The sequence below is a fragment of the Gigantopelta aegis genome, chromosome 8, assembly GCF_016097555.1.
Source record: "Gigantopelta aegis isolate Gae_Host chromosome 8, Gae_host_genome, whole genome shotgun sequence".
In the NCBI taxonomy this organism is placed as follows: Eukaryota; Metazoa; Mollusca; class Gastropoda; order Neomphalida; family Peltospiridae; genus Gigantopelta; species Gigantopelta aegis.
The window spans coordinates 41890697-42116117 of NC_054706.1; the positions used below are offsets into that span (position 1 = coordinate 41890697).

At 35.8% G+C, this 225421-nt stretch overlaps 1 protein-coding gene across 1 annotated transcript; it reads left to right on the forward strand.

The window, feature by feature from the left end:
• The first annotated feature begins 16167 nt into the window (after nt 1-16167).
• LOC121378946 (ankyrin repeat and KH domain-containing protein 1-like) lies at nt 16168-195901 on the forward strand. Its single transcript, XM_041507339.1, has 33 exons — nt 16168-16467; nt 21839-21998; nt 49331-49487; nt 57169-57310; nt 62671-62818; nt 64943-65176; nt 71300-71442; nt 73271-73460; nt 79773-79964; nt 80804-80913; nt 82471-82558; nt 89523-89650; nt 90378-90518; nt 93264-93357; nt 100637-101302; nt 107696-107979; nt 109381-109813; nt 110764-110909; nt 114134-114276; nt 116083-116296; nt 122134-122309; nt 125312-125373; nt 133371-133567; nt 152624-152835; nt 167707-167816; nt 170328-170681; nt 173533-173641; nt 174500-174646; nt 177801-177968; nt 179985-181750; nt 187637-188061; nt 189845-190000; nt 195643-195901. The coding sequence occupies exons 1-33, from the start codon at nt 16282-16284 to the stop codon at nt 195676-195678; spliced, it is 7917 nt and encodes a 2638-aa protein (XP_041363273.1). The 5' UTR covers nt 16168-16281; the 3' UTR covers nt 195679-195901.
• Nucleotides 195902-225421: the final 29520 nt, after the last annotated feature.

Here is a 225421-nt window from a genome sequence, read left to right on the forward strand (position 1 = left end):
CTAAAATATCGTGATTATATTTTTCAAATTAAGGTGTGTGGGTTTTTTTTTTTTCAGTAATGGGGAGATACAAAAATAGGCCAGTTAAGTTAAGCCTTTACCAATAACGAAAGAGGAAAGTTGGTTCCCGTCTTGACACCTAGAAGATCCAGTTCTGGCAAAAGGCTGTGTAATCGTCGTACCTCAGACTTTACATATTGCACAAATAAATGTTTCCTCAATCAATTTAAGAAAGCATCTTCCATATCAACACCTATAGATGTAAATCATACATCCAACAAGGAATTTTCAACACCACCACAGCAGAGATCATCACAAAAGAAAGGAGAAAAGCGATTTAGGAAGACGTTGTCATTCGCATCTCAGAGTGTAAATGACAGGGATGATAATCATACATCAAGTGGTAGATGAACCGTCCCTTGACGCAGACATGTATACTGATGATATAACAGAAACAATGGCACTCTTCAGAAGCAGTGTTCAAAATGGGTTTTGTTCCCCCCCCCCCCCCAAAAAAAAAAAAAAAAAAAACACCCACAAAAAAACACCCATTTCCTATGTATTATTTAAAGATACACTAAAATGGCACTGTCACGGTAATTCATTCTGACGACAACATGGACTTGTTTTGGACAGGAACTTTTTTTTTTTTTGGAGGTCAGTTTATCAGATTCATGAGAGGGTTTTCACGCCGGGATATATCCTGGACCACCTCACGGAGTTCAACATGCACGTGCCAACTACAAGGTGGATGAAAGAAAGATACTTCCTTCATTATGACTTGGAATCAAGGACAAATGCCCATGTGTTCAGATGTTACATGCAATTAAAATGTACACATAAACTAAGTTCAACTATTCAAATGCGTTCTTATTTCTAAAAAAAACCCCTAAAAAACACCCAAGTATTGTTCGAGACCTGTGAATGCTTATATATAATTGGTTTATGATTTGATTACATGTACATTTATATTCAAAGGCAGCCTGAATAGTCTGTTTATCCTGAAACTGCTCGTGTTACATCACTGACACTATGTGATACCACTGGCAGCAGTAATGAAACATTTAGGTTATCACACTCCAGATGACAAACATCTCAGAGGCTTTAGATTGGATAAAAACCAATTGTTATGCAGTATTTTTAATGTGACGTCACAGTTGTAATTCCTAATTTTTCTCTGTTCAGCTTGAAAAAATTAAAAACAAAATTTAGTAGAATGGCAACAGAAATGTAATGCAAATACCCTCATTTATGAAAAAAGTTTCTCAATTCGTGAAGGTTGACCATCTTACTTATATCACTCACGTTAGTTAATTTTCAAAACGTCACCTAAGACTAAAACACATGTCTTAACTAACGAGAGTGAAATAAATACAATAATCAACCATCACTCGTTGTAAAGCTTTCATGTACACGATACAACTTACGTCATATTGTCATTAAATTTTGTCTAAACACTTCTGAAACCCCCCAGATGTAGGTCAAGGATCAGTCAAGGTCACAGTAACCTATTCGAGATACACGGCATGCATCCATATACTAGGATTGCTATTTTCGGTGTCCAGTGGGGGACTAACAACAAACTAATACTACATTGCATTATAATGTCGATTTATTGGTCAATATTAAAATTATTATTTACAGACGAAATGTTACCTGGACATTGGAGACTACGCAGTGTTGTTAGCAATCTGATTAAAATTAGTTCTACTGGTCTAAATAAGGCATTCGTAATTCACATGAAACATATCGTATACCCTCGGGATAATTCGGAATATTTTCAAATTATTTTCAAATCACTGGCATGATTCTGCAAGTAAGGTTTTGATTGGTGGACATGAGCTCCAACTGGCTGCTGTTAGATCCACATGTAATAGTGGTTGGATAGTCACATAAAAAATACTCATTTACTTTTAGTTTATAATATTCTCCATAGGGGCGCCGAAATTATTGGTAACCAAAGTGTGGCCGGATGGGGGGGGGGGGAACTAACATCCCAAAACGCACGGGGGGGGGGGAAGCGGGGAGGGGGCCAGCCCCCAGACACACCTATCTATCCCTACCACCTAAACCGCCTACGCCTAGGCGCCTGTCTCTATCCTCCGGTGGCAGGCCCCCACCCCCCGACCCCCACCCAACACGCCCCCCCCACCCCGCCCAACCGTTGTGCACTCCAAAATCGGCACCCCCCATTTATTTAAATAAATAGTCCCTAGGAGAGGGACAAAATTAAATAATCATTCAGTATTAAATGGTGTTCCTAGTAGAGGAACACCCAAAAAAAGATAAGCATGTCCAGCACGTCGTGGGTGTGAAACGTATCTTGTTGAATGAAGATCCGAGGCGCCTCTCTGTAAACCAAGCAGAACATAAACGTTACGTCATTCAAAAGACACTGGCACCCTTTAATATGGAAAAACCAACGTCTGTGTAGAGTTATGGGTAAAGCTATTCACAAACGTTGGCATAGGAGCAGCAAGCCGCCCTATTAAGTTCCTGAATTTTTTTTTTTTAATAAATCAAAAAGATTCAAAATTTTTAAAACCAGGATAAAAGAAACAACACATTAAAAAGAGCACGCTTGTAAAAATAATTAAAAATTTTAATTTTTTTTTTTTAAAAAAGAAAACAACATTTTATAAATTCAAAATAAATTTTAAATATATAGGAAAAGATCCCGGCAAGGGGTGAGGTGGTTATTGCCAGATAACCATCCCTGTCCCATAGAAACCCGAGGCTGACCTATCACATACATTCACACAAACACCAACACCACATTAAAATATTATAAATATATACAGATTAAAAATACCGGAAAGAACTTATCGATCGAGTAAATAAAACATTCCAACGACGAAAGCGACAACCAGTAGAAAATTGTATATCTAAGAAAAAAGAACACAACAGGAAAAAAAGTATTAATTAAAACTATAACTAGGGGACCTCAACATAACCATAGACAAAGGGCCCCTCCAACACCACACTAAATCATGTAGCCTCCGAGGGACCCAGCCATGCACTAACCTCACATGGAGTGTAAAATGAAGAAGCCCCCCAACAAAATTAGTTATAGACCAGAAGATATATAAATTTGTGGTACAACTGCAGCGAAATAAGTATAATGTCCAAAACAAAATTTAAGCCCTAACAGGCAGGTCACAGCAGCCAATAGAGGACCGCAGGGTCCCACCAGCTACCAAAGGAGAACATCAAACCCCATATGGCTACCGGCGGGGCCCAGCACGAGCTAACTTTCCGCATGATTGGCCCACATAATGGCCGCAAAAATGAACAGCCCAGGACAAGCAACTAAATATCAATTTTTGATTGAAAAACAAAGGCCATCAACAACCTGTCTATAACTGCTTTAAATTTATTCATAGGGTTCAATAAATTAAATGAATTAAATGTAATATTATTAGTTCCAAAAAAATTAACCAGTTTCCTTCTAATTTTAGTATGTTTGGTGCACTCAATCAAATAATGATTAGCATTATCGATCTTATTGCACACCAAACAATTGGGTGTATCAACTTTCTTAACTTTAAATTTAGTTTCTTTAAGACCAAAAGATACACCCATCCTGAGTCTAGCTATAACTTTAGTGGCTTTAATATTAAATGAAACTGGGCCAGGTGTTGAGACCCTTGGTTTAATATGGGAGTGCCACGCTCTGGTGTGGTGGTCCCAATCTAACTGCCACAACTCACCAATGCGAGGCTCTGCCATAGAACAAATCTCGCTGAAGTTATATTCCACAGCAATACCAATTTCGGAAAGGCTAAGGGAGTTCTTGGCACCAACATCCGCCAACTCGTTGCCCTCGATGCCGATATGAGCTGGGAACCACTCGAGGACGACCCCCACCTGTTTGACCACTAATTTATTATAATATTTATATATATTTTTAATAATTTCCGGTCTGACGCCAGTGGCTCCAGATATTGCCCGGAGAGAACTAAGACTATCAGAGAAAACCACTATCTAGTAAAACTATACTGACTATGGTATTTATCGATCCACATCATCGCATAAAGTTTGTTTTATTTAACGACGCCGCTAGAGCACATTGATTTTTTATCTTATCATCGGCTATTGGACGTCAAACATATGGTCATTCTGACACTGTTTTTAGAGGAAACCCGCTGTCGCCACATAGGCTACTCTTTTACGACAGGCAGCAAGGGATCTTTTATTTGCGCTTCCCACAGGCAGGATAGCACAAACCATGGCCTTTGTTGAACCAGTTATGGATCACTGGTCGGTGCAAGTGGTTTACACCTACCCATTGAGCCTTGCGTAGCACTCACTCAGGGTTTGGAGTCGGTATCTGGATTAAAAATCCCATGCCTCGACTGGGATCCGAACCCAGTACCTACCAGCCTGTAGACCGATGGCCTGCCACGACGCCACCGAGGCCGGTCACATCATCGCATAAAGAATGGCCATTAATTCAGTAGTGTAAACAGATATATGATCTGTAAGTCTTGCCCTAATGGCTATCGGCTTATTATAATTATTTAAATTTTTTTACAACAAAGGCCATTCCTGATCGACCAGTGGCCGGGTCCTTGGATCCATCGGTATACACCTGTACCACCCCCGGATAGAAGTCCTCGACCACTGCTCGAAATAAAATATTTTGATTTATCGGATTATTATTTTTACATATTTCATTGCGGATGTGGAAGTTGACCACCGGCTTGCCGATCAGCCATGGATATTCAAAATTTATATTGGCACGGCTGATAGGAAGATCGGCAATACCGAAGTCAACCATAAACTTATTTAAATAAGACACAATAGATGTGTGGATGTCTCTGACAGTTACTAGCTTGACAGGTACAATCGAGTTAATAGGAGTCAGGCACCAAATTTTTTATTTTAGTTAAATACTTGATGCCCTGTCTGACTCTTCTAAGTGCTAAAGGGACAACCCCTAATTCAGCCAGGACACTATCATATGGGGTACAGATAGTTCCCCCAACTATTATCTTGAGGGCCCTACCATATACCGCATCAAGTCTCCTAAGCTGAGCATCAGTAGCACATCCAAAGGCAAGGGCCCCATATTGGAGTCTAGACACGATGAAAGCTTCAAAGATCATGAGTAAAGTTTTTCTGTCTGCTCCCCATGATGTGCCTGACAACACTCGGATTAAATTAATGTAAAAAATACAGTTGTCAGTCACCTCAGTGATGTGTTCACCAAAACTAATGGAGTTGTCAAAGATCACACCCAGAAATTTGACTGATTGCACCTGACTAATTAACATATTATTCAGTCTTAATTGTAAATTAAATATACTTTTAAATTTTCTTGATTTTTGGAATATAATAGCTTTAGTCTTTGCTCTAGAGATGGTAACTCCACAGGATTCTGCCCATCTATATAAATTATTTACATCTTTCTGGAGGTCCTGTTGGATATCTTCATAGGTATCACCTATTCTCCAGAAAGCAGTATCGTCGGCAAAAAGCCCGATACTCATAGCTAGCCATCAATCCCCCCATGGTAAGCCGAGAGCGCACGAAATTACGTCCAACTTTGTTGCTAGTTCGACTGAGAGTGTGAACATGGTATTATCGACTGTTTTATGCTATTACTAAGACGTTTGTTTATTGGCTGTATTTGTCAACAGCCGACCAATGAAATTTTTTTTGACAATCGAGTAAACTGAAGCCATGTAGTATGTACTTGTATATTTTAAATATCATATAGTAATTACTACGGGGCAGACATCGGTTCTATGGCGATGCATGCAACTTCGCCACGGTATGTAAAAATCTGAACATATAACAGAACACTTGCGATCGTACGAAAACAAAAGAAACAGATCCACAATTCTCTTAAATTCTTTTCGCATGCTTTCACGTGCAACATTTCACTAAATAATATTTGGCTACCAGTAATCTGTGACACATTCATGACATTAATATTAATTAATTAATATACCTACCGATCTTGTTTTATTCAAATAAGTTAAACTATAAAAAATGTAATTTTTACAAACCATTGTTAGATTTTGCCGCGAAAAGTGGACTAATAGTAATGTAAGCGTAATGCAGAACGATAGCCAGTCTATGGGTACCAGACGTTTCGTCCCCGATTCAGTTCACCTCAAATTAGTTCGACCCCACTGATGAAATAGTGCAAATGTGGCAGTGTGCCTACATAAAAATAACACTGCTCCCAAGTTTGTCACTTTATTACTAATCTGTAAATGGGAGTGAAACTGTACTACACTATTTGCTAATAAAGGGGGTCTTTTAGGGGGTTTTTTGGTGATGATTTTTGATCTGTCTGTGTGTGTGTGTGTGTGTGTGCGTGCGTGTGATAATGCTGTTAATTGCTGTACTAGGTATAGTAACTTTATTTACACTGATGAATATATTTAGCATGTTTTACTAGACAAGCCATAAAGTAGGACTATGCTTAAAAAGGAAGTAGAATTTTTTTGCTACTTATGTGGATTGATTTATACTTTTATTATTGAATACATAACATTCCAATAAATAATTTAAAAAAAAATTCGTTATGTATCTTTGGTTGTTGTTATTTTTTAAATATGTCAAATATGGCGCTGTTTAAATTATTTATTTTATTTTTGAAAATGGTGTTTTCGCGTGCTTTAAATTATTGCTTTGAAAGGGGCGTTCGCGTGCTTAAAAATTAAAATACCACAAAATTCCGGAAAAATATTTCCATTAAGTTGGTCGCCCTGAATTGTGCATGGGGTAAAAGGCCCCAGGCCTGGGGTAAAAGGCCCATTACAGGATATTATTCTTTAATAAATGTGAGTGTTTCATTATATTGTTTTAATATCACAAATATACAAATTCGATTCCTCTGTGCATAAATTATATTTATTGCTCAAAACAGGGAAAAGTTGCTAAATGTGGTATGAAATATATAATATTTTCCTTAAGGATATTTGCCTTATACCCAACTCTACCCTATGTCTAAGATATAAAACAAAATGTGGATATTAATTTTACAAAGTAAGGTAAATATACTGGGATTCACATTATAAGGTTACCTCATATGGGAAACAAAATAAATGAAAGTTCAAGAGAGGCTACATGTCGTGATGTACATGACACTCAGATGGGACACCATGCAGATTTAAATAAATTTTAAATCGAAATCGGACAGATAGATAACTCCTGCCATTACAATTATTTACTAATGATACTAATCTACCTAGCTGATGAAGAAAAAGAAAGACAGAAGGTAATCAAACTTTTATTTTAATTGGAACTGAAATCTGCCAGTTACTGCAGAATGACTCGGATACCGTTTATCGTATTACGAGTTGTTTAAAAACGTATCGAACGAACGAAAGCGAGTTATAAGATAAATGGTATCTAATGGATACGAATGTAGTATTCTATTCTTTACACATCGTCAAAACACAGTTTTGAAATAAAAGTAAACGCCAATTCCAACTTAAACCAAGGCCTATGTAGGCTACAACACTAGCGCTTATAGTTAACTTATTTGTCACAGAAATGGAAGTACATATGTACTGTGGTTTCACCATTCACGCGGCAAGCTTGCCCATTAAATGTCAGGTTGCTGGTAAAAATAAGGTTCTAGGGAACTGGACTAACATTTTACGTGATCCAACCAACAAAGAGGAACGTTTTGTATTCCACACTACCAAGATTGCCACCGTAGACTGTCATAAAGACATGCTAATATACCATTACGTTTGGCAACACAGTTATTCTTCAAGGAACTGTCAGTTCAATGTCACCATGTGACTACGAGGAATCGAACAAAAAAGAAGAAGAAAGAATCAAACACCACACAGTACGTTATTCCGAACGGCTGTACTAACTCTCTTGTGCGCACTGTTCATGAATACAGATATATATATATATATATATATATATATATGTCGTCCCAGTTGGCAAGTTCCATCCTTTGTTTACCTTGGGTAAAAACAAATGTGAGAATATAGTTTGCCTTTAGTACAGGTAAATATGATCACATCAATGGTATGTAATTATGACGTCTTTAGTAAAGGGAAATACCTGTCCCTGCTTCTTTTGCACAACTTAAAAGGATGTAATTCCACCTCTGCTTTTGAAAAAAAGTAAAAGGACCGCATGGGGTGCATGGAACTGCTACCTTGATGTGGACAGTGCCTTTACATGACACCCGTGTCTTTGCCGTACACCAAAGTATGAGCAAATGATCCACACTCCAGCTACTGAAAAGCTTCATAGTAGACTTGTATGATAAGATCAGTGACCTGAAACATGCTGACTGAAACCATTCCATCCACCTAAGATGCCCTACCACAACACCCCAAAACGAGTTGCCTACCAAGATGAAATATAGTTCTCCAGTGGATAGAATAAATAAATTGCATCTACTCCAGAGGGGTGGGAATGATCTTTTGATAAATCCAGTCACGAGTTCCTATATGCTGTATCATACTTGTGACCCTCAGACTGCAGTGTTGTTATAAGAGTCGAAGTGGACGTGGCACTAGATGTATATGCCAAAATAAGCCTGATGGAAGTGTACTGAACTATGTATTTATTATTGTGAGAAGTAAAACGTTCATTAGAAACTTCGTGCATCTCCACTAGTGTATGGAATTAGTCAAACATTTTGAATTATATATGCACCTACATATTTCAATGATGCATGCCATGGTTACATTTAATTCTTTATTTTCACAAAATTCTCATGAATAAATTGATTGCTTTGTACTCTGTACTTCAATTAACAGTTAGATACCAAGACAGGAAACTGGCAAGACTCGCAATAAACGTTGCAGTTTTACAAATACCATTACTCTTTGTAATAATCGGTGAATATCTTCTGTACATCACACAGCTGATTTACACTATTTGTCATCTCATCCTAGAGATGATGTTGATCTTCCAACCACGTCAAAAAGTGTGTTATAAAGATCTGTACAAGGGCTTCATATACGAGGATACGACCTCTTTGTGCCACGATGAAACTAGCATGCTAGAAACCGTGTTTGTGTGTGCATGCGCGTGCGCACGCCTTTGTGTGCGTGTGTCTGTGTGGTAATATTATATGCGTGCATGTATGAGTGTTTGAAAGAAAGTTATTTACATACATAGCTATATAGTCTGTCCCAAACGAACTGTCACGGACATTAGATATTTTCAAAAATATACTTTTGACAAAACACTAGCGCATTAATTTTTTTGTGAGGATACCATCGGTCACTAAATATCAGGAACGAAAATATAAAGCATTGTTTTAAAATTAATTTGTTTTGGTAACTAAGGCATTGTAGTAGCTACAAACAGACAAGCTACTACGGCTTAATTTTAGTAAATATTCTTTCATCATCGCTAAGAAATAGCATTATTGGCCTGGAGACGGCCATATTGGAAGCGCTCGCTAAAAATGTATTAATACCCCAAAATTAATAAATTTTGTTTTTAAACTGTATTATGACATTTCCAACCTTTGTAAAGGCTTAAAACATCAAACATTAAAGCAAACGAAGACTATCGGAACTAGATGCATGTATTCTGCGTATACTGAATTAGACATAACTTCGCATACAGAAGAACATTTCAAGTGACACTCTTGAAAAACAAACAATAAAAAGAAGAGTCAAATACACAAACTCTCCACCCCTCCACCTCCTCCCCACCATATCTCAGATAATAATTAAAAAACATATCCAATCAAAAGTCCACATTAATAAAGAATGATGTTCAATCATTAAAAATACCGGACCTATACACAGTGTTAATATAGTACAGATGAACCTTTCATTATTTATTGTTGATAACCGTCCTAAATACTATTATTTAAAGATTACTACATTATGAGTACAAACGTTTCAAACATACCAAAATACTGCAGAACTCAAGCTAATCTTATCGGGCAATTAGGTTTTTATAGGAATTGGGTGATGTTTTCTTACACCGACAGAATTTGCAACATTTGACCTCAGCTGTCCTCCAAGGGCAAGTTGACTGTATCACATGAGCATACGACGGACCAATTAACTTCGAGGGTTTTCCACGATGTTGCAGGCATTAGCTGACCTTGGTCGTGCTTAGAGCCACAATCTTGAGACTTCAGTGATTCGACAGTTTAAGGGCCAAAGTGGCTCTCCAAGGCATGCATAGTGGTGTGCACATTATTGAAACCACGCTGGATATGAGGCAGGATACCGTGGCTGGTCGGAGGCCGGTTGTGGAGAGAGCTGCCTTTACTGAAGTAAACCTCTGCTTGGGAGGTCACAGAAATTTGTGGCATCAGTTCTTCTTCTCATCGCCTTCATCAAGTAATGCTCAGCGTTGCAAATCATGACTGTAAAGAGGGCTGAATATACCCCAAAGTGTTTGAGGTACCTCCCCGGTTCTACTTTCAAAGCTGCCTTCGTCGTACCAACTTTGCTGGTGATGTACAAAGCTGGCAATACTGCACAGAGCTGACGACTCAGAGGGTGGAACAAGTATGAAGGGCACATACCGTGGGTATCTCCCACTCCAGCTCATACCCACATCTCCTCAAGGTCGTAAAGCAGAAATACGGGGATGTAGTACAGCAGGGCAACAATTACATCTGTATCATTCATGATTAAGACGCATACTTTGGGTCCTGCCTCAAGAGAATCCAAGACATGAAAGGGTATACGAAGGTCAGCTTCTTGAAATGATTGGAGGTGGGCCAAATCTTGTTATTTGCCTTTGTAAAACATAACGCCCTGCCAATTCTCATCACAGTGGGGTATTGCCGTGATTCAGAAGTATTTCCACAAAGTTTACGATAGATTAGTTTCTCCAGAAGAAGCATTTCTTTGAAGGCCAGATAGTTTCAATCTATGAACACCGGCTATATAGTGTGGCATATTCAATGATATAAAATGCACATTATTGCTTAATATCAACAAGTATATTATTATATTTAATTAATAAAACGGTTAAATGTGACAGCTATTATAAACAACAGGCACAGGCGAGCTGGTGGTTACGTAATACTTAACGCGTAACGTCAGGAATGAGTCTTAGAACTAGAGAAACAAATCTACCTGGTTTTTGCGGGATGATAAAATAGGCATGCATTGCAATGTTCTTTAATAATATACATCCCAGTAAGCCAGCAATAAGTATATATTATTTTTCAATACAAAATAAACCACCATTGTCAAAATGGCTACACAAGACGAAATAATTATACCATGTTTTGTCCATACATTAACCTACGCACTGAAATTATACACAAAGTGTTTTCTTAGTTAATTGGTCTGTTCTTTTAGTTGCCTCTACCTGTGATCCCAATTGACAGATGTGTATTTGATAGGTAACCAGACGAGCCAATTAATTACCGCGGTCTAGACACAAAAATACATACCAGTATTGTGTAATATTACCTGTCGCCCTTAAAATAGTAATGGACATGGCTTATTACTGTAAACAGTTCTGTAAAACTACTGATTAAGTAGACTTTCCCATCTAAAATCATGTAACTGACCAATTACGTAGTCCCAAAGAAAATAAAATTATCACTTGGGTATCATGGGTTGTTATTTTTGCTCGAACGTAGAATACCAATAGGCCTAATAAGTGTACATTTTCCCTTTGGATTATATAACAGAAAAAAGGACTATAACCCCATTTCGTTCCGTTAATGCAACTTGAAATATATTTAGTTAAATAGTCTATCATATTATCATGTAATTTATGTTGTTTTACAAGTCAGGTTGATCAAAGAGAAGCACCTTGTTGTAAATTACTGCAATCTAATTAAAATTAGCCCCACTATTACATGTGGATCTAACAGCAGCCCGTTGGAGCTCATGTCCAGTTGACATTTCATTCAACCAATCAAAACCTTACTTGCAAAATCATGCCAGTGATTTGAAAAGAATTTGAAAAACATTCGGGATTATGTCGAGGGTATACGAAATGATTCGGGTGAATTACGAAGTATGCCGGAAACTAATTTCAATATAAAATTCGTTTCAAGACGAAAACAAAACCGTGATGGTATAGCCATAAAATCTGTTTATACTAGTATACAATCCAGAATTTATTACTGCACTTTTCCTCCTGTTTTTTCAATGTTGAAATAGACCAACAAGTTCGCCTATTGCATAAATAGTCTCGCCCGATATTTTTAGAATGTGTATGCTCCCAAATAACGCTATAAAAGGTGAAGTGTAATTGGTCGATATTTAAATTGTTATTTATAGATGAAATGTCACCTGAACATAGGAGTCCACGCAATGCTGTTAGATCTACCGGTATATACCAGTGCAGGTGGTCCCTCCTCTCCACTCCCCCCACCTTTCCTGTCATGGACGGAGGAGCCGGCCTTGTGCCCACGACAGGCGTGCGCTACAACAGCTTGTTCTGAATGTGCAAGTAAAACCCTATGACCTGACCTGACCTGGTTGATATTTAAATTGTTATTTATAGATGAAATGTCACCTGGACATGGGAGTCCATGCAATGCTGTTAGATCTACTGGTAGACCAGTAGAACTAATTTTAATCCGATTGAAATTACTGCTATTGTTTACACTGTGCATACAGGAATTGGTCGGAGCTGACGTCACTTCGCCCCAAGCTAGAGTACCGGACGCACCGAAAAGAAAAGAAAATGACTGCTCCCAGTACACGTTTTTCATTTGTTAAAGTGTCAGTATGTATTGGTGGTCCGGGTATGCATCTTTCCAACATGTCATATCTGAGTTTACTCTCTCTTTAACAAATGACTCACTCAAAATCTGATGCTCATAGTGCCAAGAAACACTATATTCAGTGGGGTGTATTCTGTTTTGCTTGTTATTGTTTGTTTGTTTTTTCTGTTTTTGTTTATTTATTGCTGTTTTGTTTCTTTAACAAACCAATAAGGTATGTTCAGCACTGTATTTAAAGCCACAGAGTGTTTAATTCAACCCCCCCCCCCCCCCCAGCCTGTTACCGACCCTGGTCAGGCTACTGGTGCTCTCTTGCACCTGCCAAAGCAGGTGGTCCCTTATCCCACCCACCGAATGCTTATGCTCACTAGGGGTGACTACTGCGGTCAATTTTACTATACGAATAGTATTGTGATAGTTAAAATACTATTGTGATAGTATTGAAATAGTGATAGTACTATTGCAATATTATTGTGGATTCTTAAATCACTTCACAACAGTAATATGAATAGATATTTCGCAAAACTATTGTGTATGTATGTGCGTGCGTGTACGAATGTTTACATTTGTATGTATGTCTGTGTTTATTTGTAATAATGTCAAAAGGTAGTGAAATCATATTTAATAAATTTATAATATAAAGACCACGTTGTTGTTATGCTTTCGATAGTTGAGCAAACAATTGCGATAGTTTAATTAACTATCGATGCATTGCTATCAAGGCACAGACTATTGCAATATATCGATAGTTTGATGTATTGTTACACCACTAATGCTCACCGAAAGTGGTTCACCCATTATGCAAGATAAATCTGATGAAACCAATAAAGTTACAACCATTGAAATTCAACAAGATCAGTTTGTATTATCGAATTCGGAGCCATCAAGAGAACTCGGACTAGAGGGTACTATGGTTAATTTAGATAAAAAACCACGGTCCCCGATATTTTTTGGTAATTTGCACATAATAATCATAGTTCAGTCCGAATAAATGAAACAACAAAGTATATAATTTATTGCACTTGCACCTGCATCGATTGTGCAGAATTTATATAGATTAGTCTCAGACGGTTAGAGAGCATGGATAACTGTCCAAATGTCTGTCCCAGTGGGTATGCCTTTTTTATACACCTGTCTATGATAGGTCATATTATGGTATAGCGTTGTCTGTCTGTCCGTCTGTTAACATTTTCTTGTCCAGACCATATCTTGCATACAGGACCATCAAACCTCTCGTGTAGGAACAACTTGGGATGACAGTGTGTCACATACTATTACTAGGTCACTGTGACCTACTTTTTACCACAGGTATCAACAATCAAGAACTTGGGATAGCGGTGTGTTGCATACTATTACTAGGTCACTGTGACCTACTTTTCACCAGAGTTATCCCCCAAAAATAACGTCACATATATTATAGTAACGTTATATAAGTATATAAGTAACTATAGTATTTATAATAGGGGTTTCTGTTTGGGGATACCTGTGCTTTTTACGGTCTACATAACAGTAAATCCTTGTCCGTACCATATCTTGCATACAGAACCATCAAACTTCTCATGTAGGAACAACATGGGATGGTGGTGCATCACATACAATTACTCGGTCTCTGCGATACAAATACTCCTGACAGTTGTATCATGGAATCCATGTCGTTTCGCCCCGAAGACAGTCCGCCACCAATTTGACCTTTTCATCCCCAAGTTGATTCGCTTCCAACTGTTTGCCCCAAACTATTTGTCAGTTCACCACAAACTTTTAGTCAGTTCGCCCCCAACTCTCAATTATTTGTTACTTTTAAACAATTATTGTGTTGTTTTTTTAGAGGCATGTTGAAGTGTGTGTGTGTGTACAGCAGCAATAGGATTCACTGGATGGAAGTGTTGTCTGCATTTCCTGGTAGCATGATTTGCTTGTCCAGTCGTTCGTCTATAAGTAGATTTCAGTTACCAGGATGTGTACCACCTCCTTATCGTGCGACCAACCATGGGTTTCAGTTTCGATACAATAGGTGCTCTTTGAATACACCTGAAAAAGGCTGTTTACCATTCAGGTAAAAACCTGTGACATGGCACACTTGACTGAGAATTAAGCATTGACAGACCTCTCAACCTTGAGACACTGGAAACCTGGACACTGAAGCCCAAAAACCTGGTGATTTCAGTAAAAACCTGGAGATTGACCTATTCATACATAATCAAGTACTAAGCAAAATAAAGTGGTCGTTCTTTTGTGTAGAAAACAATATTTAACAGGTGATGTCAGGGAATTTTCACTTCTACGTCAAGCGTGCAAACTCAACGAGAATGCAAGAGACTGGTAGTGATAACCTTATTTGGCATTGATTTTCTAAATATGGATTGTGTCCAGTCCTCTCACTTTGTTTATTATTTTTGGCCGGATTGGCCGAGAACTTGACTGAGCAAGAACAAAAATTATTGTAACTACAATGGATTTTTACCGCAAGAGAAAACCGTGAGATGTTCGAGAAAAAACCCGTGAGATTTTCGCGGCTTACCATGAGATGTTGTGGAAAACCGTGAGTATCACAGCAAAACCGTGAGACTTGAGAGGTTTGCATTGATGACATTCATAATAAATCTGTTTATTCCACATTCTTACTAAAGTAAAATTCCGCGTGATCTGAAAATGTAAATCATACTTGCATCAAATTTTGACGACTGCCAAACAGTGCATCTAAAAATGCATATGTGAGTGCATGAAATCACCTAAAACAGGGTAGGGTTGCACTAGAGGAAGCTCGGTACATACAGATGGATCCAGACCACAAAACTGGTATCTTTATAGGGGCAAACTGGTACCTTTGTCACGTGGGGGGGCGAACTGACATCCTATTTCGGGGCGAACTGGCTTGTGGGAGAAACATCTGGTACCCGTATCATGTCCGTCACCAGTAGACTGCTCTTGTTCATGCTATAAGGATAATGATAATTGGCTTATTTTTGTCTAAAATTTACAACTTATTTATTTCGGAGGCGATGTTTTCTAAATTGCACATAAAAATTGTTGGTCACGAATTCTACCCGTACCCTCCTTACAGTGGTTAGGGTTAGTCTTTTGAGCCTTTGGTCGAACTCTTTCCATAAAAACCCCCAACATTTTTGTAGGATGGGACAGACTAATTTAGAAAATGTCCACGGTCCCTAATAGACTACTAGTAATAGCCTTTTTTTTTTTTTTTAATTACACATAATAATAACAAATGGCTCTTCGGGCCGAATAAATGAAATAACGGCAAAGTAGGCCTATATAATTTATCACATTTGCGCTCGCTTTTTTATCTAGTTTTACCTAGTTAATATTCAATTAACTAATTAATGCTGACACGGCCGTAACGGGAATTTATTTGAACCTTGAATTTAGACAACTTGACAGTAGGTTAATATGTTAAAATGATATAAAACAGTACAATATTATCGAGACACGGGAACCTTGCTATTTTTCCGCCCATGCGCACAAGTTATCATCCGGGGTTTTGGAATGAACATTTGTAATGGCGGTCAAGGTGGCAACTAGAACGATAGAAATACATAAATAACTGGCCATCTGTCCGTCAAAACAAGACCGATAAAGAAAAGGAACAAAAACATTACAAAACAAAAATGATGCAACATGTTATACAAGATAAATCTGACGAGACTAAGAAAGTTACAACCATTGAAATTCAACAAGATCAGACTCCATTATCGGATTCGGAGCCGTCTGTGGAAACTCATCAAGGATTGTTGTCTAAAGAGTCAAATTTTGGACCAGATATGTCGGGTAGCGAAGATGATGAGGCATCTGAGGTATGCTTCATGAATAACTGTTTTTACAAATAGATTTTGCAAGTTAAACAGACACAGAGGCATATTATTTGCAATAGAGGCCTGTTTAAATTATACATTTTTGGGAACCATGTGACATGATGATATAAAACTAAAAGAAAAAAAAAAGAAGCCAGTTTGTTATATACATTCATTTATTGACAAATACAAAAATAAATTATGAGTCTGGTAACTGAAAGGTAACCCACATTTACAGGGTTTGTCAAAAGGTACCGAGGATAAACTTATCGGATGATAGGGCTGGTGCTTATAAAACTTTTAGCGACTTGGACTCAGACTAATAAAGTCTGAGGCAGTAATGTCATGAGAAGGATGCCAAAATGGCCCCAAACAAAAATGGAACCAAATTGGACAAAACGGAACCTAGCGTTGGCTGAAATGGCACCACAATCTATGGCAATATGACTAAAACGAACGAAAAAAAAAATGTATGGCTAAAACGGTATCATTACAAGTTGTGAAGATATCTTAAATAAAACAACAGCTATATTAATCATTTATGATTCTGTTTTATTGTTATGCCTATATAGGGGAGATATAAGTATTAGCAGCTAGCTAGAAGTCGGTGAAATGCAATCAATGTCACCAATACATTGAAATGACGTTACAGCTTAAAAAACAACAACAACAAGGTATCATTCTCACCATTACATTGAGGTGCCGTTACAGCCAAATCGGTTTCGTTTTCGCGAACAAAAATGTTTCCGTTTGGATAGTGGTTCCGAGTTAGCCTAATTCCCAGAAAACAGGGCCTGCCAAAGGTCAATAGTTCCAAAAACTGATTTGTTTACATTGAAAGTATGTTACCGGTATGTTTTGAATAGATTCTTCTGTTAAATACTTGCAGGATGTCACTTGAATTTTGTAAATCTGTGTTAAAGAAATGTGAATATCTTAGTCTTGATCAGAATATTTCAACATGATCTGTCAGTCAACGTTTGGGGTTTCATTTCTTTTGTTTGCCATCTGATGTTGATAACTTATCAAGTGTCCTTAATGTTTGTAATCATTAAATATATACATATATATAGAGGATTTGTCATGAGTATATCAACCGAGTCTATGTTAATCGGTATGAGTAAAAAACATGAGTAGCGAATTCTATTTATCCTATAATACTTCTAAAATAACATTATAATTACTTTTTTTAGTAAATCACAGTACTAAAGTCGCTGCCATCGATAATATGACGTCATCACGATTAGCACAGATTAGTTTGACGTCACACATTTTAAACAAATCTTTGGAAACGTTACGCTCAGGTACACAGATCTTGTTGGCTTGTAAGCAGATGACGCATCCACAGCAACAAATTACGTAGAGACCTAGTAGATTTGCATACCATTATTACCCGGGTTAATAAAGTAAATTGTCACATGGGTTTATGACATGGATATCATGAGTAAGTTATAGGATAAATATATATGTTAAAATATTGTTAAACAAAAGTATAATTTCTATGGACTGGCGGAATATTAGAAATTCTGGCGGGCTAGTAACTTTTAGTTGGTTCTGGTCCGGCGGGCTAGTGAAATATTTTTCATTTCTGCACCCCTGATAAGGAGACCACAGGAAATCGTGGGGCCTATTCGATTGCCACCATTAGTACTCGAGCATATATGTGTGCAGGCATCGAAATAAGTCGAGAACGGTCGTTCAGGTTACCGGGAGGTTACCACATGTAAGAATTTTTTTTTAACGAACAGTAGTATCGTTTCCGAATGTAAATCAGGCAATGCATTTCGGACTTCCGCGTTTCTGATACAGTTTCAGAACGTCCGCGTTTTAGCAGCGTCAACTAGATGTGTGCCTAGTAGTTCGCAAGAACATTTAAATTAAACGTAGAAGTACCGGAAAACAGTCTATATAGTTGTGGTAACCTATAGGTTACAAGGCTATATTTTGTGGTAACCCGTAAATGGGTTACCAGACACAATGCTTATTTCGATGCCTGTGTATGATGTCAACTTTAATTTGTCGACTTCAGTGACAGTAGTTAATTTGTCGACTTCAGTGACAGTAGTCAGGAGGATAAATATTTTCTACAAAATTATATTTGAATTTAAATTTTAGTTCTTGACTCCTATATTTAAGAGATACACTACACAGGCCTTAGGATTTCAAATTTTATGGGAAACAGTTTTTCGGTTCCATGCCTTGTGATCATTGGATACCCATTGGAAACTGGTTTTAGGTTCAGTGAAAAGAAGTCATGGGAACCCATTTTTAATACCATTGATTTAAATTATTGCAAAAATCTTGGCAAATAGACATGTTTTCAGATTCAACATCAAGTTGATTTTCGACACTCCTCCATTATACACATGCTGTTGTGATTTTTACAGTGAAATAAAAATAGTAGTTTAGGCATGCCTACATCATCTACAGCCCATCCTAGACATCGGGGGCCATTCAGATATTACGTAACTCTGGAGGGGTGAGTGGGTGTATGTCCAAACGTTTTGTAGCATTACAGGTGGTGGGTGAGTGTACATAGAACACTATATTTTATTACTAAAATATTTTAAAATGTAAAAAAAAATTTTTGGTCATAAACGCTATGTCACGGCAACACTGTTTAAACTTTAACGTCTTAATGTAGGTAGTAATAGCTAGTTGAAAACACAAAACAATGATTATAAATTGATTTGAAATATGTGTGCTAGTAAACTTGGCTTAAAACGTATGTCCCAGATGTCCAATTGTCACTCTGTAGGCAGTGATGGTTTGGTTGGACCTGTTCTCAAGTAACTCATTCCATCATAAGTGGTTAGCCCAAGAAGGCCTACTCTGCTGTTCTAGTGCTAGATGGACATTTGGACAGTTATAGCTGTTCTCACAGTCAGAGATAACGGATACACAGAAGTTCTGCCTACCACTAGGTAGGCAAAGATTCCCGCTCTAATAACACAATGATCCTGTTTGACGTTAAATACCATTACATTAATAATATTTGAGTTCGCGATAACAAATATTTCACATATTAATCACTAATGCACTAAAGTTTCTAAACAAGAACATGAAATAAATTCAGTAGTCCAGTTAATAATGACTGGAATTGACACACTACATGATTTATTCAGACATTCATGTAGGTTTATGGAGTTTGTTTATTCTTAAAACTAAATTGATGTTAAGACGATTTAGCTTGGAACTAACTTTACCAATAATACATTGTAGCAAACTGGAAACATAAAGGGACCTGTTTGCCTAGGTTATCAACTTAAATAAAAGTAGCTATATAAAAGTTACTGGTAGTTAATAGCTACTGGTATAATTAAAATGGTGATAATAGAATACATTTGTTTAATCTTTGTCATCTTCATTATTTTTCCAGTTCAACTAAAATGATAACTTCAGAATTCATTCATCTCTTTTGTTTATTTCATTTACATTATAAGGTCTTAAAATACAACAATGCTCTAGAACTATGGTCTACCTATAAGTATTAGCTTTGTTTCTAAATGAGATTTTTAGTCCTGCTTAATGCTTACTCAAATTTACCGGGAAATAGAGTGTATTAAACCGAATCAGTCAAAATCTCTGCTGGTAGGCATTTCATTGTAGTATGTCATATATGTTTGGCCCCTAAGTTCAAAGGCACATAGATGACATTGTATGTTGAGCAATTATTGTATCACTGAATCACAGTGATTAGTATGATGTCATTACTAATGTGGTATACCGTGGTACATTACAAAAAACCACAGTATACTGTGGTACGTTTTTTTCTGCTGTATACAACCCTATTATTTAGCTGTCAAAATCAAACAGCATGCGTATAATGAGAGTACGTTTTGAAAATAAATTTTATATTGAGTTTAAAAACATGTCTCTGCATGGATGTTTGCGATAATAATAATTGAAATCTGGTATTAAAAATAGGTTCCTATGGCTTGTTTTCACAGAACCTAAAAATAGTTTCCGATGGGTTCCCGGGGCGGGACGTAGCCCAGTGGTAAAGCGCTTGCTTGATGCACAGTTGGTCTAGGATTGATCCCCATCAGTGGCCCCATTGAATGATTATTATGACCATGTTTTGTTTGTTTTCCTTCATGGTGTACTAGTTTATAAAAAGTCCCTCTAACTTGGAAAATAATGCATGCTTATAAATTTCATGATTTGAGGTTGAGTATGAAAGTAATACACACACAATTTATTCACGGTTTACAATGTGTGTGTATATTTATCATATAATATCTTACATTTTCAGTGCAATCAAAATATGTGATGTTTTTTAGATCACATACTTTAAGAATTTGATAATTTTGCAAATTAGATGTAAATTAATCGAGGTCACTGCACTAGGTTTATTGACATTAATTTTAAGCAAGCGTACTAGGTTGACACTCCATAACTGACGTCAGCATTCAGTCGGCAAATAAAAACATTTCAATAGCAATTTTATACTAAAAGCTGTCTAGTGTTTACAAAACAAAAAATGCTATGCACTAGTTTATTTTGATGTAAGGACATCCAATATTATTTTAATATTTAGTAATTGCGAACTGAAAGTAAAGTTGCATGTACAGTTTATAAAAATGCGTTTGTATTAAGCTTGAGATTATATGATAAAGAGATTATTACCTTTGTGTGTTTCAGTATCGTCAATATCATTAATTAGGAATAAAAATAATGTATTATGCTCACCAGAGGCTCGCATAATACAATTTTTATTCCTAATATATGATATTGATGATACCGAAAAACACTGGTAATTTTTATATATATATATATATATATATATATATATATATTGTGGAAACCACTTGCACCGACCAGTGATCCATAACTGGTTCAACAAAGGCTATGGTTTGTGCTATCCTGTCTGTGGGAAGCGCAAATAAAAGATCCCTTGCTGCCTGTCGTAAAAAGAGTAGCCTATGTGGTGACAGCGGGTTTCCTCTAAAACACAGTGTCAGAATGACCATATGTTTGACTTCCAATAGCCGATGATAAGATAAAAAATCAATGTGCTCCAGTGGCGTCGTTAAATAAAACAAACTTTATATATTGTGGAATTGCCCATATGAATTTTTTGAAACACGAATAAAGTTCCAGTGATCCTGAAGTTTGTAACTTATAAATTTAGAATGTTACTGTTCACGATGTAGCTTATTGGTAATTAACATAAATACATTTGAACATTGCTAGAGACTAGAGTTCATGTCAAATACTGTGCCCTGTGTCTAGGTCTACAAAAGAAATGATTAAACCAAAAACACAACATAAAAAGTTGTGTTCTGTGCAGTTTTAAATTTTTTAATGTAGTTTTTATGCAAGAAGGTGTGTCAGCATTAACTTAAGTTTTGATTGCTTTTTTTTTTTGCAGGTTGATTCCTTTTTTTTGGAAGAAGCTGAACTTAAAGAAGGAGAATATGTTCCTGAACAATCAAAATACTTATTACCTGCTGAGAGTATAGATACGCAACCACTGCGTACAGTTGATCCTGAGACACATGCCCGCCTAGAGGCTTTATTGGAAGCTGCAGGTACATAGGGGATATTCAACAACATATCAGGCAATACTGTTTATTTTGGAGTGAATTGGTGTTCTTTGCGAAATGTAGGACAACATCAATTCATGAGTGCAAGATAAACAGCATTACTGACAAAGCGAGTTGGGTAATCTGTTTTTGTTCACATGGTTCAACATAACCGAGTTAATAAAACCCATACGAAGCATGTGTAATGACATAATTTTTGAAAGCGATGTCATAACAAAATTGACAGAAAAGGTTTCTCAATTGATTTTGGCTCATTGATACATCTACATGAAAAATGAAAAAGTTTACCTAAATCTGATCTGGGGAAATACCTCAAATTAGGTCAAATCCAAGATGGCCACCTATATATTACCCCCCCCCCCCCCCAAAAAAAAAGAGAAAAAAGAACGTCTTAAAGATGGAACCAATCAAGATAAATGCATGTATGATGAGTCTTGTCACATTAGCTAGAAAAGATACATACAATGGAAGTTATTTTCTTTTCAACATTACCTGTCATCAAACAAGTGCATTCTCCCCGCCCCGCCCTACAGCTAGTAGCCTGGTCCGAACATCCCAAAAGCCAATGGGATGGCCTAAATTCTTCTACTGTATGCTCCCTCTAGTTCGGTCATGTGACTGTAACTTCCTTCTTTTTCTATTCGTTGTTGGTTTCAGATATCTTTTCTTTGGCTCTGCTTATTGGAGTCTTTTTTTTCAGTTTTGTATTGCGTGTATTTGTAGCGGAATATCTTCCTCCATTGTATTGCAATCTTATCGAAGCATTCTTTTGGCGTATTCACTTGGCTAACAAGTGTTAATTTCCAAATTAATTTGTTGTGTGTGCCGGTTGACAACGTGTAGCATTTGCAAAATGGCAACTTTTTGTTTACCAGACTTTTATCTATTTCATAGATTGAAAATTTATCATATCGCAGTGCTCTACAATGTGAGTGAAATACTTGCCATGGCGACTAAAAACATTCCCTGGTCTCTGAAAAATAAAATCACATTCGCCAGTTGGAGACTGTCCAATAATTTTACCTTAATCTGTAAACAAAACTGAACATAGAAAAACACTGTGGACCAGTAGCATAAAACATGTTTTTTATCGGTAGTTTGTTGGAAAAATAAGTTTGAGACAAGTGACAAGTTTGGGACTATGAATAACGGTGACGTTAAGGGAGTTAATACTTCATTACGATGTTATCTCCCTTAACTTGAATTTTAAGCGTTTTGGAAATAATACGGCCCCAGTTCAGTTTTGGACCAAGTCAATCCTGTCCCATTTAGAGCCAGGTTTTATTTATATATTAAAATGAGATTGTTGAGTCACTGTGTGTCTTTACTTGTCTGTTTCAAACTCAAATTTCATTATTTTAAATGTCGACTTGTATATGTGTTATGCTGCGCTCCAATTGTGTTGTGATAACGGGTCCCTCCACAATAACGACTTTAGATGGCTTTAAAGACACAACTATTTACAAAACAGTATTTACAGATTTGCAAGGCAGTATTTGACGAAAATAAGTATTATTTAAACCAAAAGTAAGGTAGCCGATTGGTAACTACTAGTAACATGTTGAAGCCTGGTAATTATTATTACCATGCTTTTATTTAACTTTTAATGAGTACTGCAATTTAAATGCATATCTTAGCAGTGCCATTAAAATAGTAATTCGCTTAATTTCGTTTAATAAAATTATTGGGTACGGAATTTGATAATGATAGTTAATAGTCCACTGTTTTAATGGCACTGGACACAAACAGTAACTTGTAATTACTATTTAACAACTAGGAATTACCCCATTGCAAGTTCATTCGAATGCGGTCCTAATAACAATTACGGCATTAGTAATGTGCCATAAAATGGCAAATGAATCGATTTAATTACAAATATATATTAGCTGGCTACTAAATATAAGTGGCTGGCGACTAAAATATTATACTTTACTGGCCAGGGAAGAGTAAATTTGAACTTGCTTTGTAGAGCACTGCTCCACAATAACAACGTCTCCAGTCATGAATGTTATTTTAATCACGTCGGAAGTCGTGTTCACCAGTGGAGGATGAAAACATGTTTATATTTTCATGACTCGACTTTAGATGGCTTTAAAGACACAACTATATACAAAACAGTATTTACAGATTTGCAAGGCAGTATTTGACGAAAATAAGTATTATTTAAACCGAAAGTAAGGTAGCCGATTGTTAACTACTAGTAACATGTTGACACAAACAGTAACTTGTAATAACTATTTAACAACTAGGAATTACCCCTTCACAAGTTCATTCGAATGTGTTCCTAATAACAATTACGGCATTAGTAATGTGCCATAAAATGGCAGATGAATCAATTTAATTGCAAGTATATATTAGCTGGCTACTAGTACTAAATATAAGTGGCTGGTGACTAAAATATTATACTTTACTGGCCAGGGAAGAATAAATTTGTACTTGCTTTGTAGAACACTGTATCGGATGTTACTTCTGCTCATAGTGTTAAATTGTGTTCTCGATGTAAGAAGTTCAAGTCGGGGGATGATCCACACGAACTTAGTCCAGGTTGTCGGGTTCTGTGCGAGGAAGGCGCCAGCTGCCACAGCTGTTTGGGCCTTTCCGCTTCCGGGTTTGCCACGTATTTGAAAGTTGTCTCTACATGATCTTCTGACTGCTATTCTCAAGACGTTGCTACCGTCAGTGCTTCAGAAATACGATTGCCTCCATGGCTGCTGCCACGGTTCCGGCGGTTCCAGGAACAGGGGCAGTTCCAGTCACTCCGGTTTCTAGTGGTGCTCTCGCTTCACCTACCTTGGTGGTTCTGGATACAGTGCATCCTGCGGCTTCCACCTTGCCGTCTATGAAGCCTGCGCCTACCGTCAAGAAAAATTCTGCGGCTTCACCGAGTCGGCAATCGTCACACACTTCTCGGGACAAGTCTAAGGAGTCCTCATTGCATCGAAGCCGTGCACGCAGTCAGTCTCCACGACCTCCCATGGGTTCCACAGACCGTGATTGTACTTTGGCTGATGCTATCTCAAGAGTTTCTGATGGTTCCCGACCAGACCGTCCGCGGTCAAGGTCTCCAGTGGCTGCCAGTATAGAGGCACTGATTTTCCGCGATCGCGGAATCGCTGACGGAATCATGGAAATAACCGATTTTTCCCCAAAACATTATTTAACTTTAAAGCTGCAATGTCTGGTTTCAATCGTATACAGTCAAGTTCTAAGTTCAAATACAAGCATAACTGCACTTTTAATTCACTCGCAAGTTGTCGTCATTAACGCATATCGTCAAATGCTTACTAGCCAGTTAGAACAATTCTCGCCATTTTGTAATACCGAGCACATTTTAGCAGCCACTTCCTAGCAGCCAATTTCAGCAGACACGCATGGCGACGTTCTAAACACCGGACCATTACGCCTTTTATAATGTGTGTTGTGGTGTGGGCTATATGATACTAGTTGGACATCCTATATTACCGTAGTACAGACAGATGCATCGTTTTGTTTGGGGGGGGGGGGTCATGGAAGACGATGGAATTGTGTATTTTATTTACAGTATAATGTGGGATTTTTATCACTGCACATGTTTTAACCATTTTGTTTGCTAAATTAATCTCTGTTGGTATCAACAAGCAACAACATTAAAGTCAACGTAGTCACATTCTGTGAGGGAAGCTATGGAATTCCATCAGGTTTGTCGTTTTAATGACCCTACCCACAAGCGGTGCCTAGTCTCTTCTTTTGGAAATTTGTAAAACAATATTTTTTTTAACATGTTATGGTTTATGCAGCCAACTGCACAACATGTGTTAGGCATCGTGACCGTTAACTGTTGTAAATGATCGACCAAAGTTGTCTCATTTCACTATCAAACCATACGTAACTAAGGAGAAGCTTCACCGCGTCACGTGATAAACAATGGTGGCTAGGGGTCGAAGTACCCGTATGTTCGGTTCCGAGAATACTATTACAATGCTTTGCTACATAGTACATTAAAATAAAAACTGGTCTACTAACCGTGACCCCTGACAAATTTCTATAACAAGCGGACAACGTTCTTTACAGATTGGTATTTTGTTATTTTTCATAATTCTGGACAAAATATTAATTTTAATATTCCAAAGATGAAAGAAATAAAAAGTACCTTTTGTCAAATATATCATATCAAAAAAATACCGTTGGATATGTTTTATTTACAAAACAAGGATGCGAAAAGTGACTGTCGACGTGTCGTCTACCGTAGTCTACTGGTCAGCATGGTCACGGTACATAAACTTTGTAAATACTAAATCTGAGAGCTCTTCAGATATTATAAAAGTGCTTAATAAAACGGTTAAGTTGTATTTATACGGATATTAGTAACAATAAGACTGAAAATGAGTCTTGGTTGTTATTTTGTTTTTGTGTTGTTATTATATAAAGATACTCTTTAAAACTCTAAAAAAATTAAGTTGTAGTGAATAATAAAAAATTAGCATAACAGTGTGTATAAAAGTGTGTAAAATACAGGTAACAATCGAAAGGCGTATGAGTCCGGCATTTAGATCGTCGCCATGAGGGTCAGCTGAAATTGGCTGCTGGCGTAATTGGCTGCTAGGAATTGGCTGCTAGAATCCGCTCGGTTTTTGTAATGCAACAATAGCCAAACCGTACTATTTTTAGCCCAGAGGGAGCCCGGCAAAAGTGTCCCATTTTCAAAATAGTGGGTTTATTTTTAACTTGGAAAAGCCAGTGTAATGAAAACAATTCGGAGTGCGGCGTCTTATATGTTGCAAATGTAATGGGATTTTCTGTTCTAATCGCTTAAATAATAAAAATATTCCAGACATAGCCGCTTTAATTAGCGCATTTGATTAATTAAAATTTATTTTTCGAACTAGAAACTATGGACACTGACATCTGCCTGTGCTACGCTACGACACTAGTACCTTTGTATGTTACGCCAAATGTTCAATGTAGAGTATCTAGACGTTTTACCAGTCGTGTTTTCTTCGCTTATTTCCGGCGATTTAACGGGAAAAACCGAACATTTCCGGGATTTACCGGACGCACAAAACTTGTGTATAGGATGCACTAAAACTTAACTGGACCCGCAAAAATAGAGATACTGCGTCCCGTGGGAAGCATAAAATATCTGACATTTTCAGTAACCCTGTCCACTATCAAAGATTGATCATTCTGTGTAACACACTATTTCTTTTCTACCTATAAACTGCCTATTCAAATGGGGATTCCCCATATCGAAAACAAAAAGTTTTAATCTCTGGGAACACTGCGTCTTTATCCTTTGCTGCGCTTAATCGGGTAAAGTTGGTAATTTCCGGAAAGAGATCGTGGATTTGCGATCTTTCAGAACTTCTCGTCAACAGGCCGAACACAATCGGAAATTCCCGGGCGAATAAAACAAATTAGTTAAATGTTCTGATTTGCATTAACAAACAAGTAGCACGATTCATAAACAACGCATGGTATAGTCCTTTGCGATATGGTCCTTATCTCCCCTGATAATTAGCGCTCTTTTGTTTAAAAAAACACCATAAAATCGTAAACCAAAATTGCACCCACTTCTGGAGAGGAAAGAACGGTGGATGCAGACGCTCATTCTAAAACTCCTAGATCGAAGTCTGCCTATCGTCACTACTGTTGCATATGCAGTAACTATAGAGGAAAGACTGTAGATAGTAAATTAGTGGTCTTACACAGATTTCCATGCGACCAGATTCTGAAAAATGCCTGGCTGAAACGAATCCGAGTTGTGAGCCCGACGTTTCAGCTGAATGAAAAAAACGATCGTTTATGTTCAGCGCATTTTAAAGATGGAGTGTATACGAAAAGCGATAAATGTAACAACGTGCCTTCGTTGTTCATATTAGATGATGGAAGAGTAAAGACCTTTGGAACAACATTGGTAAGTATTTTTTATTATTATTAAATTATAGGCTATTTTCCATTATTGTAAGTATTAAAGTAATAGTTTTTTTTATTTATTTAAAAACGTTTTTAAAAATTATTTTAATTATTGTTTGTTTTGTTCGTTAATTTTGGGTAACATCTTTTACATTCCTGGTTAAGACAAAAATAATTAGGATACCTAACCCAAATTACATTAATATATATTTAAAAAAATAATAATAATTTAATAATAATAAAAATACTTACAAAACAATATTATAACTATAATAGACTATGTCTATCAAATTGTCCACATCATACTTGGTAACCCCCTTGTGTTAGGTTAGGTTACAATCTGCACTTCTTTGTCAACACTCTGTCGATATTCTACTAAAATAGAAATTGTCTGTACATGTATTTAGTCCATGGACGAAATATACGGTAAATACAATTTTTTGTATAGTAGATGAATTGTTCAACAACAATTTTTGGTTGTGGATGAATCATCTCGAGTTCAACAGTAGACGAAACATCCAGAGGATGAATCATCTGCATCCCAACTATGAAAACATTTAAAAATATTTAATATAAAACAAATACCCTAATAAAATATTTACCCACCCAAATTTGTTTTTCTGCATTTCTGCACTAAATTCTTATTATGAATGTATGTCTGTCTATGTTTTCATTTATTTTAATTATTTACAGGTAGTGGAAAATGAGCGATCGAAAGACAAGGTGGATGCTGTATGTACAGCCGATAACTGTGATGATTCTACACACATTCTATTTGGTTGTAATTTGTCAAACGAATATGCATCAGTAAGGCTGCATGATTACTGTGGACCAGTTTCAGCACACAATTTTGGCATGCATTTACATAAGAATGAACAAACATGTACATTTTCTCAAACAAGTTGTTCGAGCCAGACATCAAATATAACATGTCCAAACAGATGTCAGATGATTTCAGTTTTTACTCAAACTAACTTTTCTACAACTAAAATGAAATCTGTGGGAGTGCAGGCAGCAAGACCAGATCTGATGATTGAAGATGTTGTTGATGAAAAATGTATGTTTTATACTGGACTACTAAATGCCGCCACATTCAACGTCTTGTTTAGTGAAATGACTGATGCTGAAAAATATACCCATAGGAAAGGGAACGGGAACAATCAAGGTCGACCTAGGATCCTTAGGCTGGTTGATGAGTTTTTTCTTGTACTTAACCGGCTTAGACTGGGGCTTCTATTGGGAGATATAGCACAGAGGTTTCACATTTCAACATCTACTTGCAGTAGCATTACCAGTCATTGGATTTCATATTTAAGTGTGAAGTGGTCAACTCTAACACCATGGCCATCACAATCTATAATTCGACAAACAATACCCAATAAATTCCGAAGAAAATACCCCAATTGTCGTGTAATAATCGATTGCACAGAAATTTTCACCCAAAACCCCCAGTCATTGAAAAACAAAAGTCTGATGTTTTCGCATTATAAGTCACATATGACTTACAAAGCCTTGTTGGGAATAAGCCCGTCAGGTATAATAAGATTTGTCTCAGACCTTTGGGCAGGAAGTATCGGTGACAAACAGTTGACCTTGAAATGTGGTATACTGGACATTTGTCAAAGAAGTGATTCCATAATAGCTGACAAGGGTTTTCTTATCTCGGACTTGACAACACCAAGAGGCATTCGGTTAATCATACCACCACTGAAATATCAATGTTTCACAAGGCGGCAGGTTGAAGAAACTAGATGTATTGCAAATCTTCGAATAGATGTTGAACAAGCCATAGAACGTGTTAAGAATTTTTGAATTTTGCAAGGTGTGATACCAATTAATCTTGCACATCAAGCAACCAAAATATGGAAGATATGTGTTAGTTTATCAAATTTGTTACCACCTCTTGTTCACGATGAAGATGAATGACAATTTATATGCATTTAGTATCTTTAATTTTTGTTAGTGATCATATAAACATGTACAGTGTATATTATATATTTAAACGTAATGGAATTTGATCCAGATTATATTGAAAAGAATATTGTGTCAACAGTAAAAAATAACTTTTGGAAAGACACTTTATTGGCTTGGTTGGGCATACCATAAAACATGTAAGAACAAACTCAGTAGTGACAATGACATAAGTCTCAATTTATTTGGTATAATCATGACATTAAAATAAATAATAACTCAGCATTTTATAGGTATGAAGCAGGAGTTAGGTATATAAATGACATAATAGACGATGGTAAATTTTATACATATGAACAATTTATTACAATTTGTAAACTAACTGGAGTGTGTTCTGTATTAAGATTGGTTAATTACATTCTTTTTCCGGGATCAAATGAAAATCACACACAGAAAGGTAATGACGTCATTAGCAGTTGGAACTGGCAAAGTTGACGATTCAATGGTTTACAGTTAGATTGTAGCCAGGTATTTTTTTGAAGAAACACCAAATATACAGTTAGTTCTGTAGAAAGACTTCAGTTTACAATGGACATAACCGTATGTTGTTTTTAGATTTGCGGGTGTTATTGTTTATTTAACAACGCCTTAGGTCAAAAATGACATTTGTGGGATCAAATAGACAATAACACCTGCAAATCTTAAAAACTCCATATGGTTATCTCCTAAATACAAAGAGAGACATGTTTTATTTAGCGAAACACTCAACACATTTTTTATTTACGGTTATATGGTTAAGGACCACATAGATATTGAGAGAGGAAACCTGCTGTCGCCACTTCATGGGCAACTCTTTTCGATTAGCAGCAAGGGATCTTTTATATGCACCATCCCACAGACAGGACAGCACATACCACATCCTTTGATATACCAAGCGGTATTGCAATATACATAAAACAATTCAAAATAGAACTAAAAAAAACCCCATTCTTCCTTACAATAATTCTAAACTTAACAAACTGCAAAGGCAGTAAAAATTATTATAATTATTTATTGCTTGGATCAAAATTAAAAAAAACCCCAATTTAAAATGGGAAATGGAGCTAAACTGTCATTATTAAGAATACAATTGGAAACTTATTATTAACTAAGCAGATTATATTTAAGAGACACTTGAAAAGTTATACATGTATTCCTAAAATGGAATGGATTAAATTTTTTTTAGATATATATTATAATATTACAAAAAGTGTAGCCTTTTTCAAGTGTGAATTTGTTAAATTTTGGTCAGTGTGTCACAATTTATTTAAGGAATAAATTTTATTATTTATTGTATGTATGTAAATGTTTATGATATGTATAGTTATGTTAACAAAAATGGTTAAATAAATAATTAAAAAAAAAATCTTTATTCACTCGTTAAAAAAGTTGTGCAGTATTATCTATTTAACTAGAAAATAATTTCTTAACCGATAAAAACTGGGTGTCCTTTATACTGACACATATATATACACATCTGATTTTACCGTAATACAAAAGGTTTAGGTTCATACAGTTCATGATAACAAGCTTGAAGACGTGCATTTCATTAATGTAATATAGTATTACACCATTTTTACTTATATAGAGGTAAACCACGCTTGACTCTTTCTGAGAAAAGTTCTGGAATGAAAGCAGACTTGTAGAATCTGTTTAATTTTAACAGCAAATCTTCCCAGGCATTACTGTCAAAGCATATCCTTTCCACCGAGTGGCCCTTCAGTGTCCAAATAAAAAAGTCACACCATTTCCTCTTGCAAATTGCCAGTTGTCCGAGAATTTGGAAATAGTAACTGTGATTTCTTTTTAGTTGCACTTTGTTGTTTACTAATTCACAAAAAAAGGTTTTGTCTTTGGCTGCTTCTGATGGTGTCATAAACCGGTATTTATATGGGCACTTAATTTCTAGAACTCCATTGTTTTCGTCACAATGGGTACAGTGCAAAAGCCCTTCAGGGCTACTTCCCAAATGGGGGAAACTAGCATTTAGTATGAGGCCACACTGATCAATTTTCATTGTTGGGTGACTCTTCTGAATTATCCTGGCATATATCCGTTGGGCAGCAGCTTCGTGTGATGATCCCCATCGAACACTGGCAACATGAAATTGGGAATAATTCATAACAGTCCTTAGTGTGCTGTCTAATGGTGTTGTGTCTTTCAGTCTGTAAATTAGGCCAAAATTGGAACTGGTTAGCCGACCAGCCCGAAAAGTCATCCACTGATGGCTCTTTGACTGTCCTCTTGTCTTTTGTTCAATGTTCTTGCAATCTTTTTCACAGCATTGAAGTGAAGAAAAATAATCATTGAAATGGGTTGAACATGTTTCGCTTAGCAGATTGACACTGTCGCAATACAAAAAGTTAATGTGGTGCCAAACAGGTGCATTTGATACAGTTTTGTCCGGCTTCTTTTGGTTGTCTAAATAATTCTGGTCACATAGCAAAATTGCTGCATGTGGAGCACACTGTTTTAATTTCTGACACAAACTTTGGTTGCACTGTGTTTGAATTATCCTGTCTCTTTGCAGAAGATGTGTTGCCTGTATTAACACTTGTAGTTTCAGTAAATTTGTACTTCTTGAAAACTAAATCCTGAGATTTTTTAGGACTCAACTTTCTTTTCCTTGGTTGTATCCATTTGCAGGTATTAGATGTTGATGCATCTAAACCAGCCTCCTTCTTTGTGCTGATATCCACGATGGCATATAACAGGGCAGCAACATGATTGCATGACTCCTTCCCTAAAATAAAATAGAAATAACTATTTACAACAAAATACCAATCATGTTATTAGGGGGCTTCTTTAGATGTTTATCTTTCAAACCCGGGGTGACATGGCTAATATAAAACATTTGTTTATAGAAGCTAAATTGTAATTTTATACATCGCTGGGTATCGACATGAATTTTATATGATGCTGTAGTAATATATTATGTGTATGTCTCAATAGTTCCATGGGGGGGAAAGATATTATTTTTAATCAAAATAAGCTAATTAATATTTTCTCCAAACCAACCGTACCGATAAAGAGTGCCCCAAAAATATTTGTGTATCACATAAATTTAAAGAAAGGTTTTATTACATGTATAAAATCTGGGATGTTTTGTTTATTTATTTTACAACTCAACGGTTAGGAATCATTCATTTGAGAAGATTGCAATCACTCCATTATTCTCAGAAAAAAAATCAAATCTAATTACATGATTAAGGTAAAGTGTTTATTCTTTTATAGTAATAATGTTTTTAGTGAATAAAAGATAAATGTACTGAACTGTATTAAAGTCATACATATAAGTATATTGTTTATATAAATTGCCTTAACATTTTTGTAAAGGATACAAAAGGGTACCAGACATTTCGCCCCCAGATAGGATGTCAGTTCGCCCCCACATGCATAACCAGTTCGCCTCCATAAAGATACCACTGTGCTCTTTTTAATTTTATGAAACACTATATATAGAAATAAATTAATTAAACTGGTGATTATATCATCGGTGCCCTGACTGGGATGCAGAAGATTCGTCCTCTGGACGTTTCGTCCACTAAAAATCTGCCCACTGTTGAATTCGAGATGATTTGTCCACAACCAAAAAATTGTAATCGAGTGGATGAATCGTCTCTGGACGAAACGTCAAGAGGACGAAACGTCCAGAGGACGAACTGTCTGGAAAACTCCTCACTGACTCATGATCCGTCCAAATCGTGGAAAGACAACAATCCAAGAAAAGAAAAAAAAACACACATACATGCGCGCACACTTTAACATGCCTCTAAAGAAACAATACAAGTTATTTAAAAGTAACAAATAATTGGGGGCGAACTGACTAAAATTTGGGGGCGAACTGACTTGGGGTAAACTGCTTTGGGGGTGAAATGTCATGGAATCGATACAAATGTTCACTCAATTTCCTAAAGATGTCCTTCCCTTTTAAGTGCTGAACCTCAATGTGGTGCAGGGGTGTAACAGCTATAGTACGAAATGACTTTTTGCAATGGTACAAAGTGACCGGGGTATGAAATGACCAGGGTACGAATTGACTAGCAATCCTTACTAGATATTAAATTGACAGATCTTACCCAGCACTGCATGTGCATCCAGCAGCATGTACATTTCCAGAAACCTTCGCCAAACACACCCACACGTCGTAATCAGGCTTCTGCTTCTCTGTTCCAGTTGGTAGCGATGAGATAACTTTACATTTTACATAACCATGTGAACACGTCTCACTGATGTTGTGGAATTTGATTTCATGTACATGTTTATCTTCGTAAAATACTTTTGCCTTCAACTGGCGTTTAGCCTTCATGGAGTTAGAATCAAAAGTCCTATTTCTGTTCAGCACCAAATAATTGTACAAATCAGCACTACGCATAATGGGAATTTTATTTACATCTGTCTCCCATTTATCATGTAACGTCCATGGTTCTGGTAAATGTTCGTTGAAAGTTGTTCGAAATTTTTCTACATTCTGCTTCTGTGCATTTTCCAAATCTTTGGCATTAATTTCACGCAATGGCTGAAATTATAAATTATAAATTATTATAAATTTATATTAAATTATACAAGGGAAGTGGTTTATAGTGACACTAGTGTGATCGTTTGTAATTATTTTCCCGATCATATCGTAAAGAAAACCGAAAATGTCCAAAGTCTGTGTCGTGGTGTATTCGTGTTTAAATTTAAACCAAAAATAAATACAAACTACTGACATGTTTTGCCTCATTGCATATTTATTTTATACCAGCAATTAATTGCGGTGTGTGTGTGTGTGTGTGTGTGATAGAAACAAAGACAGAATTTGTTTAATACTGAAACGGAAAAACCCAGAATTTGTAACATTATGAAACGGAAAAGGGAAAAATCTGAAACGGAAAATCAGTGCCTCTACCAGTACTTTCGATCGTCTTGCTCTTGAGTGTGCTAGAGTTCTGAGGGATTTTCCTGATGACGTTCCAGTCCTGTCCATAGTGGATGATACGGCGTGACTGCCTGGCTGCAGTCTATGAGATGTTGCCGTCACTTCCTCATCCTCTGGCACCATCCATGAAGAGTTCTGTTTCCATAATCGCTTCGGACGTGGTTATACGTATGATTTCTGATGTTGCGACGGACTTGGATGGAGTCTTCGAGGACACTGCTTCTTTTGTGGCATTCTCACATTGGTCACAGCGCACGTGTCCCGTATTCAACATGCCTTTCAAGGATGTCGCACTGGCTTTAGACGATGTGTCCTGGCTGGGTAAGACGTCTTCAGTTGCACTTACTGATCGGCAAGTCCAATCCATGGATATGGTCCAACGTCATTCCCTGTATCATATCTGGATGTTTTCTTTGCGGCCATGGTTACTCAGGTGAAGGATCCATGATGTTGCGCGCTATTTCAACAAATCGGCTTAGATGTTGGCATTTTTGACATTTTCCAATTTCCTCAGTGTCCACCATGCTTATGCAACATAGACGACATGTTTGTTTGAAGTGGTCATCATTAGACTTTTAGCATACAAAGGAACTTTTGTCACAGCCGTGGTCTACTTCGAAGTTGTTTGCTGGTAAGGTGTCCTTTCACGTTCTCCACCCTCCTTTATTTTTCTGCGCCCTCTTTATTTTCCAGCACCTATCTCTGCTATTTCCAAATGCACACTTTTTTCCACACATAAAAAACCCACAACGATCAGTCTGCACACTGGACATCAAAGGAAACAAGCCGCGTTGTATACGAAAAAGGAACTGATGAAACATTTACGACAGTTACCGTAACATAATTTAATAGTATTTTTAACAGCCTCTATTTTGTCCCATACCTGTATCCATTTGTATGTTTAATACAAACAATAAAAGTTATATTTTATTTGAGCAATGAAAACATTTTTATTTTTTATGGATTCGGCAATCTCTGACTGAAAACCCCCACTTATTTGGCACCAAATTTGTCACGTAATCAGAACGGTCACTCTATCTTTTGTTTCCACTAACTGTCGTCTGATATTTTGTCCTCAGTTACAGATATAATTGATTGTAATTGACGATTTTAACTTTCTGTCATTTCTGTCATTCTATTTATTCAGCAGTTCTTATAACATATTGTAAACTTTTCATTTTGGGGGGATATCACCGCTTATAAAATCAATGGAAGTGGTCGTGTTTGACATTAAAATCATTCATCTTGGGTGCCAAATATTATATACACTGCCACTACAAAAACGAAATATTTTATCACAGCGATCGATTCATTCGAAGAAGATGGGAATAACAAAAAATGTTTTCGACATTAGGGGATCAAACAAATGTCTTTTTTGTTTTTTGTATATCTTGAAATCTTTATTAAAATAATATTAAAACTTTGATCGGTTCAGCAAAACATCTTCGGTTCAATTAAAAGACGAGTTTGCTTGTATTTCGTATAAACTTTTTGTAATAAAAATAAGGAGTACGTCTCTCCACAAAGTCTATCAACACACAACAACATGGTAACCACCAAACTGATTTCTACTTTGGAATCTACGAAGCGTAAAAATACCTTTCAATCTCAGTTCAAGCGTTGGAGGGGATCTTTTCGGGGAAGAGAGTGCTCCGCAAGGCTCAATGGGTAGGTGTAAACCACTTGCACTGACCAGTGATCCATAACTGGTTCAACAAAGGCCATGGTTTGTGCTATCCTGCCTGTGGGAAGCACAAATAAAAGATCCCTTGCTGCTAATCGGAAGAGTAGCCCATGTAGTGGCGACAGCGGGTTTCCTTTCAAAATCTGTGTGGTCCTTAACCATATGTCTGACGCAATATAACCGTAAATAAAATGTGTTGAGTGCATCGTTAAATCAAAGATTTCTTTCTTTTCGGGGAACACCTTTTCGGACAGAAAGCCTTCATTCAGGTCCACCCGCTCGTACCCAGAGGAAGCCAGTTTGACATTGACACCAGGCGTCCAGCATTGGGCTCTTGCGACTCTCAAGACCTTTGCCTGCCCCTCATTCTCAGTTTGAACTTGACGCTTCCGCTTCAGGTTGAACAATGCAGTGTCGGAAATTGACTCCATCATTACTGGCGATCCATTTGTCATGACAATGTTGAAGACCGGATATCACCTGTGATTGTCTTCCGCACCAGCCTTGATGCTCTCGCCTCGAGAACCACTCCACTCCATGTCGCATGTCCAGGTGCTCCAAGAGTCTGTGAACAAGTTACTGGAGAAAGGTGCCGTCTGCAGGATTCCGAAGGTAGATCTCACACCGGGGTTTTACTTGTCCCGAAGAAAGATTCTCTAGACCTGCGGATGATTCACAACATAGCCATTACCATTACCTGCATCCACTTCCAGCGTTCTAAATGTTGACTGTTCGAGATGTCCTTCCTGTAGTACATTTTCTCTATCACAGAGGTATCTCCCTCTACCTGTATCTCGATGATTGCCTGATGAAGTGTCCAAGCAAGACACAGCTCTCGGTCCATGTTGCTTTCATCATGCAGTGTCTACAACATCTTGGTTGGGTTATCAACCTAGACAAGTCACAGTTGGAACCAACACAGAACCTGCAGTTCATCGGAGCCTAACTTCGACCAGATTTGGGCCTTGTTCAGGTTCCAGTAGAACGATGGACGAAGATCCAATCCATGATCACAGGAGTCTTTAACTGCTCCGATGTCATTCCACGATTGGCAGTCTTCTGGGTCGTATAACATCTGCTCAGGATTTGATGCTAAGGGGTCGCCTCCAGCTTTGTTGGGTTCAGATGTTCCTGAATCCTTTTGTTCGATTCAACAATCCAGACTTGATTTTCAGTCTCCCTGTCGACCTGCGGTCCAGTCTTCTGCTATGTTAGAAAAATCCTACCACTTGTAAATATACTCCTTTATTTCTCTAAATCATATTGCGCAACCACCACCTGCAGAGTATGACAAATATTTTTAAAAGTCACTAGCCACAGGGCTAGTGGGTTTGTGAAGACCACTAGCCCACCAAGATGTGTTGTACGTTTGGTTTTTTGTCAAGTGTGATCCATTGTCATTGTTCCGTTTTCGCTTTTGCCCTCCCTCCGGGGAAAAATAATTGAGCAAACTCATGGTTGATATCTAAAACCACTATCAAAATAATAAAATTTAAATGAGGGTACGACAGTGTGACACACAGTAATAGATGGTTCAGTGTATTCGGTAGTGGGTTATACATTTAGGGTCCTGCTATTTATGTCGCTAGGGACGGTGATGCCAATTGTAATAGGCCAAGCAGAGTCATTGCATGTGCAGTTACCATTAAAGTAAATTGTTTTCCTGATTGCCGATAACCACATGTCAGCGATGTGTTAAATTAGAAAACAATAGGTAAATAAAACAAACTGAAATTCAAAGCATGACTGGGGTTTACTTGATTGAGATTAACCTGTCGTCGCGATTGGTGATTTCCAAGTTCTTGGCCTAAAACATATGTGCGAGATTAACTACCAAAACACGCATGTCATTAGACTTATTTCCTGTGCCAGAAACTTGAAAGGGCAAAACTTAACAATGCATGCTGTAACTGTGGCGATGTAGAGATAGCATGTTACTGCAGTTTGCACACCTAATTCAAGTGGATTATTATTATATACTGATTGCGTTGTTGATATTATTCAATGACAAATATCACAATCAAATTTATTAAACGAAATTTCAGCCGAGAGAAAAAAACAAAAACATCAAACATCAAACACGATCAAGCGATAAGGAGGGAGGTGGAAACCACTAGCCTTGCGGGCTAGTGGTTTTGCGTTTCTCACTAGCCTGAACTTCAAAACCACTAGCCACGGGCGTCGGGCTAGCGGATTTGTCGAACTCTGCCACCTGTGGGTCAGACGAGGGAGCAATTAACAGTTACAACAACTCATGGCAGCAGAGAGCATGCACATGAAAGGTGGAATTTCAGACACCGATGAAATAAACGTGTTGTTGATTGTGGAATGACTGGACATGCCAAAACATTTGGTAGCCTTGCGGACTACCGGGGTTAAACAACTGGTAGTCTGATTGAGAACTCTGTAGCCAAAACATCCCGGGCTACAGCTAAGGTCGAGCCCTGTAGTTATATACATAGATGATAATATTATATGTTTCACCAAATATTGGTAGCTATCTTGAATTTTTAGTCGACCCTGAATATGAAATATAATTTCCATTGTATATATCTTTTCTGGCTCATGTGAATAGACTCGTCATACATGTATTTATCTTGATTGGTTCCATATTCAGGGATAGCATTACAGATTTTTTCCCAGAAGTCCATTTTTTATTTTATTTTATATAACAGCTTAAGAACACGTTTCCATAGCTTCAGTCAAGACGGACAACATCAGTTGTATTTAACAGTTGTGCAGTCAACAAAATTGATTCCATCACGTACGATTTGGCATAAAAAGATAATAAAAGTAACACTTACTGGTGATTTATTGAACAAAGAATTAATGTCAATTACTCTACTATTGACTATACATCTGAAATTCACTTGCCTGACCTACCCTGAGATGATTGAAGATCACCTTCACTAACTTTAGAACTGCTTACAGGCATGATAGTATTTGATGCTGAACAATATTTTTGACCTAGTGACCTACTTTTTTTTTTTTTTTGAAAGATAAACATATCGGGCCGATTTCACATGTCTGGGTTTTGTAACACCAGTTTATATGAAAACCTAGGTTTAACACTGGTTTACATAAAACACTGAAAAACTTTACCAAGACCTACACCCATAGTGCATTTCACATGTGTGTGTTTTACCCGTGCTGACAAAACCACGCTTTTTACATGGGTTACCTGCAGATCTAGAAAGGGACATAAGCGAGTTCAAACTCGTTGCTAGTATATTATTAGCATTCGCGTACCAGATTGGTGTGTGTGTGTGTGTGTGTGTGTGTGTGTGTGTGTGTGTGTGTGTGTGTGTGTGTGTGTGTGTGTGTGTGTGTGTGTGTGTGTGTGTGTGTGTGAGCTATCTCCTCTCCCCTCTCCCACCACAGTCTGTGGCAAACCGTATTTGGGCAAAAATTATGGAGATGTTTGGCCAAAATAAGCTGGCCTGAAAACATTTCACTGTGTATTTCCATCATTCTACTCACAGTATTAGTTGTAATCCACGTATAATGTGTACAGAACCCTACATATGCACAGATGAATAAACGTTACCCAGAATTGGGCATTTCCCTTTAATTGGGGCAAAAACCAGCCCTCTCCCCCCCCCCCCCCCCCCCCCCCCCCCCCCCCACTCCAAAACAAAAAAGGGACCCGTACGCCTGAGGGTAATGAGAAAACGTTTTGTTAAATTTTCAAACCTGTAGGCCTATCTCGCCTTTTTTCCCCTTTATTAAGATGAGACAAACACGAAAGCATGTCATTATAAGACTGCAGTTTGTGATAAACGTTTAAAGAATTTATATTACTGTACGTGCATGTGCGTCTAAAATAAAGGTGTTTAAAGAAAAAATAGCTGGGTTAATAAATAGAATAATAAACGAGATACCAGTTATTATCAAATTTATGTCCCTCAAAGTTCATGACAACTAAAATTTATTTCACTCATGATTTTTTTTTTTAATAACTGGTATCTTGTTTACTATCATCTATATATCTCAGGCGCTTTGTTGTTTGTTCGCCACGAACATGGTGAATAATTGTTGTGTGAAGGGGTGGATCTAATTTTCTTACACATCCATTGATGAGAACATCATTTGTTATTTTTGATAACACATACTTGTTAACATGTACGTGTGTTAACAATTTCAAGACATATGACTGGCTGCTCCTAGGTGAAGTCCAGGTCACCAGTGCCATTCATCCAATGGAAAAACAGCACAGTCGAAATTGATTACACTGTCAATCATTTGTCGATAACTTTTAATCGAAAAAGATGTTAAAATTTGCTTAAAACCTGATTTTTAAGGAGAGGTAAGAAATAAAATAATGCATTCGTGTCCGTTAGATACCATTTATCTTACTTGCTGATTAAAAATGTATCCAACTCGCTTTCGCTCGTTAGATACATTTTAAAACAACTTGTTGTAAGATAAATGGTATCTAACGGCCACTCATGTATTATCTCTATATACAGTCGTGCTAAAAGACAATACAAAAAAACAGTGACAGATATGAGTGACAGATTGTTTAACTTGGCTAACTGATTCCATGTGTCCAGATTGCTTAGGATGTGGTGATGATGAAATAATGGAATAAACATGCGTTTGGAATGCGTATTTGAAAATAATCTGGGATGGTTTTATTATCACTTGTCATGATGAGCAGGCGTTCAAGTCTGCTTTCCATACGTTCAGGGACACATGGACACGTCTTAACGCGACCCCTAATATTTATGATGTGTTTTTATTTTTCATTAATTTTGATGGTGGCCATTTTGGATTTGACCAAATTTGAGGTATTTCTCCCAAGTCAGATTTTAATATACTTTTTTATTATTCATATAGAGGTGAAAAACCCATCTGAAATCAATCAAGAAATCTTTGTTGAACCTCCACCATTTAATGACTGGACTAAGACTGCATATATGAAATATGATGTCATTTTGTCATCTCCTTCTAGTTATAGTTCAAACATTTTGAGATGGCCCTTGTTATTCATTAAAACCCCCAATAATATGGATAATAAATGTACTGATTTTATGAACTCGTGTCAGGATTCATGTATACTCGGAGACAAAAGTTATTGTGACGTGGATTGTTTGGAGTAATAAATTTGTGAATGGATTTATGGATGTAAACCAGAGAAAATGTGCATGAAACAGCTCAAAGAAATGCAACCAAGCAGTTGCAGCGATTGCATGCTTTGTGCCAGACATTCAGTCGCAAATCATTACCACACTGTGCAGCCTTCAGAAGTAAAAAAAACACCATTAGTGAACTGTTTAATGCAATTTCATCATGCCACGCCTTAGTGAAAATGACAGATAGCGAGTCATAGGTATGCTTGAATCTGGGACCTCGCAACATGACGTCGCACGTCAATTCAATGTCCACAGAAACACCATATGGCACTTATGGCAAAACAACCAGGTCAGGGACCAATCGAACATGTCTGGGATGAAATGGAACAACGCTTGCGACGTCTTCCAAATCCTCCAGCAACACTGCAGGATCTCCGGCTGATCCTTCCTCAGATCTGGAATGGCATTCCAGGAACTTTCTCCAACGTTTAGTGGCCTCAGTGAGATGATGGTGCCAGGCCGGTATCAATGCTCAAGATGGACACACTCGCTACTGACTGTGAACTTCGCTCTTGACCCCCTCTAGTGATATGGCTCATTTGCATGGCAGGTGTGCCCTTTTGATGGACTATTGCTTGTTTCCATACCTTTGGACATTTCTCTTTCCATGTTCGTCCAATTATCTTTGTCTTTTGTGTGTCACAATAACTTTTACCTTTTAGTATATTATCCTCACTCTCCTTAGGACAGTACAAAAATCCTGACATTCGTTTTTTAAAATCAGAATGACATAAATTCTGATTTTCAAACAAGTTTTTCCAATGTACAAGTTTGCCAGGCTAAGAACAAAAGATGATGAAGTGTCACAGCTGTGATGTGTATCTGATGACATTATTCCTGTGTTAGTAGACTGGTTCGGACAGTCTTCTTCTTGTTCCAGTCACATGACTGAAGCTTCCTTTTTTTCCCTCTCAAACTGTCTGATCTATCATGGTTTTTGTTATGGTTTACTCGAATATTTTTAATCAAATCAAATATCTATCATATTTAATCTTGCTTGGTGTAGCATTATTTTCACTTATTACTCTCAGATGTGTAACCGTTTCGTGTGCCTTTTTTTTTCTCCGTGACTGTTGTGTTTATTTCATCCGAAGTCATTGCCTTCCAATCTTTCTATTTCTATTTACAGTGATTGTGAATGTCTGAGACTGCTACTAGAATGAAGAGAGTTTGCACCAAGTGCACACATTTTATTTACTTGAATATCTAGTGATGTTCCAATAATTGATTATAATCGAAAATTGATCGGCTTTTACAATGTGATAATCAGTTATAAAAATCCACAATCAGTTGTATGGGAAAATGTTAGACTGTTATTGTTCCTCTAGTCTAGATGATGGAATTAATGTAAATATGTTGGGATTGATGTTTGTTTTCATATCAACATTCTAAAAAGGTTATCAAATAGTTATTAATTTGGTAGATTTGGCGATTTAATTATATTGCAGTTGACCTGAAGACAGGTGCATTGTTCTTATAATTCCAATTCTATATTATGTTCATATAACTGATAATCAATGATTAAATTCCAACCGATTCCCAACACTAATAAATCCTTATGACTTACGTCCAGAATGCAAGACAGCAAGTGATCTGACATCCAAGTGTTCTCTTTGTTCAAGTCTTCCTGACACTGAATTTAAAAAATATTTGAACTTGTCCACATGGGCCAGAAAATCAGATCAAGCTTTTTTTTCTGCCTATAGACAGGTTTATTGGCCAATGACGTCAAAGTACTGTGCGCAGCCATGTTTAGAATCACGTGATCGGTCCGCCATTAAGGGAGTGAAACTTGCACAATAATAACATGTGAAGGCATTGCATCTGGTTGCATTTTCAGCATTTATTACTTTTTTATGAAAGCAAAACCAGTTTGTCAGATAGTTCAACCTCATTTAACGATTTTAGATTCATATCAAAATTGGAGAAAGTGTATTAATAATTAAAAACGTAAATAATAAAGCATGTATATGCATGTAGATACAAAAGCATAACGAATAATTTAAAGTTATGCAAGCAGATATAATTTCCCTGGACGGGATGGGAGTATCACATGGACCCTCAGCCTATGCTCCTGTTTTGTTTGTACTTGTCTTGGGCATCACTAGTAGGCCTAAGTGTCAAAGGGGTTCGTTTTGTAATTAATTAGTATATAGAACATTTAATGACTAATTTAGCATTGAATATTGTGGATGATTAATTTAATTTAACTTTTTTCCTAGAAACAAATATAAATAATATTGATAATTAAAAAAAATGACAGTGGGTGGGGGTGCGATTTTTGGTGTGGCCTGCATGCGTATTATGTCAGTAAATTATTTATCATTTTATTTGCACATATTTAACATCATATTTATATCTTCCATATTTTAGGATGCATTCAGTAAAGTTTCACTTAATAATCATCAAACTTATTTACTTTGCGTGTGTTTAATGTATTTGCTATGCTTTTGTATTCGCGTGTATAGGTGCTTTATTATTTGTGTCTTTAATCATTCACAGATTTCTACCGACATTGATATGAACATACAATCTTTAAATTAGGCTGAATTATCCTAGATACTGGTTTTGCTTTTACAAAACATTCCAAAAAATACTGAAATTACACCCATATGCAATGCCGTCACACGTTATTGCTGCGTGAATTTCACTCCCTTAATGGTGGCCGTACGGTTACGCCATCTATCGATAACGTCATAAACTGCTGAGCGACAGTCGGGGAAAACCCCGTCTATATCTACCGTCCATTAAGGATTTTGTGCAGAGATTTTTCCCTTTTTAATATGCAAATGACTTCAATGACTATCCATGTGCTCGTTTGATAACAGATTTCCTTAATTATCAGTTGGTTTAGACTTTGAATCCAGGCTATTCTGATGCTGCCAAAAAAAATGTCTTTGAGGGATTGTCTCACCTTTATTTATGAGCTTTTACCTTCTTTTCCTAAACCACCAGCTTCTTTAACCACCTTTAAGGAAAGTACCTGTACCTATGGTTGCTACGGATGCTCTGTCAGATGATGTATTTAAATCTTGGCTGTTGGTTGCATAGTCTTGCGAGTTGTGCTGCACTTGGATAACACCTTTAAACAGTCATCGACTGCTGTACAGTTTCTGCATTGGTTAGTTTCATTGTATCTGGTATTGAACATACCTTTTAAGGATGTGACCGGAGGGCTTATCACATTAACAATAAAGACAAAGTGGTGCAATTCTCAGCTATGGTTAAGGCCCTGGTGTTCATAAATACTTTTCAGCCATCCACATAGGCAAAGATGTGAAAACATCAACAGAACCTTAAGGCAGAAGGCCTTCCTGTTCGTGTAATATACTGATAGGTCAGCAATCCAAGTGAAATTGACTTCAACCGGTTGACTCTAGTTTCTTCAGATTACTTGGATCTTCGGCCGCCCCACAACATGAACTTATACACGATTCGGAGTTGACGCTTCCGGTGTGCCCAACATTTAGACCTGTCAACCCTCCCAGATTCTGTAGGAGACTCCCAGTATTTGATAAAATCTCCTGTTTCACCTGCCCAGGAGGATCTATCTCACAGAAAATCCTTCTTTTCTAAACATAAAAACAATTCAAGTTAATGTGGCCGTGCATCAACATATATAACACTATCCAATTTAATCCTAATAACACTTCTGGAGCTTATTTCACTAAACATTGTAACCTTAACCTTCAGACATGCATTCAATAAATATACACTCATTTATTTTGCGAAAGAACATATCACTCGACCGCTACGTGGTCTCGTGGTATATATTCTTACGCAAAATAAACTCGTGCAATAAATAGGAAGCGAAAACAATGCATGTGAAGTTCTGTATTTATTACATACCTTCTTTAATGTTTTACAAAAACGTTTTTTAATTTAACGTCATAAATTTAACTTTGTTAAATCTATGATAAAAACTTCTTTCATGGATTCATTTAACGTTAAGAATCATACTCTGCTGCAGCCTTGTGTAATATAATGTTTCAAATACGATATGACGTCGTTTGTAAATCATATATGACGTCAGTAAATAAAAGGCGCTAACTGCAGTAAAAAGAAAAAGAGAATTCCCCAAATAAAAGTTCCAGTTCATATTGCACATATGTGCGATACAAAATAAATTTTTCACATGGTTTCAAAATGCCTTTGAAATGTAAGACTGAATAGGTATGTAATAAATCGGTATATAAGTATGGTTCCTAAATTTGTTATTTGGCCACAAAAATGTACACACTATCTGGCTCCTAGACGGAAAAGTTAAAAGTTAACATAGTCAATAGTTTTTTGCTGTCCCACTTAAGCTATTTATTGAACAATTTCCTTGTTTTTAACCGTGAGACTGTTTAGTTCATTGTTCTGATGGTACCATGGCACTTGTTATTAACTCTCTCCAACCTGGACAAAATTTTGCCCGCCAGGTTCCATGAAATGGAGGAAATTAATAGTGGTTCATTAAAAATTATTATAACTTATTAATTATTGGAATAATACCACAACATGTAATGAAAGATTTATTACTAATATAATTTTCTACAATTGTACATATTTGTAGTGAAATTTTGTGAAATTGTAAATATTGTACATAAATTTGAAAAAAATAAATACACACAGTAAACACATTTTTCCACATTTCTACTCAAAATGTTTTATTTGTCAGTTACTCTTTATGCAAGTCCTTTGTGCACTCAATTTTGAAACTCGGCAATGTGTGGTACCTTTCAAAACAAGGATAAGTACACATAGGTTTATCACATTGTTTGCAGATATATTGTGTTTGATGTCGACCCTTTGGAACTTTTCGATCCGAACACACAACACAATCCGGAAATGCCTGAGCTCCACTTTTTGTCTTCTTGTTGTTGATGCCGGTGAAATGGCGTTTGTTTTCCAGTCTTGTTGGAACATCGTCAATGCTGTATCTTGGCTTGGCAGTTGTGGCACGATCGTGTGTTGCTACAAGCGACGAATTGATGGAAAGACGTAGTTTGTATTTGTCCAGTTTCACACTGGATGCAACCGTTTCCAGACAACTGTGAAATTCACAAATGCCAGTTCTAATAAATAGAGGAACACCTTTTTCCACCATTTTACTGTTCTGTGCACACCAAGATAGGTCCAAATCTTTTGATCCAATAAATCCACTCCACCCATAAACTGGTGGTAACACTCGATAGCTTTTGGTTTGTTGATCTCTCTCCTGCTGGGTCCCTGCATCGAATGTACTTGATCATCGTGTTGTTGATGGTAGACAGCACATTTACCGGCTTCTTGTCCATCCAGGCAATGAATAAACACTTGTCGCCCCGAACAAAGATTGGGTCGTCTCCTTTTTTCAACTTGGCTTTCTGTATTTGAGGCGGAGTTCTGCGTCGGTTTGCCCGTAGAGTGCCGCAAGCTCCAACACTGCATTCTGATAAATCTTTGAACAATTGTGGTGAAGAAAAAAAATTGTCCATGTATACATGATGTCCTGCATCCTTGACAACTTCACACAACTGCATGACAACTGAATTCGTTAGTCTCTCCTCTGTGTTTTGTCTTCGTCCAAAATACCTGAACCAGTTGTAGCAATATCCTGTCGAGGATTCACACAGTACCCATGCTTTCAGTCCCCATTTATGTGGCTTCTGTGGCATATACTGACCCATAGATGAACGGCCCTTGAATGCAATATGGCTTTCATCCACAGAAAGTTCTTTCTCAGGGTAATAGATGTCGCAAAATCTTTCAATCAGTTTATCAACAACAGGGTAGTTTTGAAAATTGGGTCATGGTTTGGATGGTCTCTTGCAATAGGATGCATAACTGGGCAACTTGACAGCTCCCATGAACAACAAAATGCCCAAGAATGATTTCATTTCAGTGTTCACTACAGGTACCCATCCACGTGTTGTAGAACAAGGCGGTAATATATCCTTTGGGTGCTTTTCAAAATACTGTTCTGCGTACAAGTTCGTTTGAATTGTTAGCATCAAAATAAAATCTTCGTCAAGAAACAAAATATTTCAAACGCAGTTTCTGTTCCATCTGTATCGAGCAAAATGCCGGTCCGTTTGTCAAATCGCGGAAGCCAAGAATCCTCAAACGAATCCGATAATGAAACACCTGGTGTCGGAACGTCAACATCAGATTCCGAAAAATCTTCACTATCCATTTCTCCATCGATATCACTCGCCATAAAACCTTCAAACAGATCTTCATCTGAATCGCTATCATCAAAGAATTCTCTCCAAATAGCATCTTCATCGGCCGCCATGTTTATTTGGGCCAAAAAAAATCGATTCTCGATAAAGGATTTCAACAGATAAAAAAGTAAAAAAAATTCATGTAAGCATTAGATTTTTCGATACAGGAAGGAAGTTGGACCATTCATCCGTACATGCGCAGAAGGTAGCTTATAAATAGTCTATACAGGGCTATTTATAGTAATCAGGGAATACCTTACTTCGATTGTCGAGTGAACTCAACAACTGGATTTCACAGTAAACCGGCTAAAGTCGAGTACACTCGACAACCGGACAGAGAGAGTTAACATTGCATGTTGTTTTGGCCCATGGAAAGTAGCTAATTATGGCTCAGATCTTCCACTTTAACAAAACCATTCCATATGGGAGAAAACAATGTCATCTTTGATGGTGTCTGCTGTTGAATGCTGCCATTTGTTTACGGTCAGGTGAAGTTGAAAAGAAATGTAGAAATCTTGGATTGTTTTTCTCTCTTGATGAATACTTAGACTGACCTCTTCCGTTTCTTTGTTCAATGTTACTCAGGAGAAAGAAGGAAGCTTCAGTCATGTAACAGGAATCAGAACCAGAGGACTCATTGAAATATTTTAAGCCATTACATTGGCTGTTGTTCAAATCAATTTACTAACATAGGGGGAAAATGCCATTTGTTTGATGTCAGTATTCATAAGCAGGGTTTCTGCCAGAGTAAAATGGGTATGGCACCATACCCCAAAATATATACAGATTTTTTTTTTTTTAAGTGAACCTTTTTACTAGTACAAAATTAATGACTTATCATTTTTACTAGTACAAATTTAATGACTTAACCCTAACCCTAAATCATGAAATCCATTTTCTTTCTGGTGGAGGCCACCCATACCCCCTGTTGACTGTGGTTGCATTCAATTCCATACTCGTTCCATCCAGTGCTCCATATCTGGTATAGCAAAGGCTGTGGTATGTACTATCCTGTCTGTGGGATGGTGCATATAAAAGATCCCTTGCTGCTAATCAAAAAGAGTAGCCCATGAAGTGGCGACACTGGGTTTCCTCTCTCAATATCTGTGTGGTCCTTAACCATATGTCCGACACCATATAACCGTAAATAAAATGTGTTGAGTGCATTGTTAAATACAACATTTCTTCCTTCAATTACATAGTGCCATACCAAAAAAATTCTTTTTGGCAGAAACACTGAAAAGGAAGAAAATGATCCATGGTGTTTCTACACTTTGATGTTCAATAATAATTTTAGGTTTAATATCGGTATTACCACACTGGGGAATGTACTGGCTTAGGATTCAACAGGCCACAATACACTGACATCATTACCACATTGTTGAATGAAAATTAAAAAATAATAATTGCATTTTATGATAGCAAAACTCAAAATTTAGGTGGTCTTGAAATGTAGAAAATAATATTTTAAATAAAGAATGCTACTATGTTTTTCTGGATCTGTTATTGTCTATATATATATATTACATTTTTATTTTATGCAGGCATAAGTAAGTTATCGTCCAAAGATGGTAAAGCCTTGACTGATCCTGAAGTGCTACGGACTTTAACTTCATCTGTTAGCAGTGCACTAGACGAAGCTGCCCAAGCACTTCATCGAATGAGAGCCGAACAACAGAGTCACCTGTCTTCTAATGAATGGTAACAGTTTTACAAATACAACAAATTCGACTACAGTTGGAGTTAACCTATCTTGTTAATTCATAATTTTCCATAATAGTAGTGAATGCAGCACATATTCCCTTGTGAAACATATCTGTGAAAGAATGCTTTGTTAATTTTATAATTATTGTTAATTCCCTACAGGTCCAACTGGAGGGACTGTAGGTCCTTCAATCTGTAAAATTTGTTGGTAACTGATGTAACACCCCAGTTAGTAACTGACACAACATACATAATTTTCCATTGTAACATTTCTTTGAGACATAATGTAAGATTGTGAAATGTGTTCAACTCCAAGCTAGAGAGTGCTGTAACAAATTTAACAATGAGTTCCATAATTTTCTTGACCTTTGCACTTTTATAATTTCTTTTTTATCATATCTGTTGAAAACAATAGAAAATAATTGTTTTCAAGAACTGCAAATACCTTCATGCCTTAAAAGTTACTCAAAGATGTCTATTTCACTCAAATAAAATAATCATGACTCAACATAACACTATTTCTGAACAGATACAAGTATGCAGATAATAGCAATTTCACAAGCATCAATGCATATATAATCCTTATAGTATACTTATAGATATATATTGTATAGCTTATGATGTCATGTTTCATTAGATATATTGTATAGTTTGTGACTTCAGAGGTAGACATTGTTTTATTAGCTTGGAATAATATAATATGTATAGCACTGTTTATTGTAAACCATATGGATAATGTTCAATGATAATAATTACTGGTAAAACAAGTTTAGAGTTCCACTTTCATACAGTCAATTATTTTGCTATTTTTACACAAGTTTATTTACAATAAATAACTACAGATTAGTCAGTCTCATAGATAATCTTTTATAATAACTAATACTTTCCCATGAATTATTGGCTAAAATTGTAAAGTACATAAACAGTTCACATCAGTTATCCAACAAAACAACATTGTAAAAAGGCAACTCAAATTCAAAATATGATCTCACATGAAATTAATTTTCCCATAATATAATTTTTTTTTTTTACTAGCAAATTTTCTTGTTCTTGAGATCAGAGATTACTTGTGCACTACACATTTCTGTACATACCTGAAAACTTGATGCTTCAGATTCAGAGAATTTTGGCAAGTTCAAAGATAAATACAAGTGACTTTTTGTATTGCGTCAGTTACCCACACTTCATTTGTGATTATAGTTGTTTTGAGATTATATGCAGTAAAATATTCTTTTAACATGACTTCGGCACAACATATTTAGTGCAACCAAAAAGAGTCTTAAGAAGTTTAATGAATAATTTTAAAGAAGAAAAATAATCAAGATGTTTAAAAATTGTCTGAATGTTGTGTCAGTTACCGTGGAATTGCCCCATGAAAAATAATTTATAAAGCCAAATACCAACAAAATACATAATTTAATTTTATGGTTTTCAAAGTACAGTTTTATCCAAAATAATATGCAATGAGTACACAGAATAACCTATGCATGTATACTTAACTCCAAAAGAAACGCGAAAATTTTAAAATATTAAAAAACCCACATTTGAATAAACTATGTACAAATCGATTAAGTTGACCAATAGCCATCTTGTCAGCGTATCCAATTCCACATAACGCATGAAAAAAACGAGTACAGTGTGACGTCACGCACGTGCTGAAATTGACGACCAAAATCGATCTGGAATGCAAAACGGGTGGATCATGAAAGATGCGAATTGCACGTGAAACACTACCAGGCCTGGGTATAAAAGAAACGCCAGACAGCAATGTTCAACTCATTTTACGAGTAGCGATACAACGATGCCACGACTTAACGCTGATTCCAGACATAGAGCTTTGGGGAATTTGGAGGCCGGAATGGATGCCAGGCAGGTTGCACGTGCTTTCGGTGTCCATGTCTCGACAATCTACCGTCTCATAGACCGATTTCTACAGAACAACAACGTCGTCGACCGTCCACATAGCGGCCGTCCCAGAGTGACGTCACAGCGCCAGGACCGTTACATCGTCCGAACTCACATGCGTGATCGGTTCGTACCAGCCACCACAACAGCCCGGCAGACAGTGGGAACCCACAACCGCCCCGTTTCCTACACCACGGTACGACGTCGTCTGATCGCCATCCATCTGAACTGTCGTCGACCGTACATTGGACAACGTCTCACACAGCGACACCGCCTTGCACGACACAACTGGGCTGTTCTGCATCGACAGTGGCGGAACCGACAGTGGCAGAACATCGTCTTCTCCGACGAAAGCCGCTACTGCTTAGATAGGGCCGACGGTCGTATGAGGGTGTGGAGGCGTCGAGGTGAGCGCTTCACAGATGCATGTGTTATGGAGAGGGACCGTTGGGGAGGGCCTTCCGTCATGCTGTGGGGTGCCATATCCTGGGGACGTCGTGTACAACCTGTCATCTTCGACAACAACGGCCGAGGACGCGGCAGGGGCGTCACAGCACAGCGCTACATCGACGAAGTGCTCACGCCTGTGGTGGTGCCTTTTTTCGCGGGTCACCGTCAGATGGTTTACCAGCACGACAACGCCAGGCCACACACGGCACGGGCCACCCAGGCATTCCTGGCACAGCACAACATCATCACAATGGACTGGCCAGCTTTAAGCACGGATCTGAACCCCATCGAGCACTTGTGGGACGAGGTTCAGCGCATGATGAACCAACGCCCTGCTCCCGTGGTGACACAGCAGCAGCTCCGCCAGGCCGTCGTGGACACCTACAACAACGTGCCCAGGGCCTTCATCAGGAACCTCTTCCTCTCCATGGGTAGGTGTGCGGCGGTCATGGCCAGCAATGGCGGACACACCCGCTATTAGTGGACATGTTTGAGTGGCATGTGACGCCATTGAAGAAGCGCCATGGCCTTGACATTTCAAATGACAATGCGACCTCGATTTTTAACATGTCAATAACATGAAACCTCATCTTTACGAATTGTTTAAGTTTTTCATAGAAACGATTATTTTAAGAACTTTGGGACGTATTTCAATGAGTGCACTCAAAACCTCCAATCTATGTATTCGCGTTTCTTTTGGAGTTAAGTATATGTGTATACACAATAATGAAGTACATGTAATATGTTTTGAATGAAAACGTGAAAACTTAAGTGTTTTTGGTCACTCACTATCGTAACCACATTTAGTTAGTCATCTTCATTTAGTGATTACCCTAGACATTTGGCAAGGCATAGTAGACCAAATTGTTTTGGGGCATTTTCACCATTTTCAGGGCACTTGTTTTTCATTAAAAAAAAATACCCAAATAATTAATTGAAATAAACATTAATATAATTTATGTGCTTGCTTTAATATATGAATGGCAAAAGATATAAAAGGCATATTTTATTAATTAATAATACCTTTTTGGGTGTTTTATAAGGGCAATTTTAGAATTGATTAGCGAAAAAGGCTTATTTAATCTCAGGGCGGCATGGTGCTGATTAAGGCAAGATGGCGTTAGACTATTGAGGCATGGTGCTGCATCATGCTAAAACAAGCTAGGGAAAACACTATCATAATTAGAAATAGCATCAGTGATGACATCATCATCATCATCATCATTGCCGTTCCATGAGAAAGCACAGAGCTTTGTCATCTAATTAGCATTTTTTTTTTTATAGCCATGATCTGCATTTGTAGGTTGAATACTTTCTGTTGATAAAACCTGATTATTTCTAAAAAGTGTAAGGAACATTGTATGACAATGATCTTCGAATTTGCTATCCTCAGGCCAGCTTCTCAGCTGCAGAACACTATACAAGCAAAATATAAGAATATTTTTGCTTTGGTGCTTTTGATATTATGATTCATGAGGTAATACCTGTGACGTCACACTGTTCTAGGTGTAGATTATTTTTCAAGAATCAACACCTGAAACAATGCAGGTTGAACTTTTTATACGCTCAGGTCAGGGATTCGAACTCGCTACTGACAGAACTTATTTGTTGTAAACAAGTACAACGCTTTAACCCATGAGGCCAAACATCTGCCTCATCAAATAAACGTAATTTAAGCCTCATAAACCTGATACTAGTGATAGTAATGTATTCTAGCAAAGATTGTCTGACACTAAATTAGAAATCATTTTGCATGCACATCACGCTCAATGCCAGCTATCCACTGCTGAGGATTTTGTGACCGAATCATTCTGGTTAGCTCCAAAAGGATCTTATGGTTTTAGGTGTTTATTTTTGTAAATATTCTTTGCCATTTTAATGAATATTTTAATTAAAAAAGATAAAATAGTAGTTAATTTAACAATCACATAATATGTTATAATGGATTAAATTGGAGAAAGCACTCTTAAGTGTAGATTCATGAAAAATAATAATCTACATCCCTACATACATTCTCCATTAGATAAGTCGAGAACAACCCATATGTTAACGGTCCCTTTAATGACCTTTCTGTCAGCCAAACACTATTACCAGGCAAACATGCATGAACATTTAACATCTGCAGTATATGTTGAGCATTTGGTATGGCTCTTGCCACTGAAAGAGACAAATAGTTCAAGCCCTGAATACTGTCCAAACATGCCTGTCACCAGAGTGGAATATTTAGCTTACATGATAGCCTATAAAAGTTTCTGTAGTAACAGCAGTGCTGGCAAACATGGTATTAATATACTGCTCTGTGGTGGAAACTAAATATTTACATCTTGTTCATTAAGGCTGTATAAAAAAAAAAAAAAATGTGTAGATTTTTTTTTTTAGCTTTATAGACATTTTTTTAAATGGTCCCTTTTTGGTGAATTGGGAAACTAAAATGTTTACACACATTTACACTGGGTCACCCTTCTATTATTGCTTATGCTGGGTGGCAGGCCCTCGGAGTTCACGGAAATTATCATTTCTGGTACCGTGTTGGTGGCGTGTCAGTAAAATCACTGAACCAAAATTTTTGTTTACTATCTTTATTATATCGAGTACATCTATTCAACAAAATTAATATATACTCTGTCAAAAAAGAAACGCATAGGCGATAGGGAAAAAATGTTGCTAAATGACCATGTTTGTTAATGTTCCTGGAATGGGACAGAATGCCTAAATGCACCCTAAAACAAATTTAATGCACGTTGTGGCATGTTGTGTGACAATTGCAGGAAATGGGCGTGAAATGGTCAGATTTTGGCAAATGCACGTAAAACTCAGGGAAAAGATTGGGGTTGTGATGGGTATTTAAAGCTGCAATGCTCGCAATGAAGCCTCATTTCCATTTCGACGTAGATAAGTTACAAGATGCCAAGACTAAGCCTGCTGAATCGAAACATTGCAATAGGCCGCTTCCAGTTAGGTCAGCAGTCGCACGCCACATGAATGTCCATCAGAGCACCATTTCACATCTCTGGGACAGGTACCAGCAGTTTCAATCAGCTGAAGACAGGCCCAGAAGTGGAAGACCTTGCATAACAACTGCAGCACAAGATTGCTACATCATGGTTCCGAGTGTCATGATGTGGGGAGCCATCTTATACACCAGCAGAAGTGAACTTGTGTTCGTACATGGCAACCCGATGGCAGGACAATGCCAGGCCGCATACCGCACGTGTAACAATGGATTTCCTACAGAATGAGATAATTAATGTGCTGCCATGGCCATCAAGATCGCCAGATCTCAACCCCATTGAACATCTATGGGACGAACTGGACAGACGTGTACACCAGCATGACCTGGAGCCTCAGACACTTCTGCAACTGTCACATGCACTACAGCAAGAATGGGCTAGGATTCCACGTGCCTGGATTCAGAGACTCATTCAGTCTATGCCAAGGAGATGTCGCGCGGTGATTGCTGCTGCTGGTGGCCACACACGGTACTGATTTCAGCGCCTTCGTGCGACACTATTTGGTGACGAAAATGCCTCCACTGCCGTCAGTCTATAGCAAGAACATTGTCACATACTCATGTCAAATTTTACTGTAATACAATCATAAATAACGAAATTATGCCACTTTGTATTAGAGAGATAATTCCATGAATATTTCGCCTATGCGTTTCTTTTTTGACGAAGTATATATATAAAACATTTCCGATGGGTTCCCATGATCACAATACACAGAACCAAAAAAGTGTTTCCCATGAAAATTAAAATCCTCTGGCCTAGGGAGGGGGAGGGGGTTGTTAAAAAATGGGGGAAAAACAGTTGTCTAATTCTGCATTACGCTAATGTTGAATGTTGAAAAAAACCCATGATTATTCCTGCTAACTTGGAGCAGCCATTTTGTTTGTTTCCGTCGTGTCCGGTACTCTAGCTTGGAAGGGAAGTGACGTCGGTGCCTACATTTTATCGATAACATTTAACAAAGACTAATATTAGAACAGGTCATGCGTTATGCAGCAGATTGGTAAAAAATGTATCACAATACTCTGTGATGTTAATAATACCAGTATATATACTTTGTGTGGCTAGACAGTGGCAACTATATCAGAAATTGCCATTGCATTGTCTATTATTCTACCAAATATTAGAGCTAGGCAATACCAATTTACCATACCGAGCAAATTTCAAACATAAAAAAAGAGAAGTAAAACACCAAGAATATATCTGACGAATGCAAAAAATAAATAAAAATAGTTTGGCTATAAATAAATAAAGGTTTGTGTATGGAATTTAATTTTATTTAGATAAAATTAGTGGATGAGCCTTAACTCAAGCATGCATTTAAAGCAAAGTATACCGAAAATACCACTTAATATTGGTATTATGTCAATACCGAATACCGTACCGATACTGAGGTGAATCACAAAAAATACTGATGCTGATAATGAACCTCAAAATTTAATACCGCCCAGCTCCACCAAATATACACCTGGCAATCAGGAAATGGGTGGAGGCAAATAAAAGAATATACCAATTAACTAAGTAAACAATAATTTTACCATTTCAGTATGATGCCAGTTTGACAATGGTGATTTATTTTGTATTATTGTAAAATAATTTCTATTTATTGCTGGCTTACTGGAATGGATGTTATTACAGAACATTGTAATGCATGCCTGTTTCATTATCCCACAAAAATCAATAGTGTTCTTCTAAGATATGACTTGTTAAATATTACGTAACAACCTGCTCACCAGGTGACAAATTCAATAGGATGGAACAGAATGGCTGTGCTCATTGTATATATAATAGCCATCACATGTTTACCATTTTATTAATTAAATATACCAATATACTTGTTAATTTTAAGCTCATTTTGATTTTGGACTGGTATTAAAGGAATGGAACAGGTAATTCTTGAAGTTAACATTTGTTTACTTTTTTCAGTTTTTATTGAGACAAAATATTTTATTCTTTCAACGGATTAATCACATAGGTCAGACCCTATTGGGAGGTTACAATTTTTACTGTCCCGACAAAAATTTGCAGGTTCGGTGCATGATCCAAATGGGACCAAGGTTTGTGCCTTGGGAGGGTTGAATTTTAATATTCTAATATAGTTTTATAGAGAAATTGCATTTAATCTGTAATTCCTCCATAACTGTTAGTCTAAGGAAAGCTTACTTAAACCACTGAAAAATAAATAAAATAATAAATTTGGTCATTTTGACCACACCCCACACTCACACCCTGGAAAATGGTAGTTGTGGTAGTTATGCACTCCTCGAGTTGGGGTCAACAATTTACTCTTTGTTATGATTACTCTTGTATTTCAGTGCTCGTTCATTAGCCGATGCCTGTGGTGAAGATGTAAATATACGCAAACTCTGTGACAGTACCAATGTCCCTGAACCTACAGAAGAGGGCGAGAGTCTCCTATCACTAGCCTGTTCTGCAGGATATTATGAATTGGCACAGGTTCGTAAAGTTGTTATATTGCAGAATTATCCATTATTTTTTGTAGAATGGCATTGAATGAATATTTACAATTAAAGCAAAAGATACAAAATCAGGATGGATACACAAAAGGGATAGATACACAAGATCACTGGTTTTTAGCATGTCTACTGGATTAATTGGGGCAAAAACCATGTTGAAGGGTAACTTGGAGAATAATTATAGATCTACGAGAAAATACAGATTTGTTTCGAGTGAATGAATATTGTAAACCTGAGTAAGATAAGGGTTGTACCTCCTCATAGCGAGTTGGTTATTCTCTTTGTTACCCGTTGCCACTATTAACTTATTTTAAAGATAATGATCTCTGTGCTGTCTACAAGAAATCTATCAGCCATTACGTTAAATAACCTTGCGTGCATTATTTGTCATGATGTAAGTTCTTTTTACAGACAAATGTTTACAGACAAAAATAATATGACTATGGTTGCAATACACACAATGTCAAAATCACATTTCAATGCAAGCCAACGAAAAGGCCATTTAACTATAAAAACAATAATTGTATCAGTTAGTTTTGATGTTTGTGCATTAAAATGTTGGTAACACTTCAAGGGATTATTTTTGTGCAAATAATAAATATTGCTTTTGACATTGTTGCCCACAGAAATGGGTATAATTCTTGTAGATTTTACACAATGTCATTAATGAGGTTTTATTATGGGCCGTCCATAATTATCAACATTTTCACGAGCGTACAAACCGTATGCGGGGGGAGGGGGTTACGGGACAGCGTGCACTTCTTTTGAAAGTGAAAAAAGTCGATCAACCTTTTTCCATTTTGGGGATGTACACTTTTGGGGGGGGGGGGGGGGGTGGGGTTGTCAAAAGCGTATTCTTTGTACACTTGTGAAAATGTTGAAAACTATGGATGGCCCCTTAATGATCAGTGGAAATACAATGTTTATTACAATGTTATGAAGTTCCTCATTGTAGTAAAAACTGAACATTAATTTATAAGATTTATATAAACTTGAAGTCAAGTACAAATAACAAAAATTTAAAGTGACCTGTAAGTGTAATACCATAAATATATTAATTATTGCTTACATTTATTGTGTACTTAACATTTTTAGATAGAAAAGTAATTTTTTAAACATTTATATTAAGTCATCATGATTACTATTTAAAAGCATTCAGTCACAGATGGTTGACCTAATAAATGACCCAACAAAGTATTATTTGAAAATATATACATTTGATTTGTGACCAAAAGTACTTTATTTAACCATCTACATAACCACCATATCCAACTTATTATTCATACTTTGTAAAAGAAATAATGGAATTATGTCGAGGGTCCATAATTCAGGGGGTAATAACGACTATTTGGAGTGCAGAGGTGTGATGTATTATTGTTTGAGTCACGTGATGGGCATCCCCATAATAAACGATTTGCCAAGCTTGTGTTACGAGAACACTTCACCGTCCTCTGCGAAGTAGGGTAAATTGAAACAGAAACAATAAAAAGCTAAAGGTGCTAGCAGCAATGAAATAGTCCCCTAGCTGTTATCTAGCATTGTCCAAATATTTAAATTCTGCATCCCCAAAAACCTGTTTAACCTTTAGACTACTGGATTAATTTTTAACAAAAACCACGTTGAGTGGGTACAAGTTTATAATTTTTACTGACATGTATTCACTTAATTGTTTTATAAATACATAAAGTGCATATATGAATTGGTAAGTATTAATTTTGTGGATTTTAAATTTTTAAATGATATTTTAGATCAGTTAATGGTGATTAAAATTAGGCAAAAAAGAAAGAAAAAAAGTCACATTTACTTACGGGCATTTGTGGCCAGCTGTCCAGTATTTATGTCCATTATTCCCTATAACTGTTTTTTTCACCAGATTTACCCCCCCCCCCCCCACCAAAAAACCCCCACAAAACCCCCACAACTACAATGCATATCCCAATATTTGGTGATTTTCATTGTTGTTAAAACGATCAAATTTATTATCAAATTAGCTATCACAATCAGCTATTGATCCCTGAAAATTATCTGCAATTTTCAGTACCGCTAGCTGCATTATTAACTACGACCTATGCAGTAGTTAATAACGAAACTAACGATACAAAAATTCACTTCCTAGCCTAACGATAAGGTTTCTACTATCGCAAACAAATCGGAACAGTGAGTCCAGTGTCATTGTCAGACGGACATAGTATAACGGACACAATTTCGTATGTACCGTAATTTAATAGTTACGATCAACTATCTACCTGCAATGTACAATGCACAACCATTAATCATTCCATAGTACATAGTATATATATATATATATATATATATATACACTTTTCAGACATATTTGCTTTATAATAGTGTAAAAGTGTGTAAATATAAAAGTGTGTCCCCCACTTTTTGGCACATTCCTACATCACTGGTGTCGGGGTTAAGGGAGGGGTCGGGTCATGTGTCCCCGGAAATACATTGAAAACACCCCCAAACATAATATAGCACGTGGAGAAGGGGACTCACATGAAACATTGTATACACTCAGGATAATTCGGAATGTTTTCAAATTATTTTAAATCACTGGCAGGATTCTGCAAGTACGGTTTTGATTGGTGGACATGAGCTCCAACTGGCTGGTGTTAGATCCACATGTAATAGTGGAGCTAATTTTAATTAGATTGGTTTGTTCCAAAAATTACACAGACTTTCGATAACTTTGACAAAATTGTCACACCGTCAAAAGTGAAAAAGATCTACAGTTCTTTTTAATGTAGCCATGAAATGCACTTCACAATATGGATTTTAAAATGGGGCAGAACTGATGGATACATTAAAGTAGTAACTGGGCATGGACACCCATATTCATTCAGAAATTATGGGTTAGAAATAAAGAGCCTGAATTTTGTCATACTTTTTTTGAAACCTGAATTTGGCTACAGATGTTTTGGTCAAATTAGCCAAATTAAACCAGTTTAAACCCTGTGCATCTATATTTTGCCCTAATTTGCCAAGTCTCTATACACGACGGTTGTGTATATAAAATTCAAGGGTACATTACACGGCTGTCGTATACATAAATGAAAATCCTCTGGATTTATCTGGAATTCCGGATTTTTGTGCTTCCCGATTTTGTTCTGTCCATGTTTTATACCAACCTAGCAATCCGGATTTTGTACTTGCCCAGTAGTCAGGGTTTTATACCAACCACCATTTCGGTGATTTCAACATGGCCACAGTTATGTTATCTTTATCACCATTGGTCAGTTTTGATCTCGCGATATCTATGAGCAGTGTAAATGTGCTTACTTGTTTCGACAAAAGCGGCAGCCATTGTTACGTCTGCATCGTTTAAACATATTATTGAATAATACAGTCAAGGACGAAAAATACTTAAGAAAATTAACAAATGATTTTTTTTTTTTAATGTAACATTTAGCCTTAGCGTAAAGCCAAAGACTTGACATAAAATAAATAAAAAAGAACGGTAGAAAACCTTTTTTCGCGGTACATATTTGGTTCAAAATGCAATCTGTTCTTAAATCGCAAAGTTATTCAATATGTCGGACAATGTACTCCACATATTCTTTAAGGTGGACATATTATAACAGCTTTTTAATGACCAAAGTCCCCGGGTATTTTATAACCTTAAAATGATCTAAACTGATAATTAGAAAAAGGATTAGTTTTTTTACTCAGATGCCAGAATATTGTCTTTTAGGCCACTTTATTTTCAACATTTTCTGCAGCCATTCCCTTGTATTATTATTTATAACCTGCTAAACACTGTCATTTAAACAATTTTCTAAATAAGTCGCTGTATTTTTCAGGATTTTTTTTTAGATTGAGCATTCTCATCTATGCACATATATAGCCTCATCACTACTTGGTTTTGCCATGCATTTTCGACTTCTCATAAGAGTTTCAAGATTTAAAACTGAAGCATGACCACTAGTTGTCATGGGATTCCCTCCATGGTTTAATTAAAATGTTTTGGATAATACAATAGCGAGGTTTGGTATTCCAAATGAATGTAATTTCCATTTATAATTCATCTTTTGAGAAATAAGGCCCACTAAATCCATGACTGAATTTTTTTTATTTTTTTTTTAATGCCAATCCAAGGTTGACAGATATATATATATGACATGTAGTCTTCATATAACTTAATGTAATAAAAGTTTTAAAACTTGCAATTTTGTGTTAAATTGTGTACGTTTAGAAAAATAAGTTTTTTAACAAAATCTCTTGCTTCTGCTTTATCTTGACTAAAGGTTGACAGATCTGCTAATAAGTCGCTCACTTGAGCCGTTTTTCGGTGAAGAAAATGTTCATTTCTCCGGCTAGATTAGGTCCTGTTACTAGGAGTTTTGTTATTAAGTTATTTCAGTTACGGACATGATTGGAATGCGTTGCTATTTCGTAGGCCTCTTTGCAGTGACCGTTCAATCATGAATTAAAACATATTTATTTATAAAAAATGTTTTAACGTTTAACCAAAGAAATTCTGCAACATGTCAGAAAGTCAGCTTGTTTGATGATGAACAAAACGCTCTTTGTGTCAAAGATCATGGTTACTTTTAAATAATATAAATTGCACGAACTTCATTTCTCATCCAATTTTCGCTCCAGCCAGTGCACCACGACTGGTACATCAAATGCCATGGTATGTGCTATCTTGTCTATGGCATGGTGCATATAAAAGATCCCTTGCTGCTAATCGAAAAGAATAGCCCATGAAGTGGCGACAGCGGGTTTCCTCTCAATATCTGTGTAGTCCTTAACTATATGTCTGACGCCATATAACCGTAAATTAAATGTGTTGAGTGCGTCGTTAAATAAAATATTTCCTTCCTTCATCCAATTTTCATGAAATTTGACATGCAGGAATAGGATCATGCAATCATGAAGAGATTTGCAGCGTTTCGGATACTATCTTTTAAATAGTAAGGAAAGGATGCCTATTAATGCTTAGTGGACGTCTACACTGGCAGGGAACATTTTGTTCAATATTGCATCGCGATTTGCTACACAAGTTTCAGAGATCGCCACACAATTTTAAAACCATTAAACAATAATTGCTAATCAATTTTTAATTGAATAGAAATATCGCCAATCAAGATTTTGAAAACATAATGTTCCCTGACTGGATACATACTAAAGGGCTTGTGATTATCACAATGGTACAAAGTTTTTAGACATTAATAACAACACATCACAAGATACAGGAAATTAAAAAGATTTCTTGACAGCTTAATGACTGTATTTTACTATATATTGTATTAATTATATGTATAATCATGTTGATGTTTTCTGTCTCAGAATAGATCTCTCTCAAATGTTATTACTAACAATTTGTAGGTTTTGTTGGCAATGAAAGCCAATGTGGAGGACCGTGGAATCAAAGGAGATTGTACACCATTGATGGAAGCAGCAAGTGGAGGCCATGTTGATATAGTTAGACTTTTAATCTCTCACGGCGCTGATGTTGATGCCCAATCATCTGCAGGCATGTTTTCTCAATTTTATTTTATAACCATTTTCAAGATCTATTACAAACCATACAGACATTAAATAAATATAATTTTAAATTTTTACATTCAACTAAGACCAAGAAACTTTCATAGAAATTAAGTATTATAAAAAAAAATCCCTTGCTGCTAATCAGAAAGAGTCCAGTGCATGACAACAACAGGTTTTCTCTGTCATTATCTGTGTGGTCCTTAACGAATTGCCAGGTGTCCTATAACTGTAATTAAAATGGGTTAAGTGTCTCGTTAAAAAAAAAAAAAAATCCTTTGTTCTTAGTGTATGGTAGTTGTCAGTTACTTGTTACACCATCTCTACAGCTATAGTGTCAATCTATGTCATTGTAATTCTTCATAAACCATTGAGAATAACATTTTTGTGCTGCTTAAAATTGTTCTCTTTTTTGGACCTGATCAATGTATGCTTCAGAATAGACATTGCTTTTATTTTGACTTGCCGAATGGATCAAAGAAACAGAACACAAGAAATTGAAACAGTGTTAAACTTTTAGATTACTAATCTCACTGGTTACATTTACTAATCTTACAGAAGATTTGACCTTTATGAACTTAAAGCAAACTTGCATTTTCAGTTTCATTTGTTCTGATGGTGGAGGGGGCGTATTTATGAGTAAAGAAAATTAAGAATAGTTGTCTTCTATATCTTCTAATAATAAGAACAATAAAAACAGGTGAATTTAATGAAGAACAAAGCAGGGTTTCTAGAATTTTCTAAAATCAACTAGCCATGGGATCAGTGATTTTCAAAATCCACTAGCCCTAGTTAAAAATCTACTAGCCCTACCAAAAATACTAAAAAGTAAAAAAAAAAATCCAAAACATTTTTTGTCATTAAGAATGAAAATAGAGCAGGTGAAAATTAAATTATAGACGGTTATTTATCACGATGCGGAAAAACCCCTGATGGTGAATAATTAGTGTTTAGGTCAATTATATGTGGGTCAAGTGACATTGACAATGGTACTAGTTAGGGTCCTCACCAGAACGTTTAAATACCTTGTTATGTGCTCAGATATGTATTTTCAATCATGTTTCACAACTAAGTCATGAATAAATTTCCATTACAATTTTGTTCTTTAAAAATATTTTACAAGCATAATAATTACATGTTGATTTATTATTTTTCATTTGCTATACCAAGAAGAGGCACATGGGCTTAAATGATCACTTGAGTAAATTGCTGACCTCACCTACCACACTCATGCACCATACCCATTTTCTACGGGGGGGTGGGGGGGGTGGGGGGTGGGGGGGGGAGGAGAGAGTCAGAATTACTAAATTCATGATTTAGTTGGAAATGGTCTAGTAGTTGTGAAGAAATTACATTATAAATGCATTTTAAAAAATAATAACTCTAGTAAATTTCACCCCTCCTCAGACACGAACAGGCAGGTCTTTAGCTTGTACCAAAACTGAGGCAGTAAAAAGGGTGCCCAAAATAAGTATGCCCAAATTGTGTACAAAATTTCTAATCTCAAAACATTTCACCTTAAAATAAATGGAATATTAAGATTAAAATAACTTGAAATGCATTTCTGAATATGTACAACTTAACTAGCTATTATTATTACTGCAATAAAAAGACAGTGTTCTCAGAACAGACAAAAAGCCTGTTGTGCCCAAATTACCAAATCAAATCCCATAGACGACAATAGTAACATAAGTGGCTACACCTCCTACCTGCAGCGTATCAATCGACCTAAACACCACAGATATAAATACTACCACCCCTCACACCTAAAGTGAATCGGGAAAAAAACTGCTCATTTCTGAGATAATGGGTAGCGTCTATGACTACCCTAGTTCCACACAAAATTAGAGTACTTGTTATTTGGTTTAGAACTACCTATATGTAAAACATTTTTTTCATAATTTGGCAAAATAAAAAATTGCATAGGCAAGTCATAGTGCTGACAGGATGCCCGAATGGAAAGTAAAAAAAAAAATCCCAAGTGTCCTGCTGTTTATGCCGTTGGGGATGAGGAGGGGAAATTAATGATAGAATCTGTCAAGTAGCTTATTTTCATTATTATTTTGCAGACATGTTGTAATATGCAGTATAGCTAATTTGTATTATTTTGCAGGCAACACACCTTTGCATTATGCAGCATGTGGTGGATTTACCGAAGTTGTACAGGAAATAATAAAAGCAAATGCACGTGTAGAGGTGCATAACGAGAATGGCCATACACCCCTGATGGAAGCTGCGAGTGCTGGACATGTAGAAGTAGCAAGAATCCTGCTAGACAATGGTGCTGGTATAAACACCCACTCAAATGAGTTCAAAGAGAGTGCATTAACACTGGCCTGTTATAAAGGTGAAATTAATATGTCTGCAGTTGCACTGCTATATTTTCTATTGATGCAAAATATTTTCTTTAAACAAATAGTTATATAACTAGTAATAATATTTAATTTTCACATCTTGATTAACATATTAAAGGCTTTTGGATAGGCATGCATATTCAGCGATATTTAATGCACATTTAACTTAAAGCACAAAAACACTACTGTAAACTAAATTGATTAATATACTAATTGTTTACTCTGGTTGTGTAAACTATTTTTATTTTTTTATCTGCCCATTATTATGATATGGCGTTGTGTGTCCATCTCTCCGTACATCTGTCCGTTAACTTGTTCTTGTCTGGACCATATCTTGCATACAGGACCATAAAATTTCACATGTAGGAACAACTTGGGATGGTGGTGTGTAGCATATCATTACTAGTTCACTCTGACCTACTTTTCACGGACCGGCCTCGGTGGCGTCGTGGCAGGCCATCGGTCTACAGGCTGGTAGGTACTGGGTTCGGATCCCAGTCGAGGCATGGGATTTTTAATCCAGATACCGACTCCAAACCCCGAGTGAGTGCTCCGCTAGGCTCAATGGGTAGGTGTAAACCACTTGCACCGACCAGTGATCCATAACTGGTTCAACAAAGGCCATGGTTTGTGCTATCCTGCCTGTGGGAAGCGCAAATAAAAGATCCCTTGCTGCCTGTCGTAAAAAGAGTAGCCTATGTGGCGACAGCGGGTTTCCTCTAGAAACAGTGTTAGAATGACCATATGTTTGACGTCCAATAGCCGATGATAAGATAAAAAATCAATGTGCTCTAGCGGCGTCGTTAAATAAAACAAACTTTACTTTTACTTTTCACGGTCTACTGCACATAACAGTAAATCCTTGTCCGGACCATATCTTGCACACAGATGCATACAGGACCCATCAAACCTCACATGTAGGAACAACTTGGGATGATGGTGTGTCAAGTTCTATTATTAGGTAACTGTGACCTACTTTTCACGGTCTACTGCACATAGCAGTAAATCCTTGTGTGGACCATATCTTGGATACAGATGCATACAGGACCATCAAACCTCACATGTAGGAACAACTTTGGATGGTGGTGTCACATACTATTAGTAGGTCACTGTGACCTACTTTTCACGGTCTACTGCACATAACTGTAAATCCTTTTCTGGACCATATCTTGCATACAGGACCATCAAACCTCACATGTAGGAACAACTTGGGATAGCGGTGTGTCATGTTCTATTACTAGGTCACTGTGACCTACTTTTCACGGTCTACTGTACATAACGGTAAATCCTTGTCCTAATCATATCTTGCAAACAGATGCATACAGAACCATCAAACATCACATATAGGAACAATCTGGGATGGTGGTTGATCCAAAACAAACTGTTCATCCATCCCTTTGCAAAAATTTCGTATACTTAGAATTGAATCATACCCTAACATATTCATTAATATAGATATTGTTTATGGTTTTATTTTTAATTTAAAAAATTGTATCGTATACCAAATTTTTTATTTAAAGTGAGGTTACAGTAGGTGTGAAAAAAAGAATGTGTTTCCAAAAACCAGACCCTACCCTAGAAACAAAAAGGTCCACCCTACATGTATTTTTGTGGATGTAGTACTTCTGGTTTTTTTCTATTTATTTTCATTAATATGTAGGTGAATGAATGTTTGACACCCTAGCACAAAAATTCACATCGACTAATGAATGTCAAACAATAGTAAGTATATGGATAGGATGGAATTAAAAATAAAACAAATATAAAAGTATATATAATTAAAACGTTGTTTAACAAAATGATATAGAAGTAAACGGGTACATAATTAACATTTTATCTGGACCCATAATGGTGAATTTCGTAAAAATAAATACCATACCAATTTTTTTTACAGGTTCTTGGAAACTGATTATCAGACCATTATTGTGTTTGAATTCATTATAAGTAGTAATTCTAATACAACTAGCCTATTTTCCATTGGTTACTTTTTGTGTTAAATTTGTTTGTTGTCTGGGGCAACCAGGATTTAACATGATAAAATTTTGAGCACTCACTGTAACCTGTTGTCACTTAGCCTGTTACGTGGTGTTTTCATTAGTGTCTTAATTTTACATCGTCCATTATGTTTAAATGCTGATACAAATAATTTAAAAACAAATTGCCAATTTCAGATGAAAATGACTTTTTCCCCGTTCATTGTACATTTTTAACACAAAATGGTTCAGACAGGTTCATCAAAAATAATTTTTGACTAGAACAAACTTTTTGGGACTATAAAGTGATAATAAAGACGAAATGGAAATGACTGTCATTTTAAACATTAATTTAACTGCTCTTAAATATTGGCAAATTAGAGAAACCCACAAAAATAATACCCTTTCACATATGAACCTTATTTTATGTATTTCTAAGCATTCATTGAAAATATTCAAGTAAAAGTCATAAAATTGTAGACTTGTCCCCTCAATGTGGCTTTGTCATTCATTAATCCAGGCGAATTCCTTGAAATAATTCAATATGAGATTCAAACACAGCTTCATATCAGTAAATTCCAATAATATCCAGACTATTTTCAACAGAAATTAACAGCAAAAAACCCCAAAAATATCTATATATATTTTTAATTTATCCAATATTACAAAAAAACATTTTCAAAATAGTTTGCCATTAGCTTTCCTCTAAAGTCTGTGACATATTAAGAGAAGAAAAAAATATGACATCATATTGTTTCTTATTACAAGTGTTTTCATTGAATATTGTAAGAAACGAGAATAAATAATTAGGTTTTTAAGATTTTGAGGATTTCTTTTAATAAAAAAACTAAATAATTCTTACAGTTAGCTCTATTGGGTATAGTATTAGAATAGGGATAATACCACTGTGTTTTGTTGTAATGTTTTAATAAAAATATTTGCAGAAGGAAATTGCCACATGTAAAGTTTATTTTGGAACCCAAGTGCATAGTATGAAAAACCCCTAAACAAAACCCCCTAGCAGAATATAGATTTGTTCACTGACACTTTTATGGCTATTAAAATCTTCTAAAATTCAAATTTGTGGGTATGAACAAAATAAAATCATTCTCGAACTGCAAAATCATTCATAATATGTTCTAGCGACTTTATTTTTCATCAGATTTTCATAAAACTTCATATGTAGAGATAAATCTCTTAACAAGTTTGGTATTTGCCTTTCTGTGCCAAAGTCAAAGTCACAATTATTAAAAATAGAATAACGACATCATCGCTCTAGCGACTTCATTTGTCATTCGATTTTCATAAAACTGCATATATAGGAATAGAACCACGATATCTTGAACGAGTTCAGGTTTCGCTTCTGTGAGTTGAAAGTCAAGTTCACTGTTATTTAAAATAGACATACCACATGAGCACTCTAAAAAGCAACTTCATTTATTAACAGATTTTCATGAAACTTCAAATATCTGAATAGTATAATGATATCTTAACGAGTTCGCATTTCACATCTTTGCATTGAAGATCAAGGTCACCATTACAAAAAATAGAAACATAAAGTCACCGCTCTAGAGATTTCATTTATCATTGTAATTTTCATAAAACTTCAAATATAGAAATTGAAACATTTGTGGACATCAAATTGACAATAACAGCCACAAATGTAAAAACTTCACATCATTATGTCCATTTCAAAGTGAAAGGTTTTCCCCAGAAACTGTTGAATGTCTCATGTTTTTGTCTCGCCTTTATGAAGTAAAAAGGGGAGATTTTGTTATTACTTTTGCTATGGTGTGAACTTTGTTAAAGTTTAATGTTAAAATTTCATGTTTATATTAGTTTTTCATAAACTACAAGTCATAGATCAATGAAACTTGGGTTATAGAATTTTGCTCTTTGACTTTGTCTCGTCCCTAAATCCAAATTTTTTGATAAATCCTTATACTTAACAACGAAACACAGTGATATCATCACAGTGCATCGAAACATTTAATATATATATAATTCTGAGAGACATTTAATTCTGTGGAATTTTTGTTAAAGGGACACACCCTAGTTACGGCTAGTTGTTAACCATTACAGCGTTGTTTTTCGCTATCAAAACCCATTTTTTCACAAATAAAATTGCACTTTACTTACCGTTTATTATTTAGAATATACATTTCTATTCACCTGAAGTGTTTTTGGGTAAACCTGGTAATCCTGGTTTTTGTAATACCACAAAATGCATTTTTCGTATTTCATAAAATGGCACGGGCCTCTGAGAAAAAACTGTTGAGCAGACAAGGTCTAATCTATTTTTAGAGGGGATATTTCCATTTCAATGTCACAGACGTTGGTATACCACGTGACCGTTATCATTTTGGTTCGGTTTGTTTTCTCGTGCACGGTTCGCGCAATCAACATCCGATTTGTTGTTGTTCATTTGTGAGATTTTTCTTCACAGTTCGTGAACATTTTCAGTAACAATAAAGTTCAGACAAGTAAGTGTCTCAATACAAAACATTACATACCCTTAAAACCAATAGTTTTGCTAGGTCTTACGATATCTGGAGAGGGGATACAACCAGGACAGAACAGTTGGAACATGTCCAGGAGAGGTGAAAGGAACGCACCCCAAATCTGTGAAATTTGTCGTGACGTAGGCATTGTTGTGCTTCGAGCGACATCTACCGGTGACATCAGAATACTAATACTCAAAATTATTTCATGCAATTGGGACATGGGGATTTCCCATGGTATTTATCAATATAAAACCTGCTTTTTCACTCCATTTGATAAAAACGTGATCTAAGTGTGTTACAGGTTTGTAGATTAACCAAATTATAATATATTTTTGCTGGATGGAACTAGGGTGTGCGGCTTTAAAATAAATGCCTAATAACCTCAGTCTTAAGGTGAACTGAATATCACTTTCCGAAAATGGTACACGGTTAGCAATCGCTCTCATTAAATGAACTAAAATAAATGTTATTTATTATCACATATATAAATTACGTACAATGATTAAGTTTGTTAGTTTCCATCTTGGAAGCAAATACCACTTAAGTAGTGAGGTCCCAGTCTAGTGTTTAATTTGTGTCAGTAAATGGTATCAAAGATTTGTTATATGTACTTTGAATTTTAATTTTAACTGTAGGTAGTAAATGCATGTGACCAAAAAAAAAGGAAAAAAGAAAGAAAAGTAAATCAAATTTTTTAATTGAATTGTTTTAATTGAATTTAAAAAACCCTCTTTTTTTTGGACATTTTATGGATGCAACTGTCATTGACAGTGAATAAGTTTATAATAGGCGAGACATTTAATTTAACCATAGACCCTTGAACATTTAACTTAGCCTACCTCAATTTTTAATTACTTCACTTTCTAATGACGCGATTTGCTTTGCAGGTGTTTGCTGTCTATTTGATGTATGGAAAACAATGCAATTAACCAATCAGATTACAGAACATATCTTCAGTTTGCATTGGTTCCTAATAATGTCTTTCAGACATTTTCTTTCATTTCAGACAGATACATCCATCCGCCTTTGGTGTAATAGATAAATTTGTCTTTCCCAAGGATAGACAGTTGACAAGAACAGAATGACATCATTTAGCCAAAACAACATCACAGAGTTTATGTTTACAGTTTATCTACAATGTTAATGAAAAAATCCCAACATCATTGGATATTGGGCAATATGGAGTCATCTATGACTAATTGGCATTAATTTTCAAGGTTTTGCAATATATGGGGAGCATTTAACAAAAACATTGCAAGCACTGATAGTGGGAAAAATGATTAAAATGCCATCATTGGCTTGTGTTTAATGTTTTTATTTACATCATCGAACCAGTTTCCATATACAAAACAACAAATACAGGTAGTTTGGCATGCATCTTCTGAAGACTGAAATCACAACCCTTGAGACAGCTTTTTTGGCTGAAACTCGCTAAGGTGAATTTCAGATAAACAGTTGTATCTCTTGGGTTGGGATTTCCCTGTTTTCAGACACTTATGATAGATTCTTTTTGTATGTACTACCAAACTCTTAAAAAGTCACTATTATACTTGGACTAGTATCAACTAAATTCTGGTTGCTCTATACTATAGTGTGTTAGTCAGACACCATTTTGTGATGCATTTAATTGTTTATTAAGGTCACTTGGAGATGGTGAAGTTTTTACTGGAGGCTGGAGCAGACCAGGAACACAAGACTGATGAGATGCACACTGCCCTAATGGAAGCATCCATGGATGGTCATGTTGAGGTGGCCAGGTTGTTGCTAGATAGTGGGGCTCAGGTAAAAACTAATGAAGTCAGCTAGTAAATGAATAGATCATTTAGACCGAAAAAAAGAAGAAAAGAGTAATATCTAGGACCCAATCTTAAAATATTTAGTGTACAAAGGATGTATTTAAAAAACAAAAACATTGTTAAAAGAAAAGAAGAATAGCACTTCAAGAATGAAGAAATGTGCTAAAAATAGATTAATTCCCAAGATGAAAAACACTATATGGACATCGTTTGTGCTGAAAGAAAGCATTAGGCCCTAATTACACTGTAAAAGTTGTGGTTAAAACAAAAAGAAACTTACCTTCTTAATTAATACTAAAAATAAAATAAAAGGTGTATGGCTCCCATCCACAACATATGATAATCTGCTTTAACGTGGATTAATTTTGGACAAAAAACATGTTGAGTGGGTGCAAATTTATAATTTTTACTCACATATGTTTTACAAATACTTAAAATAAAGTTTATATTTGAATCGTAAGTATTATTTTTGTGTATTTTTCAAATTTTAATGATATTTTAGATCAGTTAATGTTGATTGAAATTAGGCAAAAAATCTAAAAAGTTCATTTACTTAAGGGTATTTGTGGCCAGTTGTCCAGTATTTATGTCCATTATTCCCAATAACAGTGGCTTTTTGACCAGAATATTAAAACAATTTTTTTTTTACGATTCATACCCAAATATTTGTGGTGATTTTCGGTGTAAAATGATCAAATTTATTATCAAAATAGTTGTCACAATCAGCTGTTGATCCCTGAAAATGACTGCGACGTGCTGCCATTGTTGTCAAGTGAAAATACTTGCCGAAGACCACTTTTTCAACTAAAAATTCCTACATATTTTCCACTAAAAATAAAAAATCTAAAGACACAGAAATAATAAATGATTCCCAGTGAGTGTCGTGTACAAAACAGCAGGAAATATGAATTGGGGAATGAACTGTATACAGTGTACAGTAGGTCGACTGGCGTGACATCGGGCGAGACATCTCGCCTGCAGTAGTTAGGTTAAACGTCTGATACAAGTGATCCTACAGTACATTGGCCATACACAGGATGTTCCCATTTTATGTCAAGGGAATATGTTTAGCTTAAAAACTGACATAACAATTTATAATTATATATAGAGAGACACACGCACAAGCACAAGCACAAGCACAGACACGACACGACACGACACAACAACACACACACACATATATAAATAATTAAAATAATAATAAAGGTGTGTGCCCTGATCCACAGTGTATTATGAAATATAAGCAAACTGGAATTGTAGGCCTAGTCACACAGCGTGTTCCAGTTTTACTTCACATGAATATGTTTCACTGGATACATTTTTTATTTATAACAATGTTAACTAAAACATCTTTCTTTCTTTCTTTCTTTCTTTCTTTCAAAACATTTCATACCCATAACTCAGATGAGGCAATTATGGTTTATTTTGTTTTTATTACATACCCTCAAATTACTTTATGGCAGAAAGCCACCAAACACAACTTGTGATATTCATATTTTGATAAAAGCACTACATGCAAATATGTAGAATGGTTGGTATTCAAGACATTTCCGAGTGGCACGTACTATCTGTTCAATCTGAACTCAGCTTCTGAAGAGTTCTATTTGTTTGGCTTCTGATAATTTAGGAATTTCTCAAATATGTTAATATCAGAAGTTTTTGAGTACCTTCGGTCGCTGTCGAATCCATCTCCCTCGGCCTTCAGGCCGATTCCTGGTCCCATTCCTGACAGCCATGCAGCCAGGTGGTAAGAAAGTACTTGTGTCTTGTAATCATGAGTATATTTGACAAATATTTACTTCTGTTTATTTCAGGTGAACATGCCAGCTGATAGTTTTGAATCTCCACTAACCCTAGCTGCTTGCGGTGGCCATGTTGACCTAGCTAGTCTTTTGATTGAGCGTGGAGCTAACATTGAGGAAGTTAATGATGAGGGTTATACACCTTTGATGGAAGCTGCCAGAGAAGGCCATGATGAAATGGTTGTACTCTTGCTGTCTCATAGTAAGTTATCACATTTGTTCCACTTTCTAAATGCCAGCTTGTGTTTTATTAAAATTATGCTGTAAAAAAATTTCTACAGATTGAACTAAGGACTGAGTGAATAAATAAACAGACGAACAAAGGAATGTTTTAATGATAACCCAAGAAAGTCTTGACTTTTTAAAATACCGTAAAGTGAAATATTTTTGTCTGCTGATATTTCATGCTTGACACGTCAAACAAATAAATTGACGACACCAGCAGAGAGAAAATGTACATGCATGTTATGCTATAGTCCACACTAACTAACAAAGAGCCACTATATACAGTAGGTAGTCCAAAACTGGAACATTGACCATGTGTATGCTGTGTATACATGAAGGGCCAAATGGTGCTTCCAGAGTACTAGCCAAATTATGCAAAATGCTGGTTTTTCAATAAATTTATCTTTCTACTTTTCTATAATTATTAATTTCTCTGCCTTCATACATCTTTCTATAATATTTTAATAATTAGTAATCGCCTTTATTTTCAATAAAGGGACCAAATCATGATTTAGTATGTTATGTAATCCTACAATGAAATATTTTAGCCCAACACGTCATTGCGACCATTCAACCATTTTTTCCATTTGGCGACTGAACCAGAGTTGATACAAACAGACCAGCAATAGTGATGCTAGGAGAAAATTCTGGCGAAGTGGGTTGCTGTATACCACTAAACTTCGCCTTGTTAATCCAATTCGCCATCAAAATATTACATCATCGATAATATGATCACCACGAAACAGACCACAACCATGTTTTCGCCAAACGATCGAAATCAAATTTTAAAAAGTATATAATATTAGAGTAAAATCTAAGTAGTTATAATTAAATTTCCATTACAATATAACGTCATCCAATTGGTCCAGAAGTAGTAACAGGAGTTTGTTCATTTCCTGATGAATGTAAAAATTATGTCGCTGGGGAACGTCATATCTGATGATGTCATTTTATATAGGCAAGTGTCTTATTGAGCGTTATTGTTTCTGGACCAAAAACAATTCAAAATAAAGTATGACATTTTAGTGTTAGTCTCAGCAAGTATGATTCTAATTTAATTATAAGTATTGTTTGTTACTACTTGTACGTTCATTTGGGTATGAACAAAGAAACAATTTGACAACTTAAAAAAAAGATAAAAGTTGATCACGTGATTAACACAGACAGGGATCTCTGTCAAATTTTATGAGGCACTTTTTCATGGAAAATATTAGTACTTTTTGTTTTTTCAAATCTGATTTGTTACAAATAAAATATGTCATTAATGCATGAATTAAAATGCGTGTATTTCTGCTTATGGGCTGGACCTAGCCCAGTGGTAAAACTTGATACATGGTCAGTTTCAGATCGATCCCCGTCAGTGGGCCCATTGGGCTATTTCTTGTTCCAGCCAGTGCACCACGACTGGTATATCAAAGGCTGTGGTATGTGCTATCCTGTCTGTGCATATAAAAGATCCCTTGCTACTAATAGAAAAATGTAGGAGGTTTGCTCCCTAAGACCATGTCAAACTTACCAAATGTTTGACATCAAATAGCTGATGATTAAACTAACTTTCAACACATATTTATAACAGCATACATCAATGAATTGAAATACTGTTTTGTGTTTCGTAAATAGGAAGATTACCACTCTCCAGCATTGCATTCTAGTTAGGGGTTTCCCCAGGGCCGTTAGGCGTAGCGGCCCGACACACCTTGGTCCGTAAAGTAAGCGCTTTGTCGGCGTGGAAGCGTCTTAAATCAATTGCCGCTACACCTTGATTTGAAGTGCTTTTGAAAAACAATTTTCACAAGTACGAATGTGGCAGTCAACTACCTCTTGCAAACAACTTGTATACCGGTATATCAAGCACACCAAATTACTATGACTGATAAAACACTTCCTAAATACCTAACAATGGACCAGTTGTCTGCTCACAATTGGTGATTGGTAATTTTACCACATCTACCGGGACCGCTAATCTGTCAGGAAGCCGCTTACGCATAATGGGATTCCCGTGCCGAGCAATCAAGTTTCAAGGCCGATCAAAGAAGATGTCCAGTGACAGAATCAACTGTACCATTTAACTGAATAAAGGATAGATGAAGCACTTTTTAAAAGTACAGTTAAGTTGGCAATCAATCATTTCTATCCTAACACCCCCTTCCGAAAAAACCCACACACTGAAAACATCCAGTGCTCGCGCTGTTGGTAGCCAAATTAGCCATTGGCTAATTAAAAATTATTTTAAAAAAAAATGGCTAATAAAATTTGCAAGTGGCTAAAATTTTGGCTAAACCATTTTCTATCTTCTGATGTTAACAAACGGTTAAATAATCTATCCGACACCTCAAACATAATAATAATACCAAATATTCAATTAGCGTAATAGCGATCTCGCGACCGGTAACGAGAAAATCCAGAATACAGCATAGGCCTTATGATGTTTGCTTATTTTAATAATCATGGTAATTAATTTTAACAGCATGCATTCGACATGTATGACAGCAATGTGACGTGATTCGATGTCTGGAAGATCTGTAACTTGTTATTTTAACTTTGTAAAGTCTTTGAACCAAAGTAATAAAAACAAACCGACAATGCGTGTCAATTTGAATACACATGCCAGTTCAGGGCCGAAAGACAAGTAGGCTATTCCAAGAGCTGAGTTCAGCCAGAACGAGCGAAAACAAAATGTTCACTACACTGGTTTGGACACGATGGACACCAGTCAAATAGTTCACGAATGTTTGGAAGAACGTTCGTTGGCTGAACCGAGAAGAACTCACACTTGAGAGTAAGCTGACACCTATGTGTCAAGAGACATCGTTGCGGACATTGAACAATACGATTACACAGAAGTAAATCTTGATGTAATTTGTAGAAAAACAATAATACCTAATGGCAATTTCATTTATTTCCTTTGTCTTTGTTAATTTTGTACCTATGGTTGAGAGCACGCATTCAGATCGCGATCACGGGAAATGAACATGCAGTATTTATACAAATTGCAGTTAAACATACACTAAATTAGTTTACAATAATCATATTTGTTAATGTTACATATACTGAACAAAATAAGAAACTTCCGCTAAACTTTGCTTGAACATAACTTGATGAAAACAAACCGGGGGAATAATTGTTATATATGCGTTTAAAGAGTGTTCATGATGCATCGTTTGGTGCAAAAATCATGGCCATAGGTTAACAGAAACTGGGAGAAATTTTGACCAAGTGTGGTAGAGGTTAAAAATAAAAACACCCACTTAATAACCTCATTATTATTATGACCACCTCTTGAATTGACCCCTGCAGTGCATCGCAAGCGCATAGAATTGACTAAAGTGTTGATTTCTGCCTGTGGAATATTGTTCCATTCCTGAATGAGCGCTTGACAAAGTTCGTTGACGTTAGCGGGTGGGTTGGGACGATGCCTCAGTCGTCTGTCCAGACTATCCCAGACATGCTCGATGGGGTTGAGATCAGGACTTTTAGCGGGGCAGTCATCAATGAAATCAATGTTATTTGTCCTAAGAAAATTTATAGTGTCTCTAGCTGTATGAGAGGTGGCATTATCATGCTGAAAAATCGAGATGTTGGCATTGTTATGGAACAGAGGAATGACGTGATGAGCAATAATGTCATCGCGGTAACATTGGTCATTTAAATTGCCATCAATGACGACTAGTGGTGAACGATAACCATGGGCAATGGCTGCCCAGACCATGACAGAACCCCCACCCCCGAAACGATCTCGTTCAAGAACACAACAGTCAGCATAGCGTTCATTTCTCCTACTTCAGACGCGCACCCTGCCATCACCACGTTGTAAAGAAAATCTGGATTCATCCGAAAAAAGAACGGTATTCCAGCGTCGCCGTATCCAACGAGTGTGTACACGTGCCCAATTAAGACGATAACGTTGCGTTAAAACGCATCCGACGTAAGGACGTCGTGCATGTAAACTGTTCTCCTGCAGACGATTACGAACAGTTTGCCCACTGATTCGGTTATTATGAAGCCCAGGTGTGTTAGCAGCAGTAGCAGTGGCAGTTTGGAATCGATTGCGCAAATGCGTGTTCATGATATAGCGGTCTTGACCATGCGTTGTAACACGTGGATGTCCACGACGTGGCAAGTTGTTGTGCTTCCTGTCGTTCAAAATCTTACGCAAAGATTTCGTATCGCTTGACTAGAACTCCCAACATGCCTTGCAACGTCTTCTGTCGACATGCCAGCATCAAGCATGCCAATTGCCCGTTCGCGTAAATTATTGGGTATTCTTGGCATACTAAAAATGCTACAATGTAAAAAACTTTAATTTTTTTACAAATTTTGAAGCGTTTTCGTTCACTTGACAACAATGTCAGTAAGACAAGTAAAACAAATTGACCGAATACTACACGGGACATGTCGAACCATGCATGGACGTGCAAATTGAATTTCACGTTGTCGACGATTAACAGTGCAAAAATAATCGATAAAATTCCTGAATCCTGATAATACAGCTCAAGGCTAATACTACCTATATAATTTCATTACACAATGAATTCTTTAACACAACAAATACTATATGTACAAATCGGAAGTTTCTTTTTTTGTTCAGTATATATATTTGTAAGACTGTGAGGTGACATTTAATAAGTTTAATAAGTTTAATAAGATTTTAAAAAGACTGTAAATTTTAATATTATTAATGTTTGTTGTTTTTTGTTTTTTATAAATGGAATATACTGTGAAGTCAGCATTGTTAGCCTAGGTATTTTACAAGCAGAAATCGCAAAAAGCATTTAACACGACGTTGAAATCAACAGCAATAACATGGCACAAATTATGAAATTGTTGGGTGCGGGGAATTGATGGGTTACTTTAAAAAAAAGTTTTTAAAAAAGATTAGCTGGATTGAAGGCAAACACTTAACTGTTTTTAACCCACTACCCCACTTATTGTGGCTTGATTTGTGTTATACTGATGCTAAAAATGTAAACACCTTAAAAAAATCTTGGGGAAAGGCCTGCTAGTAAAGTCTTTTTAATCAGATTATTAGAATTATTATAGGATAAATAGAATTCGCTACTTGTGTTTTTCCATATGTAAAATATCAACCTTGTCTATTTAATCGGTAGTTGTGTCAGCAGAGCCTCGACAAATACTGATAAACATAGAAAGGCGTGGATTGATTTTATCCATATTAAAAAACACTTGTGACGAATCCTCTATATAACCAATGCATTTCTGGGCATCATAATATTTTGTAATATCTTAATATCAAATTGTTTCTAAATTAATTCTGAACATAAAAAATTATTTTTTCTTGAAATAATTCGGCCAAAGGTTATACCAAAAGTATTTATCTGTATATCAGTAAAATTGTGTCTTTAATATTTTTTTCCAAAAAGCAGGTTGTGTTTATTTTGTATGGGGAGACACGGTTTTGCTAGAGCACAGGAAACATTTTGTTTTCAAAATCTCGATTAGCGGTATATTTCTAATCAACTGAAAATTTATTTGCAGATTATTTCTAGTCAATTGAAAATTGATTTTAAAATTTTGTAGCAATCCCTAAAACTTGCATAGTGATACTGAACAAAATGTTCCCTGGAGTAGAAACCTCAGGATAGTCCCTTGAAGTACAAATGAATTATGGGTAAAATAGTGAAACCACCTTTTTTTCTAAAGATGCTAAATAAAGACTTTTTTTTTGACTTGTCAGAATGTGACGGACGTTACTGAATCCATTTTTTCCTGTGGTGGATGTTTTCTTTCTTCTCTCAAATTCGTCACATAATATCAAGACTAATTGACATATTATATTATCTTTACATTGACTAGTGCTAAGAGAATTACAAAAAGGACATGTTGATACGCCTTCAGATTTTCTTCTCACTTATGCATTGTCTCAAAACCTAATTTTGGCTACCTACTTTCATAAAATATTTTAAGTTCCTGTATTATTTCAAGTGATGCTATTGACAATATAAATTGAGCAACACTTTGAGTGTAAGGAATCTGAGTGGCCTAATGTTCCTGTTATTGGGTAGGATTTAACTTTGAAATTTATGTGTTGATGTCGGAACCATTAGGAAAGACGTGGTGTGTGAAGAAGAATTTTCTGTTTTTCTGCTAACAGTGTCTTAATACATTTTGATGCTTTGTATAATTAAATAATAAAATTAAATTTTTCCCTTTGTGTCCCTTGAGTTATGGAATTGCCCATATATTTTCAAATAATACTTTGTTGGGCCTTTAACTTGTCAATAGGTTGTTTAATGTCAAAATTGATCTAAAAATAGATATTTATTTGCAGATGCATATATCAATGGCCAGACTGAAGAAACCCAAGAGACTGCGCTAACTCTTGCATGTTGTGGTGGATTTCTTGAAGTAGCAGATTTCCTCATCCAGGCGGGAGCTGACATTGAGCTTGGTTGTAGCACACCTTTAATGGAAGCAGCACAGGAAGGACATCTTGAGTTAGTCAACTATCTGCTCAAGTCAAGTACGTTGTTCAGTATTTTTACTGTAGTAAGTACATTGTTAAATTGTTTTTAAATGGATATTCTTGTTAACCTTTAGACTACTGGATTAATTTTTGACAAAAAACCCACGTTGAGTGGGTACAAGTTTATAATTTTCTACTCACTTATATTAACTTTAATGTTTTATAAATACATAAAATAAAATTCATATTTGAATCAGTAAGTGTTACTTTTGTAGGTTTTTCAAATTTTTATGATATTTTAGATCAGTTAATGTTAATTAAAATTACGTAGAAAATATAAAAAGTTATGTTTACTTACAGGCATTTGTGGCCAGTTATCCAGTATTTATGTCTATTATACCTGATAACTGGCTTTCTGACCAGAATTAAAAAAAAAAAAAAAATGTGATTCATATCCCAATATTTGTGGCGATTTTTCAAATTTGCTGTTACAATCAGATATCTATCCCTGAAAATGACCACAACGTGCAGCCATTGTTGTCAAGTGAAAATACTTGCCGAAAGCCAAAATCTAAAAAGACAGGAAGCTGAATTGTCTTCAGTTTCCTGTTAATATATGGTTTCCGGTGAGTGTCGTGTGCAAACCAGCAGGACATCTGAATTGGGGAATACACTGTATACAGTGTACAGTATGTTGACTGGCGTGACACTGGGCGAGATGTCTCGCCTGCAGTAGTCAGAAGGTTAATAATGTTTTTAAACTTAAAATAAAAAATGGCAAATTTTGAGGTTGTTCCATAGTGTACAGATTGAAACAGATTTTAATTGTTATTTTATGCATATTTTTAATAATTTCCGAATAGAATAATAATTTTTTTTAAATGATAATTTTGCAGAAGCCAAAGTTCATGCACAGACTGGTACTGGTGATACTGCACTAACATATGCATGTGAGAATGGACACACAGATGTTGCAGAGATATTATTGGAGCATGGAGCAGATTTGGTAAGACAACTTATGCTGTTATGTTTTAAAACTAATGATGTGGCCCAGAAACAATTTTGAGGCCCCTCTTTGCTCTAGAATTATTCATGTAGAAAATAATATCATTTGATACATTTAGTCCTTAAAGGGACTGTCCTGAGTTTGCAGCCATTGTAAGATGTTTGCGATAAAAGAGCCTTGTTGGCGACTACTATTTCATACTAAATACATTTTCTTGTTTAGAATACCAGTGTCTGTATATCAAATGCATTTGTGGTGGCATACTAATGTATGTAGCACTCAATTTTTACTTTAATTCGTGATATATATATTTTTTTGTATGTACAAAATTATTGGGAGGTAAAATCCATTATCAAGCATTAGGACAACAACAAACACCTTGTAAATTTATACAGATATTAATATTCTAAATAAGAAAATGTATTTAATTTGTATGTCACGTCACCGAAAACACTATTGGTTGAAGACATTTTATAATGGTTGTAAACTCAGGACAGTCCCTTTAAAGTTATCATGTGCCTTAATAAACATAAAAATTACAATTACAAGTTCATGCTTAGGTAACATTGTGTTCTGATTGTCGCAAGTTATGATGCTAGTAAGTATTAATACTGTAGATCGTGAAATTAATGCGATCATAATATTAATGTCAAATCACCTATGGGTTTAACCCCACCCCCTGTGATTTGGCTGAAAAAGCTTAATTTTCAAAAATGAGCTCATTCGGATCAGCGGTTTGGGTGCTACGGGTGATCTGACATGGAATAACCCTAATGCGAAAAATTTGAATTTGTGTTATTTGCATTAATAATATGGCACATTTATTTCTATGTTTTGTACAGCAATAGTCCAGCAAGCTATGGTCACACGATATTAAACATACAAAGATTAAAAATTCTAATACATTTTTAGCATGTGTTTTTTTTTAATGGGTTTTAGCATGCTAATTCTAAAGTCAACCTTTGTTTTTACTGTTCAAGTTCACTACAACTCTTCCTGGCAGAAGAACATACAGTTGTTATGGTACATCCATGCTAATGTTTAGCCAGATTTAAGTAACTATACACGTTAGGTAAATGATTGCTGCAAAAATATGCTTTTCTCACAGGGAAAAACACTGGGGACGAAACAGGTTAATTGACATGTTAGTGAGTTGATTTCACTGAAGACGCCTGTAACTGGGATGTAACCGAAAAGTACACAGACGTGTTATTAGAAAAGTACTATTTCATATAGAGGCCACTTGCATTAATTTCATGTCACATTTTAGTCTTGCCTACTGTCCCTCGCATTAATTTAGGGGCGTGCTAATTTCAGGATCTACAGTATATAAAAAGAAGCAATAAAATGATCACTATAAACAGTTTTTATTACAATTGGTAAAACCAATAATGATACAAAATAATGCATGTAGTGTACTTTGGTTTGACTAGATCATAGAACATTAATTTCTCAAGAAAATTCTTGTCTTCAAATTAAGAGACCTACATGTACCTGTCCTAATAAAGTTCGCAGGTAAATAAAATAGCAACATTTAAAAAAACATTTGTTCCACAGGAGCATGAATCCGAGGGAGGACGAACACCCTTGATGAAAGCTGCTAGAGCTGGACATTTATGTACTGTACAGTTTCTTATTAGAAAAGGTATGTTTTCTTCAATGTTTGCTGAATGTTTTAATGTATGGTCTTGGCAGTTTTTGCAATGAATTTAACCATGTAAACAACCATCTGTTAAGATGTCAACTTAAAATTGTCAGTTGACCTGTTTTTAAAGGAAGGATCAAGTCAAATATGAGCCTTATGTGTTGGAAAGATGTATACTCAGACCACCGACAGTTTAACCAATTAAAAACGTTTTTTTTTAAGCATTAATTAAAAAGCACAATTGCCCTATTAACTGGGGGAAGTACCGTATGTCTTTGGTGGGCCCGCCTCAATTAGCTGGATGGGAAGTGCCATCGTCTCCTGTATTGGAGGGGTGGGACATAGTCCATGGAAGCAGTCCACGAGAATCCTCCGATTCTAAACTTTTTCAGAGAGAAGAACTTTATCAACAGCGTTAAGGTCGACGATAGTCACTTTTAGCACCCTTGTTTTGGCTTCGTATACAATAAATATAACATCTTACTGTAATTTCACTTAAAATCCATATTTTGAAAAAGGTACTAGTTATTCATGACGTTTGCAATATCACCCTCATAAAGAACACCATTGTTTTCAGTAGGTGAACTTTTTTTTTTTGAATTATCTTTTTGTTTTGTATATCACTTAAAAACCTACCACCAGGTTTTACTTCTGTGCTCACTATTTAATATATTATATCTAGTTTCATATTATAATCAATGTTTACCTTTAAGATACTTGAACTTTGTTAAGCGCCTCTCCTAATCTCGTTATGTATTTCTCTCTTCTTTTGTTTTTTTGCCTTTGTATGATATCTGTAATATTACCATATCTAACCTTCTGAGTACTGCAGGCGAGATATCTTGCCCGATGTCATGTCTGTTGACATACTGGATACTGTATACAGTGCATTCCCCAATTCATATTTCCCGCCGTTTTGCACACGACACTCACCAGAAACGGAAATATAATAAAAGAAAACAGTTTTTTTTTTTTTAAATGGTGGTTTTTGTTTTGATTTTTTCAATTGAAAATACCTTGAAATTTTGAGTTCAAAAAGTGGTTTTCAGCAAGTATTTTTGCTTAACAACAATGGCAGCACGTCGCGGTCATTTTCAGGGATCGATAGCTGATTGTGACAGCTAATTTGATAATAAATTTGATAATTTTTCCAACAACGAACAACACCAAATATTGCAATATGAATCGTAGTTCGGGTTTTAATAAACATTCTGGTGCCTGTAAGTAAACACAACTTTTTTGATTTTTTGCCTAATTTTAATCACCATTAGCTGATCTAAAAATAATAAAAATTGCACAAAATCCACGAAAATAATACTTACTGATACATATATGAACTTTATTTCATGTATTTATAAAACACTTAAGTGAATATATGTGAGTAAAAATTACAAACTTGTACCCACTCAACGTGGTTTTTGTTAAAAATTAATCCAGTAGTCTAAAGGCTAAGGAGCATTGTTTCGTCTAATAGTAACAGATTTGTGTGGAATAAAATCATCATTGCAACTGCTTATAGTTTTAGCCAATAAATCGGCAATAATTCAGTATCGTTAACGAACTTAGCATCATTAAATTTTGTTCTGTGGGTCATACCTGTCTTAAAAATTTCGCAGTGCTCGTCCATAGGCGTACAGGCTCCCATTTGTGTAAGGGGTTGGGGGGTGGGCAGACTGATTTTTGGAGCAAAACCTGAAATTTGGGCAAAAATGATAGATAATTGGGCAAAATATGCTAACCTGAGACCTTTTAGCCATGTATTTTCATCATTCTACTCTCAAAATCCATGTAAAAAATGCATTGTGATCGTTTGCAACCCCATTTAGCTGTTTGGCAGTAATGTTAATATGAAAAACAAATATTGTTATCCAGATTCGGGCATTTTTGTTAAATTTGGGCAAAAGCCCCCTACAAAAATGGCAGCCCATACGCCTATGCTGCCAAATGGCTATATAGGGTTGCAAACAAATCATTATGTATTCTTACATAGCTTGCAACTAATTTTATGCGTAGATTTATGTAAATACATGGTTAAAATGCCTCAGTTTACCACATTTTACTCTAATATCTCTCTAAATTTTTGCCCGGATTTGCTCCAACATGGGGGGGGGGGGGGGGGGGGGGGGGGGGGGGGCAGTTGGCAGTTGCCACACACACACACACACAACTTCTTTAGGAATTTTGAGCACTTGTAATGCATCCATCAGCACTGTTCAGTTTCGGGTTACTTTGATTTAACCTTTGGACTACTGGATTAATTTTTAACAAAAACCGCGTTGAGTGGGTACAAGTTTATAATTTTTACTCACATGTATTCACTTAAATGTTTCATAAATACATGAAATAAAGTTCATATATGAATCGGTAAGTATTATTTTTGTGTCTTTTTTGTAATTTTTATTATTTTAGATCAGCTAATGGTGATTAAAATTAGGCAAAAAATCGAAAAAGTTGCGTTTACTTACGGGCATTTGTGGCCAGCTGTCCAGTATTTATGTCCATTATTCCCGATAACAGTGGTTTTCTGACCAGAATTTTGTTTAAAACCCGAACTACGATTCATATTGCAATATTTGGTAATTTTCGTTGTTGGTAAAACGATCAAATTTATTATCAAATTAGCTGTTACAATCAGCTATCGATCCCTGAAAATTAATAATAAAACAAATTCCCATCAGTTACAACACCTGTGAATACTGAGATTATCTGCCCTGTCTACACCACCCATGTACAACTCGATGGCCTTTGGTTTCTCAACATCTCGGTGGAAGTTGGGGTGCGTCTTAGACTTCACACATTTCAAAAAACAAGAACAATTGTGAATTGTACTCGGTACATTACTTGTCTCTTACCAGTCCATAAGAAAACTAACATTTTGTCATCCCTAACAACTTCAACAGGGTCACCCTTTTGATCTTACACTCTTTCACCTCATCAGAGACACCACGTCAATTTACCCACAGGGTTCCACAGGCTCCTATCTGGTTGTCAACAAGATCCTGAAATAAAGCAGTATAGGTAAGAAAAGTTGTCCATGTACACATGTTGGACAGTGTTATACAAAGGCCAACACAAAGATGTAACAACAGAATGAGCAAGACCATGGTCATGTACAGTGTGTGTTTGTATGTGTGTGTGTATACACACACACACAAACATACATATATATACACACACACAAACTGTGCACGCACACACAGAACGTTTGTATTTAATTATAAAAAACAAGCTCAATATTTTTTATCGTTCTAGGCTTGGTATCCTCCACTGGTGTAGGCAGGATTTTATATTGGAATTTGGTGGAAGGGGGGGGGGGGGGGGGCAACCCACACTATGTTTATACATGTGTATGTATGATTTTATAAAATGTAATAGTTTGATGGGGGTGGGGTGTGTGTGTGTGTTCCCTACGCCAATGCAGGGATGGTGCATGACTGTAACACTTTTTAGTGAGGCACTTATGTTGGTTATATTCGTTGTATCTTTGAAAATGTCCTCAATTGAATTTGAAAGAGAGTGGCAACCTCGAGTCATACCACTATATTTTACACTCCGCCCCTGCTCTGGTAGTCCCCCCTCCCCCTCCTCTCCCCCTTCACCCTTTTTGAGCTCTAGTTTAGCTCGTGCTCATCGTGGTTTCTTGTTTACTGTATCATGCACAATCGTAGAACATGTGCCAATGGGGATACAGGCTTGGAACATATGTTTAAAAAAAACAATACTGATAAAAAATAGGTGTCATATTTATCGACCACCTTAAATAATTGTCCTAATCCCCAGAGATGAAGTGGTCACTGCTGATCCTATCCCATCGTGATGGTCCTTTCCATTACGCGGAAGTCGATAGGTGTTTTGGCAAGCAATAGGAAAAATGTGACTTTTTATTGCGAATATATTAAAAACGGGTAAAATTTTATTTTATTTATTTTATTGATACTTCATATATATTGTATACGGTATATGTAGATACGTGAATTACGTTTTTGATAAACGTGGACCTTTAAGACAGGTACAAAGTGATCAGGTAAGACCTCCCATTCTCATATCGAAATTTTATTGCTCCAGTTAGTAGAGCTCTGTAAGGTGATATCTAAAGACTTGAGGTGTTTGTGAATTGCAGAAGTTGATGTTAAATAAATTATTTTATGATATTTAATCAAAATACATATACATATGATGTTTTTCAAGTTGGCTTTATCACACAAACTGTTTTAATGTGCAGTGGCACAAATGTCCATCCGTTACCGGTAACAGAGGAACAGGTTTTTAACTGGTCACAATGACTAAATTTGTATAATTAAAATTTTGTAAAAATTATAACTTACTAATACTTCCAAGCTATTAATTGATCGTATGGATTAAAAAAAACTTTAAAAATTATGTTTTTCGTTAAGTAAGTAACAGAGGGACACCACAAATATATTTTAATTAATTACTACTAATTACTTATAATATTTAAAAGTAAAAACATTGAGCTAAATATGTAAAGTAAAGAATGTTTTACGAGCTAAAGTTGTTTAATTAATGTCTTTTAGATAAAAAAAATTACTGTCTAGTACTGTCTAAAAAGGGGTATAAATTTTGACAAAAAGTTACACTTGTTGAAATCTAAAATGTGATTTGCTGAAATGGGCATAACTTCTGAATGACTAGGTATATCTAGGAACTGGAAACAGTTTGGAAACTAGACATAAATAGCTTTCTAATGATAACACACAATTTACTGAATTTACAAAAAATGTATTTTCTCAAATGTGGCATTTTGCTTGATCTTACCCTTCTGTTTCTTTCTTTATTAAGTGGTTGAATACTGGGGGCATTGCCATAAATTTATTTAAAAATATATTGGGTAAAGCTGGCGAGTGGACGAAGACATTTGGCTGGTGAATATATGTCATTTACTTGCCATCAGCAAGTTAAATAAAACATCTGCATTGATTATGCATCTTTTCAACACATAAGGCTGACCTATTTCTTTTTTAAACAATATTTATAGACGATTTGCAATGCCTATATTTACAATTAGATTTTTTACATGGCAGACAAAATAATAAAATTGGTTTAAAAACAACAAATAGACAGGAAGTGAAGATTTAAGTGGGGAAGGTGGGGGATGTGACAGAGAGGCTTATATTTGACCTGAGTATCCCTTGAACTTTTGAAGTAGATGATTAGATTAATTAATTGCTCAACTTTTAATATTATTGGTGAGCTCTGGAATCTAGTGGATAAGCTGCTTGACAGTCAAGCTAACGACAGTGATTCAAATCCCATCAAAGCTGGCTTAAACTTTCATTCATGTTTCTCATCTGTCAAGCTCTGCCTATCATTCTCTTTGGCCAAAAAAAAGAGAAGAGAAAAACGTCTGTCTCTGGTCAGACCAAAGTTCCAGAAATTATGTGGCAGTGTGGCTTCTTTTCTTTTTTTTCAATTGATTGCACACAAAAGCTGAGTATATTTAGTTTCTTTTACGTTGTCCTCAGTTGCCATAGTGCTCCCTCCCTTGTCTTGGTAACCTAAATATTTTCTTTGTAGACTTTCCATATAACCAAGGCAATTTTTATTACTTCGACTTTGGCCGCAAATAAATGTGTTTTAAAAACAAGCCATGCTACTCATTCAGAACAACAGGACCTATTTTAGAGAGAAATTAAAGAAAGCTAATGGTCCAAGTCACCATATAGACCATTTTAGCTCCAAATGTGGTTTTATATCCTAGCAAGAAAAGCCTGGCAAAAATTGACGTCTTACCTCGGGGAAATTAAAAAACAAAAATTTGATGCACAAGTGACAAAATCGACACACTTGCTGACCAGAGACCAGAAATTTATTTTGTTTGACCTTAATATAAAAAATGCTCTAATTTCTCACACTATTTCAATCTGTTTTGACCGTGTCTATCAGTTTTCTCCGGCTCTGTCTTCTGAGCTGTCCACACCAATGCCTTAGTAGTATATCTGTCTCATCTTCCTGCACGGGTGCAATCACTGTGTTACTCCCTACACCCACCTGGCACCCTCGTCTTCTGCTGTTTGTAAAGCTGGTCTGACCCATGGCACTAACTAATGACCGCCTCTTAATAATCCCAGAAGTAACTACTGAAATCTCTCCAAAGTGGTCAGACTAAGCCCACTGCAAATTCTGATGGGAAATGGCAGGTGGATGGCATAGATAGCCACAAGAGACCAGAACCTGCCGTGGTAGGAAAGACAAGGAGTGGGATTTGCAGGTGGATAGTAAAAAGAAGTTGACAGATAGGATGAGCTGCCAGATCTGGAAGAAATGAGATGGAATTCAAAGGAGAAAAAGGAAAGGGGGTAGTTGGATATATGTGCCGTATATTGCTGTGTATTAGCAGACTCCATGGATAAGCCTACCTCTTAGTTTGACCCTAAATATCTGGTACAAAATCATCGGCCTTGTGTATGTTGTATGTTATTATTGATTTCAGTAATACTTTCAACGAATAGACTTGTGCTCTTTTTTTTTCATTATTTTGTTTTCTTTATTTATTACAAACATTATTATTCATCAAACTGATGATGCATTCAAGAACAATAAAAGTACATAATATTTTATGATGAGGTGTTTTAATTATATACTGTGCACAAGTTATTGTTACGGAAGCTGTGAAAGACTTGAGGGTCTGATCAAAATGTGTAAGTCGCAGTCAGGAGTGTTTTTGATAAGGATTTTATGCACAAATCGGTTGCCTCTGTGTATAAACCGACTCTCTTCTTTAGGAAAGTATTTCTAGACTTCAAAACTCTGGCAATACATGGCAATATACGGTATATAGATAGACACAGACAGATACAGATCCAGATCTTACACATACAGATATAGATATAGATATAAATTAATATTAAAAAATCATAACTGCTTTAAATATTGCCACTGTTAGTGTTATTTAAAAGGCAGATAAGAACAAGAATATAATATAAAATTTGATATTGTTTGACAGGTGCTGATGTTAACAGAGCCACTACAACCAATGATCACACAGTATTGTCTCTGGCGTGTGCTGGAGGCCACTTAGCTGTTGTGGAACTACTGCTGGCTCATGCATCTGATTCTAGCCACAAACTGAAGGTACACTATTCCCCTTTATAGAACACTGCAAGATTAAGAAATATTATGTCATGTATTGTTAATGCAACGAACCTACAGTACAGAACAGCCTATTTTGTGAACAGATGTTTAGTGCTCTCTATATTTATTTATTGGGGGATGGTAGTGATCGATTACCCTTGTAAAAGGAAGTCTATTTACTGGTAATAAACATTTATAATAACATGCTGTTATTAGTCCACTACTGGTCCAACCAGAGGGGACTATAGGTTTTATCTCTGTCCTGTTCCATCTCCGTCTGTCTGTCCCACATATAAATTTTCGGATGTTTTTTTTCACAAAGCCTTGAGATATTGAGTGGAAATTTTGTGTATATCTTTATCATGTTATGTTACAGATCAAGTTTGACGTCCATAGTGATTACCCTTGAACATAAGATATATTGAGGGGAAAATAGGGCACGATAGGGGACATGTATTGCTTTAGCAGTACTCTCTAAATGCTTGTTTATAATAATATGCTGCTGTTGCTGTTAAATGATTTTATTTCTAAAATATGACTTGATACCCATGTCTCTGACTTAGGAATTTTACTGTGCCCTGTTACATTAAAGTGGAAATGTTTACTTGAATTTTAAACACCTAAAAATAGGTTATGTTAGCATCACAGTTGGTTTCAAACTGGGCAAATCCCCATTCTATGATTCAGCTTTTCTGGTCAGTATGTTTACTTTCCACATGTTGTGCAGGATGGATCCACAATGGTGATAGAAGCTGCTAAAGGAGGGCATACCCCGGTTGTGAAACTCTTACTTGAGTGGCCAAACCATCACCTTGTCAACTCACCAGAACATGTCCAGCTATCTGCTAATGAAACCACTGCAGATGAGGTAAGGAGGATTTCTCAACACAATGTTTTACCTTTTAAAAGAAAAGAAAGCTGAATCCACATTGTAATTATCTTGATATTAGCCTTTGTATCGGGCTATCTGTTTTTGAGTGCTGATCATAAAAACCCATTAAAAAATTCTTAAGTATGGCCCAGAATATTTCTTTTTGCAGCATTAATAGGTTTTCTAATACAACTTTCGTATGAGCCTTTTTTCCATTGGTTAATTTTTTTGCTGTCATGAGCAACCATGATTTATCACGATAACAAAATTCCGAGAACTCATCCAATATGCTGTCACTTAGCCTCATGTGTCATGTTTTTGTTAGTATATTAATTCCGCGTCTTCCATTATATTTAAACGTCGGTATAAATAATTTTCAACAAAATTAATAACTTCAGATGAAAATGATGTTATTGTTACTATTTTGTTATTATTTCGTGCCATTGTAATTTTTAACACTTAGCAAGAATGAATGTGTACCCACCCACCCCAAGTAAGGTCCGGTCACTGATCGATCGCAGCAGTCACCAGCATGCGTCTTGTGGACTGCTCTTCTAGTTTGTGTTCTCAAAAGGGTGCAAGCAGGTTCATCAGAAATAATTATATCACAATCTGAAGTACCTTATTTTTGTTTAAAAACATTTTTTGTGACAATAAAATTTATAAAGAAAACAAGATGGAAATGACTTGATTTTTTAAATGCAATTTTAAACAACATTAACTGCTTTAAAATATCGCACAATTCTGAAAAACTTTTGAAAATAATACTTGCCCTTTAGTAAATGCATATTATTTTATGTATTTATATAAACTTTAAATGAAAATATGATAGCAAGTTATAAATGTGTAGACCCTGGTTTTTGTACAAAATTAAACCAGGCGAATTCCTCAAAATAATTCAATATGAGGTTGAAACACCGCTCACAAATGTAAAGTCAATCATATCCATATGTCTTGCAACAGAAATTAAACAACCAACGAAAATATTTCTTTTAGTGTGTCCTGTATTACAATAAATCATGTGCAAAAGACAGACTACAATTTGCCATTTGGTTCGCTCTTAAGTCGGTGACGTCATGTGAAGAGAAAAAAAAAAATATTATGTCATAATTTTACTTACTACAAACGTTTTCATTGAATATCGTAAGTAAGGAGAATAGATAATACATTTTTTTATATTTGTGGGATTTCTTTACTAAGAACACAATATAATGTCTTACAGATACTCCTAATAGGTGTAGTATTAGAATAGGGATACTATCACTGTGTTTCTTTGTTAACTATAAGGATTTATCACAAATTTTTTGGATTTAGGGACTCGACTTCGTCTCGTCCCTAAATCCAAATTTTGTGATAAATCCTTATAGTTAACAAAGAAACACAGTGATATTATCCCCTAATTGATACAATCTACATTTAAATGTAATTTTTGTCTCACCTTTAAGAAGTAAAAAGGCAAGATTTAAAATATACTCAACTCACTACTCGGCAATAGCGTTTATCTTGCACAAGTGAATTGATTTTGGATAACACCAATTCACTTGTGCAAGATAAACGGTATTGCCGAGTAGCGAGTTGGGTAATCTATTTATTACCCATTATCTATCTTTATAATTTTTTGGAAGATTTTCAAACTATACTGTTATAGAAAACAAGTTTGCAAGTTGAGAACTTGAAACAACATTGTGTCATAGCTGTGATGTACGTATTGCTGATGATGCAAGTTAGTTTTAGACATGACTGCCACCATGGACATTAAGACGTCAAAGCCTATAGTGAAGCATTGAAAGATCTTTTTCTTTTCAATATCACCTGTCCTCAGTCTAGTGCATATTCCCCTAAGGATAGTAGTCTGGTTCGGATATCCCAACAACCAATGGTATGGCCCAAGATTCTTCTAATGTGCACCACTTCCTGTTCAGTCACGTGACTAACTTCCTTCTTTTTCCTTCGCTTTTGTAATTCAGACGTCTGCCCATATGGGTAATAAATAGGTATTACTTTTCCAACAGCAACAATAGTTTTTCCATTAATAAGACAATGTGTGTGGCTGTTTTGTTATAGTTTTGTAGTATCTACCAATGCCATTTAATGACTTTAATGGAGGAAACAAAATGCATGTCATCAAAAGTGTTACTAACTTTGTCTAAAAAAAAATCAGTGTGTAGAGGCTGAGCAGCTATGCTTGAAATGGGCATGTGGCCCAGATTTGTTAATAGATAAAACGTATTGCACTAGCTATCTGTATCTGTAATCGGCTGAGGAAATATTCTGCAATAAAATCAATAATGATTGATACCTGTATGGCTGTTTGATTTCTGAGATACATTAGGACTAAATTATTTGTGCGGTATTCAGTTTAGAAGGTTAAACCAATGTGTTAAAAATACTTAAATCATGTTGGTTGTTGGCTTCTCCAAGGAGGTCAGAGTATATAGATTTCTTCATTGGACTCTTTCAGGTCTACTAATCGTAAAACCAAAAACACAAAGGTTTCTAGGAACTGTGTATTTACTATTGGACCCAATTGATCTAAAAACTGTATTAAATACACATTTTAAAATGTACAGCATCAAACTGATTCAACACAAAAATGCTTCATTCAGTTTGTATCAATCAAAATGACAGCTAATATTAAATTTAAAACTCTCAAAGCATGACAAATCTTAAATTTGTATTGAACAACATCCGTAACCGTCCACTTAATCCCAGGCTTTAAACATTTTTTCTCTCTTATTTTAGCCAAGAGTTCCAGTACAAGGTTTGGCCAACATCGTTCCTCCCAGTGAGCCAGATTCTCAACTTCCAAAGACCAATTTTACACCAAATTTTTCAGGTATTAGTTCGTATTGAAACCATAGTTACTGCAGTAATTTACCAGAGGCATGTTCAGGAGGACGAGCGATCGCGGTTGCTCGCTAAACTGGTGTTTGCGCAGAGCATTAGATAAACTTGATGTGACAAGATGTTGGTACCAATAAAATCATTCACAAGTGCCAGGCCTTTTAAACATGTCACAGGTTAACAAATGCAATATTTTTCAACATTCAGTATGTTTTTATTTTTATTTTAATTAACTTAACCCTTATCGTGCCGTTGACGTGTATACACGTCAAGCGTCATCACAATGACGTCACTTTGCATTGTTTTCATTTAAAAATTGTTTTCTAAATTAATTGTTGACATTTTTGTCAAAAACAAAGTAAGAAAATGTCAATAAATAGTCTTAGAATGACATATCCAAATATTTGCTAAATTGCTGTTGTACATCTTATGTTTTTTTAAAAACAAAAATGACCCATCAAATGGCGCGTGCTATTGTTTGTTATTGTTTCTTGTTTTTTTGGTAGCGGTTTCTTTTATCTCTACAAAGTTGTCATAATATACTATTATATATGAACTACATTATGACAGTTGCATTAAATTAGAAAAAGTATCACTTTTAATGCCTAAAAAAGGTACAAACACAATCAAATAATTGTAATCCGACGGCATAAACAGTCGTCGAAAAGCGCCATTTCCCTGTTTCTATTTATAAACAACAGGTCATGTGACAGCACATTTCCCGCCATACAATTTGACAGCAGTAGTACACATTGCTTGCATGTGCGGCTGACTGTTTTCATTAATAATTACAACGTGGTTACTTATACTACAGCAGACGATATTCTAACTAACTATGTTTACTGGAACAGTTACGTCGACTATATGATCGAAAACGCACATGTGCTCGGTGTTCGTCGTTGTTTTGTTGTGTGTTGTTTTTCTGCTAGTTTTTCCTTTTCAACATTCACATTAGTATTAATCACTACTGAGTGGATATATATTTGTTCTCATTTTTAAAAAATGAATTACAAACGATAGGTTACGAATATCTGCTGAAGTAATCTGCAGAATACCGTGACCTACATTATTTTCAATAACCAATCACAAAACATTCTCGTTGCGTGTCAAACATAATTATGTGGCGCCACCGGTTTTTTGTTTTTATTACTGTACCAGTCGCGGATCCAAGGATTTGGTGTGTGTGTGGGGGGTGGGGGCGTGCATGGCTTTTTATGAATAAGCATATATAAGCAGTGAATGTTTTGTAATAATGTTGTATGGTGGATGACAATCTTTTAAAAATCAGGCATGTGTGCTGGGATTTTAGGTAGGTGTGTCTGGAGAGCGAAGTTTATAGGGGATTTCTGTAATGCTCCGCCGGAATATGTATTTTTTTTTTTTTTTTAATCTGCTCGAGCAGGGACCGGAAAGGGGGGGGGGGGGGGGGGTCGACCCATTCCCTGCACACATATCTGCAAATGTTATAAAGATAAATTAATCATCATGAGGTAAACTGTAGTTGTGTTGCACTGTTGGATCTATTGTATTTTTATAAATTTATTAGTACCAAAATCTAAAATTTGGGCGAATACGACAGAGACATTCGGGCAAATTGAGCTGGCCTGAAACCTTTTCATCATGTACTAGTAGTTCCAACATTTCTCCCACAATACTAGTTGTAATTAAATCCATGTAAAATTGTGTAGTGCTTCGTTTGAAACCCTATATTATATATAGCTGGTTAGCAGTAACGCTAAAACTAATAAATGTTTTTTAGTTGGTGGTATTTTCGTTTAATTTGGGCACAAATTAGCCTGCCCTTCTCCCTCTGCCACCCCTACAAAACAAAACGGGATCCCGTACGCTTATGATTAGTACATCAGGCCTGTACGGTACCAATTGGTGTGGATGCGTCGGGGGTATACACACCCTTACCGCGAGGTCCAATTTTTTTTCCATGCAACAGTTATCGACCGTTTTTTAGAACATCGACACGGTCCTTTTTCGTGTTACGCAACACCCCAAAAAAATTCGTGTGGTAACTATATGGACCTATATAAAATGTGAAAATTACAGTAGGATAATGGTTTGCAATAGATTCAGAGTAAGTAATCACGTTTTTTATTTTAAAAATACGGTAATAACTATATTTTTTAAAATAACAATTAAAAAGAAAAACATTCCACGTACTTTAGCAGGGCAGACACTGTTGTGTAGGCAACGACCCGAAACATTGTTTTTGTCTCAAAAATCGTTAAACAAATTATTTAATGCAATTAAAATGTTGTATTCTGGATGTAATAATCACAAATCATAAAACGATCCTATATTGTTGATAAAAATATCAAAGAAAAATCGCAAAAACTTGGAAGTGTAGTTGACCTATATTATCGACCCTTGACCCAGATACAATACTTTGCGGGACCAACTGCCAGTGATTTTTTCTTCTTTCACTCCGTCAATAAACATGTCAGAAGAAGTTGCACAAATATAAATTCATGATTCCGATAATAATGTTTTAAACATTTACTTGTGTGACATCTCAAGTGACCTATTGCGGTAGGGAGCACATATTCTACGTCCGCTCGGACTACTGTGCGTCACGCGTTTCACGTTTTTGACTTCTCAATTTTTTTTTTAATCAGTTCCAACTACATTGTGTGCCACACATAGACACATTCTGACCTCCCTCTCCATGGGCCTAAGCGACAGGGCCCAAAATTAAAAAAAATATATATATAAATCGGCATAGGCCTTGTGCGGGCTCTCATTTTTGTTGGGCATGCAGGCACATTTCTGCCAGAGTTGAACGAAAATCCCTGAATCTAGATAACAACAATTATTATTCATATTAGCTTTACTGCCAAACAGCAGGGTCTCAGCTAACGGGTACAGGCAATGGTGTGTGTGTGTTTTATTTTTTATTTAACGACACCACTAGAGCACACTTATTAATCATCGGCTATTGGATGTCAAACATTTGGTAATTTTGACATACTAGTAGTCTTAGAGAGAAAACCCCCAACATTTTTCCATTAGTAGCAAGGCATCTTTTATATACACCATCCCAGAGACAGGATAGTACATACCACAGCCTTTGATATACCAGTCATGGAGCACTGGCTGAAACGAGAAATAGCCCAGTGAGCCCGCCGATGGGAATCAATCCCAAACCAACTGCGCTTTACCACTGGGCTGCATCCCGCTCCTGGTGTGGGAGGAATGCATTGGGGGGGGGGGGGGGGGGGGGGGGGGAGATTGTTGTTAAAATAATCGAAAAATAGTTTATTGATACTGATGTTTTAAGTATGTAACCTTCCTGAAATGACTGCAAAATGGTGTCTTGCACCTTCCATGCTCATTGGTTCATTGTTTAAATCCTAGTTACAGCCCTGAACAGCTATATAGGGTTGCAAATGAATAACTACATATTTTTACATGGATTACAACTAATACTGTGTAAAATGATGGAAATACCTGGTTAAAAGGTTTTAGGCCAGCTCATTTGCCCGAAATGCTATACCTGGATAGTATTCAAATAATACATAAAGGCAAATAGATGACCAGTGTATATAACTTGTGAATGTCCCCTAGGTGGGGATGGAGGTCACAATAGTTATATAGAAATTGCATATTCGTGACCCATTTCCTTGTGAATTTGGTCATTCTACCCCTCTCCTAAAGGTGGGGCACAAATAGAGGAAATTAAGCCAATTATCGTGTCCAGGAATACCATACAAATATAATTTTGCGAATTTCGTTAATGTCGTGTCCCCTGCCCCCCCCCCAGGTAGGAGACAGATTCATTAAACCATCCATCATATAGACAAATGCATTTAAACTATTATGTTTTCAGAAATACTAGACCATTTCCAACCAAATTTATTTGATAGTTGCTCTCACCCATGGAAAACCCAAAACCATGAATTTGGTCATTTTAATCCCCCTAGGAAAATGGGTGCTCCGCACTCCATGTGTTTGGTAGTTGTGGTCAGCAATTTACTCAGGTGACCGTTTAGATCTATTTTGTATCATGCATAAGTGTTCAACACTGGATACACATTATGTATACGGTACATATCAAATTTTAATTAGGGCTCACATGTTGATGTTTGTTTCTTTGGGTTTAAAACATTTTTTAGATGAATGGACAATTTTTTTTTTTTTTACAATTGTGACCGTGTGAAGCACTATGGCAAGTATCTTGTGTCACAATAAATTACGGAAATGCATAAAATCCTTTTTACTATTGCTATTATTCTAATATCGGTGTCCAGGGTTTCTGCCAGAGGGTATGAAGGGTAAAATTATGTACCCTAAAATCTTGAGAATTAATGGATATGTTTTAATAATTTTTAGAATGATTATATTAAGATAGCTGCTGCTTAAAGTGTGTACATGAAATACAGTGTCCAATTTAAAAAGATTCCAAACGTCATAACCACCTAGTAGCGGCAGTTATGATGTGGAATTTTCAAGTACCCTTAAATTATTGATTACTGGTGTCCTTTACTTTTGACTGTATGACCCAAAAGTTGCATGCACACAGCAAATAGTTTCCAGTTTTACATACCTTACCATGGTAACCAATAGTTTGCATTGGTTACCATGGTAACAGTTTCGATCTGGGTACCATGGTAACATATAGTTTTGAACTGGTTACCATGGTAACAGAATTAATAAGCTTCATATATCTTTTCTACAGGCATAGTACAATTATGTCACTATACATTGTTGTTTTTTCTCAGTACTTGAAAATGATATTTTTTTAGAAATTTTCTGTTTTGCATTGGTTACCGTGGTAACAGAATTCACAATTTTCACCCATCTCTCGTAAACAGCTGGGAGCTTATTATTACATCATTATACAGTGATTTGTATTCAAATAAATTCATTTAAAACATTTCATATGGGAAACGGTTCCTCTTTTTGCATTGGTTACCATGGTAACAAAATTAATTAATTGGCTGTCTGCTTAATTCTTTTTCTAAATCGAGTAGTATGGTTAATAGATCACACCATAGACTTAAATTAAAAGCAAAATATTAATTTTTAATTAAAGTTTTCATAATTATTAATGAAAATATGGTATATTGAAATTTGCAGGTGTTGCCATGGTAACATAAATAATATAACTGACTATAAAATGTTAGCCTTACATAGGTGGATATTCTTAGTATACATGTGTGTAATTTCATGCTGAAATGTCAACTGATTTTAATAATATTACCAGAAATGTATAATAGTTAATGTTGGAAATTATGTTCATAATTTACAAAAATGTGTTGATAGCCGAATGCGCATCTGACTCTATTTTTGTGAAATAAAACGTGGTTGTCAACTTAATTTTTTCTTTACATCAAGCAGTATGGTTAATAAATCACAGCATAGACTTAAATTAAAAGAAAAATATTAGTTTTTAATTAAAGTTTTCATAATTATTAATGAAAATATGGTATATTGAAATTTGCAGGTGTTGCCATGGTAACATAAATAATATAACTGACTATAAAATGTTAGCGTTACGTAGGTGGATATTCTTAGTATATATGTGTGTAATTTCATGCTGAAATGTCAACTGATTTTAATAATATTACCAGAAATGTATAATAGTTAATGCTGGGAATTATGATCGTAATTTACAAAAATGCGATGATAGCCGAATGCGCATCTGACCCTATTTTTCAGACAAACCGCGGTTGTCGACTTAATTTTTTCTTTACATCAAGCAGTATGGTTAATAAATCACAGCATAGACTTAAATTTAAAAAAAAAAAAAGTTTTTAATTAAAGTTTTCATAATTATTAATGAAAATATGGTATATTGAAATTGCAGGTGTTGCCATGGTAACATAAATAATATAAATGACTATAAAATGTTAGCCGTACGTAGGTGGATATTCTTAGTATATATGTGTGTAATTTCATGCTGAAATGTCAACTGATTTTAATAATATTACCAGAAATGTATAATAGTTAATGTTGGAAATTATGTTCATAATTTACAAAAATGTCTTGATAGCCGAATGCGCATCTGACCCTATTTTTCAGAAAAAACGCAGTTGTCAACTTAATTTTTTCTTTACATCAAGCAGTATGGTTAATAAATCACAGCACAGACTTAAATTAAAAGAAAAATATTAGTTTTTAATTAAAGTTTTCATAATTATTAATGAAAATATGGTATATTGAAATTTGCAGCTGTTGCCATGGTAACATAAATAATATAACTGACTATAAAATGTTAGCGTTACGTAGATGGATATTCTTAGTATATATGTGTGTAATTTCATGCTGAAATGTCAACTGATTTTAATAATATTACTAAAAATGTATAATAGTTAATGTTGGACATTATCTTCATAATTTACAAAAAAGCGTTGATAACAGTATGTGCATTGCACCCTATTATTCTGAAAAAATGGCAGTCTGCTTAATTTTTTCTTTAAATCAATCACTATGCTTAATAAATCACAGCATACACTTAAATTAAACAAAAAATAGTAGTGTTTTATTCATGTTTTCTTAATTATTAATGAAAAAATTGTATATTGAAATTTGCAGCTGTTGCCATGGTAACATAAATAAAATAACCATCTACAAAATGCTATCATTACGTAGGTGGATCATTATGGTATATATGGGTGTAATTTCATGTTAAAATGCCCATGGATTTTAATAAAATTACTAGAAATGTAGAACAGGTGAAAATTCTTTAAATTTAGCAAAAAGAATGCGGCAGGATAAGGGTTAAATTGGTGGTGATAGCAGTTCACTTTTATGTTCTGCAAAAGGATTAAAACATGTCTACTTGAAACTTGCCCAGTCTTTTTTTTTTCAATCTCCTACCAGTCCAACCGGAGTGGAATATAGGTTTCATTTCCGTCCTTCAGTCTGTTTGTCTGTCTGTCTGTCTGTCCCACATATAGTTTTCGTGATTTTTTTAACAATGCCTTGAGATATAGAGTTGAAATTTTCTAGATACCTTTGTCATGTTTTGTTACAGATCAAGACTTTCATGGTAATTTACCCATTTTTCCCAGAGTTATGGTCCTTAAACTTGCAATGCCTGAAGATATTGAGATGAAATTTTGTATACAAGGTTATCATGTACTGAAAGAAAGAAAGAAATGTTTTATTTGACGACACACTCAACACATTTTATTTACGGTTATATTGCATCAGACACCTGTAATATACATTTAGAGAAATTGTCTGTTTTTATTCTCTAAGAATTTCTTTTAAAGAGCAGTATGACTTGTTCAAGTGTAAATGTTTCGTAATTTCAGGGAAAAATCCAGAACAAGTTCGTCAAAATATCCAAAAGTCGCTTGCCAAAAGATGCCTCAGTGGGCAAGGTGAGGGAAAGCTTGCTAAACTAACCAACACTCTGATAGCAGAAGGTCTGCCCAGCCACGATGGCAGTTTCCTTGCAGAACTGGGGGATGAGAAGGCCACAGAAAAAGTGGAAGCCATTATTAACAACATCATGGCAAAGGAACTGATAAACACAACGACTGCTTCGAAAGAGGAACAGATTCTAAGAAAGCAGCAAATTCTTGAAGAGCTGCAGAAGGTGGAGCGAGAGCTACAGGAAAAAGCTCAGGCTCAGCTTCTTTTGAGTGCTCAACAGCAATTGGAACAACATCAGCAGCAGCTGCTTGCGCAAACAGCAGCCGCAAAGGCAAAGAACGTGTCACAGGGTAAATGTCAGACTGATGAAGGCAAGAAGAAAGTGGACAGCAGTTCTAGTCAACTACAGAACCTGTTGGATTTTGAGGTAGCCCCAGGTTTGCAAATTACCAATGATTTAACATCCCAGCTGCCAAAGGAATTGACAGCCATTACTCAGTCTCTACTGCCACACTACACTGAGGCTTTCCTGCGACAGAATAATATGCTGAACCAGAACAATGGGGCAATGTCAGCTGTACAAGAAAGAACTGTTCCCACAGGTATGAGAAAGATATATATTTAACAGTTGTACCGCAGAGCTATTCACTACACAAATTTCAGATATCACTATATGATTCTAAAGTATTAAATAGTATTTGCTACACAATTTTCAATTTATTTAGCATTAATACTTTTCAGTATTAAAGGAATGCTCAATAACTGTATATCGCTGTGTATTAGCAGACTCTGTGGATAAACCGACCCCTTAGTTTGCCCCTCTGTATCTGGTACAAAAAGGCTGGTATGATGTATAAGCCGACTAACTCTTATGTAGTTCAAACGGGCAAAAATTTAGATATATCCGATCGAGATAATCTTAATATCGGTCTCGTGCAACAGCCAATGGCAATAATTTGTTTTGCTGAACCTATCAAAGTACACTGTACAAAAACTATTTTAATGAAGATTTTAAGATAGCTAAAAAAGAATAAAGTTTTATCAAAAATCCCCTAATGTGGTGTGACTTTGTTTTTTTCTTTTATTTCCTGATTGACTAATAATTCATTCGAGAAATAAAAGAACAGAACAAGATAAAACGTAGTTTCTAATAATTTATTAGGAATTGCAGAATCAACAATGATGGTAAATAAAAATCATCAGTTCTGATCAATTATCAGCGGTCATGAAATGATTTGATGACTGTTCCAATCACATGACACATTTGGTGCCAAATACTGGTACTACTTGTCAGTGGCTTTTGCCGGAAATTGTTGACATAATGTTTTTTTTTTATTTAATTAATTAATTTCTCAAATAAAAAATAACTTTTATTGTGTGTATCAAACAATCAAATGGATACTAGTATGGGACTTAATAGAGGCTGTTTAGAATACTGGTTAAATAACGCAACGGTAATGTTTTGAAGTCTAGATTGACCAACACACTTTCGTTAAAATAGTTTTTCTGTACACACTGATATTTTGTTGTATTTTCTTAGACTTTTTTGTTGACTCTGTGTATTGGCCGACTCCTCTTCTCTTAGTAGTATTTAGAGGCTTAAAAAGTCTGCTAAGACACAGCGATATACGGTAAGGCTTTTGGACCATCAATATAATATGTATATTGAACACAATTTTCTGTAACCCCTCTCCTCCCAATTAAATATAAAAATAAAAGTGCATATTTAATTAAATGATCACTGCTTAGTTCATACAGCCATTGTATTAGCCTGTAATCATGAACACCACCTAGTGGTCTGGCTGCACATTAGTTTTGTGACGTCAGACCCAGTTACAGCGTGTAAAAGACTGGACAAGTATGGTTTGGTATCACCTATTTCCAGATAACAAAGACACACTATTTCATTCGGCATTGCTGAACAAACTGATTTATCACCTCATTATTACCTGCTATGTTTTTTCTGGCTTGTATTTCATCATCTAAATAGAGGCTTGACGTGAATTGCCTGCAGAATATATCACTCATAGATCAGCCATCTACGTTGCCACTGATTTGGCGTCTTTTTTTTCGTTTGGTGACTAAAACATTTTATATGGTTGCTCCCTGGTGACCAAACCAAAGTTGACATAAAGAGATAAGTAAGAGTCATGCTAGGGGTCAGTTCAGGTGAAATATTTGCTGTATACCACCAAACTGTGCCATCAATTTCATGGTGATAAAAATCATTACATCATCGATATGATCACCACGAAAAGAGACTGCATGCATGTGTTCACCAAACAATCGATAAAATTTTAACAAGTAAATAATATCAAGTAAAAGATATCTAAATACAGTAACATCCACTTAATTGCATAGCCTCGGTGCATATCAAATTTATGCTAATAATCGATTATCCGATAGAGCCCCAGTTCCAGATTATAACCAACAGTAAACTTTACAAATGCCTTGTGGACAGTCTATTTTGTTCTTAACTGTGCAGAACAAACACTGTCATAAAAATTTTTTATGATATTTGTGTACATCCCTTGTATATATCAAAAGACGAAAACATATTCCCATTAACCATAACACATGATTTAATATTTTGATATTCTAGTTTTGTGTTATTGATAATTCATCAATAATAAACGCATAAATAACCAATTTCAAACAAAATAGTCGATGTCTTGCCAAAAAACTGGAAAATTCTGCAGAAAAACTATCAGCACCTGGACTTGTTTTTCATGCTTCTTAAAGTATTTGATACCTTCTAATTCATGAGCTTGCTCTTTAGAAAGTTTATGTAAATCTTGATCCAAAAGTAAGTCATTTAATTTGATGTCAGTTAATTTTTTTCTTGGGAAGCATAGAGGTTTTAAATTTTTTTAAATGGTTTCTTCAATTATTTCTCTGTTTTCTAACTATAGAACCATCTTGTTTTTCAAATTCAGTTATATATTGCTAATATCATTTCTATTCTCTAAATTATAAAAATTAATTGTTAATTTTAACTCCATCAGTAATCCATTTAGCCCTTGATTGATTGAAAACTTACTAGACCAACTTTACAAGGCCCTTGATCTGACATATATCCCCTTCATTTTCTTTTGGTACAAGTTTTCTTTAAAGTAATAATGGTAAAGTCTAGGTGATTACTATTTTCTAGTGTTTCTATTTCAATTGATTAACTGTTTTTTTGTTTCATTTACTGTTTTCTTTTTTCAAATAATATGAATAAGAAATTGTCTTTTCTTTCATTTCCATGAGTAAAACTTCCAAAAATAGTTGATCATTAATTTGAAAAACAATATTATCTAGTGGACTATAAGTCTGGGTTATAGACCAATGCAGCATATATTGTTTCTTAACATTTTTAACTGAGCACTGTTTTGTAAGTTTCCTTTTTCAGAAGTGAGTTGTGCTTTTTGGTTATCACGAAACTAAAATGTAAGACTTATCGTAGAATGGTCTGTTCTGTACCCACAATGTATATTGGTGTTTATTATATACTCTTAAAAAAAAAAAAAGTAGGGGAATGTAAGAAATAACAGCCAATTAAAGCAGTATCAAGAGTTATCACTGTCTGGGAATAGATGCATGATAATAATGAAGGAATTGGGGAAAAATGACAACCAACAGTTCATGTTGGCAGCAGATTGTATGGCTGCAAATGACCTTGATAGGGATGAAAGTTCACGTCTTTTGATCAATAATGGGTAATACCCCAAGATTCGTCAACCATTCATTTATTTGACGTGGCATGCTGCATATATATATATATATATATATATATATATATATATACTCTGTCAAAAAAGAAACGCATAGGCGAAATATTCATGGAATTATTTCTTTAATACAAAGTGACATAATTTCGTTATTTATGATCGTATCACAGTCAAATTTTACATGAGTATGTGACAATGTTCTTGCTATGGACTGATGGCAATGGAGGCATTTTCGTCACCAAACAGCATTGCATGAGGGTGCTAAAATCAGTACCTTGTGTGGCCACCAGCAGCAGCAATCACCGCGCGACATCTCCTTGGCATAGACTCAATGAGTCTCTGAATCCGGGCACGTGGAATCCGGGCAATGGGGTTGATATCTGGAGATCTTGGTGGCCATGGCAGCACATTAATGTTCTCATTTTGTAGGAAATCCATTGTTACACTTGCCGTATGCGGTCTGGCATTGTTCTGCTGAAAGAGCTCTCTCTGTTGATCCAAAATGGGAAGCATGTGATGGCAAAGAATTTCATCCCGGTAGCGTACAGCTGTCAGGTTGCCTTGTCGAACACAAGTTCACTTCTGCCGGTGTATGAGATGGCTCCCCACATCATGACACTCCATCCACCGAATCTATCAACTTGGGCAACGCAGTTGTTGGCAAAAAGTTCATTGCGGTGTCTGTAAACACGTCGTCCATCACGTCGCTGTAGAAGGAAACGTGACTCGTCTCTGAACCATACTCGCCACCAGTTTCCCCAAGTTCTACCCCTGTACGTTCCTGCACCAGCGAACACGTAAATGTCGATGGTGATGTTGCAGGATGGGGCCAACATACGATCTCCTAGCCCATAAACCAGCTTCTTGAAGTCTGTTCCGAATGGTTTGTGCAGACACCCTCCTCAAACCAGGTATGCGTCCAGCAGTGTTTGTTGCTGTGGCAGTTCGATGATGCAAGTGCATAACCCATATGTACCGATCTTGTGCTGCAGTTGTTATGCGAGGTGTTCCACTTCTGGGCCAGTCATCAGCTGATTGAAACTGCTGGTACCTGTCCCAGAGACGTGAAATGGTGCTCTGATGGACGTTCATGTGACTGCGATTCACCTAACTGGAGGCAGCCTATTGCAATGTTTTAATTCGGCAGGCTTAGTCTTGGCATCTTGTAACTCGTCTACGTCGAAATGGAAATGAGGCATCATTGCGATCATTGCAGCTTTAAATACCCATCACTACCCCAATCTTTTCCCTGAGTTTCATGTGCATTCGCCAAAATCTGACCATTTCACACTGATTTCCTGCAATTGTCGCAATTGACAATATAATATTATATATATATATATATATATATTATATTATATTATATTATATATTTTCCAACCTTTTTTCAACTTCTTAATTTAAGCCCTGGGTCTAATTTCAGATCTTTATGTAAGTGAGAATAGGGGCGAGTGGGTTATTTTTAAAGAATAGACAGTTAACCGTGCATTCTCTAACTTAATCCATTATTCATTTTAAAAAATTATGTGACTGCTAAATTAACTTCTATTTGATCTTTTTTAATGAAAATATTGGTTAAAATGGCAAAGAATATTTACAAAACTAATAACCCAAAATGGTAGGATCCTTTCGGACCTAACCTGAAAGATTCAGTCAAGAAAACCTCAGCAGTGGATAGCTGACATTAAGTGTGATGCACATGCTAAATGTGTAACCTGTGATTTCCGATTTAGTTTCCTATAATCGTCATTGTGTTCCACCAGAATACATTACTATCACTTGTATCAGGTTTGTAAGGCTTAAATTACATGTTCATTAGATGATGCAGATGTATGGCCTCATGGGCTAATGCGTTGTACTTGTTTACAATGTACAAGTTCTGTCGGTAGTGGGTTTGAATCCCTGTCCCGAACTCATGAAAAGTTCAAATTGCATTGTTTCGCAGGTGTTGATTCTTGAAAAATAATCTACACCTAGAACAATAGTGTGAGGTCACAGATATGGATTAACTGGTGGTATTAAAATGTAGCAGGTTTCCTCTGTTGGCTATGAGTCAGAATTAACAAATGTTTGACATCCAATAACCAATGATTGATTAATGAATATGCTCTAGTGGTGTCATTAAACAAAACAAACTCTTTCTCTCTATGTATATGTGTGTATTACTCATGTCTCCTTAGTCTGCGCTGCACAAAAGTCTGCTACTGTTAATTACGTTACATTACGTCTTGAAACAAGTGTTGGGGTATGGTTGTAAACAAACAATGGTTAAAACACATCTTGATTGTGAATATATGTATAAAACTGATAGGTAACAATTTGATTGAAAAAACCCCGTGACTTAATGCACTAAAAGTATAATTTTGCCAGCCTTTTGTGTTTGTATCACCTGTCAAAATGTGTCTGTCAATGCTGTAATGATCAAACTTGTATATCAACTTACACAAGTTTACATAGAAGTTTCAGTATATACCTTATTATAATTTATGAATCCATAAATGAAATCAATCTTTTATTTTATCTGTTAACGTAAACATCCAAGCATACTTTGAATATCCCTCCAAGTGACACAACACAATATGGCTGCACACTTTAAAGCTTGTACTTAAAGCATTGCCTATTTTTAACTGTAGTTAAAAATTATCATGGATTGTCCTATACATGTATGTCTAACGAACACTTTGTGCTCATTTACACAGAGACAACTTTTGTTCAGTAATGATACAAAAAATTATAAATTGGCTTTTTTTAATATTGTCATTTTGTGCTGTCCAAACTAAGGAGCATGGAACACCATTTATATTTATCTCATTTGCATAATCTAATTTTTTCTGAAACAGACTTTAACAGGAAGTGTTTGTTGTTTAGAACTTTAAAAATTCCATTATTTGTTGCTTTTTCTGTAAACATTAGCAACAGAAGTGGTTGTTTTAATGTTTGCTGTGCAGACTTATGTGCCGTCATGCGTCATGTTTAAAAAACATTAAAATTAAAATAACTTTCAGTAGTAACACTTATTGTTCTATTGTACTGTGACAAATATTTAAAAAAAAAGATTTTAACTTTAAAACATAACAGAAATGCTTAGGTGCACAGACTTATGTGCCATCAGTGTATATGTATATATGTGTGTGTGTGTGTGTGTGTGTGTGTGTGTGTATATATATATATGTGTGTGTGTGTATATATATATATATATATATATATATATATATATATATAAACATTCTTTTCATATGAAGTTTATGTCAAAGTGAAATGAAATATTTCTCAATGTTTTAGGTTCCCAACCTCAAGATGTTATGCAGTCGACCGTTACCTCACAGATGACCGTGGAATTGGCGCAGCGACAACAGCTGCAGGTCCTGGCTCAACCGCATCTGTCGCCCCTGGCACCCTACCACATGCCGTTGACAACCCAGCAACAGGAGCAGCTGATTCAACACATGCTGAGTCAGCAAGCCCACCAGCAGCAACTGCTCACCAGCCAGCAGTTCAGCCAGTCTCTGTCCCAGCAGGCGCTGCAGCTTCACACACTTCCACAGCAGCAACAACAAGCGCTACAGGTAATGGAAACGGGGAAGAAAAAGAAAAAAAGATAAAAGGAGAGAAGGTTAATGATGACTCAGCAGCTAATAGGTGTTCATCAGTAATTTAGACAGTTGATGTACAGAATGAAAGAAGAAACATACAGCTGCTACACATAACTGCAAATAGTAAATTCAAGATAAGTGATGGTTTTTGCCATCACCCGTTTCCAGTGCATGGACCAAACATGGGACTACGACAGTGAAGTTTGAGACTTAAACACGACTGTCACTGTAATTCTATTTATAAACTGGGAAATCCCAATAATTTTGTTTTAAAACACATGTAAACATGGCACTTGAAAAATCTGCAATAAATAAACGTATAACAAAAGCCAAGAATAGTGATAGCAAATATTTCATTGCCAGAAATATTAGAAAAACTCGTCAGACATCACATTGATTTTGTATAATGGGACTACTTTTTAAAATATATGATGTGGTGAGGATTGCTAATAAAGTTAATGTCAAAGGTGACAGTGGTTGCACTGTGGCACAAATTATTAAAAAGGTGGGAAAATACAAAGCAAGGTGTTTTATAAAATCAGAGGAACTTGTGGTTTCGCAACAACATGTCTGTTAAAACTACAATACATTAATATCAAAGAGTTTTATTACTTTTTATTTAGTTTTGAATAATTGAGGTGTGATGAGTTTTAAATTTAAAATCGTTTCTTGTTCCAGCAAAATCAGTGTGCTCTAGTTAAACAAAACTAACTTTAACCATGGGAACAAATAGCCAAATTCCTGGTTTCATTCACTTTTTCCTAAAACTGTTCAAGATTACTTTCTGGATCTTTGTACACATATCTATATATCTGATAATGCCTTTTGCTATGAGGGAGTTTTCATTTTAATTATTTTTGTATTGGCAGCCTAATTAGTGTGGCTTCTGTTTCATTAGCAGGGAATGGGGATATGTCTTCTTGTTGACATCGGGCAAGGACTTCTTTTTTTTTTTGCCAACACAACCAGTGCTCCATGACTAATGCATTAAAGGCTACTCTTATGTACTGTCCTGTTTACTGGAAAGTGCATATAAAAGATCGTTTACTGCTTTATCAGTAGGAACAGCATATGTGATGATAGGGGGTTTCATCTCGACCAAATATTGAAATCTAATGACCTTATTTTAAAAGCATTGCACAATTATTCATTCCTGTTCCATATATTTTTGTCTTTTTAGTCCCCTACCAGTCCAACCCACATATAGTTTTCCAGATGGGGTTTTTTCAACAATGCCTTGAGAAATTTTGTGTATAGCTTTATCATGTACTGTTACAGATCACGTTTCACTTTATGGCATTTTAACAATTTTTCACAGTTTAGGATATAAGAATTTTTTTTGGGCCTGGTAAATTTATTTTTCTCCAATTTTAGGTGCAAGCCCAACAATTGCTCTCTCAACAACAACAGCAGCAGTTGCTGTCTCAACAACAGCAGCAGCAGTTACTGCAGCAGCAGCAACAGGCACAGCATTTACAACAGCAGCTAAACAAACTGAAACAACCGGCCAATTCCAACAACAAGCAACCTCGCAAGCTACGTCCCAATCAAAATCCAGCAGATGAAGTGGTCACTCCACCAAACGCCCTAGCACCAACCTCCCCTCCACCTTCGACTCCTGTGACACCAAATCCATCACCAGCCTCTCCCCAGAGCTCTACGCCTCTTTACTCGTCGGTTGATGTAGATGCCGAAACTGAGAGCAATCATGATACTGCCTTGACCTTGGCGTGTGCTGGTGGTCACACTGAGCTTGTCAGTCTGTTGTTGTCGAAAGGATCAGACATTGAACATAGAGATAAGAAAGGTTTGTATATATAGTATCACTTATATGGAAAACAATCTTTGCATGGTGTTTATTATTCTTGAATGTATCGGACATGATGGAAGGAAAAAAGAGATGGTCAACTGGTTAGAGGTTGCTAGTTAGTTGCTTGCCAAACCAAAGGGTGAATTGCAGAGTTTTTGATAGATTGTTTAAGTTTTATAAATATGGGTACAGAATGTGAATTAACCCAACTACTGAAAGTGAGATGGCTCACCCAATGTCGCACAAGCCAACACTGTATATTGCATACAGTACATTCACTCATTCATATTTCCTGCCATTTTGCACACGGCACTGATCGAAATAATAATAGAACAACACTGGATCAAGACTAATCTTCATAATGGCCGCTTTAGTTTTTTGTTTTTGCATTAGAAATACCTTGCAATTTTGAGTTAAGTATTTTCACTTGACAACAATGGCAGAACATCGCAGTCATTTTCAGAAATTAATAGCTGATTGTGACAGCTAATTTGATAATAAATTTGAATGTTTTATCAACAATGAAAATTGCTAAATATTGGGATATGAATCTGTCGGTTCCCCAAAAACGTCTGGTCACAAAAACAGTTATTGAGAATAATGGCCATAAAATACTGGACAGGTAAAAACAATTTGTTTTGCCCATTTTTAATCAACATTAACTGATCTAAAATATCATACAAATTTAAAAAACTCACAAAAATAATACTTATCAATTTACATATGAACATTATTTTATGTATTTATAAAAAAAAATTGTGAAAATATATCGATTAAAGTTATAAATTTGTAACTTCACCTACCCTCCTCCCCCAACATGTTTTTTTGTCAAAAAATAATCCAGCAGTCCCACATGATGGGTATTTTCCTTTTCATGAAATATTGTGTCTGCTAGTACTGTGGTTGTGAATAGCTCTTGTAGACTTTCTTTCACATATGTTCTCTAGGTTTCACACCACTGATCCTTGCTGCCACAGCAGGCCATGTCGATGTTGTTGAAATCCTGCTTGACAATACTGCAGATATTGAAGCCCAGTCCGAAAGAACAAAAGATACTCCACTGTCTCTTGCTTGTTCTGGTGGAAGATATGAGGTAAGTGTGGCTAGTTGTGTAATTAATTGCCAGTAGTCTATAGTTAAGATTGTTATTAAAGAAATGTGACCAAATTCACAAAACATTGTAAGCCTGTTACTAAGTAAATTTACATTGTTTTGTTAACTTGGCTCAGGGTCTATTTATCTTTAGGTTAGCTTGTTAATATCATGCCTGTGGGAAGCGCAAATAAAAGATCCCTTGCTGCCTATCGGAAGAGTAGCCCATGTAGTGGCGACAGCGGGTTTCCTCTCAAAACCTGTGTGGTCCTGAACCATATGTCTGACGCCATATAACCGTAAATAAAATGTGTTGAGTGCGTCGTTAAATAAAACATTTCTTTCTTTCAATGTCCCAGCCTGCAGCTATACAGGTGTATGCATTTTGGGTTTATTTTTAAAGCTTTCTTACCTTTTTCATTATTGCATAATATGTAATTATAAGGTCTGTTCTGATACTAAACATAATCAAATTGAGACTAAAGGATACTGTTCTTGTTTTTATACGCCCACCTGTGGGTTGTATCACGGTATGGTGTTGTCCATCCGTCCGTACGTCTGTATGTTAACTGTCTCTTGTCCGGATCATATCTTGCATACATATACATACAGGACAAACCTTACATATAGGAACAACTTGAGATTGGGGTGTGTCGCGTACTATTACTAAGTCACTGTGACCTACCTTTCATGGTCTACTGCACATAACAGTAAATCCTTGTCTGGGCCATATCTTGCATACAGATGCATACAGGACCATCAAACCTCACATGTAGGAACAACTTGTGATGGCGGTTTGTCACATATTACTGGGTCACGGTGACCTACTTTTCACGGTCTACTGCACATAACAGTAAATCCTTGTCCACATCATATCTTGCATACAGATGCATACAGGACCAAAACAAACTGGTCATCCATCCCATTGCATCATACCCGTAACATATTTATTAATATAGATATGGGCCCGTGCTTATAAAACTTAAGTCTAGACTGTAATAAAGTCCAGACTTTAACGTAATGCTATTTGAATGGTGTTGCCATGATGTTAAAGTCTGGACTTTAAGGTTTATAAGCACGGGCCCTGGTCTTCCATCAACCTCCTTATGGGCGTATCATGTACCTCATCAGTACTCTTGTTTTAAATTTTATTATTCTTTTAGTCGTTAACAGGTGGGTAGGGCAATGACCCCAATATTCGACCTAAGAAAGAAAGGATCATAACATGTTTGTTTTATTGGCATATTTGTTTTTCTTTGTACATACTTACTAGCAAAGTTATTCATGAAATATAAGTTTTGTTAATGCAGTATATGCTGACTATAGTAGGTTTGAGTGCCACAATGAACAGTATGCAGTATTCAACCAGATGACCCACTACTTTCTAATTAACTAATAAAACGTTTTCAGAAGAAATAATTTTTACCCTGTTGTGTATGTTCAAAATACTTTGGAAAAATCTATATACTGTTCAGTTTAAACGAGTATTGAATACACAAGTGAATACTGGGGCCACTGCCCTACATAGGTTTTATCTCCATGCTTCTGTTACAGATCAAATTTGATTTTCATTATGAGATGGCAAATTACCGACAGCAGCTTTTCTCTCATTTTCTGTGTGGTCCTTAACCATGGGTCTGATGCCATAATTAATGTGTTGAGTGTGCAACATTAAATAAAACATTTCTTCCTTCAAAGTAAAATTATAATGTACAGGCTGCTGATAGGCTAGAATACATGATCCCAACACATAAGTTGGTAGTCTCCAAATTGCAAAATCACACGCAGATGTTTGTCTTAGCTGTGAATTATTGTTTTGCACTTCACACTTTGTTGAGGTAAATTTTTTGCACTACCAATTGAAGATTCTGCTCTTGACTTGGAGAGCCTGAAATTGTGGGTATTTTAAGAATTTGATGGCTTTATATACCAGTCACTTGGAAAGTGAAACATCAAACAAATGAAATCAGGAGCAAATTTTATTTTGAAAGCATTCCATCTGACAAATTTGTAATCAATGTCAAATTATGTTACATGAATATGCACCAGGCTCTACAACATCAACATTAATAGACATCAACACAAATACTAACGCTTGGATAAGGCATCTAACCTGTATTCTTATTATAGTACACTCACACTTGGATGCCTAAACAATTTCCATAATAGGACTTGTTATAGATAACTTACAGAACTTGGTACATTATCATGACCATAAACCAGAGTCATTCTGTTGACAATATCAATCTCCACTTTAGTCCATATGGGATTAACTCTTATTAACATCATCATGACAATAAACTGCATATTCAATATCAATCTCCACTTTAACCCATATGGGGTTAACTCTTAATTAAATCTAGCATACCGACAGTGGCAAACCTATTTGATCCATTAATTAATATAACTAAATACTGAATTCACACAACTTCAAACCACGAGTAGTTAAACTTCAGTTTCTATTCCGAAACATTAAAATGTAAACAGTGGAGTTACTTCCCTTAATAATGCTAGGCTGAAACTTCTATTTCTATTCCGAATGTTAAAATGTTAAAAGTTACTTCCCCTGTTAATGAGAGACTAATTCTTCACCAATCCACCTACACATTACGCTATCAGTCAAGGCAATTACATGTATTTATCTAGTTATTTTCCTTTCTATTAAATTGAATACCAACATACAATAATTCCTTTCCAACAATTACTCTGTATCATATTAATATTAAAGTATCTTTAAAGCAACAATTCATTTTCCCTGAACAATAAACTTGGATTTACTAATATGGTCCTACATAACTTACAAGGTCATGGTACTCATCGTTTGCGATAACCATTTATTAACGAAACATCAAATTAACTAAATGTGTCAATTTGTTATGCACATATTTACATAAGCTGTGTTTTTGGCAAGGTGTGGGACATGTAGGTCTTCTGTATATTGTCTTTTACTAACCTGGAAAGTGAAACATTAAACAAATGAAATCAGGAGCGACTTTTATTTTAGAAGCATGGCGTCTGACAACTTTGTAATAGCCAATCAGACTTCACCATGCACTATAGCTCCGTACTTTATCTGCTATCTTCCGTAAATAAGCGGACAGCCAAAGTATTTCATTTTTCAATTTTATTGTTTTGTTATACTAACAAATATTAATTTTAAAAGTATATGAAACATGTTGATGAATAATGTATTTTTTTGCTTTACTTTTCCACGTCTTCTTTTAGGTGGTTGAATTACTGTTGGCAAAGGGAGCTAACAAAGAGCACCGCAATGTGTCTGACTACACTCCACTGAGTCTGGCTGCATCAGGGGGATATGTCAACATTATCAAGCTGCTGTTGTCTCATGGAGCGGAAATCAATTCCAGGTATCTTACTTTTAGTCTCATATGATTTTTTGATTTTTTTTTGTTCGAAAGACACATTAATACTCTTGGTTTCAGATCTTTTGTCTTTTAATTAATTTTTTTGTTTAATTGTTGAAGATATGTAAGTAACTGCTTGCAAAAACCAAAACCAAAATTAATTGTGTTATGTTTGAAGAGGTATGTTAGAAGAATGGTCAGTATTTTAAATACCGTAGTAAGTTATTTGTAATGTATTCCAGTAAAAATCAACTGTAAGCTCAACATATTTCACTATATTTAGCAGCATGACATAATAGTATAAATTTACCTTATTGGAGTAGTTGCCAATCCTCTAAAATAAGAAACTTAGAAATTATTTTAGACCATAAAAATGTCAGGTTATGCAGTATTCAAAATAAGTGTCTATGTCAAGCACCTTCGTAAACAATTAAACTGATGTAATAACGCAATGTATAAAATTGAACTGGTGGAGAACTTTAAAATAGCCGATTACCAAAGTATTTTGACAAGCCTGAATTCAAAATCATTTACTATTTTAGTGAGCCATTCCTGTTCCATGAATTGTTGTCTGTACTGTGAATAACAAATTAGCACCTTCTTATAAACTGTAAAGTTGTGATACACCTTGATACATTAGTGTACAGGTTAAGCTAATGGATTAGGTTTTATGGCATGTCTTAGTCATTTTATTTATAGAACAACTAAATCCCCGTTGGTAGGCCCATTGGGCTATTTGTCATTCCAGCCAGTGCACCACGACTGGTATATCAAAGGTCATGGTATTTGCTATCCCTTGCTTGTAGCAGGTTTCCTCTGTAAGACTATATGCCGCAATTACTGAATGTTTGACATCCAATAGCCGATGATTAATAACTCAGTATGCTGTAGTGGTGTTGTTAAACAAAACAAACAAACAAAAGAACAACTAAATCTAATATAGAGTAAAAGATGACTTAATGTTTGATGGACAAAATATTTTATTATTCAGCTACAAAGAAGTGATTTCTCATTGGTTGCTGATTATGATGTAGCAGTAGGTACAGAAACTTCAGTCAGAATAATTATGGCATGTGATTGTGGGTTTTTAATGGAACAGTAGGATTGTTGAAGACTTTAAGACTCGAAATAGAGAAAGTTAAGTTAACAAGATCTTACCACATGAAAACAAGTTTAAGAATAGTACTTCATTCTTGATAATATTTTGATCATGAACACCACATACATGATTAGTTAAAATACAAGTAATATAATGGGTCATTCTCCCAAAATGTATCATATTGCGTTACTTACCCTTAAATTTTTTTTTAATTGTGACGACTGAGATCATAAAATATTAACTATCATAAAATTTAACAAAATCAAAATAAGTCCAATATTAGCGACATAAAACTTTAGCAAGGTCGCCATATCAAACACTGAAAGAGCTTAATTGTAGGATGAGTTAAAATAATATTTTTGATAAATTTTGGTGTTATGCAGCTTACAGGTGACTTAAATTTGTTTACTATCCATTTGCTTTAATCAATAGTATGCAATCTTTGTTGTGTGTTAAGTTAATCACTGACAAAACAATCCCACAAAAGTTTTTCGAAACAGTCTGTTATGGTGTTGACCAACTATCAGACCTTGAACTGGGCTTGAAATGTTTTGAATTTGGACACTGTTTCATGTGCTTTGACAAATTTTAAACAGCTATCTAAAAGTTATAAAAATATATCCCATTAATTTCGAAGATTTTAAGGGTACATAATTTTACCCTTCATACCCTCTGGTAGAAACCCTGACCACATGTGCTTCATTTTCCAGGACAGGCAGTAAGTTGGGTATTTCACCACTTATGTTGGCTGCTATGAATGGTCACACTGCAGCAGTGAAATTACTTCTGGACATGGGCAGTGACATCAATGCTCAGATAGAAACCAACAGAAACACTGCTTTGACATTGGCCTGTTTTCAGGGGCGGCATGAAGTTGTCAGCTTACTGGTAGACAGGAAAGCAAATATTGAACACCGGGCCAAGGTAATACTATTTATTAGTCCTCTTCTGCTCCAACTGGAGAGGACTATATATTTTGTCTCCGTCTTTTATCTTGTCTGTCTGTCTGTCATTCTCTCTGTCTATCTCTCTGTTTCTGTCTAACCATCCATCTATCTGTCCCACATATAGTTTTATGGATTTAGGTTTTTGCAATACCTCAAGATATGGAGCTGAAATGTTTTACATAGCTTTATCATAGGTCATGGGGATTTACCTATATTTGACAGTTATGGTCTTTCAACTTCTATGATATGAAAATTGTAGGGCCTGGTAGTGGACATGTATTGATTTAGCTGTACTCGCAGAATACATTTCTGTTGGTAATTTATCTTATTTGTTTGAATAAACCACAAACCTTTTGTTTATTTGTGTTGTTGAGATTAGCAAATTATGAGGGGTTGGCAATTTTATTTTTTATTTACAAATGCACTAACCAGGGGATAGTATTTCAAATTTATTAAATAAGTCAGTTCACACAATTTTTACCCATGTAAAATAGTTGAAATATGTGAATTGCACTAATTGTTTACATTTTGTTGATGATGTTTCCATGTGTAAGTGTAAACAAAATAAATATATGACTTCCAGAACAAATAATAGTTATCCACATAACCAATTGGCAGTTCACATGAATTTAAATTTGCTTAACTGAGACGAACAGACCAACAGTTTATGTGAATTAATGTATGCTGAGTACCTGTTTTTTTGTCAAATATCAAACATTTAGATTACCTCAAAGTCAGATGATAAATAATGTAACTGAATACATGTAAGCACACCAACTACTAGACCATGTAACAGCAAAAGCATTAAAATATTAAGCATTAAATGGTTGAAACCACGTCTAGGTGCATTACTGAGTATCTACCACCCTTCACAGGGAACGTTTTGTTCGCTATGCACGTTTCAGAGATAGCTACACAATTTAAGCATTAAACTAGACTAGAAATGTCGCTACTAATTTTTTTTTTAAATGTTCCCTGCATCAGCAAAAAAGAGCACCCATGTCTCCATTTTTAATTAAAATGATGAGCTCCGAAGAAGAAGAAATACACTGTACTTAGAAAAGAAAAATAACTGTCCAAATTAGGGATATTTAAGACCTTGAAAGATGTACCAAGTTTACAGCATGCAAAAAGTGGTTTGTTGGGGATTATAGTCAGTAGTTCAATTTTATCATCACAATTTGGTGTTACATAGTTCAACCTTTAGACTACTGGATTAATTTTTGACAAAAATCACATTGAGTGGGTACAAGTTTATAATTTTTACTCATATATATTCACTTAAATGTTTTATGAATACATAAAATAAAGTTGGCTGCTGTCCAGTATTTATGTCCATTTTTCCCAATAGTAGGTTTTCTGACCAGAATGTTTTTTTAAAAACAAACTATGATTCATATCCCTAATTTGGTGATTTTCGTTGTTGGTAAAAAAATAAAATTTATTATCAAATTAGCTGTTACAATCAGTTATCGATCCCTGAAAATTACCACGATGTGTCACCATTGTTAACAATAAAAAAAAAACTTGCAGAAAGCCACTTTTTTAACTAAAAATTCCAAGGTAGTTTCCATTGAAAAATGCCATACCGTCAGTCAATCTATTTCCTGTCTGATATTATTATTTCCGATGAGTGCCGTGTGCAAAACGAAAGGGAATGCACTGTATACAGTGTACAGTATGTCTTGCCTGCAGTAGTCAGAAGATTAAAGAGTTTTTGTTTATGGCTTTCTGTTTTCAGTGTTAAACTTGTAATAAAATGTTAGTTTAATGCAAGTTAATATAGTCAAACCTGTATATTACGGCCACTCAAGGACCTGACATTAGTGGCCATTGTGGACAGGTAAAGGGAAATATATCAAATAGTTTTCTATATAAAAAAAAACCGGACCCTAAGCTAGAATGCATAAAGTACAAAAATATAAAATGAGAGAGAGAACAATTTTTTAAATACTACATTCTATTATACACCTTTTGAAAAAGTTATTTATCTTTGATTGCTGTCCACTGTATTCTGTTACCTGTTAAATTAATGCACGACACACACAAGGTTGCAGATAAGAAATCATTACACATTAACAAAAGAAAAAGTTTGTCAATGTGTCATTGGCTGAACAAACATCATGGCATAATGTCGGAACTGCTTGTCTGCAATCACATACCTTGGAATACTCTTGTTCCAGCCAGTGCACCACTACTAGTATATCAAAGGCCGTGGTATGTACTACCCTGTCTGTGGGATAGTGCATATAAAAGATCTCTTGCTGCTAATCGAAAAGAGTAGCCCATAAAGTGGTGATAGTGGGTTTTCTCTCTCAATATCTGTGTGGTCCTTAACCATATGTCTGGATATATATATATATATATATATCTTGTGAGCGTTATGGCAAGTTCAACTGTCCATTATGTACAAAAAATAAAATTTCTTTCTTTGTACAAAAAATGGTGGCCATTGTAATTTTGTGGCCGTTACAGCAGGTTTAATTGTTAATTTTAGTCAAAAAATACTGCCAGCTGGCTGCATTGAACAGGTGATTGATATATACAAATAAAATAAGGAAATGCATTGGGCAGGATATATGGTGGCCGTTAAAGACAGGTGGCCGTTAGACCAGTCTCGACTATAGATATTTCTTTTAAACAGAATATATAGAACATTAGCTTTTGAAAATTATCTGTGAATGTGATTAAAATACAAAGTTTTAGCAACAATCAGAACTGTTTTAAATGGTTTACATCATTTCTATATACATATATATATACACATATGTGTGTATATCAAAATAAAGGCTTTTAGAAAAAAAATCCAGCTTGGGTAATAAATACAATAACAAACTCTGTACCAGTTATCAAATTTATATCCATTGTGAAATAATTTTATCTTGTTACTCGCTAAAGGGTCATTCCATGTCAAATCATCAAAAAAATTTAAACCCTACCCTCTCCAATTTCAATGAAATTAAGTTTCAGCTTAATTGGACCAACAGTTTCCGAGTTGTGGCCGCCCTTTTTTAGATTGCCATAACTCAGCAACCAATGGTCCAATTTTGACAAATGAGGTATTATTGGAAAGGGGGAATTACAAGGATTCCTGATATTTGGGTTACTTTTGGGCTGATGACCTTTTTACCTATATTTTGACCTTGAAATTGACCTTGTGGGACACGTGACCTTGAGATGAGATTACCTTTGATTAAAATTATAATCCAACATGTTATCTACAACATATAAAAAAATTGGAGGTGGAAAATGTTTCATTAGTCAGCAATTTCAAATTCAAATATGTTTACCTGCTGCTGTTCTATGCTCCTGTGTATAGACTGCACATGTATTTAAGCACTATTAAATGTACATGCATCAACACTGTAAATGTCATGAATGTTTTAACAATATAGTCCAGCATCCAACAGATTTAAGATTAATTTTTTGAAATATTGCCTAATATCAAAAACATCTTGTGCCAACATCTCATATTGTTTAGAACAGGCTAAACTATATTACCATGGGGACTACATTGAAAGGAAGTTATGGCCCCTTGAATGGACTTTGGACCCCATGTGGAGGAAACTGCAGGCCGCCGCCGCCGCCCCCCCCCCCCCCCCCCCCCCCCCCCCCCCCAACCCCAATTCAGAGCATGCTGCATGAATATCTAAAATCGAAGAAATTTATGTTTATCCATTAGATCTCGGATTTCTCTCCATTTCCAAGTTCCATTAAGATGTAAGTATCAGAAAATTTCCAGTAGGTAACTGACAAACAAAAGAACTAATTGATCCTTATTACTTATATATGTAATTAGTATTGATAATTGTTTTTAAGATTAATTACTATCTGTGGTCTGTAGGCCTACTGGCACACTTATGTGTGTACATTTACATCCTTATTGATGAAGTGAAGAATGTTTGTACTTTAAAATTTTGAGTCTACATCATGTCATTGAGCAAGTCATTATGGTAAGATTGCTAAATAATAATTTGTTTATTCACCATAGGTACTGCATCACAATTTGACACTTATTTTCTAAGGTTTCAAGCATAGGCCTGTACCGTAAGCAGCAGAGAATCCAACTGAAAAAGTTACTTATAGCACTTAGTGATAGGCCTACAATGTAGTACATGTATAAATAATGAAGGGTAAAACAAATCTTTTTAATGGATAAAGAATTTAAAAAAATGGAATTGTCACAATTCAGCAATAAATGGCAGAAAAATAGTCATATATATATGGAACTTTTTTAAAATGCCTATCAAATGCTATTTCATTGTACATAGTTAAATAGATGGCAGGGGCGGTATGTAGCCCTGTGGTAAAGCACTCGCTTGGTGCGCTGACAAGTCTGGGAATGATCCCTGTCAGTGGGCTATTTTTTGCTCCATCCAATGCACTACAACTGGTATATCAAAGGCCATGGTATGTCCTATCCCGTCTCTGGGATGGTGCATATAAAAGATCAATTGCTACTAATTGAAAAACATAACAGGTTTCCTCTGTAAGACTATATGTCAAAATTACAAAATGTTTTGACGTCCATTAGCCAATGATTAATAAATCAATGAGCTCTAGTGGTGTCGTTAAACAAAACCCTGCAGTACCATCATTTTGTCCCATTATCAGTCTACAATGCAGGTTTTCAAACTGAGTTTACAATCCAATCCACCCGAATTGGTACAAATTCAAGATACTAGCAATTTGGATAATAGTAATGACGATTCACAAATTCCACTAGAAATAAATGCGCAGAACTTTGTCTGCAGCCTCTATGATGGTCTTCCTTGGATTGGTTTGGTGGATGAAGTTTCAGAGGAATTTGGAGACTATAACGTCAAGTTCATGCACCCTCAAGGACCTTCAAGGCAGTTCCACTGGCCGTCAAAAGCAGACAGGTGTTGGATTCCAGAAAGGGATATACTTTGTGTTATAAACACCCCATCCTTGACATCATCTTCATCCAGGAATTACAGTATCTGCCAAAATTATCTTGTCAGAATTTCCAAAGTCTGTTCAACATGGATAGTTAAAGACTAGAAAGCTTGTGACTTCAATCAAGTAGTAGACTCCTCAAATAAACAGAAATACAATAATATATAAAATTAACAAAAGATGAAGGAAACTACCAGTAGTGATTTATAGATTCTATTTTCCGTAATCAATTGGTTGCCTGGTTGCCACACTATATTTTATCATTAACATTCATGACATTTACAGTGTTGACGCATATACATTTAATAGTGATGCATCAGTCTATACAGAGAGCATAGAACAACAGCTGGTAAACATATTTCAATCTGAAATTGCTGACTAATGAAACATTTTCCACCTTCAATTTTTTTATATGTTGTAGATAACATGTTGGGCTATAATTTTAATCAAAGGTCATCTCAAAGTCACGTGTCCCACAAAGGTCAATTTCAAGGTCAAAATATAGGTCAAAAGGTCATCAGCCCAAAAGTAACCCAAGTGTCAGGAATAATGCTAGATTTGGATTCCTTGTAATTCCCCCTTTCCAATGATACAGGTCTCGTTTGTCAAAATTGGACCATTGGTTGCTGAGTTATGACAATTTAAAAAAGGGCGGCCACGCCATTGAAATTGGAGAAGGTAGGGTTTAACCCATTGGGTGATCTGACATGGAATGACCCTAAAGCTTGTGGTAAGTGGACATTTTTTTCATTGGAGACATACATTTGATAGTTACTGGTAACTCATTTATTATTCTCTATTTAACATACAATAAACTACAAAGGTAAATCCAAACATTAATTTTGCCAGTTTATAAAAATGTGACAATTTATTTTGTATTATTTATAATTACAGACTGGGTTAACACCACTAATGGAGGCTGCATCTGGAGGTTACGTTGAGGTTGGTCGTGTTCTCTTAGAACGAGGAGCAGATGTGAATGCTCCGCCAGTTCCATCGTCTCGAGATACTGCACTCACTATCGCTGCAGATAAAGGCCATTACAGATTTGTTGAGTTACTGCTTAACAGGTGAGCAGAGTTAATACTGGTTACATCCCATTAGAAGAAAATGCAGGAATTTACTTACTAGTTGTGCGCACACTGTCTTGAAAAGTCCTTGAATATTGAGATGAAGCCTGAAAGTACTTATTTTAATGCATATGTCTTGAAGAATACAGACCTTGTCTTTTAAAGTGCGATCGTGCTTGTACAGCTCACATAATTTCAATAATAACGCATGTTACATTTAACAAACAGTGCACGTAAAAAAAAAAGTATATTGATTGGCACTAATTACCTTATGTAGCTGATAGAAAGATCAGTTTAATAATACCAGAAAAGAAAAAAAAGTGACGTAAATGGTAGCATCCGTGCAAGCTTTTAACATATGACTGGTACTTATCGTTGCTATACAAATCGGAAAACACTGGTTTAATAGACATCTTCGAAGATGTACCAATCTGATCAAAACTCCTTTGCCTATTTATTATTAGAAACAGTCCACTTTTGTAAGGTAATAGATCACATCTGATGAGGCTAACTCATTTTTACTGTTCATTTAGTTATGAAAAAAAGAAGGAATTGGAATTAAATAGTGGCTTCTGTAGCCTACACAAATGAACTCGTTATGGAAATCAGCAAAGTCAGTAAAATTGTCTCAATTAATTCATAACTGTTAGCCTTACAAAATTTACTCGAAGTCCCGAAAATGGCAAGCGTGTAACTTTCTACTTTCTTTAAAAAAGAAATAAAATTTAGACAAAGACAATTCAGAAGTAGATGGAATAATAAAAAGAACGAAAAGAAATGATAATAGGTGTGTAAGAATAGGCCTAGGTCTTGTTTACAAAAAAATATTATTTTGTTTACGTCTATTATTTTTCTTAGTCTTATTCAGCTTACTGTGCTAGCACAACAAATATGCTATTCAACCTGAGTCATACCTTCACACTGCAGAATTCTCTCCCTTGCTGGATATGCATAGTGATATCCTTGCACGGGCTACCTGTAATGAAATAATGAAAATTAAAAACAAATTTTCTACTTTATTTAAATATTTGTATTTCAGCCGGAGGTTAATAATAAATGTACATCTGTTATTTATATATGTATATATGTACAAAATATAGTAACAGTAATCATTGCTAAAAAACCAATATACCTCACCCACCTGTTCTGCAAATTCGTGATAATTCGGAACACCTCAGCTAATTGCGATCAGAATATTCCAATAGACAATAAGACTTCCGCTTACATACATCCAATGAAAACAGTTGATACATGTTATATTAAGGAAGATGCCACTGTTTTCTTTTTCTGAATGAAAGCTTTTGGTTTCAGTTTTAATGTCTCAAAAATTATATAAGTTAACACTACAAAATTTTCACCTTGCAAATTTGTTAAGGGGAGCATTATTTGGCGTGCCGAGATGTGATTTACGGGCGTGGGTGCGATCGTGCCCGTCAACCGGCAGTCGCTGCTTTTGTCCTACTTTTTCTGTATTTCCATTCCTACTTTTGTCCTACTTTTTCATAAAGGTGTGCTGGATAGCCTGAACATATGATATAAATATAAAATGAACAAATCATTAAAAAATAAATACTGTATAAAACATGAAATAAATCTTTACAAAGACAGAAATAGTTGGTCTAGAAAAATCGTGTTCTCGTTACTATGAATAGCATTTTACATAATTTTTTATTTTCAGCGAATTGAAACTGACATTAATAAATTTTGGTTAAATTATATCAAGGTTTTAAAAGGTTTGACAAATATCATCTCGAGATCTATATTATACTAGTTTTGGGGGCGTGTATTGCTTGATAAGTACTCTCAGAATGCTTGTTATTCAAATTTTGTTTCAGTAAAAGTAACAGAAACTGACTGTCAATTTCAATTAATACACTTACTCAGGGCTAAATGCAAGTATCCCAAAGTGTCAGTGTAAATATAGGTCAAACACCATAGTCAGCCAAGAATGTATGTGTAGTCCAGACAGTTGCAGATATTAACCTTCTAACTACTGGATTAATTTTTTATGAAAACCACATTAAGGGTGGACTAATTTATAACTTTTACTCACATATTTTCACTTTACATTTTTTTTTATAAATACTTAAAATAATGTTCATGGGTGAATTGGTAAGTAAGAGTTTTTCAAATTTTTATGATATGTTAGATAATTTTAATTTTAGGCAAAAAATCAATGTTAAAATTTGCTTTACTTAAACACATTTGTGGCAAGATATCCAGTATTTATGGCCATTATTCCCAATAACTATTTTCCAGACCAGAATGGGTTTTTTGTTTTTTTTGCAAACATACTATCATTCATATCCCAATATTTCATGATTTTTACTGTTGTAAAATGATCAAATTTATTATCAAATTATCTGTAACAATCGGCTATCAATTCCTAAAAATTACCATGATATTGCACTATTCTTGTAAAGCAAAAAATACTCAACGAAAACTACTTTTTCATCTCATGATTTCCAAATATTTGTGACACAAAAAATGCAAACTAAAGCAGCCATTATTAAAATTAGTCTAGATCTGTGTTGTTCTATTATTGTTTCCGGTCAGTGCTGTTTGCTAAATGGTGGGAAATATGAATGAATACTGTATAAAATCAGTGTTTCGGCTTGTGTGACATTGGGTGGGATATCTCACCTGCAGTAGTCAGAAGGTTAAACATGATTACATGCTAGCACAGCAGATGTAACACACAAAAGGCGAGTTATTTTATGCCATATTCAGTTTATGTCCCTCTGTTACCAAATTTTAAAAACCCATTTTATGATAATTAAAACAGGGTTCTTTTAAATATTTTTATACAGCATTTACAAAACCAATCCAGAATTAAATTATGAACAATTTTACGTACAAAAGTAGCTCAAATAACCACTTGGATCTCATGCTTAAATATTAAGAATGCAATTGGAATCGCAGTTTTAGATTTAAATAAACATAACAGTTTGTTGTGATACTATAAAATTAATGTTTCAATTATAGGATTTTTATTGTTTTAGGGGAGCATCAGTTGATGTGAAGAACAAGAAGGGCAATTCTCCACTCTGGCTTGCATGTAATGGTAAGTAATCAGGGCTTATGTTTGAGACTGGAGGCACTTTATTCAAAATTAATGGCAGTGTTTTTAATGACTTTCTTTTTTGACTTTTTTTTTTTAATTCATTAACCACACAGCCAGTGCGCCACAGTTGGTATATCAAAGGCTGTGGTATGTGCAATCCTGTCTGTGGGATGGTGCTCATAAACGATCCCTTGCTACTAATGGAGAAGTATAGCGGGTTTCCTCTCTAAGACTGTCAAAATTATAGAATGTTTGACATCCAGTAGCCAATGCTTAATAAATCAGTGTGCTCTAGTGGTGTCGTTAAACAATACAAACTAACTTTCATTAACCACAATATATATATAGCATAAAATTTCCCTGAAAACAAGTTTTTGCATGCTGTTTCAAAACCCATTGGCATTCGACAAACTCAAATTGTATTTTTTTAGAGTTTTATGAACATTTAGACTACTGGATTAATTTTTGACAAAAACCACATCATTGAGTTTATAATTTTTACTCATATATTCACTTGAATGTTTTATAAATAAATAAAATAAAGTTCATATTTGAATTGGTAAGTATTATTTTAGTGTATTTTTCTAAATTTTATGATATTTTAGATCAGTAAATGTTGATTAAAATAAGGCAAAAATAGAAAAGGTCGCATTTACTTATGGGCATTTGTGCCAGCTGTCCAGTATTTATGTCCATTATTCCCAATAACTGGCTTTCTGACTAGAATATTAAAAAAAATCTCGAACTACGATTTATATCCCAATATTTGGTGATTTTCAGTTGTCGATCTAATTTATTATCAAAATAGCTGTCACAATCAGCTATCGATCCCTGAAAATGACCACGACGTGCCGCCATTGTTGTCAAGCAAAAATACTTGACAAAAACCACTTTTTCAACTCAAAATTTTCTAATTTCCACTGAAAAAAAAAAAAAAAAAAAATACACAGGAAGCTGAGTTGTCTTCAGTTTCCTGTTACTAAATGGTTTCCGTTGAATGTCGTGTGCAAAACGGCGGGAAGTATGAATTGGGGACTGAACTGTATACAGTGTACAGTATGTCGATTGGCGTGACGTCGGGCGAGATATCTTGCCTGCAGTAGTCAGAAGGTTAAAAAAAAATAAAAAATTCAACATTGGTATTTTAAAAGTAAGTACAGGACTCTTAAGAATTTACAGACCTGTCCACCTTTAGTCAAAAGAAAGCAGGAGGTGTATATTGAAAAAGCTAGGTTTTTTTATTATCACAATAAGTCATATGAACACTACATAATGTCATATATACTTGTTTACCTTAGATCTTGGCATTAAAAATAATAATATATATATAAAAATAACTATTTTATCCAAAACACTAACAAAAAATAAAAAAATTAATTAGTACATTTATGGTACAGTCAAATCCACTTAATTGGATGTCGGATTATTGTATATTTCGGATATTTGAATATGTTTGTCCTGCACGGAACCATTTGCCATTATGACAATACAAAATCCAACGGTTAATTGGATGTGTTTTTTAACGTGTTTTCGGATATTTGAATATAAAATTATCCTTGCCGAATGGCAATTGCACGTAAAACATAGGAAAGTTTGTGTTACTTGATGTGTTTTTGTAAAATTTATGATCGTATGTAATACCATACTATCGTACATGCAGAAATGAATACTTTTAATTTTATTTTATTTCATTGTTAAAAAAAAAGAAAAAGACTTACAACAAACTTGTTTTCTTGTTTCTTAAATTATTTCGGATGACTCGTTATTAATCAATACATTTCCTAATTACATCGTAATTAATCCATGAACTCTGAGATTCATCTCAAATGTGATCCAATGGCCGAGACAATGCAGGACAATCAAGGATCAAAGTCGGTCATTCCCACCTTGTTGGCGGCCATGTGCGTTTCGTAAGCAGGCATCCCTTAATCTCATGTCGGCCACTTTTGAAGCAGTGTATGTTTAATCCATAAATAAACACTTGTCAGATATTTTTCTCTATGAATTGTCGGTGACAGTAACAAACAAAAGCCGTTTCCTACTAGTGTTATTTTTAGCGGGATCTTTTGATCACGTGATTTTTCCTCTGCAGCTCACAATGTGAGGCCCCATTTCGGGTGACCGATTATGGTGTTTATTGTTTAAATTGTTAAATGCCGACAAAAGGTAAGTTGTAGGAGATTTTCTTAGCAAGTTGGATTAATCATCTTTTGGCTATAAATATTGACAAGAACTTTTTTTTTTCACAATGTCAACATGGCAAATAAACGGAAACGAAACGATTTATCTTTGGCTCAGAAATACGACGAGATATGTGCCCAGTATCTCGCCAATGCTAACCCAGAACGAAAAAGACAGAGAACGGGAAAAGCAGCCAATGTGGAGAAGGCCTTATCAGAATGGTTTTCCGTCGCCAGACAAAAAGACATTCCAATATCGGGCCCAATATTAGCGTTTGTGTTTGTGTTTTTCCTTCTGTTACATTGAATAACGGCCTTTCACTTATTTGACTTTGGCCAGTCTAGTTTACCTGTCAAATCGGTTACAAATGCACACAGATAATAGTCAGATAGACATCCTGGTAAAATACAGAACATGGAAATGACTACTTATTCAAGATTATATTGGGTGGGGGGGGTGGGGTCATGTTGCACTTGATTTACAAATGTACAAAGAAGTTAATAACGGCCATTTAATTATCAAGAATTTAATAACGGCCTTTTTATTATTTGACTGTGGCCAGTCTAATTGAGCTTCCGGTGGTTTTATCTGGGTCATTAGATGTTTAGTCACTTCTACTTCTAGGCGTACAAACGGCATTAACTGTTGCCTCTTGTATTTATCAAGTTTATAGACAAACTTGATAATGGCAACAGAGTCACAATATGGAACTTGGAATCGGTATTTTATTAACACAAAATACTTACCGATTTTTGACGAAAATTCCACATGTCATGAGGCCCAAATTGGGAGAATCATAATTAGAGTTTGCATAAATCAACAAGAGGTCTTAATTGGGTATATCGTATGTCGAAACTGTACCTTCGGTTTATTGAATATGCCGCTTATTTGAATATATTTTTGTTGCACGAGGCACATCCAAATAAGCGGATTTGACTGTATTACACTTACAGGTTACGATACATTATCATTTGTGGTTTGTGTACCTAAGTACCTAAAACAAATTTATATAACTCTTATTTATATTAATATTCAGTTTTTACTATAATGAGGAACAGTGGCATGGTACTTATTTAAAATCATTATAACGATGCAATAAACATTGTATTTCCACTAATCATAAGTAAAACCTCATTAACGTCATTGTGTGAAATATACCGGAATTATACCCATTTCCGTGAGTAACTTTATGTCAAAAACAAGATTTATTAATTGTACAAAAATAATCTCTTGAAATGTACTCTTGTTACCAACATTTTATTGCACAAACATGCAAAACTAACTGATACAAGTATTGTTTATATAGCTAATTGGTCTTTTCGTTGTCTTGCTGTGACATGTGATTTTAACATACACTGTCAACTCTGGTGGCCATAGGACTACAGACTGGTAGATACAGGGTTCGCAGCCCGGTACCGGTACCAACCCAGAGTGAGTTCCTAAGGGTTCAGTTAATGGGTAGGTGTAAGGCCACTATACCCTCTTCTTGCTCACTGACCAATTAACATCTAACCCACTGTCCTGGACAGACAGCCCAGATAGCTGAGGTGTGTGTCCAGGACAGCGTGCTTGAACCTTAATTGAATATAAACACAAAAATAAGTTGAAATGAAATGTCAACTCTGGCCAGAGTGGCACTTCACTCGTTGTAGTTGCATATGTAATCTAGTGGGAAGATGTATTAAGTCAGAGGTGGTGTTAGGACTAAATTGGATACTTTTATAAAGGCGAAGTTACTTCCCTTATGTTATTTTAACGAAAGTAGATCGAATTCTGTTTATGCTTACAAACATGTCATTTAACAGGAGATTTTTTTTCTCCCATGCAGGCTTGCGGGAGTTTTGGTCAAATACCGGGAGACTCCCTCTGAATCTGGGAGGGTTGACAGGTCTGAGAATTTATCACCTATGGATTTTTTTTTTTTTTAAATGTTGTAGGTGAAAAGGCCCACCGATGGCAATTTTTAGTCTGCTGACAGCATTTTTTTTTTAATCCGACTTTTGCAGCAAATAAAAATGGAAATCTTGGTTACTGTATATTGTTGTGTTTTTTGCCAGTCAGTATCTGGTACAAAAAAGTTGGTATTATGTACAAGCTAACTCATCTTTTATGTAGTTGAACCAGAGATATTGTTGTTCTGACATTCACAGGCATTAATTTTGGTGAACTGGTCAAATTTTTAATATTATTTTAATAAAAATTTCAAGATAGAATAATAATAAAAATAACATTTTTCTGGGTGTTTTTTTTTGTTTTGGAGTGGGGTGGGTTTCTGTCTTTTTCAAATTAATTGATCCCATTGATATGGTATCGCTAGCTGATAAAAGTAGTTTAGTTTTTAAAAAGATGGTGTACATATTATTTGGCACCCAACATAAATTATTTTAATGATGAATACTACTACTCGGGACTCTGCACGGCGATCGAGTAAAACACTCGCATTTGTGAATAACTTTTGATCACAAGCGACTGTTGAAATGTAGTTAAGCCAACTGGCAGGTACAACATATTGGACCTAGTAAGCATAAATATGTTGAACATGCCAGTTAAATCATCATTTATTAATATCTTAGTAATGAGTATAACAGGATTTTGAAACACATCATGTAGCCCAGTGGTAAAGCACTCGCTTGATGCGCGGTTGGTTTAAGATCGATCCCCGTCGGTGGGCCCATTGAGCCGTTTCTCGTTCCAACCAGTGCTCCACAACTGGTGTAACAAAGGCCGTGGTATGTACTATCCTGTATGTGGGATGGTGCATAGAAAAGATTCTAATCGAAAAGAGTAGGTCATGATGTGGCGACAGTGGGTTTCTCTCTATATATATTTATGTGGTCCTCAACCATATGTCTGATGCCATATAACCGTAAATAAAATGTGTTTAGTGCATCATTAAATAAAACTCCTTCCTTCCAAATCATGTTTACTTCCTTTTTCACCCTGCCAAACTCGGTTAGATCATCTGAATTTGTTATAAATGCACTGCATGTATTCGAAACTGTTCTGGTACAGGGAAAACATTCCTAAACATTTTAAACATGCAAAAACATGTACGTGCGTGTGTTTCTGTTCTCAAATCTCATACCACCTCGCCTGGTAGTATGGTGAGAACAAATGCTAAACAACATGGCGGGAAATAAGGAGAATTTGATTTTGTAACTTGGGTTTTTGTTTATTAGTTGACAAGATAAAAAAGAGAGACGTTTTTTGATGCATAGGCCCTTTGATGGGGCACCAAAATACTTTTTAAAAAGCATGAAATACGATCATCATATTCTAGGGATGTAGGGTAGCATGATTTCAATAACGTCCTCCGCGAACGTAATTGTTCTGAATTTTATTTCTTTAACAAATCTTCCAAAAATTTAAATAATATTTTCCATCCTGTCATCATTTTCTAGATCCTCCTCGTCATCATCATCAAACAAAAAATAGTAACACAGAGTTGAATTAGTAGAAGTGTTATTACTCAATTTACTGACTGCCATATTGGAAACTAGTCCCATGTATTTTCATCTCGGGAACGGGTTTTCGTATTCTTATCATGCAACCATGCTTCCTGTAATCATATAATCATATAATCCTTACATGATAATTCGAAGTGTTATTATGACACTGCCTGATAACTCCTCCGTTGCTAGCATGATAACCTTGGTATTGCTATGTGTTATCATGTTTCTAGGAAATGAGTTGTGTACATGACAGATGTTTGCTCAATTTTCAGGTAGATCGTTTCCTTTTTTCAAACATCCATTTACAGCAATAATTGTTGAACTACATAAATAAATATAGTATGTATACTTCCTGTAATATCAAATTACCTCTTATTTTTCAATTCTCCATTTTTAATCTTTCTATTCGGAACTAGCCAGCATTTTGAATTTAACTTTTTGAAATAAAAAAGTAAGTAGCTTCCTGCAAAGAATATTTACATCAGAACAGCGATGTAGATCTTCATGTCACATATAAACTTGCATTTATTTTCACAAAAAAAGGTACAAAGATTGTAATGTTGTGATACATCAGAGTTTGAAATATGATCAAAGTATTTTATTTAAAATTTGGGAACACATAATGTTTTGGCTGATTATACCATTCTAAACTGCCCGAGATGCTTTCTGGCACCTGCTATTATCTGACTTCCAGTAGCAGTTTGTACACAATAATACTAATAGTTTCTACTGCGCTTTTGACTGAAACATATTACAAAAATATAACTTAAAAGGGTTTGCATGATAAAAAAAAAACTCAAATCAGGTTACTACGTTTTGATATTGTGGTTATTTTGCTCGGTTTGATAACGGTGTAACAGGCGAGCTTCAGCTCACCTGTTACACCATTATTTAAACCTTAAATGGATATCCCCAGCAAAATTAAAAGTTTCTAATGTTTTATTAGTAAGAAAAATGACCAGTTACGACCAATTAAATCTGCAACTGAGGACAAACTGTCACGTGACAAATTGGCATCAGATAGGTGGGTTTTTTCCAGTCGGAGATTGCCGAAATGATAAAAAAACAAAAAAACATTCATTGCTCATTGTGTGTTTCAAACATTCAAATTGATACTGGTATGGGACACAATAGAAGCTGTTAAAACTACTGTTAAATTACATAATGGTAACTGTGGTAAACTATTGAAGATTTTTTGTCAGTTGTGTTTCTGTACAAACTGCAGCTCGTTTCCTTCAATGTCCAATGACTGATCAGTTTTTCAGTGTGAAAAAAAGTGTGCATTTTGAAATGGGGTGCTATAAATTATAATAGGATGCTGAAAAGTAAAAGGGGTGGAAGTAGGGTGCCAAAACTGCCAGAACATATATTATACGACAATACAGGGTATGCACATGACTCGTTCCATCACACTGACAGATAATGTTCATACAGGTTTATACATTTTGCCATCGGTGAGGAGCTTTACTGACGGCAGTAATTTTTATCCAGCGGCACAAAAGTTGTTAAGTTCAAGCCTTGAAGTACATCCAACTAAACAGAGAGAAGTAGCATTTGAATATGTAAATCAGCTCTTGGGAAATCCCCCAAATTTCCGACATGTTAATGCTGGTATTACTACCGCAAGTGGATTTGATGAGCCAATCAAATTTTGCCTTACATGCAGAGTGACTTAGAATTGATATTTTTTGATCCTGTATGATACCAAAATTATTTTCTTTAAGTTGTTCTCCCTGCTGGCATGCATTGTTTCAGTGGTGCCATGCATGCATGATATATTTTTTGGTTGATCATTAGACAATAAATAAAGTTTTTTTTTTTTTTTTAATCTGTGTACATAAAACATTTAATCAAATTTTATGCAGTATACTAAAGAATTTACAATTAAGCTAATTTTAACCCTAAAAAGAATTTTAAAAGAAAATATAAACTAACTTTAACCTTAAACTTGTGACATGCCTTAATAAAATCGGTCAGGGTACATTGTATTGTAAAAAACCCATTATGCTGATAAAAAGTATGAAATGATCTTGAATATACTAAGTGAACAAGAATTCAATTGCTTTATAGTTGTTACTATTTGCTAAACCTTTCTAACTAAAGTATCATTGCCATAGGTAACATTTGCTTTCTTGGAATATGTTATAGGCAATATATTCAACATATAGAAAAGCAAATGTTTGCTAAGGGTAATGATACAATATTAGTCTGTTAGTGCCTGGGTTTATTCCGAATTACTTTCTTTACATTGAGTATCAGGTAGATGATCTCCCCATTATAATTTAAAGAGAGGTTCCCTAATTAAATTAACGAATTATTGTGGTTTCTTTTTTATAGTAACATTGTGTGATGTAACTCTTTTAGGTGGGCACCTTGATGTAGTGCAACTTCTAGTGTCAGCAGGTGCAGACATCGACAGTCAGGACAACCGTAAAGTCTCTTGCTTGATGGCTGCCTTTCGGAAGGGTCATGTCAAGGTTGTCAAATGGATGGTGAAACATGTCAGTCAGTTTCCGTCGGATACAGAACTCCAGCGCTACATTGCCACTGTTAATGATAAGGTGGGTAGCAGTGTACCGGTATATTCAAAATCTCAGAAAAGCTTTAAAGCCTTTAATATGGGAATTGTTTATTTTACGAAATTTTAATCAACATTGGTTCCAAGTTCAATTTTGAGTTAAAAACATGATATAATCAAATATTCTTCATATTGTAACATTGTTGGTTTATAAATTGAGCCTGTATTTAGTAGGACCAGTATGATCAAGCATTAACACTGATCAGTACAAGCCAAACAGTTAATTTTGTATCGCAATGTAGCAATAACTAGAAATGGCTTTTCTGGGTTCAATGGTGAATGGCCGTTAGTTCTTTTGTGATAAATTGTAAAACCCATGTGTTATTATTTTATGTATATATAATGGTACTATGGTTTTGAAAGGAAAACACAAGTCACTCGAACGGTTCAAAGTTTATTCCTGGATTGAACTACCACATAAACCACACATATGTACCAGAATAACAAAACAACAATCCTGTATAGACAATCATAAGTATCACAGGTTCACATAGTTAAAATACACCTAAACATTCAATCGTAAATATAATTCATAATTCAGATATAACTGAATTGTACAAAGGTATATAAAATAACATGTACAACATGATCTGCCTTGATTAAGCACCTGCAATAACTAAAATATTTGTAAATAATTAAATTTTCTTTGCGTGTATGCACTTTACGGCAGTCTGATTGGTCCAGAGGTGCTTACTTTTTTTTCGTTCATACTTCGATTAACCAAAAAAATTTAAGCCACACACTGCTTTTGTGCAACAAGCCGGATTATTCAGGCAACCATATTTAAATATTTTGAAGGAAACACATGTGAAAGATAAAAAAAGCAATAAAATAATGTATACGATAAATTAATGGAAAATGCTATAACAGAGTAGACATGTATACCCATTGATTTAAAAAAACAAACAAAAACAAACAAACCTTTGCTAATCATGAAATGAGACTCGGTTGGTGGCCAACAGGGTTCGTACGTGCCTGGAAAACCCTTGAAAATAAACTAATGTATTCCAGTGCTTGAATACCCTTGAAAATCATCTTGCGGTCTGGAAAACCCTTGAAAATGATAATTTGATGTCAAATAAAATATAAACGCCTAAAACAGAGGCTTTATTTACTTCATTTAACATTTAATTAAATTATTTGTTTCATTTCCGTGGCACAATCAAATGCCAATCGTCCGGCCAATCGATGTTTACCGGCTCAGTTGACGTGTGAATGTTTGTTGTTGTTTTTTATCTAGCGATGCTAGTATCACGTGGCCACGAGATCTAAGCGACAGCTTTGCCATATTGGAAAAGAAAGTTTGTCACTTTTTGCCGCTGGGTATTTAGCAAGTTCAGGGAGCGTGTCAAGTTAATGAATCTATTGTAAACCCACAAAGATGGTTGACACTTGCGTGTTTGACGACCTGTGGAAACTCGGTACGGTCCTGGAATTTTGGTAAAGTTGACCTGGAAAGTGCTTGAAAAACCCTTGAATTTTGACTTCCTTTAAGTGTATGAACCCTGGGCCAAAGAAATGTGAAAAACATCACGGCTGAAACTTACTTATAGTCGTTCTTCTACAGCTGTTGGCAAAAATTAAACGGTTCCCCCGACAGCATAAATGTTAGACATGTTTCATTCATTCACATTAAAAAAAAAAAAAATTAAATACAAATTGGACAATTCCTTCCAATATAACTAAATGATATGTAAAAATGCATACAGCAGCAGCTAGAGGAAATTGCATCAAAATTACGTCATTTACTAAATGACATTTAAAAAATCACCTGATTCAAATAATAGTGAATGAAGATTTGCATTCTTACGCGACAGAAGTATCAATGAAGTTTACACAAACAATACTATAGGCATATTTAAAGCTAGACAAAATAAATTCAGTTATGTATTGTTAAAGTATGCATATAAATTTAATTATAAGATTTGACCTCAATTATTTTTTGGTTCATGCAAGTAATTCTTAAAATGAATGAATGTAAATAAAATGCACATATATACACACACATGGTAGTGGAGGCATGCACATATATAATAGTTACTATAAATATAATCAGATATTTCAGTATATCAATTTCCACATAAACAATACAATAATCTTTTATATGACACACATGATTCAGTTACACTGGCCAGGCGCTCATGAAGCGTATGTGCAGCGTGCAAAGCATGTGTGTTATGTCACAAATACCACTCACAATACAAATAAATACACATCTTTGCTATGGGCAAAATGGTCTATGATCAGAATGCTCAGGTGTTACATAGTTCCAGCCTAGAACAAATAAAATAACATAAGTTATGATGTAAATACAGTCATTCTAATATGGCTGACATAATAACTGTAAATGTTAACTATACATTCTTATACATAATTATAACGAAGACAATTGCTTATAAATAAAAATTACCTTGAAATATGAGTTTTGTGATATAGAAACATTATACAGTAAAACCCTGATGAACCGGACAGCCACGGGACCATTTTGTTTTGTCTGGTGTTCAGAGGAGTCCAGTTTTCAGGAGTTTGTATTGATACAAAAGCGTTTGTTGTACTCTGTTGTTTGTTTCTGCTTGTGTCCTATTCGTATTTGCCTTGTATATGTATTGAAGATGTATTCAACTTTGACTTAAACTATTTAGCTGGGTCCCGTTCCACAAAGCGTTAATCTGGCCGATGGTCAGCGACAGTCACTTTTCACACCCTTGTTTTGGTTTCGTACACAATAATTATAGCATATCTTACTGTAATTTCACTTGAAATCCATATTTCGTAAAAGGTACAATTATTCAATCATAAGATTTTCTTCAAACACATTCAGGTGCATTAGTAATGCTGCAACAAAAACATTTCAATACCAATTTTGCATTGGAATTTTTCCATCGTTCTGAAAATGGAAAATGTCATGTACCCAATTTATGGTTATTGTTTGGAATACTGACGTCATTCAAATTCAAAATTAGATATATTATTACAATGTTTCGCCACATTAAAATAAAAACTGGTCTATTAACCTTGACCCCTGTCAAATTTCTACAACAAGCAGATAACACTGTTTACAGGTCAGTATTGTTTTATTTTTTATAATTCTGGACAAAATATTAATATATGATGTAAAAAAATTACCGTTGCATATGTTTTATTTATTGTGTACGAAGCCAAAACAAAGGTCTGAAAAGTGATTGGCGTCGACCTTAGTGGCACCATAATGATTGATAACAGTCTGATCATCCGGTTTTCTGAGGTACAATTTGCACTAAATAAAAAGTTTGGAACTGCAGTTTAGAAAACTCTAGTTTTCAAATATGCGTAAATCACGGGATCATGAAAAATGTCCGGTTTAGAGAGGGTCCGGTCTTGAGGAGTTTCACTGTATCACATTAATTTGTTTTATATTAATTACTAAGATTAGTATTAAACATATTTACCAATCTTTTATTATAAAATATGTTTACTGGCTTTTAATCTAAACTCTTTACTGTATTTAAAAATATGTACTAGTTATAAATACTATTTTATATTATAATCATATTTAAACATGCTTGTTAGTCATACTGTATGTGTAAAGTGCAAGTGATGTATACAGGAACAGTAGAAACATAATATGAAGGCGCAGAGTAGTGCCAAACGTCTCACTACAAAAACAAACGAGTGTGTCACAGTGACCACTACACAATACATAATAACGATTGGTCGAAAAACATTCACAGACAGTTTCCCCCAATCATTGTCGGAAATCATCACTTGGGCGTTGCCCATATAATTTGTTCTATCCCGGAAAACCTAGTAAACAAATAAAAATATGAATTCACAATAAACAATTATGTACTGTACATTACAAAGATATAACATTTACACAGACTTCAAACAATTCACTCACTGTTACATATATACTCAACAAAATTAAATTAAAGGCTAATGGATATTTTCAGTATTTTTGTTTAACTCTTTGCTACGTAGAGCTGAGTTGGGTAACTGGAGTTAATCCCCATGGCCCAATTAGGCCATGCTGGCAGCACCTCAGTAGACAAAAAGTCAATTAGCAAGAAAATAAAACACAAGAAAGGAAATCAATTGCAACTATTTATGTATACGTCATAGAGAAAAAATGAAATAATAGCTATTGTTCAGAAAAGGATGAATAATTTGAAAATGTTACTTACATTGTCATATATTGTAAAATTCCAGGCAAAAGTCAGAAAACAAGGTGGAAAAGTGTCATTCCACTGTATGTTATCACTAATAGTAATATCCAGGGCTCGAAACAGACTGTGGCCAGGTGTTCCATGTGTATAGTTTGTAGACAGAAGACTATCACGTATACATTTTCATAATGTGACCTTATTATCTTTATTGCAATAATATGATCATGGCATACTTATACGTTTTCAATGTGGCAGTTTGCCGTTTTGCGGTACATAATGGCTATAAAATTCCACTAAACCCTCGTATACAATCTTTTGATTGTTTTTCACATTTTACCACTACATTACAGTGTTCGAGATTAAAAATTTTGGACAGTATCCCAGTTGGATACTAACATTTCAAAATCTGGTATCCCACCTGAGAATTTAGTATCCCACTTAAATGAAATTCATAAATAACATTGCAACAAACTTGGACGACACTGTTACTTAACTTCACCAGTAAATAACGACTTTCATTGTTTCAGCGAAAAATAAAAACACAGCATTAAAAAAAATCAACAACATTATATGGTATCTCAGTGGAATACTGGGTTATTGAAGTCTGGTATCCAAAATTAAATTCTGGTATCCCCGTGATATCGGGATACTGTTAATTTCGAACACTGCATTATACATTAACCTTTAGACTACTGGATTAATTTTTGACAAAAACCATGTTGAGTGGGTGCAAGTTTATAATTTTTACTCACAATTATTCACTTAAATGTTTTATAAATACGTAAAATAAAGTTCATATTGGAATCTGTAAGTATTATTTTTGTGGGTTTTTCAAATTTTTATGATATTTTAGATTGGTTAATCTTAATGTTGATTAAAATTAGGCAAATTTTTTAAAAAGTTGTGTTTACTTATCGGCACCAGCTGTCCAGTATTTATGCCCCATTATTTCCGATATCAGTGGTTGTCTGACCAGAATTGTTTTTTTAAAACTAACTACAATTCATATCCCAATATTTTGTGATTTTAGTTGGTAAAACTATCAAATTTATTATCAGATTAGATGTCACAATTGGCTATCGATCCCTGAAAATTACCATGATGTGCTGCCATTGTTGTCAAGCGAAAATACTTACTGAAAGCCACTTTTTTAACTCAAAATTCCAAGGTATTTTCCATTGAAAAACAAAAGTTACCATGCTGTCAAGTAACCTGTTTCTGTATTATTATTTTCTTTCCGGTGAGTGCTGTGGGCCAAATGGTGAGAAATATGAATTGGGGGAATGCACTGTATACCGTATAAAGTAGGTCGACTGGCATAACGTCGGATATTTCGCCTGCAGTAATCAGAAGGTTAAAGTCTTGAACTGAGGTTATAAAGAAACATTTTGGAATGTTCATGGAGCTAGTGCTGTGTAATAATAGGATTTTTCACATTGGGAAGTAGTGTTATTAGGTGTGGAGTGCCATACATCATTCAACTCATGTTCCTGGTCATAATACGTAATGTGTATTTATATATATTTTTTTTTAATTAATCATATTAGGAAAACCAGTGCTTTCATTACTGGGTTTTAAAGTGCCACTACCTGTAAGTATCTCTTTCTTCAGCTTCAGTCTTGGTCATAAATGTTGATGATTCATTTTTGCCCTAGGAATGTACAGCCTACACAGTACATCATTTGGCCAAAATTTATCATCTATCTTAGAAGCGCATATCACATCAATGTTTACTTGCACAGTATAGCTAGTATTTTTACTATTCCTATTGATCCATGTTTTCATTAGTACAACAACATTTCTCTGGGAAGGAAGGAAGGAAATGGTTTATTTAACGACATACTCAACACATTTTATTTACAGTTATATGGCATCGAACGTATGGTTAAGAACCACACAGATATTGAGGGAGGAAACCTGCTGTCGCCATTTCATGGGCTACTCTTTGCAATTAGCAGCAAGGGATCTTTTATATGCACCATCCCATAGACAGGATATCACATACCACAGTCTTTGATATACCAGTCGTGGTGCACTTGCTGGAACAAGAAATAGCCCAATGGGCCCACCGACAGGGATCAATCTCAAACCGACTACGCATCAACAGTGTTTCTGCTAGAAAGAAATTTTTGGGTATGCAGGGGACAATATTTTGAAATCTGAGGGAACCGGAAGTCGGTTCACATGGTTTTTACGTAGGTAACCAATTGTTCGGTTACGGGAATTATATTTGCGAAACCCGTGGGTTACTTGATCGGTTACCTCAAAATTACGTTGAAATTATATTTTAAATACATAGTTTTTAGCTGAAACATAAAGTTAAAACAAATACAAAAGAAAACATTTGACCAAACAAAAAAAAGGCTTTAAAGGAGTGGACAATTAAGGCATTTGGCCTGGTATGCATGTTCAACGATATATAATGCACATTATTGCTTAATATCAACAAGTATAATCTTATAGTTAATTAATAAAACGGTTAAATGTTACGGCTATTATATATAATGGGCGCAGCCATTTTGTACCATCCTAATGAATACGCCCTCTGGCGAGCTGGTGGTTACGTAATACCTAACGTGTCACGTCAGGAATTAGTCTTCGAACTGAAGAAACAAAACATACCTGATTTTTGCGGATGCATCGCAATGTTCTCAGCAACTTCTGTAATAATAGCCATCCCAGTAAGCCAGTAACAATTAGATATTATTTTTCAATACAAAATAAACCACCATTGTCAAAGTGTTGAAATAACTATTATGTTTTGTACATAAATTAACCCAGGTACTGAAATAATAATCGGAGTGTTTTCTTAGTTAATTGGTATTTTCTTTCCGTGGCCAGTACCTGTGGTTCCTGATTGGCAGGTGTATATTTAGACGGTCCCCAGACACTGTGTCTAGACGCACTAAAAAGACGTGTCTCTTTTAAGATCACAGGGTATTGTGTTATAACCGCACTGATACCCCACTGTTCGTAATGGACATTACCAGCCGCCCTGCGTTATTACTGTAAGTAATTCTGTAAAACCATTGCTTAAGTAGACTTTTCTATCTAAAATCACAAAACTGACCAATTACGTCGTCTTAAAGAAAAGAAAAGTATCACTTGAGTATCTTGAGTGGTCATTTTTGCTCGAACGTACCCTACCAATAGGCCTAATAATATGCTTCTTTTTTTTCTTTTTCAAAAAAGAAAAATACCATAACTTGATTTCGTTCTATTGATGCAAATTGAAATATATTTAGTTAAATAGTTTATTATATAATCAAGTCATTCATGTTGTTTTACAAGTCAGGTTGATGAAAGCGAAGCGCCTTGTAGTAAATTAGAGCGTTTGTTTGCACTGTGTATGGAGCAGATGGACGGAGCTGACGTCACTTCTCCACCGGACGTCTCAAAAACAAAACAAAATGGCTTCCCCCCAGTTAGCAGGAGTAATCTTCTTTTTTTTATTAATTCTAAAATTACACGTTTTTCATTTGTTAAAGTGTCAGTATGAGTTGGTGGTCCGGGTATGAATCTTTCCAACACATAAGGCTCTTGTTTGAGTTGACCCTACCTTTAATGATTGCTAAAGTTAACAATATTATAAAAGAACTGAATATCAGCCCCAGTACTAAAACAAAATATAGGGGCGTAGCCAGAAATTTTCTTAGCATTACGCACGCCAAAGGCGTGCCCGAGCGGAGATATTCGGGGGGCCTCCCCCTGTGAAAAAGTTGAAAATCAGGACGCCTGTAGATATGAGCCTTTTCGGAGGCTTTTTTTTTTCTAATCTTTTTTCGAGTCATTTTTAAGAGGATAGTTTATAGAACAATTACAGACAGCCTCGACCTATTCCCGGATTTAGTTTTTGCATTAGGCACGTGTAATGTGCATAATGGGTGCTACGCCTTTGAAATATATACATAATCATTTGGAGGGATTCCTTTTTGCCGTTTGCGTTGGCTATGCTACTTTCACTTTATCGATGGTCTATACTACAGTGACGTTCCAAATGTTGTTGTTTTTTTAAAGCTCATTTTGCGATGTTAGAGTATTTTTCAATTTTTGTGACACTTTTGGATTCCTGTTTACGTTAAAACTGTTTTTAATATATGCAAAATTATAGCCAATCCAATATTATATCTACATATATACCTTTAAGAGATAAAATAGCAGGAGATAATTTAGCTGTCCCTAGCGGTCTGAGCACATTTCTTTAAAAGTTTTAAAAAAAAGTTTAGACTGGTCGCAAGTTACAAATGTTGCAATATAATGTAGTTTACTGGTTTGCTGCGCATCAAGTATCTAAAATTCAGCCTAAAACATTTGTCGGAATACTAGTACTAGTAGTAGTATGTCTGGATGAATAACTTCCTGTAATCGTGAAGTTTGCAAGTTTTAGTTTCTGAACGTTTACAGGTCATGGCGTAACCAATTTGCGGTTCGCGTAAATTTAAGTTTGCGTAACCGACACGCGAACAGAACGGCGGTTCGCGTGAAATATTGTGCCCTGGTATGGCACTATGGAATTAAAAGCAACCACAGTCAACAGGGAAAAGAAAGAAAATGGGTTAAGTTTAGGGTTAGGGTTAGGGTTAAGAAAATCATACAGTATGATAAGAGTCATTAATTTTGTCAAAATTTTACTTAAAAAAATAATAATTTGGATATAGCGCCATACCCGTTTTACCCTCTGGCAGAAAACCTGATCAAGCGAGTGCTTTACCACTGGGCTACGTCTCACCCTCATTTCTCCATATTTTATGATATAAAAATGCAACTAACGGCTTCAGTTGTTAACCATTAAGACCATTTGAAAGTAAAATAATAAAAGCTTAGTCACCACTGATTTACGTTCCGCTGACTAGTAAATTGTAAAACAAGAAAACAATTGGACAACTTTGTGAGCGTTCATTATTTTCAGGTTATAAAAATCAAGATGTCACCGTAAGCACACTCTTACTTTAAAGGTAGGGTCAACTCAAACAAGAGCCTTATGTGTTGGAAAGATGCATACCCGGACCACCAACACATACTGACACTTTAAAGGTAGGGTCAACTCAAACAAGAGCCTTATGTGTTGGAAAGATGCATACCCGGACCACCAACACATACTGACACTTTAGCAAATGAAAAACGCATAATTTTAGAGTTAATAAAAAAACATGATTATTCCTACTAACTGGGGGCAGCCATTTTGTTTCGTATTCGTGATGTCCGGTGGGATAGCTTGGGGTGAAGTGATGTCAGCTCCTGACCATCTCCTGTATGTACAGTGTAAACAAAAGCAGTAATTTTCGACAAGGCGCTTCTCTTTGATCAACCTGACTTGTAAAACAACATAAATGACGTAATAATATAATAAACTATTTAACTAAATATATTTCAAGTTGCATTAATGGAACAAAATGGGGTCATAGTATTTTTCTCTGTTAAATAATCCGAAGGAAAAATGTACACTATTAGGCCTATTGATATGCTATGTTGGAGCAAAAACGACAACCCACGATACCCAAGTGATAATTTTCTTTTCTTTGGGACTACATAATTGGTCAGTTCTGTGGTTTTAGATGGAAAAGTCTACTTAATCAATAGTTTTACAGAACTATTTACAGTAATAAACCATGTCCATTACAATTTTAGGGGCGACAGGTAATATTCCACAATACCGGTATGTATGTCTAGACAGCATCAATTAATTGGCTTGTCTGGTTACCAATCAAATACACACCTACCAATCAGGAATCACAGGTAGAAGCAACTAACATCATAGACCAATTAACTAAGAAAACACTCCGTGTATCATTTCAGTACGTAGGTTAATGCATGAACAAAACATTGTTAATTATTTCGATTTGTTGTGTAGCCACTTTGACAATGGTATTTTATTTTGTATTGAAAAATAATATATATATAGTGCTGGATATACTTATTGCTGGCTTACTGGGATGTGTATTATTACAGAACATTGCAATGTATGACTATTTATCATCCCGTAAAAAAACAGGTAGATTGTGTTTCTCTAGTTCTAAGGCTCATTCCTGACGTGATGCGTTAAGTATTACGTAACCACCAGCTCGCCAGAGGGCGTAGTCACTGAGATAGTACAAAATGGTTGAGCCCGTTATATATAATAGCCGTCACATTTAATCGTTTTATTAATTAACTATACGATTATACTTGTTAATATTAATTAACCTTTAGACTACTGGATTAATTTTTAACAAAAATCACATAGAGTGGGTACAAGTTTATAATTTTTACTCACATATATTTACTTAAATGTTTTATAAATACATGAAATAAAGTTCATATATGAATCGGTAAGTATTATTTTCGTGTCTTTTTTTGTAATTTTTATTATTTTAGATCGGCTAATGGTGATTAAAATTAGGCAAAAAATCGAAAAAGTTGCGTTTATTTACGGGCATTTGTGGCCAGCTGTCCAGTATTTATGTCCATTATTCCCGATAACAGTGGTTTTCTGACCAGAATTTTGTTTAAAACCCGAACTACGATTCATATTGCAATATTTGGTAATTTTCGTTGTTGGTAAAACGATCAAATTTATTATCAAATTAGCTGTTACAATCAGCTATCGATCCCTGAAAATTACCGCGACGTGCCGCCATTGTTGTCAAGCGAAAATACTTGCCGAAAACCACTTTTTGAACTCAAAATTTCAAGGTATTTTCATTTGAAAAAATCAAAACAAAAACCACCATTTTGAAAAAAAATCTTTTTTCTTTAATTATATTTCCGTTTCCGGTGAGTGTCGTGTGCAAAACGGCGGGAAATATGAATTGGGGAATGCACTGTATACAGTGTACAGTATATCGACTGACGTGACGTCGGGCGAGATATCTCGCCTGCAGTAGTCAGAAGGTTAAGCAATAATGTGCATTATATATCGTTGAATATGCATACCAGGTCAAATGCCTTAATTGTCCCTTCCTTTTAAAATAATGTGTGTGTAAATTTTGCGACTTTAGTTTTACTACGAAGGACACAAAATTAATATGCATACATTTTTGCCATGGTTTACAGAATGTATTGTGATGAGGAATGGTGGCTTACTCACAAATAAGGGCCTAATTGCTTAAATGTCCTGAAAAGGGACTGGAGGGGTATTCAAAGACATTGTCAAGTACAGTACGAGAAAACAATAACATAAAAATCACGATATGTAAAACTACCATGATTCGTATCATGTTGATGAAAAATTGCAGTGTACTCCAAATTTTAAAGATGCTGCACAAATTTTAAAACATTAAAGAGAGTGGAAACTCAAACATGAGCCGTATGTGTTGGAAAAATGTATATCCGGACCACCAACACATATGGACACTTTTAAGAAATAAAAAACGCGTTACAGGGTGAAACCATTTTCTTTCATTTTCGGTGTGTACGGAATTCTAGCTTGGGGCGAAGTGACGTTGGCTCCAACCAACTCCTGTATGCACAGTGGTGCAAACAAAGGCAGACATTTACACTTTTATCAACATGATTTGTTAAACAACATAAATGACTTGATAATATAATAATAAACTATATATATACTCTTCAAAAAAAGAAACGCAAAAGGGTACAAATGGGTTATAACTCCGATTTTATGTTTCCTACCGGTTCATGCTTTGTGAATATAAGGTCATTGCATGTCCCAAACACATTCCCACGGTTACATTCGATAAAACGCAGCTACTATACAATAAAGTTCCAAAATGTGAATATTCGCAAAAACGCAGCCACGTGCAAACCATGTCACCACTGCACGTGCGTTGTCTGCACGTGCAACATGAACACCGACAGTATAAAAGTGCAGGGTGTTCGCTTGCCTGGCCTCTGTATCTGGCCGACAGTTGACAATCCAGGACATGCCACGTCTCAGTGAACCGCAGAGAAACAATGCCATCGGCCGACTAGACGCAGGCGAATCCAGAACGGCCGTTGCCAGGGCATTCCATGTGTCCCCAAGCACCATCTCCAGACTGTGGGACCGTTGCCAGCAACATGGATCAACACGTGACCTCCCTAGATCCGGTCGACCACGGGTCACTACCCCCGGGCAGGACCGCTACATCCGGATACGCCACCTTCGGGAACGATTGACTACTGCCACCTCCACAGCCGCAGCAATACCAGGTTTGCGCAGGATATCCGACCAGACCGTACGGAACCGCCTACGTGAGGTAGGAATTCGTGCCAGACGTCCAGTTCGAGGTGTCATCTTAACACCACAACACCGTCGACTCCGACTGCAGTGGTGCCAGATTCATCGACAATGGCCTCAACTGCGATGGAGACAGGTGTGGTTCAGTGACGAGTCCCGATTTCTGCTCCGACGTCATGATGGAAGATGTCGCGTGTATAGGCGTCGTGGTGAACGTTATGCGGCAAACTGCGTGCAGGAAGTGGACAGATTCGGCGGGGGTAGTGTCATGGTGTGTGCAGCCATCTCACACACTGGCAGAACTGACCTGGTCCACGTGCAGGGCAACCTGAATGCACAGGGCTACATTGACCAGATCCTCCGGCCACACATCGTTCCAGTTATGGCCAACGCCAACGCAGTGTTCCAACATGACAACGCCAGGCCTCACACAGCACGTCTCACAACGGCTTTCCTACAGAACAACAACATTAATGTCCTTCCTTGGCCATCGATATCTCCGGATTTGAACCCAAATGAGCATCTATGGGACGAGTTGGACCGACGCCTCCGACAGCGACAACCACAGCCCCAGACCCTGCCCGAGCTGGCAGCAGCCTTGCAGGCCGAGTGGGCCACCATCCCCCGGGACGTCATCCGTACTCTGGTTGCTTCAATGGGCAGGCGGTGCCAGGCAGTTGTCAACACACGCGGAGGCCACACCCGGTATTGACTCCAGATGACCTTGACCTTGGTGGTGTGTCCTATCACTTACTCACAATGGACTAGAGTGAATTGTGAACAATCCTGCAACATTTGGTAATTATCGGACTCACCATTCAATAATTAAATCAATTCTCCAAATGTTACGACAATGTGGTTTTGCGTTTCTTCTTTTGAAGAGTATATTTCAATTTGCATTAATAGAATGAAATGGGGTTATAATATTTTAAATATGCATTAATAGAACGAAATAGGGTTATAATATTTTTCTTTTAAAAAATCCATAGAAAAAAAGGCATATTATTAGGTCTACTGGTAGAGTACGTTGGAGCAAAAAATACCACTCACAATACCCAAGTGATAATTTTCTTTTCTTTGGGACTATGTAATTGGTCAGTTTTGTGATTTTAGATGAGAAAGTCTACTTAATCAAGGGTTTTACAGAATTGTTTACAGTAATAAAGCAGGATGGCTGATAATGTCCATTACGATTTTAGGGGTGGCCGCGCGGTTATCCCACAATACCCTTTGATCTTAATAAAACAGGCACATTTTTTTGTGTGTGTCTAGACACATTGACTGGTGACCGTCCAAATATACACCTGCCAAACAGGAACCACAGGTACAGGCCATGGAAAGAAAACTAAGAAAACACTCCGATTATCATTTCAGTCCGTTGGTTAATGTACGGACAAAACATAATACAGTTATTTTGACACTATACACAAAATCAGGTATGTTTTGTTTCTTCAGTTCTAAGACTTAATTCCTGACATGACACATTAAGTATTACATAACCACCGTCTCGCCAGAGGGCGTATTCACTAGGATGGTACAAAATGGCTGTGCCCGTTATATATAATAGCCTTCACATTTAACCATTTTATTAATTAACAATAAGATTATACTTGTTGATATTAAGCAATAATGTGTATTACATATTGTTGAATATTCATACCAGTCCAAAAGCCTTGCACTGGCATCCCTTTAAACAGCAGTTGCTAATCAATTTTTAATTGACTAGAAATATCGCTAATCAAGAGTTGGAAAACAAAATGTTATACCTGTTTATCTTTGCAACACTAATATCAATATATTTAAAGTTACAAGTAATCCTCAACTCAGTATAACACTTGCAACAACATTTGAGGAATGCAAGTTTGATAGTTTGCGAAGGACAACATATGACAGCAGTGGCCTTATATAAATTGTTGGGCAGAATACATTCTGCAGGCTTGAAAGTAACTTTACTTTTACGAACTGACATATGCCATTCCATTAAAGATAACAGCAAGACACACTTTCCAGGGATGACGAATGTTTTCTAGACCATTAACTAAATTGTTACATATTTTCTGTGAATTTGCTAGAGATAGTGGACTTTGAACATAGATCTATTTACCACATAGTTCAATAGACCTCTTTCACGTTCCACTGTGCATGTGCCTGTTGCAGGGTAACTTGAGGACGCAAACCACGAGATCTTGCAAAATAGACCTGTGGACAATTGGGGGGGGGGGGGGGGGGGGGGCATAGACAGTGGGAAGCCACGCAATAGGAATGTGAATATCTCCATGATTAATTATTCTATCAGTAGGGAACCCGAAAATTCTGTCAGTTGAATGATACATATGAAATTTGAGCTATGGTACTATAAAATATTAGAATCAGAACCATAGGAATGATATCTGGAGTTGAGGGAGGGGAGGGGGCACAATCTGTAGTGGAGAGACACAGTTTAGTTGGTGGGGGGGTAAAAGCCATATTTTAAACCGGGTTTATAAAAGTGGGGCTACAGTCCCCACCCCCTCTGACTTCTCGGTTGCTACCAACCTGAGAATGATCAGAAATGTAATTGTATTGCATATACACCTATTTAAATTGGAAGCAAGGTTATTTAGCCTAAGAAACATGTAAGTTTTATTTATAACAGATTAGACTAGCTGACAGCTTGATAATATTGGCTACAAACTCAGGATGGTCTCTTTAAATTATAAACTCATGAGGGTTTATTATGCGTAGTCACAAGGTACTTTGTTTGAATGTTTGAAGCAAACATATTAAGTACCATGCCTCGGACGACAGACAATCCACAAAAGTAAACAGATAAAGTCTGAATTTAAGCAGAAATAATTAAAACGGTGAATGAAAAAGAAGAAATAGGACCTAATAAATAAATAAATAAATAAATATTTCTAAAACTTCGTAAATACCAGATATTTCATATGAAGTTGTTGTATATGACTAATATACATGATGGTGAAGTGAAAATAAAGAAAGAATCAAACAAATAAAGAAAATAATAAATAAATAAATACATGTAAATAATAATAATTAAAAAATTAACCTTCGTAAAATACCAGATATTTCAAATAAAGTTGTATGTGACTGATATAAGTGACAGTGAAAAGTAAATAAAAGAAATAAAGAAAAAAATATAATAAAATAAATAAATAAAATAAAATAATATATAAGGTCACAGCACTACACACACACGTTTTAAAACTTCATAAATATCAGATATTATTTCAAGTGAAGTATGTATCTGATATAAATGATAGTGAAAATAAAATAAAATAAAAAAATAAATAAGATAAATAAATGAATAAGTGAATAAATATATACATTAAAAAAAAAAATTGTGGATAGACATGTAACATTGATTAGTAGTGGTACGACTGTCTTTTTTTTTAATGAAACGATAAGGGGAAAATAGAGCTGTGATAAATGTCTATGTGAGTTAGTGGGGTTTTTTTTGGGGGGGGGGTTTAGGGGGAAGGGAGGCATATTTTATTCAGTTTTAAATACTGATACATTTGGAGAATTAAAAATCACTGGAAATCCGCGTGAATATTTATCTATAATTCTAATTGTTAAAAGTAGCAAACACATTCTACTAAAGTTAATTTTATTGTATAATTTTGCATTGTTAAAAAAACGTTGACAGGCAGCTCCAGAGACTTCGTCTAAGTTAATGTTTCACTGCTTTTGGTCTTAAACCATCCCAATGTAAACTTCAGTAGACCGTTTTTTGCAGCCATTTTACCATCTTACACGAAATATGTACATTAGTCGCTAGAGATTCATAGCTCCTACGAAGCTACTCATGATGTTCATGACAACAGTTACTGTCGATCATGCCCCCCCAATTTGTATGTAACCTCGATACAGTCTTAATTCGGCAAGAGACGTTACTGTTCATACATATGCGCAGAGGAAATGTGAAAGAGGTCTATTGTCATCAGCTTTTAGTCTGTTTCGCCAGTTTCAGATCCCACAGCTCTGGACCTAGGTGTTCTACCCATCAGTTGAGGTGGTTTAGATGCATACACCTTACCAGCAAGACTTCTAAGGGTCCTTCAAAGGTTCTAACAGTATCGTTGCCAGTTGCTGATTGCACCTAAGTGGTCAAATTGTCTGTGGACTGCCAGTTAAGTAGATCCAGATCTTCTACCTTTACCAGACTGGACTAGTTGCTACATCCCTTGTCCAGTAAACAATATTTGAATCTGTACTTGTTGTAGTGATGTTCATGTATCATATCTTTGACGAACTGAAGAAGAAAAGGTTTTCAGTAGCATCCACAGAAGCAATTTTGAAGGCTCATAGTGCATTCCTGGCTTCTTCTATACAACATTCAATGGTTTTGCTTTCCTAAAATATGTAGAGGAAGTTTGAAGAATAAAGTGAAACCACAGCATTGTGAAGTTGGCAGAATTCCTGTTGTACTCAATATCAAGGGATATACTATTGCATGCTATATCTCCATCACAGCGACCGTTTGACTAAGTTGGTCTTGGCTCCTGAAATGCAGTCAATGATTAAGTGAGACTTAAATCTGCTTTACAATTAAGCCTTGATGAGGACACCTTACGAACTGCTACGTAATAAGTGTTTAGAGGCCTTTAATAAGGAAGACTCTTAGTGGGCTTTGTGACGGCTGCTAGGGTTTTGGAAGTTCATGCTCTGGATGTGGTCTTCAGGGTTTGCACACATCGTGGAATACTTGAAAAGTCATGGAATTTGAGATATAAAAATCAAGGTCTGGAAAACTATCATTTTCAATAAAAAGTCATCGAAAATTATAATATTGCTTCTGCCCTTGACTCCAGCCTGGAAAAAAAAAAAAAGAGGACATAAAATTTTAATAAAATGTATAATTCTTAAATCAATAAATCCAATTGTTGTCTAGAAGCACAAGTCCTGAACTGGTTCCGGTTGGAATTAGTCAGTTGACTGGTATTTGTCTCCTTACTATTACAGTATTACATTGCAAGTGTAATGCATACAGTTAATTAGTCGTATGACATTACATTGCAGTATTACATTGCACGCATAATGCATACAACTGAGAAACTGTTCTTTGCCGCCTAAGGCCCAAAACGCACCAAAGTTGTGCCTGGGTCTGGGATGGCGAGTATGGTACCAGTCGGAAATGAAACACGCATAGTATCGAAAATGACAAAGCACAATGCATCTGTACTGGCGCAAACTCCAGATCTGGCAACAGACAGCATAGAACATGCTCTGTATGTTCACATTGCCAGACTGGTGGCTGCAGCTTGTGCTAGCCATATTTTAATTTATTTTTCTTAATAAACAACAGGAAAAATATATATCAAAGTAGGTTGCTGATAATTATTGTTGGTGTTTACAGAAGAAACTGTATCTAAAGATACGAGCGCAGTTAATATATATTGAAAATAAATAAGACTTACAGATCCAGGCTTCAAAATACATGGCGTCTTTGCCAGACCAAGACCTAGCGTTGGTGTGTTTTGGGCCTAAACTGATTTTAGCAGTGATATTACTGTTTTAATACAAATATCAGCATGTACATGATGTACATGTTCATCACTAAAATTTAAATGATAATCATATGGTCATGGAATTGTGTTGTTTGGGTCATGGAAAGTCATGGAAAATCAACTTTAAAAAAGTACCAACCCTGGGTCTTGGTCCAGTGTTGAAATTTGGCAGTTCTTTTTGAGACTACTTGTGAATGTTTTTTCTTGTTACCAATAACCAGCTACCTTGTCGGTGTTCCTGAACATTTGCAGTGCAGTCTTTGTCATCAATACTGGGTTCAAATGATATCGAAAACCTATTTTTTGTATGGTACACAAGCTCAAGTTCCTTGTTGAACAAACAAAAAAGTTCCAGTCCACCGATTGTCCCAACTTTTACCCTTTTACGCCCGCCCCCACCCCAAGCCTAACAAAAGTTTTCCTGGGTTTTTTGTTTTTTAAAATATGTTTAAAATAACCAGAATATATACTTTTGTTTCTAGGTTTTGAGTGTCGTTTTTGTTGCATATTGTTTACATACAATAACCTTTCTAGGTCTATTAAACTTGAACAAGGAAAGACCATTCCCAAAACTTCAGCAAATTATGGAGCAGCTTTTATTAATCACTATAGAGTTTCATCCCCTGAATGGTTACCTCCAAACATGTCGGCTGACCGAATGTACAAATATAGCCTTTAAACGGTTATTTCAGTGTAACGTATTCAAAAACTAACAATTTCAAGTATATTACTTAACTCGTTTGTCAGAAGCAATACCAAATAATAGCATAATTACTCCCTAAGATGGAAAGTGCAGGTAAAACACATATTAAACATCAGTTTCAAAAAGTGTGTTCGTGATTGAAAGAGGGATGGGATTTAGCTCAGCTGGTGGAGTGCTCGCCTGAGGTGATTATGTCGCAGGATTGAAACACCTTGGTAGATCCATTTAACTGACTGGTGTTTTTGCTCGTTCTAACCAGTGAATTTCATTTGCTGTTTGAATGTTCTGACAGGTCTACTAAAACAGGGAGAAATGTCATTGGTGAGATGTTGGCTTAAGTATTCATGACAAAGAAAAAATAACCCATGTTTTCTACAGTTTGCACAACGCTTTATCACATTAAGTATTGATCATTTTACAGGAATGAGATGAGAATTGTGCTTGGAGACAATTGCCATAATTCTTCACACTAAACTAAGAAGAAATGCAGTTGGTACAGACATTCCACATGTTTTTTGTGTTACAGGAGCTACAAAAGAAATGTCAGCAGTGCATGGAGACTATTGTGACAGCCAAGGATCGACAAGCAGCAGAGGCAAACAAGAATGCTACAATCCTGTTGGAGGAGATTGACAAGGAAAGGCAGGTGGAGGAAAACCGGAAGGCTCAAGCTGCCAAGAAACGAGAACGCCGCAAGAGAAAACGAAAGGAGAAACTAGAGAAAGAAAAGGAAACAAGGTTAGTTGTAGAAAATACTGGTCGAGGCAGTTTGAGTTTAGTCCAGAAACCCATGAAACCCATGTAAATGTTAGATATATTGAAATATTTGAAAATAAATTTAATGAATGTTAAGGTAGAAAAAACTCATTAGAAATACATTAGAGCAAGTACTGTTGTAGAAGAATAAGACTAGGAACCCAAAACTGTTTGCAATGTAATAATGTATTTGTGCAGAGTGAATTTATCTTATTGCTGTTGTACAATCAACTATCTTTATAACAGCCATGTTGCTGTTATAAAATGTTTGCAGGTGTAACAGTTTGCTGGTGTAACAATCTCGTAATCTTCCATAGCTTGCATATTTAGTTCAACCAATTAGTAATATTATAATAGGTAATAAATTACTAACAAAGAAACAATAAGAACAAAATTAATTTGGCGGTTTGGTCAACCCGTGTGATCTTAATTAACCATGGAGGGGCGGGATGTAGCCCAGTGGTAAAGTGCTCACTTGATGTGAGGTCGGTTTCAGATTGATCTCATTCCAGCCAGTGCACCATGACTGTTACATCAAAGCAGACCTGTCAAGCTTTAGTCAAGAGAAAGCAGGAGGTGTGTGTTGAAAAAGCAGGAGATTTTTTAAATTCACACAATTTAACCCAAAATCGCAAGATTTAAAAAAAACATTATTACAATAAGTTATATGAATACTTTATAATGCCATATATACTTCTTAACCTTAGATCTTGGCATTAAAAACATTTTTTTTTTTTTTTTAAGTTTAAATATTATTATGATTTAATACATATTTAAAAAAAACCCATATTTTATCCAAAAATGTTAACATGAACAAGAAATAAAAAATTTATTTAGTACATTTTTGGTATTACACTTACAGCCTTACAGGTTGCGTTACATTATCATTTGTGGTTAGTGTACCTAAGTACCAAAGACAAATTTATATAAATCTTATAAATTAATATTCAGTTTTTACTATAATGAGGAACGGTGGCGTGGTACTTATTTAAAATCATTATAATGATGCAATAAACATTGTATTTTCATTAATCATAAGTAAAACCTCATTATGGACATCGTGTGAAATATACCGGAATTATACCCATTTCCGTGAGTAACTTTATGTCAATGTCACACAACATTTTTTAATTGTACAAAAATCATTTCTTGAAGTGTACCCTTATAACCAACATTTTACCGCACAAACATACAAAATTAACTGACACAAGTATGTTTATACAGCTAATTGGTCTTTTCGTTGTCTTGCTGTGACGTGATTTTAACATGCATCGTGTGTATCGCTGTCAACTCGGGAGTCTGGCAGTTCAGATGTGTCATAGTTGCATTATGTAATCCAGTGTGAAGACATTTTACAATTCAGAGGTGTTATTAGAACTAAATTGCATATTTTTTTTTTTTTTATATGGCAACACTGAATGTCAACGTTGAACAAGAATGCCTGTTGAATTAGCGGCAACACGCTTCGTAGCCATTACGATGACAACAAACATTATAATAACACGTCATTTTATAAACTCCATGTGCTTTTTTAACAATATAAATAGGCTATCCCACAATTCTCACTTCGGCAAAGGTTAAACAGTCGGGACAATTCGGCCTGTTACATTCTCGGAAACCGAAAGTAGTCGACATTTTCCAAATGAGAAAAAAAGGCAGAGTTACTTCCCTTCTATTATTTTGACAAAAGAGGATTGATTTTTTTTTATGCTTACAAAAATGTCATTTAACAGGAGAAACTGTCTCCCGCACTAGGAAAAGGAGATTTGATCAAATACCGGAAGATTCCCGCAGAATCCGGGAGGGTTGACAGGTCTGTCAAAGTCTGTGGGATGTGCACTTAAAAGATCTTTTGCTACTAATGGAAAAAATGTAGCGGGTTTCTTCTCTGAGACTATATGTCAAAGTACCCAAATGTTTGACATCCAATAGTCGATGATTTATAAATCAATGTGCTCTAGTGGTGTTGTTAAAGAGAACAAACTGCTTAACCATGGCGACCGACTCAGATTTTGTGAGAGTACATCTATATATGGGCAAAATCAAGCATAATGCCACAATTGAGAAATAAATTATTTGTGAATTCAGTAACTTGTGTGGTATGATCAGAAAGCTATATATGTCTAGTTTCCAAAACTGTTTACAGTATTTAGATACACCTAGCCATTCATAAGTTATGCCCATTTTAGCAAATCATATTTTAGACTTCAAAAAGAGTAACTTTTTGTCAAACATTTATAAGTTTTTTAGACAGTACTAGACAGTAAAAAATTATCTAGAAGACATTAAATAACTTAGCTTGTAAAACATTCTTTACTTTACATATTTAGCTAAATGTTTTTACTTTTAAATATTATAAGTAATTAGCAGTAATTAATTGAAATATACTTGTTGTGTCGCTCCGTTACTTGTCCATCCGTTACTGAGAAGTTGAAGAACCGCAATAAAGTACGTTCGTTAGAAAAGACTGTTGGTGCATTGTGCTTACAGAAGCAGTTGTTGTCACAGAGTTGACAGGATTTTAACTTTGGAGATTCATACTTCAATTGTTATGGTTGTAGGGGAGCTGGACATATGCGCCAAAATTGTAATCTTTCACCAGGATGTAGGGCAAGGCCAGACATTAGATGTCAGATTTGCCATCAAAATGGACACACAGCTAATAGTTGCAAATTACTACAACTGGTAAATCGGACTGATCGCTCGGAAAACGGACAAACCCTCAGGAAGAATTAAAAAGTCCAGCACAATTTTGGGGGGACATTGATTGTGATGCTTGCAATTTTGACAATATTCTAAAATGTCCACAATGTTTTTGTTTTATGCATTAACAGGGTTGAAAATTAACATGAAAACTATGGTCGTCAGCAGGGCCAGTTGAAGACAAATCTTACTGGCCCTTCTCAAATTCAACTAACCCTCCAATTATCACATTGACATTTAATTGCACAGACAAAATCAAAACTAGAATATTCTTTGTTGAATAATAACTATGTGCTCACCGTATATGGTCAGTTTTCTTCAAAAGGAAACCGATGAATTGGCATGTAACTTTATAATGAATACAGTTAAAATTCATGTAAAACTTGTTATTAAGTTTTAAACCAATATCATTTTTAATATAGGAGTGAAGAGAAAATGAAAGAACAGGCAAGGTATGCAGTTTGACTTGCATTGTCTGAAGAAAAAACTAATAATGCAATACAAATATAATAAAGATATAACTGCGCGTGCTTTATTATATAAACCTGGTTGGGGTGGCAATGCAAGAGGGATGAAATAAACTTGCGATGCAAGAAGGGGTACAATGTCCAGTAACAGAATTCCTTGGGGATTATGGCTGTCCTCCAATAGACGAAACTTGCACTTGTGTGCTTTTCATTTGGATATTGTAAATACTACAGTAGTAGGCTACTAATAAAATAAATATCAAAAGAAAAATAAATCTGTTAAAAAAAACCTCCAATAAAACAAAAACAAAAAAAACAAACCGAAAAACCCAAAACAAACAAAATGCACGATGTACTGAGTTATCATATTACAAAGCATAACACATACTTATTGTTTAGTGCAGTAATATTTGGACAGTTGTGTTATCATGTAAGTCTTGGTGTCACTTTAGATCTGATATGTTCTTATTTAATGCAAATCACTTAAAACTTTTTAAAAATACCGACAACAGTTAACCCTTTCACCGATTGCTCCCTGCTAACAAGCTGACCCTTGACGATGGCTTCCTTGACCTAATTAGCAAATTTCCATTGTCTTTACTAAATTAGCTGTCTTAGATTAAGTTTTATAGTTAGAAGCACAAATTTTTGGATTTAGTGAGATAAAAGGACAAGACTGTTTGTGATATTTAAAAAAAAAAAAATTGTTTATTACCTGTCAAATAAATTGCAATTACAGGTGAAAATAAGAAATAACACAAAAGCTGTTTGTTTTCAACTAAATTAAAGTCACATTTTTAATACAAGTGAAGAATACATGTATAAATATATTTGATATTGTTATTATTCAGTGTATACCTTAAAAAATTAATAATACCTGTATACAATTGAAATCCACACAGTTTTGTCCAATGTCATATTATCGAATACACAATCCAAATGTCACAGAATTGTGTGTTGCACACATACACACATGAAGTATAATAAGTACAATAAGAATTCCTCAGTCAAAGAAACACGAAGGTAAACAAGTAAACAGTAAATGTAAATATAAATATAAAAAGGTGAACTGTACAGGTAAGTGAATTGACTATCTCCAGTATTCCACTTTGGTATGGAAATCTCGGAAACATGTTGAACCTTTCTTTACACACAAGTAAGTGGTACAACCACTGCATTTAAAAATTGTCTCGGTCAATTTACAAGGATTGTCTTTTCTTGATAATCCTCCATTTGCATTGGAATAAACACACAACACAGGTGTGGTTTGTACTGTCCACATCCTCGGTTGTCGGAAAATGAGACCCAACATCCAGAAGACGATCAGGAATCTCAACATCTACACTTGGTCGTTTCCTTTTTTTCCGGATAGCTCTGTTGTCACCAACCAAAGAATGAACAAGTTCATCGATGAACTGTTGAAAATCATGTGCTCGTCACCTGCCAGGTTTGTGATCGAACACGTGGTCCTCAATAACGTATGCATTGAAAATACACCACAACAGTCCCTTTAGTACAAGACGCATGTACCATCTGTACTGCTTGGCAGATTTGCTGTAGTGACACATCTGATCATTCCTGTCAACACCACCCATGTTACTGTTGTAGTCCTTTATCAGTTGTGGACATTGCACATCCTCCAAAACTCCCTGTTTGTTTCGACGCGAAACAACATCTGTATCCGGCTGGTGAACTGTTGAAAGCAGGTGGACCAACCGATTATCCTTCCACACCAACGCCAACATACCATCAGACATCATCCACTTGCACTCGCCCCTACGTAGATCTCAATCTTTGACGTCAGCAAGCTGCTTGGGGTAACCTTTCCTGTTTTTACGAACAGTTCCAACAATTCCAATGCCACGACTTTTCAAATTATACGCAAGGATAGGGCTGGTATAAAAATTGTCTGTGTACAAAATGTGTCCCATGTTTTCAATTCCTTTAGTTAAATTCAGAACAACAGCTGTTGTTAGCCCAATATTTTCCCCTTCAAACACACTGTTCTTAGCAACATAGATTTCAAATCTGTAGCAGTACGCTGTCGCAGAATCACACAAGAGAAATGCGTTTATTCCCCATTTCGTTGGTTTGATTTTATGTACTGCTTCAATCCCAATCTGCCCTTGAAAGGGATCATGCATTCATCAATGGAAATGTTCTTAGGTGGATAATACTCTTCCTCAAACTTAGTTTGGATGTAAGAAAGGAAAGGTCTCACTTTATAAAGTCTGTCATTTTTGTCAGCATCAGTTTCATCACAAAAATGTAAATATCTACTCAGTTGAATATACCTGCGGTACGTGATCACTTTTGCAAATCCTGGGGTATGAAATATCCACTTGTCTGGTTTTTCACAAAAGTATCTTTCAATTCTGGGGCAGTCAACACACATCAGCATGGCTAGTCTAATTCCAAAATAACTTTTTATTTCCAACAAAGACTGCCGAATCCATTCTGCTTTGTTGTTACTGGGATCGGTGGCAATTTTGTAACACGCGTTTTTGTCGGTCCAATAACAAATGTTTTCAAACAATTCATCTGTAAAAAACAACTGAAAGTACTCAAGTGCTGAACAACTTCTGTCAAAAATCCGCATTGGACCTGGTCGTCCCGAATAAACAGCTGAAGAAATGTCGTCCGATTGTTCATTAGAAAAACTGAAAGCAGGATCCTTGTCAAAGTTTGGTAAAAAAACCCCATCAAAATTAATCTCATCGTCGTCATCTTCAAACATGGCCAAAATCCATTGTCGTCCGATCTCTTGTTCGTCTCGAAATAACATAAAATCGTCATTATTTTCTTCATCAGATGAATCACTTTCTGATCCACTATTCTCGGAATCAGACATCATTGAAAAAATGTAACGTTCGATGAAAAAAATTCGCTAAAAATCAAAAAGTGAGTCGATTTGTAAAAAAAATTCTCTCTCTACACAGCCATGCTTGTTACGAACGGAAGTGGTATAAAACGGAAGTGATTGTGGGTAATCATATTACCAAAATGGAGGAAAATTCAAAGTAGGTTCCAAATCCCGGTACAGCGGGATTCGTCGTCAGTAAAAACGATCGCGGATCCCGGTACAGCGGGATTCATCGCTGTAAGGGTTAAAGGGACACACCCTAGTTACGGCTAGTTGTTAACCATTACGGCTTTGTTTTTCGCTATTAAACCCATTTTTTCACAAATAAAATTGCACTTTACTTACCGTTTATTATTTAGAATATACATTTCCATTCACCTGAAGTGTTTTTTCGTAATCCTGGTTTTTGTAATACCACAAAATGCATTTTTCGTATTTCATAAAATGGCACGGGCCTCTGAGAAAAAAACGTTGAGCAGACAAGGTTTAATCTATTTTTAGAGGGGATATTTCCATTTCAATGTCACAGATGTTGGTATACCACATGACTGTTATCATTTTGGTTCGGTTTGTTTTCTCGTGCACGGTTCGTGCATTCAACATCCGATTTGTTGTTGTTCATTTGTGAGATTTTTCTTCACAGTTCGTGAACATTTTCAGTAACAATAAAGTTCAGACAAGTAAGTGTCTCAATACAAAACGTTACAAACCTTTAAAACCAATAATTTTGCTAAGTCTTACGATATCTGGAGAGGGATACAACCAGGACAGAACAGTTGGAACATGTCCAGGTGAGGTGAAACGAACGCACCCCAAGTCTGTGAAATGTGCCAGTAGGCATTGTTGTGCTTCGAGCGACATCTACCGGTGACATCAGAATACTGACTTTCAAAATTATTTCAAGCAATTGGGACATGGGGATTCCCATGGTATTTATCGATATAAAACCTGCTTTTTCACTCCATTTGATAAAAACATGATCTAAGTGTGTTACAGGTTTGTAGATTAACCAAATTATAATTTATTTTCGCTGGATGGAACTAGGGTGTGCGGCTTTAACTGACCTGTGGAATAAGCCCTGTAGTAATGGAAAATTTCATTGTTATTTGTATACATGCGCATCCGCTCACGTTAGTGTACGTTAAAACTACAAGATGGATTTTGATTTTGTCCCAGAATGTTGTAAGCTAATTAAATATGATTCCTCTTTGGCAATAACATTGAATAACAATTGTCAAATAGTAGCTATACTAGAAAATGATGGCGTATCCAGTCCATTCTAATAAGCCGACGACTTTCAGATTAAAAAAAAAAATACATGCAATGTCTTCAATACATTTTGAGCTCTATTTTTAGACAGACTCTGCCCAAAACCACAGAAGCTGAGTCTGGCGCTGTCAAAATTATGAAAATATAGAGCATGTTCTATTTTTTCTGCTTTTGTAGTTCGCACCACCACAGACGTGGTGTGTTTTGTTACATTCGATTCATTAACAGTGGCTTTCTTTTTTTAACTGGTACCATACTTGCTAGACCTTAAAATCGAAGGTTGCCCAACGGACTACCTTTGTAAAATTCTTAGTCACCCTTAGTTAATAAAGGTCGCCATGGGTGACCAGGTGACTGCTAATTTTCAACCCTGCATTAATGTGTGTGTTCTAATTATGATAGTGCTGATGTTTCTCATTTGGAGGACAGTTACACAGAATATGATTATGAGACTACACCTGTCAGTCATAGGTTTATTTACATGCCAGTATCAATTGGATCAGTTGAAGTAGCAGCTTTATTAAATTCTGGTAGTGCAATTAATTTGGTCTCAGAACACTTTTACAGATTATTACCCAGTGACTGTTGTAGATATATACCAGATACTTCATGTAAAATTACAATTGCAAATAATGTTGAGGTCCCTGTTATTGGATCGGCTCAGCTTAAATTATAAACTACAAATGGGAAACATGGTATAACTGTTTATGTGATGAGGGATACAAGTCATCCTTTAATCTTGGGTATATTGCCGTTTTAGCTAAGAAAGGAATCTCATTAGATTTTCAGGATTGTAAGTTTTGAGTTCAGCAGTCAGGGGTCCAAATTCGTAAGAAGGTTACCATACCAGCCAACACAGAAATGGTGATATGGGTTAACGTTAGTTCTAAACTGTACCCAGTATTACGGGGTATCTGTATGCCAAAATAACATAAGGCAAGTAACTTTGCCTTTTTTTTCTCATTCAGAAAATGTCAACTACTTTCGGTTTCCGAGTATGTAACAGGCTGAATTGTCCCGACTGTTTAACCTTTGCCGAAGTGAGAATTGTGGGATATTTATATTGTTAACAAAGCACATGGAGTTTATAAAATGACGTGTTATTATGTTTGTTGTCATCGTAATGGCTACGAAGCTTGTTGCCGCTGATTCAACAGGTTGTGTATTGACATTCAGTGTTGCATATATAAAACTATCCAATTTAGTTCAAATAATGCCTCTGAATTGTAAAATGTCTTCCCACTAGATTACATCTGGCTTGGTGCTTATAAAACTTTTAGAGTCTAGTCTGAGACAGTAACATCATGGCAACGCCCTACAAATTAAATGCGTGTGACTCATTTGAGATTGAGTCTGAACTCTTAATAGTTTAATAAGCATGGGTCCTGAAGTGCCAGACTCTGGCCCAGAGTTGTCAGCGATACTATGCATGTTAAAATCACATGTTACAGCAAGACAACAAAAAGCCCAATTTGCTATATAAAGATACTTGTGTCAGTTAATTTTGTATGTTTGTGCAGTAAAATGTTGGTAACAAGGGTCCACTTCAAGAGATTATTTTTGTACAATTAATAAATGTTGTGTTTGACATAAAGTTACTCACGGAAATGGGTATAATTCCGGTATATTTCAAACAATGTCCATAATGAGGTTTTACTTATGATTAATGGAAATACAATGTTTATTGCATCATTATAATGATTTTAAATAAGTACCACACCAATGTTCCTCATTATAGTAAAAACAATATTAATTTATAAGATTTATATAAATTTGTCTTTGGTACTTACATACACAAAACACAAATGATGATATAACGTAACCTGTAAGGCTGTAAGTGTAATACCGTAAATGTAATAATTAATTTTTTAATTGTTTGTTAGTGTTCTTATTTTTGGATATGTTATAGAGTTTTTTGTTTTTTAAATATGTATTAAATCATAATAATATTTAAACTTTAAAAAAAAATAATGATATATACTTAACCAAAAAAGTTTAACAAGTTTTTGTAAATGACTGTTGCTTCCAAATAAATTAAAATAAAGTGATAAAACTTGGTAATATGTTAGTTGCATATGCCCTGTCGCTTTGGGTAATGAAAAGAACACCATTTGTCATATCGCACGCCGCTATGTGTACTGCATGTGCAAACACGGTGCGCTCGTGCTGTCGCAGAAGCGCGTGCAATACGGATGTATTTTGATGCACTGCACCAACATATCCAAAAACAAAAGGAAGAATTTATCCTGTTATAATGGGTCGCCGTCCAGGCTTAACGGAAAATGAACGTCATGAAGCAATGGGACAGCTTAACGCCGGCCAACGCGTACACGACGTCACTCAGTACTTTCGTGTTCATGACAGTACCATATCACGACTCTGACAATGCGTACACCAAACTGGGCAAGTGCGAGATCGACCACGTTCTGGTAGACCACGATTAACTACTCCAAGGGAAGATAAGTATTTAGTGACGTCATCTCAACGTCACAGGTTCGAAAGGCTCCTCGTTTAGCCTGTACTTTGCATCAAACCACAGGCACTAGAATTCATGCTCAAATTGTCCGTAACCGTCTCCATGCTGCTGGATTACAAGCACGTCGCCCTGTTGTTGCTGTTCCCCTGACAGTGCGCCACATTCAGGAACGTCTGAGATGGGCCAGAATACACCAACACTGGCGACGCAGACAATGGGATCAGACATTATTCACAGACGAATCCAGGTTTTGTGTTCAGTTTGCGGATGGTAGGCGTCGTGTATGGAGGCGAAGGGGAGAACGATATGATGCAGACAATGTTATTCAGCACGACCGATATGGCGGTGGCAGCGTCATGGTCTGGGCCGGCATTCATGGTGGAGGTAAAACAGATCTCGTTTTCATTCACAGAAACATGACTGCTCAATGTTACTGCGACGAGATCATTTCAGTAGTGGTCATTCCATTCCTGTAGCAGCATCCTGGTTTTCTGTTTCAACATGACAACGCTAGACCACATACCGCTAGGCTAACCACTAATCTTCTTGAGTGGAACCACATCCAAGTGTTGAACTGGCCACCAGAGTCCCCTGACTTTGTCCCCAATTGAGCATGCATGGGACCTACTGGGCCGTAGGGTACGCGAAAACCATCCTCATATCCTTAATGTCCATGACCTACAAATTGGTCTGAACCGGGAATGGAACGCAATTACTGTTCCTGAGATTAATGGTCTCATTAGAAGCATGAGACGACGATGTACTGCTGTCATCAATGCCGCTGGTGCACACACACATTATTGAGCCTCTCTCAACATTTTGGTAGATGTACCCGTCCGTTTCATCAGTTGACAAGTATATATGACATTATGTAGTGTTCATATAACTTATTGTAATAATCTTTTTTTAAATCTTGCGATTTTGGGTTAAATTGTGTGAATTAAAAAAAATCTGCTGCTTTCTTCAACACACCTCCTGCTTTCTCTTGACTAAAGGTTGACAGGTCTGTATGTAATCCCACTGGTGAGCCGATTACTCTCCTAGACGTATGATGTTGGCCAAGTTTAATAAGCAAGGGGAAAATGATGTTGTTCATGCTTATCCTGTAAACTAAACCGATGTGTGTGCTCATGTTCAGGTGAATACAGGTACTAAAGTGCAAGAATTGGGTGTAGGCCTATAGATCTGTAAGTGAAAGTTTCAACGGAAACCAAAAAGATATTGAAATATTTTGTGACGATTTTGACTTTCTGGAGATGCATGTAATTTATCTCCTGAACAAACTCTTCATATGAAACAATGCCAATAAACAATTATTTGTGACCATGGAGAATCCTAATTTAGGTCATACTAATTTGGTAGAACATCATATTCACTTAAAGCTGGATGCACAGTCAAAGCATCAACGTCCGTACTGTCTTCCCCCTCATAAGTGTGAAGTGTTAAGACATCAGCTGGAAGAACTTATGAGACAGGGTATTATTTATTGTTTCCTGTTAGCGAGAAAGAAGACATTCCAATAAGTAGTCCTATTGTTCTTGTGGAAAAACGTAAAGAAAAATCTTCAGCCAGACACCCAAGGAATTCAATTTGGCATCATATCGATTTTGTTCTGATATCCAGTTTTTAAAATTTAAAATTTGTAAATTCAGGAGTCTAAATACAACATTCTGGATTTGCAAGAATTAACAGATTCTTTCAATGAAACATGTCCAGATTACATTTCCTCTCTCGACACGAGCTCAGGATTCTTCCAAATGTCCATTTCTGACGATTCATCGAAATATACTGCCTTCAATACTTGTTCTGGGATATATACATTTTTTAGGTTGCCGATGGGTTTGAAGACATCGCCAAATTCATTTCAATTGTTGATGGATAAAGTGTTGACAGGTTTGCAGTTTCGATCAGTATTGTGTTATATTGACGACGTTGTGATATTTTCTGAAACATTTGAACTACACCTGATACTTTCAGACAGTGTTTGATCGGTTTAAAAGTGCAAATTTGAAGTTGGGTCCCAAAAAGTGTTCTTTTGCTCAACAAAAATGTATTTGTCTAGGTCACGAGATGGTATTCAACCGCCTACTGATAGAGTTTAAGCTGTGAGAACATATCCAGTACTTCAAAATATTGGTGAATTGAGGTGCTTTATGGGATTAATGAATTGGTTCAAGAAATTCATTCCTAATTTTAGTTCAGTTGCATCTGTGTTGAATGCATTGTTAAGAAACAAAACACCTTTTATATGGAATATGGAACATGATAACGCTTTTGAAACTCGAAAAAGACAAAATTTGTCTGAATGTGAAGTTCTGTCTTTTCCAAGGTATAACTTGCCATTCACTCTAGCAGTTGACACTTCCAGCCGTGGAATTGGTTATGTGTTGTATCAAGTGTATCCTGAATGTGAATTCCCAGTTGGAACTAAAGAACGGTTACATACCAGAATTATACAGTTTGGTTCCAAATCGTTAGCGAGCTATCAGCAGTCTTATGGACCTACGAAACTGGAACTGCTTGGTGTTGTTAATAGTATTTTGGATTGTGCAGGATATCTTTGTGGAACACATTTTACTGTAGAATGTGATCATCAAGCTTTACATCCTTTATTTCAGAAGAAAATGAAAGGTGCAGTCTATGAAAGGTGGATGGCAATCCTACAGCAATTTGATTTTGTAGTTATATATAAAGCATGTACGGAAATGAGTGTGCCCAATGCTCTTGCTCGTTGCCAGCCCACATATGTATTAGAAGATAGTCCGGATGAAGATGATCCAGTGGCGTAGCGTGGGTTGCTAGCGCCCTGTGCAAGGCAAGTCTTGCGCCCCCTAACCAGTGGACCGTTAGCACTTTCAGAGTCCCTTCCACCAGTCCAGAATGTTGCACCCTGGGCAACCGCCCTAATGGTGCCCCACCCCCACGCTACGCCACTGAGATGATCCATACTTTCCCTATGTTTTAGAGAAACCTTGCCAAATAGTAGCAAAGGAGGGTGAAGTTTTGTTTTCATCGAAAGCTATCCCTGTCACTGACCTTGAAGAAAATTAATGTTATATTGATTGTCAGCAAGACTTTAATGCTGGCACTTCTCTGAGAGAAAACCAACCTGAGTAATGTGAAGACACTGACAAAGAGCCAGGGAAAATGTCTAAGCATGTTAAAAAGACTAAGGGTAAAAGGCAGGATAACTCAGCAAGGCCTGTAAGTTCTAGCATGGATGAAGATTCACAATTGCCCCATAAGACTGTCGGATAATGGTACTTCTACAGTTTCATCAGAACACTTATCTTGTGGTGGAAATGTTGCTGTCGATTTGGATTTGGTACATACAAGTGTCAAGGAATACTTACCTTAGTGTAGAGGACACAATTGCTCACCAACTGCAGAGTATTGATTTATTTTAAAATGGTGATTTTGATATGAATACAATGCGTGAACTCCAAAGGAAAGACTATATTTTGAGCAAATATATCCAATATTTACAAAATAAGTGGCTTCCTGATTCACAAAATTTATTGTTGTTTGGGACTCCTTTTCCATAGTTTTGTGCCAAAGCAAAAACAGAACAAAGTGTTTATCCCGATATCAATTGGCTATTTTTAATCAAAAAACTTTTGCAATTATATCATGATTCACCAATGGGAGGTTATGCCGGCATTAGAGACACTTTGGACAGAATTAGAGATTGTATTTTTTTTAACATTCATTCCAAAAAGTGAGTTACTACATAAAGTCTTGTGAACTATGCCAGAAGCGCAAAGTTATTAAGTTACATACCAAATCAAACATTGTGGCATATCCGACCCCATCCACTCCTTTTCAAGTGTGGGAAATTGATTTGTATGGTAATCTAGTAATCTTAGAAATACTTACATATTTACAGCTGTTGACATGTTTAGTAAATATTTATATGTTAAACCTTTGGCAAATAAAGATGCCCTGACTGTGCCAGTTGCTTTGTTTGAATTGTTTACAATGTTTGGAGTTTGTCAAACTCTTGTCAGTGATCAGGGTTCCGAATTTGTAGCAAAAATCACTCGAGAATTGTGCAGATTGTGACATGTGGCACAGCAATTCACACCTAGTTATGTTCATCACTGTTTGGGTGCTGTTGAGAGATCCCATAGAACATTAGCGGAAAGACTGACGCCTTATATTGATGACAATAAGCGAAATTGGGATGCTGTGGTTGGCGCTGTAGTTTTCTCGATGAACTCTTCATTGAACTCGAGTACTGGTTATTCACCTTTTGAGATTGTTTATGGTTGTAGACCACAGTTTCCTCTCGTAGATGTAAATTCAAGTGTGAAGTTTGAAACCTTGCCAAATAATGTACATGGATATATCAAAAGTCATTATTGAAATCTAGACTGTATCAGGAAACGTGCTGGAAAATGTGACAAAAGCAAAACAAGTAATGGTAGACCGAGCCAATGAGTCTGTAAACCCTCTATGTATAAATGTTGGTCAAATGTGATGTTCAAACTGAAACCAATACTATTGAGCAGTGTATTGTAGGCAATAGAGTAGTACTGAAACCAATACTATTGAGCAGTGTATTGTAGGCAGTAGAGTAGTACTGAAACCAATACTATTGAGCAGTGTATTGTAAGCAATAGAGTAGTACTGAAACCGATACTATTGAATACTGTTGAGCAGTGTATTGTAGGCAATAGAGTAGTACTGAAACCAGAAGTGAGTCATTATAAAAGAGTAAGTAAGAAACCAGCACGATACTGTGACACAGACTGTGGACCCTGATATTCTGTTTAGTTCATGCGACTCTGAAAATAGTGGATATCACAAGATCAGAAAAGTGCTTAGTCAAAAGCATAACCCAACTGGTGTGATGTATTTAGTACAGGTAGTTGGTGAGCCTGCTCAGAATGCAATATGGGTGAAAAGGAGTTCATTGAATCAAAAAACAAAGAATGCTTTGTTGAATAAGTCTCCCCGTTTTAAAGTAGCATGGTACCCAAATATTTTCTTTTAATGAATACCTTTGTAATGAGAGTTCACTGTACTTCATAACTTTAATAATAAAGATAATTTTTAATTTATGATACTTGCAGCAGTAAGAATTCTTCCCCAGAGCCAGAAAGTGCTGAAGTTGTTGAATACAATGAAGTCGAGGAACTTATTCGAGAGGAATTACCACCACCTCCTCCAATCATTGAAATAAGTAAGTCAGTTATGTTGAAATATACCATCCCATCAGTTTTTCTGTTATATATAATTCACTAAAATAAATAGTATTATTTCCCTCAAAATATTTAATACAGCCAAAATTATAATTAACCCTTTCACCAATTGCTCCCTAATTAGCACAATTTGATTGTCTTTACTAATTTGGCTGTCATAGATTACAGTTTATACTTAGATGCATAAACTTTTGGATTTAGTAAGATGAAAGGATAAGAGAGTTATTGATATAAAAACAAAAACAAAAATGTTTGTTATTCTATGTCAAATAAATTGTGTTTACAGGTTTAAAAAAAAAAAGTCACACAAAATTTGTTTGTTTTTAACTAAATTTAAGTCAAATTTCAGTATAGCCAGTCAGACACCAAAGTAGCTTTTTATTTCTAGCAAAGATGGCCGAATCCATTCAGTTTTATTCTTTCCTGGATCGGTAGCTATTTTGTCAGTCCAGTCACATATTTGTTCAAAAAGTTCATCAGTAAAAAAACAACTGAAAGTACTGAAGTGCCCAACAGCTTTCGTCGAAAATCCGCATTGAACCTGGTCATCCCGAATAACATTTGATATATCATCCGATTGATCATTACGAAAATCAAAATGCAGATCCTTCTCAAAGTCCGGTAAAAAAAACCCCATGAAAATTAATTTTGTCATCATCGTCTTCCAACATGGTCAAAATATCTTTTTGCCCCACATCTTGTTCATCACGAAATAAAACAAAATCCTCATTAATTTCCTCATCCGATAATTCGCTGTGAGACATCATTGACAATTTTTTAACCCTTTGTAAAAATAATTCTTTAAAAATAGAAAAATACACCAATTTAAAAATGTTTTCTCTCAGTACGCAGCCGTGCTTATTTTGAACAGAAGTAGTATAAAACTGAAGTGATTGTTAGTAAAGTTATTACTAATTTGGAGTGAAATTCAGAGTAGATTCCGAATCCCGGTGTAGCAAGATTCGTTGTCAGTTTTGACGATCTCTGATCCCAGTACAGCAGAATTCGTCGCTGTAAGGGTTAACGTTAATAAAATATGCATTCATTTGACCTTGTAACATACTGAACTTTAGTAGTTTAAAGTAACAAGTAACTGTGAATTTATACATATATAGGTAGCACTAAATCAAATATCTTCCAGCTGGGTCAAAGTTCGAGGTGCACTGAACTTTTGATAGAGAAGTGAACACCACAAATCCTGTGCTTGGTGATAAATGTGAGTGTGTTGATTGTAAAAAAACCCAACATATTTCATCTGGGCAAAAAATGTATGTAATTTTATTTTATCTAGTACCAGTGTCAAGTAGCCTTGTACTTGAAACATGTATGGGGGGTACCTGTAAAAAAAAGTACTCAAATTTTGTGTGGAACTAGGGTAGTCATAGGTGCTACTAGTTATCTCAGAAATGAGCAGCTTGACCCCCAAATTTTTCCGATTCACTTAAGGATGAGGGGTGGTGGTATTTATATATGTCGATTGATATGCTGCAGGTAGGAGTTTTAGCCACATATGTTACTATTGTTGTCTATGGGATTTGATTTGGTAGTATACACCCTATAGGATTCGTCACAAGTGTTTTTTAATATGGAAAATATCAACTGAGTCTAAGTTAATCGCTATTAAAAAACGAGTAGCAAATTCTGTTTATCCTATGACACTTCTAAAATAATATTTTAATTTGATATTTAGTAAATCAAAATTCTGAAGTCACCTCGCCAGTAATATGATGTCATTGCAATTAGCACAAATGTAGTTTGACGTCATGCACTTCAACTAAATCTCATCATTACGTTCAGGTGTACATATCCTGTTGGCTGTAAACAAATGACCTATTGACAGCAAAATCATGGTAATTATCAAATGGGTTTATGACATAATATTATGGTTAAGTTATAGGATAAATGTAATTACTATTCACACGTGCACTGGAGTTACGCACTTCACAGTCGTCCTCCATCTTGGGATGTATTCCTTCATGCATTTTATTGTAATTAAAAAGTAATGTTTGAACTTGAACGATATAATATCATTTTATCAGTTGAATTAATTGCAGGCCTATATTTAATATTGTGTGGTTTTGGTTTGGTTGTCGTCCCCCACCCCTCTCACCTATTATACCACAGACAACTACTCTCGACTATAAGTAATGTATTGTACTTATTGTAATTAACCAAATAAAATTTTACCAGAGTATGTCATAAAGTGAGCTAGTCGTATTTAATTATTTTGCCATGACAAATTAATACTTGGTTTTCACACGCCTTGGCATTTTGGTTGTGAGGTGTGTGATTTTTCACTCGCAGGTCTGAAATATGTTTTTTTCCTTCTAAAAATGTAAGCTTTCTTAGGTTAAAATACACCAAAGTAAAAACTAGGTTTCATCAGTTTTCAAATTTGAATTTGCATTCAATTTTATCAATCAGGAGAAAGGTTTCATATAGTGAAATATCCAACCTATTTAAACTTGTAAAGCTGACTACATATTTTACAGAAACTGATATAATTCCAACCAATCAAGAACCAAAACCTCCACGAAACAAACCAAACAAGAATGTGTCCTCGGCAGTCAGTTCCAATAGTCTGGAATCTAAGAAGAACAGGAAGAACCGCAGTCGTGATCAGGACAGGGACACACCACCCTCTGATATAGGTTCTCCCCGCGTGCCAGTCATTGTTTGCAATGTGACAACTGTCGTAACACCAGTAATCACTACCAGCACTGTCACAGTTGTGGTCAGTCCCACGTTCCACGGGCACAGCAATCACCATCGAGAACGAAACAGAGAGCGCAATGAGAATCGGAAAAAGAAGAATGATTTCTTACTAAAACCAGTCAGCACAACAGGTACCATTACCCCCTTTTAAAAAAAATGTCCATGTCATGTTTCATATACATGTTAGTTACGCATCCTGGAAACCCAGAAAGTGCCTGAAATGTTCAGCAATGTCCTTGTATGTTCATACATAGAGGCTGTTACATGGGTTTTTTATACATTTTTTTTTTATGTTAACAAGTTGTGTAAAATTCATGTTTTCACAAATTGTGAAGCAATGAGTAAAAATATGGGTTTTTTTACACATGTGTTGACATAAAAATCGTATTTAAAAAAAAACCCAAAATTAATTGGTCTATTTATTATATGCATCTTTCCGAATTTTTTACAACCCCCCCTCCCCCACTTTTGAAAAAAGAAGCAATAATAACAACAAAACTCAAGATTGAAAAAGATGTAATGCCATGATGTATTTATGTACTTTTTAAAAGAAAGTTGAATCAAATTTAGCCTTTAGAGTAAACTAAAACATGAGTCTTATGTGTTGGAAAGATGCATACCCAGACCAACACATGCTGACACATTAACAAATGAAAAAAGCGTCATATCAGTGTTAACAAAAAAGTGTGATTATTCCTGCTAACTGGGGGCAGCCATTTTCTTTTCTTTTCGATGCGTCCGCTACTCTAGCTTGGGACGAAGTGTCGTCAGCTCCTGATCAATTCCTTTATGCACAGTGTAAACAAAAGCAGTAATTTACGACAAGATGCTTCTCTTTGATCAACCTGACATAAATGATGTGATAATATAATAAACTATTTAACTAAATATATTTCAAGTTGCATTAACGGAACGAAATGGGGTTATAGTATTTTCTCTGTTAAATAATCCAGAGGAAAAATGTACACTATTAGGCCTATTGGTATGCTACGTTGAAACAAAAACGACAACCCATGATATCCAAGTGATCATTTTCTTTTCTTTTGGGTCTATGTAATTGGTCAGTTCTGTGATTTTAGATGGGAAAGTCTATTTAATCAATAGTTTTACAGAACTGTTTACAGTAATAAACCATGTCCATTACCATGTTAGGGGCGACAGGTAATACCGGTATGTATTTTTATGTCTAGACGGTGTCAATTAATTGGCCCATCTGGTTACCAGTCAATGCCAATTAGGAACCACAGGTAGAGGTAACTACTGGAATAGACCAATTAACTAAGAAAATACTGTGTTAAATTTCATTACATAGGTTAATGCATGGACCAAATATGGTATAATTGTTTTGACTTGTTGTGTAGCCACTTTGACAGTGGTGGTTTATTTTGTATTGAAAAATACTATATACTTATTGCTGACTTATTGGGATGTATATTATTACAGAACATTGCAATGCATGACTATTTTATCATCCCACAAAAACCAGGTAGATTTGTTTCTCTAGGTCTAAAACTCATTCCTGACATCACGCGTTAAGTATTACGTAACCACCAGCTCGCCCGAGGGTGTATTCACTGGAATGAAACAAAATGGCTGTGCCCGTTATATATAATAGCTGTCACATTTAAGCGTTTTATTAATTTAATATAATAATATACTTGTTGATATTAAGCAATACTGTGCATTATATATCGTTGAATATGTATACCAGTCCAAAAGCCTTGCTTAAGCATTCCTTTAATGACGGTTAAATTAATAATTATTTAACCTTCTGACTACTGGATTAATTTTTTTACAAAAACCATGTTGAGGGGGTACAAATTTATAACTTTTGCTCACATATTTTCACATAATTTTTTTATAAATAATTAAAATAAGGTTCATGTGAATCGGTAAGTATTATTTTTGTGGGTTTTTCTAAGTTTTCTGATAAATGTTATATTGGTTAATTTTGATTAAAATAAAGGCAAACAATTAATAAAGTAGCATTTACTTTCGCTCATTTGTTGTAGCCAGATGTCCAGTAATTGTGGCCATTATTCCCAATAACTGTCTTCCTCACCAGAATTTGTTTTGGAAACTGCGATTCATATCCCAATATTTCTTGTCAGTCAAATAGTCGAATTTACTGTCAAATTAGCTGTCATCATCAGCTATCGTTTCTTGAAAATGACCGCAACATTCTGCCATTGTTGTCAAGCAATAATATTTGCCGAAAACTACTTTTTCAATTTCCATGTACTGTAAAACAAGAAATGTTAGCAAGCATGAAACTTTAACATTAACAAGACACTAAATTTAAAGAGGCATACAACAGACCGTGCCAGAAAACATTTGTGTGACTGAATTGTCGGTGATTAACTGAACACCAACAATGGTTACATGACACTGATTAAATCAAAATGGATAGCAAACAGCAATAGAAGTTGTTTCTGTACTTAATTGTATTACATTTGCATATGTGGCACACATGTATGATACGTTTTAAAAATTTTAAAAAGTGACATTAACAGTTCAGATTTTGTAGTGAATACTTTGCAGATCAAAAGTTTAAAGCAAATTGTTTTGGTAAATCAATGTGGGTTTTTTTGTGTTTATAAGTAATTCCATGTAAAAGCTATGACTGAAGATAATATTTGTGAAGAAAAAGAATTTTTACTTTTTTCTTCAAGGGTGTGTGATTTAGCTCAGTCGGTTGAGCACTCGTCCGAAGTACTTGCATCGTAGGATCGAACCACCTCTGTGGATCCGTTCAATTGATTGGGCTTTTTCTCATTCCAACCAGTGCACCACAACTGGTCAAAGGCTGTGGAATGTGCTTTCCTGTCTGTGGGAAAGTGCATAGAAAATATCCCTTGCTGCCTTAGGAACAGTGTAGCGGGGATCCTCTGATGACTACGAGTTAGAATTACCTATTAAAAATGTATAATAGGCTAAAGATTTATCTCCTCTGCATAGATGTTTCATTTTTGTTTTTTTTAGCCATTGGAGATCTTGATGAATTTGGGACTATTCCCGATAATATGAAGATGTCTGAAAAGGAAATTCAGAAGCTTACAAAGAGTGTGGAGAAAAAGAAAATGAATAACGTGTAAGTATTGCTGACACGACTGCAGAAAAATACAGGTTACTTGTATTAGTAACGTACAGAATTTATTCTAATCATTTAAGCTTGTTATTAAAAATAATTAATCACACTATTATGTCTTTAAAAAACATCATATTAATAAATAAAGACTTTAACGATAAAGCATTATTATATTTTCAAAGTGACAAAAAAGCATCCGAAAAACGATCTTCAAAAATATAGTATGGCTTATCTGCCCTAAAAACAGAGCTATGACATCACCAAGGTAAAACATTAAGTCACATGGTTTGGCTCATGCCTGCATTGAAGCATGCATGGGAGTAAGAAAAGAAGAAAGATTGAAAGATGTACTGATTTGAACAATCGGACTTGAAAACATATATATATGATAATAAAAAACCCAGATCGATTACTAGTACCGTATACAAACTGTAGTAAAATGCTAAATAGAACAAAGATTGTGTTTAATTAATTTCCAGATACATATGTAGGTTTGTGATACTATGTATTCTGGAATTCAATGGCTAATCAAAATGATACATATATTTTCACCTGTAAGTCATCAAAGTATTATTTTATAACATTTTTGGGGGGTGGGAGGGGACATATAAATTGGTAAGAAAATTACACAAAAAAATTGAATTTTTGGGGAGGTATTACAATTTTTATTGTTGAATTATCTCAGGTTTTTTAAACTCCTTTTCGGCATTCGGTTTTGGTTATAAAATGTTTTTGTAAAGACAAACTGATCTCACATTAAGACAGTTGTCCACTTTATTAAAATATATCTGGCAATTTTGTTAAACAATCCTGTATTAGAAACATATTTAGTGCTTTTGAAATGTTAAGTGATTTCCTCAGGCAACATCCATCAGCATTGTCAAGCACTGAGAAAGTGAGTGTTGTTGAGACGTCCCCCAATACTCTTTCACTGAAAGGCTCAGCAGTTGTCGCAAGTCCAAAACGTGGTGCAAAGAAAGAAGAGGGCTGGAAGGAAGTAGTCAGAAAGTGAGTATTTGCTTACCTCTACTGGATTTTTAGGAAGGGGTATTCTTCTCCAAACTCTGGTGTAGTAAGCACACACATGGTCCATAACTTTGATATTAAGATCTTGTCTACTATGCTGTGTTTGTAAAGAAAATCCTCTTTTGTAGACACATTAGATTATTTCCCGTTCCAAGTAGCGGTCCATGACCTGAATATTGAGTATCATATGCATTTCTGTAAATGAAAATGTGTTTATTAAAGACATTTTGTTGCTATCTACAAGTTTTAGCCTCTGCTAGAATTGGAATTGTTCTATCATTCTCTGTCTCCCTATTCCAAGCATAACGATTAATGTATAGATTCTGATATGTGGGCTAGTAACCAAACTGCATATATATTCTAATTTTGATTAAACATTAATTATAACAAGAACAAGTTTTTCAAGTTGATCTACTCTTTTATTTGTTTTGTTTTTGAGAATATTATTTAAAATAACACAAGATAATGATGTCACAGTGGAACCCACTATAAATAAGAAATTATAATAAGGAAATTAATGTATTTTGTATGCTGATTATAAGTTATTTTATAAAAGCACTAGCTTTTCATGTTTCCACATATAAACAAAATGACGTCTTCTGACACTTTTTTGTATACGATAAATGAATGGAAAATGTTATATAGTAATGTAACACTTGAATTGTTAAAAAAATACTGACTCCTTAATGATAGGGTTTCCTCTCTCGATACCTGTGTGGTCCTTAACCATATGTCTGACGCCATATAACCATAAATAAAATGTGTTGAGTGCGTCGTTAAATAAATTCTTCTATTTTCTTAATGATAGTTCAGACTACCAACTGCCAAGACAAAGTTGGTCAACTTTCTGCTCTGTATAGTTGCTAGTCTGAGTTCTTACAACTCAGTTTTCATTGTATATGACTTCTACGACCAATTAGCTCACCGGTTGTAATTTTTCAACTGTCCATGATTTCTTTCACATCTGCGTGGTACATGTTTCCAAAAATATAAATTGTTAGTAATTGTTATTGCCTGGCATTAATTTTGTTATTGTTAATTGATTACACACACACACATATATATATATTTATTTTTATTGAAACCTCTCAAAACCGGACCCTCTGTAAACCAGAATTCCATCCTAACCGGATATTTGTTATGGTCCCTTTTTACATATCACTGCAGAAGAGAACCTCTCTAAATTAGATACCTCTTAAAACTGGACATTTTACTTGGTCATGAGGGTGTCCAGTTTAAAGGAGTTTCACTATATATATATATATATATACACACACACACACACACACACACACACATATATATAAATACACACACACACACACACAGACACATATATATGATAAAAGAAAAGTGTACAGTATATATGTATTTAAAAATAATTATAAGAAATAATCTCCTTTTACATGTTTAATCTAATATCTTCAGAAAGGAACTACTAAATATGACGTCGTACATACTATGACGCCACTGCAGTAGAAGAGGATTGATAATTACTTAATTACGTCATGGTTGCTTTTATTTAATGAAGAGCATTAAGAAGTGGACAAAACCTTCTAATAAAATACATTTAAAAACAGGGTATGCCAGAGTACGCGTACACAAACAACAAATAAAACAACCAGAAAAGAGATGCATACCCTTGAGTTCACATTTAAATACATGTGCGGCACAAAAAGATATTAAATTCACCATTTTCCCATTTTATCACATAGATACCAATGATGAAATGAAAAGAAAGACAAAGGAAATGTATTTTATTATAAAGTTTTGTCTACATCTTAATGCTCTTCGTAAGATCCCCTTCTACTGCAGTAACGTCATAATCAGACCTGTCAACCCTCCCGGATTCCGCGGGAGATTCCCGGTATTTGATCAAATCTCCTAACCCCTGTGTGGGAGACAGTTTCTCCTGTTAAATGACATTTTTGTAAGCATAAAAAAAAAATCGATCCTCTTTTGTCAAAATAATAGAAGGGAGTAACTCTGCCTTTTTTTCTCATTCGGAAAATGTCGACTACTTTCAGCTTCTGAGAATGTAACAGGCCGAATTGTCCCGACTGGTTAACCTTTGCCGAAGTGAGAATTGTGGGATAGCCTATTTATATTGTTAAAAAAGCACATGGAGTTTATAAAATGACGTGTTATTATAATGTTTGTTTGTTTGTTGCGTATTGCCGCTAATTCAACAGGCTGTGTATTGACATTCAGTGCTGCCATATAAAAAAAAAAAACTATCCAATTTAGTTCTAATAACACCTCTGAATTGTAAAATGTCTTCCCACTGGATTACATAATGCAACTATGACGAATCTGAACTGCCAGACTCCGAGTTGACAGCGATACACACAATGCATGTTAAAATCACATGTCACAGCAAGACAACGAAAAGACCAATTAGCTGTATAAACATACTTGTGTCAGTTAATTTTGTATGTTTGTGCAGTAAAATGTTGGTTATAAGGGTACACTTCAAGAAATTATTTTTGTACAATTAAAAAATGTTGTGTTTGACATTGACATAAAGTTACTCACGGAAATGGGTATAATTCCGGTATATTTCACACGATGTCCGTAATGAGGTTTTACTTGTGATTAATGAAAATACAATGTTTATTGCATCATTATAATGATTTTAAATAAGTACCACGCCACCGTTCCTCATTATAGTAAAAATTTAATATTAATTTATAAGATTTATATAAATTTGTCTTTGGTACTTTGGTACACTAACCACAAATGATAATGTAACGCAACCTGTAAGGCTGTAAGTGTAATACCGTAAATGTACTAATTAACTTTTTTTTTTCTTGTTCATGTTCTTAACATTTTTGGATAATTTTTTATTTTTTTAATGCCAAGATCTACGGTTAAGAAGTATATATGACATTATAAAGTATTCATATAACTTATTGTAATAATGTTTTTTTTAAATCTTGCGATTTTGGGTTAAATTGTGTGAATTTAAAAAATCTCCTGCTTTTTCAACACACTCTTGACTAAAGGTTGACAGGTCTGGTCATAATATGTATGACATCATATTTAGCAGTTCCTTTCTGAAGATATTAGATGAAACATGTAAAGTGTAAGTTATAATTTTTTCTGTTATCAGTTATTCATACTAATTGTCCCAAAGGCATTCTGTTTCCACACCCAGGTCAAAGCGAGTGCTTGTGCCATCAGGTGCCATAAGTCGAGTGATAGGTCGCGGAGGTTGCAATATCAATGCCATCAGAGAAGTGTCAGGAGCGCATGTTGAGGTGGAGAAGCCAAAAGGATCTGGGGATAGAACCATCACCATTAAGTGAGTGCAACTCTTAGAGTGACGTTTACTTTACTTAACTGGATTAATTTTTGACAAAAACCACGTTGAGGGGGTACACATTTATAACTTGCTTACATATATTCACTTAAAAGTTCCATAAATACATGAAATAAAGTTTATATTTGAATCGGTAAGTATTATTTTCATGGGTTTTTTTGTCAAATTTTTATGTTATTTTAAATCAGTTAATGTTGATTAAAATTAGGCAAAAGATTAAAAAAAGTCACATTTACTTAGGGCATTTATGGCTGGATGTCCAGTATTTATGTCCATTATTTCCAGTAATTGTTTTTCTGACCATATTTGTTTGTGGAAACGAACTACAATTCATATCCCAATATTTCATGATTTTTGTTGTTGGTAAAATGGTCAAATTTATTATCAAATTAGCTGTCATAATCAGTTACTGATTCTTGAAAATGACCACGATGTACCGCCATTGTTGTCAATCAAAATTACTTGCTGAAAACACTTTTTCAACTCAAAATTCCCAGATGTTTTCCATTGAAAAATTAAAGCTGCCATACTCTGAATTAAACTATTTCCTGTTGGTCTGTTGTTATTTCTGGTGAATGCCATGTGCAAAACAGCGAGAAATATGAATTGGGGAATGCACTGTATACAGTGTACAGTATGTCCTCTTACTTGACATTGGGTGAGATATCTCGCCTGCAGTAGTCAGAAGGTTAAAATTTAAATGATGCTAACTTTGTACTCCATGAGTTAATAGTAAATTAAAATAAATTAAATTAAATAATTCAAGCAGTAACAATATGCACACAAGTAATTAAATGATTGAGTGGACAGCAGAAATATCCAGGCATGTTTTAATCCCTGCCTCCCTCACTAAACCAAAAGATTGTGTGGTCCCAGTAACCGGTGTTCATCATCAACAAAAATAGCCAAGTCAAATGTCATGGTCATATGACAATTGTAGGGGTATTTATTATGGTAAAATTCATGTGACGTTTTTTTCAATTGTAAAGTAATTTATTTGCAGCATTACTTTACAATTTTAAGTACTCTGCCAGGGTGTGCACTTGTTTTGGGTTTTTTTACTTGCAATTCGAACAAGTCAAGTAATTTTTGAGTAGCCCGAATTTACAATTTGGACATTCTGAAATAATATGCTCTAACAAATGTGCAATAATTTATTTATTTTTTTATAATTTTTAAAGCGTGATATTTTGGTCGCCAGGCGGGCGACTCATGATACGGTTTTGACTTGCCCAACATTGTTTTCACTCGCCTGGGGTGACCGGGCAACAGTAAAATGCACACCCTGCTCTGCCAAGTAAATGATAGCATTAGAAATAGGATAATGTTGTGAAGAGAAAACACTGTTGTTTATTAACTTTGCTAAATAAAAATCCCTGTTTTGTCAAACAAAGATGGCTGATAGAAGGGCAAGGACATTTTCACCATTGAAATGATGATAAAACATACATTTGTTTATTCATAAAACTTATAATGCATTCAAGAACAAAAAAGTACATAATATTACATGATGAGATGTTTTATTTATACTGTGTACAAGTTAAATTAAGGGTCAAATAAAACTATATAAGTCGAGGTCGAGTGTTTTTGATCAGGATTTCAAGCACTGACTTGTTGGCTGATTCTCCTCTTCAAGGAAGTATTCCTAGAGTTAAAAACTCAAGTAATACATGGCAATATACCATCATTTTTTCAGACTGTCCACATAACATGAGGTATAGACAGCATTTGAAAAAATACTACAAACTAGCACATTTACATAAATCGCAATAACTTTTGAACTTAATGACCAATTTTTACAAAATAAAATGTAATCGTCTGCAAACAACTGCCAATTTTTTTTTTACACAAACATGTTCAATACATATTTACACCAAAGGGATGATTTCAGTGAAAATTCAAATGGAAATCTATATAATGGCCAAAATTATTACATTTTGCCCCAGCAATTGACATGTTGTGCAATTCATACAAATCTGTTAATGTTGTATCTTGCAGAGGATCAGCTGAAAGCACTAAACAAGCACAGGCTTTGATCATGGCACTAGTTCAAGAACCAGACAAGGAACTAACAGAAATCATTGCTCGTGGCAAGGCAAAACCACCAGAGAAGGCTCCTTCTGTTGTCACCATCGGGGATTTTGCAATTGGAACTTTCAGTGTGACTTCTCCAGGATCGAATGACCCCGTGCCATCTCAAGTATACTCACAAAGTGGATCTTCTAACAAATCGTCCAAAAATTCGGGTAGCAGCCGAGCTTCAGGTTCCAGTCAAGTGTCCAACAGTGCTAAATCTTCCGGAGCTAATGGAATATCACATTCGATGATCTGGCAGAACCCTCACCCGAGTCAGGCTGCACCATCGTCACCAAGACGAAGTCCTCAGAAACAGTTGGCTTCATCTAATCAAGGCCAAACTGGTTCTCCTGTGCCAGGGATCTGTGAAAAGAATGTTCCCCGACAGCTGTTTCCAGATAGACGGAACTCAACATCTCCTGTTGCCACATTCACCAACACAACAGTATCCTACAGCAGTTCATCAACTACCATGAAAATAATATCTACAAGTGCTACACTTACAACTGGGCGAGGTGTGTCTCAGTCATCAGCCAAACAGACAAAGAACTCTGTACCAGGAAGCATAAAAGTTCTCCAGCGACCTCAGACTGCTGCTGCTAAATCTGACCCTCAACCTCTTCCTATTGTTACCAATCATGTGAACAGCATGAACACTATCAATCAGTTGACTTCGCCATCAGTGTCGACCCCTGGGGATTACTCTCCTTTTAAGAATTTTTTCAATAGTACATACATTTTGAGCAAGAAAGAGGAGAGTACTGACAAGATGAATTTTGCCAGTGTTGCTGCTGCAGGTGTTGTATCAACTCTGGCCACTTCTCATACAGTCACCACAGTTGCTGGGGCATTATCCACAATAGAGAACAAAATCGATCCAGCATTGCAGGCAAAAGCTCCAGGCTACAAACCAGGTCGAACAGCATCGCCACAATTTCGACAGGACCAGGAGTCTGGAAAAGCTGGATTCCGAAACTTCCAACTGCCATTACAGAATGAGACTGACATGGCCTGCACACCTGGTTATCGCGGTAGCATACCAGGTATGTCACCAAGATCAAACCCGTCTACTCCAAGTGGTTTATCGCCACGCAGTCAGACAATGACACCCTTAGACTTAAGCCAGCATTCACTTTCCTTGTCTTCTGCATCTAGTCAAAAAGACGAATACAGTATGCCAAATCAGCCAATGACACTGCCTGAGATAAAAAGCACACTTAATCCGAATGCTCCAGACTTCCAGTTGGCTGCCTCCAACATGGGACCGATGATCAATGGTGTACCAGTTGGAATGCCACTCAACTTTCCTCCCTCCCAATCACTGAGTGGACTCCCCCCGGCAGCGTTACAAGCCCTGCAACAGCAGCTGTTCAATGCACAACAGCAGCTCATGAATCCATCAAACTTCAACAGCATACCACCACAGCCAGGGAACTTCATTCCGCCAACTGGTATGAACCAGTCTGAGACCAACTTCAACATGATGCAGCAGATGGCATCTCAATTGAGTCAGCAGATGGCTGCCCAAGGAATGCAAGGTCCTAGTGTGGGACCCATTCAAAGCCCAGGTCAGAGTCCAAATCCTAATTCAGTACCAGGCTTTCCTCAGATGATGTCCAGGAATCTTTCACCTATGCCACCTCATCCACGACCGAATAGTGCTCCATCTATGTCGGTTATGCAAGCAGGTATTTATTCTTGTTTTGATTGAAAATATTTTTTAAATGTCAATAGTCACTATGCTCTCTGCATTAACTTTCAGTCTCAAGAACCAGATGGCACCTGCTTCTATTTTTTTTAGGCACCAAATAAATTTAGGAACCATATTTATATGTTTCATATTTATGTTTGGACCACACACCGACCCAGTGAATGTCTTGATCAGTACCGTAAAAATTGTAACCATTGAAAAAAAAGGACACCCTTCTAAGATCAATTCGGTGATATACAAAAAAAGTTTAATGCAAAAGCTGTTTGTCATCAATATGTTCACCAAATAAGTATATTGTTCGGTGGGTGGGGGGGATGAACCATCACAATCGTTTAAAAAAAAAAGGATCTACAAGTCAATTATTTTTATTTCCTTTCACATGCAACAGTTCACTAATTCACTAATGAATATATGGTTACCAGTAATCTATGCCCCATCCCTGAAATAAATATACCTACTGAAGTAATTTTGTTCGTCAAGTTCAATAAAATGATTCAATGTGAATTTGCCGCCATTTTCTTTTAACCACTGGCACCCAAACAGTTGTTACTCTAACACAGTGCAGGTGTAATGCAAATGGTGACCAGTCTTTTATTTTAAGGTTGCACATAACCATATATTTATTGCGAGCTTCTAATTTTAATTTTTTTTTTTAAATAAATGTATATTTCAACATTATATAATTAAATTTGCAACACTTGCAAGAATTTATTTTCAAGTGCTCAAAACGTATATTGGCAAGTCTGCAAGTTGTGGGCAATTTGGTGCCACATGAGCAATGGCATGAGACAATTTGTGGGGTTCAAAAAGGATTAATTATCCCCTGTGCCAGTGTGTTAATATCTGTGTATATAATAATCAAATCCGACACATACAATATATAGATATTTATATGTCGGTATATACATACATACATACATACATACAGTCAGATCCCGTTACAATGACCACGTTCGTCCCTTGGTCACTTTGTCGTTATATCGAAATTGTCGCTTTGTTTAACGACACCACTAGAGCACATTGATTTATTAATCATCGGCTATTGGGTGTCAAACATTTTGTAATTTTAACATATAGTCTTAGAGAGGAAACCTGCTACATTTTTGCATCAGTAGCAAGGGATCTTTTATATGCACCATCTCACAGACAGGATAACATATACCATAGCATTTGATATACCAGTCGTGGTGCATTGGCTAGAATGATAAATAACCCAATAGGCCCACTGATGGTGATTGGTCACAGACTATTATTAAATATATTATTATTAATCAAGACACATTCACTGTCATTCTAATCATTTCTTGGTTAAAGACGTCTACGATTGGTACCTTCTTTGTTTACATAATGTCATAAAATAGCAGACTTGATTGTTCAAAGCTAATCCTTTAATTGAATGACTAAAAACGTATTTTGAAAAGCAGTACATGTCTGCAGGTTTAGCCGACATCGCTAACTTGGACATCATGGGTGGGTGTAAGGCCACTACACCCTCTTCTCTCTCACTAACCACTAACAATCAACAATTAACCCACTGTCCTGGACAGACAGCCCAGATTACCGAGGTGTGTGCCCAGGACAGCGTGTTTGAACCTTAATTGGATATAACCATGGAAATGCATGAAAGTTGAAATGAATACTGGAAACTGTTTTCAGGGTGGCCTACAGCTTACTTTAACTATTAACAATTGGCTAAACAAGCTGTTGTGTGAAGCACTCACTGTGATTCAGTTAAGTGTAGAGCACCCATGTGTACATAACTGTCTCTATCTCAGAAACCCTTCAAGTTAACATCTTAAGCTTCATAGGGACTTTTCTACACACATATCTATGTTTTGTGAACTTTTTGAAAAAATCTGCAATTACTCATTTCAGGGAGATGAAAGTCAAGGTCAATCTGAAAATATGTATTATTATTTTTTAGAGCTGTCGATGTCAGTGGAATTTGTTCTTCTAAAATGCTTTAAAATGATAGTTCAATGATCTTCCTAGCTTAAGTTGGAGCCAAGTTATCACATTTTTAATAACATGACCCAGTTCATTTTTGATGAATTGGTTAAAACTGGTGACCTATATCTTGGAAACTGTTCGACTGATGGGTCTAAATTTTTGGCTGAGATGTGTGTCTGAGTCCCCTACTAGTGTACAGAGTTTCAGTAAAATCTGCTTCTACAGCCACTGATTGGCTGGCTTAAAAATCACGACATTTGGTTGCTTGCTTGCTTGCCACAGCAGGAACTTCACTTTTATTCATATGATTTTTCCATTCCTGAGTCCGATTACACACACAAAGATTTACAGAATTTTTTTTACTTATGTTTCATAAACATGAAATGGTAATATTTTCTTAAGCAGCGGCTTTAGTAGCATAGAAAAATAATCATTTTCTATTGCAGCTACAGTTGTATTATGTTGTACTATAAACATTTGGCTGTAAAAAGAACGCTGATATGCCATGTAATGCACATAAGATTATATGATGTAATGGCTTTGTTGTAGAATACAGAAGAATTTTTACATTAAAAATCAATTAAAATTGACAATGGGTAATAAAGAGAATAACCAACTTGCTACAAGTTACAAGTTACACAATTCATTCCTCGTGAATGAATGTTGTAAAGCCCTCACCAAAGGCTCATGTTTAAAGCATTCATTCACTCGGGAGAGATAATTCATAATTCCCTCATAGCTCGTTAGTTATTCTCTAAATTAACACTAGCTGAGAAAGTATCATCTTAGCGAAACTTTCGTAAAATACATCAGATGACAATATCAAGACCTTACAAAGTTGTCTTATAAAAATTCAGACCATCCCCAAAATAATATCCAATATAAGGGTGAAGATGTTATAAATATAGCTAATGATTACTAGTGCATCATTAGATTTTCTAATCATGCAATCACACTACCCTGGCCCCACCTTGGTCCTATACTCGGGCCCTAAGCCTCTCTAGCACTGGTAGTTCTCATAGCCATAGAAAGCCTGTTTTTTGTAAACACAGATGTTTAAGCATTGTAATTATGGTAATTACATGCAGGTAAGACAAAAACAGGCTTTTGAAAACAAACATATTTTGTTTTAAAACATATATCTAAAACATATACATGAACAAGTTAACAGATGTGCAAATAATAGCATGAAGACATGGATCTAGTTGAGCGTGCACCTAATGTTCTGAAGTCATAGGACTGGACCCTCTTTCTCTGGCAGGATGTTTATCTCTACTTATGTACTCTCCTATAGTATTGTATATCCACTTTGTAATATTTTTCCAAAATTCTTTAACATAACAATCATAAAATAGATGTTCAATGGTCTCTGGCATACGATTACAAAAAGTGCATTTGTTTGAATTAATATAATGGATTGGATGTGGAATAGTATTAGTAGTGAGGAATCTGTGTAGAATTTTGTATTGAAACCCAACATAAAGGTTATCTCTAAAGCATTTAAAAGGTATATTGTAAAATAAATTCCATTCTGCTGTTATTTTCTGGCAAAAAGCCTGTTTATGGTCATAGTTTGGTTCGTATAATGGATATATTATTTTCACCATTTACATTATCATTGTCATCTGTGGTATTCTATTTGGTATAGTCCATCCTTTAAAAGTTTGCTAATGTTATAGATGTCTATTTTAGGTTGGAACATGAAGAATGATGCATTTTATATATATATATATATATATATATATATATATATATATATATATATATATATATATATATATAGTACATGATGCATTTATTATATATAATATTCATTTCATCTGGGGTTGTTTTTTTGTGTGTAAGAATGGCAGACTTATTCACTTGTTCCAGAGTGCATGACTATACTTTTTTCAACGGTGGAACATAGTGAATCAATATCCAAAGTCAAACTGAGGGCATATAGAAGTGTATACATGTGGTAGTTAGAGTATTTAGGAAAACAAAGATTATACAAATGATTTAATGTTCACATAAATGATCTATTTTGATATTTATTTGACCTAATTATCAAAAAAGCTAATTAAAATAAACATATATACATAATTACTATAATTAATGTAATGCAAAACATTAACTATTTTTCCATAATTCTTGCATAAATTGGGACTTGATTAGCATCACAGATCAATACAAGTTCTCTCTCCAAGATTTACTTTTTGCTTGTTGATCCTAACACTATAAAACATGGTGTAATATATTAAGTCAATCCGTTTTGAAAAAGTATGTTTGGTTTTCATGCTTACCAATGATATCTTGGGTTTTAAAAATATATTTTTTGGGAACATGTAAAACCCTCTTCTTGTTCTTTGCATGATATGGTTCGATGTGGTCCCCTGACTGGCATACACCCAGCTGCATACACTACAGCTTTTTGTTCTGTTTGTCTAGGGCAGTATTTAGGTTAAATGTTAGTTGTTATTATTTAGTGAGAAAGAATCGGTGAAGTTGCCTTAAAGCACGTCGAGCTGGTAAAACTCAGTCTGAGCGGGTGCCAGTACCCGGGATGCGAACCCAGTACCTATCGGCTTTAAGTATGATGAATAAACCACTTAACCACTGAAGCCCATATTCTTTATATACATTGATTACAATTGCACCCGTGTCTTTCTGTAGGTGGTGATGTTATTGAGCTATTGAAGCTGTGTAGGTCAGTTTATTTTTGGAATTAATAGCAAATTTTGGGGTTATGTGGTTCATGAATTGCAATTTATAACTTTTTCGTGGTTGGTTTTGTTATTTAATTATTTATATTATTTCTGGTTTACAGTTTAGTCAGTTTAGATCAAAGAACAGTCTGATGCATTTGATTAAAAATACCCTAAGTAACATGCCAAGGTAAACATTTAGTACCCCACCCTGAATAGTTTCAGGTGATGACGTTGTATTGAAAAATGCATAGCAACGTTCTGCAGCCTACCATGTCAGGTATTCCTCAAAAATGGGTTTTGGAGCTTGGACTATAATCATACTTCCAGTATCATGTAGGCCTACACAATGATGAAACTTAAGTAAAAGTAAACTTGAATATGATATCGATGAAAAAATGGAGTCCATTATAGTTTAAATACCGTAAGAAGACGGTCTGAATCCTTTATTTTATAGATAAATATATGCATGTTCACAGAAAAGTAGACTGCTGGTATGACAAGAGTAGACGGCAAATTTACTGCCGGGAGCATTAAAATGAAAAGGCCGAAACATTGTTTAAAAAGCAAGATTTTCAAGACCTGCGCCCATATTTTCGAAGCAATCTTATCCTACACAATCGTAAAATCATTGTAAGCTATGATGTCACTATGGCGTGTGTTGTAGTGACATCACACCCTACAATGGTTTTACGATTTCGTAGGGCTAAGATAGCTTCGAAAATATGGGCCCTTGGCATTAGAAAACTAAAAACTAAGTTATTTATCTGATTTACTTTAATCATATCTTCTGAATTTAAATCTCAAAGTTAATAGCTAATAAAGTAAATTGGGTTGAACCCCATTCTAGCTTCCATCTAGAATGATGAAACACTCCTTTTCAATATTTGTTTCTGCTTATCCCACATAGTATTTGATTTTGAATAATTGTTTCAGACCACAAAGATTTTCAGTGTAGTAAGTGTATTGTACAGGGAATCTGGGGATCCATCTATGATAAAGGTATAGTGCTGTTGGTATATTAAGAAATCAAGAACTCTTCTCCATGAAATAACTTCCTCAAAGACTATAAAGTCTATTTTAATAATGATTTATCATTACTATATTTCTGAAAGTGACCTCATAATGCTATGTTCTTGTATGTTTTTTGTCCTCGTGTGAAACAGACCAATTTCTCCTGCTGGCCGATAATGATTTTCATTGATTTTCCTCTTTTTCGTCTACAGATGGCCCTGGTCCAATAGGTCCTCCTCCTAAGGCTCCCTCACCAATGCCTCCATGTACTCCACCTCTGAATGATTCTAAAAGTATCATTGACGATCGACGGGTCCCAAGGCCGATAGGAGGTGAGCGATCACAACGAAAGGCTCCTGGCCCCCCCGCTGCGAATATTGCTACTGTCAGGGAGTACAATAAAATGTGGGTATTAAATGCAGAGATGAACAGTGAATGGACACCGACCACATCCCCACTGATGTCATCGGCTCCCATTCAAGCATCGGTGATAACCTCATCTGTGATAACTGGAGGGAACATGGCCTATGATGTGAACTCTGCTCAGGATGTTGACTGCCCACCTACAGATAACCCAAATGGCAATTCGTTCTCAGATAGTCTCCCAGTAGATCCCACTACAGAACAGAATTTCCAGGTAATCTTTATATGGGCTTATTTATAATAATGTTATGGCATCCAAAAAATTGGTAGCCCTATAATCTCATTGAAAACATAAAGAAAGATTTAGGGTTAGGGTTCTTTCAATTATTGAAATGGACAGTTTTCAATTATAGATTATTTATTATAATTATTATTATGTATAAATTTAACCTTCTGGATACTGCAGGCGAGATATCTTACAGTTTATAATACAGTACATTCCCTAATTCATATTTCCAGCCAGTTTACACACTGCACTCACTGGAAATAATAATAAAACAGCAAATAGATTAATTGAAAATATAGCAGCTTTCTTTTTTTGGTGAAGAATTTTGAGTTGAAAAAGAGGTTTTTGCCAATTATGTTTGCTAGGCAACAATGGCGAAATATCACAGTCATTTTGTGACAGCTAATTTGATCATAAATTTGATGGTTTTACATTGTTGACAATAAAACTCGAAATATTGGGATATGAATCATAGTATGTTTCTAAAAAAAAAATCTGAAAAACATAGTGATTGGGAATAATGAATAAATCTCACACAGCTAATCCCAGTTGTGCATAAGTAAGTGTGACATAAATCTTTTGCATATTTTTAAACCAAATTAACTGATCTAAAATATAATAAAAAGTAGAAAAAAAACCCTACAAAAATAGTACTTACCTTTTCACATAATTTTATGTATTTAAAATATGTGAGCAAAAGTTGTAAACATGTACCCACTCAACATGGCTTTTGTCAAAAATTAATCCAGTAGTTGGAAAGGTTGAGATAAAAGAAACAAACTGAAAAATAGTGTTTCTAAAATTTTCAACAAATCCACTAACCATAGGATCAGTGTTTATTAAAATCCACTGGCCATGGTTAAAAATCTACTAGTCCTAATTCTGTATGTACTGTAAATATATACCAAAAATACCTGAAACTAAAAAAAACCCAACACTTTATAATCACTATTAATAGTTATTAATAGTTAACATGCAATTTGTATTATGTTTATTTAGAAGTACAAATACCATGAACTATTCCAAATAATTAATATATTTCAGTGAGTGTACCATTGAAAAATACAAACGAATTACAGTCTGCAAAATTGGGGTTGCTAATAAACATGTTATTTGGTTATCTCAAAAGTCAAATGACAAGTGTTGTCCTCTTCTTTTTTTTTTTTACTAGTAAATACAATATAATGTATCATACTTTTTATATATGTACTGCACAAGATGATTGATAGATCAGTTTCATTACAAAATGGAAATTAATTTGGTGTCCTTGACTGGTGACTATTTTCATTACGCCTATAGTATGTTACTTTTAGAAAATCACTGAGTACCAGTGTAATCAACATGGCTACAGTATTTCTTAGAAATCGTTTTTGTCTTGTGAAGTTTAGATATGAATAAAATTAAACTGGTAAGTAGATTAATTTTTAGATGGTATATATTGATAATATTTAGATTTTAATTTGAGATTGGTGAACAAAAATGACGACATTTCTGGTCAAGGAGGGGGTGTATTATAGGAGGTTTTAGGGGCCATCGGGTATGGTGGAAAAAACTTTTTACTAGTTCTACCGTGAAAAACACTCACCATGGATGTCGGGATACCGTATTCTAGAAGCCCTATGAAAATTGGTCGAAATTTGTATAAGTATTGTAGAAAATATCGCATTTTAAAAAGTATAGTTTTGGGGGGGCATTCAGTATATATAATATTATGTATTTGTCTGTATTAAAAATGCTGCTTTGGTTGATTTTTTTTCTTTTCTCTTGATAGAATGCACCTGTGATGATACCAATGTTCCCAAATGGTGTTCCTGGTCATTATCCCGTACCTCCCATGTTCAACCCACGAGTAGGTGGCGACAATATACCAAGTATGTGGAACTCAAGCATGAAACAACCCCCACCAACTGAGACAGTTGAGGCGGGAGTGAGTATATACATGATTTTGTAATATTTGAACCAAAGATGTTAGACTAGTAGTTTCATAAATTAGATTAAGAACATTTTGTTACTGATTATTACAAATGTTTGGTGGGGTTTTGGGGTTGTTTTTCTTCTTTTTTTCTTCTTTTTTTTTTGGGGTGGGGGGGTGTGGGTGGGGGTAATTTTAATGGGTATCTTAGCATTTGGTGTAAGAATTATAGTATATGCATTTTTCTCAAATACATATAGGCTAACATTTGCCAGTCCTTAATATACTACTGGGGTTTTTTAAAGTTCAGTGTTAAATTATTTAAAACTTTTTAATTTAATAAAAATAAAAAAAAATTAAGGTCTTATCTTCTAGGTCTAACTTGGCACTATAATTCTTTGGGACAGTCTTCATAAACTAATAGAAAGATATTTAAGACATTTTGAATTTTTGAATTTTTATTAATTTATTCAACATTGAAACTTTAAAAGTCTTCTCCTAGTAGTGGAACAGCAGAGACCCACAAAATCTTCTAGTTTTCGAGATAGTCTTAACTGGAAGTTCAACATAGGTTGCGATATATGAACATTTTCAGGAATGGTAAAAAAAAAATACCTCTTATAAGGAGAATAGTTTTCATTGGTATGTTTTTCAGTGTCTTTATATTACCAGTTGTCACATCAGGACTGACTGAGGGCTTGAATTATACACCACTTGAACATTCTAAACAAAAATGACAACAAGTAGTAAAATAAAATATATATTTAATTTCTAAAATGTCTTCAGTTTTACACACTAAATCAATGAACCACAATTCTACTTTATAAAAAAAAGCAGTTATCAAAATCACTTCGACAAATTTGAATTAAATCAGTTTCAAAGTCAAAACAGTTGTTAACTAAACAAAAGTCACATCCGACGTAGGTGGCTTGCGAATCTGTCCTGCATCAAGGGGCGAGGCATAGCCCAGTGGTATACAGTGCTAGCTTGATGGGTGGTCGGTTTGGGATCGATCCCCGTCAGTGGGCCCATTGTGCCATTTCTCGGTCCAGCCAGTGCACCACAACTGGTACATCAAAGGCTGTGGTATGTGCTATCCTGTCTATGGGATCACTTGCTGCTAATCAAAAAGAGTAACCCATGAAGTGGAGACAGTGGGTTTCCTCTCTCAATATCTTTATGGTCCTTAAACATATGTCTTCCGCCATATAACCGTAAATAAAATGTGTTGAGTTTGTCGTTAAATAAAACATTTCTTTCTTTCCTGCATCAAAGGTAAGTTCATATCAGCAACGATAACAGGATTTTCCATGGTTACTTCAGATTCCTACACCATCCAGTCCTTCGTCATTGCCATGACGCTAGCTAGTTGTGGTTCACCCGTCTCGTAAAGTCAGTCACCTTGAGCCTTCCATATTAATCAAACAAATGGGTCAACATAAACATGGTACTTATTACCCCGTCGTTGCACCTTATGTGTCGACGAAAACAAGACCCCTTACATCAACAGTCGTAGACCGTTCTTCCAAAGTGCACCTCAATTTGAAATATTACATTTCACCAATAACAGTCTATACAGACTAATCTCTCTGTGCACACAAACTATTCAATAGGCTACCCAATGGCTAGCTCTATCGCTACCACAAAAATAACCACAATCCAACGTCATTACAATAATCAAGTGGTACCCAAAAATCATAACATTCAGTAAAATCAATACATTCATATTTCCAAACCACCAACTTAACACTTCTCCAAAACATGTAAAACATTCTAATAATTATTCATTTATAATCAGGGGTGCAAAAAAAATGTATCTGCCAATCGAACGGGCGACCTGGGTTTTTTTGTTGGGGTTACTCACCCCAGCTGTCCACACTACGTTCCTTCATCTCTGCATAATAACATGTCAGCAGTATACCGACACGTGTAAAGCTTGTAGCTAACTCTGGGTCCGACTGCCAGATTACCAAGAGAATGCTGTTTTTATCAGCAGTATACCGACATGTGTAAAGCTTGTAGCTAACTCTGGGTCCCACTGCCAGATTACCAAGAGAATGCTGTTTTTATCAGCAGTATACCGACACGTGTAAAGCTTGTAGCTAACTCTGGGTCCCACTGCCAGATTACCAAGAGAATGCTGTTTTTATCAGCAGCATACCGACACGTGTAAAGCTTGTAGCTAACTCTGGGTCCCACTGCCAGATTACCAAGAGAATGCTGTTGTTATCAGCAGCATACTGACACATGTAAAGCTTGTAGCTAACTGGGTCTGCAGTGTTTGGTTTTTGAAAATTACAGGCGAGTGGAAAATCGCACACCTCAATACACTAAGGCGAGTGAAAAATCACTCTCCAAAATAAACAAAATAGGCAGTGTAGATCCGATTGGATTTTGAATGGTACGTCTACAAAATTGTCTATTAAACCAGTATTTCCCGATTTGTTCAACCAGTTTAACGACTGCGTGGAAGCCACTGCCATGTTTTTAATTTTTATTGTTTTAATAATGACCTTCCTATCAGTTAAATGAGCTATGAAAACTGTTGATTTTTGTAAACAGTGGAAATAAATATACCCATTTATTTTACGTGCGCCATTTGTTGAGTGTAACTTGCGTTGTTTTTCACACTCGTCAGATTGAAATTACGTGCGCTGTACGAGCGCGATCACACCCGCGCACCTTAAAAAGCAAGATCTGAATCCGACTGCCAGATTACCCAAGAGAATGCTGTTTTTATCAGCAGTATACCGACATGTGTAAAACTTGTAGCTAACTCTGGGTCCCACTGCCAGATTACCCAAGAGAATGCTGTTTTTATCAGCAGTATACCGACATGTGTAAAACTTGTAGCTAACTCTGGGTCCCACTGCCAGATTACCAAGAGAATGCTGTTTTTATCAGCAGTATACCGACATGTGTAAAACTTGTAGCTAACTCTGGGTCCCACTGCCAGATTACCAAGAGAATGCTGTTTTTATCAGCAGTATACCGACATGTGTAAAACTTATAGCTAACTCTGGGTCCCACTGCCAGATTACCAAGAGAATGCTGTTTTTATCAGCAGTATACCGACATGTGTAAAACTTGTAGCTAACTCTGGGTCCCACTGCCAGATTACCCAAGAGAATGCTGTTTTTATCAGCAGTATACCGACATGTGTAAAACTTGTAGCTAACTCTGGGTCCCACTGCCAGATTACCAAGAGAATGCTGTTTTTATCAGCAGTATACCAACATGTGTAAAACTTGTAGCTAACTCTGGGTCCCACTGCCAGATTACCCAAGAGAATGCTGTTTTTATCAGCAGTATACCGACATGTGTAAAACTTGTAGCTAACTCTGGGTCCCACTGCCAGATTACCCAAGAGAATGCTGTTTTTATCAAGTAACAGCACGGACTGCACACACACTGCATGTAATACACTTGTGGATCAACACAAAACAACCACACAGCATTGGTATTATACTGTGCACAAAATTATCTGCACCACTGTGAGTAAAATATATACACAATATTTTAATAAACATTTTAATACAATTCGGTTGTGACACCAGTAAACAGTAGATACTATCATGTATTACCACAATGGTGTAATACCGACATTGCTATTCATGATATGTTATACCTAGCAGAGTTTTGTCAGGAGATAACCTGAGATTGGAATTCTAATGAGTGGGTCACCAGTAACACCTGAACTACAGTTGGGTGTGTATGATCTGCATTGAATAGCTGTTCACAAAATTGCATAAGCATGAGCATTTGTGACAAAATCGAGTGCTCTAACCCACTGACCACAGCAGACTAGATAGTGACCTTGACTAAAATTGAAGCTATACTTCTCATTGAATAGGTGTAGTTTGCAGAGTTGGCTACATTTTGATGTGTAGTTATAGGTAACATTTCAGATTCTACAATGGTTGTATGAATTTGTATTGATTCTATATCTCTTCTTTTTTTTCCCCCATTTTTTTTTTTTTTTTTGTATTCTTCAATGTCTTAACAATTTGATATTTATATTCAAGATGGTAATTAAATTATGTCTAAACTTTTTGTTTTGATACATACACATTGGTTGCTTGAAATGTTCTTTTAGGCATAATTTCCCGAATGTAATAGCCATACAAACGACTACAGTAAGACTCAAAACACACCAAAACTGGGTCTGGCTAGTGTGGCAAAATCATCATGTCTCGTGTATTTTGACGTCTGGGTCTCTAACTGTTACTAGTTTTCAATATACATGTATATTAATTGTGTTCATATCTTTACTTTCTTCATGAACACCAACAATAATTATGAGACTTCTACTTTGATTAATATATATCTCTTTCTTGTTGTTTATGTAGAAAATATTTTTTAAACTATGACCTGCACAGGCTGCAGCTGCCAGTGATAATATAGTGCATGTTTTATGTAGTCACATTCGACTCTGTGCTTTTCATTCTTGACTGGTACCATACTTGCCAGACCCAAACCCAGCTTTGGTGTGTTTTGGGCCTAAATGTAGTTGATATAGCCATGCAGCATTTTAAAAAAAGTAATAATTAAACCAGTTGTTTGCATATGCTTTGGAATTTTACATTTTTACTTTTTCGTATTTTCACCATAAAATGTCTATTTTTTATCCCAAATTTTTTAACCCACACTAATTTGCCACAATGTCGACATTGGTTTCCTAAATCCTGACCCCAAGATGAACATTTTTATATATTTTAAATTATGTTGAACTACCTTGATTGGACTACCTCGAAAATTGGTGGTAGCTAACTGCTCCACTACAATTTTTCGTCTGCATATTAGGCTGCACATTGACAATAATGTTTGGTTGCATGGTTTGTAATCGCTCTTTCGGGATGGTTACAATACTCATGGAACATAAATGTAAAAGATCCCAACTGATATATCAAATAATGGGACTGGCTGGGGTTAAACCAGCCCAGTAAAGGGAAATATGTTCACTGAGGAAAAGTAACACAAAATATTGGAGTGTAAATTTAATATCTCCTCCTCCTCCTCCTCCTCCTCCTCTCTCTCTCTCTCTCTCTCTCTCTCTCTCTCTCTCTCTCTCTCTCTCTCTCTCTCCCCCCCCCCCCCCAGAAACCCCCCCCCCCCCCCCCCCCCCCCCCCCCCCCCCCCCATAATTCCATTCAGTACAAAAATGATCACCGAATGTTTACTATATCATAGTTCAGGTACATAAAAACAGGAACAATTTTAACCACTGACTTTTCCCCCAGTTTTCCCTCTTAAATGAAAGAGCGAGTCATGTGACTCCCATGAGTTAAAGGTCAATTTATGGAAATGAAGAATGGCTCATTGCCAAGTATTGAAATTAATGTAAAAAACATACAGTAAACATATATACCAGTATATACATCCATAGTTGAATGATCTTGACTGATCCATGATCATTAATTAACAGTACAAATGAGATTTATTTACATTCTGCATCATTTTGCTAGTAATTTGGAAGACAAAGCATGTCCAGTCAGTGTGATAGAGGCTGAAATTGCACTTCCAACAACACCAAGTTTAGCTTTGGTATATTTAATTCCAGGTTGAACTAATATTTAACTATAAATGGATGGCCTGGATGATTTTTCATATGGAGACAATGTTGGACAGAGCAGATGATTATTTTCTTTCTCTTACAGAACACCTGGGCATGGAGCAAGCAAGCTGACATTTGACTATCTACGTGTAGTAGAAACGGCATTACTTAATCCAGTCAGCATCTTAGTCCACTTGGAACCCCTTGCTCTAGCTGTGGAGGCTTACCATGGTGATGTGCTGTTACTGACTGAATGATTCATTGTGCTTGGTGTCTTTTCTGCAATTGCCCATCTTAGCTTTCCTTATTAATAATAGAAAAAGAAAAAATTGTAAAGAACATAAAATAAATTGTCAAATGAATGGTAATGGGTTTGTTTTTATTATATTGAAAATAATAGGTTTTTACCACAATGGGGCCATTCAAATATTACATAACAGTTTTTGTTTAAATTAAACATTCCCTCCCCCCCTGTAACGCTAGACCATACACCCCCTCACAATATTAAGTAACGCTTGGCGACCCACCCACCCTCCCATTTACAAACAAGTCATGTACTGGGTGTACTATACACAAAGAAAAAAGTTAAGCACCCCTAGATGTAATTAGTACTGAAATAGCCCCATTCATAAAAACTGCAAATTACGTGACGAATATGTCAAGAAATGGTGTTCCATCGAAATAATAGAGTACAATGACAACTGTGACGTCCCACAACAGAACGACATGCACGTCCATCATGCCACCCATGCTTTGCTCAAAATGCAGTATCAATACACTGCAATTGTTGCCATTTAATGTCACTGTCTTGCATTGTTGAAGTTTAATCGTTGAATATGGCACGTCGACGGTCATCAGAGGCCCAAAGATGGCGTATTATTGGTATGCATGCGACCGACATGACCTTCAAAAGTATAGGACGTCAACTGGGGTATCATTACACCGTAATCAGCAAACTGATACAAAAACACGGGCATGCCAATGCTGTAAAGGATCTCCCACAGTCGGGGAGACCGCGCATGACGTCACAGCGCAGGGGTAGGGCCCTGCTTGGGCTCGTACATCGGCAACCCTTTGCTACGTCTCCTGTTCTGAAGAGCCAATGGTTACCCAATAGATGGATGTCAGCCAGAAGAGTGACGAATTGTCTGAAATTTGTGGGATTGAAGGACAGAAGGGTCATCAAGCGTCCCTTTTTTGCTTATCATGAGAAACGCCGTTTAGCGTGGTGTTTGGCCCAGAGAGGTTGGAATCTGAGGTCATGGCGAAGAGTCCATTGGTCCGACGAAAGCTGGTTCCTGCTTCATGTCATAGATGGCCGATTGAGAGTTTGGAGACATAAAAATGCTGCCTACACACCCAGGAACATACAACCTATGACCTCGTATGGTGGAGGTTCAGTAAACGGTTTGGGGTTGCCTATCACATGATTGTAAGCTGGATCTTGTCACCATCCAACTTCAATGGTGATCGGTACATTCGTAACGTCCTGCAACCAGTTGTGCTGCATTTTGACAACCATCCACTCGCCACCAGACCTCTGTACATGGATGACAAAGCTATGCCACATCATTCCCGTGCAGTAACAGTTTTACTCCAAACTGAAGCTGTGACAACCCTACCTGTACAGACTCTGGCACAACCCTACCTGTACAGACTCTGGCACAGAGGCAGCTCTTCATCGAGAATGGCAGCAGTTGCCCATGCAGCAGATCAGACGACTTACTGGAGGGATGAGACGAAGAGTGGAAGTTGTCATCCTGGCATGTGGCGGGTTTACCCGCTATTGATGATTTGTGTCATGAATGTCATCTGTGAACTTCAAATGACATTTTTCATCATCAATCATGATGTTGACTTGTGTTTCTGACTCTACACCTCCATACTTATTGTGCCTCAGTTTTTGGCTCAAATGCATCATTTTGGAATTCTTTTCAGAATCATGATTAAAATTTCAAAACTGGATACACTTATGTTTTCTTACTGTCAAAGATGTATTCTTGCAAAACACATTTGTTTTTCCGAGGTTATGTTATCAGGTTTTCAACACCAAACCTCGTAAGATAAGTCATTGTGAAAAATGCAGGGGTGCTTAACTTGTTTCTTTGTGTATATAATTCTAATGTACTGTTTTGCCATTTGGGAAGGCACATTTCAACTCTTGTTTATAATCCTTATATACTGAACAAAAAAAGAAACTTCCGATTTGTACATATAGTATCTGTTGTGTTAAAGAATTCATTGTGTAATGAAATTATATAGGTAGTATTAGCCTTGAGCTGTATTATCAGGATTCATGAATTTTATCGATTATTTTTGCACTGTTAATCGTCGACAACGTGAAATTCAATTTGCACGTGCATGCATGGTTCGACATGTCCCGTGTAGTATTTGGTCAATTTGTTTTACTTGTCTTACTGACATTGTTGTTAAGTGAACGAAAACGCTTCAAAATTTGTAAAAAAAAATTAACGTTTTTTACATTGTAGCATTTTTAGTATGCCAAGAATACCCAATAATTTACACGAACGGGCGATTGGCATGCTTGATGCTGGCATGTCGACAGAAGACGTCGGATGCGTTTTAACGCAACGTCATCGTCTAAATCGTCTTAATTGGGCACGTGTACACACTCGTTGGATACGGCGACGCTGGAATACCGTTCTTTTTTCGGATGAATCCAGATTTTCTTTACAACGTGGTGATGGCAGGGTGCGCGTCTGAAGTAGGAGAAATGAACGCTATGCTGACTGTTGTGTTCTTGAACGAGATCGTTTCGGGGGTGGGGGTTCTGTCATGGTCTGGGCAGCCATTGCCCATGGTTATCGTTCACCACTAGTCGTCATTGATGGCAATTTAAATGTTCAACGCTCATCACGTCATTCCTCTGTTATATAACAACGCCAACATCTCGATTTTTCAGCATGATAATGCCACCTCTCATACAGCTAGAGACACTGTAAATTTTCTTAGGACAAATAACATTGATTTCATTGATAACTGGCCCGCTAAAAGTCCTGATCTCAACCCCATCGAGCATGTCTGGGATAGTCTGGACAGACGATTGAGGCGTCGTCCCAACCCACCCGCTAACGTCAACGAACTTCGTCAAGCGCTCATTCAGGAATGGAACAATATTCCACAGGCAGAAATCAACACTTTAGTCAATTCTATGCGCCTGCAATGCACTGCAGTAGTCAATTCAAGAGGTGGTCATAATAATAATGAGGTTATTAAGTGGGTGTTTTTATTTTTAACCCCTACCACACTTGGTCAAAATTTCTCCCAGTTTCTGTTAACCTATGGCCATGATTTTTACACCAAACTATGCATCATGGAACACTCTTTAAACGCATATATAACAATTATTCCCCCGGTTTGTTTTCATCAAGTTATGTTCAAGCAAAGTTAGCGGAAGTTTCTTATTTTGTTCAGTATATATTGTATTTCTATTAATAACTACCTATATTAAAGCCGCACACCCTAGTTCCATCCAGCGAAAATAAATTATAATTTGGTTAATCTACAAACCTGTAACACACTTAGATCACGTTTTTATCAAATGGAGTGAAAAAGCAGGTTTTATATTGATAAATACCATGGGAATCCCCATGTCCCAATTGCTTGAAATAATTTTGAAAGTTAGTATTCTGATGTCACCGGTAGATGTCGCTCGAAGCACAACAATGCCTACGTCACGACACATTTCACAGACTTGGGGTGCGTTCATTTCACCTCTCCTGGACATGTTCCAACTGTTCTGTCCTGGTTGTATCCCCTCTCCAGATATCGTAAGTCTTAGCAAAATTATTGGTTTTAAGGGTTTGTAACGTTTTGTATTGAGACACTTACTTGTCTGAACTTCATTGTTACTGAAAATGTTCACGAACTGTGAAGAAAAATCTCACAAATGAACAACAACAAATCGGATGTTGATTGCGTGAACCGTGCACGAGAAAACAAACCAAACCAAAATGTTAACGGTCACGTGAACTTTATTGTTGATGAAAATGTTCACGAACTGTGAAGAAAAATCTCACAAATGAACAACAAGCAAACGACAACAAATCGGATGTTGATTGCGCGAACCGTGCACGAGAAAACAAACCGAACCAAAAATGATAACGGTCACGTGGTATACCAACGTCTGTGACGTTTACACAGGAAGATTCGCTCTAAAAATAGATTGGACCTCGCTTGCTTAATGGTTTTTTCTCGAGTGCAGGCCTGTTGTTAAGAAATACAAAAAAATGCATTTCGTGGTTTTACAAAAATCAGGATTACCAGGATTACCAAAAAGCACTTCAGGTGAATGGAAATGTGTATTCTAAATAATAAAATGTAAGTAAAGTGCAATTTTATTTGTGAAAAAAATGGGTTTAATAGCGAAAAACAACGCCGTAATGGTTGACAACTAGCCGTAACTAGAGCGTGTCCCTTTAAACATTGTCGCTGTGTCAGTGTTTATGAAAAACAAAAAACAAAATAATAGATTTTAGTAATAAAAATGTTTTTAAGTGTTAACGCTGTTAAATACACCCACCCACCCACTGTAACACTACATAACATTTGGAACTACACCCATCGATCCCCATGAGCGTTGCGTGATATTTGAATGGCCCTAATGCTCCATTGGTGTATCTGAAGGCCATAAACCTTACTGCATGCTTTGCTGTCATCTTCTGGGTGTCATCTCAAGATAGTATCTTATACAGTGATGAGAATGGTAACCCAGAAAAACTGCTAAAATGTTCACAGGATATGTTTGGCTGGCAAACTCAAAATTATGTGTATATATACATGTTACGTTTCCATCATCAGCAGGCCAGATAAAATTTACACATATTTTGCATCCTTTTCCTTTTATTATTGAAAGGCTTCTTTAAACTTAAACCAAACACATTCAAAGCAGCAGTCTCGAATATGTTTTTTCGACTTCTTCTCCAAAACTACTTGATCAAAAAGTTTGTTTTGTTTAACGACACCACTGAAGCATGTCAATTAATTAATCATCGGCTATTGAATGTCAAATATTTGGTAATTCCGACTCGTAGTCGTCGGAGGAAACCCGTTACATTTTTCTAATACAGCAAGGGATATTTTATATGCACTTTCTTACAGACAGAAAAACGCATACTACCATGGCCTTTGTCCAGTTGTGGTGCACTGGTTGGAATGAAAAAAACCAGTCAATTGAATAGATCCACCAAGGTGGTTCGATCCTGTGATGCAAGCACCACAAGCGAGCACTCAACCGACTGAGCTAAATCCCGCCCCCTGCTTGATCAATTTCTAATTTTGTGGGATCCTTTATTGGCACATGAAAAATCTAATTTGTAAATTTGAACATTCATCCCTGGGTGAAATTAAGCCAATTTACAACAATTTAAAAATATATAAAAATCTATGTCCAGAAATTCTATAACCATATATGTAAGAGTGTACACATTTGAAAAAACCCAGTAAATTTACATTATCTTCATAGATATCTTCACAGTCGTATTTTTTAAATTGGATTACTTTAAACACATTTATTACCCCAGCGGTCACTCATAACAGGGAAAATATTTTCCCAGTGAGAAATATTCTGCATTGGTCTAACGAACAATACTATTGGACAATTTGACGCTCACAAACCAATGACCTTGTCGGTACTAAATATGACGTCATCACGATTTGGCAAACACAAAATGACGTCAAGTAATTTAAAGAGTGCATTTACGGCTCTATTTTTGGTGTCAAATTTATAACAAAATGTCATTTTAATGCAGTTCCTTATAGGTTTTGTAGCAGAATAATAACCGGCCTCGGTGACGTCGTGGCAGGCCATCGGTCTACAGGCTGGTAGGTACTGGGTTCGGATCCCAGTCGAGGCATGAGATTTTTAATTCAGATACCAACTCCAAACCCTGAGTGAGTGCTCCGCAAGGCTCAATGGGTAGGTGTAAACCACTTGCACCGACCAGTGATCCATAACTGGTTCAACAAAGGCCATGGTTTGTGCTATCCTGCCTGTGGGAAGCGCAAATAAAAGATCCCTTACTGCCAGTCGTAAAAGAGTAGTTCCTTATAGATTTTGTAGCAGAATAATAACCGGCCTCGGTGGCGTCGTGGCAGGCCATCGGTCTACAGGCTGGTAGGTACTGGGTTCGGATCCCAGTCGAGGCATGAGATTTTTAATTCAGATACCAACTCCAAACCCTGAGTGAGTGCTCCGCAAGGCTCAGTGGGTAGGTGTAAACCACTTGCACCGACCAGTGATCCATAACTGGTTCAACAAAGGCCATGGTTTGTGCTATCCTGCCTGTGGGAAGCGCAAATAAAAGATCCCTTGCTGCCTGTCGTAAAAGAGTAGCCTATGTGGTGACAGCGGGTTTCCTCTAAACAAATCTGTGTGGTCCTTAACCATATGTCTGACGCCATATAACCGTAAATAAAATGTGTCGAGTGCGTCGTTAAATAAAACACTTCTTTCTTTTCTTTCTGGTCTAACGAACAATACTATTGGACAATTCGACGCTCACAAACCAATGACCTTGTCGGTACTAAATATGACGTCATCACGATTTGGCAAACACAAAATGACGTTAAGTAATTTAAAGAGTGCATTTACGGCTCTATTTTTGGTGTCAAATTTATAACAAAATGTCATTTTAATGCAGTTCCTTATAGATTTTGTAGCAGAATAATAACCGGCTTCGGTGGCGTCGTGGCAGGCCATCGGTCTACAGGCTGGTAGGTACTGGGTTCGGATCCCAGTCGAGGCATGAGATTTTTAATTCAGATACCAACTCCAAACCCTGGGTGAGTGCTCCGCAAGGCTCAATGGGTAGGTGTAAACCACTTGCACCGACCAGTGATCCATAACTGGTTCAACAAAGGCCATGATTTGTGCTATCCTGCCTGTGGAAAGCGCAAATAAAAGATCCCTTACTGCCAGTCGTAAAAGAGTAGCCTATGTGGCGACAGCGGGTTTCCTCTCCAAATCTGTGTGGTCCTTAACCATATGTCTGACGCCATATAACCGTAAATAAAATGTGTTGAGTGCGTCGTTAAATAAAACATTTCTTTCTTGCTTGTAGCAGAATAAAGAACACTTTTGGGTTTTTAAAATTATTTATGAACGTGAATAAATTACAAAGTTATAGCAATTCGCAGAAAAGTGCGCAAAGTGGTTTACATCGTTTCTATACAGGTTGGCCTTTCGTGCATGTGCGTCGAAAATAAAGGCTTCTAGAAAAAAAGTAGCTGAGGTAATAAATAGAATAACAAACTCTGTACCAGTTATTATCAAATTTATGTCCCTCGTAAAGCTAAAGCTCGTAACAACTGAAAATTATTTCACTCGGGACATAAATTTGATAATAACTGGTAACTCGTTTATTATCCTCTATATAACACACTGAAATAGCCAAACTATTGCTTCAGAATTTTGATTTTGCATAGTATTCAAATCGTCATTTTTCTCAGCTTGTCTGGGTTTTTTTTTATCCTATCATATATATTTATCACATGCAAAGTTAATACAACATTGTGGAGATTCTTAGACATATTTTGAAAAAATGGGATCAAAGTCTCTACATGGTGATAAATTGCGGGTTTGTTATAATGGCACACTAAACATTGATATATGATTGGGGCTTGTAATAGTTCTCCATGAATGAGGAAGTTTGCCCTTTTTAAACACTGCCTGTCGCTACTTACTGATGAATGGTTTAGTGAGATCTTCGGATTGGTCCTTTCGAGACTTCCCCGGCGATGACCGAGAAGTATAACGTAATCGCATAAAGAAAATAAAAGTCTGAACAATGTTTCTGTAGGTGACATTACCGAGACTGCAAGATACACCGATTGTCAGTTCAGACAGCCCTATTCGACCGAGTGAAAGTGACAATCTCTTCTCCGAATTCTTTTTGCAGGGTAACCGACTCGTAGTAAGGCCTCAGGTGGAGTTTGTTGCCCCTGTTTTAGGCTTACTCCCATTTGGTCGAACTGCTAAAATAACAATAGATATGGTTCAATGGTCTTACTGACATGCATGTTGTTACCTCAGTCATTATAATGAACTGTTCCAGATTATTTGAAAACAGATTATTATTGTATAGATGGTATAGATATCGCTAAACGCATAAAGTATGCAAATATGACAAATATCGAAATAATCCATGTATTGAATGTAGTAAATGTCTACAGACATTTACTACATTCAATACATGGATTATTTCGATATTAATTAAAAAAGGTCTCCATCTAAAAAAAAAAATTATTTCACAAAAAGCAAAACATGTTTCAACATTTTAAAATATTCATTCTTTCAAGGCCACGGAGAACGTATATTGGTAAATAAGCTATTGTCCGTCTCGAATGAAAAACTGGAGAAAATATGTTTATGTACGGCAGCCCGTTTATGTACATTGGTAAATAAACCATTGTGCGTCTATAATCAAAAGTTGTATAAACATCAATATACTTTGCTCATCCAAGTCTTAACCCTGTTCATTACATACACAGGTAATCAGATCGTGGCTATATAAAAGACGAATACTTATTTTTCGACCAAATGGGATGACACCCCTGTTTCCCGTTTTAGCGATGGCCATGCTAACCATGATATATCTATCTGCATATACCACGGTGGCTAGTGGAATGTCTAACGAACTACTGAAAATGAACCTCGACCGTTTTGGAAAAGGAGAGGGGTATTATGGTCAGGACTATCCCACACAAAAACAAAACAAAAACTGTCGGACCCCTGTCATACTTGCAGGGTCCGGTCGTCTTTGTCAACATTAAGATCCACCACGGAAAATTAATAGAGTAAAACACTAGGCGGTGGATCACTCTGCTCTGTAGTCGGCGAAGAGCAAATCCACATGGAATAGAGATGCACTGAACGCCTCTGGTCACTCCCGGAGCATTGTCTGACTGAGGGTCGGCTGAACAGCAGGTTAGTAATGAGATCTTCAATATACTTTGCTCATCCAAGTCTTAACCCTGCCATGGTCGCCGCAATTGCATATATACAGCGTGCACGTCAAACACATAGAGAAACTACGGATTTTCTCAGTAATGACGATTGAAGCGAGATTACCTCAGCACCAAATCTCGCATACTGGTGTTGCCAGGACCCGTGGTGTTAGGGATGCCAACCCTCGACGGATTATAACTTGCTCTCTTGGGAGTCCTTGTCAGGTCCTCTCCCATAGTGGGTGTCCGGTCATTATACCGGCACAGGACTCGTCGGCTCTAAGTGTCCTAAGAATCAGATTGTTTGGAAATGTAGCCTAGTGGGTGGTAAACTTCAACTAAAAATAAATACTGTCACGAGTCCAATAGCAGACGAGTACCATGAGTGAAAGTTCAAAAGAACTTCATATCCAAAGTAATTAAAACATAAAACATCTTTAAAATGGCAGCTATTTTTAAATTTTAGAAGTTAGTATGCTATTCAAGCAATTTTTCACCACTTAAAATACAAATGAAGTAGACCGACACTGAGCCAGTGTATGGACTGAACTATAGTTTTTTTTAATTTTACGGAAGCTGTGACTATGTTTAGCGACGATCACCTACTTTCGATTGGAGTTGTACGTTTTGTTGCGAGTAAGTTTGACCATATTTATCTTCTTTCTAGGTATAAACACAAAATATTAATTATTGTCCTGGCAAAAAAAAAAAAAATCATCCCAAATTAGCATATAACCAAATTTTATACCAACATGTATAAATAAAAAAGAATGGATGTATTCAGACATTTTATTCATCGCTATTGGGTAACCCCCCCCCCCCCCCCCAAAAAAAATCCATTTTGTGTACACAGTTTCGAAATATTTTTGTTGTATTGAAAATGTATGGATTGCATTAAGAATACTGATGTTGAAAAACATGTTTAAAAAATAATATATTTGCAAAAGAAGACTTGCCAGTTAATAAAAACAATTGTATAGTTAATTGTTCTGTGTAAACGTCATTAATAACGAAGTTGGAAGGTGATATATAAGTATCGCTGTTTACGTTATGGGACGTGTTTTCGGCAAAATAACTTTTTAGATAAAACCACCCGCTGAAATTCCATATGACTGAGAGGGGTAAAAAGAAACTAAGAAGGATTTTCTCAGTAAACATTACACTTTTTTTCACATTTTCTTGCTTTGAATATGGATATCTGTTACATTTTTGTCTATTTGATGAATAAAGAAAAATATGAATGGCCGTTTGATACCATTTATCTTAAAGAGTTGTTTAACGATATTAATAGTATCTCGAAGAGATTTTGTTTCTTGGACAACTTTAAAAAAAAAGGTCTTTCTTAGAGAAGCGTGGCACAGAGTGCCTGTATTCCGAGTGCTGTAGAAAGTGAATGCGAGAATTGAATTCCTTGTCCCCTAGAAAACCTTGTATTTGAAGTAAAAAGTACTATTTGGGGTAAAATAGAATGTAAAATATGTCCACTTCTTACTCCTAACGGCCATTTTCTTGGTCATCTTGGGAATTAAATGATACAATATCTCATTTAGCATAAGTTTGTTATACATGGATTTCTTGATGGATAAAACTCAATCCCTAACATCATAATCTTGCTATATATGATGTAAAATGCTGTAAATTACAATTTTCTTGTTCTCACTGTCATAGTTGCGGCCATCTTGGATATAATTGATGTTGCAGTGTCTTGATTAGCTCAGAGTAGTTCAAAATGAATCTTCTGGCACCTAACACCCCGTCATATAACAATTTCGTCATATTTGATAAAATATCAAACATGTTTCCAGTTCTCTTTTGACGACCTTCGTGGACGCCATCTTGAATATTTTAAAATGCCCAATAGTGTCAAGTTTACGTAAACCTCTCGAAACTTTAATCAGCATTTATAAAAGACGCAAAACTCACAATCAACATTGTGGATACCGATATACATGGTTTATAAATGCTTTAGCAAACACTAAAAACACAGATTTCTCAGATTTGTTTACCACCTGAATGATAAATGTTACAAAATGTGATAACTAGCTAAAGCTACTTAATTGGAAAGTCCATCATGCATTTTTTTTTTTGTTCTAGTGTGTACTAAAACAATTATATTAGTTTTGTTTGCCCTCAAATGGTACCAATGTTTGCTCTGGCTCATGGTAAAATTCACAAATTATCACACAAACTGTTCCAAACCGAAGAGTAGCAAAACAACACTATAGCGCCTTGAAAACGCGTCTCTAGGCATCTGTATTAAAAATATTTGGGGTGCATGCAGCCAGACCCCCCCCCCCCCCTCCCCCCCCGATATCTCGCTGCCTTCAGGAGTACCCTTTTTATAATTGTTGAGCCCCACCCTTTTAAAGGTCCACGCTTATCGCACATTATTAATACACAGTATATACAAAAATACATAAACATTACAGTATTAAAATTAAAAAACAAAAATACCATCCCAATTATTAATAAAAGTGACTTTTTTGTAAAACGCTTGGGGGGGGGGGGGGGGGAGACCACTGCTCAGTCGATTTGACCCGCATCAGGCTTGTGACGTAACATCCGGCGGATTCCACTCATTCTGTTAGTAGGTCAACATGCCCACAGCAGAGAATGATTTTTCGAAAAACAGCTGATTCTTAACGGACACTAGTTTGGACATTTTGGTCTTATCACATTTGTACATCTACTCTAATGGTACCTCGATTGGTGAGGAAGTGGTATATAAGCACGTTAAACTAGTTACCTACCTACCTGTAAGAAGCAGGACACAAGTTCAGTCTCGACTTTTGAAAGTAGGATATTAACATTTGACTAATAAAAATATGTGTTCAAATCAGAACGCATTTAAAACAACAGGCAGAATAAATAACATTATTTCATTGATTAGCATCACATGAAACAGGGGTCTGAATTTGTTTTAGATAGATCGGTATGATGCAATGCAGGTACGAACACATACAAATAATAATACGATTTATTTTGCTACCTACACCCGTTACTAGTCTACAGGTGTTGTTCATTGTTTATTAAGCCTTCAAAGAGGCGCGATTATTTCGTAACACTTTCTGTGGTGTCCTAATTACTGGGGAACTGCCGTCATTGTTTAAAAGGTGACCACTGGCAGACAGTAGAGGTATGATCGCATGCCCGTGTAGACCGTAGAGGTAAGATCGCGCGCCGGTGTCGACAGAGCTAATTACTACATGAACCGTTCTTTTGTTCTTGAATTTGCATCCGAAGTCTGGAATATGTTATGTTATGTTCTTTACAATCTAATTAAAATGAGCTCCACTATTACATGTGGATCTAACAGCAGCCAGTTGGAGTTCATGTCCACCAATCAAAACCTTACTTGCAGAATCATGCCAGTGATTTGAAAATAATTTGAAAATATTCCGAATTATCCTGAGGGTATACGATATGTTTTATGTGAATTACGAATGCCTTATTTAGACCAGTAGAACTAATTTTAATCGGATTGCTAACAACACTGGTAGTCTCCAATGTCCAGGTAACATTTCGTCTGTAAATAATAATTTAAATATTGACCAATCACACTTCGCCTTTTATAACGTTATTTGGGAGCATACAAATTCTAAAAATATTGGGCGAGTCTATTTTAGTGGCCGCAGTACAGCGAACCATACCAAAACATGTTTTATTTTATAAAATAAATAATTTGTAATGTAAAATTGAAGACTGATAACCCATCCTGTACGTATTGGTATGGTTCGCTGTACTGCGGCTACTAAAATACCGATATTTGTAGAATTTGTATGCTCCCAAATAACGTTATAAAAGGCGAAGTGTGATTGGTCAATATTTAAATTATTATTTACAGACGAAATGTTACTTGGACATTGGAGTGTTGGCAGTGTTGTTAGCAATCCGATTCAAATTAGTTCTACTGGTCTAAATAAGGCATTCGTAATTCACATGAAACATGTTGTATACCATCACGATAATTCGGAATGTTTTCAAATTATTTTCAAATCACTGGCATGATTCTGCAAGTAAGGTTTTGATTGGTGGACATGAGCTCCAACTGGCTGCTGTTAGATCCACATGTAATAGTGGAGCTAATTTTAATTAGATTGCTTTGATACATCCAAACACTAAATAATGGTTCACCATATTTTACATTTGAAAACTCTCCAAAAGAATATTCCATCCATAAAATTCAATTCAATAGAATAAAATGTCCGCGTTTTAAAAATACACGTGTTCCACCTTCCAAGTAAAATGTCTGAAAGGCTGCGAATCACGCTTTCATGTTATGCCTGTTAGCGCGTCACGGGGTCACGTGACTTAACTCTTGGAATCGAGAGGCATTTTGGCAAGCGATAGGAAAAACGCAACTTTTTATTGCGAATATATTAAAAACCGCTCACATTTTTAAAAATTGTTTTATTGATACTTCATATATATTGTAAAAGGTATACGTAGATACCAAACAATAGTGAATTAAGTTTTCGATGAGCCTGAACCTTTAAAAATCCTGTATCCGCCCCTAACATCACAAAAGTCAGTTTTGTCTGTGTTCATCAACAGAGAATACAGAATATAATAAGCGAATCACAAACCGGATTTGTAAAGGGACGTTTTGTAAGCGAAAATTCTAGGATTTTACATGATATTATGGACTTCTGTGAACTAAATGAAATTCCTGGTTTGTTGCTAACAATTGACTTCGAAAAGGCATTCGACACTGTTGAGTGGGAATTTATTGATAAAACATTAGAAACCTTTAATTTTAGTTGGTCATTTCGAAAATGGATAAAATTATTTTTTAAAGGCAGCTACAGTGCAAATTAAATTTTGGTTACCGTATTTCCTCTAATAAGTGCCCGGGTGCTTATTCATTTGAAAATGGTCACAGACCCGGCGCTTATTGGAGACCCGGCCTTTATTTGTTTTCAAACAAATTAAAAAAATTAAAGCTAAAAACTACAAACTTACAATTTTATGAATTTTTTAAAATTTAATTTCGAACTGTAACAAAATTTTAAACTTTAACAACACAATAAACAAATTAATATTATTTGTCAACGTAAAGTGCCTAAATTGTGCCAGGGAGTAATCAGTTTTCCGCTGTCGTACCCAGCGTTTATTTTGTTGCAAAGTGTTACAGACCCGGCGCTTATTGGAAGAAATACAGTATCTCTCAGAACTGTGGTCGGGGATGTAGGCAAGGAGACCCTCTTTCACCATATTTATTTATCATTTGTATTGAGTTACTGTCTCTTGCAATTAAACGAAACAAAAATATTAATGGCATAAATATTAACAATGTAAAATATAACATATTTCAGTATGCTGACGACACTAATTTCACTATAGATGGATTGGAAAAAGGTTTAGCAGAATTATTTTAAATTCTTGAACATTTTGCAATCTGCTCAGGGTTGAAAATTAAGTTAGATAAATGTGTAGCCACATGGATTGGTTCAAAAATAGATTCAAGCGATAGACTATGCCACATATCCCCACTGTATTGGTCTAAAGAGCCGTTTAAAATCTTTGGCATAATATTCTCTACAGATCTTCGTAAAATGTGCTCTCTTAACTTCGAAAATCAACTGTCTAAAGCACGGAGAATACTATTTTCACGGGCAAACAAATACTTGACTATTAATGGCAAAATAAGTATAATTAAATCTCAAATTGTTCCACTTTTTATACATTTATTTGCAACTCTTCCCGATCCCGATAAAGACATTTTGAAAAAAAATGAATACACTGTTCTACAGATTTATTTGGAACAGTAAACGAGATAAAATCAAAAGAAGTATGCTAATAAATAACTATAAAAATGGAGGTCTTAAGATGATCGATCCATTAGCCTTCTGTAAATACTTGAAAGTAACTTAGATTAAAACACTGTTAACATCCGATAGCTTATGGCAAAAACTCACAAACTAGACGACTACGGAAACAATGTTATATTTAAATTTGAAAAAAGCCACTTACTTACATTAGCGAAAACTATTTCAAATTTATTTTGGAAAGATATCGTAATTAATTATGCAATGATTAAAAATAACGTGTTTGAATCTGAAATACATTTTATTAAGATAACGCTTCTTAATTTCCTTCCTTCGAAAGGCATAGAACTATTTCTAAATTGGCATAATAAAAGTTTTTGCCTTGTAATAAGACCTACTTCTTCCAGATGGTGAACTTAGAAGTTTTAAATCATTACAACGATAATTTAACTTATTCGGCGATTATGTGTTATATTTTAGACTAATTAACTATATTATTAGGTTATGGCTTCGTGAGATAAAGAATCAAAGGTTTAATATTGACGCATTATTTACATAATAACATAAGCTGTAAATTTATATATACTATTTATTTAGAATCCATTCAGTCAAATCTGTCACGAATTAGTTATAAATGGTCACAAAAACTTAATTCTGAAATTACAGAAATCTTTTTATCAAAATGTTTTGAACTAATCTTGAAAATAACTGGTACTAAAATAAGAAATTTCCAGTTTAAGCTTAATCATTTTAACAACTAATACTTATTTGTAAAATATATGGAATACAAGCTGACAATATGTGTACCTTCTGTTCGGACGATGTTGAATCATTAGAACATTTATTTTTTCGCTGCCAGTATACTACTGTACTGTGGCAAAAATGGTTTGAAACAAAAACTAGCAAATCAATTAATATAAACATCTGTACTGTTTTACTTGATATTCTAAATAATAGTCTGCTACTGAATCACTTAGCCTACTTGTAATAATTAAACGGCATATATACCACTGCATATTGGCTTAAATGAAGCCAAATGTTCTTATTAGAATAAAATTTTACAAAAATATCGTAAAATATATTTACTCAGAAAATGAAAACCGCTTCACGGGTAAATGGAGTATTTTACAATTATAATATCGATTATTATATTAAATTAATTTTATAGGTGTTTTTCATTATTATTATTATTATGTTGCTATTATAAAACTAGAACACAAATATAGACCCTGAAATACCTTGCTGTTTTCTGTTACAACTATTTACTTTTGACTAAAGTGTCTATCTTCCATGAAATTTTAGTTGCTACATTTTGTAAATGCATAAAGGGTTGTAGAAAATAATCTGTATTAGAAATGTTACCAGATATACTCAAGCCACGTGAGTATAAAGAAAATGTAAATGCGGCAATTAGTTTTCATGGAATAAACTCTTTAAAAAAAAAAAACCCCAGAGAATACCTAGTCACTTTGATGTCTGCAGAAATATGCTACCAGGTAATGTATTTGGTTCAAATGTAGCCTATGTGAATAAACAGTATTATACGTGTCTGTCAAGAATGTTCTATACATCATTCATAATTAAACTCAGAACTTTTTTGCCACCCGTAGTATAAACATTAATCACTTGTGAGTTGCGTGGATATGGTCATTTATCACAGTAAGGTTGGCATTGTGAACTTTATATGTAGATATATTTTGGAAAAAGGATTGGTTTACCCTAAAAACTAGCAGTTGTTTTCAAAATGGTTGTTTTAGGTGATGCTAAACATATAAAGTGGTCATTTCTTTGTTTTTGTAACCGTTATGGAATTTTGGATTCATGCAATATTAAATTTTCTCTGTATTAGAAAGTGAATGAGATAACCGATATGCTTGCTATATAAAAAAAAAAAAAAACCCCACTGTTTTTGAAGTATTAATTATTAGGGAAAATATATAGAATGTAAGATATGGCCACTTCTTATTTTTTGCGGCCATTTTCATGACTTTCATGGATTTAAATGATGATGTAATATCTGTTATCAAGAGGTCGTTATAAATGAAATCGTTTTCCCATAAAATTAATTGAATTGTTAAAGCTAATTCATTGGTGGCCAGCGTGGAATGATGAATAATGAATTTCTGGTGAAGGTTGACAAGAGCATTTGAGTGTGTCATTGATATTAGAAATTAAATGACATACAGATTAATACAGAGAAACGTTATTAAATTTTCAGAAAAATACCCCCTCTCTACTAAAACTCAGTTTCTGACCTTAAAGGCATACTGTCACGGATTTAAGGACCTTATTTCTCTGAAAATGGATAATAAATAGAAATTACATTAATTGTTGGAAACAAAATCTAGCTATCGCATCACCTTAACTGAACCATAATTCAATTATTTTTACAAAATGTCATTAATAAATGGAGTATGATGGTTATGAAGATGGTTGAATAAAGTACATTTAGGGACAAATCAAATTATTTTTGTTCAGGTAATACTTTGTTAGACCATTAAATGGGTCAGTGGTCTGTGACAATATGCCTTTAAACTACCCTGCAGAAAAGCTACCTTGCAAAAAAATCCATCATGCTGTTATGAGATCCAGATACATACCCTTATAAAAAAAACAACATGAAAGGAACATGACGTCATTGCTGGCTAGGGGCATGCCGATTCAATTCAATTCAGTTCAATTTATTGCTCGATACCAAACAATCTGGCGTCAGCAAACGGAGATAAATAAATTATGTAATATCCTGGGGCGTAGTCAGAGAGGAAAAAACTCCGAGGCAAACTCAGACCTGTAAAATAAATATCAGTGTCATGGGACATCAATAACAACAAAAACGACAATTAATAATAATAACATGACGTTATTCGGAAGAACACATAATGCTACGTTCTTGGCACCTTCCTACACCACTGAAATATAACTGCCAGGCGGTCTAACAAATGCAAAATAGACGCGGCTCGTAAACAAATCGCTGAGCTATGAGAGAATAAATTTGTGTGCACAGAATCCGTTAAAAAACGTTACTATTTGTAAAAAAAATCACTTAAATAACGAGAAGAAGACCGTCAAAAAGGCACATAACAATGCTACCAATTTATGCCATTATTCACAGACATTCCAAAAGCGAACGAGTGCAATTTCCTTTGTTTTGAAAGAGAGAAGTTCTAGCAGACACACATACGTATTTGTTTGTAATGAACGGTAATAAATAAAATACGTTACACAACCACTTCTTTGAAAATATATGAGCGGATGTCTGAAAATTGTATTATGTAATGTAAATATACAATGGAATTATTGTGAATATTGTCGCTTTGTATTGTGCTAATATAAATCGGTGTCCTTTGGTTTGCTATAAATATGCAAGAGTTAAAAGTATAAACCTGAAATGTAAAAAGAATTACGAAAAACAAAAACAACTTTGAATAATAACGTTATAATTATATTCAACTTGTTGCAAATATACCAATGTAAACACGCTAAATGTGATTAAAATATATTCCTGCTAAATATGTTGGTAAAACCAAACAAGTACATTACTCTCGAGTGCCTAATAAACATAGGGGCTGAATAAGCATAGGGTCTGGAAATTTTTCTAAAATCAATTAAAAGTAGGGTGCGGAATTAGCATGGGGTGTGGAAATTAAAAAAAACAAAACAATAAGGGAAGAGTGCGGAATTAGCATAGGATCTGGAAATTTAGCTAAACTAAAAATTTACTTGTAATGAAAACAATTTGGTTTGACGTAAAAATAAAAATAAGTGTTTTGGAAATAACAAAAATATACTATTGTCGTGTGTACATGTGTACATGTAATTTAGAAAACAAGCGGCTCAGAAATAAATAACTTGTAGTAAATTCCATAGTATGAAAAAATTTGTTCACTATAAACATATGTTTCTATTATCTAACTGTTACAACTGTGTCACTGTCACACACAATTAATTAAAACTGTAAGTGTGTTTGTACATTTAAATGAAATTGTGATAATTAATGTGAGGCGAGATTGCAGCTTTGAAAAAAAAATCCAAAAGTTCCATGCAAGAAAACCAAAACAATCAGGGTGGATGACAGCTTGCTAGATTCATCTCCTATATTTAACACATGGTCAATTATAACAAAACGTAATTTCATCAACTTAATTTTTACCTGTATAATTCTTTATTTTTAAAGCATAGGTGGGGACACTTATGATGCCAGGGACTGGCATGCACAAATCTCAGCTAAAGATTCACAAACAACTGTGGTCATCGGCCATGCCAGCTGTTAGCAGAACGCGCCGGAACTGGAACACGGTTAGGGGATGTAACTCTGCCTAATTTTTCTCGCTAATTTCTAATAAACTCTATTTGCAAGTGAAAATAAAAAGGTTGAGTGGAATTTGTAATTAAAATGAGTGGAATTTATAATGTAAAAAAATATGTATAAAAAGAGGAAAGAATGTAGATAAAGTTTGGGCCAGTTCCCCTTATCCTAAAGGAACTGTACTTTATCTACTCTAGTATACATAGCTTAATAAAAAGTCATATTTACCTTTAAGAATTCGGTACCCCCGTTTTCAATGTTTGGTGAAAAGATGAAGTGTTGAAGTGTAATTGATTAATTTATATAAAGTGCTTGCATGAACTGTTGCATCGATTTACAGCCGAACGTAATTTGGAATAATTTCTGAGATGTACGCTTTTAACAATTTCTTGTCAAAAATTAACAATGTCTGCGATTTTGCCCATATATCAATTAATAATGTCGGCGTTTTGGCCCATATCTCAATTATATAGAGATAAGAAAAAAATAGGAATGAAAAAATTATGAACAATGATGGACTGCGTTGACGGAAATGATTGGTAATTATTTTTAACATAATCCTCTCCGAGGTCCACACACTGCTATTAATGATGCTAGAGTTTAAAAAGTCCACCACAGCAGAAATAATGTCATCATCATTTGCACAATGCTTGCCAGATAGTTCTTTCTTCAATATTGGGAAGAGGTGGAAATCTGATGTTGCCAAATCTGGTGAATACTGATGATGTTTAAATGAGTGGACAACCAGTCGTGTATTGGTAACAGGACTTGTGCACGGGTGCCTTGGAACTCAGCGTGTTGAAACCGTTGACATGCCCAGTTCATATCTCAGATTGTTGTCAACTCTCATTGGAAATGCCTACTGCATTGCCTATGTGACTTATGGTTAGTCATCTATCATACATTTTCCTTAGTGGTGGCAGTGTACTTAATAATTAATACTTAAAGGGACGGTAAACTCAAATAAGAGCCTTATGTGTTGGAAGGATGCATACCCGAACCACGAACACATACTGACACTTTAACAAATGAAAAACGCGTAATTTTAGAATTAATACAAAAACCATGATTATTCCTTCTAACTGGGGGCAGCCATTTTGTTTCGTTTTTGTGACGTCCGGTAGTATAGCTTGGGGCGAAGTGACGTCAGCTCTGTCCAACCCTTCTTAAGCACAGTGTAAACAAACGCTCTAATATACAAGGCGCTTCGCTTTCATCAACCTGACTTGTAAAACAACATAAATGACTTGATAGTATAATAAACTATTTAACTAAATATATTTCAATTTGCATCAATAGAACGAAATGAAGTTATAGTATTTTTCTCTTTAAAACAAATCCAAAGAAAAAATACTTATTATTAGGCCTATTGGTAGGGTACATTCGAGCAAAAACGACCACTCACGATACCCAAGTGATAATTTTCTTTTCCTTGGGACTACGTAATTGGTCAGTGTGATTTTAGATGGTAAAGTGTACTTAATCAAGTTTTTTTTTTACAGAATTACTTACAGTAATAAAGTGATAATGTCCATTACGATTTGAGGGGCGTCCACGAGGCTAACAGACAATACCTTGTGATCTTACTAAAAGAGGCACGTCTTTTTAGTGTGTCTAGACACAGTGTCTTGGGGCCGTCTAAATATACACCTGCCAATCAGGAACTACAGGTACAGGCCACGAAAAGAAAAGACCAATTAACCAAAAACACACTCCGATTATTATTTCAGTACATGGGTTAATTTATGTACAAAACAAGTATATATTATTTTTTAATATAAAATAAACCACCATTGTCAAAGTGTTGAAATAACTGTATTATGTTACCGGCTTACTGAGATGGATATTATTACAGAACATTGCGATGCATCTGCAAAAAATCAGGTATGTTTTGTTTCTTCATTTCGAAGACTAATTCCTGACGTGACACGTTAGGTATTACGTAACCACCAGCTCGCCGGAGGGCGTATTCACTGGGATGGTACAAAATGGCTGCGCCGGTTATATATAATAGCCGTCACATTTAAGCGTTTTATTAATTAACTATACGATTACACTTGTTGATATTAAACAATAATGTGCGTTATATATCGTTGAATATGCATACCAGGCCAAATGCCTTAATTGTCCCTTCCTTTAATACTTGACAATATTCGCTATGCTTATAAGCTGCATTTTAAACATATACCCCACCTGGTACTTTTGCAGGCATCAAAGTGACGAAAATCTATAAAATTGGCTTTTGCGCTGTCATTTAAAAAAAGGATATGTTAAAAATTTTAGCAGTTGAGTTCAAAATGATTGTTTTAGTTGATGCGAAACATATAAAGTGGAAATGTATTTGTTTGTGCATCCATTTTGGAATCCTGGATTTATGCAATGATAAAATTTTATTAGTATAATTAGAGTACATAATTAGTATATAATATAGTACATAATTAGTATAATTATAGTATAAATTATAAGATATGACCACTTCTTATTACTCTTGGTGGACATTTTCACGACCATCTTGGATTTAAATGATGATGTAATATCTCAGTTAGCAAGAGGTCGTTATAAATGAATTCCTTGGCCAATACCATTAATTCAATAACATAAAAATATCTTCCCAGTTGATGTAAAATGCTATAAATTACGATTTCATTATTCTACCTGCTACATTGGCGGCCATCTTGGAGTACAATTATGTTACAATGATTTAATTAACTGAGAATAGTTCAAAATGAATTCTTGGTGAATGGTGACAAGTGCATTTTAGGTTGTGTGATATAAAGTGGCTATATAATGTCACTTAGATTATTTTTTTAAAGGTCCACAATCATGGCACATTATTAATACACAGTATATAAAACAAATACATAAACATTACAGTATTAAAAATAAAAAAATAAAATACCATCCCAGTTATTAATAAAGTTACTTTTTGTAAAACGCTTGGGAAAAACCCCACTGCTCAGTCGATTTGACCCGCATTAAGACCTGTGACGTAGCATCCGGCCTTCTGTTAGTAGGTCAACATGCCGACAGCAGAGAATGATTTTTCGAAAAGCAGCCGATTCTTAACGGACGCTAGTTTGGACATTTTGGTCTCATAACATTTGTACATCTACTCGATTGGCAAGGAAGTGGTTTATAAGCACGTTAACCTAGTTACCTACCTACCTGTGAGAAGCAGGACACAAGTTCAGTCCTGACTTTTGAAATTGGGATATTATCATTTGACTGTATAATAAAAATATGTGTTCAGTTCAGAACGCATTTAAAACAACAAGCAGAATAAATAACATTATTTTGTTAATTAATATCACATAAAATAGGGATTTGAATTTACTGTTTTAGACAGATCGGTATGATGCAATGCAGGTATGAACACATGCAAATAATAATACGATTTATCTTGCTACCTACACCCGTTACTACAGGTGTTGTTAATTGTTTATTAAGCTTTCAAAGAGGCGGGATTTTTTTCACACCACTTTCTGTGGTGTCCTAATTACTGGGGAACTGCCGTTATTGTTTAAAAGGTGACCACTAGCAGACAGTAGAGGGGGGGGGGGGGGGGGATGGGTGGCTTTGGTCAGCCGTTGGAAACATAGAATAAGGACTCAATACAATAAGAACAACCATAACACAAAAAATAGGTAAACATGAACACGGCACTCTCAGCATATCATAGGGTACATTGACTAATGATAACAATGCACCCGTCCATACGCAAAACCAAATAATGGCCCAGCACGTACTCCAATAAGGAGTCGGACAAAAGAAACCGGCTCCGAGTACACCACTGCACTGCACCCAGAAGGGACTGGACAAAAGAATACCAGCCCCTTCCCCCAAACCCAAAACAAAACTTTCCTTGGCGCTGGCAGGACCTTGGGCAAAACGGACGAACCTACTCCACCTCCACGGCAACAAGCTTCCAACATCAAGCTCTCCACCAACGCCTCTACCTCGTCCAACATGCACAAATTGCTCGAGTCTACCCTGGGTTGTCATGCCACGATCAGAAGAGATCAGGCCACTTTCGGAATACTAAAAGCAAAACCTATTGGCTCTCTTCACTATTTCAATTAGAACGACCATCAAAATTGCGCCAAATTTCCTTCATGTAAAACGCGCACCTCTTCCTCTTTGACATAATCCTACGGGACTTTCAAAATTCCATAGCACCAAATACCCCCCGCCTGCCACCAACATTGGACTGCTGGTGCTCCCTGGCACTTGCCAGTGCAGGCGTTCCCTCTCTACAACCCTTTCCTGTCCTGGACAGAGGGAACCGGCCAAGGCCGGTCCCTGTGGCCAGGATAGGCGTGTGCTACAACAGCTTGCTCTGAATGTGCACGTAAATCTCTTTGTCTTGTCTTGTCTTGTCTAGACAGTAGAGGTATGATCGTATGTCGGTGTAGACAGTAGGGACAAGATCGCGCGCCTGTGTAGACAGAGCTAATTACTACATGACCCGTTCTTTTGTTCTTGAATTTGCATCCGAAGTCCGGAATGTGTGTGTGTGTGTACAAACTTTGTGTGTGTATGTGTATATATACACACACACACGCATGAACGCACGCATACACAAACAGTTTGCATTTAATTACAAGCCCTATATTTTTTATCGTTCTAGGCTTGGTACCCTCCACTGGCGTAGGCAGGATTTTATATTGGGATTGGGGGTGTGGGGGGGGGGGGGGGAGGAGAGACAACCCACACTGTATATACATGTGTATGTATGATTTTATAAAATTTAATAAAAAAGTTTGGGGGTGGGGGCGTGTTCCCGTGGGCCGTAACACTTTTCAAAGAAGCACTTCTGTGGGTTATATTTGTTGTATATGTTGATCATCACTTTGTTTGCATTACCATGGTTTGGCGCCCAATAGCCGATGTGTGTTTCGTGCTGGGGTGTCGTTAAACATTCATTCATTCATTCATTCTGTGAAAATGTCCTTCTCAATTGAATTTAAAAGAAGAGTCTGGCAACCTCGAGTCGTACCAGTAACCACTATTTTACACTGCCGCCCCTGCTCTGGTACCCTCCCCGCCTCCTCCTCCTCTCACCCTTTTGAGTTTAGTTCAAGCTCGTCGTGGTTTCTTGTTTGCTGTATCATGCGCAATCATGTCATTATGTGCCGGTGGGGATACAGGCTTAGAACAGATATGTTAAAAAAAATAGGTGTCATATTTATCGACCACCTTAAATAATTGTCGTAATCCTCGGTGATGAAGTGGTCACTGCAGATCCTATCCCATCGTTATGGTCCTTTCCATTACGCACAGGTTCTGTTTAAGAACCACATCCATGCAAACCTTGTGATTATCGGTTTGTTTAAAGTTCGGAAAAACTGCTGCTTTGATACATCCAAACACTAAAGAATGGTTCAACATATTTTACATTTGAAAACTATCTCCAAAAGAATATTCCATCCATCCAATTCAATTCAATAGAATAACATTTTCGCGTTTTAAAAATACATATGTTCCTCCTTCCCAGGAAAATGTCTAAAAGGCTGCGAATTAGAGAAATGTTAACCACACACTATTTAGTGGTATTCACAGTGTACGAGATCATTTGTCACGTGTAAAGTATTATTATTAAAATACACGATTAATGATCTATAAAGAACTATGAAAGAAATGTAGAAAAAACTAATATCTGTGTTTCTTTATGTATTTCATATACACATTCATTCCATTGATAGAGCATTATTGAATCTCATTTTTCACAAAACTAATTTTTCACCGGCCGCATTTGTCACAGAATTCGAACGCATTTTTCACATATTCGTGAAATATGCGTTCACTGTGTTTTTTTACCATGTACCATGAAAACGCATTTTTCACTTCCTTATAAGACACCCTAAAAGGATGACAAAATGTAGCGAAAACGCATTTTTCACGTTAATCTCAATTAAAGATATATTATCATACCTTCACCTCGGCTATATTCGTGTTTATATCTAATCTAAGGTTCAAGAACGCTCTCCGTGGGACTCAAGCCGGCTGTCTAGTCTGGTGATAACATTATTGTTAGTAGGTTAGAAGAAACCCGCTACCGCCACATAGGTTACTCTTTTCTTCTTCTTTTTTTAATAGGGCGGGACGTAACCCATTCGTATCGATCCCCATCGGTGAGCCCATTGCGTTATTTGTCGTTTCGGCTAGTTCACGACGACTGGTATATCAAAGGCCGTGGAATGGGCATTCTCAATTAAAATATTTTATCCGACCTTATCACCAAGAAGAAAACTTTGCAAATGAAGCAGTTTCACAACAGGTTAATGAAGTTTGTTTTATTTATCGACACCACAACATTGATCAATTAATCATCGTCTATTGGATGTCAAACAGTTGGTATACCAGTCGTAGTGCACTGGCTGGAACGAGAGATAGCCCAATAAGCCCATCGACGGGGATCGATCACAGACCGACCGCGCATCAAGCGAGAGCTTTACCACTGGGCTACGTCCCACCTCCAATAGGTTAACGAATGAAATCGCTGTTGTTTGATTCCTTATTTTGAATATGTTGTTCTAAGAAGACGAAAGATGCCGACATTCGGGGCTTCTTTTGTCGGTGTTTCAAAGATGATTTTTTGCTTGTTTTGTTTGTTTGTTTTTTGGGGGAATGTTTAATTTTTAATTACTTGATGACAAAGTAGTCCATTTTTCAAAGCATAAGCGCTTCACAGATGACGGAACCAATATTCGGCACCTCTTTTTATTAGTGACCCATTGTCGGTGTATCAAAGACTTGTCCCTTCTTGTGTGAGCTAAAACAGGATAAATATTACTATGTTAAAATAACAGAATTACAGAAGTTTGTCTGTTTTGTTTAACGACACCACTGGAACACATTGATTTATTAATCATCGGCTATTGGATGTCAAACGTGGTAATTTCGACATAGTCTTAGAGAGGAAGCCCACTACATTTTTCCATAAGTAGCAAGGGCTCTTTTATATGCACTATCCCATGGCATGGTAGAAATAGCTCAATGGGCACAACGACAGGAATCGATCCCAATCCAAACGCGCAGCAAGCAAGCGCCTTACCACTGGGCTACGTCCCTCCCCCCACGAATTATAGTGCATACCATAGGCGTAGGAAAAACAGGGGAGGGGACAGAGAGATCTTTTCGCCCATCCCATCCACCTAGTTTTATATGTCTAAAACGTTAAAATCATGTTAAAATTTATAATAATAATAATAATCATAATAATCATAATCATAATAATCATATTTATAACACCTAATAGAATAGGATTTCAGTGTAATCTCGTTGTACAGGGCAATAGTTTTATAGCGCATGGAAACTGACATTTTCACTGCATCAAAGAATACAGAGAAGCTGAAGTTGGTTCGATATTCAACGTTCAACATTCAATATGGCTCTAACAGAACAATATTCAACATTCAGTATTTTGTTTTTTAATTATGTTACATTCTTTAAAGTCTACAATACAAATTTAGGTGTGTGTCCTATGATAACACGATGAATCTAGGGTGGCTTAGGGATATAAGACAGTATATGGTGTGGCTCGGAAATAAAGCACAGAGCTAAGCCTCGCCGAAATCCACAAAACACAATGATCATATAGCGTGAAACTAAACACAGAATGATTATGATATACGTAGGTGTTCACCAGTGCACATTCCAACGACATATAACAAATACAGAATGGCTCATGGACAACTTTCACAGTAACGCTTCGTCAAAATATATGGTACACAGTGTAACTACACCACACTCGTTTACAGGCACACAATTCTGAAACTAAGCATAGAAAGTTTATGAAATTCTACAGATCCACTCTCTAGTACAACTTCTATGGAAATGTGAAGAGTCTATGGTGGTTCAGGGCTCTACCTGAACGTGACTCCCCATTAAAAGTCGTTTATATTCAGATTAGACCTACAATTCTGAAACTAAACATAGAATGTTTATCATATGATAAAGAGGTGTTCAGCAGTGCCCGTTCAACCCATATATAATAAACACGTGGTGGCTCAGAGGCAATTTAAAAGGTAACGTCCCATCCATATATTATGGTACACAGTATAACTACACCACTTTGGTTTACAGGCACACAGATATGAAACTAAACATTTAAAGTTTATGAAATTCTACAGATCCATCATCTACTGCATGTGCTATGGAACGTGATATCCCGTTAAAGGTCGACATTTGGAGATCAGCTGAATATTCAGATTGGACCCACAATTCTGAAACTAAACATAGAATGTTTATTATATGATAGAGATGTGTTCAGTAGTGCACATTCAACCGACATATAACAAACACAGGGTGGCTCAGGGGCAAGTTCCCATGTAACGCCCCATCTATGTATATGGTACTCAGTTTAAAATCAATGTACCCACAATTCTGAAACTGAACATATAATGTTTATAATATTAGAAACACGTGTTCAGTAGTGCACATCCAACCCATAAATATCAAACAAAGAGTGGCTAAGGAGCAACTTCCCAATTAACGCCCCATCCATATAGGTACACAGTATAAAATCAATTAAACCAAAATTCTGAAAGTAAACATAGAATGTTTAGCATACTGTGTTTACACGCATGCATCAAGCATACACTACATACGTTAATCATATACTATAAACATACACTACATACATACATATATACCACGTACAAGTATGCACTAAGTATATGAGTACAAGTATACACTAAGTATATGAAGAAAACATGTATACAGTATGCTGTACGTACATCAAGTAAACACTATGCAAATACGGGACACATTACGTGTATAAGATATACATGAAATACACATAGCACACATTACGCACATGAATAAAGGTTATATCGCATGTATTACGTTTTCACTAAGTAGGTCCAGTGTGCACAACTTAAATGAAGGATAACCTATGGACACATAATGTACTGTACTTACACTAAGTATACACTATGTATATCAAATATTCACTAAGAACACCAAGTATATACACTACGTACGCAATGTATACCTGAAGTGCGTAGTTCAAAAATAGTGTTAAATTACTGTAATTACTGTATATCTTGAGTACGTATTACATATGGCATGTAGCTAATGTTCAGCTCTTGTTTAGTGTATACTGTATATTGATAATGTATATATTGTACGTTAGTAATTTGTACTTGATATACGTAGTGTATACATGGCGTGGTTAGTGTGCATTTAATATACGAAGTGTATAATTAATTTCAATACAGTATGTGCATTTGATATATATGCAGTGTCTACATAATTTACGCTGCGTATGCTTTGTCTAAAATATATTTTCGACCCTGCCTTGTGCAGAGATACGATTTTGATCACGGAATACGGTTTTGTCAAATTATTTAGTATGTCTACAATTTATGTACGTACAGTCGAATGGAACACAGAAATAGACAGAGGATAAGAACCAAACAAAGGGAGACAGAAAAAGACAGGAAGAGAGAGTCAGAAACAAAACGAGAAGACAAAGCGATAGATAGACAGACAGACAGACAGACAAACAGACCAAAAAAACCCCAGACAGACATACATACTAGCAGATTGGGGATAATATTCGTTTACATATTTTGGTGGAGAGTACTTAAAAAGAAGAATAATCTCCTATTTTAATATGGGATGTTTTTGGTGTTTTTTGTGGGGGGTTTTGCTGTCAATTTTCCAGAAGAAATATTTATTCTCTCAAATTAAAAAAACCTCGTCATAACATCACTAATTATGTCAATATATTATGTTGCAATGAATTATTATCAATACAGGAACGAAGGAAATGTTTTATTTAACGACGCACTCAACACATTTATTATTTACGGTTATATGGCGTCGGACATATGGTTAAGGACCACAAGGATATTGAGAGAAACCCGTTGTCGCCACTTCGTGGGCTATTCTTTTCGGTTAGCAGCAAGGGATCTTTTATATGCACCATCCCATAGACAGGATAGCACATATCACGGCCTTTGATGTACCAGTCGTGGTGCACTGGATGGAGCGAGAAATAGCCCAATAAGCCCACTGATGCATCAATAAAGGTAACAACCAAATATTAATATTTATCTATGTATGTATCTATCTATCTATGTAGGGGCGGGGGGTAGCTCAGTGTTACAGTGCTCGCCTAATGCGCGATCCATCTAGGATCGATTCTCGTCGGTGGGCCCATTGGGCTATTTCTCCTTCCTGCCAGTGCTCCACGACTGGTGCAACAAAGGCCGTGGTATGTACTATCCTGTCCATGGGATGGTTCATATAAAATATCCCTTGCTGCTAATCGAAACGAGTAGCCCATGAAGTGGCGACAGTGGGTTTCCTCTCTCAATATCTGTGTGTGGTCCTTAACCATATGTCCGACGCCATATAACCGTAAATAAAATGTGTTGAGTGCGTTGTTAACTAAAACATTTCCTTCCTTCCCATCTCTCTCTATCTCTCTCTCTCTCTCTCTCTCTCTCTCTCTCTCTCTCTCTCTCTCTCTCTCTCTCTCTCTCGTTATTTGTGTCTGTGTAGACCTGTGTGTCTGTGACTGTCTCTAACTGTGTCTGTCTCTCCCCCCCCCCCCCTGTCTCTGGGAGGGGGATTTAGCTCAGTCGAACTACCTCAGTGGATCCAGTCAACTGATTTTTTTCTTCTCGTTCTTGCAACACAAATGCTTTCTTATCTGTGGGAGAGTGCATATAAAAGATCCCTTGCTGTGTTAGAAAAAATGTAGCGGATTTCCTCTCATGACTACGTGTCAGAAGTACCGAATGTTTCACATCCAATAGCCGATAATTAACTAATCATTATGCTCTAATAGTGTCGTTAAACAAAACAAACTAAACTGTGTGTGTACATGC

Excerpts from the sequence above, each read along its gene's own strand:
- LOC121378946 (XM_041507339.1), top strand. The coding sequence starts at position 16,282 with ATGATGCAACATGTTATACAAGATAAATCTGACGAGACTAAGAAAGTT. Across the intron at positions 109,814-110,763 it reads TGAACATAGAGATAAGAAAG|GTTTCACACCACTGATCCTT; the intron begins GTTTGTATATAT and ends TATGTTCTCTAG. Across the intron at positions 133,568-152,623 it reads TTGCCACTGTTAATGATAAG|GAGCTACAAAAGAAATGTCA; the intron begins GTGGGTAGCAGT and ends TTTGTGTTACAG.